Source organism: Cygnus olor, chromosome 17, assembly GCF_009769625.2.
Source record: "Cygnus olor isolate bCygOlo1 chromosome 17, bCygOlo1.pri.v2, whole genome shotgun sequence".
NCBI classification, from domain to species: domain Eukaryota; kingdom Metazoa; phylum Chordata; class Aves; order Anseriformes; family Anatidae; genus Cygnus; species Cygnus olor.
In genome coordinates, this window is record NC_049185.1 from 3,322,022 (window position 1) to 3,593,185 (window position 271,164).

The window sequence follows — 271,164 nt, forward strand, 5'->3', positions numbered from 1 at the left end:
AGGAGGCAGAGGGGCCGGGGGGGCCGGGGGGGTGGGGGCAGAGCTGTGCCCCCTGCGTGGGGTAATTGGCAACCCCTGCCCCGCTGCCCCTTCTGCCGCGCGGTGTTTAATTGCACCGGCTAACAGTTCAGGGGCAGAGCTGCTCGGGGGCCTTATCTCTGCTTTCACCATTTTTCTTTCTGGGAAATGAAGTTAAAAATCCCTTCACAGCAGCTCCAGTGGAAAAAAAAAAAAATTAGTCCCCTATCACTATTTAACATGCACTGCTAAAAACTAGATAAACACAGGCCGTCACTTGGAGATTAGCTCCTCACATGACTAAATGATTTATTTAGAAGATTCCTTCTTTTCTCTCTCTCTCCTTCTCCCTCTCTCTCTTTTCCTTGGCTAAGAACATATTAATCAGAAATTAGAGGCAGGCTGAGGGATGGAGAACAGCCTGACAAAGAGCAAATGGGGAGGGGAGAGGGGGAAGGCTGGGGGAGAGGAGAGGGAGGGGAGGTGGGAGCAGGGAGAAGTGGGCATGGGGGAAGGTGGGGGGGCAAAAAATATATATTTGCAGGGTGGAAAAATGAATAAAGAGGGAAATATGGGGTTAGAAAGAAATGGGAAAATGTGTGTGTGTGCATCAGGAGGGGACCCAAAGGTTGGGGGGGGCCAGGAGGGGAGGCGACACACCGGGAGCATTGCGTGCAGCAGCGATGTGCAGGGCTTATCCCGCTCCATGGGGGGGGGGGCTGGCAGCAGTGATTAAGGTATTTATTTGGCAGGCAGCCCAGAGGGGCACAGAGGAAGCCCCCCAGCCCCTCGGCACCCCCGTGTCCCCCTCCCCAGCCCCTTTTTCCCACCGCAGGTGCGGGCGATAAGAGGTCCCGGTGCTGCTCAGGCGTGGAGGGGGCGCGGGGGGCCGGGGATTTGCGGAGGGGGATAAAGGGAGAACGGCCCCGGCAGGATTAGCGGGGGGGCCCCGTGCCGGGCTAGGTGCTGTGCAGTGTCCCTCTCCCTTTATCCACGGAGATAACCAGCCCCGAGGCTGAGGCCGGCAGCGATAAGGAGATTAGGCGGCTCAGCTCTCCACGGGCCCACCAGGAGGTTATCGAGAGGGGCTGGGCCTGAACTCGCCCCCAGCCCTGCCCCATGGGACGCCCCTCATCCCAAAATGCGGAGGGTGCTCCCCGTCATACCAAGCAGGCGTTGGTATCCATCCCAAAATGCAGAGGTTGCTCCCCATCACACAATAAAGGGGATGTTACCCAGCCTAAAACGTAGAGGATGCTCCCCATCCCACAAAGCAGGAGATGTCATCCATCCCAAAGTGCAAGGCATGCTCCCCATCCCACAAAACAGGTGATGCTCCCAATCCCTCAAAACAGGGGATTCTCCCCAACCCAAAATGGAAAGGATGCTCCCCATCCCACAAAGCAGGGCATGCACCCCATTGTATCAAGCACAGGCAAGGTGGGAACCAGAATTCAATTAAATATGTACAAAAACAGGATTTTTTTTATTATTATTATTAATAATACACTAACAAGCCCTAACTAAGCAGAATCTACACAACAAAAGGTCTTGCGGTACCCAAACGTGAGTTTTCCCTTTTAAACCAACCCTGGTACAAGCTGGAGGTGCCTGCAGCGAGCCCATCACCTCCGGCACCGGTTCATGGCCAGGACGACAAAACCTCGTGTTTCTGCCTCAAAACGTGGGCCGGTCGGGTGCTGAGCACCGCCACGTGGGAAAACCAAGCAGAAGAGCGAACTCTTGGCACTCTGATAGCAAAAAAACATGGCAGCACTTCAAGGTTTAAGTTTTTAGCAGCAGACTTTCAGTCAAACTTTCCTTAAAACTTCAACAGCAAATATGTACAGCTATCTTCATATATACATACATATAAAATTGTACGTATGTATTTAATTTTAATATGAATAGATCTTGCTAAATGTAGGCTTTAACATAGGTTTGCCATAATTTAAGCTTTAAATTTTAATTCAATTAAATTTTTAAGGCAAAATGTAATTCATTCGAATTAAAACCTCCAGCTTCTGTCCAAAAAGAAAGTTTGGATTTTAATTATAAGGGGCACCTTTTCATTTATTTTTTGTAATTGATTCTGATCCGCCCTTTGCTCAGGATGACAAGCGAGCATCCCAAGCGCTGTGTGTGACCCCCTCGGTGGGTGCTTCCTGGGGCCACGTTTTAGGGGGGTCCCGAGGATCTGGGAGCTGCGGGGGGGGGGGGTGCTGCGAGGGGCTCACGTCCCTGCAACACTGGGCTGGTGGGTGCTTGTGTGCAGGGTCAGGCGTGGAAACTTGAGTGCACTGTGTGCGCAGACTCCTGCAGGCAGACCTCTGCATGCAAATTCGTGCGTGCAAATTTGTGTGTACAAATTCCTGCATGCAAATCCTTGTATGCCAAGCCAAGCATGTGAACCATTGCATGCAAATCTTTACATGCAACCCCTGCGTGCAAACTCCTGTGTGCAAATCCTTGCATGCAAATCATGGTGTGCAAACCTTTGCATGCAACCCATGCTTCTAAATCCCTGTGTGCAAGTGATTGCATGCAACCCATGGTGTGTAAACCTTTGCATGCAAATCCCTGTGTGCAAACCCCCAAGTGCAAACCCTGGGGCTCCAGGAAAGGAGGCAAGCCGGCTCCCTGCGCTCCCTGCCAACCCCATCTATACTTTCACAGCACTGGAGCCGCGTAACCCATCCCTGGAAGCCTCCACCTCCCCACCCCATGCACCCCTCTGCTCGCAGGGCATGTCAGCGGGGACAGTGGCCGCTGCGCTCCCTGGGCACGCTGCAGGAGGGATGCTCGGTGTGACCGTCACACCCCCCAGCTGGGATGAGCCCCCCTCTCTTGCCCCAAAAATCAAGGGAAAGAATCAGAGGGACCAAAAGAGGCCAGGTGCGTGGGCACAGGGAAGCGGAGGCACGGCAGGCGTGCTCCTGCACACACACACGCACCCCGCGATACAGGCGGCGACGCAGCCCCCGCCGTCCTTCCCCAGCCTGACAGCCTCGGTGGCTGCGCTTATCTGCACCCATGACACCAGGAGCCTGAAAATGATTTTTGCATTTGATTTTTGCCTTTGCGTTTCCTCTCGTGCTGCTTTTCCTTCCCCCCCCCAGCCCCGCAGAAGATCAGAGCGCCGCGATGCTCCCGCGGACTGACAGCTCGCACGCTGCTTCCTTCCTCCTCCCCCTCTCCCCTACTTTCCCCCGTTCCTCTGCACGTTTTTTTTTTTTTCCCATACACTCCTTTCTCCTTCCTCTTTATTTTATCTCGATTTGCCACAAATCTGTTCCCCTACAAAGCAGCTGCCATCTTTGTTCGTTGCCATTATCAGCTGCGGCACACGGGCCCGGCCAGGCTGCCTGGCAGACAATTGCTGACTAATAGACTGTCTGAGAGCTATTGTAGAGTGTGTCCGAGGCAGATCTATCACCGTGTCCTATCACCCGTGCCGTATTGACACCGGGGGAGAGCGGCACGGAAGGGGGAACGGGGAAAGGGATGGGAAAAAAAAAAATAGAAGGGAAAAAAAAAAAAAAAAAAGGCTCTCGCTCGGCACGGCGGCATCGCTGCTGCCTGGACCAGGCGGGAGCAGATGTGGGCAGCATCTCCAGTGGGCTCCATCCTGCCTCCATCTGCCGAGGGACGGCGGCAGGAGGCTTCCCCAAGGCTGCTTTGTGGCCGAGAGGTTGCTGCCACCGGCGGTGCCGGCGGCTGCGGTGGGCGAGCTGCGGTGCCGGGGGGGGCAAAAGGTGGGAAGGGGAAGGATGGGGGGGTGGGGGTTGGGGATTTTGGGGTGGGGGGTGCTGGTGATGGGGTGTGTGGATTTTCTGGGGGATGAGGGGTGCTGGTGCACCTTGTGGCTGTGCTCTGGGGTGTGCTGGGGCTGCAGGAGCTTTGGGGAGGCCATGGGGAATGGGGACCCACTCGGGAAATGAGGACCCCCCCTGGGAAATGGGGACCCCCCTGGGAAATGAGGACCCACTCTCAGAAATGGGGAACTCCCCCCGGGAAATGGGGACCCACCCTCCTCCCTCAACCAGGCTCAGAAATCAGCCCCGGGGACCCTTGGGTTCTGATTTACGGGGAGAAGCTTGGAGTATGGGCCTGCGGTGGTGGGGGTCCCCTGCCTGCCCCCCACAACACTCAAAGGTGATTATCCCGCTGCCTTAACGAGGCCTGAGCTCCTGGTATTAAAATTTTGTGGCAGGGAAATATCAAGGGGCTGGAACCTCAATAACCTCCCTGCGGCCCTGTGCTGGGCACTGGGAATGGGGACGGGGTCCCCAGGCAGGTGGGGACAGGGGGGCTGGGGGCATTGCCTACTGCAGAGCTGCTCCCATCCCATTTCCCATGCTCAGCTGGTCTCTTTCCCCAAAAAGGTCGAGAGAGAGAGGGAAGGGGACTTTTGGGTTGAGTTCCTTCAAGTTTGGCCCTTTGGGTTCTCCTCCAATTGCTGTGTCGGTCTCGCTCTGGGGAGGAGACCCCAAAAAAGCCAATGGTGCTGCCAGCAGGATGCACCCACGGGACTCCATCCCCCAAGGGATGGGGACAGAGGGGACACAGCACCGGGGAGGGGGCTGCTGGAGAGGGGTGATGGGGTGGGGGGCGGGGGGCTGGTGACCCCCCCAGCCCCAAAAATGGGACCCTGAGGCTGGGGCGAGCTGGAGATGTGAACGGCAGAAGCGGCTGCAGGTCAGCAGGACATCAGTGGGGACAATTTGGGGACATGCACGGAGAAGCCCCCAGGCCACCATGGCGGGGGCAAGGGGACACAGCCTGAGTCAGGATGTGGCCACGGGGTATGGAGATGCCCACCCCGCATCGCCCCTTGATGGGAACTGTCCCCGTCCCCACCGTGCCAACGTGTGTCCCCAAATCAGGACCCCAAAGGAGGCGTCCAACCCCCGGGGAAGGAAAATACAAAGAAACACCGGGCAGGAGGCATCGGGCTTTATTTTCCCCGGGCTGTAGAGCCTGATCTATGCGTGCGCACACAAGGTGAGATGAGCTGAATGGTTAATGTCCCCAGCGGGCTCCGCTCCCGCGCGCCACAAAGTTGGGAACAAAATGACCGGCCATGCATTGAGCTGGCTTACATCGCCCTCCATATGGAAATGAAGATAATCCAGGTCGCAGCTTTGTGTGTGCTGCAGGGGAGGCAGCGGGGGACGGGGGGGGGATGGGGATGGGGATGGATCCTGCCCCGGCACGGGGAGGGCGAGCGGATCCCAGCGCCGGGACGGCCTCGGTGAGCCTCGGCCCCGTCCTTCAACCCGAGCCTCGTGCCCCAGCGGGGGCCAGGCGCTCCCTCTCGCACAGCCCACCTCTGCCGCTTCCAAAGCCCGATGAGAAAGGATGATTTTCCCCCAAGTATTGCTAATTAGACAGACTTTTTCATTTGGCACCGGCAGGAAGACCCTTGAAGTGCCATCAGCAAAGTCTAATTTAAGGGGGAAACCCCCAAAAAAACAAGCAAATGATTGCATGATTTGAAATTATCCCCCAAATTAAATCCTTCCCCACTAGGCAGGTTTTAAGGCTTTGGCTTGCGTGCATGCCTCTGGTTTGGGGTTGGTTTGCTTTCTGGGGAGTGGGGTTCCGCAGCGCCCTGCAGTAATTGTGCTGCTTGTAAGGAACTAGTTGTTCGTGCAGTCCTTGTCTGTCCATTCCCCTCTTTTGTTTCTCTTTTTGCTGCACAAGAAACACGAGTTGCTCTGGTAGGTAGCAGGGAGAGGGGCTGGGTGGTGCCGGAGGTGGGAATTTGGTGGTGCTGAGCAGGGGACCCAGCAGCTCCGGATCCAACCCCAGCCCGGGCTGTGCTTCCTCTGGCCTCCTCCTCCACGCAGGTGGCTCGGGGACCCCAAACCTGTCGGCGGGTCCCCACGGCGGCCCCGTCACCATCTGCCTCGCCGCCCTTCGTGCAGGGCTTGACGTGCATCTTGCGTAGCTCGATGTCTTGGCTCCCCCTGTAGCCGGTGGGGAGAGAAACACGGGCAGCCTCCGGGAGCAGGGGGGAGCCCAGGCTGCGTGCAGCCAGGTGGGCAGGGGGCTCTGGGCTCCCCCCAGACCAGAATACGCCGGAGAGGTCCACACCCTCTGGGCCATTCCCCTGTCCTGCTTCGGAGGTGCTACGGGGTCAGATCATGCCCCAAAAGCCTCACTTTGGGGCATCCTCCACCTGCCCCGGCGCAGAGCATCCTCCCCGGGGTGTAAGGGATGCTGGCACCCCGCGGGGTTCCCCCCCCCAGACCTGTGCCCATCCAAGGGCAATAGTTTGGGGATAATTACGCTCCTCCGTTGGCCCAAACTGTCCAGATTTAACACCAAACTGCACTGGAGCTGCCCCACGGGGCGTGCCAAGGGCAATCCCACCGCCGGCAGTACCCGGGGAAGCGGCGCGGTGCCAGCACGATGCCTGGGGAGCCCTGCGTGGTGGGGCCACGCAGCCGGCAGAGAAACAGGGCCAGCCTCTTGATCACACCACCAAGAGCTGGCAAATTGCCGTGGCTTAACAAAGTCCCAGTGCCGAGCTGAGCTGTGGAAATCACTCCAGTGCGCGCCGCCAGCCCCTGCACATTTTTCTTCACCGCCAGGTAGGGCAGGAGCCAGGTCCTCATCTGACCCAGGCATTTGGGAGCTCTCCCTATGCCAGGAAGGCTCTGCTGATTTGGGGGCAGAACGCCCCCATCCTGTGCCAGCTGCCGTCCTCTAGGGGGGCAGCAAGCCCCGATGTCCCCCCGCTGTGACCACCGGGGACGAGCCCACGCGGCTCCATCCCCCGGGGCTGGGAGGGAAGCAGCGGGCGGCCCCGTGCAGGTGACAAATTGCCTCTGACGGGCGGCATCAGAGATACTCGCAGGAGCCATTTGTCCACGCTCCTGCCAGGGATGCTACGAGCACGGAGCGCTCGTGGACCAGCCAGGAACCGCTCCTGTGTAGGGCTCAAGGAGAGGGGCTCAGTCAGATGGTGCTAAAAGGATGAGTTTCTGCAAACTGAGTGAAACGACCTCGTTCTCCAAGGGATGAGCACAGCAGGGAGCAGGGCTCAGGCCCCGATGGTGCCCCTACACTGAGGACACCCGTGATGGGACCGGGCTGGTGCCCGCAGCTCAGGGCAGGCTTTGCAGGGGCTCGGGTTTTTAGACCATGCCGTCAGTGCGGCAGCGTGGCGGTGCATCCAGCCTGGCTGTGAAATCAAGCCCTGCTGGTTAATTAAAGACTTGGGCCCCGAGATCTGCTCTTTCAGCTCCGCAGCAGCAATGCCATCAGACTGTTACGCACTGTTTCGTCCGCAGCGGCTACGACCACGGCTAGAGAGTGGGTGGTTTGGGGCAAGAGCAGCTCTTCTTATTCTCTGGGTGCCATTTCCCACCAAAAAAAAAAACAAAAACCACGGACAAACACGTGCTGGATGAGCCCATCCCTGCAGCAGCACACCTCTGCCTACCTGTGCCCGTTGACCCGGAGCAGGGGGGTGTCTCTGCCATGTCCCCAGCCTAAATCACCCACACCCACCCCATTACCACCCCAGCTGGCTGCCCGCAGGCAGCCCGGCCCCGGGAGGGGCTTTGGGGTGGGGGCCGCGGGCGGGCACACGCTTTTTATTTCAGTAATTCTTTTATCTTGTTCTCGCACCCTGAACAGTATGAGCGTTCATCAAAGTAATTGACGCGGATGAAATTAGCGTTTCCTGCTATGTCGGACAGATAAACTTTGCTGAATATTGATTTTGCACAAAGAAAATGACATGTGCTTGGTCCTCACCCTTTATCTGGACGGAGCAGGGAGATGCTGGGGGAGGCGAGGGGGGAAGGAGGCAAGCCTCCGCTGGAGAAGCATCCATAAGAATTACTTTTATCTCCTCTCCCACAAGAAGACAACAGAAGATAAGGCTGGGCGACAGTGCTGGGGGAGGAGGTGGGGGACTAGGGAAGAGGAGCCCGGCGAAGACCTCCGCCGTGCGCTGGAGCGGCTGGGGGCTCTTTGTCAGCCGCAGGGTTTGGGCAGATAACCAGCTTTGCAGGGCCGTGCGTCACGGAGAGCCAGAGAAAGGCGGGCTCCCCTCGGTCCCACCTGCGAAACGCCCGTGGCAGGGGGCTGTGTCCCCCCCGGCGGCACCGCAGGGCATCCCCCAGCCTGGCCCCGCGTCCCACTGGGTCGGCTCCTTCCTCCTGCAGGGACTGTTCCCACCTCAGCGGTCGCACAGCGCTGGGGTTTTGTGTCAACGCCGCGCTCGGCAGAAAGGGGACGCGGGGAACAAAGCTGGTACATGTGCTGCTTTTCCCAGAGCAGGGGTCAGCGCTGTTCTGCCAGACACGGGGCAACCTGGGCTCTGCACACAGAGCATCTCATGGCGCCAGCAGCAAGGCAGCCACCGGCTTTTTGATGACTACAGGAGAATTAATTAGCATGCCCTGCTCTGCCTGGCACAGAATGGCTCAGTGGCGAACCCCGTTTGGACGAGCAAAGCAGAGGTAACCACTGAGCCCAGTTAGCTGCTCCCTAAATACAGGAAAACTGGGCGACACCTCCTAACAGGGACTCAGCGCTGGTTTTGCAAAGCCTGGCAACCTTCTAACATCGCCTTCCGCAGCAGGTGCCTGGGGAGCTGCTGGAAATTGCCCTGAGAGATGCCCTGAGAGCCACAAGGCAAGAGCTGGGGCTGGGTAAAGTGGGCAAGGAACAGCTCATCGTCACCAGCATCCCCATGTCGGGCCATCGGCAGGGCCATCAGCGGGGGACTTTTCTAGTTGGATCTTACTTAGAGAAGTAAGTGTAGACGTGAAGCTCGAGCGAGTGCCTCTCCGCAGGCTTGGCAGTGGACAAGTCCTCCTGAAAAATACCTTCTTGGCATTTTGGGATTTTCTATAGGCAAACCTCCAGCCTGACAAGAGGTGGGATGCTGCCCTCACCTTCCTCCCGGGACCTGTGTAGGGCACCCCATGGCACTGAGCACACCGTGTAATATGTGGAGCGAGCCAAATACCCCCCAAAAAACAGTAAAAATGACTCCTTCCGTTGCCACAGGGGTGAGCCAGCCCAGACTGGCACTTTTAGTCTCCCCAACACCCAACCAGCAGCCTAACAGCCACCAGCGTTCGGTCCTTCCCTTTTCCTTGGGAAGCACACCCCATCCGATATTACAAATACTCTTCCCATCTGCAAACTTCGGAGCTGTTTCTGTAAGTTTTCCTTGGCTAATGTTCACTTAGGAAGCTTCGTTTAAGCCATGGGGGTTTCTCCTTCACCTGCACGTTCAGGCGGCGAATTCGCACTCTCGGCTGCTGTGTTCCGCTCCCCTCCTGTGCTCCCTGGCTAAAGGGAAGCACAGCCTCATTCAGCGTTACAATTTCTGGCTTCTCTTTCTTGATTTCTGCCTCCCCCTCCCCAGATATACCAGGCCTTGGGGAAAGAAAAAAAAAAAAAGAAAAAAAAAAAAGAGAGAGAAAAAAAGAAAATCGCAGCCTTTAGTTTGCTGCTTGTATTTTCTAGACACAGTGCCCTGACATTGAGAGCAAACAGTTATTAAATAAATGCATTGTTAGGCATGCTTTTAGTCCTGACACCTCTGGTAAATCTGCATTTGTTATTTAGTGAATTAAGTGGTTTTAAATCAAGTTATAATCGGTGGGTGCCCTTGTACGTGGTATTTTATATCCTCCTGTGCATGCTTTGTTTGCAATTTCTGTACAATTTCTTTAGGTGCAATATATATTTTCCTTGAAACAGCGGCATGCTCTGCCCTGCTACCTGGCTCCGCAGAAAGCATCCTGCCGTGAGCAGCTTGCCTCGACAGCTCACCGTGGGGATGGGGGTCCCTGGCTGGGGGCATCGCCTTTGGGTGCCCACCCAGCTGGGTGCTGCAGCTGCCCTGGATTTATGGTCACTGTGCCCCTGGGGAGGGAGCTCGGGGAGAGCCCATCACCCAGCCTGCTGCCCCTGCCTGGGCTCTGCACACCCAGGACCTCTGCTGAAAGCTTCTTCCCAGCCATGGGCAGTGCCAGGTCACAGAGTGCCCATCTCACCATGATGTGGTCACCTGCATCCCTCCATGACATGGCCATTTCTACATCTTCATGATGTGGTCACCTCCCTCTCTCCATGATATTGTCATCTCCACTGCCAACCCTCCATGACATGGTCGTCTTCATTTCTCCATGGTGTGGTCACCTCCATCTCTCCATGACATGGCCATCTCCACCTCTTTGTGGTGTGGTTGCCTCCATCCCTCCATGACATGGCCATCTCCACCTCACCATGATGTTTTCAGAACCTGGGAGTCCTAGCCCAGCCAAAACACCCAGCATGGCACTGCCTTCTGTGTCAAGAACCACAGGTAAGAACCATCTCACCTAACTTTTTGGTGTCTCCAAGCCTGGCCTAACCTTATGAGCCTGAACATTTAAGGTCATAAATGTGCAGAAGCCTGACCAAACCTCAGATTTTCCAGGGGGACTTTCCACCAGCCTAGCAGCAATTCCTGCCCACCTTCCCATCGCCGGCACGCCAGCAGAGGCCGTGCCATCACCCACGAGCTGTTGTCCCATTGCTGCCCCTCCACGTCCTCCCCCGGGGGGCACATCCCTTGTTGCCCCCACTGCCCCCCCTCCACCTGTTTGCCCATTTATCTCCTCCGGCGGGTGATTATACATAAATATGAGCAACTGTGTCTGCGCCTGACCTTACCTGCCCTGACTAAATTCATGTAGTGTCTGTGAAGATAATTCTAAAGCCATAAGAAGATAATAAAAAAGGAAAGATAAAAAAAAAAAAAAAAAGAAAAAAAAAAAAAGAAAGAGGGCAAGCATTGTGGTTTGTATTCTCTTATCTAACCTCCTGCAGGCCCGGGTGGGAGAGCGGCCCCTCGCTATTTAAAGGGATGCTGCAGTCGGGAGCACCGCAGCAAGGGCGAGGAGCCCGGGTGCTGCTGGGGCAGGTCCCTGTCCTCCAGAGCCGCTGGGGTCAGGGGAGAGGAGCCCCAGGGGAACCCCACTGACAGCAACCCCCTGGCCTGATCCTGACCCCACATCCTACTCAAATGGTAGGCAAACGGAGTGAGAGTATGCTGGAGGTGGGGAAGCCCAAGGTGGCAGAAAATGGGCGCACGGCCCCCCCGTGAGCTGGTGGCCAGTTGGGGTGGCTGAGCTGGGAAAGGGGAAAATGCATCCCCGGGTGTGATTTTCCAGCTAAAAATCCTCCTGCTGCGGCACCCAGCCTTTGCTCGCGAGTGCATCGATTGCGGGGACGGAGGGAATTATCAAAGGGTTCATCACGGCGGTGTCGTCTGCAAACAGAGCAGGTTGTCAGATAAACGTGAGCGTGGAGCCAGCGCCACCGGGGGGGCAAAGTGCGGAGCCCCCTCCCAATGAGACCCTGAGGAAAAGGGTCGGTGCTGGGGCGAGACGTCCCCAGCTGTCCACCAGCTCTGGGAGGCAAGGTGTGAAATGTCAGAAATTCGGACATCCCTGCAGTCTCTTTCTCATGGGTTGAAGGCTCTGCAGCCCCGAGCTGGAGTGCAACCGGGACGCGGAGCCAGATCCTGGCTTCACCATCCGTGCCAGCCCCTGGCGTGCTCTGTGCTTGAAGGCACGAGGCTCGGCTGGAAATCACCCCAGGCAAACTCCGAATGCTCCAGAGCTTTGTCCAAAGGCACTTTGCTCTTTTTTCCCCTTAGCCTTGTTTATATTTATGTTTGCTTTTTTTTTTTTGCATGGCTGGGATTTAAGCACAATAAAGCCAAATGATGTCAGAGTCGGTAACAAGACTAAAAAGGCACCAAAGAACCCCAAAACCAAAGGAGGTGCCAAAGGAGGACATGGTTATGGGGATCACCACCCCTTAGGGTCCCCAGCCCCAGGAGAGCCAGGGCAGAGCGGTATTTAAGGGATGCTCCCTCCCTGCCCCTTGCAAGGGGGATGCACGGCGGTGGGACATCCCCACCTGAGAGGGTCCTGCTGGGAGAGCGGCCGATGGAAGAAGGGACACGGGGACAGCCACCGCCAGGAGCACGAGGAGGGGGACACCAGCCCGCCGCCCCCCACCCCCCCCCACCCCACCCCCAGTACATGGAGAGGGCTTTCTTCCGCGTTTGTTCGGCAGCTCCGAAGTGGTGTCGCCACAAAGGCCGAGGTGAAAGGGGTTAATTTGGGGGACAGAGGTAGGATGTGAAGATGCAGAGCGGGACAATGGGCCGCCTTCCTCTTTTGTCAGCGCGGCCATTGTGCCGCGTGTGAAAAATGAAATCTGTTTCATTTTGTTCCCAGATGCGATCGGGCGCCTCTATTTAGAAGCCATCAAAAAAAGCCAGCCAAGTGCTGGGGGGGGGGGGGACACAACAGGGGGGGAGCAGGCCTGCCAGACACGAACAGCCCCACCCCGGAGTGGCCTTTATTTATTTATTTGGGGGTTTAACATTTATTTAGATTTAACCCGCTCCCTGCCTCCGGCATTCAAGTGGCTGAAACAATCAGCAAAGTCAGAGGGGAGAGGTTTTGGGTGGTGGTGGAGCGTCCTCCCACCCGGAGCATCTCTGTTCCAGGGCATCTACAACCCAGAACATCTCCCATCCAGAGCATCCCCTATCCAGAGCATCTTCATCCCAAAATATCCCCTATCCAGAGCATCTCCATCCCAAAGCATCCCCATCCCAGAGCATCTCCATCCCAGAATATCCCCTATCCAGAGCATCTCCACCCTAGAGCATCCCCTATCCGAAATATCTCCCATCCCACAGCCAAGCACTGGGATAACCCCTCTGGCTGTCCCACCCTGTCCCCTTTCCCCCTCGAGTTTTGCAGGAAGGCTGGGCAGCTTCATCACTGCTATTTGTCAGCGTTTCCCCTTAATCCCTGCAGCAGTGGAAGGAAACCCGGTCCCGGCGCCTTCCCCCTCCCTCCCTCTCCCCAAAGCAATCTGTGGTTTTGCTACCAACGTGAGAAATTTTCACCTCCAGCGAAGGTGTGAAACTTGGCAGTTTTGTTCCCTCCGAGGGGAATCGCAGCCTTCGCAGAATGCAAACAAACAAACAAATGCAAATTAACCCCTAAAAAAGCATGTTTTTTCAATACGCATCTTAACCTTTGCCACAAATTAACAAATCCAGCTGGAAACCCTCAAGATTTATTTTTCCCATCCAAACACACAGCTGCTTTTCCCCCAGGATGCTGGTGGAGGTGAGAGGCACCAGGCGGCGGGTACGGGATTTGGGCAGGGGACAGAGCCAGGGCAGAGCAAGCCCCGAATGCAGCAGGGCAGGATTTGTGAGTCAGGGAAGGATTTGTGCGTCAGGACAGCCCAACTCCCTTCTGAGACCCAACAAACTCATTCCAGCCATGGATCTGGGTATCCTGGGCAGGGCTTTTCCCAAGGTGCCTGCAGGTGATGAGCCAAGTAGCAGTGGGGATGTGGCACCACAGGGCTGGGAGCCCATCCAGAGGAGATGGACAACCCGTCCTCCATCCAGCAGGATCCATCAGGCATCTCCACACCTTCACGTGCATCCAGGACCCATCTGATCCCAGCATCACCCGCCAGCTGCTCGCCCCCTGTTCCCACCACCGTCCCCCGTGGCCCCCCTGGTGGCCCCGAGCGGGACCTCCCGGCGCGGGGCTGGCAGGATGGCAACGTGGCGGCGAGGCCGTGGGTGTCACATCACATAAATCAAGCTCCGGAGCCTTCCTATTTAACACACTCTTCCCCTTCGAGTTGTCAGTGAAACCGTTAATTAATTAGCTAATCCCGCCATGAAGTGGATTCTAAATGGGTCTCCCCTCCCTTCCCCCCATTTAGGTAATTACTGCTGAGGGAGCTTTTGTGAGAGTAATTTTCCAGCAGGGACAGCCCCGGATGGCTGAGGGAGATGAATTTGAAGGGGGGGGGATAATAATGCAAACGGGTTGGGGGGGGGGATAAAGGGCTCTTCCTGCAGGGTGCTGCGCTCCGGAGACCCAGCTTGGGGCTGGCTTCTCCTCCCGGTGGTACAGGAGGACCACAGCCCTCAGCCTGAGGATGCTGCAGCAGGAAAGGCTCCCGGTGGCCTCAGCAGCCTGTCCTCACCCCCAGGCAGCGAGATCTGGGTGCTGTCATTGTGCCAAGGTGATTTGGGTGCTGCAGAGAGTCCCCACGCCCCACCACCTGTCCCATCTACAGCATCCTCACACCTGGTTTTAAAGCATTTTCTGTAACAAGGCTAAATCCCAAAGCCTTGAGGGTTTTTCCCAGCCAAACAAAGCAAAAGGTGATCGGGTTTCAAGGCTGAGCAGAGAAATACTCAGCGGTCCTCAGGGCAGCAGCTCTTGGGGCATTTATTTCAGTCAAGGCAGCACCAGGAGCAGCGTTTCTCCTTCCTGTCTTGCTCTTTCCATGCCCCTGAGCAGCTCCAAACCCTTTTTTGTTCTTCAGAACCTCAAACCCAGTCTCCAAGCGAAGATTTTCAAAGGCACGCAGAGTTTCAGATCCTCAGTTTCATGTCCACGAGTCGTGTCGTGTCCAACAGAGATACCGCGCGAGTGGCGCAAGCCCGCCCGCTGCAGCCGAGCGCCCTTTGAGCCGCCTCGCATCGCTCGCAGACGCGTTCAGAAATCAAAGGTTTCGTCTGAAAATCGTGCCTCGGCTGGCCTTTGGGTGCCAAAAAGTCAATACGCCCAGCGCAGCCACAAATATACCCGCCCTGCACCCATCCACAGCCTCCAAGGTGCCCCAAGGATTTGCTCACTGTCACAGGGCAGGAGGAGGTTGTGGGGAGGCTGCTCTGATTTGAGCAGGTGCCTGCAGTTTGTCTGTGGGGGAAATGTTTCCAACAGTTTGGGATAAGTGTCCCCATCCCCTGAGGAGGTTCCCTGAGCAGCCACCCAGCACCCAGTTCCCTCAGCTGACAGAAATTCATATTTTCTTCCCTCCTTTGCCACGTGCAGATGAAGTCGCCCTGTGACACCCAGCAGGGATGTCTCCTCCCTTCGGTCTCTTGCTGCACCCCACAATGGGCTCCCAGAAGCAGGGATGGTGGAGACGACTTCTCTCTGGAGATGTGATGAATGGGCTGCTACAGCCAGGAGAACTTTAATACCATTTTCCCCTAAGTCTTTCCCCAAATACAGCTTGGAGAAAAGAGGGGTAGACCTCTACGCCTCCCCTTGCCTTCTGCTGCTACAGCCGAAGCATCCTTTAGGACTTCCCACCCTCATCTTTTTGTATGGATCTTTCTCCTCCAGCTGCCCGCAAACAGCCTGCCAGGGACTGCCCTTGTCTGCTGTCTCCTCCCAAGGAACAGCCCAAACCTCACTGTTTTTGTGTTGCAAACTGGGGACAAAAAATGTCCCGGGGCAGCCCTGAGAAATGCCAGAGGTGGCTCCGAGCTGAGCTGGGGATGGGACCAGCTCTGGGGCTCCTGCAGGAGAGAGGCCCCCAGTAATGGGAAGGAAGAGGTCAGAGTCCATGAAGACCACAAAGGGTATTTCACAAGTTGTCAGGGAAAATCTGTAGCCTTTCTGCTTTGAGAGATAAGGCTAAGCTGTGAGGCTGAGCAGGATGCGGTGGGGCGATGGCTCAGAGTTGGGGTGTTGCGTTGGGAGCTAAAATGACACGGGGCTTACCGACATGTCCGAAGGATGCTGTCTTGGCTGGAATGAGATGGTGCCGTCCCCTCACCAGAAGTGCCCCCGTGGCAGGCTTGGTCCCATCAGGAAGGTACATGGAGAGGGGGAAAAGAGCACAGAGCAGTTGTTACCACGTCTGCATCCCTCCTCCAGCCACAATCCCGTTGCCAGAAGCTGCTCCCGCTGCAATCTGTGCCTCCCCTCTCCGCCTCGCTACGAGCGAGTGCGGTCAGCTGGAAAATTAAGACCTGGGGTTGAACCCGGAGGGGCAACGAGCGGGGCTGTGGGGACAGGGAGCAGCCCCCTGGCACCGCAGTGCCAGCCCCGCTGCCCACCCTGCGCCCAGGCGGTGCCGGAGCCGCGGTAAATCATCGGCGACAGCTCCGGCGGGCACGGCGCTCGCGTGCCTGCCCGCTCCCTCCCGCGTGCAGCTGGCGCGGGCGGAGGTCCAAGGTCAGCTAAGTGCTTAATGGGCCTCCCGCGAGGACCTGCGCTGAAAGGCGGGCGAGGAGGGAGCATATGTCACCGCCGGAGCTCCGGGGCTGCTTGGAAGTGACAGGAGGATGCTTCCCATGCGGATAGGCGAGCACAAGGGGTTGCTTTCCCAAGCCTTTTTCCCCGGGAGCGCAGCAGGGACCTGCAGGTCCGGAGGGTGGAGGGACACCCAGGTGCCCATGGCACGAGGCTGCCCAATCCAGGTTTTATTTGGCCAAGGAGGCTGAGCAGCAGAAGGACGAGGTGTGGGCATGATCTACAATACTGGCTCCAGGTGTGAGCAGGAGAAACACGGAGGAGACAGCACCCAGGGGTGAGCTGCCTGGCCAGACCTCCGTGGTTGTTCCCTTGAAGTCGCCAGCCCGGCATACCTGGGTCCAGGCAGCCCTGAGCATCTCCCAGTCTCAGCACCGCTGGTCAGCACGACTGCAAAGAGAGTTTCCATGCAACCAAACACAAACGCCTTCCCGAGCTCCTGGCCGAGCCACAAGCAGAAATTAACGACAATTTCAGCAGGATATCCTCACTTCTTTGCCAGAATTAAGGGGATGTTACGCTCTGGCTCAAACTTGACATTTTGGAGCTGTTGAAGCGTCGTGGCATCCAGGTGTTTCCTGTTAGAGGTATCAATCTCTCCACGACCACACTATTGCATCCTGCAGTAACTCCCTGGTAGCCGATGACTCCCCTGGGCAGGAACATTTCTGGATGAACACGGGGATTTTTCAAGCAAGAAAAGTGTTTCCCACAGCTGCAGCAAGAGGAAACACAGGGGCTGAGCCCTGTCCCTAGGAGAACAACCGGTTACAAGCAACCATCCCAAAGCAAACGAGGTGCTGCCCCCCTCCTGCAGCCAGGGCTGCAATTCCCAGAGCCTCTCCGCAAAACTTCTTGCCTTTCCCTACGGGGAAAAATATTTCTGCCTCTGTCCCACGCCACCTTTCCCCCTTACACCTCCACACTCATGACCATGAAGCTGCAAGCATTGTGCACGCACAGCATCATCCAACTCAAGCCCGTTATACAGGCACGGGTGGCATCGGGGTGAAGCTCTGCCCAGGTTTGCTTTTCCCCCACATTTGAGCACCAGGAGAGCTTTGCCACAAGGGATGCTGCTGCTGCCCCCCCTGCGCCCCTACAGCTCCCCAGTCTTGCAGCTGGTGGCCGGGCACCGAGGGCTGGTGCCCAGCAGCACGTCCCGGGGGGAAGAGGGGGGAGAGGAGGCCCCTGGGGACGTGGGGTACGAGGTTTGCTTTCACGGACTGAATCAAACGTTGGGAAGCCGGTGAATTAGCAGTGTTTGCTGAGCAAACGCTGCCGGGTGGGAACAGGCAGAGGAAGAGTGTTTAAGCACACAGTCCTTTATTTGCTAGCAAACATCTCCAGCTCCTCCTCTCCCTCCCCTGTGCCTCCCCGAGCTGCTGCTCCAACGAGGCTGGGTGATGTCTCCCAAGGCAAGGAGAGCTGAAATTCCCGGGGAAGGGAGACCATGTGGAAGAAGCTTTTGTTTGTTTGTTTGTTTTGCCAATCTACCTGCACCAGAGCACCCAACGGGGTGGTGGTGGTGGATTTGGGGTGCAAAATCCCACTTGGGGGTGGATTTTGTTCAAAAACTACAGTCACCTCCAGCACTACTTCCCTTCTATGTGCTCTGGAGGGGAGGACACTGAGGACATGGTAAAGCACAGGACACACAGCAGAGGTTTGGCATCACTACAGAAGTTAGTGAGTGCTCTTCAAGGCTTGGGGTGCAGTGGCAGCAGGGTAGGATTGTGTCTTAGAAGCCGAGGTAGTGAGCTTCTTGGCCCTGCTGGCTCATGGCGTTCTGGTGCTGATCTCAAACTCCTCTCCTGGCACAGCCCCAGGGGGAGCTGATCTGGGAGAAGTTACCAAGCTTGTTCAGGAGATGGTCCAGCAGGCAGGATTTCACGTGCTGGCCAGGGGTTCATTGGGATTCAGCATACAGGGAGCTGCTAAAACCTTTCTCTTGGCTCCGAGAAGTCCAACATTTAATCTAGCTTGCACACCATATGCAATCTTTGGTGATCACAATCTGCTTGACCAAATCTTGCTTATTCCTTGGACTCAGACCTAAACCAGACCCGGAGCACACCTCTACCAGCCACCTGACCTCCTGCTGTGACACTTGGCTCAATGGAGAGGGCAGAACTCGAGAGCCCATCCCTTTCTGACATCTAAACAGGTCCAGATACACCTCCTCTGGAAACCCCAGCTGACAAACAGGGCCAGCTTCCCACCCTGAAACTCCTCCCAGGTGCCGGGAGGAATTTCATGGACCTGTTGATGCTCCACGTTGCTCGACTCCAAATCTTCTCCGGTTGCTGGCCAACAACTGCAAAAATGCCACAGCCAGGTTGCCACCTCCATTCATAAAACATCCTCCCCTGCAACTGCTGGACCAGCTTTTATGGAGCTATCTTAATGCTCATTCACCCTTTGAAGGCCAGGTGCTTAGCCAGCAGCTGTGCTGCACACTGCTGCCTGAATTACTCATCACGGGCAGCGCATGCATCATTCATTATTAACTGCTCCGTGTTCGCCCTGCGGCTTCATCCAGTGCCACCGCCGTGGCTGCAGGAGGAATGCAACCGTCCGTGAAAGCAGCAGCACCCCCCATGTCTACCTCTGGGGGATGGCACTGCTTTTTGGGGTGGTTGGTGGCACTGAGGTGCCTCCAAGAAAGAGCCCAGCCCTGCCCTGGTATCCCCGCAGCACCCCAGGGTAGAAGGATTAGAGACAAAACGTGTGCAAAATTAGTCCCCAAGACATAAATTACAGGTGGCGAGAAGCCTTCAGCTGCTATAAATCAGCAAAACCTCGCCGAAGTAAGTGGAGCAGTGCTGATTTACGCTGCCTGGCAGCTCGGGCCGGCCTTTGGAGCTTTGTCTGGGATTAGTGGGAGGAATTGTTGGGGAGGGGAACACTCTCATTACCTTGTCCCACTCAGCGCTTTGCTTTTCTCCAGTGCGTGTTGTTGTGGGGAGCTGGATCTAATTAGCCATTGCAGGAAATGCCTCAGCTTCTCCTGTCCCCCACTGCTCAGCAGGGGAGGGGGGCCTAATCCTGGCCAACGTGGGAACGAGCCCTGATGCAGAAATCGGGGCCCGATCCCAACATTTACTCTGCAAAGCAGCACGGGCACACGGAGCCTGGCTACCTGGGGGGGCAGGAGAGGGGGCTGGAGACGTGCTACCTACAGCACAGCCTGGTAGGGGGAGGCCTGAGCCCCCAGGGTTGCCCTTAAGCAGAGCTGCAGGGCTGTGGGTGGGACCCCAGGTGAGGCTGGTGAGGGTAATTAGTGCCTTGGAGGATCTGATGAGGTTTAGCTCTGCAGCATGTGATTCCCTTCCCTTGAATTGAATTTAGTCCTTTACCATCAAGTGTCACCTGCGATGTGACCCCCAGCAGACATTCAAATGCTGGTACCCAGCCTCCCCCCACCCCTTAACACCACGTTAAGGTTTGGGGTCTCTGAACGCAGAGGGGTGTGCTTGCAGATGGGGTCAGTGAGCGCTGTACAAGCCCTGGAGAGAAGGACACATGGGTGCTATGCTCTGCAGGTGCTGCCAACACCTGGGGGGCTGAGAGCAGTGTTTGCAGGATCCTGGCACCCAGGCAGCACCAAGCTCCTCTGAGCCCATCCGTGCGAGCTCCAGGACCTCGCAGAAAGCCAGCTTTGCTAGTTTTGCCATCTCCCCAGTTTAAGGAGCCCTTGGGCTGAGCATTGGTAACCGGCACGCTCACACGCTGAAAATACCGTGGCAGTGGTAAATGCTAAAACAGCGCGGGGAGCTTCTCACCATGAGGATGGCTTTGATTCAGTGCGATGTATTTAGCGCTGCAGGGCTGATTTACACCGAAGTCAGAAGGTGGGCCAGCAGGAGAGGAAGGAATTACCACCTTCCGCAGCAGGACCAGCACAGGGAAATATCTCCCTGTGCTTCAGCAGCCGCAGGTCGCAGTCTGACGTACAGGCACATCTCCCCTCCTGCTCCTGGAGCAATAACCCTCAGGTTACCTCGGTCAGCTGTGAGTTCTTGCAGACCAAACCTAAAACTTCAGGTGGACAAAACACATTTCATGCCCATGGACCAACCCACGGAGCACCCCTGTTCACTGGTCTTGGTTCCCAGATGCTGAATCTTTGATAAAAGCAAGGGCAGCCCCTGAAATCCCCATTGCCTTTTGAAACTCTCAATTTTTGGTTATAAACTTTTCCTCCATGCTGATACAGGTTGAAATCAGAGGGCCTGTCCTCGTGATGCACCTGGTGCTGGCATTTTCGCTTGGAGCTGAGCTTCTCCCAGTTGGACACCTTGTGGTCCTGCATGATCCCATGGGGCCAAACATCTGCATGGGTTGCAGGGACAGAACCAGGTGCCCCGGGGCTGTTTCTTGCCCTGGCAGCTGGTGTCTGGGACTCGGGCAGGCAGTCCCACCACCATGCTGTCAGCACCCCCAGCAAGGTCTGCAGGGGGGGCTTCGCTGCCCACTGCTCTGAGATGTCCCACCTGCGGGCACATCTCTCCTTGCTGAGCAGCCAAGAAGCCTTGACCTCCTCGTGGTGGCTGGTGGGAATGGTGAGCTGCTGGCCGTTGGGCTGGCCCAGTTATGCCCACCCTGGGTGTCCAGTGGGGTCTCCAGCCCATGCACCTCCTGCTTTGTTCCTGGTGACACAAGAGGACCCATCCTAATGCTAGCTCCCAGCAGCTGGAGTGTTGGGTGTGAGGTCCTCTGGCATCCTCCAGTGCATCTCTCCTGAAGGGCTTTGCCCTATGTCTTACACCTGGAGCGGGACAGGCCATGAGCAAAGCTTCCTGGGATCAGAAAGTCAGGGGGAGCCACAAATCTCCAGCACGGGGCAGGTGACACACGTAACGGCGCACGTACGCACATGCTGCTCCCCATCTCCTCGGACTCCTCCTGCCTCTTCCATTTCTTTCATTCTTCTGAAAGAAAACTTCGCCATTCCTGGGCTTTGTTGGTGGCGAGGAGGATACTGGATAAAGAGTCTGAGAAAGTGAAAGAGGGTGCGCCGGGCTCCAGGAGGAGAAGGAGGGGAGAGCAGGAGAAGGAGGGATTCTCGGTATCTACAAGGGAATTAAAGCGCTTTTACTAGAGTGAAGAAATCATCTAAAGAATGGCAGGCGAACAAAAGCAGCAAGGCTATGGACAAGTCGTTCTGAATAGATCCAGATCCCCTTAAGTTTGTAACACCCCCTACACACTTCTTTTTTTTTCCCCTTCCCCCCCTTAAGCCTTTGCTCCTCACTCCCTCCAAGAACAAATGCAGAGAGGAAAAAAAATACTAAAAAAACCACGAGGGAGGGGAGGAGTGGAAGAAAGCTAAAAAAAAATCAAATAAAATAAAAGGTAATCCTCAGCCACTTTGCCCCTCTGGGGGCTGCTCTGGGCCAGATTAAAGGTCCGGTGTGAAACCATTCTGCTATTCAGATGCGATAAGCAGGATTTACAAGCAAAGAGAAAGAGAGAAAAGAATGGGCGAGAGGAGAAAAGGAGAATTATTTGTGTCTCTTAATACTTGTTAAGCACTTCTCTTTTGCTAGACCAGACAAGACACAGCTATGCTCAAAGTCCGTGCACAATCCTGCCCGCTTGTGTCCCCCCCCCCTCCCCGCTTCCCCCTGCCCCCTCTGAAGCAAGCAGGCAACACTTTGTTGCTACTGAGCTGAAATTGGTCTCCTCTCCGAGCGGCACACAAAGAGAATGGCAATTAACCTTCCTGTTCCCTGGTGACAGCGATCTAATCAGCACTGCGCCTAGGCCTGTGCCAGCCGCTCAAAGGCAAAGCCCCCGTGTTTGGGGGGGGGGGGGGACGGGGCGGTGAGGAGGGGGCTGCGGCTGTGCCCCGCACCAGGGCCAGGATGGGTGCTGGGGGGAGAAGGGGTTTGGGTTGCTTCCGTCGCTGAGGCTGGCTCGTACAGCCCTTGGAGGATGCAGGTGGAGATGTCGGTGGGAGCCACGGCCTCGAGGACGGAGGCCAAGGCAGCCTTGGGCTAGTGATGGCGCACCGGGACAACATAGAGCCCCGTTGGGGCTTGCAGTGGCAGCAGGGATCCCACCCCAGGTGATGCATGCCTTGATGCTCCCTCGTGTGCCTCAGGAGGACGATGCTCTGGGAAGAAGGAGGGGAGGCCAGCCTCCCATCGCCAGCACTCCTCTCTGGGAGAGGGAGGCACCTGGGGGGCTTCACAGCTGAGAACTACATGCTGAGACCTGCAAATACAGGCCTTGGTTTTGAGACTTCTCCATAAGCTCATAAGCTTTTTATTTTTTTAATGGAAAATAGGCTTGTTAGAAAAGCCTCAAACATCCTTCACAAAAGAACCACTACTCATCAGTGCCACTTTTCAGCAATCCTCCTCCACTCCATGTTTTTCCATTTTTGCAAGAGCTGAGGATGAGAAACAGCTAGCGTGTTGTTAAAAGACCAAGATATAAGTGTTGGGTTTGTGCTACTTTCAAGGGAGAAAAAGTGAACCTCCCAGAGGTCAGCTGAAAATTGAGAAGTGCTTTATTATTTTAAACCTCTGAAAAATCCAGCCAATGGCTGGTTCTCTAATTGTGGCCATGGATCCAAGTAACTGAAGCAGAGGTCTCAGAATCAGCCTTGTGCTTGCTGATGAGCCTAGTCTTAGATCCCAGCAACACAGGAAAACGACAGTGAGATGTCCTCTAGAAGAGAAAAAAAAAAATCCTTTTTCTTTTCTTGCTAGTTCTAAAGAAAAAAAAAAGTCATCTTCAAAACTGTCAATGGAATTTTCTCGAGCAGCGAAATTCACCTGTTCCTCAAGTGCTACAACAAACATTTCCTACCACAGCTGAGCAGGAGGCCTGGGCCTCCACCTCAGGGACATCCTGATGGGACAGGGGCATTATGGTGTGGCACTGACACCGCAGAAGCCCCTCCACTTTGGTTGTGCTTCCCGTCTCTTTGTTCCTAGCATAACAGTGCTCTTATTTAATATCTGGTGGCCTTTCTCCAAGACACAACATCATTTCAGGGATGACTGTGAACTTGTACAGGAAGCACTGCCCATAACCACTGCGTAAAACCCAATTCCCAACCATGTATGCATGGCGCAGAGCCCAAAGCTTCAACCCCGGTGGTGAGGGCCCTTCCCTTGGTCTTCTCCAGGGCCCAGCACATCTCAGGGCGCGCTAACACGACCGTATGGCAGCGCTTAGTGCTCAGAAAGGTGCCAACACCTGGAGCTGCCTAACCTCCCCGAAGGCCTCCCTGCTGAGGGACAGACCCCCCCACAACCCAGGGGGGAGAAGGAGCGATGGCGGGACCCCCCCGAGCTGGCCTGGGGCCTGCCATGAGGCCGGCCTTGATGGAGGCCCGGCCTTCAGCCTGCTGCAGGGCTTCGGCCAGACAGGCACAGGCGTCTCCATTACATCGAAAGGAGGAGCATAATTGAGCCTAAATTGATTCAAACAGAGGCAATTAAAGCAAAACTCAGCCCCCCGCTGGGAAAGCAAAGGCGCGGCTTATTTTTAACTCATAACCACCACAACAACCACGGAAACGTAATTAAGGGGCAGCGTTACACACACACCCTTCAGCCCCAATGGCAGGCTGAGTGAAAATGACCCCCCTGGTCACCCATCCCATTACCCCCCCGAGCGCCCAGCCCCATTGCAGCCAGCACCACGGACAGCCCAGCCCATACCACCCACCCCCCTATAGCGCCCCCCCCCCCCCCATAGGGCCACCTGCCCCCCTATAGTGCCCCCCCTGCTATAGCGCCCACTCCCCACTTATACCCCCCGCCCCCCCTACTTATAACGCCTGCCCCCCACAGTACCCACCTTGCTATAACGCCTGCCGCAGTATAACACTCAGCCCCCCCGCTATAACGCCACCCTCCCCGTTATAACTCCCTCCCGGCTATAATGCTCACAGCCCCAGTTGTAATGCTCACTGCCCCCCCCCCAGCTATAATGCCCACCTATTTATAATGCCCACCCCTGTTTATAATGCCCACCCCACTTAAATGCCTGCCCCTCTATAACACTCAACCCCCTGTTTATTACACCCACCCCACTGTAACACTTGCCCCTCTATAACACTCACCCCCTGCTATAACACCTACCCCACTATAATGCTCACACCCTACTTATAACACCCACCCCACTATAACGCCTACCCCACTATAATGCTCACACCCATCTTACAACACCCACCCCGCTCTAACACGCACCCCACTATAACACTCACCCCAAATCCTCTGGCTCTTCTGTTTTCCGGCCCCAGAGCTGCTGCCCTGGCCCTCCGCTTGCCCCGGCTCCTCTCCCAGCCCAGGAGCATCCCAAGCACGGCTCCGTGCCGCAGGGCAGGGCTGGCGAGGTGCGGGAGGTACGGTTACATCGCACAAATTCTTCTCCTTTCTTAGGTGGAGACCTGGAGCGGGGCTGGATCGGCGTTGCTCCGTCTGCAGAGCAAACAAGAACCATCAATTAGAAGTAATTACCACCCCCTCCCCATAACTTAAGAGGCTAATATTAGGCTTCATTTTTAAGAAAGGTAATTTGACGGCCATAAATTACAATTATAAAAACTTCATTAGAGTCGGTAGCAATCCATCCACCATTGTTCTAATTACACACTGTAGGAGTAATGAATGCTAATGGTTTAATGTACAATAATTACCACAATTGAAAAATAATAATAATACAGAACAACCTCAGTTATCCAAATGTCACGGGGGACGTGGAACGGGCTGGGGTAATCGTGGTTTCAGATAATTGAGGGGCTCTTCAGCATGATTAATAGGTGTCGCGACCCCTGCGTGGGGAATGAGGAGCTTTAAGCGATGGCAGCTTGGTAAAGTGAGGCAAGGCTCGGGGCAGAGGGGGAAAATCGGGTGTCTTCTGTCTTTGTTTTGGATTTTACGAGATATTTCAGATGTAAAGTAAATGTATTGTTTTGCAACCAAACTGTGCCACCTCCTGATGAGTTTCAGGTGTGGTCGGCAGGGTTTGAAGCAGAAATATGGGAACTGGACTCTGAAACTCACTCACACTCAGTCCAGTGTGAGAAGCACTGGGAGGATTTGCCGTGCCAGGCAGAGCACGAGAGGCAGTTTCGGCCCCCTGCAGCACAGCAGCAGCACAGAACTGCGGGAATTTCAGGTGGGAAGGGACTCCAGGAGGTCTTTAACCCAACCTTCTGCCCACGGTAAGCTTGGCCCAGGGCTCTGGCTGGGTTGCTCAGGGATTTCCCCGGTCAGTTCCCAAAAACCTCCAGGGACAGGGATCCCTCCAGCTCTCTTGGCCCCGGTGCACTGCTCATTCACCCCCACAGTGACTGTATTTCCTTACACCACACTGGATCCTGCCCTGTTCCAGCCTATTCCCCTCTCCTCTCCTCCTCTCAGCACAGCCCGACCAAGCCTCCAGCCTCTCTTCCCTCCAGCCCCACCAACACCCTGGCAGCCTCCTGCCAAACCCACCCCAACACTTATTTCTAAGCACCTTAGTCCATCCCAGGGACAGGGGCTTGCTTTTGTCCTTGTTAAAACCCCACATCTCCTGCTAGAAAATTTCCATTCCCCTAGCCTGGCCAGATCCCCCTGCAGGGCTGCTGTGCCCCACGGCAGGATGAATCCCACAGGTTGCCACGTCCTGACCCTGCTGAGGAGCATCCCAGTTCATCCCCCAGGTCACACATTGCACGCCTCAAACCGATTGAACAGAGGAGCTCTCAGGACAGATCTATCTAGAATTTCCCTGTAACATAAAACAAGCCTACAACAAAAGGCTTGACCCCACCAGCCCTTTGAATGAAGCACTCAGCTTGCTCCGACGTTTGATCCCAGTAGGAGGAGGTGGTTCTGGAAGTAGAGCCGTGGCATTTGCCTCATTATCCTCCACGCCACGTTGTCCTCCAGCAGTGGGTCAGCGCATGTTACCTGGAGGTTACCTTGTCCCTCTACCACCCTGTCTCTGCTTAGGTTGGGGCACAAAGTCAACCCAAAATAGTTCCAATGTTGGTCCGTCTGCAAGCAGCATAGGAACGGGTCTTCTCCTCTTCACAGCAGGAAGGGGTTTATGATAGGAAATCAATCTGCTGTCTCCCCTTCCTCTGACACAGGCTGCACAGGGAATATGAAAAGCATTACAGACTAGGGGAAGACACTGAAGAAGAAAGAAAAGAAATCAAGTCTCCAGAAGAGAGAACACAGCATGTCTGCTGCCTCGTGAAACGAAACAGTGACCAGTGGTACAGAACCACGGATCACCGCCAAACGCTCTCCCAGCTCCTCAGGTCTGCCCAGTTAGGGACCCCAGCAGACCACCGATGGGTGCTGAGGAGCTTTGGGTGCTGAGGAGCTTCTTGAGAGCTGCACTAACACCCTGCACGGACAGATGCTGGCAGGGCTCGCTCTGCTCCCCAGCCTCGGTGGCTGGTGGGAGGGCCAGAAGGTTTTGGTGACACTTTAAAACATCAGTTTTAGGCTTCTCCATTCTTGTCTCGATAAACAGCCCAGTAGGAAGGGAAACAATGAGAGAAATCAGGCTTTCCCATTTGTTTGTTCCAGGGATTGGAAATGCCACCTAACTGCTCCCTTCCCAGCCTTGACCCTGCAACTGAAGCAACTCGATTAAAGCTTGTTGCCAAGACATCCCTAAGAAACAACAAGCCGGGGTCAAACCCAGGATATTGGCCCCGGAATTCCCATTCCTACAGCCTTGACAAGGTTACAGAACACAGAAAAACTCACTGCCATTGCAGGGTGCACCAACACCCATGGGCACCCCCTTCCCACTGACCCACAGGCAGACCAGCCTCCGTAAGCCAGCCCTAAGAGCATATCCCATCCACAGTCTGACAGGGAACAATGTGCTCTTGGTGTGCTTCCTCTCTAATAGGATCCTAATTTATAAGAAAGCAGATAATATATCAATGGAAATTAACTTCACACTCTCCTTACACTGGCAGGTTGAGCTGCAGGTGAGTGCAATGTAATTAAGAAATTAAAAGGTAATTTCCACATATGCTTTCTGCTAATCTAGCTCGGCAATCATTTAATTTACAGCAGGGGACTGGCAAGGAGGCAAGCCAAAATAAATAAGATAATGCTACGTTTAATCGCTCGGCGCAATGGCAGCAGTACAGAGGGGTTTCAGAGCGGGGCCAGCAGGGTGAGGGGCGGTGGGCTGGGGAACCCCCTGGGGAAACTGAGGCACGGAGTGGCCCAAACCAGAGAGCACCTCCACGGCACCAGAGGGAGGGATGAGCAGTGCTACCAGCTGGAGGGGACACACGGCCACACGGAGCCCCCCGGTGCCGTGCTGGCCTTCAGGCACCGCGGGTGAAGGATGCCGGGCAGAGAATTTGGGCTGCAGGAGCACCTGGAGCCATGCATGCCACAGCCCCCTCAGTGGGGGCAGGCGCCAGCCCCGGGGCCTCAGCAGGGGATGCTCTCCATGCAACTCCGGCTTTTTGTTCCCAAGCCCCGCACCATGTGGGGCGGGAATGCCTCCTAGCCCCATCCCCTCCTCCAGCCCAGCTCCCCCCGACGCAGAGACCCAGATGCTTCCCCCCTGAGCGGGGAGAAGCATTCATATGGGAGCTTAATCCCCCAGAGACTGGGGACACGGGGATTACGGCCGACCTGGGGAGATGGGGCCATGATTTGGGCTGCTGAGGCAGGGAGGCGGCTGCCCAGCCCCATCCGTAGTCCACCAGTGACACACGGACCTGCGCCGTTGGCTTTGGTGACAGCGGTGACACCCCTCTGTCCCCCGTCATCAATAACTCATCTGGTGAATCTCCTCCTGCTTTTGCCGACCGAATTATTCCCAGCGCGTGGGGAGGTTATATTTGTCCTCTTCAAGCGGCTCTAGAAACGGTCAAATAATATTTGCCCAGCAAATTGTTAAACGGCAATTCTGCTGTCACTCACCAAGTCCATTATTCGCGGGGCACTTGTTTGCTCGCCCTGCCTCTCGCTGCCTGTCCCTGCCCTGAGGGGTGACCCACGCCCCCAGATCCGAGCCTGGCACCTGCTGAGCCCATTCTGGAGGGGGCACCGGGGTGTGCGTTCACCCCCCGTGCTGGGAGAACCCCCTGCCTGAATTGGGGCAGGGGCTCGGAGCTGCTGACCCCAGGAGGGACTCGAGCACTGGCCCCAAGCAAGCTGCTTCCCCTCCTGGGATGAGAACCACCTGCATGGAGAGAAGTCATGAGCAGAAAGTATGCGTCACCTTGAAATACTGCACAAAAAGTGGGGGAATCATCTACATTAATTGATTTTTTTAATGAACAATCATAAAACTATTTTTTTCGGGGGAGGGGGGGAAGTTTGTTTTCATTGCAACCATTTAAAAATGGGTTGGAGGATTTCTTGCTTGGTTGTGGTTTTTTTTTTTGCCAGTCTGTCTCTTCTTTATTCTTGGGCTTCTGGTATCACAGAAATATTGTTTTAAAACTGTGTCATTTCCTGCTACTCCAAATCAGAATTGTCCCTTTCAGATTACGTTTTGCCTTCTAGCTGAAACTGCCAGGGTATCCCTGCTTGGCCGAGGAAGCACCTTCCTCCCTGCTGCTCAAAGCTTACCTGGAGAGGAGGTCAACAAGCCCCAGCCCTGAAAACCTGCAGAAAAATAATACCTGTTCTGTGTCTTTTTTGTAACTGGGGCTATTCAGAGCCTGCCACTCCCCAAGCTACTGGGGAGGTAGCTCAAGAAAACCCACTACAGGTAAGACTGGAAATTTTGGTTAGAAACATAGGGAAAGGATTTCAGGAAAAAATAAGGTTTCTTCTTTCTTCTTCAAGTGCCAGGGAGTTTTACAGAGGGAATAAGGCAAACTTCTCCTTCCCCCCTCTACATCACCTCTCACCAAAGCATCCTCCCAGCTGAATAACAAGAAAAACCCTTTGGCTCTAAATATTTGCCTGCAGACCATACTCCTGAGAACAGTGCTCTGAGCTTTGTCTCGCAGCGTGTTTATGTCCCGAGGGGGCACTAACATAGAGCATGGGATGGCAAATCCTCCTGTCCCACCCAGGGCCATCCAATGCACTCGTTGACCCCGTACCCAGAGCCCGGGATCAGATTTTGTGCCACCAATCCTTGGATCTCCTTCCAGAGCCACCAGCCGTGTCCCCGTGCCCGAAGGAGCCTCCTCCTGCTGCCCAAAACTCTCCGTGCATCACCTGCTCTTCCACCAGCGTCCATCACCGAGCACCCAAATCCTCCAGAGCACCAAAATCCATCCTTCCCCTCCCCTCGCCTCCTCCACACGCATGTGCACACACATCCGTGTGCACACACACGTCTGCACACATCTTCCCTGCCTCCCCAGCCCAGCTGCGGCCACGTGAGGCCGTATTTCATATGCATGGCCTGGGAGGGCCTGGGCTCTCCAGCCAGTAATTTGCTGATTGGAAAATGTTCCAGGAAAAGGGACGGGGATGAGAGAGGGGAGGGGAGACCTGGGGCGGGGGGAGTAGGGAGGGATGAGATGGGAGTTCTCAAACTGCGAGCCCTAATACCAAGCATGTGGCCATATATTATTTTAATAAAGCCAGCACATCCTGCACTCACGACAGCTGCTGTTCCCTTTCTCTCATCCTGTGAATCTCATTTATTCCTCATTAGCAAAATCACCTGTTTGTCAAATAGGGACAGATCTGCGAGACATTAAATCGTGCCAAGGCTGGCGGGGGTCTGGAGAGTGGAGGTGGGATGGAGTGGGGCCGTGCGAACCCCAGTCTGAACCCAAACCTGGACATCTCCTGGAGGCTGAGGTGGAGACGAGGATTGGGCAGCAGGTGATGCAGCATTTTCAGCGCTTTTATCATCTTTTTTTTTTCCCCTGCATAGTGGAAGTTATGCCAGGAGCAGCACCTGGCCACAGCACTGCTGGGTGGGTTCACAGCATGCAGCACACCCAAAGTAGTGACAAACAGAGGTGTCTGCAGGAGAGGAACTCTGGGTGCCCTTCAGACCAACCTAAACCTCCTTGTGGGGTCATGAAAACAGCTTCTGACAGTTCTGCAAATTTGGAGCTGCCATCTCTTTTTACCATAGGCGGCCGTGCACTTCGCGTGTAAAAGGCATTTGGGATGAGCAGTGAACAATTTCTTCCCTTTCGGAAGAGATTGGGTACAAAATGTCATCTGATTCGGATTTATTGGTTTGGGTTTTCTTTAAATTGAGTGAAAACGTCGGTGGGACTGACCCCTTCTTTCAAAGAATTGTGGTTTTGATGAATCAGGGTTTTCCACTAACATTGAAGGAAAAAAAATAAAAAATCCCTGGACTGCACTAAATTAAGTGTCTGTCGCCCCACAAGCCTGGCAACGGAGTCTTTTTCTGCTGGTTTTGCAGCTTACGAGATGCTTTTCCTAATGCCAGCCCTGGCTTTTCCCTTTATCAGTTGAATGACACTGGGGGAAACAGCTGGCTGAAAATCAAGGCTTCTGGTGTGCTGAAAATTCTCCCTGGCTCTTTGCGATTTGGAGTTTGGGTTCAAACTGGCCCCGGACCAAGTGTGTGCGCGTGGGAGATACAGAGAGAAACCTGGGGAGGGCAGGGGGGCCTCGGCCCCCCGCGTGGCACCACCGGTCCTGCCTGCCTCCTTGCCAAAAAAAATCGGGGATGGAAGGGCTGGAGATGCCTTGCTGGGGGGCTTCCCACCTCTGCTGCTCCTTTGGGAGAGCCAGCAACTCGGCATTTCCAGAATTGGGTGCTGGAAAACCCCAGCTAAAGGGGGAATTTGGGGCTGCAGAGAGCTGAGCCTCTGGGATGACATTGTGCCAGGTCCTTTGTGCCAGCTTGGGTCTGGGGTGAGCAGGTCTGGGGTCTGCAGGGGGCTCACCAGCTCAGGGGGGAAAGCTGCTCTTAAATTTGGGGGAGACTGAGTCAGGAGGTGAAGGAGATGACTGTGCACGTTTTTCGTACTTACTTTTTCTTCATTCTTCATTTTTTGTCTAGTCCTGAGCATCCGTCCATCCCTTCCCCATCTTGTTCCCATATTTCCCCTCCCCAGCTGCTTTCCTCCATCACCTCCAGGTTCTCGAACCCATTTCCTCCTCCAGCTCCTCTCCCACCTCTCCATCCTCCCACTGCTCTTGCAGTTCTTCCTCCCCACCATCCTCACCTCTCTCCACCTCCAGCCTGCCTCTGCACCGCGGGATGCAGTGTGTTTTGGAGGCAGAAGGCAAGGATTTGGGTTCTGCAAGTCTTTGTGGTGGGGCAGAGGAGGTGGCTGCGGGGCTGTGCCCAAGCAGGAGCTGATGGGGACTGCAAATCCTAAGAGAAAAAGGAACCTGGATGGGATGGAGCTGGGCTCCGAAAATCAATCAACACCACCAAGCAGGGCTGTGATACCCCTGAGGGTGACTGACAATTTGGGGGGCCACCTCCAAACCAGAGGCCATCCCCAGAACCAAGGGGACACGTGGGGACATCCAGCCTGGTGGCCCACCAGCACCTCAGTACCTTTCAGGGGACCCAGCTCCAGGCTGGCTCTGGGGACAGCAGGCACCCCAGGCCGGGCTTGCAGCCACCCCCTGCTGCCACAATGCCCCTGGTGGTGCAGAGCAGCCCCCTGCCACCTCAGCGTGCCGATGCCACCGTGTCCCCCCCCGTCCCTGTCCCCCCCTTCCCTCCTCTCTCTGAAAGTCATCAGGCCTAGCGAGGTCTTCTCCCACTTATGCAGCTCATGAATATTTAACAGCATCTGCTCTGGAGGCGATAAAGCCTACCAATCCTTGACAAATATGGCCTAATCTTTTCAATTTCGGGGTGCAAATATTCCTTCAGAGTCCTGTTTGTCACCTAGATTAATGACTGTGGCTCCCATAATCCTTGGGTGCTAATTCAAGTGGTGGCTGCCGGGGCCGCGCATGGCGGAGGGATGCTGGGACACATCTGAAGGAGAGATTACTCGCTCGAGGGCCCTTTGCTGCAGGGTTTTGTTCCTCCCTTGGCACTGAGGATGGGGGGGGGGGCACTGCTCGCATGCTTGTTTTTAACCCATCCTAGCGGCTGAGTCCGTCCCAGTCCGGTGGGGACAGGGGGATGCCAGGGATGGGGTGGAATGGGGACGTGTGCTCACCTCCAGCCGTGGTTCATTTCTTGGGAAGAGATGCAGACAGCAGCCCCAGCACCACCAGACTGCCTTCCTGTGGCTCGCCAGGCTGGGATGTGCTTTAGGATCAGCCCCATATGGGCTGAGCATGGGATGAGTCCTGAGGAAGCCACTGCTGCCTGCTCCAACTCACAGCAGGCTTCGCAAACTGCTTAAAACTGCAACCCGAATCCCCACCTCAACCCAGGGCTTTGCAAACCACTTAAAACTGCGACCTAAATCCCCACCCCAGCATCGTTCAGCCCACGGCCGCGCAGCCACTCCATCCCCAGAGACACAGGGCGTGATGCTCAGCTCTCCACCACGGATGGAAGGATGAGGGGATGCTTTTGGTCAATGCGCTCCCCAGGGAAACCCCACAGTCCGACCACCTCCGGACACACAGTGCCGGCCACTTATATTTATTTATTCTCCAGCCAAGAGGAAAATACATCAGGGAGAAGAGAGGGAAATCAGTGCTGGAGCTGATCAATGGCATCAACACCTCTGCTGCGGGGCTGGTGGCTCCATCCATCGCCCGGAGCCTGGGAAGATGGATGGGAAGAGCTGGGAAGGGCTGCAGGGAGCAGGGCAGCCCCAAAAAAGCATCCCTGGGCAGCTCTGCACCTGGGCAGGGACCTACCTCAGGCACAGGGTTCCCCTTCGACCGAGCCAGCGATGGCAGTTCTGGGTGCGCCAGGGGGATCTGGTCCCGGGGGAAATTCCCTCACTGCTCACTGGACGGGAAAATTTCCACGTGGCACCAGGAACTGCAGAGCGCGGCCAAGAGTTGCATTATTTTTGTTTCACATTTCTGTGGCAGAAAATGCTTCCTCAGCTAGACAAAAATAACACTGTGAATAAAAGAAAGTAGGAAAACAACATTTTTTTGCGAGCAAAACCAGAAAAAACATGGGAAGAAGCATTTTCTGCCATCCAAAAAAAAAAAAAAAAAAAAAGAAAAAGGCATCATCAAAAGAAAACTTTTGCAGAATGAACATTTCTGGATGCTTTCCCTCCTAAAATACTTCGGGAGGAAAAACCTGTGAGCCTGTTCCCTGTCTAGGATCTTCTTCGGGGCTCTGCAGCCAGCATTTGCCGCTGTCCTTGTTTTCCCTTAGCTGGTTCCTACACCTGCCGCAGGCTTTTGGGGCCAGGAGGCTTCAGCTGGCTGATGCAGAAGGGGGATTACAGACGGTATTGACAGCCCCCAGCACACCGGGGCCGGTCCCACAAACCCCAATCTCCACGAGATGCTCGGGGGGGGGGGGGGCTTCGGGGTGCTCAGGTTGACTCAGGATGTGGGCCCCAGGGGAGGACACATGACAGGGGGCACCGAGGAAAAGAATCAGCCCCTCCTGTGCCGGCATCCCCGCTCCCTGCCCCCTCTTCTACCTCCTTTTTTTTTTTTTATTCCGCTGAGCAAGCTCAAAAAGCAAAGCTGGTGCCTTTGTCCTGCCGAGGCTTCGTTAGGGCCCTCGTCGCACCGGGGTGGGGAGCGGCTCATTAGGCGGCGGCTTTGAAGCGGGCTCTGTTTGGGGTTCATTTGTATGCTGGCAGAAGGGAAACCTCTGTGCTCCAAGGATGTTTTTTCTGGAGGGGCTTCCTGGAAACACAACAAACATGACCCCGCGCGGCGCTCCCCCGGCCCACGTAGGCCGGCGGGGGATGAAACGCGGGGCCGGGACAAAGGAGCAGCCCCACAACCCCCCCGTCCCCCTGTCCTAATCAGGACGGACGCACACTGATGGGGAACGCAAGTTTTCCTGCTCCGGTGACTCAAAGCTAAAGAAATCCCAAGTTTTATGGGGTTCGGAAGGACCTCGGGGCTCACTTTGTTAGCAGGATGAAAACCCATTCTTCCGGGTGTTGTGCCAGGGTGGAAGATCCAGTGGATTCCAGCCTGGAAGGTTATTATTTTTTAGGACAAATCCTCCATTATTCTTTAAAATGTTGTCTCAGGATGAATAGGGAATTCAAGTGAAAGGTACAAATTCTTGCCAAATCTGGCAAACCAGCTTACCTAAATGAAAGTTTCTAACAGGTAGCACGCTGGAGGAATTGGATCATTTCATCTCCGTGCTTTCAACTTTGAGGTGAAACAAGTTTGGAGGCTTCATCTGCATTGATGGGAAAGGAGTAAAAGAAAACCCTTGTTGGTGTGGGGAGAAAATTGTTTTAGTCACCTGAGTAAAATAATAAATGGAAATCATCTCCCTAGTTAGCAACCCCAAAGGGTCCAGAACCAGGGAGGAGGCACAGGATGAGAGCCCCGTCCATGCAGCCTGGGGCACTGCCAGCCATGAGCGAGTGGATGTGTCTAAAGGTGTCCAAAGAAGGGCAAAAAAGCTGGGGAATGGTCTAGAAAACAAGTCTTGTGAGGAGCAGCTGGGGTTGTTCAGCCTGCAGAAAAGGCTCAGACCTTGTTGTACTTTAAATTACCTTAAAGGAGGTTGTAGCAAGGTAGGGCTCAGGCTCTTCTCAAGCGATAAGATGAGGGGAAAGGGCCTCAGGTTGCACCAGAAGAGGTTTAGGTTGGATATCAGGAGAAATTTCTTTACTGAAGGGATTGTGCAGCCTAGGAACAGGCTGCCCAGGGATGTGGTTGTGCCAACAAACCCGGAAATCTTCAAGAAACGTGGAGATGCAGAGCTTAGTGACACGGGTTAGCAGTGGACTTGGCAGGGCAAGGTTAAAGGCTGGGTGCTGTGAGTCAAGGTACGAGGCCAGCAGGGAAGCTGGGGATGTGGTGGCCTCATGGATGTGCTGCCAGGGCTTGGGAGGGAAGGCAGGGAGAAGAGAAAGCTGCCGGAGCCTCAGCAGGCCCTGTCAGCCTCGTTCACACGTTATCAGATGGGGGAAGCCCACAGGGCCACGTGGGAGGTGATTAATCTCGGTCTCCAGCAGGAAGGCTCCCGGAGAGGAGCGGGGAGGTCAAGAGGAGACGCGGGTTGAGGAGAGGTGGGAGCCTGGCAGAGGCCTGAATGCTTTTGTACCCTTAACATGGAGCTTGCCCCAGATCTGAAGCCACCTTTGGAGACCTCCCCCTGCATTAATTTGGGCTTTTATTTGGGATCACTGCTTTCTCCTCACCATAAAGCGCATCACCACCACCGCAACATGCTTTTATGGCACCTTTGTCTGATTACCTGAAGGTGTTTAATCAGCACTGATTCATTAGGCTTCCCCACAGCCAGTGCTGGAGGAACCGGGGGGGGGCAGTGCCCACCTGCAGAGCAGCCCCACATGGGCAATGGGACCCCCGAGCCCACCCTCCTTGCTTCCCCACAGTTTCACAGCCACACCACGAGCTAAACCAGACCTCCAAGACCTGGAGACAAGCCAGCAGGGATGATGAGGAAGATGAGGACAGGAGAAGGCTGTGGGCACGGGGTGGTCCCGGCCCCCCCGGGGGTCTGGGGGCAGTGGGCAGGGCCGCCCATCTGCTCAGGTTTTGTCCCTCAATTAGGCTGCGCCGTGCCGCGCTCCCCACGCTTCATTGGCTTCCACTTCACGTTCCTCACAGTTCTCAGGCACCGGCACTGAGCAGCTCTGCGCCGTCTCCTGAGAGCCCTCGCCTTTGGATTTGGGCCATTTTATTCTTTTTATTTTTCTTTTCCCATTTTTCCAGAGCAGCGCCGTGCTCACCTCACCTGGGCCAGCTCAGAGGGGAGATGTGGCACCGGCTGTGCTCAGGCTCCTGCCAGTTGTCCCCTTTGCTCACAACCTCCCTGCAAACCTGTGTGTCCCCAACATTTCCTGCTGCTCTGGAGTCATCCAGCCCTTAGCCTGCTTTTCTCCACCTGCCCCAGCACCTGTGCACGGGGACAGGCACCACGTATCCCTCTGGAAAGCCCCTGCCTTTGCTCTGCACCACAGGTTTGGACGCTGCTGCCCATCACACAAGCCTCACACTTGGCCAACACATCACTTGTACCCCTGGATCAAACCACAGGCCATTCTGGCAAGGAGAAATTTAAAATAAGTGCACAAAGACATTGGCATGCATATGGGTTAAGCCTGCATTAGTGTTGGCAGGCTGCAGAAGCAAGCAGAGACTCCCTCCTTCCTCTTTTAGCTCCCATCCTGACCTTTACCTCGCTGCTGAGATGGTTGTGCTGCTGCATCCGACCCATCCATCTTTACATCCCAAAGATATTATTATTTAATTCCCTGCGCAGCCGCCTGCAGCTCCTGATGGCCAAGCAGTTCTTCAGCTGATAAAAAGTTGAGCATCACTCAGTAAATCAGCAGCAACAGAAACGCTGAATCATTAAATCTTAGGCTGTAATCTATTTCAGCTGGGTTCAGGAGATGCCAGGAGAGGAGAGCACACGCTGGAGCACCAATGCCCATGGGAGGAGGCAGCATCCCTGCTTGGAGGAGCATCACAAAATAGGGAAAACATCTCATCCGCTCGTGATCTCCTGCAGATGGAGGTCAGCACCTGGCCACCCCATTCTCTCCTCATCCTGCCCACGGACACGCTCCCACCTGCAGCGTGGGCTGCATTCGTGTCCCGAGGGAGCAGAACCCAGGGCTGGGCACCCCCAGGTCGAGGCAGAGAGCTGGGAACTGCATGTTGAGCCCTGGCCATACCTAAGGGTCCAGCAGAGCCCCTTTTGATCCATACTGGGCTGCTCCTTGCCCTTCCAGGTGCTTTTCTGCAGCAGGAGCTGGGCACAACCAGCGCACATCATCTCCTCTGCACAAAACCCCATGCCACCAGCCCCTCTGCCCAGCAATATTTCCCCTGCCACCACCTCCAGGAGCCACACCAAGCTCTCAGCAGCTACAGGAAGCTGTTGGTGGACGCAGGTCTCACTCCTGCCCTGGTCTCTCCCAGAGGAGCTCAGAGATGTTCAGCCTCTCCCAGTTTGGAGCCTTACAATATTTTGGAGAGGGAAAGGGCTGGGGGCTCCCCCCGCTCTGTGGGGGTCTTCCTTGTTGGATTAGTAGCACAGATCCTCAGAGGGGTCCTCGTGTTAAAGCCTAAAATCAGAGAGGAGCGGGTGAACGGGCAGACAAACAAGAGCTCGGTGATGGAGAGGAAGGATGACGAAGAGCTGGGCGGTTGGAGTCGTGGACAAAAAATACATGCTGGGATGGAGGGAGGGATGGCACCTTGGGGCAGATCTGCAGACAGACATTCAGCTGAGAGATTCACTGCACAAGAGACCCACAGGTACGTTTCTTCCTCATCATCATCATCCCTGGAGCAGAGGAAGGGATGGCCAACCCCAGGAACTGACAGGGTTTGGCACAGCTCCCCAGCAGCTATCCCAAAACCCACCCTGGCCCATTCTCCATTCCCTTTGACAAGGAAACACGGAGGACCACTGGCAGGAGACACTTCTGCCCACCACCATCCTCACCCCAGGAGGATCAGCCTCCCTTCCTCCCCTCCCCCGAACCACAGCCCAGCCGGGGGGGGACAGCCAGCCCTGGCAATCTCACAACCCCCCCAGCCCAGCCATATTGTCCCTCCGAGATGCCTCCTTCCCCCTCCCCAACACCCCCCGTCTCTCCTGGCAAATTCTCCCCCCCTCCCCTCCTCCTGGATCCAGCCGCTCTCATAATAGCATCCTTTTCATGGAGACAAATTGTCCAGCCGGGGGCTGCACCTGAGGGCTTTCACCCTTTAACAAATAGCCTTTTAATTTTCTGCCAGAAGGGCATGGAAAAGGGGGGGGACGAGGGGAAAAAAAAGGGGGGGCTGCAGAGGGGGGTTGCACAGAGGAGAGAGAATCAATCAGACATCCATCTTCATCATTGCTGCCAGGGGACCGCTTGCACTGGCTGGATGCCCCTGGGGGAAGGTGGGGTGAAAAAGAGAAGGGGTTGGGGCGAGGGGGAGACAGGAGGCAGTGAGTGGATTGGGGGGGGGGGGGGGGGGGCGGAGTGTCACAGGCTTCTGAAAGCCATGTGGAGCATTGCCCTCGAGCAAGATAAGCAGCAGCCCTTGGATCCCATGGAAAAGCATGGAGGGACGTGCTCCTGCCCTTGCCCTGCTCTACGAAGGGGCTGGGTCAGATCTGGAGGGGATGGCCCCATGGCACAGGGACACCACAGGACATCCTCACCTGCTGGGATCGGGGAGGTCCCCACGACAAAGAACAAAGAAATACAGGGGGGACAACACCAGCACCTTCTCCTTCCATAGCAAGGGCAGGGATCACACTCCGCTTCCACCCCAGGATGGGGAAGCCTGGAGGATTTTTGTCCCTGGGCAAGGAGCCTGTCAGCATCTCCCTCCCCTCTCCTCCAGCACAAGGGGAGACCACGCTGCGGTGCCAGCTTCGGCTGGGCTCCGTCACCTTTCCCAACAAAAAAAATAAGCAGAAAGGTTAATTAGATGTTTGCAATCCAATTTACGTTGTGTTTGTGAAACCAGCATTTCACAAACCAGCCTGGGAGCCCCCCCGTGCCCTCGCTCTTTTGCTAAATTTATTTCACAGCTTCACCGACCTGGCCTGGCCGGGTCAGAACTCGCCCATTATCATTTTATCACCGCCTCGTACCCTGTAATTACGAGATGCTTCCCTCCTTCCCCGGCCCCCTCCGTGCACAGGGTGGGGATGCTGCTCCTGCTTTAAGCTCCTTCCACGATGGGGCTCACCCAAAGCCTGGGACAGCTCGGCCCTGCTTTTGGCAGATAAGAGAGGGAAGGTTGTTTGGAAAGGGGGGAGCATGCTGCTCGCCCCCCAAGGATTAAAATATTCAGATGGATAACAGCAAGGCAGAGAGAGGGGAGGTAACAGGCACAGCCCTCGGGGGCTCTGCAGCATCTCAGCCACAGGACAAGTCATCACAGGGCTCAGAAATTGGGTTTGGGGCCCAGGTGGCCACCGGGAGGAAAGATGCTGCCCGGATGCAGGTGGGCACAGCCAGCACTGCTCTGCTTTGTTGCAGAAATTTGGCTTCGTTTCAGTCACCTGTGAGCATGAATCAGGCAAGGGCTTGCAGGCAGCGTGAACACACACACACAGCCAGCTCAATTGCCCATGAGAAGGCTCATGTAATTAACAGGCAGCCGGCTTCTTTTGCAAAGAAAGGACTTGGGGGGCATTTTTCTGGGGCAAACCCCTGCGAGCAGGTTTCTGCAGGAGTGCTCGCTGCAGCGGGGGCCCGCGAGGACCCTGGAGGTGAGGACAAAGCATTGGCCCCTCCGTGGGCCACCCTTGGAGAAGGCAAGGAAAGGCTTTTTGCAGCTAAATCCCCGCTGCAGGGATCCTCTGCTGCTGGAAACGGAGTAAGGGTGGGCACGGGGGCCTGGGGATGGTATCAAATGCTTGCATCCGTCATACACTGTGCTACGGTCACGGGTGGGTGTCTCCATCACGGCTCCCCAGCCCCAAGCACCTCTAGCTCTGCCCTTGGTGCCCAACACACACACACACCACGGCCATCTGCATGCACAGCACCAAGCACAAAACCACCTCGGATTCCCCTCAAAACAAGGACCAAGCCCCCAACCCTGCTGCCTCGGGGCTGAGCACGCCTCCCCCCTCCCTGCTGCTGGAGGACCATTAAAACCCCATTAACCCGGGGCTGTTATTAATCACACAACGTCACCCAGTGGGGACAGCCATGACATCCGAGCGCCCAGGCTTCCTCCAGCTCCAGGTGACATGGGCACCAAACAGGTAGGGCTCATTTCTAACCCTGCAAGCACGCCAGCTCCAGATAATGAATTTTTCCCACACCACGAAGGAGAGCTTCGCCGAGACTGGAAATAATCACCCCGAGGCAAGGCAAGGCAGGGACTGGACTCCGGATGCCTCTCAGCCCTGCAGACGATAATCCCCTTTGGGACTGGGCTAGGGGCAAGGTGAGGAAACCACAATTTATCACCTGCCCAAACTGTGTTCGCCCGCTGAAAGGAGATCTCCATCTGTGCCGCTAGGCGCACCCGAGGAGGGACAGGTCCCGGGTGGAAATCAACCCAGGAGCTCTGGAGATGTTCCCGTCAGACACCTGAGGACACGGAGGGGGCATCTATGGGCAGGCACGGAGCAGGTTAACACCACGGAGCCAAGCCTCCGCCTGCACGAACGTAGGCTTCAGCCCCATCAAGCCCTCGCAGTTCCGTGATATTAAAGCTTTCCCCTCATGCATAGAAGCAAGCAGGGGGGCTAATTGCTTCTTATGACACTATAATGGTAGGACTATTTACAGTAGATTAAAATCCAATCCATAATGAGGTATAATAACTTCGCAAATGCCAGGATTCGTCAAAGGGTGAGGAGCGCCACGGAGACTCAGAGCCGAGCAGCCTCGGACCTGGGGTCTGAGCCCTAGCGCAGGAGGAGCAGGGAGGGTTTTTTTGGTGGGGTCTCCCCCTCTGGTCGCTTTTCCCCCAGGTTAAGCACTGGGGATGGAGGAAGACCCCAAACACAGACCCTCAGAAACCACCCAGTCACACCAGGACCTGATGTGGAGTGGGGCATCCTCAGGACTGGGATCCAGCAGCACCTTACAGACAAACCTCACCTGGACAACACGCTGGGTGGCACACAGCACGCTGCAAAATCAGGTCCCCCAAAAGCCCATGGATATTCCCGCATGTCCCCATTCAGCCCCCCATCACCTGGGGAGGACACAAGCAGAGGCACACAGGCATCTCCAGTGACCCCCCAGACTGAGGGCCATGTGTGCCTGGTATTCCTGCAGATTATCCTGCGGTATCCTGCAGAAATCCTACAGATTTCTGTCCGGCAGGAGAGCAAGGGCTGGATCACAGATCCATCACCCTTGGGGTCTGCAGATCCAGCCCCCTTGGGGTCTGCTTCCTGCCTCCACTGCATATTTACGGGTGCGACCTTGAATGAGCCCAGCGACACATCACTCCTGACTTGCTCAGAGGAGGTATTTATTTATTCTCTGCCAATGACATGGGCTGACAGTGCCCTCTGAATTTCAAATAGGACTCCGCTCTGTTTTCACAGCCTGTGTGGCTCTGCTAAAAAAAATAATAGCCACAGAAGAAATAAGCCCAAAAAGCTGAGACTTAATTTCTTCCTCTGGGAAGGGAACATTGCTCCTCAGCTTCAAGGGCTCTCTCCTGGAGTCCTGTGAGCAGGCTCAGTGATGTGCTGGCACCATGCACAGGGACTTAAGGGATGGGTATAAGTGAGAACAGCCAGAAAGTGCCTGTGGTTGTCCCAGGGGATGGAGGCTGGGCTCAGGGAGATCCCACAAGGGAATTCACAGCCCACCCATTTGCCTACCTCAGGTCTCCAGTGATGCCAGGAGGTGAATCCTAGCTCCAAGGGACTTGGTGTCACCACAAGTGGAACTGTGGAAAGAAAAACCATCAGACTAGGAGACAGAGCAGCTGGGGTTAGCGTGAGCTCTGCTGCAATTCACCCTCCCAGCAATATATCAGGCAGGGTCATGCCCAGCAGCACAGCCCAGTGACCATCAGGTAGGTCCACAGCAACAAAATAGGTCCAAAACAGGTCGCCCCACAGGCTGAGGTCCTCAGCGAGAAGGTTCGTGGCCACATGCAGGCAAGGCTGAAGTAGATGCACCACCAGCAAAGCTTGAAAAGTGAATGAAGGCTCAGGTCTGGGCTTAAATAGACCCCAGCCGTGGGTGGAGGCCCCAGGTGAGGCTGCTCGGGGCCGTTAGTGCCTTGTTTCACCAAGGTGATGCCCTGGGCAGGGTGCTAGCTCAGCATCCACATGAAATTAAGAGGTGTCCTTTGGTGTGAATACAGATGCAGGCTGGAAAACTCATCCATGGCAGCTCCTCATCCCGGGAGGGGATGGGGCTTCTCGGCCAGCATCCGAACCCGTTGTCTTGTGGCACATGTGGTGCTCTTTGGCTCATCAGTACCGAGGAATAAAACACAATTTCAACCCTTTTTGGTTGTGTTTGAGGGAGCGGGAGGGTGCTGGAGCAGGCAACGGGGCCGAAGCGCACGGAGAGAGCTGCTTCACCTCTCAGTAGGAAAGAGCTGGTGGCCACAACCCGAATAAAATTCCCAGTTTATGACATTATGAGTTTTTTTAACCAGCCTGGCTATTAACTTCGGCACCGGCTTAAACCCCCTGGCCTCAGGCACAAGCAAAGCAGAGCTCATAGACTGTAAATGTTAATACTGCTTTAGCACCGTAATAAGCTAAAAGGTGGATGCAAGATCTGGTGCATTAATTCCCTTTTTTTTTCATCTTTTTAGCACATTTTGGGGTAATATGAATAATAAATATTTGAGTTGATGAAGGTTAATGGATGCCCCAGCGACTGGCGCTCCCAGGGGAAGGCAGCAGCTCCCTTCTTCCCGGGTGATCCAGGAGGCTCCAGCAGCCTCCTGGGGAGAGGTTGGGGGGCTCGTCATCAGGGAAATATCCAGGGCAAAAACTTCTGGGGGGGGTTGTCACTTGTTAACACTTCAAAGAAGAGCATTTGGGCTGGTGGATGAGTGGAGATGGACGTCCCTAAACTGCCCTGGGCAAAGCTTTGGGGGGAGGAGAGGCACCTCCAGCCAGGACATGAGCTTGCTGTTTCCATCCAAAAAAAGCCAGCTTTGTCAGGGCATCTAATTCCCGTGGAGGTGGTGGTGGCGGAGCAGGGGAGCTGAACTCTCGGGGTGTGTAATCCCCGGCTGACCCCCTCGTGCTGGGGGAACGACCCAGATCTCCCGGATCTCTGACCTGGATCTCCTGGATCACTGACCCAGAAATCCCAAATCTCCAACCCGGATCTCACAAATCTCCGACCCATATCTCCCAAATCTCCCTCCCAGATCTCCCACCCAGATCTCCCATACCTCTCACCCTACCTGGCTTTGCAGAGCCTGGGTCAGACCAGGAGGACTTTCGGTGGCCCACATCTGGTGGACATCAATGCAGTAGGACACGGGGACATCTGGGGCACGTCCCTCACCCTGGCAGCTGGTTATAGGGTGGGTGGTGGCGGCATGGCTAAAGGAGAGCCTTGCCCAGAGCCCTCCTGCCCCAGAACCAGCCCAGGACCTGCCACAACGCCCCGTGCCACCCCGCGTGGGGACAATCCGGTGACAGGCACCCAATGGCATGCAGGGACCATGACATGGAGGCAGGGGCAGGATGCAGGACCCACAGCTCTCCCCCTCATCCCCTCCCACCCCATACACACCCCACACAGCCTGATTTGGGGCCGGGGGCTGCGGCGGGTCTCCAAACCCCCCCCTCCTCGCGCCACGCTCGCTCGCGCGTGGCATCACCGGAGCCCCCCCCGTCCCTCTCCATCCTTGGGGGATATCAAGGGCAAGCAAGAGAAGGGTTACCTGGAGGGAAGGGTTGCTAAGCAACCCACCCCCCGACCCCCCCCCAAGCATCGCAAACCCAAAACTCGTTCCAGGCCTGCAACCAGATTAGCATATTAATGAGGCTGTAATTTCCCCGGAATTGTCTGCTCGGCTATGCCCGCTCACAGCGGCACTGGCCCAGGAGTTTGCTATGCAAATAAACTGGTTTTACAGGCTGTGGCTTAATTAACTCATCAAGTTCATCTTCCTAACAAAAAAGGCAGACTAACTGCGGATTAATGGACCTGTGTTTGCTCTTCTTTCTCTCGCCCCGGCTCCCCGAGGCACCCGCTCCCTCCAGGCCCTTCCCTTCCCGGCCCCGCGAGGAGATAAATCCTGGGAAAAGAGATGGGGGGATCGCAGCACAGCCTCCTGCGGAGTCTGGGAGGTTTCCTCATCGGCTTCAAGGGGAATAAGACGGCTCAGGCCTCGAGGATGGCAATTACGCCTCCGGCTGAAGCTGGCAGGTGACCACTTATGAGGAGGAGGTGGCAGCGTCGCGGCGCTGTCCCCGTAAGGCGGATCAGAGGCTGGGTGTTTTGGGGACGGGGATTAAGGCTCGGTGCCCAGGTGAGTGCTGGCAAGCCCGCTCCATCCCTGTCGGTACAGGGTCAGGGCAGGCAGGAGGGATGCTCTCCCTCCTGGGTTAATTAGAGAGGTCCTTCTGGGCCACATCCTGTGCTCGGCGGTTCTCTCTGCCTCTTGATAACGACCAGAAAAATAAATACAAAGATTTGCAGAGCCACTGGGAGAAAGTTCAGGTGGCCAAAAGTCTGTATTCAACCACAAGCCCCTGAACTGGAGGGTTCTTGGAAAATTAATGTAATTATGGGTTTATCTCCCCCTCGGCTCCCGGCTTTTTTGGTTCTCTCCCTCCCCATGGGAAGGAATTTCTACAGGAGCTGGGTAGCCTGTAGCTAGGATGGGAACAGTTGATTTGGCATCCATATCACAAAAAATCGATGCACAGGGACCCAGGAGCTGAGAGCCCGTGGCCATCCAGGGGTCCGGCTGCTCCATGCCCCACTCCGCAGCCTCTCCCCAGCAGATCCCAGGGCAAAAATCTGCACCTTGCTGAGGAGAAAGCTTTGGGGTCTTCGCACCACTTGGCCAAAACCCAGCCCTCTTCCAGCTGTAGCTGGCTTGGGATAGATTTAAGTTGCCGAAGTTGTTTTAAACTGGGCAAAGTCCTTGAAAACCTAGCTGCACCCCTGAGCCTTTCTGCATTGCCAGGGAAATGGACTGGCTGACCTAAAAGGTCCTTTCCATCTCTAATTTCTGTGGCTGTGTGATTCATCCCTCTTCTTTGAAAGTGTTTCCTACACGAAACGCCTGGTAGAAGGGAAAAATGATACCAAGTAATCTTTTTTCATTTCCCCTCGTCGTTGTCAGGGCTGATGAGAGGTGAGGGACAGCCGGCTGTGACACGAGCCGAGGAGCGGAACAGAAAAGGCAAAGGAGGATCCGGCTTGGCAGCCAGGAACGAGGCAATTCACGCAAGGCAGGGTAGGAGGAGATGTGCTGGAGACATCCTTTCCAGGAACACTGCCTTATTTCCCCGGACCCCGCCAAAATCCTGAGCTGGAGACACACACATACAGCAACACCATGCCAGAAACGGCAGTTCCCCAGGACCCTCTCCTGTCTACCAGCACAGGACCACCGGAGCCAGCTCTGGTTTCGATGGTTTCACCATCCTGCAAGGAATTTCCCCACTACAAGCTTGTCTGCTTTCCTATTAATCACTTAAGCTCCTGCAGCGAGGAGTCCCATGGGCAGCTCCGTGCCGGGAGGGACAACCCCTGTGGCTTGTCTTAAATTTTGCTTCCACCATCTCCAGCTCAGGATGGGAAAGGGTATTTAACCTTGTGCTTTCTCCTGCCAGCTGTAGCATGTAGGGAAAGCCTTCAAGGGCAGCACAAAAAGGAGAGCAGGAGCTCAGCAGGTCAGCCAAGCTGCCGCAAAGCACGTGGGTGAGCAGCATCTGGTCCTGAAGCAGCCCCATGTGGGGAGGGATGAGACGGGGCCCCAAACCTGGGCATGGGACGGGAGAGTCTCCTGGGCTCGCAGGCACCAGCACATCCCTCAGCCCCCCATATCTGCTTTGGCTGGGGCAGGACTGGGACCCCAGGAGCCCCCCCCAGCCCCTGTGGGCACCATGTCCCCCCACTTGCAGGGTCCCTAAAACCTCAGCGTCGAGGTTGTCTCACAAATACGGGGCAGGATGGCCTCACCTCCTCCATCGCACGGCTGCTGTCCCCAGAACCAAGTAGGAACATGGGGGAACCAAAGGGACAAACCCCTGTGCGAAGGCAAACCCTGGACTCGATCCCAGACCCTTTACCAGCCAGTTCCCAGCAGTGATTCGGGGATCAGAGGTGGCACGAATTATAGTCACCTGTCTTCAGCTGTCATACCAGAGGTGGTTATTTGATGAGTTTTTGTGACCATAACATAAGACTTTCAGCTCTTTTTATTTATTTTTATTCTCTTTTAATTGTTTTCCTTCATTTTCTGGGAGAAAGTAATATAAACTGGGAGAAGTAATATAAACCAAAGCCCTCCTAGAGCACCCTTCGCTGCTAAATGCATGCACACAGATATTTTGGAACAAAGCCTGAAGGTTTGGTGCATGGTCACAGCCAGGGAATAACCCCAAACCTGAACATCTCCCAGATACCACCCCCCCACCATGAGAATCCTTTTTAAGACGGGCATTCCAGGACAGATATTTTTATTTTCCTTCCTCCTGTGCAGTCACAACTTCAACAAAAGGGGAAAAGCATTTCCCTTGCCCACACCCGGTGGCATGGGAGAAGGGGGGACACCCAAGAAGACCAAGTGGTGGCAAGCCGGATCTCCGCAAGGCAAAATAACAAAAAAAAAAGCCCTTTTATGATTAACGAGGAGAGTGATAGGACCGAGGGCGATGGCAACTTCTCCAGCATGAGCTGCGGGAGGGGAGGTGCTGCCAAGCCCAGTGTCGCGGGGCAGGATGCCGAAACCACCAGCGCTCCGCAGGAGGTCGGGCTGCGTGGTCGCCGGGGTCCCTTCTGGCCCTAAAACCTCTGAATCTATTGACGCTCTGAGGCTTCAAAAGCAGCAGCTGCTCCTGCGCAGCACCTAGTTCTCAGAAGCGCCTGGAATAATGGATCCATATTGTGCCAATGCATACTAATGTTAATATACATTTGCGGCACACAATGTGGTGGCTTCGGAGACACCCGGGTGTCAGATCGAATCAGCGTCAGCGACACAGCGCGCCAGGACCTCGCGGCAGGTCCCTCCTGGCTTCTCCACTGGGAAGCCATCGCTCCTTTGAAATTATTGTGTTTACCCCTTGTGTGAAAAAATAAATAAATAAATTGTCCCAGGCTCACCACAGGACCGGCGTCGGCAGCTTGTCTGCTTTCCAAAGGGTTCGAGGTGCAGGTGTGGGGGAGAAACAAAGAGGGATGCTGTGCGAGGGGTGACCGGAGAGCTCCGAGGTGCAGCCTCCTGCACCCAGCTGATCTCCTCTCATGCACCAGTGCAAGGAAACTAAGATCCAGGGCCAGGGGCTGCTGCCAGCTCCGTCGCAGCCCCTGCTCAAGCCCCCAGAAGTTGCACAAAGTCTCCACGAGCCCAGGACCTGCGCCTGCCCCTGCTGGGTCTCATCCCCACCAGCGCTCAAGCGCAGGATCAGGTTGGGGTTCTGCGGAGAGAACACAGCCTCTGGGGCTGCCGCTGTGTATTCAGGATGCTGGGGCAAGGAGGAGCAAGCCCCCACCTCAGTCAAGCTCCCTCTGCACCCAGAGCAGCGTGAGCAGAGCCGGGGGGGTGCACCTGCGTGGTTTGGGGGATGGCACACGTGCGTCTGCATGCAACGCCTTCACGTTTGTATTTACCCGTACAGACACTTCGTCTTTCCGTAATAAGCATGCCTGCATCAGCCTGGCCTCCGTTCCCTACCCAAATCTGCACGAGCCCATACAGGAGGCTGCCCAAAACATCATTTGTTCGCGGGAAGGTAATAAAGCAGAGCGCCGCCCAGCAGCTCCCTTCTCTGAGGGCTCGTTGTTCCCCTCGCTGAGCCACCCAACCGCCCCAGTGCCGGCGACCAGGGGGCTTTGTCACCGCCCAGGCACTGCAAGGGTTAAATCCATCCGCACAGGAGCTTTGGGACTCACCTGAAGCAAGGCTGGGGGGCACCGGAGGCTCCTTTGGGGGCTCCTTGGGGGGTCTCTGCCCTGCAGAGCATCCCCGGGGCTCGACCCCGCCACCAGCTGGCCCAGGTGAGGAGCCCTCCCCGCCTCCAGCTGGAAGAGGGAGATGGGAAACCTGTCTGCCCCCGCGCTGCTTTTCGTCCTGCTCCAGAATTTAAAAAAAATAATAAAAAAAATAAAAAAGGATGAGAAGCATTTAAAGAAAAAACATGAAGAAGCCAACTCCAGCTGCCTCCCCAGCCCATGGGGACTCTGCTCTCCTTCCAAGCCTCCAGCTCGCCCCCCAGCCCCACGGGGACCCTGCCCCAGGTGACGGGGACCCACCTGGAGCAGAGCCCCTTTTGTGCCCCAGGCATGGTGAAGAAGGGAGTGGGGACAGCAGGAGGAGAGGGGAAGGGAGAAGAAAGCAAGGTCACCACGTGTCCAGGTGACGGTGACAGCCCAGGGGGGTACCGAGCCCTGAGCCCCTTTATTGAACCCATGGCAGAGGATGTGGGGGCACCAAGCTGGGTGTTGCAGGGGGGGGCATGTTATAGGGTGGTTGGGGTGTGTGTGACATGACGGAGGGCTGCGTTAAGAACCAGGTCGGTGTGGGGAAGGGGATCTGAGTGCACGTGTGCGTGCCCAGGAGCAGGAAGAAGGGGCAGGGGGCAGCTGGCGGTACCCCCCTCCAGCCAGGGGAGGCCGGGGGGGCAGCTGGCAGCCCGACTTCTCGCTGTCCTGGGGGGCTCCACAGGGGGATTGTGCCGGAGGAGAAGCAGGACGCATCCCAGCATCACCTTTCTGCAACACCCAGTGTTTGCGCTTCTTTTTGTTGGCTGCCTGGGTCCCCCCGCGGACCTGGGGCTGCCACATTTTCGGGGGGAGCAGGGGCTGCGCGTGCCCGCCCCGCCGCTGGCAGTGTGGTTTTCTGCTTCAGTCCCAGCAGAAGAAGAGCATCGTGCTGGGACCCCCCCGGGGCTGGGGCCGGCGGGGTGCTGGGGGCACAGCACGGCTCGCGGCGGAGCCGGGTGGTGGACGTGGGGGCTCCGAGGGTCTTCCCCTCAGATCGTCACGTCTGCAAAATTTCCGCTCGTTTGGCAAATGGACCTCTCTGTGGGAGGAGGGAGAAGGGGGAGAGGGGGGGAGAGATGGAGAGATCGGTGCTGGAGGTGTGTGTGTGAAATGGGAGAGAAAATGAGGGAAAGCGGGGGAAATAAAGGGGATGTGAGGGAGGAGGAAAGAAAGAAAAAGAAAGAAAGAAAGAAAGAAAGAAAGAAAGAAAGAAAGAAAGAAAGAAAGAAAGAAAGAAAGAAAGAAAGAAAGGAAAGAAAGAGAAAGAAAGAAAGAAAGAAAGAAAGAAAGAAAGAAAGAAAGAAAGAAAGGAAGGAAAGAAAGAGAAAGAAAAAGAAAGAAAGAAAAAGAGAAAGAAAGAAAGAAAGAAAGAAAGAAAGAAAGAAAGAAAGAAAGAAAGAAAGAAAGAGAAAGAAAAAGAAAGAAAGAAAGAAAGAAAGAAAGAAAGAAAGAAAGAGAAAGAAAAAGAAAGAAAGAAAAAGAGAAAGAAAGAAAGAAAGAAAGAAAGAAAGAAAGAAAGAAAGAAAGAAAGAAAGAAAGAAAAAGAGAGAGAAAGAGAGAGAAAGAGAGAAAGAGAGAAAGAGAGAAAGAGAGAAAGAGAGAAAGAGAGAAAGAGAGAAAGAGAGAAAGAGAGAAAGAGAGAGAGAACAGGAGTGGGAAAATAAAAATCAAAAGGAGGAAACAAAGAAAAATAGGAGGAAAAAAGAAAAAAGACAAAGAAAGAGGAAAGAAAAAGGAAAAAAATGAAAAGGAAAGAAAGAAATAAAAAGAGGGAAAGAAAGGAAGAGAAAAAGAGGAAAAGGGGAAAGAGGGAAAAGAGAAAAAGAGGAAAAAGAAAGGAAAAAGAGGCAAACGAAAGAAAGAGAAAAAGAGGTAAAGAAAGAAAGAGAAAAAGTGGAAAACAAAGATAGAAAAGAGGAAAAAGAAAAAGCAAAAAAGAGGTAAAGAAAGAAAGAGAAAAAGAGGAAAGAGAAAGAGAAAAAGAGGAACAAAAAGAATGAGAAAGTGGAAAAATAAAGAAAAAGAAAAAGGGAAAATAAAGAGAACTAGGAAAAGGGGAAAAAAGAGCAAGGAAAAGGAAAACGAGAAAAGAGGAAAAAAGAAAAAAAAGAAAAAAGAAAAGAGAGAAGAGAAAAACGAGGAAACAGAAAAAAGAAAAGAGGAAAAAGAGGAACGAAGAAAGAAAAGAGGGAAAAGAGAGAGACAAGGAAAGGAAAAGAGAGGGTGGAAAAAAAAAGAGAGAAAAAGAGAAATCGAGAGAGAAAAAAATAAAAGGAAGGAAACAAACGGGGGGGAGCGAAAGAGCGAGAGAGGGAACGGGGCCGGGGGGGCCGGGGGGGGGCCGGGGACGTTCAGGACCCTGGAGAGGGCCGGGGGCGGGGCGGGGGGGGCGGGTTGGGGACATGGGGGGGGCGGGTTGGGGACACGGGGGGGGGGCTGGGGGACACCGTGGGACCCCCCCGGGGGGTTCTGCAGCCGGTGCCGGACGCGCTTCGGAGGGGGCTTCGTGTGTGTCCCCCCCCCCCGCCACGGGACCCCTCGCTTCGGCCCCGTTATATACCGATGGGGGGGGGGTCGGGGTGCCCGCACCCCCCCGTGCCCCCCACCCCCGTGCCCCTCCCGGGAAGGCCCCGCAGCTCCCAGCGGCACCACCCGGCCCCAGCACCCTGCCCGCGGGTGCGGGCCGTGCGCCCCCCCCTTTTCCCTATTTCCCACGAAAAAATCAAGGCTGGGGAATGGAAACGTTGGGGGGGGGGGGGGTTGGGGGCACAGCCCGACGGGGACACCCCCATCTCCTCCAGCCCTTCCCCACCCCCTTTAGGCTCCCATTTAGGGTTCCCATTTGGGGTTCCCATTTAGCGTTCCCATTTACCCCAACCACCGCCCCCCGACGGCAGCAAGGGGCGGGGGGGGGGGCGATAACCCCCTAACCTCGGGCTTTTCCCTCCTCGGGCTGGCCACCACCAAACCCCCAAGTGTCCCTTGTCCCCCCCCCCCCTTATCCCCCAGCCCCCCCCTCCCCCAGTCTCTCCGGGGGGCTCCTGCCCCGACGGGCCCCCCCCCCCCCCAACGCACCGGCTCGCTCCGTCCCGCCGCAGCTCCGCGCTCGCCGCCGCCTTTTCTCATGCAGATCCCCCTCCTTTCACACCTCCCAAACAAAGGCAAAGCGGGGGCATCGCCTCGCCGTGTCAACACACACCCTCATTAGCGCCGCTGGGGCGGGGGGGGGACGGCCCCGAGCCGGGGGGGGCGGAGGTCGCACCGACGGGAGGGTGCGGCAAGCCGAGGAAATTTGGAGAGGGTTTTGCGCTCCCCCCCCCCCCCAAAAAAAAAAAAAACCACGCCACCCCAAATAAATTAAGTTGCCCAAGCTCAGGTTCGGTTTATTGCAAGGTGCAAGGGGGAGCGGCACAAGCGAGGATCCGGGGGGGGGGTTTGGGTTTTTTTTTTTTGGGGGGGTCCCAAATCGCGGGGATGGAGAGCCGGGGATGGGGACGGGGCCCCGGGATGGGGCTGGAGGTCGGGGAGGGTGGGTGTGGGGGCAATTAAAGCCTCTCCAATTACCGCCACCGGCGGAAATTAAAGAAATATATATGTAAAAGAATTAAAAATCAAGCGATTCAAGTAGATGTGGGAAGGGAGAGGGGAAAGCGGTCGGAGAAATCCCGACCGCCGGCCCCGCTGCCGCACCGGGAAAGGGCTGGGGGCTGGGGACGGGGGTGGGGGGACAGGGGGTGGGCGTCGGGCGGCCGGGGGGGTTGGGGCCGGCCGCCCCAAAAGCCGGAGAGCCCCGGGGCACCGGGGGCTGCGGTCTCCATCCCGCATCCTTCCCGCTTCTGGGTGTTTTGGTTTTTTTTTTTCCACTTCTCCTTTTTTTTTTTCCTTTCTCCTTTTTTTTAATTTTCCTTTTTTTTTTTAATTTTCCTTTTTTTATTTTTTCTTTTTTAATTTTCCTTTATTTTATTTTTCTTTTTTTATTATTTTCCTTTTTTTAATTTTCCCTTTTATTTTCCCTATAAACGGTCCCCAGGAGCCTGATCCTGGAGCCCCCCCTCCTCTCCTGCTGCCCCTTTTCGTTTGGTGCCGTTCCCCCCTCCGAAACCCGAGGATGGAGCTGGGAGGGAAGGCACCGATAAACCCGTTAAAAACACGAAAAAAAGGTGAAAAAAAAAAAAATCCCCTCGTTCTTCGTTTGGATTTCGTTTTTTTCTTGTTGGTTTTGGGTTGGTTTGATTGTTTATTTGTGTGTTCCCTCCCCCGCTGTGCACAAAAACACCCGTGGCGAACAAACCCCCCCGGGTCGGGCTCCCCGGCACAGAAAAGGGGAAGAGAGGAGGGGATTTGGGGGGGCACGGAGAAACCGAGGGGGCGCCGGAGCCCATCCTGGGGGCTTGGGGTTGGGGTTGGGGTCCCTCCCGTGTTGGGGTCCCTCCCCACCAGGGGGCTGGGGGGCTCCGGGGGGGCTGCGGCGGTTCTCGGGGCTCCGCGGCTCCGCACCCCCCCAGCACCCCGCACCTCTCGGAAATTTCCACGTCCCCTTTTAACCTTGGTATTAATTTAGGACGGATCTTTCTAAACGGCCCCGCAATGCATTCAGACGCTGCTGGAGGTTTATCTTTTTTTTCTTCATTCTTTTTTTTTTTTTTTTTTTGTACCGTGGGTTATATTTACACCCAAAACAAAATAATTACACTTTTGTTGGAGAGAGAAAGCTGGTGATTAGGCTGTGGCTCTTTGCAGCAAACCCTTTCTCAGTGGTACACCAGGACAATTTTTCACGGCTGGGTGAAATCAGACGCGGGAGGTAATGAATCCTGTGAGCTATTTAAATTTACAATTTGTAACGCAGTCACTCAGAAACGCCTATGGCCCGGCGACGAGATGCTTGCTGGGTTTGTTTAATGTTAAAACGGCCCCGGCCCCCTTTTACCGGGGAGAGGAGGGGGCGGCTGCGGCTTCCTCCGGCCCCGCTCCACGCTGCACCCGAAAATAGGGGAAATCGGGAAAAACCTCCACCAGGTCGGCGGCGGAGCATCCTAGCAGCTAGATAATTAATTACAAAACACCGGGGGAATATGCAAACCGCGTATTACAAATTCTACAGGGCTTAACTGATTGGAAACAGATTATTATCTTGTTTGTCTTTTGTCTGTTTCACTTATCCCTCTGCCGTCTGTTGTGTTGTAAGTTGATACACTTTATTCTTGGAAGGGGATTTTTTTTTATTATTATTTTTAGGGTGTAAATTCCATCGACGTCTTCTACAAGCGACGCCGCTTCTCCGTGCGTTCCCTGTTAAAACACAACGGGTTCATCAGGTGCATCAGTGTGCCGCTGCCTCAACCACCCCGGGGGAATGTGGCCAGCGGGGGTGGGCTGGGGGGCTCCTGGGGTGCGTTTTTCTTCTCCCCTCCCCGTTGCCTTTATTTGTTCCTTGACTTTCAAACGAAACGGGGAGCGGGAGGGGGGGAGAGGCAGCGCCCGGCAGCGCCTCGCCCCCCCTCCGACCCCCTCTCGCCCCGTTCTTGGGTCTGGAGAGGTCCCGGAGGGTCCCCGGGGGTCCCCGGGAGGTGCCCGGGAAGGTTCCGAGGGGACCCCCGGGGTACCCGGGGTGTCCTGGGGTGGTCCCGAGGAGGGTCCCGGGGGTGTCCGGGGGGGTTTCTCGGGAAGAATCCGCCAGCCCCAGGGAGGGGGGGGACACGGGAGCTCCGCCAAGCCGTGGGAACGGGGGTGCGCGGGGCGCACAAGCTCCGCACCCCCTATCCGGCACCCCCGCGCGTTCCCGTGGCAGCGTGTGCCCGGCGCCTCCCCACGCCCTCCCGGTGTGTCCCCCCACCCCAAAACCGTTCCCCACCCCCCACCCCCGTGGAACCGGGCCCGAGCCCACCGCGGGCCGCGGCCCCCGACGGGGCGCACCGGCAGCCCCCCGCGGCCGGGCTGTGCCCGTGGGAAGGGCGCGGGTGCGCGCAGCAGCGCGGGCACGCTGCCCCGGCCTGGCGGTGTGCACGCGTGGGGGTGCGTGTCCACGCGTGTGCGCGCACCTCCCCGCGGGCACACGCCTTTGGGCACCCGCACCTACCTCGGGAACAAGTCCGTGGGAACGCGGCTCTGCTGCGCGGCTTCGGGGCGCAGCGCGGGGGGGAATTGCCGGGCCCCCCCCGCCCGGGGCAGGTATTGGGGCCGGTACCGGAGCCGTGACCCCCGGCCCCGACCCTCCCCGAGGTCTCTCCCCGGCGTGGAAATTCAGCGGCGAAACCCCCCCGAGGGCCAACTTCGGGCGCAGCGCGCTGGGGAAGGGCGCAGCGGGCGCTCCCCTCGCCTCCTCCCGTCCTGCTCCTTCCCTCCTCAACCGGTCCCTTCTTCATTTATTTCCTTCTCTCTCCATCCTTCTCACCTCCTCTCTTTGTTTTCCTTCGTTTCCTTCCTTCCTCGCTCGCGCTTTCTCCAGCTTTCCTTTTCGTTCCCGTGATTTTCCATCCTTTCTTTCATTCCTTCCCGTTTATTTCTTCTTTCGTTCCCATCCTCCCGATGGTTTTCCTGCCTGTTTTCTTCCCTTATTTTATTTTATTTCTTCATTTTTTTTCGTTCATCTTTTCCTTCCTTCCTTTACCTTTTTTCTTTCTTATTTTCTTTTTTATTATTTTTCGTTTTTCCTTCATTCCTTCCTTCCGTTTTCGTTTATTTTTGTTCTTTATTTTTTCCTCACTCTCCCCGTTCCTCTCCCGTTTTTCTTTCTCTTCTCTCTTTTTTTCTTGTTCCTTTTTCTCTGTTTTCGCCTGCAGGTTTTTCTTTTTCCTTTTTTTTTTTTGTCTTTTTTCTTTTTTCGTTTCTTTCTCCGTTCTCTTTTTCTTTACCTTTTATTTTATTTCATTTTCTCGGTGGCCTCCTCTCTCCGTATTTTCTCTCCTCCATCCTCTTGCCCCGAACCACACAAATCCGCCTCCCTTTCCCTTTCCCGGCGATGCCCTTAACGCTGCGGATTTGTTTTTTTTTTTTTTTTTTTTTTGGCGTTCCGCCGCCGCTCTCCTCTGCCCGGCTGCGGGGTGGCTCGGGGGGCTCGGGGGGGTCCCCAGGGGCCGGATCCCCGGGGGCAGCCGGTTCGGCACAGCCCCGCCGCACCTGCAGTTGGGGAGGAAAAAAACAGCGGAGAAGTGCGGCGGCCCCGTCCCGGCCTCCTCCTCCTCTTCCTCCCCTTCCTCCCCTTCGTCCCCTTCCTCCTCTTCCTCTCTTTCCTCCCCTTCCTCCTCTTCCTCCTCTTCCTCGCCTTCCTCCCCGTTCATCCCCGCATCGCGGGGCCCCCACGGCATCTCCACAAAGCCCCGCGGGGGGCCCGCAGCTCAACTTTGCGCCCCCTCCCTTTTTCTTCCCCCCCCTCCCCAAAATCCTCCCCCCCAATTCTCCCCCCCCCTCCCTCGTTTCTTTTACCTCCCAGCCCGGCCAAAAAAAAATAAATTAAAAGAATAATAATAATAATAATAATAATAGCAACACTAAAAGCGATCCCATCCAGAAAACAGGTGCTGCCTTCCCCATCCCGAGCTGGGATGGGGAGCCCTCCCCGAGCATCCCTCTGGGATAAATTAAATTGTAGAAGGAGGGAAATTAAAAAACAAAAACAAAAAAAAAAAAAAAAAACAATTAAAAGCCTGAGCGGAGCCCCCCGGGCGGCCCCCCCAAGCCAGGTGCGTACTCACTTGGCGGCGCAGGTACAAGCCACCCTCAACAATAGAGGCGCGTTGTTTTTTTCCCTCTGTGCCAAGCGCAGGGCTGGAGCCAATTTAGATATGCTATAAATTAAGAGGTTGCCATGGCCACCGGGATGCCATTGGCCACCGGGCGGCCGACGCGGGCCACCACGTCACCAAATCTGAATAAGGATGCGCGAATTAACTAAGGCGGGGGACAAAGCTGGCCATGGGGACAGCATGAGAGTGGCGGCGCGGCGGCGGCGGAGCACAGCGAGGCACCGGGGCTGCCGGCTGCAGGGGGGGCGTTCATGCACCCCTCCTGCCCTGCCCGCTGCCGCACAGCCCCCCAGCACGACGGAGGGGCCGGGGGGGTCCCTTCGGGCTTTTTCGGGGTCCTTTTGGATTTTTTGGGGGGGTCTTTTTTTTTTTTTTTTTTTTTTTTTTTTTTTTTTGGCTTTTGGGTTTTGTGTTTTTTTTCCATCCCCGCCGGAGGGAAGAGGGGGAAGAACTTGACAGCTCCGCTCCTCTCCTTTAATTTTTGAGATTTTTTTTTTCCCTGGTGTGTTCTTTTTTTTTTTATTATTTTTTAATTTTTTTTCCCGACGGGTGAATTTTTGTGAGACCTCGCTCGGGGCTCTGACTTCTCGGTGGCGAGGCTCCTTTCCCCCGGCGGAGGTGATGATGGTGCATTGTGCGGGCTGCGAGAGGCCGATCCTGGACCGCTTTCTGCTCAACGTCTTGGACAGGGCATGGCACATCAAATGCGTCCAGTGCTGCGAGTGCAAGTGCAACCTGACCGAGAAATGCTTCTCCAGGGAAGGCAAACTCTACTGCAAAAATGACTTTTTCAGGTGAGTGGAACCCCCCCAAATAAAAAACAAAAAAAACAACATACCCCCACACTGAGGGGATGCGGTGCGGCCGCCGCTCCCAGCCCGCCGGGGAAGAGGAGAGGGGCTGAGGGGGCTCCCCAAGGGATGGGGAGGGCTCCCCGAGAGATGGGGGGGCTCCCCAAGGGATGGGGGACTCCCCAAGGGATGGGGGGGGGCTCCTCACGAGAGATGGGGGGCTCCCCCTGAGAGCTGGGGCTCCCCCCCCGGGATCTGGGGAGTCTCCCCTCGAGATCTGGGGGTCTCCCCCCATCCCCATCCGTCCCTCCCGGGAGCTGGGGGTCTCCCCTCGACAGCTGGGGGGCTCCTCCTGGGTTCTGGAGCTCCCCGCCCGGGATCTTGGGTGCTCCCCCCATCCCCGTCCGTCCCTCCCGGGGCTCCAGCCCGCGGTACCCGGGCAGGGCGCGGCGAAGGGGGGGCCGGGGGCTGCGCTGCAGCCCGAGGGGGGGCTGTGTTTTATCTCCCCCCCCCCCCCCGCCCCCCGCTCCTTGTGTGACCTTGCCTCCAAAAGCAGCCGGGCCCGCGGCCCTCTCCGCCGTGCCCCCCTCCCCGCCCCCCCCTCAAAAAAAAAAAAAAAAAAAAAAAAAAAAAAGCACAAAAAAACCCACCCCGGGGCCCCGCCGAAGCCGGTGCCAAAATCTCGCCTTTTGCCACCAAAACGCTGCGGGCGGCGCTTCCCCGCCGGGCCGCTCCTTGGCCCCCCCCAACCCCCCCTCCTCCCGACCCCGGCCCCCCCCACCCCCTCCCGCTCCGCCGCTCTTTAAATGCCCCTAATGACTCCGATAAGGTGCCGGGGAGGAAATTAGGGGCCGGGATGGGAAGGGGAGAATGACTTACGACCCCTAATGCTTTCACTACATCAACGTCACGGGCGGCAGCGCGGGCGGCAGAAGTTGTGCCGAGGCCAGGAGAAAAAAGGGGGGACCCCCAGAGACCCCCCAACCCCGGACCCCCCCGACCCCATTCCCCCCGGGCCTGGCAGCCGCAGCCACCCCGCGGGGTTTTTGGTTTTCTCCTTTTTTGTTTTTTATTTTTTATTTATTTTTTTTTTTCTCGAGGAAATCGTTTTCCGCATTTTTTCGTTTCCCCTAGGAAAAATAATAAAATAAATAAATAAATAAAAATTAGTAAAAAGAATAAAAAGGGAAAAATTAAAATAAAATAAAACATCGGCCGGGGAAAAGCGCTGCGCGAAGGGGAGGGAAGCCTGAGCTGCTCGAAGCGGCGGCTCCGAGCTGGAAAAATTAAAATAAAATACAACGGGGGGGTGGAAGGGGGGGTGCAGGATGGTCCCGAGCCCCCGGCCCCGGGGTGCTTTCGGGCCCCGCCGCCCCCCCCCGGTTTGCTCCCCTTGCTCCCCGCTACCCAGAGCGCCCGGCCCGGTGCCCTCCGGCCGCGATGTGTGGGGATGGGGGGGGGGGGGCACGAAATCTCCCCCGGCTGGGTATGGAGGGGAGAAGCCCCCCTTTCACCCCTCCGTCCTTTTGGAGAGGGTGCGACCCCCATGGCCCCTAGGAGAGGACCCCAAACCCGAGCTCCCCGGGGAAATGGGGTTGTGGGGTGCGCAGTTTTCCCGTGCGGGGTCCCAAAAATCGTGCCTCTCACCTCTCCCTTTTTTTTTTCCTCCCCCCCCCACCCCCACCCCCACCCCAGGAGGTTTGGTACCAAATGCGCCGGCTGCTCCCAAGGCATCTCCCCCAGTGACCTGGTCCGGAAAGCGCGGAACAAAGTGTTCCACCTGAACTGTTTCACCTGCATGGTTTGCAACAAGCAGCTCTCCACGGGCGAGGAACTCTATATCATAGACGAGAACAAATTTGTTTGCAAAGAGGATTATTTGAACTCCCCCACCCTGAAGGAAGGCAGCCTCAACTCAGGTACGCGCCGCGTGGCCTCGGGGACACCGAGGGGGACGCATCCTGCGCGGGTGCCCACCGGCGCCCACCCTGGTGCCGGGCTTTTTCTTTCTGGCCCCACGTTCCCCCCGTGGAGCAGGGTTGGGATCGGGGCCAGACGCCTTCTAAGCCCCCCCGTTGCTCCCCACGGATGCTCGTGGTGCCCCCCATGCACGCCCACCTCCCCCCTTACACCGAGCCCCCCCCCTCCCCCCTCGAGTGTGCCCGGTGCCCCCCGCGCCGCGGGCCTGATCCTTCGCCTCCTTTCACCCAGAGGCAAAGCTCCCATTTGACTTCCTTGGAAGCTGTCTCTGCGGCAGGACGGCAGGATCAGGCCCGCTCGTGCTGTCCCAGCAATGCCAGCCGCCCGTGCTCACCCCCTTCCGTGGGCTCTCTCTCCGTCCAGCACCCGGGGCCGGATCCTGCCACGCCAGTCAGTGGGGCCGCTGCTGCGAGCGAGGCGAGTAGAGCTTGGCCTGGGGAGGGTGCTGGCATCAGGGTCCCGGGGGGGCAGTGAGGGGGCGGCTGGGGGGGGGGAGAGCCAGGCTCAAGGCAGTGACTGGACCCCCCCCAAATCCCCCCTGACCCTCGCATTTCTCCCAGCGGCGCATCCCCGGTGCGAGAGGCACGGTGGGGGGGAGAGGGGCAGCGCCGGGGGCTGCGGTGTGCTGGGGGGAGGCTGCCCCCTCCCCAAAAAGCCCTCCCCGGTTTCCGAGCCCCCATGCAGCTTTCAGGGGGGGGCTTCATAGGGTTGCCAGCTCAGATGTCGGCGTGCGGGGCCGGACCGGGCGATGCTTGCCACGAGCTCCGTGCGCTGTTTAGGGTGGGAGGGCAAAGGCGATCCGCACCCAGCACCCCCAAAACCCCCCTCCCCATTTCCTGCAAGCATCCGGGCTCGGTGGGAAGGGGAGGGCAGAGGAGAGGGGGGTCGATCTCTCTCCTAAGCCATCCGCCCCCCCCCCCCCCTTTCCTCTCTGGGTCTCCTTTACAGTGTCCTCATGTACAGACAGGAGTTTGTCCCCGGATCTCCAGGACCCCATGCAGGACGACCCCAAGGAGACGGACAACTCCACCTCGTCGGACAAGGAGACCACCAACAACGAGAACGAGGAGCAGAACTCGGGCACCAAGCGCCGGGGGCCCCGCACCACCATTAAGGCCAAGCAGCTGGAGACCCTCAAAGCCGCCTTCGCCGCCACCCCCAAGCCCACCCGGCACATCCGCGAGCAGCTGGCGCAGGAGACCGGCCTCAACATGAGAGTCATCCAGGTGTGTGTGTCCCCCCCCCCCCCCCCCCCCCCGCCATGTGACATCACGGCTCCGACGGTGACGTCATTACCTTGACGGTGACGTCAGGGTTGGGGTGGTGACGTCCTCCCCCGGGGGTCGAGGCGGGGTGGGATGGGGAAGGAGGGCTGGCGGGACCCCCGGTGCCGAGCGTTGGCCACTGGTGAGGGCAGGAGGCGCTGCCCACAGTGGGGCAAGGAGAGGCCGATGGTTCCTGCCCGGCGCTGTCCTGCTGTTGTTCCCCACCCCAAAAAAAACAAACAAACAAAACAAAAAAAAAAACAACCATAAAAGTCCCAGTGGAAATAGAGGGATTAACAAGTTTAATAGGGCTAATAGGGGAGGGCGCTCCCGCCGCACTGGTGCCGTCCCCTCTCTGCTCAGAGGGCAGCAGGGGCAGCAGGGACGTGTGTGCCCCCCCGCGTGCCAGTCCCCGGGTGCATGAGGGGGGCAACAATTCAGCCCCCCCCCCCTCCTCCAGCCGGGAGTACCTTTGGTTCGGGTGAGGGAATGCCCCAAAAGAAGGCAGCCAGGTCGTCCCTTTTATCCCCATCCGTACCCGGGAAAGCCCTTCCCAGGCGGTTACAAGATTTTTACCCCTTTCCCCAAATCCCTGGCTGATTTATTCTGGGGGGGGGGGGGGGGTTGGCCCAGAGGATTTGGGGAGGTGTGCGGGGGGGTCCTTAGGGGCTGACGCCGGCCCCCCCCCCCCGCCGCAGGTCTGGTTCCAGAACCGCCGGTCCAAGGAGCGCCGGATGAAGCAGCTGAGCGCGCTGGGCGCCCGCCGGCACGCCTTCTTCCGCAGCCCCCGCAGGATGCGGCCCCTGGGCGGCCGCCTCGACGAGTCCGAGATGCTCGGCTCGACGCCCTACACGTACTACGGAGGTGAGGGACCGGCTGCGGGAGCCCCTTCCCCTTTCTCCATCCCCTTTCTCCATCCCCTTTCTCCATCCCCTTTCTCCATCCCCTTTCTCCATCCCCTTTCTCCATCCCCTTTCTCCATCCCCTTTCTCCATCCCCTTTTCCTTTCCCCTTTTCCTTTCCCCTTTTCCTTTCCCCTTTTCCTTTCCCCTTTTCCTTTCCCCTTTTCCTTTCCCCTTTTCCTTTCCCCTTTTCCTTTCCCCTTTTCCTTCCCCCTTTTCCTTCCCCCTTTTCCTTCCCCCTTTTCCTTCCCCCTTTTTCCTTCCCCCTTTTTCCTTCCCCCTTTTTCCTTCCCCCTTTTTCCTTCCCCCTTTTTCCTTCCCCCTTTTTCCTTCCCCCTTTTTCCTTCCCCCTTTTTCCTTCCCCCTTTTTCCTTCCCCTTTCCTTTCTCTTTTTCCTTTTCCCCTTTTTCCTTTTCCCCTTTTTCCTTCCACTTTTTTCCTTTTCCCCTTTTCCTTCCCCTTTTCCTTCCCCTTTTCCTTCTCCTTCTCCATCCCCTTTCCCCCTTTGTTCCTCCCCATCCCACTTCTCCCCTTCCCTCCCCTCCCCGATCCCCGTGCTGCTGCCAGGCTCGTGGTGACGGTGGCGGTGGCGGTGGCAGCGGTGGCAGCGGTGGCGGCGCAGCCCCTCTCCCGCGAACAAAGCCCCAGCTGCGGGCTTTTGTGCCCCTTTCAGGACGCATTTGTTCCCATTACCTCCCGGGCCCGCAGCATATGGAAGGTCACCGCCGCCCCCCGATGCCCCCCGACGCCCCGCCGGGACGGGACGGGCAGTGGGGAGCCCCCACGGCATTTGGGGCAACATCTCCTAGTTTTGGACAAAACGCCCTCACCACCTCCCCTACACCCCTACTGCTGCCCAAGGGCCCCGGTGCTGCGTCTCCAAAGCTCCCCTGAGACAAGGGGCTTTGGGGGCACCCCTTGAGGTTAGGGTCTTGATCCCTTCCAGGCTGATAAATATGAATATGCTCCTCAGTATGTATATATGAATAATATATTTATATGTATTTATATATACATATGTGTTATATATATATGTATTTTATATATACGTGTTAAATATATTTTATTTATATATATATTCCCCCATGTGTATTATATATTCCCCATTTATATATTTCCCCTATCTCCCCATTATATATACACACATTTCCCCCACTCCTTTTATTTGTATATATACATGTGTGTATATATTTAAATACACATAAAAATAGAAATATTTCTACATCTGTATATACTTTTCCCCATTAAATAACGGGATCACGCCCACCTCACCCCAGCTGCCCCAGCCCCTCGCCCTCCCCTTCCCCCATTTCCCACCCCACAAACGCCGCAGCATTAGGATGTTTTTTTTTTCGGGGGGGGGGGGGGGGGTGTCCGTTTGCCTCCCTGCTCAGCCCCAGTGATGCTGAGCACCCCAAAAGTGCTGTTTTGGGGTGGGGGTCGTGACGGGGTCATGCCCATCATGGTGCGGGGGGGTCGGGAGCCTTGCGTCCCGCGGGGGCTCGGTGTGAAGGCACCGGGGGCCGGCTCCAACCTTTCCCCCCCGCCCTTGCAGATTACCAAGGTGACTACTACGGGCCGGGAGGCAACTATGACTTTTTCCCCCACGGGCCCCCCTCCCAGGCCCAGTCCCCGGCCGACCCCAGCTACCTTCAGAACTCAGGACCCGGCTCCACGCCCCTGGGACCCTTGGAGCCCCCCCTAAGCGGACACCACTCCTCAGAAAACCAAAGGTACACGGATATGATCTCGCACCCCGACACCCCCAGCCCCGAGCCGGGGATGACGGGCTCGCTGCACCCCATCCCGGGGGAGGTCTTCAGCGGGGGGCCGAGCCCCCCCTTCTCCATGTCCAGCAATAGCGGCTACAGCGGGGCGCTCGCGCACCCCAACCCGGAGCTGAGCGAGGCGGCGGTGTGGTAGAGCCGGGGGGGGGACGCGCCCCCCCCCCTCCCCCCAAACCCCCACCTCACACCTCCCTCCAGCCCCCCGGGGCACACCGGATCACGGACACCCCTCCTCTCCCCCCCAGAAAAAGCCCAACCCGATGCCACGGCCGCCCTCCGATGCCAAAACGCATCCTCCCCGGCACCACAGCCCCCCCCCCCCCCCCCGGATGCTGGGGGCACCCCGCTACCTCCCCCTCCCCACACTGTGCCCCCCCTTTTATTAGGGGGGGGCAACACAACGTGCCCGGCCCCGAGACCCCCCCTCGTGCCCCCCGCCGGTGTCGGGACCACCACCTCTCGGACCAAAGCTGAACTCGCCTGGACACGGGTCCCACCGGTGCCGGGGGGCTGCTGCGGGGCTCCACCCCCCCCCCCCAGTGCTAATTAGCCTCTTTTGAATTATCCCCATCCTTCGTCCCAATATAACGGGGCCGGGGGGGGGACACGGGGAATAGCAGGACCCCCCCCAGCCCCTCGCTTTCGTTGTTCCCCGTTTTGTTCCCCAGGAGGAGGTGGGTTGGGACCCGCTGGGTGTTTTTTTTTTGGTGACAGAGAGGGGGAGGCCGCGGGGGGGGGAGGCCGGGCGGGGGGGCTCCCCGAGCAGCCCGCTGAGCTCGGCCTCCTAAATTTTAGGGGAAGAGGGGGTGGGGGGGGAGGTGAAGAAGCGCCTGGGACCAGAAAGAGGCAGAAAAATAAATAATAAAAAAATAAAAAAAGGAGACAAACAAAGAAACGCGGCACAAAACCGGCGCACGGCGCAAACGAAGGCCGAGCCTGAGGCTGAGGCCGAGCCCTGCGCGTCCCGGCGGCCCCGCGGGTCCGAGGATGTATTATAGTTTTTGCTTCTAGTTTCTTTATTTTGTATAAAGGAGAAACAAATAAAGTATGTTTTTGTGTTTACTGATTATTTATTGTACTCGCAGTCACCGGAGGCTCCGCGTTTTTTTCTGTTTTGGAGGCTGGGGAAGGGGTGGTGCTGGGCGGGGGGGGAGAAGAGAGGATGAAGGTGGGGGGAAAAAAAAAAAAAAGGAAAAAGAAACGAGAATGGGAAAGAAAGATGAAAAAAGTTGTTTTCTGAAAGCACCATGGGTTTCCTGTCCCTGCTGCCTCTCGCGGAGGCCGGTGGCGTGAGCGCCTCGCGTTGTTTGGTGCGGATAAAAAAACCCTGAGCTACCTGCTCCGGCCCCCGGCCCCTTTCATCGAGGAGCTTCGAGGAGAAGCGGGCACCCCCGTGCCCCCCAGTATATCCCCATGGGGACTGGGGGCATGAAGCGGCCCCGGACTAATATTTAAAATGCAAACTCGTGGCCGAGGTCCGGCCTCCCCCCCTCATCTTGCAGTAAAAAGATATAAACCGAATAAATTACCTTCCCGCGCCGGCTTCCCAGAGCCCCTCTCGCTGACCTGAATTTTAAGTCCCGCTGCTGATTTATGGCCAGCCAGCCGCTCCGCTGCCTGTTTTTTTTTATTTTTTTTTTTCCCCCCTGTTCAGCCAAGTGGAGGAATTTTTCCTTCCTGTGCCAGCACGGGAGGGCACGCCAAGGGGTCGCCGGAGAAAAGCGTGCGGCGCATGGGGAAACTGAGGCACGAGCGCAGCCGGGGGGACAGGAGAGGTGCTGCCCCTCCGGGTGCCACCACGTCCCGGTGACCTCTGCCCGGCCTCGTTATGGGGATTAAAGCACAAGGTCGCGTGCCGCCTGCTCGTTATTACTACCGTGCTGCTGTCATTAGCGTTACGCTAATTATCACGCCCCAGCCGCGTGGCCGAGGGCGGTTTGTGGGGTGCTGGGGCACCCCAGCAGCAATCCTGGGGTGCAGGGGGGATTTGGGATGCTGGCGGTGGGCACAGGGGCTCCGTGCGAGGAGGTCAAGGTGGGAAAGGTGGAAAGTAATCGGGGCCGGGACCTGGGATAAAAAATGGCAGGGGGAGGGCAGGCTGACTCCCGATAATTAATAGTGCGCCTCGTAATAGGATTCTCCAGCCTTCGGTGCTCCCTGGAAACACCTTTTTACATAAGCTACTGCCCACGACGGAGCAGCAGAGCTTTGATTTATGGGGTTCGGTCCTCCAGGAGGCATTGCGGGGGCTGGCCTGGCCGGGGGGATTTATTGGGGAAAAGGGAAAAAGGAAAGAAGGGAGGAGAGGGCTCAGGGCAGGCAGGCGGGCGAGGGGAAGGGGCTTGGGTGGCTGCTCCAGGGGGGGGCTGAGAAAGGTTTTGGGGCAGAAAGGGGCAAAACAGGCGCTGGGGCTAAATGGATCAACTGGTGTGAGCTGGGGCAAAGGTGGTAAGCTGGGGGGCAGTCGGGGTTGGGGGCCCTGGTGGGAGAGAGACCCCAAATCAGGGGATGGGGGGGGACGTGTGCTTGGGGACGGACAGACGGACACCCGGCTGGGGACCCCCCCCCCAGTAAATTCCCCTAAGAGGCAGGTCCGCGCACGCCGTTCTCTTCTGACCGCAGACAGCGCGGCAGGGACAGGCAAGAGTTGTAATAATTAATAATCATTAGAATAATAACGCATCAAGACAGTAGCAAAGTAATTAGAGCGGGAGTGCTCGCTAATTGAGGCAGGGGAGCCTCGGCCAGCTCCAGCCGCGGGGGCTCGGGGGACGCGGGTGTCCCTGGGGCCGTGCCTCAGTTTCCCCACCCCGCACAGCTCCTTTGGGGCGATGTGGGGAAGGCGGGGGACACCCGGGGGGGTCACTCCAGCCCCAGCTGACTCTTCAGGCCCCGCAGCTGCGCCGCCGTGATGCTGCTGCCGCCGCAGACCACCAGCACCACGTTGCCCAGGGGGGTCCCCAGGCGCCCCTCGCGCTGCAGCCGCTGCAGCCGCCCCGAGTAGAGCAGGGCCAGCGCCGCCCCGCACGCCGGCTGCACCAGCATCCTCTCGTCATCTGCGGGGGGACAGGGACGTCCTGAGAGCCTGTCCCCGTTGGTGGACACCCCCTTGGTGTCCCCGTCTCCCCCACTCACCCAGGAACTGCTCCACGGCACGCACGGCCTCGATGTCCTCCACCACCTGGGAGATGACCCGGCTCTCCTGCGCGCACTCCAGCGCCCGCGCCGACACCGTCTGCGCCCCCAGGCACTTGGCCACGCTGGGGGAACGGGGTCAGGGTGGCCCCAGGACACGCTGTCCCCTCGGGGATCCGCCGTGGGGCTGACAGAGCTGGCTGGGACCGGCCAGCTCGTGACACCCACGGCCCAGCACCATGTGCCGAGGACGCAGAGCCCCCGGCAAGATCCGAGGGGGGTCCCTGGTGACACTGGGGACATCCTGCTGATGGAGACGTGTCCCCACGCCACCCCCCAGCGCTCACCTGGTGATGTCGGGCAGGGTGACGAGGCGGCCGGCCTCCAGCGCCGCGTGGAAGCTGTGCGCCCCCCAGGTCTCGGCGGCGATGATGGGGACGTCGGGCCACCCCACCTGCTGCAGCCCGGCCACCACGCCGGCCAGCAGCCCCCCGCCACCCACCGCCAGCACGATGGCATTGGGCTTGGCTTCCAGCGAGTCCTTCAGCTCCCGGACCAGGCTGGCGTGGCCCTGCCTGTGGGATTTTGGTGGTAGTGGGCACCCCAAACCCGCCCGACCCTCGGGGATGGGGACGCGGGGCACGGAGCTGAGCCCCGGAGGCACTCACCACACCAAGGGGTGGTCGAAGGGGTGGACGCTGACCCAGCCGGGGGTATCGGCCAGCTCCAGGGCTCTGCGGCTGGCTTCATCCCACACCTGGGGGGCGCGAGGGGTGCTCAGCGGAGCCGCATCCAGCCCTGGGGCACCGGCCCCAGAGACGTGTCCCTTGTCACCGTGGGTATACCCAAAACCCGATGCAGGAGGGAACTTTTTTGGGGGGACGCTGGGTCCGTGTGCATTGAGGTTCCCTCCCCCCCCCAAGCCCCAATTTGGGGGGTGGGCGCCCTACCTTGCCGCAGACCTCCACCGTCGCCCCCAGCTCCTGCAGCCTGCGCACGGTGCCGGGGCCGGTGCTGCTGGGCACCACCACGGTGGCCGGCAGCCCCAGCTTCCTGGCCGCGTACGCCGCAGCCATGCCTGCATTCCCCCCTGCCAAAAAATGGGGGGGGTGGGGGGTGGGTTCACATGTGGGGTCTGACCCCCCCCCCCCGTGCGCCCCACTCCCCTCCTCCAGGGCCAGATCTCCCCCAGGGCAATCCATATAGTGGGGCGCACGGTTTCTCCCCCATGCAGCACCCCACTGGGAGCAACCCCAAAACTGTGGGGGGCACAAGGACGAGGGGCTGGGAAGCAGGGGGGTGTCCCCCATCCCACCCCCCCACCCCCAATTACCTGAGGAGCACACGAAGTGCCGGCAGCCCTTCCTGGCAGCCTGGAAAGCAGGAGGGAGAGGAAGGATGGGCACAGCCACGTGGCCCCACCGTGGCCCCAAAACCGAGGGCAGCATGGGGTGCCCCCATTGCACACCCGCCCGCCTGGCACACCCCCACGGACCCCCCTGCCATGCTCACCTCCTGGCAGAAGTGCCCGATGCCACGGATCTTGAAGGAGCCGGTGGGCTGCACGTTCTCCAGCTTCATGTAGACCTTGGTCCCCGCCGCGCGGGACAGGGGCAGGCTCTCCAGGAGGGGGGACACGAGGTGGAAGGGCCTCTCGGCCTCCATGGCCGTGCTCTGCCAGGCGTTGGGGTCACTGGCGGTGTCCCCAAACCCCCCCCAAAGCCCACGGAAAGCAGCCTGGGGACCAGGAGAGCCGCAGGTGGGCTCGGTCCCCAGGGGTACCTGGTGCCCGCGGGGCCTCGCCGCGCGTCCCCGCGCCTCCTGCCCCGCTCCCCGAGTGACGTCTGGGGACAGAAGGCGGTGAGGTGACGTCGGAGGGGCCGTGCCGGTGGCCGCGGGCCCCGTGCCAGCACGCCGAGCGCAAGCCTGGCCAGAAATGTGCTTCTCCAGCAGATTTCAGGACTCTGCTTCCTTCGGCTGACTGTGGCCAGCCCCCCCCCCCCCAAAAAAAAAACCCAAGTGGCTGCGCCAGGGTCTGTTGGCACCAGGGCCCCTCTCCCTTAGCAATTGGCACAAACACCCAAAATTTTGGCGAGAGCCCCAGGCACCCCCCCCATGCTGGGGGAGCACAGTGCTGCTGGTGCCCCCCCCCTCTCCTTGGGGGCAGCCCCCTCTTGGCACCCCGGCACCGGTGACACCCCCAGGAGAAGGGGTCCCCCCGCCGTGCACCTGAGCCGGCTCTGTCCTGGAGGAAGAGGAGGAGGAGGGTGAGGGTTGGAGGAAGGTCAGCGGGGCTCCCACCCCTCCGCTTCTCCACCCCACCAGCTGGAGGGCTTGGAGGTGCCGCTGGGGACACTGCGCAGGGACAGCCACGTCCCCGATGGCGCTGGCTGCTGGTGGCAGTGCAGGCTCACGCCTTCAGTAGGCTTCAGAGTTAACAGCCCACGGAGCGGGCACCTCAGCACTGAGCTGGGACACTGGGGACAGGAAAAGCGGTGGTGACAGTGACGTTTTGTGCTCAGCCCTGGCACCCCCAGCCCAATTGCACCCCAACCCTGTCCCGCCCACACCCTCCTGCCCGGGGACCCCATTGCCTTCACGCCCCTCAGTGAGGGTCCCCAGGGTGGCAGGGCCACAACGTCCCCACAGGGGACAAGGTGCTGAGCTCTCTGGGGGCAACGGGGGGAGCCCAGCCTGGTCCGGGGAGGCCTTGGGACAGGGTCCAGGGTGGCCTCTGTGGGAATCTCACTCCTTCAAAGCGCTACCGAACACCAGCTCATTAATCCCCCAGTAATGACCTCGTTATTCCTAACGAGCCGTGCTGCGGTAGAGAGGATCAAGGGAGCTGCAGTAAGAGGATTTCGCACCGTGGGTTTTGGAGCTGGGGGGCCAGACACAGGTGGCAGAGGAGGGGGAACAAAGGGGAAAAGGACGGTCACCCCGTCCTGGGGACGAGCGGTGCCCCCGGCTCCGTCGCTGCTCTCCCCTTTCAGCTGCTGAGAAATAACTTCAGACCCCCAAAATAACCCCAAGGGGTCAGCACCAGAGCAGAGTATGAAGCAGAGGCAAGGAAACCCAGCCAGCCAGCACCCCGGAGACAGGAACACCCCATTAACCACCCCCTTTTGCAGGAGAAGACCGCAGTGTGCACCCAACCCCGATATGAGGCACCAGAGTCTCGGCGCAGCACAAAGCACAGCCTCCACCCACGAAGAGCGCTTTATTTGTCAAACCCAAACCCGGTCACTCACCTCCTCTCTGCCATGGGGCTGTCCTGGTGCCTGCCCCAGCCTCCCAGCACCCCCTTTTTGGGAGCCGCCCCAGGGAAGCATCCCACGGGGCAAATTGCTCATTTTTGGGGTTGGGGACAGAGCCCCCCGATCCTGGGCACGGCGGCACAGCGGGGGCACAGCCCCTTACACAGCGTGGGGCACCCCACGGCGCAGCAATGAGCGGTGAGAGAAGCAGGGGGAGAAAAACATAGGGGACAGGGGACGGGGCAGAGCCGGTCCCCCCCCATGCTGCCCCCCAAAACCAGCCCTAGTGAGAAGGGAGAGCCAGCAGCTGATGCGCTGTGGAGTTCGCCCCCCAAAAAAAGGTTCTGGACAGACGGATGCGGATGGACGAGCGGCCACCGCGTGCCGGGGTCATCCCAGGCTCAGTCCCAGCGGACCTTGACGGGGGGGAACCTCCAGAGGTCGGGGTGCCCCATGTGCAGCAGGTGGCTGCAGGGGGACGTGCTCCAGCGGAAGGGGGGCACGTCGTCCCACGCCGGGCCACTGGCGGCCACCAGCCCGTAGGTGGAGGCCATACCGAAGGAGGTGACCTGGTGCCGGGAGGGAAAAGGGACAAATAAGAGGGTTGTATGGTGTCCCGGGGGGGTGCAGGGGGACAGGGTCGTCCCCACCTTCATGTCAGTGCCGCCGTGGCAGCGCTGGCGCAGGGCGGCGAAGGGGTAGGTGCCGTTGGAGGGGTTGAGGTCGGAGCGGGCGGAGATGGCGTTCTCGGCGTTCTGGGGGGGGTCACAGCCCCGGCACCGCGACAGCGGGTCCTGCAGGTAGTTGTTGGACCTGGGAAGGGGGAAAAATAATATAATTAGCTCGGTGAGACAATGACCGCAAAGGCTGGAGGTCTGCAGGGAGGTTGAGGCGACACCCAGGAGGGGTTTTTGGGGCGGGGGGCAGCACCCACCTCATCAGGCGGACCATGGAGTCCACGTCATGGACCAGCGAGTGGTTCCTCCGGAAGATCTGGGCGCGCGGGTTCTTGTCGTAGGTGAACCAGTCGCCGTACTTCTTCACCAGCTCCAGGTTCCCGCTGGCGTTGAAGATCTCCTCAAAGTACCTGGGGGTCAGAGAACCAGCGAGTGAGGGCGGCACCAACCGCCCCCCGTTGTTAAATGGCATCGGTGGGATGCCGCCTGCTGCCCCCCGTGCCAGGGAGGTCGGGGTGGAGACGAGCAGAGATGAGGCAGGAGGGAGCTTACGGCACGTTGTAGCTGGCCCAGTATCCCTGCTGGTACAGCACCTCTGTCTTATCAGCCACCATCACCAAGCCCCTGCGGCGGGAGGAAGGGCACCGGTCAGAGCAGAAAGCGAAATAAAGCAGGGACAGGAGGGACAGACCCACCTGGGGGATCCCACCCCATCTGGGGGGCATCACCTGCATGCAGAGAGCCATCAGCTGCAGCAGCGCTGTCACACCCGTGCCAGAAGGGCCACCACAGCAGGAGGCAGTGTGCCACCAAGCCCGTGTTTCACACTCAGGCCACCAAACAAATCCCACCTCGGCCACGCTGGGGCAGCCCACGGGCTGGGCAGGCGGGACTCTGGGGCTCCGAGGGTCGAGCTGGCTTTTGGGGAGGGCGAGGGGCACTCACGGGATCTGCTCCAGCACCGTCAGCACGCCTTGCTGGAGGCCAGCCTTCCCCGGCGAGAAGGCTTTGTAATCCACCACCATCCACTGGTTGTTGTACCTGCACGGGGAGGGGACGACGTCCCTTGGGGGCCACCCAGAGCGCGCCCCGGGGGTGTCCCCGTGGGGGTGTCCCCCCCCCAGCAGCCCTCTGTGCTCACGTGCCGCTGTTGAACTGGCTGAAGATGGTGGCCCACTCGGCGCCGCTGCGGGCCAGCCGGTTGGCCACGATGTTCCTCAGCCACTCCAGGACGCTGCCCTGCGGCTGCAGGTACTTCCAGAGCGCTGCGTTGCTGTTGCCGATGGTGGTCTCCAGAGCCACCTGCAGGGAGGGGAAGGGGGGCAGCGGTGAGCCGGGTTGGGGGGGTGCCACCTGGGGGTCCCGTGGGAGCCAGGTGCCACTCACCAAGCCGCTGCTCAGGATGTAGAAGTCATCTCCGGAGAAGATGGTGCCGGGGTAGGAGGAAAACACTTGGACACTCCCCGGGATCTGAGCAGAGCCTGGGGAGGGATGAAAGAATGGGGTGGGGGGAGTGTCAGTATGGGGGGGGGGGGGGGAGGAAGGTGAGACACCCCCATCCTGCCCACGCACCGCCAGGCGCCACACGGAAGGGCAGCGTGTACTTCTTGACGATGCGCAGCATGGTCTGGTAGGGGGCCCAGGTGTCATGGGCCACCAGCAGTTCCCGACGGCCCGGCAGCAGCTTGAGCAGGGCAGAGCAGGAGCCGGAGCCGAGCGGGCGCCGCGGGGACGATCTGTTCAGGGCCTGCTCCAGGTCCTCCAAGTCCCCCCCCAGCTGCAGGAGGCTGCGGGGAGACGAGGAGGTGGCGTGGGGCACCCCACGTGCAGAACCCCGACCCAAGATGGGTGGGGGGGGGCACCCAGGGGTCCACCCATCCCCCAGCAGCCCCCAGCCCCAACTTTTGGGGGACGCAGCTCACAGGAAGCCAAAAGGCGACAGGGAGAGGCTGCCGGTGGGGAAGGCCACGCGCCCGTTGTAGCTGTCCTCCAGGCCCTTCAGCTGCAGCAGCGCCAGGCGCACCTGCAGGGGCAAGGACAAATAAACCAAAAACCAACATTCTGGACCCAAACTGGCGTGGGGACGCCCCGAGTTGACAAGGGGCACGGCCTCACCTGGTGCCAGTACTCGGGGTGCTGGCCAGACGCCATCTGCTCCTCCATCCAGGCCAGGTTGGCCTGCAGGTAGGCGCGGAGCTTCTCGCAGTAGGGGGTCTGGTAGCCAAAGGGCCCGCAGTAGCCCACCACCGTGTTCATCCAGTGCATGTAGATGAGCTGCGGGGCACGGCGCTGGCAGCGGGACGGGGACAGGGGGGTCCTGCCCGCCGGCCCCCTGCCACCCCCGGTACCTGCTCGGTGACGGCGGCCTCGGCCAGCCCCGCGGCGTAGGCCTGCAGGCTGTCGTTGAACGAGGCGTTGGTGGCCACCTCCAAGAAGGCCCAGCTGTGGGCATGGCGGGGTGGTTACGGCCAGGACTGGTTCTCCCCAGGTCCCCCCAGTTCTCCCCGGGTCCCCCCCCTCAGTTCTTCTCTGTGTCCTCCCCAGTTCTCCCCCCTGTTCTGACCCACGTCCCCCTGGTTCTGCCCCTGGGTCTCCCTCTTGGTCCTCCCAGTTCTCTCCCTGGTTCTGCCCTGGGTCCCCCAGTTTCCCCCCCAGCTCTCCCCAAGGTCCCTCTGGTTCTTCCCCCAGTTCTCCCCCTGGTTCCCCCAGTTTCCCCCAATTCTCTCCAGGTCCCCCCCAGTTCTCCTCTGAGTCCTCCCCAATTCTCTCCCCATGTTCTGACCCAGGTACCCGCTGGCTCTCCCCCTGGGTCCCCCCATTCTCCCCCCTGTTCTGACCTGGGTCCCCCTCCAGTTCTGCCCCACGTTGCTCTGATTCTTCCCCTGGGTCCCCCCCAGGTCCACCCCCCGGTCCTAATGGGTCCCCCCGGTTCCCCCCGGTCCCCCCCAGTTCTACCCCTGGTTCTACCCTGGGTCTCCCTGGTTCTCCGCCTGATTCTCCCCCCAGTTCCCCCCAATCCTCCCCCAGGTCCCCCTGATTCTCCCCCCAGTTCCCCCACTGGTCCCCTTGGTTCTCCCCCTGGTTCCCCCTGGGTCTCCCCAGCTCTCCCCCAGGTCCCTCCCCGAGTCCTGCCGGGCCCCCCCGGCTCCCCCCCAGTCTCCCCCCCCCCCGCATCCCTCCGTTTCTCCCCGGTTTCCACCCCCGCTTCCTCCCCCCGTTCCCCCCAATTCTCCCCCCAATTCTCCCCCCGGTTCTCCCCCCGGCCCCCCCCGGTCCCCCCCCCCAGGTTCCCCACCCGACGGCCCGGCTGTGGTCGGTGAGGCCGGCCCAGGCGACGGCGGCGGGGTGGCGGCCGGGCAGGACCCGCAGCCGCCCGGAGCCGGGCTCCAGCAGCACGGAGGCGCCGCGGGCCGGGGCGGGGGGGGCGGCGGCGGCCCCGGGCCCCGGCACGGCCCCGGCCATGGCCAGGAGCAGCGCGGCCAGCACCGCCCGCGGGGCCGCCATGGCTGGGGGGTGGGGGGGGCGATTGGGGCGGGGGTAATGGGGGCGTGGTCGGGGTGGGCGGGGTTATTTTGGGAATGGGGCGCGGTTTGGAGAAGGACGCGCCCCCTCGGTGGGTGCCGGGGGGGGTGCTGCGCCCTATGGGAAACCCATGGGCACCCCTGTCCTATAGGCACCCCGTGGGTACCCTGCCCTATAGACGCGGCATGGGCACCCCAGCCCCGCAGGAACCCCACAGGCACCCCGCAGGCACCCTTACCCCTTAGGCACCCTGGCCCCATAGGCCCTCCATGGGCTCCTCTACCCCATGGTACCCCTATCCCATAGGCACCCCTACCCCATGAACACCCCTGCCCTATAGACACGCCATGGGCACCCCACAGGCACTCCTGCCCCATGGACACCCCACAGGCACCCCTACCTCATGGCATCCCTACCCCATAGGCACCCCATGGGCACTCTTACCCCATGGCACTCCTATCGCATAGGCACCCCTGCCCTATACGCACTCCATGGGCACCCCTACACTATAGGCATCCCTACCCCATGGACACCCCTACCCCACAGGCACCCCAGCCCCATAGGCACCCCATGGCACCCCTACCCCATAGGCATCCTTACCCCATGAACACCCCCTCCCCCACAGCACCCTCACCCCCATGGCACCCCTGCCCCATGGGCAGCCCTGCCCTCTGTGGCACCCTTACCCCATAGGCACCCCAGCCCCGTAGGCACCCCGTGGGCACCCCACAGACACCCCTACCCCATGGGCACCCCATGTGGCACCCCTGCCCTGTGGGAACCCCAGCCCCTTAGGCACCCCTACCCCATTGGCACCCCATGGGCACCCCATGGGCACCCCTAACCCCCATGGCCACCCCGGGTGATCGGGGCGCAGGACCCCGGCCTTGTGCAATCGCCGCCTGTTTACCGCTGCACCCAGCGGGCAAAGTCCCCGGGAGGCTCCTACCCGGGGTGGGGGTGGGGGGCTGAAACACAAACCTGGCCCCCCCCCATGTGGGGCACGGAGCCCCCAGCTCCTGCCCCCGCTCTGTCCCCCCTTCCCCCCCCCCGTGTCCCCCCGCGCACAAAGCGGCGCTGTCCCTTTAAGAGCGGACGGGGGCGGCCCCTTTAGGGCGGGGGGGGGGGCGGCAGCAGCCGCCCGCGCACAGCGGCGGGGCCGCGCCGGCACGGTGGGTTCGGGGGGGGGGGCGGGGGCGTCCCGGGGGGTCCCCGTGTCCCCAGCCCGTTCCCAGCCCCGACCCCATTGCGACCCCATTGGGACCCCCCCCCACACACCGGGGTTGGGGTCCCCGGGCGCGGTGCAGGGGGGGGGGAGGTGTGGGGGGGTCACCCCCGTGCCCCCCCCTTACCCCCGGCTCCCCCCGCAGGGCCCGGCGCGGTGCGGAGCGGAGCGGAGCGGTGCTGAGCCGGGCAGCGCCTCCAGCCCGGCCGCTGGCGGCCTCTCCTCGGTCCTAGCCCTGTTTTGGGTCCTGTGCCTGTTTTTATTCTGGTTTTACCACTATATCCCTATTTTTTACCCTTATATCCCTGTTTCTTATCCCAATTTCCCTGTTTTTACCCCTATACCCCTACTTCTATCCCTATCTTTTATCCCGGTACCCCTACTTTTATCCCTGTACCCCTATTCTTACCCCCATACCCTTACTTTTATCCCTATAGCCCTAATTTATCCCTATATTCCTATTTTTTATCCCTAGCTTTTATCCCTGTACCCCTACTTTTACCCCTGTACCCCTAGTCTTATCCCTATACCCCTACTTTTAAATCTATACCCCTATTTTTTATCCCAATCTCTTATCCCTGCACCCTTACTTTTATCCCTGCACCCCTGTTTTTATCCCTATATTCCTATTTTTTGTCCCTTTTATCCCTATAACCCTGCTTTTACCCCTATAACCCTACTTTTATCCCTGTATTCCTATTTTTTATCCTTTTTATCCCTATACCCCAATTCTTATCGCTATACCCCTACTTTTTTCCCTATATTCCGATTTTTTACCCCTACTTTTACCCGTATACCCCTATTCTAACCCCTATATCCACTTCTCCCATCCCCACCCCTCTCCCATCCCCACACCCCCATGGCCCCCCCCCACCCTGCTCAGCCCGTGCCCCCCAAGCCCTAGGCACCCCCACTCGCTCTCCCCCAGCCCCATAGGGCGCCATGGGGCCGGCGTGGGTGCTGAGCCTGGCCGGGGTGCTGAGCCTTGCTGGGGCGCTGGCGGGTGACAGTGGGGCGCCGCGAGCGGTGACACCGGCGGCGCTGGACATGGGGAGCACCGGCAGCAGCGGGGGGGACCCCTTGGGACACGGCCGGGGTCTGGATGTGAGTGGGGGCACAAGGGGGATTTGGGTGCTGGGGGGGGGGTCCTGTCCTTACACCCCTCATCCCCGTGCTGGCCGCCGTGTATATGGCACAGATGGGGAAACTGAGGCAGGGAGGGGATGTGGCAGAGCAGCGCAGTGTCACCCACAGGGTGGGTGCTGCCTCAGGGGGGGACACACACAGCTGGGGACCCCTGTGTGAGCCCCCCCGGCCGTGCCCTACAGTGCAGGGAGGTGAGGAAGCGCAACAGCTCCGAGTGGTGCCGCTTTGTGCGGAGCAACCCCGACTGCCAGCTGGACGGCGGCTTCCTCGACTACCTCGGCGGCGTCTTCTGCGTCTTCCCCGCGGGGCTGCTGCCGCTGGCCATCGCCCTCTACGTAAGGACGGGGACCGGGGGGGGGGGGCGTCAGGCCATGGGATGTGCCCCCCCGCCTTGAGGCTGAGCCCTGTCCTTGTCACAGGCCCTGTGGCTCCTCTACCTCTTCGTCATCCTCGGCGTGACGGCCGAGAAGTTGTGAGTACCCCGAGGGGACGAGGGGACGCCCCCCAAGGTGTGGTGGCCACGGGTGGCCCCGTCACACCGCCCCCGAGACCACCACCGCCGCTTCCTTTGTGCCCTCGCAGCTTCTGCCCCAACCTGTCGGCCATCTCCACCAACCTGAAGCTGTCTCACAACGTGGCAGTATCCTTGGGGCACGGGGACAGGGACCGGGGGGGACACACAGGCACTGGGGGGGGTCCAGGCCGTGAGCCGGGGTCTGCTCCTTGACGGCTCCCCTCCATGGTGTCACCTTTCTGGCCTTCGGCAACGGGGCGCCCGACGTCTTCAGCGCCGTGGTGGCCTTCTCTGACCCGCGGACGGCGGGGCTGGCCATCGGGGCCGTCTTTGGTAAGGATCCCCGTGACGGTGAGGGTTGTGGGGGGGCCCTGCGGAACTCCCCCCGCGCTCCCCTCACCCCGTTGCGTTGGCAGGTGCCGGCATCTTTGTGACCACGGTGGTGGCCGGTGGCATCGCCCTGGTCAAGCCCTTCACAGCCGCCTCCAGGCCCTTCCTCAGGGACGCCATTTTCTACATGGTGGCCGTCTTCCTCACCTTCCTCGTCCTCTACCTGGGCCGCATCACGCTGGGAGAGGCGCTGGGTGAGTGACGGCTGCCGGGGCGGCGTGAGCGTCCCCTGGGGGGGTCTGTAACCCCCTCCCCTTGCCCCCCACCAGGTTACCTGGGGCTCTACGTCTTCTATGTCTTCACTGTGGTGCTCTGCACCTGGATTCACCGCAGGCAGCGTGGGGACGGGCTGGCCCCCCCCGGACCATGGGAGCCAGGTAAGGGCCGCCTCACGGTGCCATTGGGACCCCCGTGTCCCCCTCTCACTGCCCCCCTGCTCTTCCTCCCCCCCCCCCCCCCCCCCCCCCCAGAGATGCCGACGGATGCTGAGGAGCGGGAGTCCTCGGGCACCAACAGCGGAGACTACGGTAGGTCAGGCTTTGGGGGGGTTTTGGAGCCATCTCTGCTAAGTCTTGGGGGGGTTCTGTGGTGTGGGGAGCCCCCCTGGCCCGCTCAGCCCCACGGCCCCCCTAGGCGAGGAGTACCGGCCCCTGCTCCCCTACCGCGAGACCTCCCTGCGCATCCTCGCCACCGCCCTCAGCCCCTTGGACCACCGCAAGTGGAGGAGGAAGCCCTGGTACTGGCGGCTCTTCAAGGTCTTCAAGGTGAGATGGGGGGGGGAACACGATGTGTGTCACCCCTGGGCCAGGCCAGGGGGGGACTGTGGGGTGAGGACAGTGTGTTTGGGGACGTATCACACCCATGGGATGCCCCCCAGGTCCCTGTGGAGCTGGTGCTGCTGCTCACCGTTCCCGTGGTGGACCCCGACAAGGACGACCTGAACTGGAAGAGACCCCTCAACTGCCTGCACGTTGTCACCAGCCCCCTGCTCTGCATCCTCACCCTCAAGTCGGGTGCCTGTAAGAGCCCGCGGCGGCCCTGGACTCCCCTCATGTCCCCTGAGGAGGGGACGTGACCGAGCTGGCCACAAAGCCCCAGGCCGGCGGCCTGGTTTGCAGCCGGGTAGCTCCATGCTCCCTGTCCCCCTTGGGGTCTCCCCCAGCAGGGTGGGGGCTCCTGTTGTGTTTCTTTTGTTGGGATCCAGCTCCAAGCCCCTCGGTGGGGTCCCCACCATCCGGGTCTCTAACGGGGCGGGGTAGAGGTGGCTTTAGGGACAAGGCTCAACCTCACACCACCAGCCTGGTGGGATCCTGCCCAGCCTGTGGGGCCGCACTGATGCACTCTCTCTCCCCGCTGCGTGCAGATGGGCTGTACCAGATCCAGGGCATCTTCCCAGTCTGGGGACTGGTCATGCTGGTTGGCTCCGTCCTGGCCATCATCATCTTCCTCACCACGACCAACGAGGAGCCGCCCAAGTACCACTGCGTAAGACACCCCCAGCCCTGAACGCACACCAGGGACCGGAGCAGCCCTGCTGGGGGCTGAGGGACCTGAGCACCTTCCCAGTCCCCGATGTCCCCAGGAGGGACACAGCTGGCTGGAGGGGACACATCCAGGAGCCAGCTTACCCTCCTCCTGCCAGGTATTTGCCTTCCTCGGCTTCTTGGCCAGCGCCATGTGGATCAACGCCGCGGCCACGGAGCTGGTGAACATCCTGCGGACCCTGGGCATCGTCTTCCAGCTGAGCAACACGGTGCTGGGCCTGACGCTGCTGGCCTGGGGCAACAGCATCGGGGGTAAGGGCTCCGCGGTGCCCCGGCTGCGTGGCTGGAGCTGCCGGCAGCGAGACATCGCCCGCTGAACCCCAGTGGGGTGCAGGTGTCCTCCAGTGTCTCCCCCTTCTCCCACCAGACACCTTCTCCGACCTCACCATGGCACGGCAGGGCTATCCCCGCATGGCTTTCTCCGCCTGCTTCGGGGGAATCATCTTCAGTATCCTTCGGGCACACGGTGCTGGGGGGACAGATTGGGGCCGTTCTGGGGTCTCGGTTTCCCTGCCCACAGCCTGGGGCCAGTCCCTGCTCCTGGGGGACCTGGAGCTGGGCAGGATCCATCCCGGGACGGGGGTCAGGTCTGGTCCCTTGGGGTCTGCCCAAGGGAAGGATGGGAAGAGGCTGTGCCTCCCTGGGGAAGCTCTGGGCAGCCTTGGACCATGCTGAAGCCTCTTGTGCTTGAGGCTTTGGTAGCCTCGGAGGGGCTGGGAGGAAGAGGGGCGGTGCTGTCCTCATCCCTGGGGCTGGAGGGGACATTGTGCTGCTTCTCCATCCTGAACTGGCCCCAGACATCCTGGTGGGCGTAGGACTGGGCTGCCTGCTGCAGATGACGAGCAGCCAGCTGGTGGTGAAGGTAAGGCTGACACAGCATGGGGAGGGGACTGGCCCCACCAGGACCCCACTGTCACCCGGCATCTCTCCGGCAGCTGGAGCCCGACAGCCTCCTGGTCTGGATCCTGGCCGGAGCCCTGGGGCTGAGCCTGGTCTTCTCCTTCGTGGCGGTGCCCGTGCAGTGCTTCCAGCTGGGCAAGGCGTACGGCATCTGCCTCATCCTCTACTACCTGGCCTTCCTCTGCGTGGCCCTGCTGACCGAGTTCAGGGTGATCCGCCTGGCCGCTGCCTGACCGGCCCCGCAGTGCCGCTGTCCCTGCCCTCGGCGTCACGCGCCCACTTCGGCCTCGGCTTACTTGTATGTTTTGAGAAGGGAAAAGGAGGCGTTAGGCAGTAGCCGTGTCCTCGCCCCGCTCTGGTTAACCTCGGTTAACTCTGAACAGGGACGAGGTGAAAGGCTCAGCCACCCCCGGGCGCAAGGGACCGGAGCAGCCGCAAGAGAGGTTGCTCCTGGGCACCCGCTTCCCGTCCCCGTCCCCCTCCCGGGGCTGGAGGACACGCTACGTGGGGAAACTGCAAAGTAAAGGCTTGAGTACAATTTTGGGACTGTCATTGCAGAGGGCAGCGAGTATTTGTAACATGGAGGGGGGGGAGAACAGAAGAGGGGTTGAGGTGAGGCGAGGCAGCAGGGCAGAGTGCAAGCAAAGCTGGAAAACAGCCCACAGGAGGCTGGTTTCTCCTCTTTTTTTTTTTTTTTAAGCAATGTTTTTCAACCTGCCTTTAGGAATACTTCTGCTCCTGAGAGCGCAGACAGAGCTGTAGCAAAGGACTTGGTGCAGAGGTTTCCACGCACACTGTTAGCCTCTGGCAAAGCTAGGTTTAGACACTGTAAGAGGAAAAAAAAAAAATTAATTGCAATTAAAAACCACACAACCTCAAATCGTGGTGCTTGCTGCAAGGGTGCTGGGTGCGCTTCGGGGCTGGGCTGCTCGGGGCAAGCAGGGGGCCCTGAGCACAGCTCGGGGTGCAGCTTCCTCCAGTGCACCCGCGGTGGATTTCCCAACGGCGGTCACATGCAGCTGCTTGTGCTGCGAGTGCCTGCTCGTGACAGAGCTGCAGGCACGGGGCAGCCGCCGCTGGCTCTTACGCAGCCCCGGGGAGGCAGCGAAAGGCAGCACGTGGGACAGCGGTTCCGTGTCCCCGGCCGTTAGGGATAACCCCACTTCTGCTCTGCGGGGAGGCAGGGGCTGTTGTGCAAGCAGCACGAGCAGCAGCCCGGGGTTCGGGCAGCTTTCAGGCTCCCCGAGCCCGCTGCTCTTCCCTTCCGGGCTGAGCTCGTTTCTCCTTTTTCTGGCTGGATAAGTGCTTTCACAAAAGTTACGGCTCCCTGTGCCTGCAGCTCTCGGCTCTGCCCTGAGTCTTGCAGCAGCCACCCCCGCTTTCCGGCCCAAACGACTGAGATGGGAGCCAGCAGACACGGAGGGAGAGGAGCGATGGTTTCAGGAGCCTGCAGCTCCTTCTGGCCTCAGCTTTTGCATTAAAAACAAAGCAAAACAAGAGCATGAAAGCATTATTGTAACAGAGAAGGGAAAAACTGGCAATGGGAGGGCAGAGAGCTGGGCTCTGAGAGCAGTGTCCAAGAACAAGAATTCATGGCAGACCTGCAGGGCACAGATATTAAATACGCTCATGCAAGCAGCTGCCAGTGGAGAGGGAGAGCAGGCACAGCTCCTCTTCGAATGATGTGGAAATTCATCAGCTGCAGCCAAGCCCCTCTCCTGAAACATGGGGAAGGAGGAAAGGAAGGTGCTGCCTTTACAAAGCTGAGGATGCTCTTTATTAGTGTGCTTGAAAAATCTAGAGAACATTTACAGACATTGTCCATAAAGTCATCTTTATAAACAAAACATCAGCGTACAAAAATCCTGCCGTGCTTCCTCCCTCGTTCCCTACCCAATGATTGTCTCCGTCGTTAGTCTGTGGGGAAGGGGGGAAGAGGAGGATAAATAGAAGGGGATGCCCCGTACTCAAACTTCTTTTCCTTCCAGACAAGGTCCTGCGGAAGAAGTAAACTTCTGTGGCCCTCCTTAGTTTAAGAAAAAATAATAATACAGTGTACATGGGGGCGGATCAACATCTCAGCACGAGACCAGGGAAGCAGCATCCGAGCCCCAAACCCCGGGACATGAGACCCATTACTGTAGGTCAGGCAGGTCGGTGCCCCTGCAGCAGAGCCTAAAGGTGCAGCTCCTTTCACACCCAGAAAGTGTCCTAAACCCAGAAAATGCCCCAAACCCGTCACTGACAGCACTGCAGGGGTAATGTGGAACTTACAAAACCAACTGGGGCTGTGTTTGACCTTCACACTGCTCATTCATCCTGCCCCACACCTAGAAACATCTCTTCCAGCCCCAGGACTAATCTGGATAAATCTCCCAGGCTGCGACTCCGTGCAGAGCAACCACAACGCTGTGCTGCTCGTTAACTCGTGGTCACATTTACGGTTTGGAAAACAGCCCTTTAAGGTCCTTCACGGTTCAGCTCAGAAGTGGTTTCATAGCAAAGCACCTGCAGTACCCAGAAAGGAAACTGAGCTGCCCCGAGGCACCCAGGGCATTTATCCAGGCAGAAGCGAGGAGCACACAGCGCTTTGCCTGCTATTCAGTCTCATCCTTCCCCAGGAAACGCTCCCTAGCTGCCCCGGCAGGATCAGTCCTCTCCCTCTGTCCTGCGCTACGTGGTGAGACTGCAAGGAAACACCAGGTACGTGGCACACAGGGACTGGGGACACATCCCACACCACCAGGTTCATCGAAGCCTTGAGAAAGCCTCCCCAGCTCCGTCTACTCATCACCCGAAGCTGAGAACAGATCAAAAAGCAAGGGTTAAGGGAACCTCCTAGCTTCTAACCCTCAGCACTTTCTGTGGTTAGGGGATTAAAAAATAAAAAAAGGGACTTAGAGACAGGTTCTCACCACTGTACAGGTAACGAAACGTGAGGGATGAAGCTACCTGCCACAATCCCAGCATAAATGTGGCAGAGCTGGGAAGCAAGCCCTTTTCTTCCCCCTCCCTCAGCTACCAGGTCTGGCAGCTCACACTGAAAAGCAGGCAGGTGAGAAGAAACATCTTTCACGTTTCTCCTGCATCCAGAATCCAAGGGAGCAGTAAAGCTCTTCACAGAGCTTCCTAAAAGCTGACGCTCCTCTCCTTAACCTGACCTGGCTCTCCTTAATCCAGACCCAAGCAGAAATAAGTCACGGACTGGGAGCTGCGAAACCCTCCCTTCCCTCCTAGTCATCTGTCTGAGCTAAGGAGCGCAGATTTTCCATCGACAAAGCAGGTGGCCAAGGGACAGGGGTCAACGGCCACCATCACCCTGCAGCATCACCCTTCCTGCCACAGAGGAGAGCTCTGGGCTCTACGGAGGTGATCCTGATCCTGGGCAGCACCACGGGCAGAACCAGCCAGGAGAGGTGCAGGTGTTGGAGAGCTACAGCAAAGTTTGTCCCCCCAAGTTCCCGTCCCACCTAGGGTCACGATGCAGCGAGCTACAGACCCTCGGTTCTGGCTCCAGCTGCCACGGGACTGCTCACGGACAGCTAAATTCGACGTGCAGAGCTGGATCTGCTACTGGGAGTGCATCTAGCGGTGCTAAAAGGTAGAGGAGAGGCAGCCTGATCTCCAAAAGTGCTGAAATTTCATACCACCCTCCCTTGTTTTGCGTAACACATGGGGGAGAAGAAAAAATCCACTCCCCTTCTTTTATTCCTAGGTTAACGGTACCCTTTAAGCGAAGCAGACCTTCAAAAAGGGCAATTTGTTTTTCCCTCTTTTAAATAGTAAGCAGGTGGCTTAAGCGCATTTCCTCCTGTTAATGGATTACACGGACCTTTCCCTCAGGTCTGTTAGTGGCAAGACAAACAGCAGGCTCGAGCCTGGGAAGCAGCTCGGAGGGAGAAGTCTCTGTTCTGTCTGGGATGCTCTGTGCCAAGTGTGGGCATCACGCTCTGGTTGCAGCAGTCTTACACAGAGTCCCCCTGTTTTTTCAGGGATTCACTGCTTAGGGGAAGAGCTTTTAACCCTAAAGCCAACCAGCATGTGGAACAGGTCTATGTACACCATCCCGATATATACGCTGTGAATACTCTAGGTTATTGCATAGAAGGCAGCTCGCGGTAGCTAGGCCTAAATGACAGTCTGGGAGCGTTGTCGGAGGCTCAGGGGCTTCAGAGAGCTGTTGGAAGCAGACGCAGACTCCTGCAACGGTGCCTGAGATTCCTCTTTCCTGGAGTGCTCCTCATACCACTCCTGCAAGACAAGATCAAGACGCAGAGATCAGTCTCTGCCCCACAGCACCCCCGATCTGCAGGGACACAGCGTTTGCTCAGGCAGAGGGGCTCCTCCCAGCTTTTTTTTCCCCAGCATTTTCTCCAGCAGAGGGGCCCAGCTGTGACAGATACACCAATGGTCCAAGCAAGACGCACCAGCCAAGGCTCAGCAGCAGCCAAGCTGAGCTGCCAGGCCTGACAAAGCCAAGCAAGGAAGCATCGTGCTCAGGACGACCCTCCTTAATATCCAGGACTCCTGTGTTGACACCACAGGGATGTCTGGGGCTTGGAGTTGTGCCCAGAGCACTACAGGACGTTACATCCCCGTACTAGAGGCCAAGCAGGACAGGCAGGGAGCTTCAATGTAGATTTCCACCCAGCTCCATGGCAAGTAACTTGTTTATTTTTGTTAGTGGGACTGAAGACTCACCCACAACCTAGCTGCCCAAGGGATAAAAGGGCAGATTCGAGTGGTTACGAGATTAATTCTTTCAGTACTAATCACTGTGTTAGTCCATGACCCCAAACCACAAGGCCTTGCACGCACTGCAGCGGCCAAATTCAAGGCACAAAGCTCCCAACCTCAAAGAACACCGGCAGGAACGCCTCAAACAATGCAGAGAATCAGTTGATCTAAGCGTTTCCCATCTTTGTTTGCCTGCTATTGAAAAACAGGCACTTGCAGAGCACTCGGCCTGACAGACACACCCAAGCTCAAACACAATCACATTCCAGGGGCTTAACAACTGAGTGTAACGCGGCCAAGTCCCAGGAACACCACGCACGTGCTCCTGGCCCAGCAGTCACGCCTGCCTTAGTGACTGTGGGTTATCCTGGCCAAGCTGGAGCACCTGCACACACACACACTCGCTCAGTTGCTGCCACTCTGCTGATGCACACCAGCAAGGCCGGGCTCCTGAACCAGCCAGGGAGGCTCTGACACACTCCCTGGTTTTAAGAAAGCCTCCAAACACCAGATCTGATGAATCTAAAGCAAAATTCGTCTGCTGCTACCACTCTTTTCACAGAGGTGCCTGGGTCTCGGAGGGAGAAGGCCTCCTGCGTTTCAAAGGAGGATTTGTCCTTCTAGGCAGTGTGAAGTGTTCTGCTAACCACGAGCCTTGCTGCTGTGTCCGAGTCAGACCCACATACCTGTATCTCCTCCTCATACATCTTCATACTCAAATCACTCTTGGTCCTTGATCTGCGTCCCAGAAACGTGGTTGACATTTGCTGAGGAAGAGGTGAAAACAAAAACAACATTCAGTCACCGGACAGCTCACGGGAGCAGCCCCGGAGCTTCAGGCACCCCTCGTGCAGACACCTATCATCTACTGGTGAGCCTGGGCTATTCGGAGCTCTTCCCACTGTCAGCAGAGGAAAAGAGCTGCAGACGACCAGAGAGCTGAATTCTGACTTACTCTCTGCCCACAGGAGTCACCTGAACAGCCGTGAGAAACAAAATAACCCCAGGTCTGACATTATGCTGTACTCTATTGCAAGGCTGAGGGCAACATCCCCCTGCGGTTGATTGTCTTGAAAACTGTTTCTGATCAGTATTGTCATCACCATCACCACAACTACTATTCTGAACTTCATCCGTGTAAACAAGAGCTCAGCTTTTAACCACCAAGCCAACCAAAGCAAATCAAGGTCCGCTAAGGGACTGGAGCGCTTGCACTTGGCAGTGCAGATGCAGGAACACAATGGCTATTATTAAAACAATCATTTAAGCTCCTCCCAGATGCACAAGCTAACAGATCTCCGAGACAAGAGCAAAAAGCCAGGTCAGCTCATTTTTCCTGTTCTGGGATGAAAACGTAAGCAGTGCTGCAGAGAAAAGGACAGCTGCTCTCTGGAATCAATACGAACGTATTGCTGCATCATGCTTCAGGACTGCCTGTGCCTAAGTGTGTGATGGCACAGAGAGAAGGGCAGGAGAATTACAAGGCACTGGCTTCCCTGGAGAAAAGTAGATGTGCTTTTTCCAGTCAGTTTCCCTCTAGAAGATAGCAACAACGTATTTGTGGCCCTGGTGCACCTCCCTCCCCTGAAGCAGAGAACCTGCAGTGAGTTTCCTCTTACCCCATACTTGTCCATCTGCAAAACGATTTTCTGCAGCTGAGCAGTTTCAGGGGCGGCTGAACTCCGCTTGTACAGCTCAATTATCCCGACCACTTCCTCCTTGGAGATCTCCTTCTCCAGCACAATGCCGTTGTCTTCTGCACAGGCAAGAAAAAGAAACAGGAAGAAAAGTTATCTTCACTGGAATACGTATGTCCTTGTCCCCCAACAGGGCAGGGAAGAAAAAAAACTGGCGTGTAGGGCCAGCAGGCATCTCTCAGCTTTTAAAACATCAAGTTCCTCAGTACCTTAAAGTCTTGTCACTCTTTGCTCACCTGCAAGTTAACTAGCAGAACAAATAATCACACACTAATTGCTGCCTTTTGGCCTTCAGCTGCCCAACGCAGCTCGAGATAAGTGCTAACAAACACCTTTCACTGCACCATGCAGAATGGGAGCAGGAGGGATCGCAGTGAAAAGTGTTCTGCAGCTAACAATGCCTGGCTCACACCGGCCTGTGCCACACATTTGGATCTTCTGGCACCTAAGGAAGATGAGGGGCGAATCAAAGCCCCTCCTGTGGCTGGGGCCACCACCACGTCTTTCTACAGGGAAGATTCCCTGGCATTAAACGTATGAGAGTGCAGTAGCTGTAGCTTCTCCCTGCAGAAAACTGTAAAGAATTATTAAGACTAGTCTGCATAAAGACTGAATAGAAAAGTCTGGGTGTAGATCACCTAAAGGAACAGCAGGAGAAGGACTGTAAGAGATTAATGTGTTTATGGCACCTAGATTACCAGGTCACAAAGTTACATGCAGCTTCAGCCGCCCAGCTCAGGAGACAAAGGACAGTGAGGAAACACGGTGACTCAGAGAGGTATGATGGGATGGAGAGCCCAGTCACAGTCAGCTCTTAAAGGGCACAAAAATGCACGTCCCAAACCAGCACATGGTCACCACTGGGAGATGTGGAAAGGACTTGATAGGCAGCATCTTTTTTCTCCGTGTCATGGCAAGGAATGCTGTTAAATCACCTTTTTGTTGGTGCCCAAAAGCTGCATGAACCACTTGGAGAGACACATCCTGGTGCGGGTGTGTATGAGCGCAAGGGAGAGAAATTGATTTTAAAAGGAGGAAGAAAAAAAAAATCACCTTTTGTTCCGTAAGGTCTGAAGATTGAGCTTTGCTACATTATTGCTGTAAGGTTTCCTACATTTCTTCCACAAAATGTGCATAGACTTACTGTTTGAAACAGCTCAAGTAGCTGAAGTTCACACAAACACACACACACACTATCTATCTATCTATCTATATATATATATATATGTAAGTATGTATAAGTACATGCTAGGGCAGGGTGGGGGAAATGAGGGCAGAACTGGAAGGCCAGACAGATATCACACAAAAGCATAAGAATGATTTTAGGAAGTCAGGCTAAAAAAAGAAAAAAAAATGCAATCCTATCCCATTCTCTCCTAAGAAGTCAGAGAGAGGAAACACGATGTTGTGGGTCGGCCAGCCCTTGGTTCTGACCTTCTGAGTCTTGGTTCTTCCGTGTGTAGTTCATGCGGAAGACGAAAGCCTCCAGAATAAATGCCACGATGATGGTCATCACCACCTGGGAGAGGACACAACAGAAGAAAAAGATCAGGAGGCTGCTGCTGTGGCGTTCTGCCCCCCCAGTTCAACAGGAAGCTGAGCATTTGGGCCGTGCTTCAGCTCCTGGTGCTCCAAGCTCCTCTGTCCCAGTTCGCACATCTACCTGCATGTCAGCTGGTGGCAGTGAACCACAAAGGGGACAGAAAAAGACTCTGTTGCCCTAGTCCTTACCCCGAGGCCCAGACTTGTGTAGCGCCAGCTGTGTCAATGCCCACAAATTCAACTTTCTGCAAGTGACGTAGACTCAAATGTTTTCGGAAGACGTTACGTAGAGGAGCAAAGCTGTCCTCATTTAGGGAAAGAAGTTCCCTCTGGAACACAGTAAAAGCTGTCTCCCGTCCTCATCCCCCCAATTTCACATACGAAGCATCTCCAGACACCTACCATGGTCACAATATAGAAGATCATGAAGTACAGGCGGCTCCAGTGAGTGGTTTGAGATGTCACCCCTTCCTAGAGGAGACGGGAAAAAGTCACTAGTGCACGCAACAAGAACGCTTGCCAACAGACACAAAGCAGCATCAGAACTATCCATCTCAAATTCATGGCTCCACAGCTAGCCCCAGGGACTGCCTGCACAACACTCAGTGCTCCAGCTGGTTCTTGCAGCTAACCTGCCTCTGAAGGTAAAAAGCTATGTTCCTACGTGCAAGCACACGGAGCATTTAAGGCCTCTGGCTGTATGAACCACTGCTGCTAAGAGAACACAGCCTGGACAGCAGGGTGATAAGCTGGAATACAGCGTGACTTCATTTGTCCGGATTGTGAAACCCAGCCTGAAGGCTGGTCAAGTTCGACAAGAAAACATGCCTGGTAGCATGTCACAGAGGTCAAATATCACCCCGTGATCAAGAGCAACAAACACCTAACAACAGCAGGTGACTAATCCTGCCCTCTCCAAACGCCAGGAGAAGAGAGCAGTGATAATATGAAAAGATCTAGCTCATCTGGCAAGAGCCTGTGCTGCTTTGGCAGGCGAGGTAGCTGAGGTTTACTTACCATGATGATGTACCAGTCATTGACAACCGTCAACTCAAACAGGGTGACTGCAGACAATGGAGAAAAAATAAAGACAATTGCTTTATCCAACCTCGCTTGTTTTAGAATGAATCTTGGACAAGGTATTTGACAGACAAAACAGAGGCAAGACGGCAAGTTCCAATACAGGCAGCAAATCCAGATGCAGAACGCAGGCCCTCATCACTGCAAGCACTTTGGCATCTTCCCACTTACGACAAAGGGGATTAGACCCACAGAACCAGGAGCATGGCTTAATCTTTATTTCTTAAGAATCAGAAACAGACCTAACCCTTTCCACAACAGAGCACGGAGACCTCTGAAATCCCCAGGAGATAAGCACCTCTGCTCACGCGTTAAGAAAAGTCATGAAGAGTAACCATATTCAAATCAATCTCCACCAGTGGACTTAAAGAAATGTATTAGCATTACTGCTGGCTCTTTGGATGAGTAGTAACCTAAAGACCTCCTTAAACAACTCTGGAAGCCTGGTCTGATTACCAGTCAAAACAGATTTGCTTGCTTCACACTGTCTTTTAAGAGACGACTTTATTGCAAAGCAAGCAGACAAGACACAATGACTCAGCTGACATTGTCCAAAAAAGGAAGAGAAGAATATTGAGTGCCCAAAATGCACTAGGACATCTCTCCGTAAGAGTCCCAGGCACTGCAGTCCTGCCACCCAGCTCTGCAGGGACACAGATGCACTAAGGAAGAGTCTTTGCTATGGACAAAGCTGCCCTTACCAAAGCTGTTCAGAATGTTGTCGAAGTTGTTGAGATAGTAATAGCCTTCTTCCACAACCGTCTTGTTGCCAACCGTGTGGTTCACCCAGCGGTAGGAATCTGCAACAGTGCTTGTGCTGGTTGGAGAAAGCAGGACAAAGAATGAGAAGAGAAGATGGAAAACAAATCTCAGGATAATAAATACCAAAACACTTAGAAGGTGTTGAATTGGGTGGTAGTTTCCACCTCTTGGCCAACACTTGCCTCTTTCTTTGAGAAAGAGCCTCTCTCCTTCACAGCTCAGCACAAGCCCAGGGTGTCTTGGTAATCATTCAGGAAACATTAGACCAGAGAAACTGAATGTTTTAGTCAGACTCCTTGGCTCACAGCCTTAAAGCCTGGTATTTCCAAGTGGTCTGCCATCATTTAAGACGCAAAGGGCACAGAACAGCTCAGCTTCCAAGACCAGGTGAATTTATCTTGTAGAAAGTGAGGTCTAAATATGTAACACATCTGGCACAGCAACTCTGGTGTCACGTAGATGAAAATCTCAATTTTACTCTAGAGCAGATGTTTACAAGAGTTCCCAGCTACAATACCTGGAAAAAATTCTACCAGTGCAACCGCCTGAGGTGAACTACAGATCTCACAGAAAGCAGCCAAATCTTCCACAGAAATCTCTCCCTTTCCAAGTGCAGCGTGAAAGTAATTTCATCCAGTCTTACCTAGAGAAGCGAAGCATCTCCCCTAAATTTTCCCAGTGTGTTGCTTTGGCTTCAGAGCTCCGTTCAGACCCATTCTCTAGCCCCTTCTTCAGCTGGGGATGTAACTGCACTACTACTGGCTTTGCACCAAACCCACTGCAGGGGGGACGGATTTGCAGTACTCACTTGCAGCAGTTCGGGTAGACCACACCAGCAAAGAATTCCATGCCGACGATGGCAAAGCAGTAGTAGAAGATCAGCAGGGTTAAACCTAGGCTGGAGGCAAAAACCACAAAGAGCAACTCTTCAGTAACACAGTAGTAAGGGAGGGAAAACACAGTCACAGGCTAGTTACTCTGGAGGGAATTTCTAAGAGATGGGAAGCAGCACTGAAACCCCCAGACCACCCTCTGCCAGCACTGCCCGGCAGTTCTTTGTGCTTTCATTCATGAAGTCCTTGGACAAGGAGCTTGCCACTCACTGAAGAGAGAGAGATGTTCTAAGAAACTAGAGAACAGCCCGAATTTCCTCCCAGTTTGTATTCAGCTACGCAAACTTCTCTCCACAGTTTTTCTAACAAAAAACAAACCACAACACACTGGTTCTGCCCTCTCCACATCCTTGGATGCAGGGACAGCACCAAGAATAAGGCTCTCTAGCTAACACTCGACCACCAAGCTCCTTCCAATGCCCTACCATTTAACAATAATGCTCTAGAGTGGCTGTACCAAAGACAGTGAGACAGCCGGGGCTGAGCATATTTGTGCCAATGTTCCTCCCACACAGGTCTCCCCTCTCACTAAAAGCTGGGGGAGAAAAACTAGACGACAACAACTCTTAGTCATCCTCCTAACATTAAAAAAAAAAAGAGGTATCCCAGGAGGGTTTCTTGATGCTCCAAAAAATGGGAAGGTTACCAGCACACTGCGGCCTCAGCAGCACATCAAGCAACAATCAATCGACAGGTCTGAGCACAAACACCCTTAGAAGGTTTGGCAGGTCCTCGTCCTGATTCCAGCCCTAGACACTAATCTTTGGACAGCAGCAGGCAGAGAGGGGGCAAAGAGAGTAAGTCAGTACCTGGCCATCCTGGGGAACAACTCAAACATGGTGTCCAGGACATTCCTGTAGCGTTTCTTCAATTTAAAGAGCCTGAAAGGAGAAGCCAGAAAAGTTAACCTATGCACTGAAAGCTGTTGGGAATAGTTAAGAGTATCACAGTTCTCTGTATCTCCCAGGTTAATGATCAGGTAAGGTTTCCTGACAGTAAATCCACACAATCTACACTAGTTCAAGTGGTCTCTGTTCATCTGACAATGTCCTGTTGCTTCATCTGGATGTTTATGGCACATCCAAGTAAGGGTTTACAGGATTAAGAAATCTTAAGGAAAGGCCCACATCTTATTACGCAGCGTGAAGCATAAATAGCTTTTTTTTTTTATATATAAAAAAGTTGTAAGAGCCCAAACTAGTCCTATGCACAGGGTTAGGATTCATCACTCTTTTCCCTAGACACAAGCTTTTCTGTGTTTACCCCACGACCCAGTAAAAATTGATGAAAGAAAAAACACATTGTGCCTGCTAATTTCAGATTTGGCAAATCCCTCGGCCTTCACAGAGCAGCACAGTTGCCAAACGTAGGTTTTCTGTTGCTCCCCTGCCAAAGCATTTCCACCCTCCCACCCCCCCACCTTCGAGTGTCGTGAAGTGTTGTTTAAATCCTCACTGAAGAGCTAAACTACATTAGCTTGCCTTTAATAAAACAATATTTCGCTTCTCAAATGCTTTACGTTCTCCTTGACGGATGCATCTGAGAGCCACGGATCTCCGTAACAGCTCAAAAAGAGCGGGTTAATCAGACCCATCTCACTGAGCTGCAGAGAGGTTACAGGCCCCAGCCTTGCTTAAAGGGTGAGATACAGCTGAGCAAGGTTGTACTTCACCCCAGAAAACAGTATCCTTTGAAAACTGTAATTTCTGGTAATTCAGTAGAAATTATTAAAGTGGCTGGGACCGCCTCACCTCACAGAAGAGCTTTTCTCTGAACAGCATCAGACAATTTAGAGGAGGTGTAAGAACCCCACGAAGGCAGACACAGGATAATCTGTCCCTAGTAAATCCCTTGATCTCTATTAGAGATCAGCTTAAGCTCCAAAGCACGGGGTTTCATATCCCATCCCAAGATTTTATCTTGGGTTTTGATAGTGCTGGCTAATCTCATTACCCTACAATTCCTGGTCGTGCCATGGTCACGTACCCACAGAGCAATCCTTGCCCCCTCCTGGTAAGGAGCTCAGTGCCCAGCTGGACCGATGGCAAACAAACCTGGTTGTTTTCTTCCCCACCTGCTCTCCGCGCTCCCCGCACAGCCTCCCCGTCTCACCTCAGCAGCTGGAGAGGTCGCAGGACCACGATGAAGTAGAACGGCTCCATGTTAAACGCCAGCGCCATCAGCCCCAGGAATGCAAACAGGGTGACTGAGAAGTCAAAGCTGGAAATAAAAAGAGGGAAAAAAAGGAATCAGTGATATATCACTAATATTTCAGCAGAGAAGAGGTACTCGGTGCCACTCCAGCCTGACAGGACGCACAAGGCCAAGCCCAGAAGCCTCACCCACAGGCCTAAGAACTCATCTCAGCAGCCAGCCTTTCTAACATTTCAGTTTTCATCACCTCTCGGAGTGTCAGCGCACACTTACAGATTCCAGCCTGAAGACAGGTACTCAACAGGCCCCAGCCCAGTGGTTTTCAGGAGCAGCTCCACGCCATAGACTGTAAAACGAGATGAGAGCCATGAACAGAAATAAGCAGCATCACAAGGAGGGCTTGTGCAAAGGCTCGCCCTCTGCATAAGATGCATGGTCCTTTGAGTACAGGACCTTAATCTTGGTGAGATGCCAAAGGCAACATTTTCCCTCGAAACCAACACATTTTCCTGTATTCAAGGTGATTTCTCTTCAGGGCACTCTACAAAGCAGTTACTTGGCTAACAAGCTGTAAATGTTCAGGCACAAGCTCCCACACAAAAGGCCAGAGAGCTGTGCAGTAAATTCAGGCCTGCCTGGGTATTTCCTTTATCTCAGGGGAACAAATCCAGCATCCATCCCACAGCCTAGGCCTGACCTGCAGGGACAGATCCTTTCAAAGAGGAGCCATCTACTGCCCTCTCTGTCCTGGCAGTGCTCTGTAAGCGTGCATGTTAAAAACCTGAACAAAATAAACAATACCACAAAGGCACCCCTGGCTGCAGCAGCTCAGGGAGCTGTAGAGCAGTGCAGCAGCGCTCACGTGGGTCTGTGTGTATGCTGACAATCCCTGCCAGGCACAGGACCGTTCTAGATGGAGTCCGTACACCTGTTTTTACTTCAAACTGAACAATCTTCTGGGAACAGAGCTGCCTATTCCCTTCCCAACTCATTACGAAATGAGACTGCTCTGTTGGGTGGCACCTGCTTACTTGTGAGGAAGACTATGTAGCTCCACGGGACGTTTCTGGAGAAGAAATTCCCTCCTGGAAGACACAAGAAGAACTTCTTCTAGCCTCCCCTTCATTCAGTCACCCAGCATCATAGTCAAGACAGCAAGCTGCAATGTTTCCTACCTTGCAGCATGAAGGTTTCAACAAGAATCCAAATTCCATTCACAGCCACCACAGTATCTGGAAAACAAAGTAAAAATCCACTGCAAAACCACTCCTGGATCAGAGGACTACTACTTCCTAGGCTAACAAAAAAAGTACAATGTAGGACGAGCAGCAGTGTTTCCAATTCAGCTACCAAATTGAACCTATAACTTGGAAGAGTCACAACTTTCTACTCAGGCTTTTCCCAGGCTGTTAAACGGATGCACTACTGCTGTCTTCTAAAGCAAACAGAACTAAAACAATGACCAGAATCATGCTCAATCATCTGTTCACCAAGAATTATTTTATACACAAGTAATAACATGGCAAAATATTTCAGCTTCATCCTAGTTCTGGAACAAGATCTTGAGAACCAGTAGGCCCTCAACAATGCAAAGCCCCCATCAGCTTGGATCTATTGCTGCTCCCCAGTGTTCAAACCTCAAGAGCTGAAGGTGCAGGATTTACCCTTTTCATTCAGATGTCCTCGTCTCCTCTCTTCTCTCTAGCTTAGCACCCTAATTTATAGAAATCTGTCTCCTCCGATGTTCAAAAAGCTCCAAATTACTGAGTAGGAAGAGACCATGTAGAACATAACGAGGAGCACCACGAGTAAGCACCCCTCTTCCTCAAGAGAAGCAGGGCACAGCATCGTTCTCCCAGGCAGAGCAGTTGCCAAGCAATCCCTCCAGCAGCAACAATGCTCACACCTTCTCAAGTGCACACAGAACAAGAAGGCTGCCTGGCAAGGCAGTTCCTTATCCAGCATCCTTCGGCTGCAAGATAAAAACCTCAAGGCTTGTGAAAGCTAACCGCCAACGTATCCCAACGCAGTGAGTCGATCCCTACACAGTCAGCCCACAAGTACGTTATGAAGAAGCGAACCAACGAGCCTCTGCAGGAGACTCAACACGGCAAGAGCTGCAGCAGCTGTCAGTGTGAGCACGCTTTCCCTCCCTCTCCACCCAAATTCCAAATTTTGTAGAGGAACCATAGCTCAGACCAAAGACCAGACCCCACCGTGCTATATCCTTGGAGGGCTGAGCACAGACAGTGCCCCTGACCCATGAGGTCGAGGGAGCGTGGCAGAGAGAGAGTTTGTTGCTGCTACTTACACATGGTGTACTGGAACACGCGGGAATTCACGAGGATGTTGATGCCTGCATGGAGGAAAGTACAACAAAACGAATGTTAAAGCGGTCCTCCGTACCTCACACACAGCTTCCTCTATCCTCCCCTTGGAGATGTTTTTCACATCAGTCCTCAGCACAGAAGCGAAGCAGATCAGTAGATCGGAAACTTTTACTTCTTGGGACCAAGGTGAAATTTGGTTTAGAATTTTAGTGGCAATGACCTCGCTATCCTTAACCATCTAGATGTCTCCCCCTGCCTCTATGCACTAGTTTTGTGACGTGGACAGAGGTAAAAACAGCTGACGAAGCACTGCCCATGTTTGAAACGACACACACTGTCAGGGAGGGCTGAGTGCGTTAGAAGAGATCCACAGGGCTCCTACAGCAGCTGTGTGTTTGGATCAGGATGCTGCTAACTGCTTCCCACCAGCATACCTGTGACTTTGGTTTTGGTGTTCTTATTTCTGAGTGGCTACATTCAATCAGGAAACCTGGGACATGGGAGATGTCACATTTGCAAGGCAGACTGCACCGATGGCTATTTCACATCTCCTTCCCCCTCCTTAGCAGCTGCACTTGATCTGTACGAGCGCTACAATTTCATACCGGGACCCAGTGGCTTCTTTGCAAACAAATCCCGCTCCACAGTCACTGCCCGGAACATGGAGAAACAAACCCATACAAACCCTGCTGGATTCAGCACGCATACATCAGAGCTAGCCTCGGGGCTGAAAAAGGAATACAGCCCTCCCTGACCTCAGGGTCTGGTTCACCACAGAGCTTCTGCTAAGAGGTGTCTTACTCTGAGGAAGCTGGGGTTTGGCTCAGAGCACAGGGAGCGTGTACAGAAATCTCCCTTGGAGGCTCTGAATACAGAGTTGGTTAGTAGGCCTCCACTCAAGCTGTTTGCCTTGGACATTTCAGCACAGGTACATCAAAAGTCCCTTCAGACAGCCTTGTCTTTATAGAGAAAAGCTTTTCTTTAGTTGAATACATGCTGTCATTAAGCCCCAACCTGTACCTTTAAAAATAAGGAAAGCTGTCCGGGGAAGGTCATCAAACCAGTGCTCGCGATTTCGTTTTGCCTGGAAGCAGAACAGCCACAATCAAAAGAAGTCAAAGCTATATTCATCCAAAAAATACAGCGATCGAGACCCACCTTATTCCCATCACCTGCTTTTAGACTGCCTTTGTTTCTCACCCACCTTCCCTTTGATCAGTGCCCTCCTTTGCTCTCCCTCCCCGACACACTTCCCCCGTTCTCCACCCAATTAATACTCACCTTCCATTTTAAGCCAACAACTTCATAGAAATTGTAAAAATCCTTTAGACTGCAAAACAGAAAGAAGCATCTGATCAGAGCCTTGGAGCTGATTACATCCTTAAGCATCCTTGCCAGGCACCATCAACAGAAAGTCCCTGGAAGTTATTAACTCCTTATTAGAGCTGCAGCCACTGCTAGTAAGTCAACACTGACCTCTTCTTGGTGTGGCCAGAGGTTGCTGACTGGCAGTAACCAGAACTGCATGCTTTTAGGTGTCTGAAAGCACGGATGCTGGAATTCTCAGACTCTTACCAGTGTCGTTAGGTGCCTAAATTTAAGAATTCAGTCCTTCTCCTCGTGCCATTTTCAATGTCTCCATGGCACTTGGCTTGAAGGAGAAGCATCAGCACCAGTTCCATGGGAAACGTTCGCTCTGAGCCTGTCTGTGGCCAGAACAAATTAAAAGAGAGAGCAGGTCTCCTGCTCTAATTCCCTCTACTTCCATGCTGGCTCGAGTTAGCTGCACCCACCCACCAGAATGGTAATTCTCTGCCTCATAACGCAGAGGATGACAGTCCTGAAAGCACCAGCAGAACCAGATTTTAATTAACAAAACCCTAGGGGACACAGCCAGCTGCTGGAATAACAAAAACTTGTTAAGCTGCGAGGCTGCACTGTGTGAAGAAATGCTCCTTGCAGGCTCTAATGCTGCTCCTCAATTTCCCACTCCTCAGTTCTGGCAGGGAAAGTGGGAAACAGAGGATGCCTGGCGACTGCCAGCAGAGCGCTGTATCCACAAGAGGGCATGCAGGAACTCCATCACCCCTGCAGAAAAACCCTCATTTCTCAGGGCACCCACCCCTCCAAGCTTCCTAATTCCCCAACAGAAATCTTTTCAGGCACATAACTCTATTCCCACACTCCAGACCAGTTTCCTTCCATAAACTCAGCCATCCTCTCTGAGGGATAGCTTCAGAGTGTGAAGCAACATCCCTGCTCAGGGCGCAGCAGTGAGACCATCCTACCTGAGTAATGGAGTATTACTTTGATTCAGTGCTTTGAACGTGAGATACCGCTCTCGGGTGCACATCCGAGGCTTGTAAAACCGCAACAGCCCTTCAAAATGCTTGAAGGAAATTCCAGACGGCCTCTAGAAAAAAAGGAAATGTCATGAGCAGGGACATCAGACAGAAACATGTACACACTCAAACATTTAACTCTCACTCTGAATTTGTTTTAAGCAGGATTTTCACATTACCATAAGATGCCATTATAACTATGCCTGAAAAGTACCCTAAACCATTACTTTAAAATACTGCCTTTATCCCAGAACACAGAGATCAGAAAGCTCTCCTGGCAAATCAGACCCTCAAACAAATGCAGAGCTGTTCTGTGCTGCCCCACCCTGTGAAAACTGTCCAGCCAGACATCCCAAGCAGAGTTCAGCTACTGTCTTTGAGAGGACAGTAGATATTCTAACTGGCTCTATCACCGGCATAATTTTCAGACTATAAGCTCTTCCTCAGAAAGTGCTAATATAACAAATGTGCCCTAACCATGAACCAATTTACTAGAGGAAAGTTAGTTATTTTTGGGGCCTTATTTCTCTTCTTGCTCCGTAAGTTAACCAAGAAACCAACGCTGTCCCCCAATGCTTTGTTCCTTAAAGCATTGTTTGTAGATGAATTAATTCTGTCTCCACCATTTATTCCTGCAGTATCAAGCAACTCAACCGTCCCTTCACATGCATAACCCACCCCTCCTCTAAGTACTGGTGCTCAAGAAGCAAGTACTCAAGTGACCCACGCTTGAGGGGGGAAATTAAGGAGAAATCAATGACCACGTGCACTCCAGGACAAGCTTCCCTCATTTATCAAGGCACTTCCATGGTCTCACATTGGGGCTGAAATTCAGGCTACTTTTTCCTCCAGAAAGAGATTAAAAACTAGTTGGACAAATGAAAAAACGGTAGCCCTCGGTGATTATGATCTGAGCTCCCGTCCCAGCACACCCCAGGCTGTTCTGAGAGTCCCCGCAGGGCGCGGTACCTGTTTGGTGATGAGCAAGCGGTAGGCGTGCTGTATGGCCGTGCGCTTGTGCAGCAGCAAAGACTTAAACTTCCTCTTCTCAATGTCATTGAACGTGTCGAACACCACAGCAAGAAGCTGCGGAAAGAAGAGATGAGAGAAAATCAAGTTTTGATCCATATTCTGTGCAGCTACCTGAGCAAAAGCTTCTCAAAGAGGCAGGAACATCCAGTCCAGAGAGGCAAGGAGAGGCGTTGCTGCAAGAGGAATCTTCCTGCTGAAGCAGAACAGAGGTAGTGAGGGCTCACCGACCATAAGGATGAAAAAAAAGATCAGGAAGCACACTGCACACACACTGATCCACTCCTTTGTTTGGAAGAGGCCCAGATATTTCTGGTCTCCTAACACTCACTAGTGGTTTTCAGAGTAAGGATAAATCCCACATATGCTAACAGAAAATAGTATCAAAAGATTTGCTAAAAATGCCCCAGTCTCTTTGGGAGGCAGGTTTTGAAGGCTGCTGTTTGGACTCATCCTTCCACGAGAGCTTTGGCAAACATATCAAAACTAACCCTCCATCTAGCACAGCAGCAGCGAAATCCCAGCCCATTACAAATCACTTGCCTTGGGATGCAGAATCCCTCAACAACCCATTTTTCACAGCCCACATCCTCACCTGAGCTGGTCTCAGCCCTGCTCTGGATGCTGAATGAAGCAGAGCAAGCACAGCAGCCACGCTCACACTGCAGGTATCAGCACTCTTCAAGTCCTGCCATCCTTAGCAATTCCATTCCCTTTCAAACTGATTTAAAGCATTTCAGGCAAGCCCAGATAATAAAATGCCATTTTATGATAAATAATTAAGACAGGAAAGGACAGTAAATTTTGTGCAACCAAGTATGTCACTCCAAGCATGATATTAATGTGACAAAGGCTGAAGGATAATAATATCATTCTGTTTTCTGTGATTTAGTTCACTTCCTTGTGGTCAAACATTAGAAGACTCCTATCTGCAGCAAAGCTGGCATTTCTACAATTATTCTGCCAAAGGGTCTCAGGTTATTATAGAGCACCCTTGGGAACGAGGGAGACTTGAGCAATGAACTCCAAATTCAGGCAGAGGGAAGTCAAGTGCTTCAGCAGGGCACTCACCAAGTTCATGATGAAGTACAGCTCAATGGAGAGGTACACTATGAAGAAGACACAGGACCAAGGGTTCCGGGCATAAGATGGCATCATCACGTCAGGGAAACTGCATCCAAAAGACACAAGTTTAAGTGCCCCAATAGGTCATGCTACGCTTCCCCACCATGTAGGCAAAAGCACAAGACACGGATGTGTGCACCCAGATCCATGGACCTACACATTTCTGCAAGACCCGTGGCTTCTCATGACACTAGCAACGAGCAGCAAGAACACTGAGGCATGATAAAAGGAAAAGAAAGAACATTTCCTGCACATCCCGAAAATCAAATGGGCCAAGGGGATTTGTAACATGGCTACGGGTTGTGCTTGTAACAATGACAGCAGTATAGCCCCGGTGTAGAAGTACTACAGCATGACACCCTAAGATTTATTCCATCCTTTGCTAATTTCCTAATCCCCAGAGCTCTCCCAGACAGCAGATCAATATTTACCCACTGTCCTTATCCCCCCTCTCCTAGATAGTGGAAGTGAAGCAGAGGAATAGGAAGTTACTTCACGACAGCAAACTGTCGGCTGACAAAGAAGCACAAACAGAAACTTTCCCTTCTTGGACCCAGGCCTAATAAAGCTGTCTCCCCCTTACTGCCCTCGCAGTGATGAAGCGTTCGAGTGGCTTAGAGATAACTCTGCATCTGAGGTCACAGCGTCCTAAAACAAAACGAAGTACCAGCTGTTCCCAGGCAGGCGAACCCAGGAAATCTCTCTCATGCAGGGGAAAGGAGTCACGTTTGGAGACGGACCATTTCTGCAGAAAAAGTCTGGACTCTGCTAGATTTCTTCTGGGACAGAGGGAGAGACATCCTTTTCTACCTCAGAACTTACTTTGAAGTGGTCAGAAGTACAAAGAGATTCACGAGGCTGTTCTCTAAAGTACTGAAGTACTGAAAGAAAAAAAACACGCATGATAAAAATGCGAGCAGAATTTCACAGTTACATTTTGTTAAAAAAAATGAACATTATTTTTGATAAAACAACACTTGAATACAGGCACTTCCACAGTTCCCTGACGCCTCCTAGGAAAAGGGTACTTCAGCACTGGTCCTTTTTAAAGGTCTGAGATGGCATGTGAAGGGTTAAAACAACTGAAAGCTAACCTAAGCATTTTTGCAGTAACATTCCCAGGAAGTTATAGATTCATCACAAAAGGAACTACTGGCTGCTGGACTTCGACAGCCACTGTGTGAAACAGCCAAGCTTCCACCCAAGTAACTCCCTCCTCTGGGGACAGCAGCAGGTGGCCCGTCCGCCTGAATTAAGGCACCAAGAACACGGAACAACTACCTGAAAGTTCCCTGTGGGACTTCCTCTCTTTGAAGAAGTCCCATGCGCTGCCTTCCCTGCCAGCAGGTGTTGACCCAGAGTAACACTGCCAACAGCCTCGTCAGCCACGGCCCCCGCGCTTTTTCCATTGCCAGCACCAGCTAACGAGCATGTAGAAATAAGCCACGTCTGCACAGCAATACTTGGTTCTTAACTGGTCAAACTGGGACTCAAGCTTCTGTTCAAGGTGAAGCGATACTTACCGGATCTGAGTGGTTAGGAGAAAACAAGTAAAAACCTAGAAGAAAACGGAGAGGAGAGGTGAGAAGACACGTGGAAAAGAACAACGAGTCTGTTTCAATTTCAAGCAGTGGTGACTAGCGTCTGTTCTCAAAGAGCAAAGTCACACAGCAACCAGAAAGCACCATGAAGAGAGGATCTGTAAGGCCTTCTCCATACGTGATTGCTAATATGTCTCATCAAACTATCAAACTGGAAGAGGTCAAAAGGATCTTTGCTACAAAATCAAATACCCATCTCCTAGATGTTTTATCTCTATTTCATTCTGCCTTCCTGGTGACTGCGGGTGAAGTGGGATAGGTGGAAGATCCTGGCAGGACCCCGAATCTGATCAGATTTATATTCATTGTTCATGTCTGTGCTGCTTTTGGACAACTGGTTGAGAGCATCATAAATCCATATTTCCGTAGACACAACTCACCCAGGATGGCAAAGATCACCATGAAGAAAAGCAGGAGGAGAAGAATGTCAATAAACGGTGGGAGGGACTGGAAGATCTGTCGCAGGTTTCTGAAAAAGGAGAAAATATGGATAAAGCACAACTTGCGTATTTTCTCCTCCAGGTGGGAAGGGGAAAAAAACCAAAAGCGTGCTTTTCCTCCACCTATTCCTAGGTGTGACAGCAGAAGACCCAGCCAGCTGACCGCTCACCTCCTGACGGCGCCGCAGTAGCGGCAGTCCACCAGGAAGATGCAGCGCAGAGCTCTCGTTATGCGGACATGCGAGGTTTGGCGCACCAGCACCACGATGGCCTCGATGAACTGCACAAACAGCACGCAAGTCTGAAAAAAAAAAAAAAGGGGGGGGTTAATGAGAGGCACAGCTGCGGTCTCCTTCGGGAAAGGCAAAGCTCTCACCGACCACCCATTTATTTGCATCTCCCAGAGCTTAGAAACCTCACACAAACCATTTGGCTTTGGGACATGTGGCTAAGTGATGCTGCTACAGAAAGGCCAGCAGTTACTGCGGTTCTTTGGTTCTCAGAGGTGCTGAGGGAGAGAACAAAGACGACCAGAGGGACAGCTTACCTTCACCATCGTCCTCTTGTGCCTAATGAAGGTGTGGAAGCCCAGCCACCTCATCTTCATGGAGAGCTCAAAGACCACCACCATTAACGCAAACAGCTCCAGGGTTGCGTGGACCTGTTAGGGCACAGAGCTTAAACCTGGGCTTCTGGCTACAAACACATCCCAGGCCACGCTTCCACCCCTCCTTTTTCTAGCACCGGACTTGTCAAACTCAGAGCACAGCTCTGTGGTACATGGGGAAACCCAAGGCCCCTCTTAAAGCTAGCATGGTGCTCTGCTTTCAAAGTCTGTATATTTATTTATTTATTGCTTTGTACTTGTTAAAGTCTGTAGAATGTTCCTCTAGTCAGCATCAGCCCAGCATTTCCTAGAAAGCCACACAGCTTTTGGACTTAAAGACATAAAAAATGTATTCGTACATTTGAAACAAAAGGACAAGACACCAGCAACTCAAGGAGAAATGCTTTTTAAAAGTTTGGAACTGCAATTTTTTATTTTTTTATTTTTAAGTGAAATGCAGGAAGGAGAGCTGCTGGGCAGACTGAATTTACACGGAGAAGAGTTTTCTCTTGAAACAGGAGTTCTGGAGAACCACAGAGAGTGTCCTGATCAAGCTCAGGAACAGAACAGCAACTTCTGGCAGTGCTGATGGACCTCTTCTCTGTTGAAAGATGCAAAACTGGACTACGAAGATGCTATTTTTTTTTTATTTTTTATTTTTTTTTACGACCTCAGCATTAGTCATAGCTCAAAATCCAAATGCGTTTAAGGAGCCCTGACTCATTTTGAGGAACGCTTTAACCCAAAGGCTGTCACAAACTCTTCCGCACCCTGGCACGCTCTCAGGGTGCCACCCCCAGCTCCAAAAGCTGGTGGAGGTTCTCTCACCAGCAGCAACAGCTCCTAGCGCTGTGCCTGACAGTGGCACCTGCTGGCTGGGGACCAACAACAGGACACGCGACTGTTTGTGCATCCCTTATCTAAACCCACATTTTGTGAGGGTTAGACAAAACTTCACCTCACTCAAACACGTTAAAAGAAAAGTCCTCAAGACAGCAAGAGGACGGGATACAAGGTTTAGCAAACTGGTTCTCAGCTTGGGCCAGGTGTGTTCTAGGAAGCAGTGGCACCACTGGGATAACAAACAGCACAAGGACTGTAAAACCACCCTGTGAAAGCACACAGATTTCGGAGCTATCTCAAGAAAATGCAAAAGCCACATTTTTCTCCACAGTTACAAAATTTAAGATCTGCACAGACTAGATAATGTAACTGTGTCACTTTCACAGTTGGTCTATGCACATCAGGTTAAAAAAAACAACAAAAAGGATGTTTTGCTGGCTGGCATATCTGCTGTCAACCCATTTAGAGAACAAGCCAGATGGGTTTTTTCCTGCTACTGCTACCTCCTTCCTTTATGTCTAACCTTTTTCCTCTTACCCACCCCTGCAAAACAAGCAAACTTCTTCATTATGCCCCAAAGTACTTACGAAGATGCCAAGGCGGAGCATAGGAACAGCTGGCGCCTCGCACAGAGACAGCAACAGGAGCAGCAGTGCCGTGCTCAGCTCCATCAGGTAGAAAAGGTGATTGTGTGCAAAGAGGTAGGCAGCAAGTGCTTTGGCATTTTTGGGGTGAGTGAAGAACTTGTCGTTGTTTTCTCCTTCCTAGAGCAGGAGGAATAATAAAGAGAAGAGCATTAGTGACTGTCAGTTCTGTACTTGAGTTTTCCACCCAACGAACAGACTTTTATAAGGACTGGATACAATTCCCAACGGGCTGTTCCCACCTCACAGCCTGACATTCATCTGGTTATTGAGGAATGAACTCCACATGCGTGGGGCATCCCCTTCTGTTCATCAGCACATTTCAGTAATGAACTCGTTAATATCCACCAGCCCCTGCTTCAGAAACCCTTGAGGTTTTCCAGAACGAGGAAGAGCCTTGAAGGAGTTTACAAAGGCAGGAGGAATCTTCAGTAGACATCCCAGCACAAACACTTCACCTCATCTATTTGCAACCACTTCCATACGTTTGCAGCTCTCTTTGATTAAACTTCTCCAGGACAGAGCAGAAAAACACACAGATAAGCTCTGGGGCACCTGGCCGACAGTCTCTCCTCCTTATCTTGGTCTCGAAGAATGCCTGTGAGAAAACATGCTTGGGAGCCCTGGCAGCGAAGGCATGGAGCAGAGAGACAGACTCCATGAAAAATTAACAAGTCTCTATGCTGATTTATCATTTCCTCTTAGAGAGAGAGCTTAATTAATGTTAAAAGGTCAGATACTCCATCTTAACAGTTTGCCTTCAACTGATTTTAAACAGCTGCACCATTGCTATTTTTAATTCTAGGACAAAGCTTAGCTCGAGGAGAATTCGGAAAAGGTTTTTCGTGAAGAACCATCCAGCAGCTTCTTCTGTCTTGAGCCGATGGTTTAAGCAAGGGAAGCCACTCACAGGAAACTTGTTGGCTCTTGGAAAACGTCAGATGAGAACATTTTTCCCCAGCTGGGACACTCAGGCGCACACACACACACACACACACACTTTTCTTTTTGAATGAGTATCTTTCCATCAAAGAAGAATCGCTGTAATTGCAAAATGGATAACAAGATCCACAAACAGGACCTCCTTTAAGAGGTGAAGCGTTCTCAAGACTAATTCAAAAGAGGGTTTCAAACGTGTCTCATTTAGGCGCCTCACAGGCAAGCTCACACTCTGAGTAAGAACAAACAAACACTGCCAGGTCAGGGAGCCAGATTGCAGGCAGGACAAAACCCAGCAGCAAGCTCCATAAAACGCAAGCCCCCCCTCTCAAAGGGAGAGTTAGCTTAGATCAGCAGGGCATTCTTATTCACGCCTGACAAAACACATTTGCAGAATGAAAAATAGTCTCAATTCTGCCTCTTGGTAGCCAAGCAATTCGAAACGTGGCTGGACAGCAAAGTCCTCGCATTCAGATAAGACACTCTTGCCTCCAGCTACTGCTTCACATAAACAATCTGCACGCTCTTTAAGTTATGTCTACTTCGTTTCAAGGACATTGTCATTATGGCCATTGGTCAAGGCAGCAGCAAGACTAATCTGCATGTGAAGGGCCAAGCCTGCTGTGTGCATTACCATCAGACACTGCAGCAGCTCAATGAACCTTTGCAGAACATCTCCCATAATCGTGAGTTTAAACAAAAGCCCAGGAGGGGCTGGGGTTACCATTATCTTGTCCATGCTGCTCTAGCATAAGCTGAAGTATCAGCAAGGTCCAAGCCTCCCAGGTTTTAAAATGGCAGAGGAGCCACGACTGGCAGTCCCGTGGGGCAGGAGCAGGGTAGCTCTGGTAGCTAATGCATTACACCAGGCACCAAAATTATAAATATTATCATTTTCTTGTTCTAATAGGGGTGTTCCTATAACTCAAAGATGCACTGAACCTCTCCACTACAAAGTCCTCAGCATGGGGAGAAGATGGGTAGCCCCAGCTTGCTCAGCGCTTCCCAAACTACTTACCAGAGCCCATCTGAAGGCACTTGCACCTTCCTATTCTTTGAGTAGATCCCTATGCAAAGGGCTGATTTTTTATTTTCATTTTTTAACTCCAGGACTGAAGCTCTTTGCTTCCCATAACCAAAAGCTATCATAGCTTCATATGTCCCCATTTTTCACACAATGGACTTTAGACCAGGGCTCACCTGGAGGTAGATTGCTGCCTCTTGGTAGTTCATTTCCCAGTTGTGGCGGGCAGAGCTTTGCTGTGCACAGCAGTCCCCGGCAGCAGGGCTGGAGGCATCGTGGATAACGTCATAGCTACCTCCATCTGCACCGGGACAACAGGAGAGAAAATGATTTACAACCAAGCGAGCTGAGATGGGTCAGGGAGCAGGCAAACACGCCAGGCAGCGGGAGCAGGAACAGGCATCAAGAGGCAACGGAGTGCCCAAGGAACTGGCAGTGTGCACGCAGTGGTTGACCCTTCCCACATAGGGGCTTTTAAGAGGCACACTCAGACTCAACACCTCAACATGGGAATGCTCCCAGAAGGCCATCAAAGAGACAGGATCCCATTTAATGCAACAAGCAGGTCTCTTGCCTTGGGAGAGCCGTGCTGTCACGTCCCTAAAACACCATCACCAGTCAAACTGCAAAGAGGCAGTAAGCACTGAGGCTGCAGGGCGTACTAGCAGCAGTAGTACGGTATTTCCAGGAGAAAAACCTCATTTTTCAGAGCTCTTCAGTCATTAAACAACGCACCTTTGCGACACTTTTTGGTGCAAATAAGCACCAATCTCCTTCTGATGAGAAGGAACAGCAAAATTAACTTTCAGTCCGTATCCCACAGATCTACTTTGAGATGTCTCCGCCATCAGTAAAGCATTACAAAGCAATGCTTTACTGAACATTTGTACGAGGTTTCATAACTAAAAATTCCATTTAGAAATACAATTCAGCTGCAAAAAGCAGCTCCCAAGCATAGCTGCACGCACACAGCACCCTTCTCACGGGAAAGCTGAGCAGGACACGTAAATAAGCTCCAGCACTCGCTCGTGTGCACGTTCTACAGCCTCGGTGCTATTAAGACACATGAAACACACATGAAGACCATCGCTGTTCACAAAGAGATGCCATTTCTTCTTCTGGGATGGGAATTTGTATTTTGCAGCTTCGATGACGAGCACTACACAGACCCCGCAGAGGTGAGGCCGGTGCTGGAGCTCCCCAGAGCTCCCCTCGGTACCCAAACCACGCCGGGGTTCTCGCTCTCAGCAGGACTTCCCTCCTCCACGGCCCCGTTTTCCCCAGGAGGGTACCTCTCAGATTGACCTTGCCAGCGCAAAAGTGCTGAATTCCCCCTTTCGACGAGCACAGACGCTGTGATGGAGCAGTTGGCTCTCTCCGTGCTACGAGGTGGGGAAAAACGACAGCGAGCTTCTTTTCCTCTCCCACGACAGGATGCTGAGGATTTGCTGCACCTCTTCTCTATAAGAAAGCGGCCCTCATTAAACAAGTGGTCATGTTTTTCTGGAAAACCTCAGAGTGAAGAGGCCACGCCAGACCTCTGCACCCCTCGTAGCGGCTCCTGCAAGCTCAGCAGCCCCAGCACCGAGGCAGAGCCCCCGCTGCCTTTCCCACCCCCTAATCAAACTCAGACAGCACTTATCAGAGGTTTGTGAAAGCCTTCCAGACTGCAGGCAGATTGCTGGAACCCTGCAGCATTCAGCCTGCTTCTCTTCGCTTCCCCCATACCTTTAAAACACCTCTCCACGTTCGGCTGAATGTTTCGGCGGGGCCGATTGCTCCCCCAGACCCTATTTTGAAACCCTAAATGAGCACAGCTCTGGCGGGGGGGTGGAATAAACACAGATGATGGAGCTTTTTCTTTATCCACAGAACTGGAACGCCAGTCTTCGTCGTGGATTTGGTTTTTAACTAAAAGATACCAGCAAAGAAGGCAGAAGCTTTACACTGGGAGCTCTACGAAGTTCTTCAAAAGCGATTCTTTGCAAAGCTTTTACTGCGTGCACGTTCCAAAGAGAGACACCCTTGGACTGCAGCCTGACTGCAAACCCCTTTGTGGGAGGGATGCTTAACAGGGCGCTGGGAGGACCACGTACGGGCTCCACGAGGCTCCAGGCACCCCTCCAGCTGCTCCTTCAGCATTCGGTGGCTGGGGCACGGCCGCAGGGTTCCTCGCTCCGAACTGCACCGGCTGCTGCAGGTCCCTGCGGGACTCAGCTCAACTCGAAGCACAGAGAGAGTGGAGAGAAAATCCCAGAGTCCCTCGCAATTCAGGAGATGGTGAAAAAGCGGAGAGCCAACACCTTGGCTACCCCAGCTCTTCTGGGGAAAGGGGACACGTTCAGGAGGTTGCTACCCTGGTTATTGGAGCACACTGAAATGTTTCAGGATGTCGAAACACGCCGGGCACAAACCAGCAAAGTTTTGCAGGGCTAAACAAGACACCAGAACGCTGCTCCTACCCAAAGACACCGAACTACCTTTAAACTTGACTTCTTTCCCACAGACAAACCTCTCTCTGTAAAGGACCAACTCAGGGAAAAGCTACGCCGCAGTAAAAAAGAGAGAACATCTCCCTGCCTTTCACAGCCAGCTCACAGCTGAAGCAGAAAGGATGTCCCAGGGAGACCAAGCCTGTGAACAGCTCTCAGAGACAAGAAGTAACTCCAGACACGCCGCTATTTGCCTCCTGCCTGCCCCAGGCATCATCTTTCTAGGCACAGACAACAGAAACGTTGCAGTGCAGAGCTGCGTTTCGTGGCTGGGCTCCTTCCCCACCAGGTACCAGAAGGCTGATCTAGCATCCCCGAGGCAACGGCATCATCTGGGTAATAAATAATAATAATAATAATAAAAAAAAAAACAACAACAACCGACTTGAGCAGCGTCTCTCTGCCTGCTCGCTTGGCAGCCCTCCAGCCGGCTAATTTCCTCAGCTGCTCCCACGCTAACAATGACACAGAGTAATGCCAGCCCCGCTCCGCTTCGGCTCGTGCCGCAGCGCGTCCCCGGCGGCGGTTACCGTCGGTGGGGAGCTCGATGAGGTAGGAGGATCTCTCCACGGGACTCCCACAGTCCTCCAAGTAGATGGCAGGAGGCTCTCTCCACCGCATGGCAGCCGGCGCTGCCTCCCCGAGTCGCTCCCCAATTACTCAGGGCAGAGCCACGAGCAGGAGGGTTTCCCCCGAGCTCCGCGGAGCCGCACGCATCTTCCCCTTCCCGCTGAGGAAGGTGGCTCGGAGCTCGGCTGAATCGCTTCCCTCTCGCCGTCCTGCAGGCAGGATGTTGGAAGGTTTTGCCGGCGGGCAAAATTGCTTTTAAGGATGAGTGTGGTTGGAGAGCAAGGCTCGGTGCGCCGCGCTCTCCTGTCCTGGCGTGGAGCAGGGTTTGCTCCCCAGGGAACGCGAGGAACTGAAGGGAGAGGAGTCAGAGTCCCGCTGTGACTAGTCAGCACATCTCCCCCCACCTCCCTCAGCAAAAAAAAAAAAAAAAAAAAATGAAAAGAAGAAAATAAAACATTTGCCAAGTTCACGGTACAAAGGGCGTGACGGAGCAAGCGGATGGGGCTGCTCACAGATGGCAGAGCTTCCTTCCACACTTGTGTAACTTATCCCAGACGTTCCCGGAGAAGGGAAAGAGGGAGGGGAAAAAAAAAAAGGAGGAAAAAAAAAGGAAAAAGCAAAACCAGCTGGCTGCTTACACAAGGCATCCGGAACGATACTGCTGGGACTGCAACGTTTCCATTCAGTGCAGCAGAGCATGCTCCTGTGTAAATAGTTTCCATATGTCATCATTACAATAAAAAACAAAAAGGAAGAAAGAGAAGGAGCATAAACTCTCCAGAGCCCAAACCTCTCCCTTTGCAAAACAAATTCCCTGCTTCAGGGAAGGAAAAACTCCGAGGGCTGAGAGGGAGGGAAGCAAGGAACCAGGGAGAAACTCAAGTCTATTTGGATATTCACTGATCTTTGTTACCTGTATTTAATAATTTTAAAATCCACCTGGAAGCCTGCTAGGAGTTCAGGGAGTTACAAACCAACTCCACAGGACAGCCCCACGCATGCCTCGGAGCTCCCCCAGGCTGGCTCTCATCACCCTGTGCCGCAGCTGTTCTGCTTTCTAGCAAGCACAGACTTTTTATGGCGTTACCCTGAAACAGGCTTAGATGTTGCTAATTAGACTCCAAAGCCACGTGTCTGTACCAGATTAAGGGGGGGGTTCTCCTAGAAGGCTACGGAAGCCTACCTGTGATGGCAGGACACCACAGGCTGCAGGGAAGGCAGCCCAAGGGACAGAATTGAACAGAAACGTTCTCATAGCTCAATACGCCGCTCGTACAGCTCACGCATCACGTGCATGCTCCACGTAAGCCAGCAAAACGAACGGTGCTGGCGTTAGGGGTTGCAGACACGAGTAATATCTCCCTTAGAGGCAAATAAAGGCAGGCAGAGGACACAGGACTTAGGTGCGAGGACACAACTTCGCTCACGCCGCCTTACGAGGTCATTCCTTCTTCGTTACGTATAACCTGGCACCAGCTTGGCCTTTTGCTTCCTTCTTGCAACCATGTTTGTGAGAAGCGCTGTCCTGCATTTACCCCTCTCCAGGAAGAAACAAGCCTTGGGGTTATTATTCCTTCCTTGGAAAGAGGCACGACCTCTGTCGAGAAGCACTTGCCAGCCACCTTGTCCCAGGGGAGCAGCGTCTCCCCGTCAGGGCTGGGTGCAGTTCCAGCAGCGCCTGCTGCTCGAGGCAAGTCAGACTTCCCCGAGCTGAGCAAATATTTCACACCTCCAGATGTGCAACCTGGCCTTAATGGCACGAGCATCTTGGGTCTAACCCCAGCAGGGAGAGCACGAAGCAGTCTACGTCGCATTTTCTCACTGCGGCGCTCGGCCATTTGACCGGTGCCCTTTCTTTCCAGGCTCTGCCACACCACCTCTGTTTCTTACGCCACCCACCTCAACTGCATTCATGTCCGGGTACCCAAACTCAGCTGGTCGCAGGCTTTCAGCTGCAGAGGAGTGTAAGCAGGCACCCGGCAGCATGGGGCACGTGCCCGGGGAGGATGGAGGACGGCATTTGGTGCCTCCAAAGGCTCCCAGAAGTGCTCCTCTCCTGGGAACCCCCCAGCAGCTGAGCCGTGCAGTGGGTGCCACTGCAGAAGATGCAGCTGTGAAAAACCATGGAAAGAAGGGAGAGGGCTGCCCTTCCCTGCACAAGCTCCTTCAGCCCCAAAGTCAAGATTTTGACAGCACACAGGCCAGACAAATCCCCACAGCAGCTGTGGCCTGGAAGCAGCCAGACCCTGAAGAGACACCGAGCACGTTGGCATCGCATCGGCACCGACGACGGCGTTTCCCTCTCCACGCGTTGACGTGCCACGGAGCTTCACCTTCGGCGGATTTATCACTCCGCTTCCCTCCGGTGCCATGGATAAGAAACTGCTCCTTTTATTCTCAAGTGCCGAGGCGTGAGCACGCACGCATTTGTCTCGTCAAGGCCAGGCTCACCTACCCAGGAGGGGAAAAAAAAAAAAAGCTGGAAGCCGCCTGGAAAGCACAGCTGGTTTGACACCGAGCCACGCAGCTCGGAGGTGAGAGACAGGCAGCAAGCTCAGCGCCCTCCATGTGCCACTGCCAAGGGAAGTGATGCAGGACCTAGCCTTTAGGTCTGAAATATCCCAGCACCCATCCAGGGGATGGGATGGGGACGATGCCAAGGGACAGGGACGATGCCACGGGATAGGGACGACACTTGCAGAGGCAACGGCATCGGGGCTCTTTGTCTTGCTGCACTCTTGCAGCCTTCACCAGCTGCGAACCTCAACGAACAAAGCCACGTCGGCTTCCCATTTAGCACAGGAAAGTTTTTCCAAAATATGGATGTTGCCACTTCCTCTTAGCGGTACGAGACGATTCGAGCCTCCCGTCTTCACTTTTATTTGAGACTCCCGTTAGTTCCTGCAGCACGCACACGAGCTCGCATCCCGCTGTCATCCAGCGCGCTACAGGGAGCTGGATCCGCAGGAAGGATGAGCAGATGTCCCCCAGCATGGTAAGCCACTTTTTATACATTATTGCCTCTTATCAATTGTGCTGCCTACCTCCTTATACTGAATACAACTTAAACCCTGCATTGTTTAGGGGACTGCTGCATCCTTGCTAACGTCTGCACCGCGCACACTTAAAAGCACCGAGGCACCAGCTACGCACAATGACTGAAGAGCTAAAGCATTGTCGGAAACTGTTTTGTCTCAGCAGAAGCAGTGCCTCCAGTCAGCTCTTGCTCCGAGCGGGTCAGAGCCCGAATTTAGCTAGCTGCTTGTTCTGCCGCTCGCTACGCGACGCGATGATTCACACCGGCATTCGCTTCCTGCACCACCCTGCTGGGGACAGAGAGACAGTCGTAAGGAAGAGCAAAAAATAAAATAAAATAGCGGGAGGCTTCAGAGAAAACAGGGATGAGAATAATTCATGGGCTTCATGAGAAAGTCCATGGGCTATAAGGAGAGAGCAGAACCAGGCACCTGCACGACCTGAGAACGTAAAACAAAGGAGCTTCTGCTTCTTTTAACGCAGGTCCAAAGCATTTTTAATCAGCAAAACTCACGTAAAAGGAAAGGTTGCATTAGGAAGACATAGTTAAGAATTAAGAACCTCGCTTTTGTGCTCAGCCCAGTTGCTGCTGGTTTCATATCCTCTATTTATGAACTTAACAACTGAACCTCTCTACCACAAAAAAAGAGAAGTCAGAGCCACAACAGAAGGATCACCTACAGCCTCGTAGTATCCATCCTTTTAGCAGCTAACACGCTCTGTAATCCTGTCGGTCCCATCGTATCACTGCGACAAGGGCTCTACAGATACAGAGAGACTGTTCTGTAACTGGAGTTAAACATCTGAGCATTGAAACAACTCGCTTCGAATGGAAAAACAACTGGGAACACTCCGCTTTTTGTTGACCCCAGCAAAAAAAGAGGCAAGCTCTGCCTGTGACTCATGAGAAAGGCCAGACATGAGATGTACGCACCTGGTTATGATCCATAGCTTTTAGGGAAGTAACCGAAAGGGAAAGAGACAACATCGGAATCCCTCGGATAGGGCATTTCTTTAACACATCCTGTTACACGAAGGAATTTCCTCTTTTTGTTCCAGAAAGGGAAACGCATGCCTCATGGCTTTAACATGCCAGAGATCAGCTCCAGCACCAGCACCACGTCAGCATTTCCAGGGCGCGTTCCTCGTTCCAATTCTCCAAAGCGGAGCTTTTGCGTTCTCCCGATGCAGTTTGCAAAGACGTTTGATGAAGCTGCAACCTGGCCTTTTTAAGGGAAGCAGCACTCCGCCAGGTCCAGCTTCCAGTTTTTTCCACCAGCGGCTCTCTGAGGCAGCCACGATATCAGCAGTGAGAAGCAGAGAAGCTCCTTGCTTACATGAGACCGGCACTACTCCGAGCAACCAACCTGCACGGCCACGGTTCGCTCCCGTAGCAGCAGCTCCCATATTTCCTCCAAAATCAGCCAGCCTCTGCACGACTCACCAACAAACACATCCACCTACAGTACCATGATGTAGAGCAAAGCCTTGTTAAACTCTGGCCAGCTCCTTTACAGAGGAGGATGAGACCCTGGGTGAAACAGGTACTGAAACCACAGTATTTACCTAGGTAAAGACCCACCTGCTGCTGATCCACCACCTCCGCCGCTCCTCGCAGCCCTGCCACACGTTGCCTCCCGCAGCCAGCGCTGGAGCGGAGCTAGGATGGAGTCAGCCAAAACTGTTAATGAGGCACCTAATTACCTGACCTTTCCACCCCGAGGAGAGAGGGGTAGCAAGAAAACGAGTGAAAAATAAGGTTTCATGGCAAAACTCTGACGCCTTACCGCTGCGGGCTGAGATCAGAGGGAGCTATTTGTACGGTGCAGCAGGGAGAGGTATGTAGTTATGTAGTTATGTTTCGTGGTGTTAGCGTAAGGCTCCACAGCACTTCTGAAATACAACACTGCCACATCTCTGCTGTCTGTCAGGGTGTCTCAGCCAGGGAACGGCAGCTGCCGGCAGCAGAGGAAGATGCTGTAAAGGAATGGGGGAAACCCCAACCCTAGTGCTGTCTTAAAAGGAAAGATTAAGAAAGAGAAGATTCCAGCACATTTTATGGAAAGCGCTGCTGGCAGGAACTGGATAGGGCACGTGTAATAGCTGGGGAGGAAGGGAAGAGCACTGGAAGCCCACCACACGTGGATGTGTCGGTTATTCTAGCCAGCACGGACACAAACATCACCTCCCTACCCCGATCTTACTCTTGTTTGAAGGACGAAGGAATATACACGAGGGCTGCCCGTCAGGCGGCTCACAGAGCAGTTAGCTGCACAGCCTCGATTCGTATTGCTCACATCCTCCATCTAAACACATCTGGCACATCACTGCCAGGACACGTCTTTTCAGAACACTATCAGCCCACCTTGTAACCTCACAAGATAAATAAATGCATGACTCTGGGTTCGTATGATGCTCTTGCCCATAAGCCTGACATTAAAAAACCCGCCCTTAAATTACAGATTTCAGGAGAGCTGCTGCTGGTCTCCCATTATTTTGCCTGGAAACCTGTGGCTGACTGACCTGCCATCGCCATCCTGCTGGTCACCTTTTGGGGCTGCAACAAAGTCCCTGTCCCGGCAACATGCAGACTGCTACACCTGTAGCCTTAAGGGGAAAAGACATCTGCTGACTTTTAAATGCCCCACTTAGGAATCAGCTCAGTGCTCTGAAGCCTCCCCCTTCGCAACCAGCAGAGATGAGGCCCTTCCACCAGCCTTGGTCACTTCTTTCCCCCACCCCTCACCCCGCTGTCTCTGCGGTAAGATGCCTGTGTGCATTTACTTCGCCCAGCAGGACCCACGGGGTCACTTGCTTGCACCTCCAGCAGCTCAGGAAAAGCAGAGCACTTCATACTACCTGAGGGCAGCAAGGCAGAGAGAGGAGTTCCAGCAAGCATCACGCTGTTCGATCACATTCCCAGTACCCCAGTCTGCCCAGCAGCCTGGCTAAACAGCGATCCCCCTTGCACGGGGAAAATCAAGCAGCTGTGCAAGGAAGAGCAGCGTCTTCCCATTTCCGCAGGGACTCACAGCTAGCGAGCTAGCTACATAACCAGCTGGGCATAGCCGGGTTGTGTTGTAGGACCACCACGTTGAAGAGAGGTTATCCACAGCCCTCGTGCCTCCGAGCAGGTGCCGATCCCTCCGTGCAGGGTGGCCATGCCGCAGGAAAAGGGGACAGGCTGCAGAAGGGCTGCACTACGGCCGAGACTTCTGCCCTACACACCTCCTTCAGAGCCCCATCGCTGCAGCGAGTGGCCTGAAAGCACCAGCTGTAGAGGATGGCATCCCCTTCCTCTTCTACCTGTATCTGATCCCACTGCTAATGACACAGGACTGTTAATGACACAAACAACTCACCGGTAAGGTTTGACCCAGGGATTTCAGTGCAGGATTGCTCACTTAGCCCTACATCTCTCCACTTAGTTAACTAAGAGCAGGAACGTGTCTGTGTATGCTAGCGAAATCCTTCAGCGGGCTACGTTGCTTCTGTATGACAAACTTCCAAACCTGCTGAGGATGGCGGAAGCGTTCCAAAAAATATGGCTACAGCTGGAATAAAAGACAGATGAGACGTGCCCAGATGACAATATCTGCTACACGACTGCCTGCCACACACGTATGTAAGCAGCTCGTGTGTCCAGCCCCATAATATCAGGTTTAACATGGCAGCGCATGGGGGATGCATCCTAAATTTTCATCCCCTATGTAAGCACGGAAAGAAAAGCTTTTTGTCCCAAGCGGAAAGCCAGATCACGATGAAAAGAAAACCAGCGCTGGGTAGGAGCTCCAAACCCCTACACTACGATTCAAAGCACAGCAGTCTCTCCTCGTCGTCCTCCGGATCCTCCATCGTTGCTGACACGCACACACACGCACACACACACCTTTTCTGCCTCCCTCTCTCCCAGCTGAGGCCAGCAGCAGCAGCACAGGTGCACGAGCTTCCTGCTGAACGGCTCGCGAGAAGCAGATGGCTGCAAGCCTAAAGCTGCTCCGGCAGCTCCCTGTAAAGAAAGCAGCCACGTAGAAGTCAGGCAGCGCCTCGACATGCAAAAAGCAATTATGCTAAAGACACGGGGAGAGCCCTGCAAGGTCCAGATCAAAAGCCAGGGACGTTGGAGACGAGAAAGGCCCATCAAATTCAGCGCACTTTTCCCAGCTTCAGGATCAGAAATGGAGCGTTCTGCCTCATAAATTCTACTTCCAGCAAATTCGAGCTTAAATCCCCTGAAGGCAATAAGGAAGAGGCAATCAACAACAACTCTAACCACTTCACAGATGCTCCTGTTTAGTTTATACAGCACTTCTTACAGCATTCAAATGGGTAAAATGGGATTTCAACGCAGGGGGGCTGACGGCAGCAGGCAGGATTCCTCGGTGCAGATACCAAGGGCAAAGGAAGTTCTGAGCAGCATCACATCGGTTATGATGAGTGAACTCAGCGTGCTCAGCCTCTGCTCATTTCAATCTGCCAGTAAGCGAGCTTGGCTGAACCGAACATCCTGCATCTACAGTGCCTTAAAAATCCACAGGAATCGTAAAAATGAGGGGGGGGGGGGGGAACAAAAAAACACAAAAACACGAACAAACTGATGCGTTCCCTGGGAAGCCATGAAAAAACTAATCGCCGTTTGCTTCCAACTGTTGTTCCGCTTCCTGAGCCAAATGTTCCCAAGTCAGCTGAGGAGTGACCGGCTAGAGCTGGAAAGTGGCCGATTTCAAACCGCAGCCTGAACACTCCCGGGCTCCTTAACAGCTTTTATAGCTCCGGGACCACCTGCTCGAGAAGCGGAGCCCTGCGAGGCCGCGGCACGCGTCTCCCACCTAAAGGGATTAGCCTGGGGGGACAACACGCAGCCTGGCCTGCTCTTCTGCTCTCCCACCCGAAAGAGGAGAGCTGCACGTAGGGAAGATACGCACGAAGGGCTGCCTCCCTCTAAGCCTCAAGGTCGTTAGCTCGGTCTTCACAAAAGGAGCGCGAAGAAGCTTCCAGGCGCCTCGCCCCGCTCTGCGGCATCCTCCCTAACTTACACCAAACCTGCACGAAAGATGGGATCCGTCGCTCGTGCTCCGGGAGATGACAAAGGAGAGGGAACCGTTTGACTCTGGGATAATGGAACGCTAACCCAAGTCTCCTTTACCTTGTAGACGCTTTTGCTTGCTCAGATTTGAACAGCGTGGGGCATTCAGGACGAAATCATTAATTTTTTTTTTTTTTTTTTTTTTTAACTGCGCGAAAGAGTCAACAGTGCAGGGATTCTGTTTGACAAAGCATCCTACTGTGAAGCACACAATGTGTGCATTGTGCAAACTGATCTCCTGCAGGGCTAAGAAAACAAGGCAGGCTCAAAAAAAAAAAAATAAATTACACGCGCTAACTGCGGCTCACAATACCTCCTGATACTCTCCTCCGCTGGTGGCTTCTCTTCTGGAGGTACCACATTTCCAGAGTCACGCTGAGAATCTCTTGACAAAAACTCCTTTGTGAGGCCTGGACAACGCCGAGCGCTGTTTCTCTTCAATCAGAGATATCAGCTCTGCCCTCTCGTTACAGTATTTTAAGCAGAGCCAAGGCATCCTGCCTTAAATCCTAAATTCTCGGTGTAAATGAGATTCCAGGGGATGTGTATTTGGAACTTCCCAGCATATACACATTTTTCCACTGTTTCCAGCATGATATCGCAAGATACTCAGCATCTCTCGAAAACTTGCCTCCTTCCTCTGAGTTCACAGAGCTCATCACCCAGGGAAATGGATTGTACCGAAGGAGAAAACAATAATCTCCTTATGTTTTGGGTGTTCATTTCTCTTTCCAATATTTTCACCCCTCACTCATCTCGGAGGCAGTTTTGCTTCGCTTTGCTTGCTTAAAACATTCATTACAAGTCATCTAGGCCAGGAAAGGATTAGAGGAGCACTGGCAGAAGTTGCAAAAACGCAAGGTTGTTAGGTTGGAGCAGAGACTTTCAGGGGCATAACAACAGCTCAGCACCAAACTTGTGCTTCAGAAGAAAATAATTCCCCTGTACGTAAATTTTAAAGCAGGCACACGCTATGAAAAACAAAGCACGCGCAGAAATGTAAACCAGGAGCTCCTACCACGTAGCTTACCTGTAGATTTCCACAAAAGGCATAACCTACACTTTCCAGACGAGACGCATTGACCACGGCGACGTTAACTGACTTACCCTAGGAGCAGATTCAGCAGCAGAACCAGGTCGCTTCCAAACATGAGTTCCCAGTCCCGTGCCCTGGCCACGCTTCACCTCTAACGCAGCAGCTGAAGTGCTGCTGCTGGAACTAATTAAAGGCCAATCAGTAGAACCAGGAGCCACAATGAGAGGAAGATATCCTGCGTAGCATCCAAGAAGGCGACCAGATAACCCAAAGGCTGTCTGAGAGCCTGGCTGTCAAAGATCTCAGGATTTGCCAGGTCCACCGCAGGCACTCGTTTGTTTTGTCGTCCCCTATCTCTTCGCACCAATTAGCTACAGCGCTTCCCCAGCGTTATTAGCGCTCAGCCCACACAACCAGCTTCTGGGTACTCACTTTCATACACAGAGATTACAGATCCCGGAGGATTTATTAAATCCACTAGATATCTGACATGTAAAACACTTCAAAAGGCGGCAAAGTCAGAAGGCTTTCACGATTACAGTGGCTCCTCGAGAAGCAGAGCTGCTGAGGGTCTGTGCGGTCACCGCATTGCCCCCATAGCCAAGGATTTACTCCCTGCCCGTTCCCTCAGCCCACCAGACAACGTGCAGTTGGTTTACACCTGAAATCTCTCCCCTCCTCTCGCTGCACCTGAGGCAACAGGAGGAGGAAGGCAGCGGGCGTGTTTGAGGAGGGACTCACTGAGCAGAAGAGCTGAAGCTGTGGGCTACGGGGACAGACTTGGTTTCCTTTCGCTGCTGCTACAGACACGTTCTGGAACCAGATCCAGCACAGAAGAGAACTGCGTCACTTCAGGTTGCATCGATTACTGGAGAAATCAAAATCCAGGCTGCTCACGGGTCTCAAAAGAAGGCTAGCTGTCCCCGATCCTGCGCCACTCCTGCAGGCCTGTGCCTACCTGTGGATCAGTAAGCGGTATACTGAAAAGAAAGAGACACCCAACTAACGCCATGGTCAGACTCCGTGTTCCAGAACACCCCAAGGGCTCCCATCGGCCGATTACGAGAAGAAGAGCGTTGCCAAAAGCCTCCTCCCTCACTCCATCTAGGAGCAGGGCCAAGGTGCAGAACCAAGACCGTCCTTCACAGTGCCCCGAAGGCACCACGCTCCGCTGCGGAGCGGTGCTCACCGGCCAGCAGCACGCTGGCCTTGGCCACATTCAGGTCCTCCAGCCTCACCTGCAGCGAAGTGCCAGTTCCTTTACGTGCTCTGGGCCACCTTCTCCTCCGCAGCAGCTTACGGGCACAGAGGCACGTTCATCGACAGCTCCCTGCTTGCCACCCAAGAGGGCAGGCTGGCTCTAGTCCTCCTGAAAATTGGCTCTTCGGGCAGCAGGCACCGAGGTGGCAGAGGCTCACCTCACCGCTCAGAGTTACACCTTCCTGTTTTCCAACAACCCTTCCAGAAAACATCGCCCCTGGCTGTCGCAGCCGCCCCCCCCACACCTCCCCAGGCACACACAGTAATTCTTTTTTTTACCTCAATAGCAGATGCGGTTGCTTTCCTGTAAGAACCCAGAGTTTAAAGATGACTTCTTCCACTTGCCATAATCCATTGTGTGGGAGAAACAGACAGACAATATCACATTGTTCCCCGCACAACGCCTGGAGCTGTACTTTCTGCTCTGAGCACACTGAAACTCCACTTGAGGCTACAGCAATTTCCACGCAGGGGGCAGAGGGGGATCTTCTACCTGATCTAATACAGGGTAAATCAATGTGCTCTCATTTATTGCTTATAATTCCCATCAGCTCGAGGAGAGGCACTGTCCTACAGCTTCAAGGCTATCCCCGCTGTCATTGTGCAGGAAAACACGCCTCGCTCGTGGAGGTATTTTGAGATCCCCGTTTGAATACACCCTAGGAGCTCAGCGAGGTCAGGGATCGCTCAGCCCGGGCTGCCTCTCACCCATTTCAGTACACGACTTTGGGCAAGGTCACGCAACGACTGCAGCCCTGGTTTTGCCTCCTATAAAATCCGGAGTTAGCCACTCGCCTCGGATAAGTGTTGGGAAGCTTAACGAGAGCGCGTCCAGATTCCCTGATAAGACGTAGCAGGGAAGGGCAGCGTCGTGTTAATTAGCGTGAGCCACGGATTCGAGTGATGAAAGCGCTCCTCTCCGTCTCCTCCAGCTGCTGGAGCTTGTGGAAGAATGACCCAGCACCGCAATCCTTCACGCTGCATTCAGAGAACCGCCTGCACCACAGGGACCACGTTTTTCTGGGCGTGAGCTGAATTCCAGCCAACTTTGCAGGATTCTGACCTTTCGGGGCGGCTGAAGAGACGTGCACCCCAGCACAGGACAAGGAAGGCAGAGCTTTAATATTCCTCCCCATGCAAGTATTTGCTTCCATTAAGGGCTTAAGAGGTGCACGATTAGGAAGATTAATTTTTGCAACTGGACATTTTCTTTAAGAACGTAATTTTCCACACGGTTTTCTCATTTAGCTCCCTTTTACTCTAATCCCAAAGCGATCACTTACCCAAAAGAGAACTTTTCGGCGAGATTCTAAAAGGAACACCCTCTTGCAATTTAATCTGTTCTTTTTACATCAGCAACAGGCTTGTTTTCAGAAACCCGGGCACTGCCTACTCCAACCTGCCTGCATTTCCAGACAACCAACACCAAGAGTCCCCAACTACAAATTCATTCGTCCAAGGACCGGTTGCAAAACCTGCGTCACGGATCAAGTTAAAAAAAGGAAAAAGAAGAAAGAAAAGGTACAAGAAGTTCCTTTAAAAAAAAAAAAACAAAAAAACAACACGGGGTGACAGCCAATATACTGGAACTACACACAGAGCTTACTAAGAGATGGCTGGGACAGCCTGGAACATGGATTAAAATTCGGAGAGGTAAATGACACAGCAGCACAGAACAGGACTGCGACTTGATTAGCAACCTCTGACACGTCATTTAGCCCAAGGGTGGCTACACCCACTTCGTCTTACCTATCATCTGCTTCCCAGGTGGCACTAAGGGTATTTCGACAGCCGGTATCTGGGGGCAAACCTGAATAAACGCATGGTGTTCAACCTGCCACCGAGTCCCCAGGAGCCTACGGCCAGGCACACGCACGCCATTCCTCCAAATTCTGCTTGAATAATCTGTTATTAGAGCTCAGGAATAAGGAAAACAAAACAAGAAGCACACAGCCCCCTGACCTTCCCTGTCGCCATGCCCTCATCACCCTACCAGGCTCTCCCTCTCCTGAAAATAAGGCTTCTCGCACACTTCTCCCTGGCAAAGACAGGCCTTTGAATAAGAATGCGAAATTGTACGCTTTTTTAATGTCATTTCTCTGCATTTCACAGTAGATTATCTTTGCAGGCAAGGAATAAAGCTAGAGCACACGTCCTGTTTTTTTAAACAAGCTTAATTTTGCCAGTGATGGCCTAAGTCTGCTCACTGCCTAATTTAAGCTTCCCGGCGATAAACGTGCCTTTCAAGTTGCTCATGCTACCCTTCCTCTTTTAATCTCTCATCCCCTCTTGCAGTACCACCGGCTTCAGAAGGCTCCCCACGATTCAGTGTCGCTTGCACAGAATAGGCTTTATATTTTTCCCAGCAAATTCAACTTTAACAGGGATTAAAACATAGCAAAAGAACAGCTCTGCAACACAGAGACACTCTCTTCAAAGAACATCAGCAAATGGATTCTCAAAAACTACACACCCATCTTCTAAAAAGCACAAAATCAGTCCCTCCACAATCTCCCTGTATTTCAAGGGAAGCAAATTTTGGAATATTTTTAATACGTTCATTCTCAAACTCATGCTTGAACACCATCACGTTGGCTTTAACCAGATGATAAACCCATATATTTCTTCTTTACAGGCACACGAGGTGGGTGGACCAAAAGGCAACAGAGGAAAGATTAAAATTAGTCACAAAAAAGCCTATAACAGGACGAAGGAAGCAGTCTCTCTTCTATTTAAGTTACAAACCGCGAGCTAAACTTTAAGAAAAACAGACGCAATAGAGCAGCAATGCAGCAGAGCTTAGGGAAAGTCATCTGGGCAATTTAGCCAGGGATTTGTGTGGCAGGGGCAGGAGAGGAGAAGTTGTGACTGCCAGAAACGAGCCACTAGCTCAGGAAGTCAGAGGAGGAGAAAATTAAGGGAACCTGTATGATTGCAAGAGAGATACCAAGCGACAGAATCGCAGAGGAGGTATGGATCGGAGGTATAACGCAGCAAAGAGGGGCCAGGAACGTAGTAATATGTTGGAAATTTTAGGCTTGAACAGAGCTTGAACAGGACGACCAGACAGGTGCAGGTACGCACACCTGCAATGTCAGGTGGAAGTCAGAGAGGTGCATCAAACAAAATTGCTAAAATACATTTGGTGAGGTGTAACAACAACAAAACCTCACTGCATGCTTAAGCACAGGTGAAGCTGCGCTGCTGAGAAGTTCACCCCCTCCCAGGGCTCGCTCTGTCTCACCGAGTGCCTGGGGTTAACAGGAGCATGGATACATTGCCTGAAGTACTCCTGATTCTTTGGTAAGGTTACAGTGAGGATTTTAAAGGGATTTATCAGCACATATACCTTTTGTTAAGGCAAAAATATCAGATTGCGGGCTACAAATAGGCAAAGCAACAGTTGTGAAAGCCAGCACAGTGGGGCCAAGGAAAGGAGAAGCCCTGGGGCAATGCACAGGAAGGGAGAGCTGGGTGTAAGGACAGCGATGCCACAGGTCATTATGCAGAAATCAGAGAGAAGAGCTAAAAAAGGCACGGAGCAGTGCCTCTGGTGTGCTCCACCCCACCTGGGGGCTACCAGCAAGCAACACAACCACCACCCTGGTCTGGCTTCCTCGGGCAGCCGCCGGGACGTCGAGGGACAGCTCCAGGAATTCCAGGTTCTGGCAGGCACAGGGAAGAGCAGCGCTGCAAAGGAAAGCGAGCAAGGCCATTTTTCGGCAGGCAGAAAGAACTACAGGGTTCTTACTTTCATTGGGCAGCTCCTCCCGATCCAGGTCGTCGAGCGGGGCCGAGGCGTTGCTCCCGCTGTCGTCCAGGGTGAGGATGAGGGGCACGTCATCGTCCATGCTCACGGCCATGCTGGCCCTCGCGAGGCTCCTGCTGCAAGAAGTCCACCCCCGACGAGTCCCGATAACGCCTGCTGCGGTTCTACGCGTGAAAGGGCTCCGTCAGAAGCTCTCCCCGCAAAGCCTTCCATCGGGAGCGTCCTGTGGGTGTGTGGACACGGAGAGAGGCTCGCCCATCCCTACGCACTGCTCGCCTCCAAATATCGGCGCGGGGCACTCGGCTCGGGGGCGTTATCGGTCCCAAATCTCGCCCAGGGGGAGGCAGCGGGTGCCCACCTACCCCGCGGGGCCTGCGGCTCGCGGGACGGCCCCGGGCGGCAGGGGGAGGCTGCGGGAGGCAGAGCGGAGGCGGGAGGCCAGCATGGCGCTAGGAGCCCCCAAGGCGCATGGCTCGGCCTCGACGCCTCCACTGGAGGGGCTGCGCTCACGGGGCTGGTGCTGGGGCAAAAATCCCCCTGGAGGAGGCAAAAATACCTCTGGAGGGGGAAAAAATCCCCCTGGAAGGCGCAAAAATCCTCCTGAACAGTGAAAAATTCCTTTCAGAGGGGGTAAAATTCGTCCTAGAGGAGGCAAAATCCCTCCTGAATGGTGAAAAATTTCCCTTAGAGGGGACAAAATTCCTCCTGAATGATGCAAAATCAGTTCTCAAGGGGGCAAAAGTCCTGGAGGGTGAAAAATCCCTTCTGGAGGGTGCAAAATTCCTCCTGGAGGAGGCAATGTTCCCCCTAGAAGGGGCAAAATTCTTCCTGGAGGGGGCAAAATCGCTTCTGAAAGGTGAAAATTTCCTTCCGGAGGGTGCAAAATTCCTCCTGGGGGAGGCAAAATTCTTCCTAGAGGGGTGAAAATTCCCCCTGGAAGAGGCAAAATCCCTCCTGGAAGGTGCAAAATTCCCCCTGCAGAGGGCAAAAATCCTCTTAAATGAGGCAAAATCCCTCCTGGAGGGGGCAGAACTTCCCCTAGAGGGGGCAAAATCCCTCCTGCAGGGGCAGGCAGAGGCGCCCCACGGCCGAGCCCCTCACAGCGAGCTCCCCCCCTCCCAGCCTCCACCGCCCCCCCTCCCGCCCAGCCGCCCCGGGGCCGGACGGAGCCGAACCGACCCGAGCGGAGCCGAACGCAGCCGAACCGAGCCGAACCCGCCGCACCTCAGCGCCCTCGCACCGCTGCGCCCCGCCCCTCCCGCTCCTCATTGGTCCAGCCGCGGTGCGCCTCCCCGCAGCCCGCCAATCAGCGCTCGGAGGTCGCTTCGCCCCGCCCACCTCCTGCTCACCGCTCCGCCGCTACGGATTGTTCCCGCCTCCCTCCGCCGCTTCGCTTTCTCATTGGGTAGCGGCGCTGCCCATCCGGAGAGGAGAGGGCGTTGATTGGCTCGTGGGGGCGTGGAGGGGGGAACGGCATCACGAGGCAAGCCGCACGCCTACGGAGGGGAAGGAAAGGGCGGGCTTTGGGGGGCGGGAGGGAGGAGCAGCGCGGGCTGCTATTGGCTGCGTGAGGAGGCTGCGCGGGGTCAGGGGTGCGCGCGGCGGTTGCCTAGCAACGGGGCGCCGGGCCTAGGCCTAGGGCCAGGGCCAGGCCTAGCACCAGGCCCAGGCCCGGGCCCCATTCGGTGCCGCGGCTCGCAGCAGCGCTGTGGTGCCTCAGAGAAGCCCCCCTTAAGGCATCGCCATCCCGCACAGACGCAGCGTGATGTCTTCACGTCAACCATGAAAGCACACGGGGCACTAATAAACAAATGGACGTGCCTCGGGTCTTACTGGTGCCTGGGGAGAGTCGAAGCCCTGACTCCCCGCCATCAGTCCCACCTTTTACATGTGTCATTTCCCTTCCTCCTGCACTAATCCCTCACCCTCCTTCCCCGCTAATCCCGCGAGGCAGGGGGTGCTGGCAGGGAGCAGGGCCAGCTTCCCCCACCCCCAGCACTGCTCATAGGTCTGCGGATCGAAGCACTACAAACGTTTATGTGCAACGTGGCAGCACGCTCAGTGTGTAATGAACAAATAAATCCGTTCCACCTGTGCCAAGTCATTCTCCCGTCCCCGAGCCCCATAAAGCTGCTGAGCTCTGCCCTGTGCCTGGGATCCCCTTTGGCTCCCGCTCGGGAGGTGTGCGGTCCAGCTCTCTGATTTTGGGGCAGTTCCCCCAGCTGCTGATGGGGCCTGACCCATCCACCTGCTGCAGGGAACAGGGCTCTCTCTCAATCCTTAACCCTGCTGTCTCCATCTAGCGTCCGAATTGTATTTCTGTTTCTCTCTCGCCTTTCTGTTTGTATTGTATTGTATTGTATTTCTGTTTCTCTCCCCTTGAAAGACCTGCAGACATAGCAGCCTGTGTGTCACAGTCCTGATGTCCAGACAAAACTCAACAGGCTTAGATTCATGTCAGCACCCGTACTGCCTCCCCTGAGAAGGGAGCGGGGGGTTTCAAAGGAGCACGAAGGTATTTGGCCCTCGAGCCTGCAGTACCTGCTGGGCTGAGCGAGAGGCACGCCATGCCGGCTGCACCAAGAAGGCAGTGGGGTGCGAGGGGATGGCCGCGATCAGCCACACTGCCACCTGCGCCCAGAGAAGCTGCTTGCTCCAGACACTCCTCAAATCAAAAAGAAGAAGGTAGACAGCAAGAAGGCCAAGAAATGAGCACAAAATCCATCCTGTGTCCTCCACTCATTCCTCCTAGCAAAGCTGCTGGCTTCCCAGGGGCTCAGCTCCCACATATTACAAGCAGTGGCTGAGGCAGCACGTGCTGAGGCAGAGGACATGGCCACTTCGGTCTGAGCTCCGCTGCCTTTCCAAAGCTTGTCTCTTGCCAACGGGACAGGACCAGGAGCGCAGATCCCTGGCTGGCCTTTCTAGCTTCAGTGCCTTCTGTGTACTTGTGTGAGTCAGGGCCCAGTTCTGCTGCTCTAGAAGCAGAATAAATATAAAAGAATATTTCAATAAAACCATTTCTGAGGGCAGAACAATGCCCTTAACCTGGCTCAGTTTGTCCTCGGGTGGGTTTGAGAGAAGGTTTCTGTCACATGGAAGGGAGCTACCAGATTCCCCACATTCCCTGACCTCGGCAGCTCCTTGCTGCAGCCACCCTATATAGGGGTAATATAGGGGAGAGGGGGTAACAAAGGGGGAGAAGGGGCGACAAGAGGGGAAAAGAAAGGGGGAGAGGGGGTAATATGGGGGAGAAGAGGTAACAAGAAGGGGTAACAAAGGGGGAGAGGAGGTAATATAGGAGGAGAGAAAGGGGAAGAGAGGGTAATATGGGTGAGACGGGGTAACAAGAGGGGGTAACAAAGGGGGAGAGGGGGTAATATAGGGGAAGAAGGGGTAATATAGGGAGAAAAGGGGTAACAAGAGGGAGTAACAAAAAGGGGTAACAAGCGGGGAGAGGGGGTAACAAAAGGAGGAAAGAAAGGTGAAGAGGGGGTGATATGGGGGAGAGGAGATAACAAGAAGGGGAAAGAAAGGGGGAAAGGGAGTAATATGGGGGAGAGGGGGTAACGAGAGGGGGTAATATAGGGGGAGAGTGGATAATAGAGAGGGAGAGGAGGTAATATAGGGGGAGGGGGGTAATATAGGGGGGGAAATACAGGGGGAAAGGGGGGTAACAAGGGGGGAGATGGGATAATATAGGGGGAGGGGGGATAACAAGGGGGGAAAAGGGGAAACGAGGGGGGAGCGGGGGAGAGAAAGGGGGAAGGGGGCTACAGAGGGGGAGAGGGGGAAGCAAAGGAGGAAAGAAAAGGGGGAGAGGGGGTTCCAAAGAGGTTAAGGGGGCGTTCAGGCGGGGAGCCGGGGGGGCACCACCTCCCGCGGGGGCCGTCGGCTGCGAGGAGCCCGCACCTCCGGGGCTCTCCGGGGGTCTCCGGGGGTCCCCAGCCGCCCTCGCCCCGGTGCCACCGGTGCCGGGCCGGTCCCGGCTCCCCGCGGCGGGCCCGGTGCCGGGCAGCGCCCGCCCTTTCCGCCCCGTCCCTCCCGGAGCCGCCGCCCGCTTCCGTCCGACACGGCCGGGATGGCGCCGCCGCCTCGCAGCCGCCGCCAGCGGGGCCCCGGCGGGGCCGGGGAGCGGCGGCGGGGGCCGCAGGTACCGGGGGGTACCGGGGCTACGGGGGGGGTATGGAGGTACCGGGGGTACCGGGGGGTGGCGGCGTGCCCCGGCCCCGTGCCGGCGTGTGGCCGCCGCAGCGGGACACGCGGTGCTGGTCTGCCGGTGTCACCGGTGTCGCCTGTCCCCGTGTCCTGCCGGCACCGGTGGCCGCAGAGCCCGTAGTGATGATCCCTGTCCACCCGTACCAGTGTTCCCAGTTTCCCTCGTCCCCACGTGGCACCGGTATCCCTGGTGTCCCCTGTCCCCATGTCCCGGTGTCCCCATGTGCTGGTGACCCCATGTCCCAGTGTCCCCCTGTCCCAGTATCCCCAGTCCCCATATCCTGGTGTCCCCACGTCCTGGTGGCCCCATGTCCCACTGTTCCCATGTCCTGCTGTCCCCCATGTCCCACTATCCCCAGTTCCCATGTCCCGCTGTCCCCAGTGCCACCGTCCCTGCCCCGTGCCACCCGGATGCCCATCCCCTCTCACCGCCTGTCCCCAGGTCCCCGAGACCCCGTTGCCCGCCTTCCCCACCGCCAAGGACGAGGACGATGCCACCGCCGACGACACGCAGGCCATGGTGCGGGCGCAGAACAAGAAGAAGAAATCCGGAGGCTTCCAGTCCATGGGTGCGTGCGTGGGGCTGGGGGGTCCCCGACAGTGTCTCCCCCCAACCCCGTGGCCGTGTCCCTCCTGCTTGCGTCCCCTCACCTGTCCCCATGTCCCCGCAGGCCTCAGCTACCCCGTCTTCAAGGGCATCATGAAGAAGGGCTACAAGGTCCCCACGCCCATCCAGAGGAAGGTGAGACCCAGGGATGCGGGGGCGTCTTCGGGACCCCTCCCCCTCCACGGGGTGCTGACGGCAGGGCCGTGTCCCGCAGACCATCCCGGTGATCCTGCGCGGCCGCGATGTGGTGGCGATGGCGCGGACGGGCAGCGGGAAGACGGCCTGCTTCCTCATCCCCATGTTCGAGCGGCTGAAGGCGCCCAGCCCGGCTGGGGCGCGTGCTCTCATCCTCTCCCCCACGCGCGAGCTGGCCCTACAGACCCTGAAATTCACCAAGGAGGTACGGGGATGAGCGGGGACTGCGGTGGGCTTGGGGTTTGGTTGGGTGCTGAACCCGCTATTCACCCCCTTCATGTTTCTTTCTCACCCTGCAGCTGGGCAAGTTCACAGGCTTGAGGACAGCTCTCATCCTGGGAGGAGACAAGTAAGCCGTGTCCCCGCTCTCCTTGTCACCCCAGCTTCCCTAAAACACCCCCAAATGTGCCAGACCTCGGGGCGGTGAGCTGAGCTGCCCTGTGCCCTCTCCCTTCTCCCAGGATGGAGGACCAGTTCGCTGCATTGCACGAGAACCCCGACATGTGAGTGTGGGCACAGGGAGGGGACCTGGTGGGGAAATTGCCACCGAGAGCCACCAGGGATGGATTTGGGGTGGTGCAGTGAGCCCCTGTTGTCCCTCGCGTGGCCCCATCACCAGAACCAGCTCGGCGTAACCATCTCTGTCCCACCCAGCATCATTGCCACCCCCGGGCGCCTGGTGCATGTGGCGGTGGAGATGAACCTGAAGCTGCAGAGCGTGGAGTACGTGGTGTTTGACGAGGCTGACAGGTCAGTGCACTCGGAGCGGGCAAGGGCGGCAACAAGGTGCCCTTGGCTGGCCACAAAGAGGTGCAGCAGGCTCTGCGACGTCCCGCATCCCTTCCCCGCAGGCTCTTTGAGATGGGCTTTGCGGAGCAGCTCCAGGAGATCCTCGCACGCCTCCCAGGCAGCCACCAGACCGTCCTCTTCTCTGCCACGCTGCCCAAGCTGCTCGTCGAGTTCGCCCGGGCTGGTGAGAAGCGTGGGGCAGGTGGCGGCCGGAGGGCTGGGGGTCGGAGCCGCCTCTAAGGCCCTATGAGCTATCAGAGCCCCTTTGGATGGGGACGTGACCCAGTCCTTCAGCTGTGCTGGCCACAAGCCCGGGACTGGAAAAACCAAGCTGGGCTGAGGCTGGGCCAAGCGGGTGCCCCAGGCTGGGTGCTAGGGGCTGTCCTAGCAGCGTGTCCCACACGCCACCCACGTCCCCTGCGTGACCGTGTGCCGCAGGTCTCACCGAGCCGACGCTGATCCGTCTGGATGTGGAGTCCAAGCTCAGCGAGCAGCTCAAGGTGAGCTTGAGCCGGGCTTTGTGCTCGAGGGGAGCTGGCTAGGGTTAGGAGCCAGCCAGGGCGGCGGCAGCGGGTATTGCGGGGTGTCCCCAAGAGCGTGGGGACCCAGAAGGGCTGAGCTCTGCCCTTCCCCTGCAGCTGGCTTTCTTCCACGTCCGCGGGGACGACAAACCAGCCGTGCTGCTCCACCTGCTGCGCAGTGTGGTGAAGCCCCAGGACCAGACGGTCGTCTTCGTGGCCACCAAGCACCACACGGAGTATCTCAAGGAGGCAAGTGGCATCCGGGGCACACGACGGGTGTGGGCAGGCTGCAGGGGGGGGCCCCTTCACAGACCCACGTGGGGTCTGTGTCCATGGGCGGGTTCCTGCTGGAGTCCAGCCCATTTCTCCTGGTCGAGGGAGAAATCCCCAGCACATGTGATTGTGGAGATGCTGCATTCACCAACTCCTTAAAAAAAAAAGGCAGATTGCAGTGGGTTTGGGGTCTGTGTGGGCACCCTGGGGTCTCGGGACCCTGGGGGACCCCATCCCTCAGCTGAGGGTGCATTTCTAAGCGGAATCTGATCGCTCTTCCCGTGTCTCCAGCTGCTGACAGCCCAGGGCATCTGCTGCACCCACATCTACAGCTCGCTGGACCAGACCGCCCGCAAGATCAACATCGCCAAGTTCGCCCAGGGCAAGTGCCCGGTGCTGCTGGTCACGGACGTGGCCGCCCGTGGGCTTGACATCCCCATGCTGGACAACGTCATCAACTACAGCTTCCCCGCCAAGTCCAAGCTGTTCCTGCACCGTGTCGGTGGGTGCCCGTGCCCTGTGCGACCCGGGGTCCCTCAGGGTGGGCTGTCCCTCGTCCCCTGTTCTTAAGGGTCTGATCCCTGCACCTCACCAGGCTGGGAAACCTGCAGAGAAGGTGCTGCTCCCCTTGACTTGTTAGCGATATGTTTGGGGCAGGAGGTAGCTGTGGCGTGACAGTGTGGACAGTGATGTCTCTGTTTTCCTAGCTGGACTGTGGGCCCTCTTGGGGGCAGGGCTGGTGCCTTCCTTCTGGTGACACGTGCACCACAGGGTCCCCTGCCCCTAGAGAAAGGCTTGGGGCAGTGGCCGGGTCCCTTTTGCTCCCTTCCCCAGTGACCCACAGCCCCTTGCCAGCCTGGGCATGGCATGTGCCTGGGGTCCTGGGCCACCAGTGGGTCCCTGTCATGAGTCAGGGACATGCTGGGCTGGTTCTGGCTCTGGTTTCCCACTTTTCTCCTCCTTGCCCTGCCAGGTCGCGTGGCCCGAGCTGGCCGGAGCGGCACTGCCTACTCGCTGGTGGCTCCCGACGAGATGCCCTACGTCTTCGACCTCCACCTCTTCCTGGGGCGTCCGCTCGTCCTCGCCGGTACCCAGGAGCTGCCTGCAGGTAAGGCGGACCCGTCACAGGCACTGGGGTGACTGCACGTCCCTCCAGGCTTGTGTCCTGGCCACACGTGGGGTTTATTTTTGGAGTCTGTGGTCTTGTGGCAGCCTTTTGGGCAGAGGGGTGATATGTTGCTGTTACAGGGGTGCAGCTGGGGAAGGGAGGGTGGGCAAGAAACGACACTGTGTCCACCCCGTGCTCCAGATGCCGACGGGGTCCTGGGCCGTGTCCCCCAGAGCCTGGTGGACGACGAGGAGTGCCTGCTGCTCACGGACCACGAGGGCTCGCTGGAGCTGAGGAGCCTGCGCCGGGTGGCCGACAACGCGCACAAGCAGTACCTGCGCTCCCGGCCCGGCCCCTCGCCCGAGTCCATCAAGAGGGTCAAGGACCTGGACACGTCCCAGCTGGGCATCCACCCGCTCTTCAGTGAGTGCCGCGGGGATGCCGAGAGAGGGGACCTGTCCCCTCACTGCTGGGCTGATCGGTGTCCCCTCCACACCTGTAATCCCCAGGTTCTTGCTTCGAAGACACGGAACTGGAGAGGCTGAAGTTCGTGGACAGCATTAAAAGCTACAAGTCCAAGGCGGTGAGTTGAGGCCCGACGGGACGGGAGGGAAGGTCCCTGTGCCTGCAGCCTGCAGGACTTGCTCTCTCCCCCCGGGTGCAGACCATCTTCGAGATCAACGCCACAGCCCGCACCCTGGCCAGCACCATCATGCGGTCGAAGCGGCGCCACGACCATGCCCTCATCGAGAAGTACCAGCGTGGGCAGCAGGAGAAGCGGGCCGCGGCTCTCCAAGGGCAGGGGCTGCACCAGGCCCCCCCCGAGCCTGAGGAGAAGGAAGGAGAGGAGGAAGACCTCCAGGTAGCGGGGCAGGGACAGGGGTGGGCTATGGTTTTGGGGCCAGCACGATGTCCTGCAGGAGCCTGGGCCCCTGGGTTGGGCTGGCAGGGGGACACGGCTCCCCCAGCCCCCCCATCCCCTTCCCAGGATGTGTTCTCCACCGTGGTGGGACGGAAACGGAAACGGGGCCAGGGTGGAGAAGACGGTGCCAGGAAGAAGCCGCAGCAGCCGGTGCAGCGGGATGAGGAGTTCTACGTCCCCTACCGACCCAAGGACTTTGAGAGCGAGAGGGGGTGAGTCGGGGAGCAATCCCGCTGCCCTCCTGTGTCATCCTGCAGCGGGGGGCTGCTCTCATCGCTTCTTTTGTCCTTCCCACAGGCTGAGCGTGGGCGGCGAGGGCAGCCCCTTTGAGCAGCAGGCGGCTGGAGCCGTCCTGGATCTCATGGGCGATGAGAATCACAACCTCAACAGGAGCAAGCAGCTGCTGAAGTGGTGAGCGGGGGTTCTGCACGGCCTGGGGAGAGAGGGGTGTACCCCCAGCAGGTATTTCCCCCTGAAGACAGTTTTTCTTGCTGTCTGGGCCATGCAGGGTCAGTTAGGGATGGGATGCCCAGCAAAGAGGAGGGTGAGGGCTGGCAGCCTCTGATTCAGGAGGTTCCCCCACTTCCTCCCCGTCTGTCCTTCCCAGGGACCGTAAGAAGAAGCGGTTTGTGGGGCAAACGGGCCAGGAGGACAAGAAGAAGGTGCGAACAGAGAGCGGGCGCTACATCAGCGGCTCCTACAAGAACAACCTGTATCCTGCCCGCGGGCACTGCCACCTGCCTGTGCCACGGCAAGGGGAAGGGGGAGGCTGAGCGTGCCCGCTGCCACTCAGCACCGCGTCCTGCAGCGAGGGAGCTGCCAGGCGCTGGGGCCGGGGAGGGAGGCTGGTCAGGTGCTGGGGAGTCGCTGCGTGTTCCCTTAACCTACCCCAGCTATGAGAAGTGGAAGCAGAAACACAAAGTCGATGACCGGGATGACGACGAGGAATACGAACGAGGCAGGGAGCAGTTCAAAGGGAAGCACAAGCGTGGGCACGGTGAGTACCCAAGCAAGCACCAGACCCCACATAGCCCCCCGCTCTCTCTCTGGCCTCCAAGCATGGGTTTACCTCCGCCCATGTCCCGCAGGACCCCGGCAGCCTGCCGCCCAGCGCAAGGTGCGCTCGGAGCTGAAGAACAAGCAGCAGATCCTGAAGCAGCGCAAGGCGGCAGCCAAGCAGCGCTTCCTGCAGCGCGGGGGCCTCAAGCGCCTCAAGGCCAGGAACCGGCAGCGGGTGCAGGAGCTGCGGCAGATGGCCTTCGGGCGCCGCGTGGGTGCCACCAAGAAGGGCAAGCTCCGAAAGAGGATGTAGGAGAGGGGAGCGGGGCAGGTGCTGAAACACTGGGTGGCCAAGGGGCTTCCCCCCGCCTGGATTTGCTGCCCGGGAGAGAGACATTAAATAGCCGGCTGGTTTTGTATCCTGCCTCCTCTTGGTGCTTGCTGCGGGCAGCTTGTGACTGGGGTAATTCCTCCCCAAGCTGCAGCCCTAAAAGAAGGGGGTGCTGCAGCTCCACAGCTGGGTTGTATTTTGATGGCAAACAGCTTTATCAGTACCAACAGCCTGAACACGAGCAGCTGCTCCCCATTCCTCCCAGGCAGCTGGTCCCACTGCCTGCATGCCCCTGCAAGAGGGCACTAGGGGGGCAGGCTCTGTCCCAAGGCACTTGGTGCTCTGCTGCGCTGGAGCTGCATTGCCTCTCGGGGTTCCTGGGCTTGTTGGGGCGCCACCTCCATCCCCAAGTAGGTGCTGGTATCCTACAGCTCCATGCTGGCCTTGGTAGCCTTACCCCAGGGGGATTTGTCCCCAGGCTGGGACTACTGGTGGCTCGGAGGCACCGTGACACCCCTGTGGTGCCGTGGGCGAGTGGTGATGGTGGCAGGCACGCGTGGGGGGCCCAGCCCTGGCTCCTTGGGGCACAGCTCAGCACAGATGGCAGCCAGGTCCTGCATGCAGAGCAGCACCTGGGGAGATGGGGACCTTGATGCCACAGCTGCCAAGGGAGAGGGATGTCCCCGTGTCCCTCCCAGCCCCGCTGCACAGGGGAGGGGGGGCTGCACTCACCACATCCAGCTGGGTCTCTGTGTCCTCCAGGGCCACATCCCTGGGGACTTTCAGGTGCTTGGTGGCGAGCTGGAAGAGGCTCAGCACTGCCATCCTGATTTGCGCCAGCAGCAGGGTCTTGTGGGTGGCCGTGCTCTGGATCTGGGTCCAGCAGGACTCCTGGGGGGCAGACAGACAGACAGCCCCGGGCCCCATGTCCCCTGCACCTCCCAGCACTCCTGGCCTTGTGCTCCCTCCCCATCACCACCCCATGGGGCATCTGCCCTCCATAGGAGTGGGCTCATGGTATCAGGGGCCTGTACTCCAGCCCCTCGCCCCCAGGAGGGAGTCCCAGGGGTCCCACAGCCGCCCTTACCCCCCGGAGCACGTCATGGCGGGCAGCCTCCAGGCGTGCGCGGAGCTGGAGCACCTCGTCCCTCCCGCGCAGGAGCTCGCTGCCGGCCTCCTCGTGGTACCGCTGGAGCCGAGCCCGGCCCTGGGCCAGCCTCTGCTTCCCGGCCTCCAGCTGGTGCAGCAGGGCTGCCCGCACCCCCGCCAGCGCCCCGAAATGTGCCAGCATGGACGGGACGTCCTGGAACTGGGTGGTGGGAAGGGGCTGAGCGGTTGCCAGGGCACCTACCCCACCAGGGTGCTGCTCACCCTCATCCCTGAGGTGATTTCGTGTTCCAACCCCTCCAGATCCCCCCACAGATGCTCCAACGTGGAGCTTGGGGTGCAAGGGGCGCTGGTGGCCCTGGAGGAACACAACCTCCTGGGGACATGGGACAGGGACCCTCACCTGCCCCGTGGTGGCCACCACGCCCTGCAGGTAGTCCCCAAAGACGCGGAGGCCCCGCAGACGCCGTCGCAGCCGCTCCCTGCGCCGCAGCAGCCCCGCCAGCTCCTGCTGCAGGCCGTCGGCCTCGGCTCCCCGCCATGCTGCCTGTGCCCGCTCCTCGCCTGCCCGGCCCAGCGCCCGCTCCCGCCTCGCTGCGGAAACCTGCGGTCGGCGGGGACGCAGTCAGCGGGGACGTGGCCGCGTAGGGGCAGGGCGCTGAGCCCGGCGGCGCCCGCACCTTGAGGAAGGCGTCGAATCTGAGGGCGACGTCACGGAGCTGCTCTTCCCGCTGGCCCAGCTGCTGCCGGCGTTGATCCAAGCCCTCCATCCTCTGCCAAAATTCCTGAGGGACCCAGTGGTGCTGAGGGCATCGCCCCGTGCCGGGGCACCCACGGGTGGCAGGGACCACGGTGAGGGGGGCACCCACCGCGGTCCCGAAGGAAACCGTGGTTTTGGTGCCGGTTTGGAGGGGTTGCTGGTGGACCCCGACCCATCTGCACCCACCGGCCACCCCTCTCCCTGGGCAGGGGGCGCGTGGAGGGGCTGGGGGCCACCTGTACCTCCCGCTGGGCCTGCAGAGCCCGCTCCACCTCCGCCACCTCCCTCCTCTTCAGCAGCAGGCGCGTGGAGGAGGGCAGCAGCGACGCCGAGTCCCACGCCGGCACCGTCCTGCCCAGAGCCGCACGGAGCCCATCACGGCCAGCTCGGGACCCCCCTGGCCCTGAGGGACCCACCCCCCAGCCCCGCCGGAGCTCAGAGGGGGGGGTCCCAGTGACCACCCAGGGCCACCCTGACCCCACCTCCCCTCCTGCTTCAGCCTCCCCCTGCTCGCAGCCCCCAGCCCCGACACTGTGGGGTGCACGCGGAGACGGGGTCCTGCTGCTCCCCAGGGCAGGGTCTCCTCCCTCAGTGCCCCAGCTGGGGACACGCCACAGCCCCCTGGGCCCTGGCACCCCCCCGGTGCTACCCAGCTGCTGGGAGACACCCCCAAACCTCTCTCCTGCCCCCCTGCACGCCCCTAAATCAGGCCCCCAACCCCCCCCCCCGGCTAATCCCAGGTGACGGGGAGACACGGGACGGCCGGGGGGGGCACATCACCTACCGGAGCTGCAGCTTCTCTTGGAAAACCCTACGCAAGCTCTCCTCCAGACCTGGGGACATTTTTGGGGCGGGGGTGCGGAGGAGCGGGACGCCGGGCAGCCGAGATGGCGGCAGCAGGCAGCACAGCGCAGTTGCCAGGGGCAGCCGGAGGCGCCCGCTGCCTCCTGCGGGGGTTTCCCTGCTGCAGCCCTGAGCGTGGCCTCAAAGGGCAGGGGCACAGCCTGGGGACACCCCCCCGTGTCCCTGGGACGCGTCCCTGGGACGTGTCCCCCTCCGTCCTCCTGCCACGGGGGCCCTGCTCAACCTCAGCCCCATTGGGAGGGCGATTTGGGGTGCTCTGCCCCCCTCCTCCTCCCTGTGCACCATCCCAGACTTTCTTTTTGGCCCCAAAGCCCCAGGTGTGCTCCCGGGGCCCCCAGCCCCACGCTCTGCTCCCCAGAGCCATTTTGGGGGCTCCGTGGGGGTACGTTTGGAGGTGGGTCCCACTCACAGCCCTCTGACCATGCTCCCCTTCTCGCCCCCTCCATGCTCCCCAGAGCCTCCCCCCGCACCCCAGTCCCCCCCAGCCCTCCCCACAAACCTCAGCCCCCCTCTGGAGATCACTGTGCACAAGCAGACCCCAACCGCTGCCCCCCCAAGTCCTCTGGTCCCTCCTTACCTCTTCAGCTCTCCTCCATCTCATGCCATTCTTCATGTCCCTGCGGGGGCTCAGCCCCTGCTGCCTTGCCCACGGTGTGCACAGCCCCTCCCCATGTGCCCAGGGGTCCTCTCCCCCCCATCCCACCTCCTTCAGGTCCCCTTGTTCCCCTCCGCGCACACTCTGATCCCCTCCATGCCCCACGTGTGTGCTCACATCCCCCCATTCAGCCCCTCTGCTTACCCACAGAGGGATCAGGTTTGATCTGTGCCTTGATCCCCTCCCACACGCCCTGGCCCCCTCAGTGACCCACCCTACAGACCCCTCCAGGTCTGCCCTGATCCCCATTACCCCGGCCTGTCCCCTCTGTGCTTTCCCTTGTGGCCACACCACAAGGTCCAGCTCAACTCTTCCACCTTAGATACACAGTAACATTTCAGAAGAAATTGGGGAAAAATTATTTATAACAAAAACAGTCAAGCCCCCCCAAAAGTCAGCATCACCCACGCCCTGCCCCTGCACCACTTATTTCTTCTGTTATCCCAGGGCCCTGCCCCTTGGCTGCAGCCCCACTGTGTCCCCTGCAGCCCTGACACCGCTCACGGGGACCGAGCCAGAGCCCCGTGCAGGTACTCGAGTCTGTGGCAGGCACCGAGGTGAATGTGGGCTGCTGGACCCAGTGCCTGAGCTCTGCGCCTGCGCCACCTTGTTAAAAGGTTACCTGAGACAGAGAGGAACACGAGAAGAGAGGAGAAGTGGAGGAACAAGGCTGGGGGAGGACAGAGAGCTGGGCAAGGGGAGCGCAGAGGGGAGCAGGGCGCTGAGAAGCAGCTGCAGGGCGCTGACAGCCCGCGCACAGCCACACAGCGGTGGGGATGTCTGAGGCAGGGCTTCGAGCTGGAGCTGCGTGCTTCCGCGAGAAGGAACGGAGATTATGTGCCTCGTGTCTCTTCTCTCGTTTTCTGCAGAGGGACCTCGCCGTGCTGCTCGCCGTCGTCACCTACAGAGCAGCAGCACCTCAGCAAGCGCCAAGGAGGCGGACAACGGGGGTTCCTCCCTCCCAGCAGCTGCTTCCAGAAGACCCACAGCTTCGCAGCTCCGGCCCCAAAGCCCGGCCACGGGGCGGGCAGCAGGGCTCACCTCCTGCAAGGCAGCTCAAGTAGGCAGCCGGGGCGCTGCTCCCGTTGACCAGCTCGTACTTGGTGGAGCCGCTCACCGTGTCCTCTTCCCCCTTCCCCTCATCGTCATCTTCCGAGTCCACCAGCACTAAGATGTCGCCCGAGTCCTGGCTCCTGCGGACAGCAGAGCAAGCAGAGGTGGGCTGAGAGGCTGAGGACAGCTTGTCCTGACCCTGTCCCTCCAGGCTGCCTCTCCCCTGGCTCAGACAACTCTGTAATGCACCAAAACGACCGATTTTTGAAGGACTCTCCCAAGCCTGCACTAACCGTGTTCGAAGAACAGCTGGTTTCACACCCTGTTGGCAGCAACACCACCAACAGCATTCTGCACTGCTTCCCATTCGTCTTCCAAAGTCCTCCAACCATCTCATGACCATTCATGTACTACACTGCCAGAGCCCCTCCCGAGCGGGGTTATCCTCCCCTCCTGCACAGAGGGGGAACTGGAGGCACTCAGACCAGAGTCTTCCCATGCCGCAGCACCACAGCTGTGGGAACACAACCAACAATGGCAAGGAGAGGGAGCAGGGCCAGGAGCAGCGGGAGCGGGAAGCAGAGGAGAAACCCAGCACACCAGAACCCCGCAGAGGTACGTGCAGCTCTCAGAGATCCCGAGGGAGCGAAGGACACAGTGCAAACATCAGTGCAGAGAAGCAGGAGGTTGCCGTTTCTATTTACTCACCACGTTTTAGGGCTCACCAGCACCAAGGAGAAGCTCTCCTGCACAGCCTTCCCCCACGCTACCAGCTGCCTCTGCGTGTCCAGAGGCAAGGCCAAGTGCTCTCCTCGTCCTCCCGCTCCCCGAGCCACGCCGAGCCTCACCCCTGGGCTGAGCCCTCCCGCTCCCACCCAAGCCCAACTTGGCTCTGGTCAGCCCGCCTGTCCCCTGCCCTACGGGAGACCATGGATGTCAGGAGGCAAACTAGCGAGTCTGTGCAGGACGGGACGAGGAAAATCAACTCACCTGAACGCAGCACCTAAACAGGAGAGAAGGGAAGGGAAAAGCACGTTAGAAGCAGCCCGCTGCTGGTTTTGCTGTGCAGCCCCCGCCTGCAGGATGCTCTCTGGCAGTCAGAGGAGGTGCAGATGTGAAGGTTTTCTGCCAGAGGGGAAAAGCAGTCAGCTTGCCCACGTACAGTGAGAGAGCTTGGAAGGAAAAGGGAGAGCAGGGATGGCTCTGCACAGCTCAGCTCCCTGCGTTTCCAACCCAGCTCCTCCAGGGCTGACGGGGATTTTGATCGGGAGCAGGATGAGGCCGAAGGGCTGGGGTAAATCAGCAGCCAGCTCCAGCACTCCAGGAAGGACGTGCAGGTCAGGGACAGAACCCCTTCCCTGGCTGGCGTGGAGGAGAGCTCCTACCTCTGAGGCACAGGAGGGGGTTGTAGTACAAGATGAGACCAGAGATGGTGAGAACACCTATCAGGGACAGGATCGCCACTGCGCCCACGACTCCAACGATGTTTGTTGGCTCTGCAGAGAGAGGAGACACGGGCGGCCACCTCATCAGTGGGACACGGATGGATGCTCTCGCTGCAAGTGACAGAGGTCTCAGCGCTGCCTCAGCTCTGATTTCCCATCACTTCAGTCCCAACACCATGTAGGGTGCGAGTCTCAGGCCCGTGTGCTTCATTGAATGGAAAACACCACCGCAAGGCCCCTATTTTTGTGTCCCTGTGCATTTAGTGGATGCAAATCAATCCCTGTTGCAGCTCGAGCAGCATCCTGAGTGCTCCTCTAACCCCAAAACTGACACGGAGGGATCAGGGAGGCAGCTGCGCTCCTCTCTGAGGCCCTTTAACATTGAGGTGAGGGGAATCGGGCCTTTATTAACACTGAGGTGAGGGGAATCGGGCCTTTTCACCCCAGCATGAAGGAACCCAGTCCTGCACCTCACTTGCTGTGAGAGTATCGACAGTCACCGGGCTGTCAGGGGCAAACGAAGCCCCCAGGGGCTCTCCTACAGCTGCAGCAAGCTGCGTCCCTGCCTCCCACAGCGACCCCAGGCAGCCCCACTCACGCTTCACCGTCAGGCAGACGAACATCTCCCGCAGCCCCACGGGATTCTGCGCCTTGCAGACGTAGCAGCCCCCGTCGGTGCCCTGGGAGCAGTTCCGGATGGTGAGCCGGGACACGTTGCCCTCCTGGGCGATGAGGTACCTCCCGCCGGGCTGGATCTCCGGCTGTGTGATGCCCCGCAGCCAGCTCAGCCTCGCCGCCGGCACGCCCTCGGTCACCCGGCACGTCAGGGTCACGTTGTCACCCACAAAGCAGGTCTGCGGGGGGTCCGATTCCAGGGAGGGGAGTTCTGAATGGGGAAAAAGAAGAAGTCAAGGAGGGGAAGGAGGAGTTTAATACAGCAAGCAATCAGCTATCTGACAAATTAATAAGCATTAAGAGAAGCATTTAGGTTGTTCATGGGACTTGAGCAGCCTTTCAAGGACTTTCTATGAGCAACTTTTATATTGTTCAATCCTATTTTTGACACCTGCCTTTACATCCACAGAGGGGAATGCTCAGGGGGCAGCCCGTGGGAAGATGGCAGAGAGGAGAAAGGCAGCCCAGGCATTTCCCTTGGGAGGCGCAGAATTCTCCTGCAGCCCCAACAACCCTTAGAGGACAAACACAGCTCAGGTTTTCCAAAGCCACTTTCATTAGCCCTTGTTAGAGGCTCATGGGGGACTGGGGCATGCACAACCATTTTGCCATAAACCAGCCCCAACAAACTTAATCTCAAGCCGAGCAAGGCACTAAAACCTCCGGTCACCTTCTGTGTTGCGGCCACAAGTACAAGTGTTTGCAGAGGTGAAAAGCGTGGTGCTCAGAGACTTGCCAGCCCTGAAGTTGTACCTAAAACACAAATCAACAACTCTCCCATGTTGGATCTCACCTGCAGGACTTCTGTGCCTTGTGCGGTCACCTCTGCACACATCAGACCCTGCCAGGCTGCCTCATTATCATCCCTCAGCAAGCCTGCCTTGCCTGACCACTGCCTTTGTGTTCTGGAGGGCAAAGAACGACCGGGGTAACTGTCTGCCCCACCGTTAGCAGGCTCATTAATAATTACTGCGCTGAGCCAGTCAACTCACTTATCTCCACAGAGCAGGCAGGCTCCTCCTGCTCGACTACGTGGCTCCCAACACACTTGAAGACTTTGCGGTGGGCGAGGTGGGAGCTGTTCAGGGTTTCCACGTGGGTGTCCGAGGATCTTGTGGAGCTGATGACCCAGCTGGAGTTCTCCAGATCGTGCCCCTCTTCTCTCCAGTGCAGCGTGGGGTAGGGGTACCCCCCGGGCCAGCTGCAGAACAGCTGCAGCATCAGCCCCGAGGACGAGGTCTCAGCCCAGCACTTCAGGGTGGAATGCGGTGGATCTGTCATGAGAACAGCAGGCAGTTGCAGTTAGAAACACATCCAAGTCACGGCTCTTAGCACCCCGGGGCTGGAAGCCCAGCAAGAGCTTGGTTTTCCAGTCATTCTCCTTCAAAGTTTTCACGGTTTCCCTGCCAGTCTGACTCCCCGACCCTGTCCCTGAGCCCCAGGGGACCACAGCTCTGAACGAGAGCCACCAGGGACCAGGCTGTTCTGCAAAAGATAGCCCAGCAACCACTAACACACAGGGGAGGGACAAATTATTGTCACAGCTTTGTCTAATGGAGACTGCTGTCACTGCCAAGAGGGCCCAGACTGGCTCTCGCACCCTGCGCCGCGCTTTGCATCACCCACGTCCCGCTTGCAGCGGTGGGGACAAACTCCAGCAAAGAAGGGAGGCAAGGTAAGTCACCGTGGCCTCGTGCCAGCACCACTCGCTGGGTAACAGCCAGGAGCACGTTCGGTATCTAGATGCAGACACAGCTAATGATGGCGGGATGGGGCAGGAACCAACAGAACCCCCAGGGCAGTCCCTTCGAGCAGCCCGAGTTCCTGCCGCTCTCCCGTCAGCTGGCTTCTTTACACTCCTGATGCTGGCCAAGAGCATGATTTTAGTGCAGAAACTGGAACGTACACACGCCCATATATACGCACGTGCCTGTTCAACAGCCATAGGGAGGGATTCTGGACTCTGATCCTGGCAGAATTGCCCCTGTGGCTGGCTTGCCTACTCCCAGAGCTGAACAGGACCCCACTGAGAGACCAGACGCTGCCAAGCAAAGCCCCAAACAAGAGATGTCAGAGGGATGTCTGACATGTATTTTGCAGAGCATTTATTCAAGTAACCAGAGAGATGACATAATTTAGAGTAAGGGGAAAAAAATCATAGCACAAAACCCACGTGAGCTCCAACAACATACCTTCTTGGGGCTCGGCTTTCCTGGAACTATATACATGCATTTTTTTATGATCTTTGAAACCACCCAGCTGTGGCAAGAAATTTCTCTGTCACTTCCTCTGTTCCAGCCCTGGGGTGGTCTCAACTGCTCCTGAACCCTGGCTGTGGCTGACAAGAGCAACCTGTTAGCCTGAGTCATGGGGAACTGCCCCACATCGAGGGGCAGACCCAGGCAGGGCACTGCACTTCTTGTGCCAGCTCCTGGCACCTGCCTCCTAATGCTGTCGGCTTTGTATCCTAACTCCCAGGCTCTCCCAGCACAACCCTACTCTTCTGCCTAAATGCTAACAGCAGATCTGTTCCTCAAAACGTAAAACAAACAATTTACCCCAAAACTAACAACCTCCCACTCCCCCAGACTACTAAAACATCATAAAACACCAGCAAAAACGGGCTCCACGCTCACAGAAGAGCCAAGAGAGACCTATATCAAATTGCACACAAACAGACCAGGAAATCCCTTGGAGGTGTGCAATTACATGTTTCCTTCACACCATGTGCTTCCTATACCAACACAAACACAGAACAGCAGCCCAAGGCCATGGCTGCACCTCTGTCACATTGCTTCCTCTACTCGTTGCGTATTTTATTTTAAATACGGTTTCAAACACAAAGAAAACTTTTTGGTACATCCAGCATGGGATGAGTTGAAGACTATCAACTGGGAACTTCCACACAAAGCCCACAGATCCTGGGTGGTGCTGCCTGGGATGGGGAGGTTCACTCCAGCCCAGGCCAAGTTGCTTCAAGGGCCAACAACACCAAGTGCGAAAAATAAAAGGCACGTGCTTCTAATGTTAAGTTGATAAACTTCAACTTCTGGCCTTTGCTGATGCTGCTTCTGCTGACCTAAAGCATCACCAGAAGTCTCTCTGCCACCTATTTAAGGACACCCCAGTGGCACATACCCCCTGTGTAACCTTTGGAAGTTAACTGACAAGTTCTGCATTAACAAGAGAATTTCAGAGAGTGGTATTGACACTTGGCATGCCCACAGAGGTTCAGAAAAAAAAAGTAGTATCATAAGGAAGCCACCTTAAGATTTAGGGCTCCCCCTTCCTGAGCCCCATGCCTACACATTCTCTGTAGCAGCCTGGGGTTTCTGGATTCCTTTGCTCCAGTCCTCTGTGACCCTCCAACCCCATCCGCAGGTTCCTTGCCCCAGGAAGGGAATTTTTACCTGTGCTAACATTCAGAGATTTAATCTGTACAAAACAGGGACAACTTTTACAACACACACCCTTCACCAAAGGCTGGCAAAGGAGAAACACCCTGAATGCAAACAGAAAACAAGCACCACACTGTAAATGTTGACAAAAAGACAAGCAAGGAAAGGGCCAGTAAAGCACAGAGTGTCACCGCAACAGGAAAAGTGGCAGCAGCCTTTCCCTCCTCTAAACCCTGGAATATGGGCTAGGGTGGCATAAAGGACAGCAGGTCACTGAGGGGCCTACGAAGATTTCTAAGGGAATGAATACGAATGGAAAATGGGAGAAAGCACCAAAAGACATGACAGGGAAAAAAAGCTGAAAGAACAGCCCGTGCTCATAACAACAGGCACATCCCTTCACACTTGGCCACACATTTGAAGAATGCGATATTTCTGTCAAAGTCAGAAGAATGCACTAAATGATCTAAAACAGGAAACTTCAGCTGAAGGCCCCTCCATCCTCACATCAAAAGGATGGCAGCAAGGTTGGCACTGTGCATCTATTTCAAACGCGTATTTCAAAAAAGCAACATGTTTATTGGGCAGAAGTCACCCCGATTCTGAGGCAAAGGGCCACAGCTATAGGACGTGAAAGATCTGTCCAAAAACTACCAAGGAAGAAGAAACTGAAGAGGCATAACGAGGACTTCACAGCTGGCATGTTAACGTTCGCTGCTTGTGAGTAAATGTTTAACTGAGTAATATCAGCCCGCTCACAGATTTTATATGATAAAGCCACCTTCCCCCTTTCCACATTAGTTTTCCACCGGTGCCAGGTTTGCTACGAATCTGGGAACCTGAGCCCCAGGCTGGGGGAAATCCACAGGCACAGGACAGACTTACCGGCTACCAGGAGCTGGACTCTGTGCTCATGGTCTGTCTTGTTTAGCACTTCCTTGCAGGTGTAGTTGCCTTCGTCCTGCAGACGCAGCTCTGTGATGCGCAGCGAGCTGTTGTCAACCAGGGAGAAACGGACATCTGGGGGGAAGGCGACCCGCGAGGAGAAGAGTGGGGGGAAAGAGTGCGGATCCCCTTGGAACCAGACCACCTCTGTTGCTTCTCTGGACACATTTCGGCATAAAAGGAGGATGCTTCCTCCAACCTTCCCAAAGACCACTTCTTCTGTTCCTAGAAAACAGAAGGGATGGTGTTAGGGATCTAGGGAACCTGCAAAATCCCCTTCCATAGCAAGCTTTACAACAAAGACCTGGACAAATGAATATATGGTTTTCAGCAACACCAGGCCAAAGGTCTTCGTCAACAGAGCTCTTCTATGCTGTTATGAATAAAAAAGCCATTTGGGGAACCTGCTGAGGTGCTTCATTACCACACCAAAGCCACTCCTCCCTGCCTGCCATCCTTCTGTTTACCCATCTCCCTTCCCTTGATTTGCCTGCCCAATTTTTGTTCTGGCAGCCCTGAGGTTGGCAGCCTGCCCTTGGCTCCAGAAACCTACGAAGCACACGTTACGGGGCCTCTCGTCACCTCTGCAAAGGATCTCCAAGATGCATTTGGCAACTAGAAACGTTCAGTGCAGACATGATCACGAAGAGAAACACAGCTTAGAAGTTTCAATGGGAAAGCAATGCCAGCTTACATTTGCCTGGGGAACGGGGCAACCAACAAAGTGACCTGAAGGAACCGGACAGGAGCTGCGTCAGAGCATCGGTGACACCGAATCGGTAGCAATGAGAGCCCAGATTCATGGTCGTGGCAATGCTGGTGCTCACCCAGGATTTTCCTGAACCTCTGGCTCTTACTGCCCAAGCAACCTCGTCCCTACACTGCCCAGGGAAAGGAACAGTAACAGAAGAAGAGCCAAAGAATGCACCGATGGGACTCTAACATCGGTAGCCACAGAGATAACTGAACTCTTGGTGGCCTCCTTTTACCTCTCCCAGGCTTCAAGCCCTACCAGCCACATCCCCTGCCACAGGGGACCTGAACCCTACAGCAGACACAGCCTTTTCCAAGGCAAAGGGCAGCGATCAGGCACACAGCCTACACCCAGAGAGCTGGCAGCGCGGTGATCCCTGCTCAGGCATCTGAAGGTGGGTGGGAATTTGAAAGCGAAGGGGCTAACAGGTGATTTGGCAAAAACTAATAAAGATAAATCGTATTTCTGCTGCACCAGAAGCCTCGACCACACATTCTGCCGGGGCCAAGGCGAGCTGAGCCCTGGCCCCGTTGTCACTGCTCTCCATACAAGGCTGGCTCTAAAATGGGCTAAAAACCCCTAAATCCCCCAGCTCCACAGCCCCACCACGACTGGGGCGCTCCTTACTTTTACCAAAAAGTGACTTTTTAATAAATAAATAAATAAATAAATCAACCCATAGGACCCTCTGGAGCCCTCCCCACGACTCCGACGGAGGGAACGGCGAGCCGCCCCAGCGCTCGCCCACCCGCCCGCCCCCGGTACCTCCGGCGCCCCGGCGCAGCGCCAGCCTCCAGACGCAGAGGGCGAGGAAGAGCCGGGCCGGCGGCGTCCCGCCGGGGAGCCCCATCGCCCTCAGCCGCCGCCACCGCCTCCCGCTGCCTCTCGGCCCGCCCGGGAGGCGGCGCCACCCGGCCTCCGCCCCAAGGCTCCGCTCAGGGGCCTGCCCGGTCGCCCCGATCCCACTGATGGGAGCCGGCCGGGGGGGCCGGCCGCCATCTTGGCCGGCCGTCTGGCCCCTCCCACCATTTTGAGCCCCCCCTCCCCGACTTCTACTGCCATCTTGGGCGCCCCCCGGCCCCCTTTAGCCCGTTTCCCCATCCCACAGTGAAAGGAGCTGCTGGGCTTTTTTCTCATAGAATCACAGAATCATAAATGTTGTAAAAGACCTCTAAGATCATCTGGTCCAACCATTGCCCTATCACCAGTATCACCCAGTAAACTGTGTCCCTAAGCGCCACGTCCAACCTCTCCTTAAAAACCCCAAGGGATGGTGACACCACCACCTCCTTGGGCAACCTGTTCCAATGCGTGACCGCTCTTTCTGAGAATAAGTGTCTAGATTATTTCTCTTAATTATTTATCCGCTTTTTTTGTAAGAGCGCTTTGCAGCAACAGGTGGCTTCCCCAGCAGAAAAAAGGGGCTAGGTGCCACCAGGGGTCTGAGCAGGAGCAGCGGTGAGCATCTGCTGTGAGAAGACATCAGCTTGGGCACGGGCTGTGCGGTGCTTTGGTGGCAGCAGGCAATGCCCCAAATTCATATGTGGTAAAGGAAGAAATGTGAGGATTGTATGAGTAAATCAAGACCTCTTGTCAAGGTATCCTTGGAAGAAAGGGAACAGAGGCAGTAGAAATTAAACCAATGCCTAGCGCAGCAAAACACTGGCAAATTCAGATGTGGTGAAGGCACGTGCAGCTGTGGAGCACTCCACTGGACTTGCACCAATGTATTCCAAGGCTGACTGTTGTCTTGTATTTGCTGTGGTTCCTGTACAGGCAGGACTTCATCTGAAATTGAAAGCCTTCGTCATGATCAGCAGGTGAAACAGCCTGTGTGAAGTCAAAGTGAGGTACTGAAGGAGCCAGTATTTCACCAGTGTTTTTTGGGGGGTGTCACATAATGAGCTCAGGTGCAGTCCTGGGATCAACACCAAGAGCATTCAGTGCTATGAGAACAGTGTTTCCAGAAGGCAAAACAGGGCACCTGTTTTGAAAGTGAGAACCCCCACCTAGAGTGTGCTCTAGCACCTTCTGTAATGCAACCACTTAAGAAACATCCCAAAAGAAGTGAGGCTGGGAAAACCAGTGATAAATGACTATGAAGTATACCAAAAATTAAATGATTTTAGGGTAAAAAAATATGATTTGGGGAAAAAAAAAAAAAGGTCAAACGAGAGTTGTGCAGGAAAGAAGTATAGCAGACAGCAGTACAGACTGGATGGAGGCAGCGGATGGAACAGGTAAAAGATGAAGTTCACAGCTGGAGAGATCCAGTGGAAACAGAAGCCGCAGGGAACAAGGAAAGAGAAAGGTATGAATGTTTTCTTTTTTTTTTTTAAGTTGACCCTTGGATTCCTATAGTTGAGTGCAACAATGCACAGCGAACATGCTGCTAAATTCCAGCAGCAGATGTGTTAGAAGAAATAGTCCCTAGGAACAGGAGGAAGCACCTGCCTGTTTCTTCACCCTGTGGCTGCAGATTTTGAAGGTTTAAATAATAAAATAAAAGCTAAAATGCCACCGCAGGATCTGAGAGCTGCCTGGGAGAATCTGTCAGCACCACCTTTGTCCTTCTTGCAGCATGGATGTTTTGGGCGGGCCCTGGAGGCTCTGCTCAGCTGCCTCCCCTGTCAGGGCAGGAGTGGGAATAGCTCCTTGCCCACCGCCCTTCAGAACAGGGCACCTGCTGACCCAAAAGAGCGAGTATCTGGGGCACACCAAGAATGATCCTAGCAACCACCTTCTCTTTCTCATCTCATCCTGACAGGCAGGAAAAGATATGGGGATTCTTAGTAGGTCACTTAATTAACAAAGCAAATGAGGGGAGAGGAATGAGGCTCAGATAGCTCTATTGTGCTCAGCAGACCAAGGCAGGTGGTGTACATCCTCACACAGGAGACTGATCCCGTGAGTGTGTACATGGATTAGACTGACCCTGCTGCTCTGTGCCTGCAGAGGAGCTGGGAGCGGGTGTCATTGAAAAAGACTCCTTCTTGTTGGGCCAGGGAGGATTTCCAGCACGTATGGCAATTGAAAACCTACACCTTGAACACAGGGGCTGACACCAAAGAAGAGGATGGCCAGAGGCACGCGTGTTTCTATAGGGAAGCATGCAGTCAGTGCCCACATGCAAAGAAGGAGCCTCCTGCTGCCAGTCGGGGACGAACCTTCCTGTGCCAGGACAGAGACCTCAGCAGGCAGCAGCATGCAAAGATTGAGCCCTGAAGTGCTCCAGGGCAGGCCAGGGCCACAGTGGGCTGGGAACAGTGATGCTTTGGGGTTTGATGTGTCTGATGCTCCTGTCCCAACTCAACCCGTGTTGTCTCCAGCTGAAACCAGTCTGCTCCATGCAGTCCTGTGGTGTGCTCTGGTCTCCTTTGGCAACTGATGTGAGCCAGGCTGAGAGGACATGCCCTGCAGCTCAGCCCCAGCTGCTGCTTTATACCCAAAGCCTCCTCCTCTGACCCTGTTGCCCACTCCAAAATGTGAAATACAACAGCAGAAACAGTGAAGCCATCCCTCCTGGGAGGGAGTGGAGGAAGAGGTGCCTCTGAGGTGTGTTCAGCCTGGTGGATGCTCACCAGTCCCAAAAACACACTAACGCATTGCAGGGCAGATGCCATAAAGCACTCTGCCAAACGCTCAGCTGCGCTGCCAGGTCTCAGCCCCAGCTCACGCTCACAGCCCAGCCTGGGGCACCTTGTGCATGCAGGGACCGTGTCCCTGGTTCGTGGTTTATAAAGGGAACAGGGCAGGGGACGAGCCCCGAGCCCTGCCCCACAGGGACAGCCCCCGCCGAGCGCTGCGGCTGCCGCCGGCCTCGAACCCGCGGCCCACGGTCCTCGGAGGGGAGGGGAGGGCCCAGCCAGAGGGGGGCGGGACCACGACGCAAGCCTCCGCCAATGGGAGCGGGGGGCGGGCCGAGGGGCGGTGCTGATTGCGCGGAGCGGCTGTCAGTCAGTCAGGAACGCAGCGCAGCGCCGAGGAGGGGGAGGCCATGGCGGTGGACCTGGGGCTGTGGAGCGGGCCGCTGAGCCTCACCGAGGTGGAGCAGAGACCCGCGCAGCCCCTGAGGGTCAAGTACGGCTCGGTGGAGATCGACGAGCTGGGCAAGGTGCTGACGCCCACCCAGGTGAGCGGGGGCGGCCCCCAGGGGGTGTGTGTGTGTGTGGGGGGGTGTGCGCCTGCCCCCCTGAGGGAGCCACAAAATGGCGGCGCGGCCACTCCGGGGGGAGCTGCGGCCGCGGCCCGCCCTGGCTGGCGGTGCGGGACGTCTGGCTTTGAAGCCTTGGCCATAGGTGCCGAGCGGCCTTGAACGTTCAATATCGAGCGTGGCTGGTCACGCCTGGCCTCCGTGCGCGGCGCTGCCGGCGGCTCCTGCTGACGCTGTCATCGCTCCAGGTGCAGCACCGCCCCACCAGCATCGAGTGGGATGGCTGCGACCCCCAGAAGCTGTACACGCTGGTTCTCACGGACCCTGATGCTCCCAGTAGGAAGGACCCGAAGTTCAGGTAATGGGGGTGGCCCGCTTGGACTGAGCTGAGGCTCAGAAGGAGGTGGGAAGCGTGATCTAGGTTGCGGCAGTGGGGCTGTGGCTGGGGATAGGAACAGAGCCCTAGATAGGATCAGAGCCCTTGTATCTGTCCTTGAGACAAGGACAGCGTGGGGAAGAGGAGCTGCTTTTGCCAGGGTTATTTGGAGGTCTCCTGCGCCTTGGAGAAGCATAGCATTTGCAGCTCACTAATATGAGCCGTGCATGAGTTGGAACTAGGTCTCTTCGTGCTAGCAGTAAAATATTAAACCAGGGACCAGCTCACTTTTGCTACATCAGGCCACTTGGAATCACTTGTAATGCTCGCTCTTAGAGGGTCAGACTGTGGGTGTGGTGGAGCCGCAGGGCAGGATGACAGCTGACTGATGGGCTCTGCATCCTGAAGGAGGCAGTACATGCTGTGGGCCTGACACCTTTGGGTCTGACCAACCAGGAATGACAGTGGTTACCTTCAGTCACCCTACTCTGACAACTTTGGGGGAAAACAGCTGCTCAGAGTAAGGAAGGGTCTTACCCGAGGACTGTGACGCAGCCTGACTGGTTCTTGCCGTCTCCTTTCAGGGAATGGCATCACTTCCTGGTGACCAACATGAAAGGCAACGACGTGGGGAGTGGGACCGTGCTGTCAGATTACGTCGGGTCGGGACCCCCCAAAGGAACAGGTCAGTACCCGGCTGCAGTTAGGAGGAGCTGAGCCTGGCTGTGCTGCGAGAGAGCAGACACAGCACTCAGCGGCACGGCGTGCGTCTGTGCAAACCGCATGCTGTGCCACAGGAGCGACCCTGGGGGGCCTGCCTGTAGCCAGCCCTGGTCACTGATCACGGTGCCCCTTGGACATCGGATGACGAATCCGTGCCCTTCTGCCTGAATTCAGTAGCTGGGGCAGGGGGAGCGCAGTTTAGGGACGTGAGTCATTCATGCACCTCTTGTACATCTCCTTTAAGCTCCTTTAGCTCATACTTATCCTGAGAACGATAGCAGCAGCTGCCAGTGTGCCCCAGGTGGACACAGGCTTGTTCCCTGAGCAGCTGGGGTTGCTTCAAAGCCACCCTTAAACCCCAGAACTGCAAGTAAGGTGCACTTGTTGTGCTGTCTCCTCCTCACAGGACTGCACCGGTATGTGTGGCTGGTGTATGAGCAGCCGAAGCAGCTGAAGTGCAACGAGCCCATCCTGTCTAATCGCTCTGGCGACAAGCGAGGGAAGTTCAAGGTGGCAGCCTTCCGCAGCAAGTACGACCTGGGGGTGCCGGTGGCTGGCACCTGCTACCAGGCGGAGTGGGATGACTACGTGCCGAAACTCTACGAGCAGCTGTCTGGGAAGTAGGGAGGAGGCACCTGCACGAGCACTGTGTGGCACCCCCCGATCCCCCAGAGACCAGCCTGCTCGAAGCACCTTTCTGTAGTTCTGTTTGCCTGTGAGTTGAACCCGGCTGCTCCCGCACTGACCTCTTGAGCTGAACCATAACCTTGTTGCCGTCCACACGCTGAATCTGCCTTGGTGTTGGTGCAGTCTGGACTTGTGCTGTGCTTCTGTTCCTGTAGGTACAGCCTGTAGCTAGCTCAAAAAGCTTCTGAAAAGGCGTCGCTGCGAGGGGCAGCCCCTCCGGGCCGACCTGCTCAGGGGAAGTCAGACCCTCTGTGAATCGCTGCCACCTCGGGAGTGTCCCTGCTGTACTGAAGCAGTGTTACGCGGCACTGGTGCGGGTACAGAACCACTTCTGGTTGGTGCTGGCTGCGGAGCCTTCTCTTTCCAGGAGGGGAGAAGGCAGCAGTCAGAGGGAAGCTGCTTTTTGTTTTCTCCCTCAAGCATTGGGCCAATGAGGTGAACCACTAAAGTCATTACGTTAAAGAAAAGAAAAGAAGGAGGCAGGGAAGCTGGTTATCTTCTGATTCTCTATTCTCTTCTGATCTCTGCCACTCGAAGCAGAGCGGCTTTGTTTTGTTCATGTTCTGTTGTGACCCGATGCGTGCTCGCAGTGCAATTAAAAACTTACCAAGGCGGGCGGTGTGGTTGTGTCCTTGGGGAGGAGGGGAGTGCTGGCAGCTCGGCGCGGCGCCGTTCCTTCCCCTCCCAGCGTGGAGGAGACGAGGCTGGAGCCCTGCGAGGGGAGCTCCACACGGGCAGTGCCGCCCGAAACACGCATTGAGCCAAGAAGATAAGTGCTGATGCTTTAGGAATGGAGCTCAAGGCAGGCACATCCTTATAGCCAGGACAGCGTCGCTTACCCCCCAAAAACCTCCACCACTACGAACATTTGCATTGCTTGCTGCTCGTGGGGCAGCATTTGCTCACAGGTTCCACTCTTAATTGCAGATGTCGCCTCCTGTGCTAAGGACCACCAGTTACTCACCTGAAGGTGCTTCCCAGCCGGGCTGCAGTTGTGCTTTGCTCCTCCACCAGCCTGCAGGTGGCGAGGCCTGGTGGTGGTTCCTCAGCACTCGACGGAAAATGAACCACAACTCATGGCTGTCTTAATTAAAAAAATATGAAGCTAATGTGATTCTGCTTCACAGAAACAGAAGCCTTTCCCCCTTTTTTTAACTTCTTTTCTCAAAGGTACTGTTTATTGAGGAGTGTGTAAAACACACGTTCTAAGCCTCAAAATGCTGCAGCAATGCCCCGTAAAAACCGGTTACCTCGTACTTGCAATTAAGACCTGAGCACACCCTGTGAGTGGAGGCTGCAGGTAAGCACGCAGCTGTGCTATGCCACCACCACAACCACTGGAATAGCTCCTATACACAGGACCAGCAAAGAAAAAAAGTCAGGACTGACAGTTTTTCAAGGAAACGCCCCAAATAAAGACTAAGATCCATAAGACAAAACACACAGGTGGAGAGGAGGTGCTGGAACACCTGCGTTACACGGTGCTTCGCAAGGGCTGGTTCATAGCCTGGGACTTCTCAGGCTGGAAGAAAGGCAAAAAAGCTGAGAGCAACAAGCCGTTAGTTAGCGTGAAAACCTCCCGTGCCCAGAAAAAGGGCTTTGGAGCAGCCCAGGAGCTCCTCCACCAGCAGGCTGAAGGACGGGGCCGGAGGGACGTCACCGCCCTCCGTGCACCACCGAGAGCCGCGCTGCGGTGGGACACCCGCTCCCCCCCCAAGGGCCCACGGCGAGCCCGGCTCCCACCTGCGGGGAACGGGCAGGGGCAGCCCCGGAGCCCTTCCCACAATGAGACAGCGAGGCGTTGTGATGAACACTTTTATTTACAAATATAATTAAAAGCTCTGACAGTTATTCATGCTCTTCCTTTGAACCTGAAAAATGTTTTTTTGTTCTTTTGTTGTTTTTTTTTCTTTTTTTTTTAAAGTGCATGCAAAAGAAGTAAAGCATTTTTTTTTTAATCTTTTTATTGTAAGAAAATACACAGTTTGAAAGTGTGAATAATGCAATATTTATGACCGAGATCATGGGTTTGGGGGTGGACTCGGGGGAGGAACAAAAAAAAAAAACAAAAAAAAGAAAAGAAAGGGCTCAGGATGATCTGACAGACAGTGTTGAACTCCAAGTACTGAACCGGAAAGTGGGCGGGGTGGCAGGGAGCAGGAGGGAAGGGGGGAAAGAAGTAAAAAAATTTTTGATCAGAGAAACAGTTAAAATACAATATGAAAATAAGTAAAAGCTCTCCTTAAATTCCTTCTATACACAAAATACACGATTTGACAAAGCCCAATTTGTGCTACTGGGATCCTGTGGGCTCATTTAAGTGTATTCACATTCTCTGCGACAGCAGAAAATGATTATGATACAATCAAGAATATGCCGAGGACCGAGGTCTAATCCCCGCCTCGCCTGGCATGGTTCTTCTAAAAATCACCAGATCTTTGCCCCGCCCCTCCCCACCCCCAAAAAAGTAATAATATGTCACCACTGATATGTACATCACGATTAAGTTTTTTTCTGTAAAATGTATCAAATTTCTCAATCTTTAATAAAATTTTTTATTATTTAATTATTCCTGATGAATAAATACCAAAAAAATAAAAATAAAATAAAATAATGCAGCAGCTAGTTAAGGTAAGGCTGCGGATTTAGTCTCTCTCCCCCTGGGTTTGTATATATCATTTGAGTATTTTTTTTTGCTTTGTACTTTCGTAGATTGGTGGTAAAAATGAGTGATTGCTCAAAAGCAACATACATCCACTTTTTTTTTTTTTCCATTAAAATTGTCTCCAAAGTTTTCACTGAAACATTTTTAATCATTGCACAGAGACATCAATACTGTGACATACTATGGAAAAGACCGCCAGGAGCTGTCCTGCACCGGGACTTGACACAGGGGGAAAGGGGGCCCCTGATGGAGTAAGAATATACAGGCACTAGTCCGACACGATGTCAGTAAGAGAGACAGAAAGAGAGAGAGCACGCCCGTTAACATGGGGAATGTTGGTTTTGCAAGTTTCATAATTATTTTGTTTGCTTTTTATCCTTTTTTTTTGTTAAATGGCAAAGAAATTTAATCTCATCTATAGTCCTCCTTGGGATATTCTAATGTGACCAAATTCCCAAAGCCCATCCGCAAGCTCTCCATGTCAAACGTTTCAATCTCTCGCTCCTGCCTTTCCAACAGAAACTTTATCCTCTCGCTGCGTTCCTTCTGGAGGGCGGCTAGCTCCTCTTCGATCTGAAAGAAGCACAGTCAGCAGCCCCTCAGGGCACGGTGCGGCAGCTCCCAGCCGGGTGCCGACCCCACCGAGCCCAGCCCTGGCCGTGCGCGAGGCGAGATGGGTGCGTGCCAACGGGTACCTCCTAGCAGCCCACCCAACGCCTACCTTTTGTTCCAGATGTGCTCTGCGCAGCGACACCCGTTGCTCCAGCTTCTGGAGTTCTCTTTCATGCTGTGCTTCTGTCTGCATCTTAATTTTGCTCTGGTACGCGTTGAGGAGCTCCATCTCCTGCTGGAGTTGCAGTCTCAGGGCTTGGCATTCCGCTTCTTGAGCCTCGTCCAGCCGGAGCTGTAAGGGGGAAGAACACCGCGTGCTGCACGGACTGACGGCCCGACTGTCCCCACGCCGCAGGCCCAGGGGCAGGAGGAGCCTCACGCTGCACCTACCGCCTGCGAGGCCATCATCTCGTTGATGCTCTGCTCGTACTGCTCTGCCAGGATGGCGAGCTTCCTCGTCTGCTCGTCCTTCAGGCTCTTCAAAATTGTCTTGTGCTCACTCTTTGGAGTTACTTCCAGCTGGTGATTCTTCAGTGCTTTGTACTGCTTAGTTTGCACTTTGCACGTGTCCTGGAACTGCTTTTTGATCTGCATTTCCATAGCCTGCCAAGGAAGGAACCACGTGAAGAGCACGAAGAGCTTTGGGAATGGAGAGGTTATAGCGCACCCAAAAGGAGAGCCACAGGTGCCCCGTGCTCTGTGCCCCCTCCTGCCCCTGTACCTGGGCGAGGAGCTGCTCCATGCCTGCAGTGCCAGCTCCAGCCCAGCTTCAGCCCCTGCTGGGGTGCTGCTGACCGCGGGCCTGGGCCAGCATCAGGACCAACGAAACCCTCTTTAGCTATTTCCAGCTTCTGCCACTGCTTCCTGCGGCTCGCCCGGCCCATCGCCTTGCCACCTGCCTCCCAAAACGCAGGGCGGCCTGGCTCTTAAAGGCCTCCCGTTCTGACACCCACAAACGCCTCCACCAGCTGCCTCCCTCACCACAACCACACTACGTGGAGACAGCAGATCTGACAGCTAGTGAGAGTGGGACAGGATGAATAAAAGCACTCTGCTGCTTTTTTTTTTTTTTTTAAGGCATTCTGAGGAGGAGCAGTAATCTCCCAGGGCAGCTCAGAGGTTTCTAACCAACCCGCAGCTGGTCTAGGGCAGAGCACTGCTCAGCACACCCAGGTTCTCTCCCTTTGTTGCTTTTGAAAGCAAGGAGGCATCAGCCAGCCCCTTCCCACATCGAGGTCTGTAGGCTGACACGAGCAAGGGCATGCAGACAGCACAGGTCATCATCCATCAGAAGCAAGTTCTGTCACACTTGGTTAAGGACCAGCCTAGTTTTACCCAGCAGCCTCAATTAGCACAGCACTTAAAAATAATCCTTGTTGAGCTCCTTGCTATGGTAACTTGCAACTTCCTTACACCAAACAGCTCTGAGCAAAGGCAAGGGACGCAGAGGAGAGCACAGAGTGCTGGTGGAGAACGCTGGCTCTGCGGTGTGGGTGCTGTGCGAGGAGCGGCAGGCGCACAGCCTGCCTGCCCAGCAAGCACGGCGGGACAGAGGGTGGAAGAGGAGGAAGGAAAGCTTCCAGCACCTTCAGGTTCTTTGGTTGCTGCCGGAGCTCCATGAAATGCTTCCTGTGCAGCTCCCGCTCTCGCCGCTTGTTGTATTCCAGCTGGTTCTCGAGCTCAGTCTGGTGCTGCAGCCGGATCAGGTCCATTCGCAGCTTCTGCAGCGTGTGTAGCTGCCTGTACTCCAGCTCGCGCGTCGACTCGTCGTGCCGGATCAGCATGGCGTGCTCCATTTCTTTCTGGGTCCGCTTCTTGTTTAACTCCTGCACAAGAGCACAGCAGAGCACAAGACAAAAGTTGAATTTACAAGGCTGGGTGCCCTAGTCACTCCTTTAGACAGCTTCTATGACTTTCACATGCCACAGAAAAACCCGAAACCAGCAGCACGATGGGAATGGTAATAAAGCAGCCACCTAGCATCCCTGTTACCGCTCCTCTGCCAGCTCCCAGGTCCCCTGGTGAGTCTCCAGCAGGTGGCACTGGGGCCACACGAGAGCGGTCTGCAGCTGCTGAGAGCCCTGAGGTATTTAATACATCCTCGGGTGCTCCAAGCTGGGGTGACTGACAGCACTGTGCAGAATTGGGTATTTTCTGTTTTAAATTGCCTTAGCCCCTGCTAGACGCACCACGATAGGAGGCTTCTTATTCATCACTAATACTAGAATGGCCAAAGCGGGGGAGATCAGATCCAACATGGATTAGGTTTTTCTTACCTAGTCCACCACCACACACAGGTGATTTCTGGCCTCAGGTGCAGTATCTTTTTGTAAAATGAAAATATATTCCAAGTTTCACGCTACTTCGCAACGTGTACATAATTGTTCCTCCACACAGAGCCCTGCAGTCTAGGAAAACCTTCACCACGTTGCAGACCAAGGAAGAGGATGATAACTGACTCTCTCTCTGATAGCTGCTTTTATTTCTGTCTCTGGGTATTGCCAACAACCTGTAGAGCCTGGAGCTGAATCCAGCTCAGCTGAGCAGTGATTACAGCTGTACCTCTCCCTGGTGATTTGGTGACCTTCACAGATGGTCTGCTGGTATGCCTCTGCTTCAGCTCTCAGCTTACAAACCCATCGCTACGCTTCATGCTAGGCTCCGGCACAGCAGGGGCTGCTTCGCACTACGTACACATCCAGTGCCCAGCACGGGGAGTGCCCCATGTTGGCTCAGTCTAACAAATTTTTGCAGTCAAAGCAAGAAATCTAATTAGAAATTCTGACTTGTTGCTTCATGCTGTAATCCTGTTGTAGTTCTCAACGTCAGCACCTGCAAGCAGGTCCTCCAAATCTGCTGTAACCACTGTGAAGGCATTGCACGTGTTCATGTTTGAGCCAAAGTTGCACCCTTGACAGCCAAAATAAAAAACGAGATCTACTGATACGCTGAAATCTTTTCCTGTCTGTGCAAAGGCAGCTAGCACACTGAGGAGGCAGTCTGGGCGTTTAGCTGTGACACTTGTGCCTTACACTTCGGACAGGCCAACCAGCTGCTCTGGGGCCCATTCCACGCCTGATTTCAGTTCAGGTAGAACAAACAGAGGCACTCCACTTCTCACAAACACTTTCCCATTTGCACAAGAAAACCTCTTGGATACTTGAAACATCAAGAAAGAACGTTTTAAAAGTGTTATTTACTTCAGGTGCCTGATCCAGTGAATATGAACTAATTAGTAGGGGCATGATTTTCAGGAAATAAACAACACATCATTCAGAGAAATAGGTCTTTTTAGAGCTTAAATGCAAGAACTCAGAGGAGTGTTTCCTGGTTAAAATACACTCAAATAGCATACTAGGTAACTGAATTCTGTTCTCACCCTTGCCACAGAGCTTACACGCAGTGTTAAGTGTGCCCAAATCTGATTTTTCACACAGTCATTCATTTCTGGGGTGTCTCAACTCTTCAGTTGAGACTTCCGGATTGAGTTGCAAAGCAGCTGAGCAGCCCCAGGCACATCCAAAGTCAAGGGCAGCAAAGCTCTGACTAAGTAAAATACTGGGCACCATTAAGTATCATGAAAAATTTGATGGTAGCAGACTAAATAAATGATTATTAGAATTTTCTGACCACTCTTTCACTCTCAGCCTTTACTAAAATACCTTCCCCTTCTCATAGTCCTTGTCCAAAATAAACATTCCATAAAGAATTCAGATCCTATAGCGATGACCACAGAAAAATACCTAGAAGTAATAATTCTTTTTCCAAAGTGGTATTTGACTATATGCAGCCCATAAAGCGAGGGTTAATAAGAAATGAGGAAAAGCAAGATGTTGAACAGCTTCTCCTTAAACTACCACCCATTCTGGGTGTGCTGAGCGCTGGTTTGAGCGGAGCCCAATAGCAAAAGCAACTTCTGATTATTTGCAGATGCTCAGAACACAGACACAACAGGACTGAATTTTGGTATTTCTTACATTTGTAGCATTTTGGTCTGCAACTTAGTATTGATCTTTTAAGGTTATTAACTGTTTCACTACACAAATTTTAACTGCCTGAGCTTCCTTCAGCCAACAAGCAGAACTCCTCACAAGATGTTCTTTCAGCCATCCCATCCTACAGGCAGCCCTGACACTCAACACGGCATAAACTGCCCCGTGATGTGAAAGCAGCCCAGTAGGCTCCCGCCAAAAAAACTAAAGGCCCATGTAATGTTTCTTTCTGCAAGCCTGTTATGCCACCCTCTTCCTTCAATAAATAAAAGCAGCCATGTGCCAACTACATTTCTGTACAGAAAACGGGTTCCCAAAACACTTTTCCTTCATTTTTCTCAGTTCTGTTTGACAACTTAAAATATGAAGATCTAGCATCATGCAGCTAGCAAACTTTTACAGACATGAAGCTAGAACAATTAAAAAAATGTCTGGAAAAAGAACTGAAGAGTGCCATACTTCCCGAATGTTCTGCTGTTCCATCTCGTGCCTCTTAATCATCGTTTTTCTCTTGAAGAAACGGCAGTTTTTGTCGTAGTAGAGTCTCTGCTGGCTGAGAAGATGGGCCTCCTCTTCAGCCTGTGTGTGCTGCAGGTTCTCTTTGTGTTTGGATATTCTTTCCTGCTTCTCTTTCTTCGGTGTGCTGTGGTCCTCATTCATTTCCTGCATGCATACAGAGTCAAAAACCAAGACTCTCCTTAGGATCACTGCGACACACGACTTGGAAGACCTTCTGTTGCTGGCTACTCCTCTGCCATTCAGTTCACAGAAGGACACCAAAATCAGCAGGTACCAGGGGAACCAGACTTGTTCCCCTGCCATGCCCAGCCCTACTGCTTTCAGGGCTGCATTAACACACCAAGAGGAGCAGGAAGAAATGGCGGTTAAGCACAAATGCCTCAAGGCTGAACACTGCAGCAAGGAAGAGACAGAAAACACTGCTGCAGGGGAAGCTCTGGCCATCCAGAAAAGAGAACGGGTCAAAATCCTTGGCTCCCTTCCTAGCTCTGCACCTGTTTTACAAAGGAGTCCAGCTTGGGCTTAAGTTTCCTTTATTTCAACAGGACTCATGCTCAAGTCTGTTGAATCAGGTACCCAGTGGGGCTCTTTACATACTATCCATTCTGTCCTCTCTACATTTATAACAGCAAAGGATTTTGCTACCTGGCGGGGATGATGTACTTAAGTAACACAGTTTGGGCTAGATATAGGCTATATACCGAAGTTACTTATTTCACAGAATGGTTTGGGTTGGAAGGGACCTTAGAGCTCACCTAGTTTCACGCCCCTGCCATAGGCAAGGACACCTCCCACCACACCAGGCTGTCCCCAGCCCCATCCAGCCTGGCCTTGAGCATTTCCAGGGGTGGGGCATCCACAGCTTCTCTGGGCAGCCTGTGCCAGGGCCTTACCTCCCTCATACGAAAGATTTTTTTCCTTATAACTCATCTAAATCTACCCTCTTTAAGTTTAAAACCATCACCCCTTGTCCTATCACTGCACTCCCTGACAAAGAGTCTCTCCCCAGCTTTCCTGTAGCCCCCCTTAGGTACAGGCACATCACTGTAAGGTCTCTCCCCGGAGCCTTCTCTTCTCCAGGCTGAACAACCCCAAATCCCTCAGCCTGCCTTTTTTCTAATTCATATAAGTGATCCCAGGGTTTTTATTCAAGTGACGTGTACCACTGCTCTGATTGCTTATGGCTTGAGGGGAAAAACAAATGAGGGAAAGGGGGAAGAAGAGTTCTCTATGAACTCCCATTCCCCCTCATCACCCTTGCTTTCAAGGATTCTGCTCTACAGCAAACCACAAAGGCTCCTCTAGCACCCCTAATTCTAGAAATGTTGCCAGATGATCCCAGTTCTTGAAACTTTACTAGCTGGTAATCTAAATTTGCTTCCAAGTATGACAGCATCCCTTAAACCCCTGGGCTGGCTCAGGTTAATCAAAAAGAAAGTCTAGTTCATGTTCATGTCACACCCCTTCAGCCCCGAAAACGATGGCTTCTTGCCTCTTTAATCTTTTCCTTGCAAAGCTTGTATTGTTTCTTCTGACTTTCTAAAAAGGTCGCCAGGTCTTTCTTCTGCTGAGCCAAAATCTGTTGCTGGAATTTCTTTTCATCTGCTGCAGCTGTCTTTGCCTGCAAGTCACAGAGAAAGGAAAAAAAAAGAACAGGGGTGAAGGAGCAGGTACTGAATCCAGCATAAATTGGTCTTCTTTTGGGTATTTTTTTGTCTGTCATTCTCCCATCCTATGCTAGACACAGTCATGAGCATTTGGCCAAATGAAAGCTGCTTGCACAAGAAGAAACCATAATGCCCACATACATTTAAGAGCTTCCTCTTCCTGTCTCTTCACCGAAACCACCCCAGAGGGCAGAAGCCCACTAATTACCATATAATTAATGTACCAATTTCTAAACAGGCTGAGTGACAGCAGAAGGACAGGTTACAGCACCCCAAGCTTTGTCACAGCCTCATTAACACGCCTCAGCCATGAGGCAGAAGCCCCCCCAGGTGCCCCCAAAGTTTGTCGGTCTCTTTCAGGTGGCTGTCGCTACCTACAGCATTGGTGGGTGCCACTGGAGCGCCCGTCACCCAGAGGGTCAGCTTGTAGCTGTGAAATTATTTCACAAAACTGCAGCTCCACGCAGTGACCACTCCGTGTGCTCAAGAACATGGGTTTTAAGCAGTACTTCCTCTGCCCTTTCCCTGAGACCTGGTACACACCTCTCCCTCTCAATCTTCTCGTACATTTAGGGAGCCTACATCCGTACTCACCTCTTTCTCCATCACAGCCACTTGCTTCTTGGCCAGCTTCTCCAGCTCAATGGACGAGTTGTTGGCATGCGTCTCCACCTCCTTCTGCAGCTTGAGGCGGTGCTCATCCATCTCGGCCTTCAACTTGTTTTCCAGGGCGATCAGCTGCTTCTGGTGCTGGCGCCGCATCCGCTTATATCCTGACATCTGTTCCCGCAACTCGTTCTCCTGCTCATGCTCATGGATCTGCCTTGTAACCTGATGGCAGGGAAAGGGAAAGAACTGCTATGTGGCCGCCTTCGCTGCCCCGTTAACTGCTTACCTGTAAAGCAGGCCATGATCTGCTGTGCTCGTAGAAGTCAACTTTCAGGGAATGCTGTTTGAGGTTTCACAGGGTGCTACTGTTTAATATCACAAACCAGGCCAAAAGGTTTCTCCCTCCTCATTCTCCCCCCGGTATTTTCCTGACAACTCCACATGCATTTTCAGTAACACAGCAGAAATGTCACGTTATGAACAGAGGAACCAGCGGGTTACCACTCATCAATACAGGAAACACTGGAGATCTGGAAACACAGGTGGCTGCTGTACAACCTTCTTCAGACACAGGGCTCAAATCCTGAAGGTTACATAGGTTTACAAGGTAGTACCCACTTTGAGAAACTCGCCGTTCCTGGAAGCCCCAAGTTACCACCGTTCCAGTTCAGTCCCTCAATACCTATTTCCTGAACCTCCTTCAAAATTTCTTCTTGAAATGCAGGAAGATAGCAGACTGAGCTCATTCCCTACCAGAACTGAAAGTTTTCTAACAAGGGAACACTGTTCTGGAACTGTGTGCTCTTAACGAGACTGATCAGATGGTCTAAGCAGATTTTAAACCCTGCTCAGCTGAAACAAACTCACAGGTTCCACATAATTTCCATGCCTAAGTACAGCCATGTGAAAGCAGGAAAAAAACACCCAGTAAGTTGTGCCAAAATTGTTCAGAAGAAAACTTGAACGGTAATGCTTCCATTTCAAAAGATGAAAAGTGTCCAAGACTGATTTGTTTTTTTTATTTTTTATTTTTAATTAAGAATACAGCCCCAGGAACGTCACATATAGAAGATCGGCAGATCTTTATATGATAGCCCTGGGAGCCAAAAGCCTTTTGCATACACATAGAGCTGCAGTCTGATTCCAGAAGAGGGGACATCTTCCTTCACACTAAAAATGAGCAGCAGAGCTGAGCCCTTTGCAGGGGATTACGGAAGCTTTATGAACCAACAGCCCTTCCCTTCCTGCAGCCTGCAAGAGCCCAGCCTCGCTGATGAATTTCTCCAGAGGCAGCCAGGAGAAAGAACTGGCACCTGCTCCAGCACTGCTGCCACTCGGAGGTCACGTTTTGGAGATCTTTAAGGAAAGTTCAGGCTTAGGATGGGATGCACCTGAAGACATTCATTGTGATGATGCACAAATCATGTCCTCCTTGCACAAGGAATTTTGGGATGTTATTTTGAAATCGTCTGGATTGAATACATGCTTACACCTCAGCCACCGGTGTAACGTGGAAGCCTTCCTTCATATGCTTGAGGCTGGGTACTGAAACCCACCTCAGCCAGGCATCAGAACACGTGGGAGTGTAGGAATGACTGCTGAAACACAAAGCCATGTACTAGCGGGGTGTTTTGCTATAGCTTAGGAAAAGTTTGGGGAGATCTGGTAACACCAGGAAGCAGCACGGGATCTGACTGAATGCGCCGTGTTTCAGGCCCTGCCTGGTTGCAAAGAGCAGAGCACTCTACAGGGCACGCTCAGCACCAAGAAGTTGGCAGAACAAGGCAAACAGCAAGAACATAAGAAACACAGATCTAGAAATCCACTACCAACCTTGCCAGTTTTCCCTTTGCCCTAATCTCTAAAAAACAGAAGCAGCATTTCATTCCTGAAGACCAGGGAGAAGAAGAGCAGTAGGGAGAAGAAGAGCAGTAGACTTTGGACATTTTATGAATCTGATGTCTGCATTCAGCATGCTCATGCTGAAGAGTTAATTTATCACCATAATCTCGAATTAAGACCAACACTCTTCAGAACTCTGGCCTCGAAGATGAGGTCCACAAATGGTGATCTCAGAGACAGCATGGATGAAGTTGGAAGAAATTGGAATTAGCTGCTGGATGTGACCAGCTCGGTACCAGAGAAGCACTTCAGACTAAATACGTCAATACCTGGATGATTATGGTTTTAAAGATGAAGCCTGTAATGGGTGCACGGCCTCAGTGACCATCTGAAAAACAATATCTGGGCAAGTTTCAGTAATCACCTATCTAGCGTTCTTAGACAAAGGCACTTTGAACTTTAAAAAGCATTTTGCAAATCTAATCCCACAGATTACGATGGGAAAAGATGAAAACTGAACTGCTCACTGCAAAATTTCTCCTCCACGTAACCAGAAAATGTCAGGATCCTTTTAAGCAGAAAACTGTGGTTTCCTGAGGCTCTACTTGAAGCATGTTGAATCAGTCATAAGCAGAACCAAAACTCGGTATAAAACAGAGCAGCTTTTATTAAGGCATGACATTTTCTCAGTTTCTTATCCCTCTGCATCTTTGGCATACACAGCGTTGAGACAGGCAGCTGCCTTTCCCAACCTACTCTCACAGGCAGTTCACTTGTCACAAAATCCAAACTTCCTCTTTTTCACTCTCCAAGATTTTGGCTTGACGTAAGGAAGCTGGGCTCACAACTTCTCTAAACTGGCAGTTCTTAGAGTTCCTTTTTTTAAAAAAAAAAATTTTTAAATATATATGTTGCTCTACCAAGACACTGAATGTTCTCCTAAGCGAGGGTTATTCTCACCTCTTGATAACTAACCAAAATACCAAGTCCTCTTTGCTGGGTGGTGGCAGAGAACTGAGCAAGACACCAGCAGCCTCTCACAATGAGAGAACCTCCTTGAGATAAGAAAGAACAAGTCAGTATTTTAGGGCAAAGATCTGTTTGGCAGCAGCCAGATGAGTTGCTGAAGAGCACAAGCATCTGGAAAAAAATGTCATTGCTTCAGCAGAAGAGGGTGCAGGGGAACAGCCACCATGTAAACGTACCAGGTTTTGGTGTCACACTGTCCCGATGCCATTTTAATGGCCACAGCCAGAGAAGAGTGCGCGCATGTACCCAGACATTTGGCTTTGCACACCCAGGATGAGATCATGTAATATTTTTGCTAGTATTTGGATTTCAAAGAGAATGCCAAGACCTTCAGTAGGGTCCCTACTGCCTGATCTTGCTATGAAGTTTTACCCCTTAGATCATTTCATTTGAAAACTGCAAAAGTAGGTATCAAGGAAACGCATGAGGTGGTGGAGAGTTAAGGGGTCAAGCATGAAAGACACCCAGAAATGCAAACCAGTGCCTCTCTGCACATATTTAAAAGAACACCTTCCACTGGAAAATGTTGATAGGTGCAGTCTTACCAACACGCAGAACCTCCAGCCTTCCTTTTCACAGCAGCTTTCTCAGCTTCAAGGCTTAGGTTCCTAGTTGTAACTTTTAATTTATGGATCACTGATAATCCGCGAAGTAAGATGGAGATGTGGCTGGCACCTGATCTCCTTTTCAGATACTGATTTTGAATACAACAGTAGAAATACGCAGAGTATTTTCCCTGTAGCACTGTTCCATGCTGCCACAAGAGTGCCATAAGGAAAAAAAGAGGGGGAGAAGGTGGTACACACAATGGCCAAAGAAGGTGGTGTTCCAGGAATGAGTGACTATGAAAATTTTTGCTTAAAATAAGACCAAAGGTAAGCACTTGTTTCAAAAAGCAAGATCACTCCTTCAGTTTTCTTAACCCCATTTGCCCTTTTTTTTTTTTTTTTAAGCCTGTTATAAATAATATCAAAGCATCACTGAAAGACTGGAGAGAGATGTTCACAGCCCGTTCCTTTGTGGATAGCCCATTTCACTATGTTATCTGAAAGCCTGCCTGGTTTCCTTAGTATTCACGTGATGCTTTTGCAGAAAAACAGGGCAGGGGAACTGCACTTAAAATCTCTGGGACATTGGGAGCATAGAGCTGTCTAGTGCAGCCCTCCAGTTTGTGGTCCCCTTCACTCGCTAAAGCTATTTGAGCTTGTTTTTGGAAGGAGATGAGACTTCCAAGTTGACAGAGCCCTTCGGAAAGCCTTTCCTCATCCTGCAGTATCCTGATGTAGGGGTGAACAACAGGGATGTGAGCGCCCAAGACTCTGGATCTGGCCTGGGGGAAGCAACGTGCGCAGCCCACTGGCCCTGCACTCGGTGCCTTTCCTCTAGTGCTGCCCTCTTCTCTTGTCAAGGGTGGTGTTCAGCGTGTCCCACAGCAGATGTTTTGACACCCAAATATCACCCATATCGTTAAATTTGGTGTCAAAACTCCCATTTTCTGATAATTCAGGATGCTCTGCAATGCAGGCTACATGGCTCTCGGCTGTGTAACCTTTCTGTGCCCAAAAGCAGTGCCCAGGTGCTGAGAAGTCGACTGACGGTCAGCAGCAGTGATGTAGGAGCTATCACACAGGATTTTTATTTATTTATTTTTTAAGATAACATTTAAAAGAGTAAATTAACACAGATGAATAGTCTGAATTTCTGGTTTCACACTAACTTTCGGACGTGTTTAGGTCATTCTTCCCGTATCAGCTACACACCAGACCTTGTCTTCCCCCAAGATACTGGAACAGGAGACAAGGAGGCAGGTGTGACAGTTTTCCCTTGGCCATACCAGTACCAGCACCGTGCCACCAACACCCTCCAGTCACCCAGAATGGGTGCACTGAATGAACAGGGATTAAAAAAAGAAGTGTGTGACAGCCACGGCAGCACTTCAAACCCAAGAAAATATAGTGGCATTCTTTGTGTTCTGGGGAAATGGTTGAAATTTAGACTATTTTCTAGATTTCCATTTTGGAAAATTCAGAGGTGAAAGATTATTAAAGGGAAAGCCCATCACAAAATTAACTGAAATTATTTTTGTTGTAAACATAATGAAATTACTTCCTTACCATGCAATCTCAGAACCTAAGGACACAGCAACGCCTCCTGTAACACCCAGGGGGTGTTTTGGGGAACTTCTCTCTCGTTGGGGAAGGGGATACGTATGCATGTGATGGGAAACAACGACGTTTGTACATGACATGTTGTGTGCTTTTCCACAGGCCCAGTGGCTAACACAGTGAGACAAGGGTTGGGACTTCCCCCTGTCCCAGAAGATGCTGTGCATGTACTGCTGTGCTGGTGTGAACTCTAAGCCTTATCAGAGCATGTTCCACAGAAAATCAGAGACAGAAAAGTTCTCCAAAAAGCCCAGCATCTTCCTGGCCCAGTATCTTTTTAATCACTTGGTGACTGAAGCGGAGCAATTCAGGAAATCCAAGTGACTATGTAAGGCAGACACAGTCCCAGCCCCACAGGGGACTGCCATGGGACTGAAGAGTGACCTTGGGACATCCGCTGCCTTCCCCAGAGCTCAGAGGACTGGGAAGACCTCACTGTCCTTATCCTCGTGCCACCCTCTTTCACCAGCTCCCAAGGGGGCCTCACCACGCAATAACTTCACCCACCAAAGAAGCTCAGGGATGACACGTCCGAGGAAGAGAAGAGCGATGGACTCTGCTGCTGAGGGAAGGACAGGAGGTGCAGTTTTCCAGGGGGAGTAAGAGATCATGAGTACATTTCACACACCCATCAATCTAGGACTCAATTTCCATACATGCTTGGATGATGGTACTTGAGCCATTTATCATTTCTTCCTTCCAGCCAACTTAACCGGATCCTACTTTTATTTGTTGAGTGCAGGTAACAGAGCTGGTGCTGTGCTGTATGCACACACACAAAAGAGAAAAAATGTGCAAGGCAGAGGGTCTCCAGGAGACCAGAAGACCTCTAACGTGCCCATTTCTAGGTCAATCCTGAAATCAGGGAATGGAGGATCCTGAAACCGGGGAGAGGAGGATGGGGAGCAGGGGACTCGGCCCCAGGGAGCAGTCAGGCAGTGTTACACAGAAACACCCCTGCAGAAGGTGGAACTCGGATGCCCTGCCCCAAATCTCAGCCTGCAAAGTGTCTGGTGGCAGGTCTGAACGCCTCAGCGTCATTTTAGGATTTAACAGCAGCAGCAACCACCATACGGGAAGATATTTGGCTGCTGGCACTGCTGCTGCTTTTCTGCTCGGCTGGCAACCTTTAGCTGTGGTCACACGCTGCTGCCTCTTACACGCATAGAGATCAGGAGGATCTGTGCAGGGGGATCAAGAAATGGTGGTGGTGAAGGCAAAAAATAATAAAAAAAAAAAATCACTCAGCCAGGGCAGAGCAAGAAGGGGAGGGCTGCTGTTGTAATTTCGGGGCTGGTCCAGGATGATGTCATGGCAGCGGGCAAGCGGCACGGTGCTTCCTAATGCTCCCGTCCATGTGACCTCCAACGCCGGGGGGCCCGAATCTTTCGGTGACATGTCTGTCCATCCATCCATCCATCCGTCCATCCATCCACCCCATAGCCCGCTTCTCGCCCTGCTCCCAAGAGCGGGCCCCTCTGAAGGCTGCCGCCGGCCGCAGCCGCGCGGGTGCCGGGGAGGCGGCGCGGCCGCCAACTCTGGCAGCACACACCCCTCTCGCTACTACAAAGGCATCTTACAGCAATCACATTTGCAATAGTACAAATCTGGATGGATTCAGCCCATCCCCCTCCTCTTTGTAAGCCCACAGCCCCGCCGTGAGCCCTCGGCTCTTGCAACCCCACGATCCCACCCGGGGATCAGCCTGCAAAGCGCAGTCACAGCACAGTTGCTTGAAATAAATGAATGAATGAATGGGGAAAAAAAAAATAAAAAAAAATCGGCAGCAGCTCATCCTGGAAACAGCAATCTTATTGTTTCAAAACCCATATGCATCTGCATTTCCATAGCATTTAACCGTATTTCACACAAGCACATAGACACTCTTTATGCACATGCAAATAAGCACATTTGTTAATATTAGCAGCCCTAACAAAGGAGATAAGTGGAAGAGGAAAAAAAAAATCTAAAACGATATTAGCTTCACTCACAAATGTGGCTTATTCCACATAGACTGGAAAGATATGCAGTGTGAAAGCCCAGATATTACAGATATCCTACACCTTACATTTCACACACACAGCTAAAACATCATTCGGTGCAATATCTAGTTGCTATGCCAACAGATTAAAAAAATTAAGAGAGAAAAAAAAAAATTCTTGACCCCTTCCCAGAGAGAGAGAGAGAGACAGAGAGAGAGCAGGGGTGGGGGCTGCTTACCAAAGATGCTGATTTGATTGTGGCAAAGCGCTCTCGGTTCCGGTAGTGGAGGGCCTGATTCTGCACTGACTGGGTAGGCCGCACCTCAGGCCTGCGATCCCTGTGGCCCACCTCATCCCTTATAAATACATGATCCTGCAGAAATGGATAAAAACAAGGAGAAAGTCCAGCTGTGCTCTTTCCTCGGCGGCTGCCTGTCTCTCAGCCCTCTTTCTGCACAAGCACGGCTGTTTGAAATGCATAGTTTAGCTCTCTGCTAGCCCCTGCAGCTCCCACGGTACAAAATGAATAAGCAACACATTGCAGCTTCGGTTCGGCGTGTCAGCTGATCGCTAGCGGGATGCCTTCTGAATCCCTGGCAGATTTTTTTTTTTTTTTAAACCTCCAGTATTACATACGTGCGGAAAAAAAAAAGACTCAGAAGCACAAAGCAATGCAGAGCGACCGGGCTCCTCAGAAAGGTTGGCTTAAAGCACTGCAACCGAGTAATCCCTTGAAAAACGTGACTTCCATGTCTAGCAAAGCCGCCGCCGCTGCCTTTTAACACCAGAGCAACATTTTGCCTCATTCCCTTGGCAGCTCAGCTCCTCTGTCCCGGCGGCGGGACCGGCGTCCCGGCTCGCTCCCTGCCGCCGCGCAGGATCGCCTCCGCCGCCACTCAGGGATCCTGCTTTCCAGTCATGATCCTGCACGCTTCTAGCACTTTCTCTCCACAGCCCACAAAGGATTTTTTTTTTCCCTTTAAAGCAACAGCTCACGGGTTTTAGCACAAATGTTTTCTCGTGCAGCCTTCCCCTTCTCGCTTGCTGGCAAAGGCGCCGCGAGCAGCGGCCATGCTTCTGCCGAAGCGCCGCAGGCTGGGTGTGAGGACAGCAGAGCTCCTGGCGAGCCCACGGAGACCCCAACCAGCCACGCTCATCAGAAGCAACATTGTGAATCTGCTAATTGAAGAGGTGGCCTCCAGAAGTCAGCACACCTGCAGACAGCTCCTACCACTGCTGGAATCCTGTCATGTCCCGTGACAGGAGCTGATGGCCACGCACCCACCGCATGGCTCCCGGCACAGCTTCGTGGCTGCCCTCCTCGAGCTCCTTCTGCTAAACACCACCAATTCTTCCTGAGTTTCATCAGGTCTGTGGCCGTCATGGACACAAACCAAAGGCTGTGGAAGTGAGGAATGAGTACACTGAAGGTGAGCAGGAGACACCAACCTTTACACCAAGGACTGGCTATGGCAGTAGCGACTTTTGGGCTTATGCAGTGGGTGTCTGTGGGTGAGCACGAGCACCTTCGCCACCCTGTCACCATTCCAGACATCAGCCAGGTCAGAAAGACCCAGGACAAGAAACCAGCCAACGCGCACCAACGCTTCCACCACCACACCACTGTCGCACCAATGCTCCTCTCCCACTCCAGCTGCTCATTTCCCCCTCTGCTGTCCTCAGCGTTTAGCTTTTCCTGGTTTGGACCCGTGCAAATTCAACCACTTGCAGTATGATTTTCTCTTCTCCCACCCTTTGTTTCGAGCCCCTGTGCCCCAGGCTCCCCCTTGCCTTTGCAGGGCGAGCGCGATGGCTGAGACTGTCCTGGCACCCCCGCAGCTACCAAAGCCCCAGTGTGCCCAAACGATTAAAAAGGACAGTCTGCCAGACAAGTAGTGGGCCTACACAAAGTGCAATAACAAGTTGACGTTTCTTTTTACTTCTGTCATCCCCATGGTGGGCTTTTTGTTGCCCTAGCAGGGGGAGGCAGTGTTACAGAAGGGCAATTACCGGCAACAGGGCCGATCTTCCATTTTCCATCTGTGCACATTCACATGGCAGAAAGGGTGCTCCCAGACTTGCACGCTTTCCTGAAAAAAGGCTTAGACTCTAATAGTCGCACCAAAAATCCTGATTAAACAGGTAAATTTCAGCAGCATAACTCAGATGACACACATGGGTCCATGGGAGGAGCACCGCTCCCATGCCTTCTGTAGCTCTGCAGCACCCTCACGTATCAGGCCAAATATACACGGTCTGCTGCAGCACACGTGAACAAACAAGGTTCCTAAGGTCTTCTAGAAACACCCCTGTCCTTCAGTCACCTTCCTTCTCCCCATTACCATGCTAGGATGAATGTAAAATATTAAAAGCAGGCAAGAAGCAAACCACTGCTCAAAATGGCACGGCTTGCCCAAGGTCAGCCCATGGATGACAACCCAAATTTTGCTCTCCAGAGCCTCACCTCGGTTCCACCACACACCATCTTTTCATCCTCCTCACCGAACAGCAGGTTTTACAGTCCCTAGCGCCAGGCCAACTATCTCAGGAACATCGACCTAATGCAGCAGCCATGCATTTTTAAGAGCAACACTCACCGCCTGTTGTTAATGGTGATTTCGTGTTATGCTACGGACATTCTGAGCTGACTCCTTCCAGATAGCAGTAATCGTACTGGTAATTTTTTGTTTGTTTGTTTATAAAGAAAGATGTAGCTTGTTCCATGAAATGCTAGGGGGAAAAAAGACATTTCTGCAACAAAACTTCCTATGTGAATAAAATACCTGCTCAGAAGGCAACTGAATGAGCAAGCCACAGAAGCAAACAAAAAACAGCTCAGTAGGTGGATGGGAGTTGATTTTTTTCCTAATGATAAATCGATGAGAATTTTGCCTCAAATTTTAATCACAGCAAAACCGGGCAGACGGATCTATAAATTGTATTTCATAGTTCAGCACTGAACATTTGTTCAGCACATAGCAGCGTTGAACCTCTCACACTGGCAAAGTATCCCACATTAAGTGGAAAGATCTAACAAAACACAGAGGAAGGAGTCCCATCGTCTTCTGCAACCGATTCACAAACAACCTCCCCAACAGCAAACCGACCAACTGGATCAGCCTGAGGCAGAAACATCCAGTTTCACTTGACAGGAATATTCACCCGCGTGCTGCACCTCTGATGGCACACACCAAATACCTTCATGAAGAGCAGAGCAGTGCACAGAACTGCAGCAAATCCCCAGCTTCTAAGAATTTAAAGGAAGCAGGGTGCCATCGTTCATGTTAAAACACCGGACTAAAACTCAATAATCCACAGAGAGGTTGATGTATCAGGAGTCTTTCTAGAAAAGGCTTCAAGCACTGACCTCCTTGACAGCTCCAGATAGCACACAGGTTTCATCGCTGCCTTCGCATGCAAGCCAAAACTCAAGCCTGCAAGTCATTACACCCAAATATCCTTTACATCTCATACAACCACCACCTTTTCCAAGTATGAATCACAACTCCTGTCATGCAGGAGAGCTCCCACAGAAGAGCAGGGCAGAGGCAGCAGGAAGGCTGTGTGCCGACTGCGGCAGCGGTAGGCATCGGCATGCACAGGGTAGTTCAGTGGACTTGTGAAGTTGCTCAAGTTCCAACAGTTCTTAGAGAAGTCCATGTTTATTACGGGCATTGGGCAGTTTGTGAGCATCCTCTTTTCATGCCTTTTGTTACAAACTAGATTTTAATTCTATTTCAACAAAATTCTATTTTGTTGGTTTTCGGAAACGGGGCCATGATTAAGAGGGACGGCCGGGGGCATTCGTATTGTGCCGCTAGAGGTGAAATTCTTGGACCGGCGCAAGACGAACTAAAGCGAAAGCATTTGCCAAGAATGTTTTCATTAATCAAGAACTTTCAGAGGTTGGACTAGATGATCTTGGAGGTCTCTTCCAACCTAGACGATTCTGTGATTAATCAGAGGATTCCCCTGGCAACGTTTTTATTGTCAAAGTTTCATCTTTAAGAGGTAAGGACCAGCAACAACTCTGTACAGCAGAGCTGAACAAAACAATACCGTACTGGCTTGTTGCTTAGATTAAATGAGACTTATTTTTTTCCCCTTACTACTATAAAGTCTTATGGAAATAAAGTAATACCACACAGGAGCATTCCGAGTCCTACCGCTTGCCATACTTGTTTCGGACAGCAGAACAGCGTTCCTGGAAGCCACTTGGGTTGGCTCGGTCTGAAGCACTGGAGGTGGGGAATTGTGTTTTGCACATCCCCACAGACTAGTTCATCCTAAATTTTAAAATTGCACACAACACTCTGGGGTCGTGGTGCAAAGAAATCGAAAGGTCTCTGACACTTGGAGCTCTGAGTCTTAAAAAATGTGAAGGGTTCAGGCAATTTAGCCATCCTGGTCATTTGCAGAGTCTGGTACATCTGGAGGTTGTTAATTAACACATTTGTGGAATACCATAATTTTACACAACACTCTGATTTGACCTGTGTCAAAACAATCTAGTAGACGACCCTGTGTCCACATAATGCAGACAGCTGGCTAATTATGTTCATCTGTATTTTCTTTTTAGCCTTTAAAGGCTGATGAAATGCAAAACAACAGCTAACTTTAAACATGCACCCCCAGGTTCTTTTAATTTTGTTTGTGATTAGGCTCCGGAGCATTACAGAGCTCCCTACTTCTCACCTGGTAGTACAAAAACAGGTTGTGTGGATTAACTTAATCAGTTTATAGAAACAGTTAAAGCAAGCACAATTTGAACTTTTTTCTTTTTTTTTTCAGAATAAAGAACTTTAACTTGAAAATAGAATGAATGTATGCGTACATAAACCCCCTGAAATGTCCTGTTCCAGTTTTATTTTTTTCATGTATATATTAATATATATTTTTTATATTTTTTGTTTAAAATTGCATTGCCCCAAGTAACAGACAATCTAAAAAAGACATATATTAAATTAAAACTATATTTTCAGGGTAGTATATATCCTGCTATGCATACTCTAAATGCATACATACAGCAGAAGGTAACATTTGCCAATTGCAATGACACCTACTCCAGTCCAAGGAGCAGTAATCACGGCCCATTGTTAACTACTTCATAAAGACCATCAGTGCAAATCTGGCTCGTGTACTTCCAAAATTACTTTAAAACATCTGCTTTAAGTGACCTCTATGTGAGTTCTTTTACACCACTTCCGTTAAAAGTGTGTAAGATCTGTTCTTCCAAACAAGTAATAACATTCATGTGGTGTCATAATTATGCTTTTTCACAGTACAAGTGTTGTCTCATATATAGTGTGCAACCACAGGACTATGAGAGTGTATGCTCCCTGCCCACAGGTACCTGTAAACAGAGGCAGCTAACACTTCCTTCTGTCCATAACTTAAATATGACACCATACATAAACCGTGAGTTAGGAAGTTTTTAAAAGGAGCCTAACTGAATTGAGCATTGTTCTCAGCTGAATGTCTTCATCTTACAGAACACAGCAGTTATTACCATTCTAAGAGGATTGAATTCATAACCTCAGAAGTCTTCCTGTATTTGTACTTTGCAAGTGCCATACAATCAGTACAAAGTGAAACAGTATTCTTAATGCAAGCAGGAACTCTACTTCTTTCACAAATGCAATTTAGGTCTGGCAGGATTGGCTCACATTTTGTCTTCATCAACTGTAATGACACCGATCCATCAGTAATATTATAATGTACTATTGCGTAAATCAATCTCTCCAACTTCTATTTTAATGCATACATAAATATAACTACCTGGCAATGTGAAATCAAAATACACATTCTTGAAACCTACACAACATGAGAAACAAGCTCCAACTATAATCACCCAGAATGTAAGATCAGTCACGCTGCTCTTCATTCCGATGGTTCCTTGGACTGGCCTTTTGTACTTATTTTTTTCCAAAAAGGTCTCTCTCTAAAGGTGTTATTGAAAACATATTTGACAAAAACGTAACCCACTGAAATATATGCATCTTATCTTCCCATATCTTTAAATATGTAAGACAATCTTTTGTTGGAGACGAAATTACTTGAGAGGTCCCTTTTATAAACGCTTCAATATTCAGTTGCATAAATAGTGTATTTCAGGAGAAAAAAAATGCTTACAAATGTTTAGTTAGTTAAAAACAGGATTTGTTGCAACCCACAAATGTGAAACTCATACTTTTATTGCTGCTGTAACGTTTTAGCTCTTCTGGCAAAAAGCACATGTACACATTGAAGCTCTTTGCAAATGCAATCACACAAAGCCTACGCTTTACTGCCCACTAGCAAATGACACTGCTAAGGCCAAGCCAAAACTATTTCACTCAAACAATCCTACAGATTAGATGCTGACTTAGAGGTAAGCAACTTCAGTTTGCTATCTAACACCAAGAAAACAAAAAGGCAACAGATCACAGCATGCAGCAAAAGAGCAGAGCAGCAGTGAGTAGTATTTAACTGGAAACGTACCTCGTGGGAAGGGTCCAAAGTTCTGCACACTTCCACTTCTCATGAGGGAAATCCAAGTGCAAGCAGATTTTAATCATACACTGTGACTGGTAAACAGTTAGCTTTGCTGTGACCACTTGTCACCGTGCTACGCAGTACAGCACACTCATTCACAAGGAAACAAAGACTGAAGATACGAGCATAGGTGAAGGAGTGCACATGCGGGGCAGGTAAGGAGGCATGCAGTAAGTCTGTGTGGGCCCTGCCTACACACGGACAGTGCTACCCTTCCTTAGCCATCTCTTTGTATTTTCAGAGATTATCTGAACGCAGCTCAGCTGTTAAAATTAAAAAAACACAGAACTTGACTCTGGCAAGCCCATCACCAGCTCCTGCTCTCAGCAAATGGCTCAGCACAAGACCACAGCACACTGTTCGCTGGGCCCTACACAGCACGAGCGACAGCAGGGAGGGCAGGAAGCTTTGGAGAGCACCAGAGGACATACCTTCTTATGAACAACGGAGGAAGTGGAATTAATTGTGCTCTCGTCACTATGCATCATGACCAGTTCAGGGCTGCTCTCATCCAGGACCTCCTGCATGCTGCTCACACTGCTGCTCTGACTGCCTGTGCTCACGGACATGCTCGGGATGGAGTGGTTGCTGCCCAGACTGTCCATCTTCCTACTCAGGTTTGATCCATGCTCACTGTCCTATAAAACAAGGGGCATGGGTTACAGGTACCGCAGGAGGTCACCTACCCAACGGGTGACTGCGGTGCCCGAGGTTTGCTTTAAAGGCAACTTTGCAGAGTTAAAGGGGTTTTGCTCAGTATTTCGGCAACTACGTTTCTCAAGGCTGCCTAGATTATGCAGCACTCTATAGGGGGCAGTGAGCTTTTGCCTCCTCCCCTGCAATCCTCATAAATCAGACGTCAGGACAGTTTTTTGCACATAGCAGTAAGTCTGGGCACGACTCTGGATTGAATAGGAGGCATCCAGGAATACTGGATTGGTGGTGAAAGGAGTCTCATAAATAAGATAGGAACAATCTCTGAAGTTTGTATTAAAGTGATGTTCCAAGTTTGTATATGCTGCAACACATTTTGTGGGTCAGAAGAAATGCAAAATGATGAAGCCGTTCGTTCATGATTCTGTTATCTCAGGTACATCATGGGTGCAGAGGTTTTAACCTCCATGTCCCAAGCAGTCAGCAGTGACATTCTTTCAAGCTAAAAACAACATACTATCTTTGTGTTTTCAGCCAAGCTAAATTCTTATGTAATCTTCATTCACCTTTAAACAGCTGACTCAGAAGAGCCTGCATTATTACAGCGATTAAAGTTATTGTAATCTGCTTAGACATACCTAAATAATTGTTCCTCGCAAAGGACATGTTTTTCTTCTACAGACAAATACCAGAAGTTAGCATCTTTTTTTTCTTTTGCTCGTATACTCATATCAGCTCAGTAATCCCTGAGTATGAGCTTAATCTGGACTGACTTGAGAACGTACGGAGTCCCCAGTAATAAACTAATGGGACTGAAGATGCTTGCAGTGAGTTCAGTGAGGACTGAGAGCTCTGAACAGCCTTCAGCTCCTGCTCCGAAATAGCCTTGGTTCACCAAAATGAATGGTTGCTACTGCACCCAGTTCCTCCTGGCCTCCGAAGTGAGCTTGGGGAGAATTACATTTCAAATCAATTAACAGGATACTCATTTGGTTGGAAACTGAAAGAAAGATAAACTTGACAGACTTGACAGATACGTATTTGATTGTCTGATTATTTTTAAGCAATTAGCAGATCATTCAGAGCCTGTGTAAAAGCACTTAAATTCCAAAATACAAAAGAATACTATTTTACAGAGAACGTATACACAGGAGAACGAAAACATTTCCAGGATGCTTATATAAAGTTGCAGAAGAAATAACGTAATCAGGCATCTGAGATGAGAATGTGACTATGTAACTAATAAATACATATGCACAAAAGGGCAGAGAAGAGATTGCATATGCAACCTCAATGTTGACTTCCTGGCTTAAATACTTTCCAAATGACCTTTAGTTCCTTTCAAGAGCTCTGAGGAAAGCATTAGTGTTATTTTTAGTGTTAAAAATAAGGATTTGTAACGTCCCTTACACTAAGGTAGAAAGAGAAACTGGCTTGTGGCATTTACAGCTTCTGTTAACCATTAGTGACTGAAGCGAGTGCTGTGTTTAACTTTCACCATCAAGTAAGCAATGTACACACGAGCAATACAACCTCTTTTTGTAGTACGCAAGCTCAGGGGTAAATCCCAGTGCAGGGCATGCTGTGCACGTGCAGAGTGTGAGCTTCATTAGTGTTAATTCCTGGAGACACACTTTTTCCCCCTTTTTAGGGGTGGGGACAGGAAGAACAGAGGAAGATGCATCTCAGAGTCAACTGCTACCACACCTTGGCTGTTGAGCTTGGATCTGCTGAATCGTCAAGTGGGAAGCTCACTTCCTTGTGCTTCCGGTTCTGTCACTCTCCCGGCAGTTTGTCATACATAGGTGGACATAGCTTGAAGTTTTCAGTGCAAAAATCTGACGCCCCCGCTCTCCCTCCCCCAGATAAATAACCTAAAGATTTAAAGTTGCCTAGCTGGAGGGTCAGAACAGCAGCGCTTCGTAGCTTAAACCACAGTGGTTGCTGTTCTTGCTGCTTTCGTGCATCTTCCCCACAGTGAAGGGCAGTATTAAGCACCAGTCTGTTCTTGCTGTGTGCTCTCCTGACATCCAAACTTGCCCATCTCTTAAACCAATGCTCTAGCCTAGACTTAAAAGAGTATCTGACATACACAAGCCTCAAAGCCAAGTCCCCAAACATAGACTAAACTTGGGCATCTCACTGCATGTGATCTTGCTGTAGTGCAGCAAAAAGGAATAAAAACATCAACTTGTCTGTGATTTTTTGTGGTTGAGAACCAGGCATCGATTTATTTATCTAATGTGCCCGCACCAAACGACATAAATTTCCATCTAATCTCATCAATTGAAAAATGACTGTTTTTCTTCTCTGAACCACAGTTAGCGTCAATTATCATACCCTGATTAAGTGGGTTGTTTATTACAAGATTTAAATTGCAGCTGAGTTTTATATCTTTAATACAAAAGCAAAAAAGATTAAAAATTAAAAAAACAAGTCTTACTAATTTGGTGATTTGCTTTTCAGCTCACGGTAACTATACTATAAAGTAATGGGCCTATGTTAATTTCAAAAAAATATTAGCATTAATCAACTGGTCTTGGTTGTGCTTGTAGGACTGGAAACCTTGGACCATCAATAGGCCCTCCTTTATACAGGATCCGAGTTATTTTTCGTCATAGAGAATCTCCCTTCAAATGAGTTTCTTCCCTAAAGCTTTCAGAAGAAAGGCAACCATTTGAAAAAACAAAGTTTTAAAGTTGCCAATAAATGCACATCTAACACTGAGTAATGGCTGCTAATGCTCATTATCCCACCTGTCTCTGCTGGTTCAGATGATATTCCAACAACATGGACTGCATCCATATCTGGCTGTGCTTGTTCTGCCCCTTAAGGACAGGAACATCTCACTTGGCCTAAGATGATTTAGAACAGTGCAAATGGGGTAACAAAATAGAAGTACCTCCTCCTCCTCTTGAGACTCGGTTAGCGGGCCATTCCGTGTCTCTTGGAAAAGGATTTTCTTCATTTTCCGGTACTGAAGGTTATCCAGTTCACGTACTGCATCTTTTGTCCTTTGTATGAGGTCTATTAGTACCCTTGGTGGTCGGTCTCGGCGAACAAAATCATGCTATAATCAGGGAAATAAAACACACCGTCTCAGACATGACACTAGTATGTTTGATGTGAAAACAGGGGCACAGGGACTTCTCCCTCCCAAGAGGGGCATGAGACACCAGTTCACATTCAGCAGTTAGTAATACCTGTTATGAAAGACTCCAGCACGCTCAGCACTGATTACCCGTACCGTACTCATCACCGTATCAAACAACCAAACGGATCATGCTATGCCCTTTGAGTTTTGAAGCGTAGGCTGCAAAGCACTTTGTTGGGAAGTCAGAGGAACTGCTTCAGCACAGAACACAATCAAACGCAGAGTACAGAGAAAGGAGCAAAAATCACTCTGCAACTTGAAACTCATGTGCACGTACACAGCAGTGGCAGGGGAAGCAGGGTGGTGGGCAGAGAGGTCCTTTGAAAGCTCTCTACCCCGTCTCCCTGATCCACTTTTTGGACCGAGGTCAGGTTTTCTGGGCTCTCCGAGCATCAAAGCTGATTTGTTCCTTCCCAAGCCCCTTCACTTTAAGTGTACAAGGAACAAGACACTGCCACTTTAAACCCTGCAAATGCACAGGACTTAAAAATGAACAAAATGCATAAAGGATGAAGATTAATCAATCCTGATTATGGAAGATTACCTGCCTAAGCTTCATGCAAAGATTTACCCTGCATCTGACCTATTCCAACTGCAAACCAGTAAGAAGACTGAAGGCTTGTTTATTATCAAAGAGTTTAAGAAAAGAGTTTAAGAAAAAAAAAAACACAGTTCTTACCAACCCCTAAGGATGTACAAGAAGCACAGGTTTTAAGTACAGACTTAACAGTAAGTTGTTCAGGGGAAATTAAGTACGTGATGAAATGCTCTGCTCTGACTTATCAGCCACGTCCTCCTGTGCTGTACAACTGGTGATGGAGTCTGAAAACCCTGCAGCTTTCTGATTCAACCTCTGAGTACGTAAACAGTCTGAGCATACACTTGCCAATATTCTGTATGGGATCACTGCGTTCGGGTACGCTGCTTAATATACACCATAGGAGATAGCTTTAAAGCACAAACATCATCCGTGTGTTTCTAGAAATGTGAACAATGAAAGACAGGAATAGGAAATAAAGTTTTCTACCCTGCACTGCAAATGCCAGGATGGCCTTTTGTTAGGGAGCTCAACGGTTGGACCCCAGCTGCAAAGGTCTCAGGAGGATCACATCTGCCTGCCTGGTCTTTCTGGCCACAGCTGGTGAACTCGGGGAAACGCATCTCTCCCCTGGATCTGGTGGCACCCCTCAAACTCAAGCACTAATACAGCCACCTGTAGCTGTAGTAACAGACACAACAGACCCAGCCTTTCTTAAAACACAAGTCTTGTGCGCAAGAAAGTTGACAAGATCATCTTTTAATGATTTCTAAATAAGCACAGGAAGAATCATGCCGCAGGCTTATTTCTTGTTTTTAATTGAATTCAAACTATTGTGCATTTCAGTTTTGTTAAGGGAGAAAGCTAGTCACTTCGGTATCCATTTCTTTGCTAGCAGCGATGGTGTTTACTTTTGAATTATAACTAAAAATACTACATGTTATTTCCCGCAGAAGCAAAATGATTCATTTCTGCTCCTTTCAGATCTCCACCATTTATTTCTCTGTAAACAGTGGCAAACAACCTGCAGCTTATTTATGATTAGAAAAAAGGTAACAATTTTTATCTCATTGTAGATAATAGGTAATTTTTAGAAAGCAGTAACGCACTTGGAACAATGATCCTGAACTTAACTCCATCCTACCTATCCAGTGTATACTTGTTTATGCATATTCTTTAACACTGCAAATACTCCTTTCATTAAGTGACAAGCTATGTGCTTCATATTTAAGCTCCTCAAATATTAGAATGGGACCACATGGAAACTATAAGGCAGATGCATAAGAACATAAACGAAAGTCTTGTATAACAAGAACACGATTCTAAATGCTTATCTGCATGAAATAACTGAACTACATTTATAAGATGTAGTCACTGCTCTGCTAGGTACTGCAAAAACTGGTAAGAAATGATAGCTGATAGGACTTAATTTGTATACTTTCTTCAAATTGTAAGAAAAAAACAGACTCAAAAAGAAGTGGTTAACCTAAAGGCAAACAGTAAGTTGGCTGGAAGAGTAACCAACAGAACCAAGTCTCCTGGGAATATCATACAAGCTGAGAAAAATAAGAAAAAAGTCTTTAAAGAGAATTTTGTAATTTAATTTTGAAAGTGAAAATATTATTGAGATAGGTTTGGTATGTTTTCATCCAAGACAGTAAACTGAAATTGAATACATTCTAAAACACCTCCTAAAATTCAGTTCCCTTTAAGAAAATGTGGCCACAAAAATTTCTCTCTATTCCTGTTTACTATACGCAAGTATAAAAAAACCCTAAAAGAAAAAAGATCTTGAATCTTATAATCTGACAAGCTTTAGGGAGGAGATGTTTCCTGCAGGAGGGAACATCTGGGGTACTGCTCTGAAAGTCTAAAACCAAACAAAAAGACTGAATATACATAATTTAAGAATGACATCTCAGCTCCAATTGTTTGTGCAGACTCCAACCTAAGGTACTCCTGAAATCATATCCTTCAATGAACTTACACTATTCCTAGAGAGCAGAAAGACTGCCAATCCACATGAATGAATCATTCTGAAACCCACAACATAAACCTATTAGCTGGTCAAAGGATTGTCGGGGTGCTGCAAGCAGAACTGGAGAACAAAACGCTGGTTATGTGCCACAGCACAAATGGATCACAGGAAAAATATACCGGGCGCTGAAGAGAAAGTAAAAACAAGCTCGTTTGTCAGCCTTTACCTGGAAAGTGAAGGCATGAGGGTTAAATATTCTATATGGTCCAGGCTTAAAGCAAAGACAGAAGCAAGTGCAAAGCCAGCTATTCAGTAAAGAGTGCATGATTTCGATTTCTCACTTCAAGAACCAAGAGATTCAGAAACATCCATGAGAACGCATTTTACGGAGCTGAAAAAGCAACAAGAGAAGCCATAAAACAAAGGCTGAATGGTAGCCTTAGAACAGAAATCAGCATGAAAAGGCTGGCAGGTAGACACAGAGCAGCAATCTAACCTACTGTGGAAATTAAGCAAAACACCCTACGGAGCTAACAATTCCTCTGCTCAAATATTTAAGGAAAAACCGAGTCCTGTTTACCTGGTGTGAAACAGCAGCATGCCATGCAATTCTCACCAGCAGCTATGTACGGCAACCAGAGGAATAGCAGGGCCACTAATCAATTTTATAGAAAGGAGATACTTAAAAATGAAAAATAAAATAAAAAAAAGCCTGATGGAGAAGGGGCTGGACAGGATTTCACACATCCCTACTTTCTAAAGAAAAGCTGCTCTTGAATTTTCCAAAGACAAAGCCCTGGGAATTATAAACAGTTCCTGTACTTCTCAGGTAAACTGAACGCTGATGACTTGAAAATGGAACTGATTTAGGGTTCGCTGACAAGGCTCTGTCAAACTCAGGACACATCAGCCCCAGCACGGGTCCCCCTCCTACATGCTCATGCCTATTATGAAGCTACACGAGGCACTTTCCAAAATGATAGTTATTTCCAAACCTAGCTCTAATTAATTGGGTTCAGTATGGAAACTACTGAAGGGATATAAACAACTTTCTGGTAGTTGATAAGTTAACCCAGGCCTATTCTGTTAGTGCTACTTTTAACTTCTAAGCATGATGCACGAATATAGAAAAGGAGTAAACATTAGAAGGCGTTAATTAATCGAGAGCAATTCCTCAAAGCCCATGTAGGACAAAAAAATGATTGGAAAATGGGATCAGAAACAGATAGAAATACAACATTGCATGACTAGAGAAGCTGAAAAATGTAATGGCTGAAAATACACAATGAAAATAGATGCAGAGTTCGCTCACTAAGTAATAATCTACAGGCGGCACTAACCAGTAAATTTCTCAAGACCTCTGAACAAGACAGCAGCCAGAAGAATGAAGCAGCCCAAACCCCACTGCCGTAGCAGTGCCAGGCACAGCCTATGTAACCACTCCTGGCGTAACACACTGAGATAGCACATTAGCCAAAAACGCCTGTCCAGCCAGCAGAACTTTGGACAGAAATTAACCCCAAACCAGGATCAGACAGGCACAAAGGAATGACTTACAAGACTAGAGCAAAAAGGAAAGAGCTGAACTGAGAGCAGGCAGAAAGATCCCCATCCCTGGAGGTGCTCAAGGCCAGGCTGGATGGGGCTTGGGGCATCCTGGTCTGGTGGGAGGTATCCCTGACATGGCAGGGGGGTGGATTTAATGGTCTTTCAGGTTCCTTCCAACTCAAACCGTTCTATGATTGTGAACAGATTTGAAAGGTATGAACAGATTGGAATTAATCACGCTGACATTACCAGGAAAAAAAAAGTTTGTGATAACCTTCCTGAACTCCATCTGCATCACGCTGAAAAAAAACGAGACAGGACAGCTCAGAGCAACCCACAGCAATGCCAGCCTGGCCAGGGCATAACCTAGGTCACTCAGGCTCTTTCCATCCCTAATACCCGTTTCTTTAACTAATCGGTGACTATCTGTAAAACTTCATTAAGAGCCTAATCCTCTCATCACGTGGAGTATAATTCTCAAAGTACTTCCAGCTCTGCAACAGATTTGTTATTGCCTGTGCATCTTATGAAGACTGGTTAAGTCTTGAGTTTGAGTAGCAATTAAAATGGCTTTTCAGATTTTCTATTGCTTCCACAGAGAAGATCTGTAGCTAAATACAAGCCTTAAATCTTCACCGAAATTGTATATAAGCTTGGTAGCAAATATTGCCTGTTGCACAACAGAAAAATAACATTTTTCTCTACTCGAGAAGATAAACAGAAAAATTAAGGCACAATTGGGAAGTTAGCAGTTACAGTACTTTACACAAAATCATGCAAATGCCCCAAAGAGGTCATTTTTAGGGTAGCCTCCGGTTTCTTCCCTCATCTCTTCTCTGCTCTTTCAGAGGCCACATAGTGCAGTGTGGTCACAACTCAGGGCATCCTACTGACACTGCAGCGTAGCAGAGAGGCTGGTCAAAGTTCCTTCTTCTGCAAAGTGCTCAGAAGCATGCTCCTAAGGCCTCCCTACACAGAAAATTACTGCTTGGTATTCACATCTGCAGCACAGATTTAACTGATCCAGCTTTGGACCTGTCTGTCTTTGACAATACTTTCAGTTAAGGGATGTGCAGCTTTGTCTTGAAGGAAGAAAAATAAAAATAATTAAATATATCAATATGACACCTTTCTACCCCTCTGCTGGCAGCCCCCTCCTTCAGCTGAAGGACCTGTCACTCTCTCTGCTGGCTCACGGGGCATGCAAGTTCTCTAGCACAAAAGTAACCTCTGCCAAGCTCTGGGGTGTACGAGGAGCAGGGTGCCGGGCTGCTCCCTTAAATAACTCCTCACTCAGCAGTATAAGCATTTTACTACACAGCCTGCCTCTACTTTTCTCCAGCAGTTTGACTCTTGAGCATCATGTTATAAAGGGAATTGTAACCATTTCCTGATTTTACCTGTAACCTTAAATAGCCTAAAATACTCCAGCACTTCTAGCAAGGCCACCACGCTTTCAACCTTGAGCCTAAAGGCCACAAAGTTCTTCAGGAAACAAAGAGTGTGACTCTTCTGCCTTAGCAGCCTTAGAAGATGTTTGATGGGACATCTTAGAAAGGTGCATGCAGAGAAAAGGCAACCAATTCCCAACCTTAGAGACATACAGGAATCCCGCCTTGCACTACCAAAAAGCATAAGGCTTCTGCAAATTTTTCAGCTCGCAAGCAAGAGAAGAAACTTGTCCAATAAACTGTGTAGAATGCAGTCCTATTCCAGCAGGTATAAAGAGAATTCCAAATTCAGATCATGGGAAGCAGTACTGTGGTGGCCAGAAACAACATGCATCTGAACACATGCAGTTATTAGTTCCTTCAAAATTTCAAAGGTACTTTAAAAAAGACCCCCAAAACTACTGATACAGACAAGAGAAAAAGCAACAGTGTTTTGAAAAAGGGAAAATATTCATTCACCACCACTAGAATTACTTTGGGGTAGGCAAACACATTTTTCCCAAATTTCTGAAAGAGATTTGAAAATTTACCCGTAATAGATCTGTTGATGATGGCCTTTCCTGAGGTATTTTCTGTAAGCAGTAATCAACAAATCCCCTAAAGGAGTCTGACCTGTAGATTAAAAAAAAAAAAGAGGTTTAAATTAAAAATAAGCTTAGTATCTGAAATATACACAAACGTACTAGCAAAGAGCAAAAGAAAAACCCTGACTAATTTGTTCTCAAGTACTAGGGCACAACAGTTAACTGACTTTTCTAAATTCTGAGTAAGCTGATCCCACCAGTTCCTTCAGCAGTTAAAGGCTGTGGATAAAGACACGGCAGTTATCCCCAGCCACAAAATGAAAGCCGAACAAGAACTCTGTGTACCAGCCAGTGTTTTCAATTTTACTTCAGCTACTTAAAATTAGATGACAATGAAATTCACAGCAACTCTAGAAATGTGCTTGCTAAGTTAGCTGATGAAATGACTCCCTGCTCTCTAGATGCTTCCCACCATTTGCAACGCTGACTCAGGAACACATCTTGGTACATGGTTAGGTTCAAAGAAACTTTAGGCTTCATGTGAGCTTGCATCACAACCTGAAAGAAAACTAATCTTCCAGATGCTCATCATCTCAAAAGCAGCATAAAAGGCACCTTGCTTGCTCCTTGTGCTCTCAAAGTCACAGACAGCAAACAGGTGACTATAAACAAACTGCCTGCAATCAACAATACTGATTCTTGTACTGTATTCCCAAGCTGCTTCTACTCTGCATTGCAAATTCTGCACAAAATGATCTGAGTATAGGCGTGGAGATACGAAAGCAATTTCTTTGAATCTTGAAAAATGGACAAAAGAAAGATGATGAAATAAGGAAATTGATGTGGAGTGGTTTTGATAAAATGATTAGCAATGAAATAATTATGCTACTTAAATGCCTAATGGGGGAATTTCCCACCTCTCCAGGAGCTATTGTTTCAAGCCATCTGCAGACTCTACTAAGCAACACTCGATGGCTATGCTCCACTCTTGAGTAAAAAGAGCAGGACATGGAGTAATGCCTTTGCTCCCAGAGAATAACAAAACATTCTTGTATCAAAGCTTAGATTCTGGAACAAGAGCTCGTAGCATGGGGAGTATTTACTGGCCACAGAGCTCTGATGACTTTTGAAGTCCCTCACTGAAAAAAAAATAATCTAATTACCTCTGTAGCCTCTCTCCCTTTCCTTCACATTTCAGCTGTAGCATAACGCTAACAATTCTGTCAGAGATCTTTTGCAGCTGGAAACCTCACTGATGCCGAGCTAAGGCTGGCTTAATGTATCCAAGAATATTTTAATTCCTGCGGCATCTACAGCCCCATAATTATCACCTCCACACATTTAGATTGTAGCACAGCCAAAGTGACAGAAGGTCAAAACGGAGCCTGCCTACACAGGAGCATTATTCAAGAATGCAGTCAAATCACTCCACTGCAACAAACACTTTTCTTGTCAGATTTTAGCCATGCAGAGAGCATTGTGGAGCGTTTTTGGGGAAACAAAGCACAAAACCTGGTAATAAGCTCTCTTACCATTCATTTGACTGTAACGTAGGGGAATCATTCTGGGCTATGTGATATAAGGCACTCATTGCATTCATGTTGAAAAGTGGAGGCTTCCTTTCAGCTAGAAAGAAAAGAGAAAGGTGTGATAAGGCAGTCTGGAAAGAAAAGGCGAAAGATATGGAAGCATGAGCAAGGTATCGCTGCTAAATCAATAGCTCGTTACTGCTGTCATCACATTTAAGCCAATTATTGTAATCTTCTAGGTTATTCCAGGACAACCACTCAAGGAAAGCTGTTATTCACTCAAAGAGTGGATGAAGAAATCCAAAGAACTGGATGCAAATTATAAGGAAAAGCTTCCAGTACATTTTACCTCAACTGCAACTTTACACAGCTAATCCTCCATGGTAAAAATCATCAGCAGCCGACTAAAACAGAGCTCAGACATACAGCATGGCATCCATACCTAGGGAAGAGCTGCTGCCCATTTCATTTATCATTGGCAGTCACCTGTGGAAGTCGGACAGGTTGCCAAATTCACTTGCCAGGTGTCCGTTTAACTCCTCTTTATCAAAGCTCTTCCTCGTCCTTGCACTTCTGAGAGGACACCTGCCTGACAGCCCCCAAACAGATTTTACACAGAAATTGAGCAATGATAGCTTTCACTGCCATGTGAGTTGTGCCAAGCAGACAGCGATGCCAGGATTTTTATTTTTTTATTTTTAATCTTTATTTATTTATTTTAAGTTCATGTCAGGTCAGATCAGAGCAATCACTTGTCCTAGACATGCAGCACACATGCACAAACCACTGCGTTTTCTTCTCTTTAAACACTGCTTACTTTTGGCTGGACAAGAAATTAAGACACCAGCATTCACCGAAAGCCAAGTGGTGCTCATCAAGAGATCTGCCCCTTCACTCCTGACCCCATGCTCAGATATAGAATCACGCAAAGGCAAAGCTTTAAGTTTAATACTGCTCAAATTGAAAAGAAGAATTGAAAATTAAAGGCAGGTCCTTTCTAACACAACTTCTTAGGACATCTTGGCATAACAGTTGCTCTAACCTTCTCAAAACCCAGCTTGTAAAAACACAGACTGCAAACCATACTTTCCTCTTCTCTGGGAGCAAACAAAAATAGCAGCACTTTCTATAGCAGAACAGCAGGGGACAAGTCATATAAAGTATGAAGAGGTAAGATGTTTCTTAGACCCCAGCGGAAATACTGGAGACTTGCTTATGTCTCACTCCACTTCATGAAGCATTTCTGCAGTTTTATGCACGCTTGGCCATGCATTCAGGTGAGGTGCACTACACCTCCTCATATGAAAGACCTCATTGTGGCCATTACACATCTTCCAAAATCAGCATTTAATCAGTCTGTAAATTTAAGTATTTAGAATTCTTTTATATACACTATCTTTTGATTAAGATGCAGCAACTTGAACATAGAACATTACTTACACAATTCTGACACTGTTTTGAGTTCACAAGTTGGGTATTACCTGTGAAAACAGCTGGCATTTTCAACTTGAAGCTTTTCCTAACACACTGAATGAGCACGGGGAAATGGAGTAGGTGTTTGCCAAGCACAGATCACAACAGTCCTTAAGACTGGCCATGTCTTTGAGGATATGTTCAGAACATGGCACAGATATCCATAACAGATTAAAGCATCACATTTGAACAGTTACATAGACACAGAAAGTGTTTAGTTCTACACAGTCCCCAAGGAATAAAAGTACTTGTCATATAGGGAGCCCAGTCTCCATAGGCACCAAAATCCTACTTCTCAGTGAATAAAGCCTGGCAACCTCTAGGATAAGCATTGGTTTGGAAACTAAAAGACAGTTCAGAAGAGCCAATAAAGGGGGCTCAGTATTTGCAAAACAGGCCTGCAAAATGTGGTCTCTCTTGAACTTGCACACCAGATGAACATAGAAGTGCAGCAGCATTATTAGTGCTTTGCCCTTGATTTGCCACTTAAAGGTTTAACTCAACTGTCACTGCTTTCCAAGTCAGGCTTTTTAAAGAATAAACTTTAAGGAATAAGAATCTTCCATTTTTTTTCTAGAACCTCCCAGCAATTATTGGGGAGGGTTCATTATTCACATCAGCTGCAAAGTATTTACTCACCTAACTCAATACACGTGATCCCAAGGGACCAGACGTCCACCTTTCCATCATACTGCCCTTCGTCCATAGCAAGGATCACCTCTGGTGCCATCCTACCAACCACAGGACAAAACACGCAGGTCAGAGGACACAAACGGTGACTCCCAGCACATAGCTTACAATGAGATGGCTTCATCATCCTCAGCAGCACAGCGGGCCACAACTTCAAGGGCCAGCATGGAGCCGAGTAAAGCCATGCTGAAACAAAACAGAGCTTGCCTGCACTAGAAACTTATACAAGAGGTAGATTAAGAAAGGGAAGTAAATAAGAGGCCAACTTTGCTGTTAGCAAAACTTGCTGGCACGTGGGAGACCCACACTAATCTCAAAGGCATTGTCCCTGCAGGCAGACAGCAGGGACTGGGAGAGTCCTAAAGACGCCATCTCTCACCAGAGATGGTGGTTTTTCCATGGGCACACCAGGGGAATTTTCCAGTAGATACATGCAGCCCGTGAGCGTAGCTATGAAAGGAACAGAGAAATCTGGAAGAACAGGGAAATATGATGGTCCAGGATAAAGGGATGAATGCAGGGGGGAAAGAGCAGCAGGGCCAGCCTGGAAAAATGCAGCCTATTTGGTTTTGTTCTTCAAAGATGAAGCAGGCTTCCTGCCAAATGGGCTTGTTCAGAGGTTGGGCGATAGGTGACCTCCCATAAATGCCTGGGAGGTGTGCCACAAACTAAGTGGAGTGTAAAGCTATGCTGGCCCACTACATTAGGAATGCTAAGCAACTCAAGTGACCCCTAAAGCAAGCCTCTTCAAAACAGAATCTAAGTAGCTGTGTGGCTTCCAGTCTGTGGATCCGGATTAAGAAACTTCCCTTTCTCCATGCGTTTGCCTGAGTTCCACTACGTATAGCAAATGTCAATAATTTTTAAGCCAATGGTATTATAGCAGTCAAAACATTAACTTTCAAAGTGCTGCACAATCTACCTCTACTCATGGGCACTGAGAAAGAACCTGTCTCCTGAAGAGCTGGACAGGGGAATTGTAAAAACGCTGCTTTGTTAATATAGTTGGTTAATGTAGTTTTTATGCCAGATACTGTTTTTAGATTGTGGAATGCTGGAAACGTAAGACAGCAGTCTTAAAAAGACTGAAGTACTCCATGAAGTACTCCATGCTTTACTCACCAGTAAGGCGTTCCCACAAAAGAATTGGCAGGGGAGACTATAGATGCAGACCCAAAATCAGCTAGTTTCACTTGACCTGGTTCTGTTAGAAGAATATTTCCAGCTTTAATATCCCTTTAAAAGAAAAAAAAAAAAAGCACACTTCTGGTTACAGTAGAACAGCTTTGAAAAAATTACACATACACAGAACTCTGCTAACCTGTTCTCAAATTAAATATTCATTAAAAAAATGAGAGTTGTTTAGAAGCCTGGTATTATAGAAAACTAGAGAGATCAAATACCTGACCTTATTTGGAACAGAAATCTGACTGCACCCAAAAAGCGTGCTGGGGAATGAAGGACAAGGAGATGGGCCACGGTTGCAAGGCTGAGGTCCCAAACTGAGATCAAGGAGAGATTCCCCCTAATACCCAAGATGCGACAGATACCAAAAATGTTATTTTAATCTTTCAAGTGACCTAGGGTCCCTTAACTTCCTGCAAGTCTCAGATAATTCATACCTTTCAGAAATTAACAATAATGAAGCTACTGCAATACATATGGCACAAGACACTTTCAACACCTTTGGCACCATACATTTCCCAATTCCAGCAGTAGGTGGGTTAATTACAAATTAATTGCCCATAAAATGCTGAGAAAGGTTAACTCCATTTGCATGCCTTCTAAGAAACCTGGCAATGGGCCTATTCAAAGTTAGAGAAGAATTTGTCTGAGTACCATTTACTTCTAATCCCTAGGATTTCTGGCCTGTTATACCTGAAATATTTTTTTCTTGCACACATCAGATTAAAAAAGGAGAATTGCTTTTAGAAATTCAGGTCTCCTTATACATTGCAGCTGAAAAATCACAACATAATGAAGTTCCTCGAAACCCTAAGACAGCACCTCAATAACAAAGGGAAAGCTGTACACTAGGCGTGCCAGGTTTGCCTTTACACAGCAGCAGCTTAGCTATTTAATTTCACAAAAGCAGACCCTCAATATATATTGAATACACATAAGTGATCCATCAGCCAGGCTGGGTATACCATACAGTCTGGAATATCTCTTTGCTGCCTTCTCAAATAAAAAAAAAAATCTATAAATAAAAAACACATCAAGAAAAAAAGCTTTTCGTAACTGGTGTTCAGCTGTAGGTCCTTAAACATCAAAACCACTTATCAGTAGTAGCAGACGTCCAACACAGACAAGCTGGACTTGATGATCATCGAGGTCTTTTCTAACCTAAATGATTCTGTGATTCCAAGTTACTGGGTATTGCCAAACACGCACATACTGTGACCTTGTGAAAAAGCAAGCTAATTAGATAAACGGGAGGGGCAACAAAGCCACCTTGTATTTGCTGCATACGCTGAATTATCATACAACAGCTGAAGCATAACAACTTGTGCACCAAGCACAAAGTGAGTATCACTGCAGGCCCAGAGGAACAGGCCAGCTGAAAGACCGCTGAAGCTCAGCATGATGCTTTTATCTCCAAAGGGCAGCACACAGGACAGGCAATGCTGGGATAACAAGAGCTGCAGCAACGGGCACAGACCTACAATGCTTCAGTAGCAGAGCTGGACTCTCAGAACCTCTGCTTCCCCACTCCTGGGACAACACTGCTTCAAACCCAACATTACAGCATTTTTGGTGCACACGTGCTACTCAGATAAGCCTTCATGTTTTGGGTCTATGCATCTGTCACTTCTGCATGAGGACAAGTACCAAACGATGCCTTGTGTGCACAAGAACAAACCCTCAGAAGTACTTCACAGACAGCAAAAGTCCTGTCCTCTCTGCTTTGTCTCCACTGCTACCCTCACGGCCAGCAGGCACATCAGGCATCAGCATAGGTATCTGCGCTAACTTCAGTTCACCTCGTGTCTGCAGTCTAATGGGATAATCTCACCCTTTGCCATCCCACACAGTGCCACTGGGACTAAGTGGTAAGGGGGAGGCCCAGGGAGCTCAGGATGAGACCAGGGCCTTGCTTTTTCCCGCATCTCCACAAGGTGTCCCCCCATTCCAGGTCACACTCGTTTTGCCTTCCTGGCTTTTGGGCAGGGAAACCAAAGTTGTCCCAGCTGCCAGCTTTGGTCCCTCCTCACCGTCATTGCTCCACCTGCCCCAGTGCTCCTGTCACTTGCCACAGCAGGGGATTTTACTCCAGGGATTTTACACACAGCTCCCCTGCGGCCGGGCGCATCGGCTCTCCTCCCTGCTAGACAACGTAGCTAGCAAAAGGCAATCTTTCAGCTCTCCTGTATAAGAAACAGCATCTATCAGAAAAGTCGAATTCTCCTGATGGTTCCGAGAGAGGCCTTGCCTTCTGCTCTCAGGAATTAAAAGGCAAAATATTCCTTGGTAGAAAACCAGTCAGATAGGAAAGACCTGCATGGTATTTATCTTAACATTCCTCGTGGTTGCCCAGCACACTGCAAGAGTGAAACTTTTCCCAGTTTCAAAGAGAAATAGCCAGCTCTGTTCGTGATATGCAGTAAGCACATTAATGGGCAGTTCACACGGAGTAGCTGGGATTCAGCACGTGAAATTGCTGACTGTACAGCACACTAGTTGTGTCGTGTTAAGGAGTCCTTGTGACTACCAAGAAGAAACTAATTCTCAGTAGAGCCCACAGAGGCAGTCATTTACTATAAACAAAAATTTAATGCACTCTGAACATGTGTAAAGTTAGTTCAGAATAGGTATTGTTATGCACAAATAAGTGCATATATGTAAAGGGTTGACCAGAAATCATTTTAATTTCATAAGTTGACATTCTAACTTAATATTTTCCTTAAGCCTAATAAAATAACCTTGCGCAGATACACCCCAAATAGTTATTCTATTCTAACAAATGACAAATAATTAAATTCCTTATTGTCTGAGCCTCAAGTATACAATTTTTCTGCCCATAGCTTGCCAGTTGACTATAGAAAGGCTTTAAACCCCATGAATTAATCCCAAGCTGCTTCATCCTGATGACTGTTCGCTCACATTATCCGAATCTATTTCTCACCCTTTTCACAGCAACTCCCTGACATAGAGTACCAGCAGTTCCCAAAATATGACAATAACACAAAATGAGAACATGCAACATTGTTGACAAATAAGTGAAAAAAAAATCAGAACTCCTAGAAAGGAATACATTACAAAAGATAGATCCAGGAGCTGGCGCCCATGAGCAGCCTGTTATAACATCCTCCTCTGTGTGCTCTTATTTCTCTTAAGGTAGTTTTAGCCTTGAGTCGTGCTTTCACCAGCTGATTTCTGGATGCATAAATTTGATCTGATTTTACTTACTCACATGTGAAAAAAATAAAATGTCTTAAAAATAGTCTATGTCTATCACGCTGCTTTACTAGACAAATTTAGGGTGTGTATTTTCCTGTCCATGCTTTCTGCCAACGTTCAGGTGTACTCTGTTACCAGGGTCTGCAGAGAACAGTTGCTAACATAGAAGAGAATTCGGCTCTGGAATATAGCTGCATTGAAGTATTTCAGCAGGAACGTGTTTCTTAACAGCCAATGGCTTTTATTTATAAATCTACTCTGGCATGGGTGTACTGACAAGTCCATTAGAGGGAACTTTGGCAGGAGAACCTTTACCAAAGTTGCTTAACACAGTGAAGTGATTTTCAGACTCCAGCCAGGGGAAGATGGAAGGACATACAGCCGCCTGGAGCTCTGCCTTACCTATGAATCTTACAGTGAGAGTGCAGGTAGGCCAGCCCCTGCAAGGCACCATGGGTGATGGCAGCAATCTCCACTTCCTGAAGTGGTTTCTTGTGAACTAAGGGAAAAAAATCAAGAAAAAACGTCAGAAAAGTGCAATCTTTTCCTGAGAATGTTTCTAAACAGGAGGAACCTCTCCAGTTTTGCAAGCCATGAGGTGAGCACCATCTTCATCATACTGATTTTCTGTAGCAGCTTTGAGTCTGCACACAGCCTTTGTGTATATTTCACACGTTAAGCATGTTTTTTTGCTGTTCTGCTAGGGCCAACAGTACAGCTTGCCAAATGTATGTGAAATACAACTTCAGTCCTTAACAAGGAAAACTTCCCACTTTTTTCCCCATAGCAAAACCACAGGAAAATGGGGAATACTAAGTACAAAGTGATGCCCCAAAGCACCTTCCCTAGATCCCTGGATCTGACCAGCATGCACCTGTCTGAGTTTCTTAGATCAAAAATATACAGCCCGCAAGGAGTAATAGTTTTTGCAAATTATAGCTTAGATTCCCCATTCCTCTGTAGGTGCTGCAGCTTTAGTTTTCAGGTGATATTAGACTCTTGTTTTATAAAGCTATCTGTGACTATTCCTATGAACTGCAAGGCAGGGACAAAGGTGATCTCTACAGGTTTTTATTATGGATACTCAGATAACAGGCAGCCTGCTTCTATCAAAGCAGAAACCACAGGAATGTGTTGTAAAAGGTACCCTCCTTTTACAACAGACATGCCAACTGTATGTAGCACTGGCTTTCTGGGAAAATCTCAGCTTACCCTTAGCATCACGAACACTGGGATTCTAGCTACAGAATGAAGTAGTGTAGACAGACTGCCTCTACCATCTGTAAAATACCAGTTTGTGAGAAAACAGCCTCCCACTGTACTCAGAAGGGACACTAGAAGAGAAGAAAATCAAAGACTATATAGAACTCACCTTCTAGCAAATCAGAAGCTGATCCTAAACAGTACTCCATAACCAACTGCAAGAAAAAAGCATGCTTTTAAATAATGTGATACATGCTCCTCCATAAACAGTTACTACTTGGATGGCTGAGAAACAGCAGAAGTAAAACCTGAAGTTTTAAGAAATGCAATCAGCAATCAACAAAATAAAATGCTCCAAGAAAATTCCAGCAATGACATCCTAATTTGTTGCAAAGAATGTTCAGGCACTGGAAAGCTGTGAGGAGATTCTCTAGAGGATGTTCCATAATTATTGTTTAACTTGCTTGAATACAGAGGCCTGCCACAGAGAGGTGGGGATCTGTTCCAGTATCTTAAATATCCATTTCTTTTAAATTACCTGGAATTTTTTTTTTTTTAAGAAGAAAGGGACTACAGGAAGCATGGGATGAATACTGCTGCATGTACTGGATGCCTGGTTGCCATACCACAAGTTTTCTGCACACAAAGACCCCCAATACCATGCCACTCACCCATGCAGTATGCTCTTTCAGGTAACAGCCCTTATACTCTATGGTGTTGGGGTGCTTCAGCTGTTGTAGAAACTTGACTTCTTTAATGATATCCTGCCATTTCTAATAAAAACAAAGCAAAAAGACATGAGTACATTTCCCCGCTTCACCCCCTACACACACTCATACACCACACACTGTAGTGCAGTCTGAAAAGCAGCCATAATGCAATTTTACTACGTGAAGATGACAAGAGCTGTAGTTGCAAAAGCACAGCTGTACTGAAGTTGTGGGGGTCCCTGTTGCAGTAAGATCACTCTAAGACACATTTAGCTTGAGGACAGCAAAAAATGTATTTTCTCGTTTTATCTGCAATACATTTTACTTAGAGCATTGCTACTGCTAAGCACAACGAATTGGCCTGTGGTCTGAAACTCAGTAACAAACCCACCTGCCCCCAAACAGACAACAGCTACAGCACGTGGTACAGAGAGAGGAGCTGTTTGCTTCCTTCTTTAAGGCAGCACAAGGCCACTGACGTTTGCAAGACCTCCGGAACATTTATAGACAGCACATGCAGGAGACCAACAGGTAAGTAAGGAAAAATGAATTACGAACATCCCCTTTGGCCTGAAAAACCACGTTCTCTACTGCATGTCAACCTGATATGCTTGGGTTGTCTGTTTGGATCAAGACACCACAACAGGAACAAATAAGAGCAATTAACAAGCAACCATTGAAGTGAGACTGATACTCTGAATGTGATGTCTATGCCATTCTATTCTGTAGATCCTGAGAAGTGTTTCAGGTCAGCTATACATTTCACTTGACACCTCAAAGAGTTGCGGTTTATGGTTTCAGTAGCCCAGGTGCTCTTAATGCCCTTATTACAGAATGCTTGTAGGTTGGTTATTTCTGAATTCCCATTCACTTCCTTAAACTGAACTATTTGTCAAAATTTGCATAAACACATTTTTCCTCTATAAATCTCCATACTTCCTATGGAACTGAGCAACAGCTACAGCATTAGAAAGCTGCTCTGCTGGCGTCAAATGAAATACTCAGCTAATTCCCCTGACCAGATTTACATTATAGTTGTACCAGCTTTTGCATCAGAATTGGCTTCACCACCTTACCTCGTTCGTTTGCTTCCCACTGTAGGACATTTTCTTGACTGCCACCACCTCATTAGTGTGGGAATTTGTAGCCTGGAGGAGGAAAAAAATAAATTAGAAAAAAAAATCATTTTTAAATCCTCCCCGTGGAGTGAGCCATGCCTTTAGCAAACACAGACTTTCTTCTCCTATATCACATCCTGGAAAGCTCCTACACTTCAGAGACACCTGCCTTGTGATAAAATTTATGAGACAGCTATTTTAGCACTCTTTTCTGGCATTATTTATCTATCCACAATCACTGTCCCTGCCTCAGCCCTTACTACACTTGCTACCTCTCTACTAATACACAGAACAAGGTTCAGCATCTCACACACTGAGAATGTGCAAAATAGTTTCACGGGAATTGCTGTTAAAGCAGCATTCGATTAGTTTGCTCCTCTAATCAGCACTTTCTCTGATTCACTGTTTTTGGTCCAGTTATTTCCAATATTAAGGCAAACGCTGTATTGTGATTTTAATCACATCATTTTAGGACTATGTCTGTGTGCTTTACATGCATTGCTCTAGGGAAAAAAAAAACACACCTACTTTTGGTTCTGAAAATCAGTCAAAAAAGATAATGGGTCCAGGCTGCTTTTGTCCAGTTTCATTCAATACTGGGCTTTTTTTCAAACCTTTGTTCTTCAAAAGACTGATTTATCTAGTTTTACACCATTAAAGCAGAGAGGGTGTGACTTTCCTACAGTTCAAAACACGTTGATGAGGCACAGACCTCCTCCCAGATATTACCATTAGAGTTGTTAGAAAGCAAGTTATTTTGGTTTTCTTGTGCTATTACAAAAAGATCAAGTTTTCAGGAATGAATTTGTAGTAACAAAGGGAATGTCATTCACTTCACTTATGAAACTGGGTCACCTAATGTAGGCGATCTGCACACAGTTGTTCTCTTTGCTGCTGGTGGTTGAGCAGATGTCAAATCATGGAGCCATGCTATTCATAGAAATGCAAACCACCTTATCTGAAAAACCACCGTGGAATCAAGCTTAAAAGCAGACCAGAAAAAAAAAACCAGGACATTTACATTTTCAACAAAATTTGCCAGGCCCCAGACTTCACCTATTTTAATGCAAAAAATGCAGTTCTTCAAACAGATCTTCAAAAGCAGATCTTCAGAGAGCTGACATCTAACTCATGCTTCTCAAACAGACTGACGGACTTGCTTTCTGCCCAGAGTATAAGCAGGAAAAAATACAAAGCCGCTGTATTTGCTTGCAATCTGCTCATTTGATTCCTGCATGGAAAGCGTTGTTATCCCAAGAAGCTTTCTCCTCGGGCAAGTGGTCACGGTAGTAACATCGCATACAAGTTTTCCAGTTCTGTCCACACCAAGTCTTCTTTTCTATCTTTAAAATGGAAGCCCCCATTCTTTATTTTTGCTTTCTTCATTAAATAGCTTAGCTTCGAGTTGAAAGCCAATCCTTGCAAACAGTAAGTCAGGCTAGTAGACGATGCTCGGTATTTGGGGGGAACAGAACATAAATAACAAGTGTCCTTGAACTGCAGGTAATCGTTATTGTCGCAACCTCATATCAACGCAGTACTAGGGAGGCTCAGGAAAACACTCAACAGAATTGGATGTGTGGCATCTGATTGTAAATTTAAAATGTCTTGTCAAAGGAAGAAATGAGACATTGGAAGATTCTGTCTTACAGATTAGCTACTCGTTTAAGATGTTATTATCAGAGCCATCAGATCCCAGTTGTACAATGAGCATTATTCAGTCAGCAAAATCTTGATTTTTTGGAACCCATATGACACAGGGATGATGATCAGAGGCCATGAGCTCAGTTTTAGAAAGAGCTCTGCTTGCCTGGAGTGGCACTGCCCTCATTTCTGCATGTTAAGGATGGAACATCTTAAGGTTTTAATCCTAAGAGTTGTTGAAATCCCAGCACCTCTAACCACTTACAATTTTGAGGACAAAAACCTAGTGTCAGTTAAAAGCTTAGAATACAATCAAAGCTAAGTGTGGTAAATCCTCATTTCCACTGCTCACAAGGATGAGTACTATACTCCCAAGTAATGCATTAATCAAAGACGTTTCACGATGCTCACAGTGACTTCAAAGAGAAATGATGTTGGGTGAACCACGAGAGCACAGGAATTACTAAAGGGAGCTGACACACTTAGACTCTACTCTTCCCAGCACACACGCTTCATCAAATGAGTTAGAGAAAACATAAAACAAGTAACTTCTGGCAAAGGCAAAACCCTTCCTAAGCACTCATTGTCCTGCTTCAGCACATAAAAGATCTCAAGAGTATTTTACTCAAATAGATGAGTTCATGCTGGTGTTCTAAACAAATTTCCAAATACTTGTGTCTGCCACTAACTCCAAATATCTTCACATAGCATACACTCTCTTGTGTCAGCCACAACTTTGTGCTGCAGGGTACAACTGCCCCATTAAGCTGTCGCCATGTTCTCTCCGTTGTGGACCAAGTTGCTGCTGTAAGCAGCATTTCTTTCTAGCAAGAAAAGAAGTTTTAAGTTAACTTGCCAAGCACTGGTAATAATATATTGGGCAATCAAAATCACCAGCTCTGAAAGTTACAACTCCAAATCCTTTATTAAGTTTCTTCAATTGCCATTTTCTGAATGGCAAAACACATGAGCCTGAGACTACAAATACATTCGAGCATCACTCCCTTCTTTTTTTGATTAGGCCTGACATGAATATTCCTCTTCTCCTTTTTTTTTTAATAGGAAAAAGGTTTCTTGCCACCTTTTTAAAATACACACCCACAGAACTTCAGTAGGCTTGAGGATGCCAAATACCCCAACAAGTCCATGCTATTAAGTATGTAGTTCTGTTAGGGAAGCAGCACTGAACTGCATAAAAACCAAACGCAATCTTTAGAAATATTATGACCAGTCAGGGAGGAACCTGACCCTTGGAGTATTTTAGGACTTTTCCCCCTTCTTTAGATGATTTAGGAAGCCCTGTTCCTTCACAAGGTGTTTGACCTATTCTCCCCTTCTGATACCAAGGACATCAGGACCCCTGGAAACATCGCCATGATGATGTGAGATCTTATTTGATGTGAGATGTTATTCCCAGCCCTTCATTCCAAGGTGAAGCAAGATGTTAGACAGGCTGCAAGGAGCTTTTAAAAAGGAGAAGAACAAAAAGATGCACAGCACCCCTGCATGGTAGGGAAAATCTCCAGGATGAGCCACGCAAAGCAGGGTACAAGCAGAGGCCTTCCTCAGGCGAACGGACAGACATCTATCTGCCTGAAACTGCACACAGGTGAGTTCCTGCTCGTGACTTATGTACACAGCAGGACAGCGCACAGACCCCAAGGAATGATTTTCTGTATGCTCAATGCTTCGTGCAACAGGGAAGAAAGCCTAAGTCTCAAAGAGCGGCCAAGAAGAGCAGATATATCATGGAAAAGAGGTGATGCATCTGCCTACGTTCACCATGTTACTATAGTACGTCTACTACATGTGTGCCTTCCATTGCTGTCAAGCTTGGAGGATGGAGCTGCTGCTAGGTCACTGTAAGAAGCTGCAGGCTGGCTATGCTCTCCAAAGCACAGACCAGGCAAAGCATACAGGGAAAAGGAGGAAGAAAAGCTCTGGGGAATCACAAAAATCTTCCGCCTAACCATAGTGACATCTCTGGTGTAAGCCTGCTTAGTAGCTCTCTAACACTCCTCATCCTCTTTCCCTGGAAGCACGAGGGCTTTCTGACCACCAGAGCTGAATGATGAAGGCAGCACCTTTACCACTTCATCTCTGCCCTAAAGCATGTCACGTATCCTTGTCCTCGTCTGTGAGATACACTGAGCAGGACCTCCCTACTCCCATCTAAAAAATTCTTGCTCTTCTTATGGAGAGGATCAACATGTATTGTAAGTTTTACAAACTCATCGTCTTACACATTTACTATTATACTTCCACCTACCTGTCACTTAACCCAACATCTAAAAGTGTCTGTCCCACTGCTGATGATCCCCATGGCAGAAAACCTCTTCGGTTCCACCAACAGCTCCACTGCTGCACAGAACTACGAACAGCGGATTGGAGTGCTTGCAGATCACTCATGCTAGCTACTGTCAGCATTGCAGGTGTAAGAGAGCTTATCTAAATACTTTAATGTCTGATATTCAAAAATCTCAGTTACTGTGTGCTTGATCTTCTGGAGTGGCAAGACATACTACCACATAACGTAAATTTATCTTGGAATGATTTTTTGATACTGAATACTATTTTAGCTTCACTGATAGTGACTACATTATAATTATTTCCAAATCCAGTATTTTCAGTTTGGCTTTGTTTGATCCTAACTGTATTCTTCTCATTTTCCAGATTAAATTCTCTTGACTATCAGTTAACGCTACCTCCCTTCCCTCTTGAATTCCCATCCCCCCTAAGACTTTCCCTTTGCTTTTGCCATGAAAGCATTTGCTATTGGAGATAGTATGTTATGTGATAAATGAGAGTAAAATGAAGATGACAAAGCAAAATGATATTTCAAAGGTATCTCTAACTCCTAAATTATCAGAACAGTATAGAAATCATTCAAAAGCCTGAAAGCAATTTGATGCGACTTCCACAGTATCTTTATTCAAACCGCCACAAAGCCAATTCATTAACAAAAATAGCTTTTAACTCCAAAAGCATGTTGAATCATTAATTCACTAGATCTATTAATTTGCAATAATTTACAAGCTTATGAGCACCAAGTAGATTATCTTGAAATTCCAGTTTGGCAAATTAATTTCCAACTGCTTCAATTCAACTTTCAGCATCTAACAGCACCAGATACCATATACTTAACCTGTGTGATTGGGTATGTTATTAAGCCTATAATCGACTGCTTTTCTAAATACAGCTGGAACAGCAAAGAGCTCAGGAGTGCTCTGGAGACACTTATTTCCAAGATGTGCTATGCTAAAGCTAACAAACACAAAACACTACGAGCTGAAAGGATGCCCTCTTTTACAAATGCCGAGAATCTACAAAATACCAGACAAATAGGTTTCATTTCCCAAAAAGAAGGTAAAGAACTGTACTTACAAAGTAAACTGCTCCGAAACTTCCATGTCCGATTTCATGTAAACCCACAAATATTTCTTCAGGATCATCTTTGTAGAACAGGTCAGCTATTTCTGGGTCCTTTGGCACCCCTTTGCGCATGTTGACCAGTATTATGAACTAGCTCGCGCTTTCAATTCCCAATCAATTTCTTCCTTCATCGACAAAGTAGTTTGTAGACAGCATTCAGCACCTGGTGAGAAAGTTCATCTTTTATCTGCTTCCCTTACACGTTTCTGTCCTCACTTCTCTGACAGCAAAATAAGAGGAAACACTTTCAGGAGCAATAGACTTCACTATTATTTCCTTCAGCAAATTCTTTTTAATTATTAGTCCAATTTAGATATAGAGATTAAAATGCATTCAGAGTACAAGAGCCCTCTATCTCACACAGGAAGCAAGTGCTGCAGCTACGCTAAGGTCCACTTGAAGACAAAAGTCCTGTTGCTACGCAAAACATCCTGTGATACGAGTTTGTTATTCTCCATGCTGGTCTCCGAATGTGTCACTTTTTAGTCTATTACCATTGTTCCTCCTACTTTTCCCTGCTGTTTGTTTGCTTTGTTTCTCTACTCCCACTTGCCAGCTGGTGCTAATAGAAAAGTTCTCTTCCATGCCACAGAAACACTTCACAATCATATGAGTGCAGGGTTTGTTGTTTTTATTTTATTTTCTAGTGCTCTAGGAAAGCTAGGGCTATTGGGTTTTGATAACTCCCATCACAAAACTGCTTTTGAAAAAACCTAGAGTCCATCAGGTAAGGCAGGTATTTGCTTTCTTACCATCTTTCTGTAGAACAAGCAGATAGCATGGAACGGAGGTGCACTTCAATGAAGATTTTAAATATCCATCCCAAACCTTTTATTTAAACAAAACACTACAAAGTTTTGCGTTTCTCATCTAAACATCCTGAAAAGTTTGCATTGGTTCACAGACGCTGGCGTACAAAGGAATGACGGATGTCTCTACCCACATGCTTTTAAATTCTGAAGCCCAGCAGATTATCTGCAGATGAGTCAACTGGAGCAGCTTCTGACAAGTCTGGAGCAAGCCTCAAAACTCTAATTCCACATATGTAGCTCAGCACCTAGTTTATTGATACCACATCTCTAAGCCTAAAACAAAAAGGCTTCTGAAAATAAACACCAAAACGTTCAGCCTACCTTATGTTATAAATCAGTGCAGCATTTGAAGAGAGACTGGCTGAAATATAGCAACCAGATAAAATTAAAACGCACATTAAAGGCTTCAGAAGATTTCAGACTGCAAGCAGCATCCAGATAGAACAATGATGAAAGCAGAGCATAATTTTGGTCTGAGGCTGAGACAGTCTCCTTGGCTTGGGATGACAAGTAATGGAGCAACAAGCACAATAAATTGTGGCTCATTAGGGGAGCGCTGAGGTGAAGCATACCTGGGTAACTGTGGCACAAAGCATGCTCTGTGGCTCAGATTCCTTTCAGCAGCATCGTTGTGTGCTCTTGTCTCCCCAAATTCTACGCGCTCTGATACCCTACAAAGGAAAACAAGTTTTATTATTTAGAAAAAATATTCTGATATCTTCTAGTACATGAAAATATTACACCTCAAGAAATCCACCACCTGTCAAAGGATCACTTGAAAGTGCAGTTAAAGAGGGTACTGGCTATAAATGTTAGTGATCTCTCTTTGGGTGAAGATGCTCCCTTTCTGTGTTCTATAACCATTGGGCTTGTTCCACACCATAGAACAGGACACCGGGAAAAGATGTTAACACCAAATTCTTTGACTTTTATAAAGGCTCTTAAGCTTGTTCAGAACCTTGCTCTCACACCACGCTTTTTAGATCACCTACAAAAAGGACACAGCTCACAAAGCTAAGGCTAGTATTTAGCTCAGCTCATTGCACCTGACTTACAAAACCTCAAAAGAAGGTCCTCAACATTAATAAGTCAAACATTGTCACATTCTGCTGAGAAGAAAACGAGCAATTAAAAGACAAAAAAAGGAGGGCAAGCAGTTAGAACCATCAGTGCAAATCAGGTCACCGACCACGCACTGAGTGCAGCCACCCCTTCCTACCGGTGCCACAACACCCGTCCTCTTGGGGTGTCAAACACACCGAGGGCTTGAAATCTACCTGCCCTCATATACGTACAGCTGTATTGCCAAAATCCGAATTAACGTACATCTGAATTAATGCTAAAGAAGCTAACTCATCTTCTCATTTATTAGGGAAAAGCCATCTGCACAGAAGTCTTCCTGCTGAGGAGCTTCAGAAAGAGGATCGCCAATGTCTTAGCCAGTCTGTGATATTTTAGTTAAAACACGTATCTGAGGAACAAGCTGATGACAGAAGCCAGATGAATGAAATGAGTATTCATTCCCAGCTGACTGGCCTCACCCAAAGGTCCTGTATTTACTACATGCCTGCAGACACGGGCAAAGAATGCAGCATTTCAGGTCGGGCATTCTTCAGGCAAGTGAAAAACCCATTTGGCTTTAGAACAATAAGAACAAACGGAGGAAGAAGACATTTATCCATCTCTAGTCAAATGAACTATGCAAAACACAAAATCAGTGCAGCTCTAATATTCAAGGATAAATTGGTATTTAAAATGGGAAATTAAATGTCAATATTTAAAGTTAAGCTCTAAGTAACAATGTCATTCTCTATTCAGGACTGACATACGTATCGATGCTGTACGATACGCAAGCGTTCTCAGCAGGACTATTGTTTTCCAGTAATGATATCAGAAAAGCCTGGGATGGGAAGCATATCGAGAGCAACCCAAGCTCTGTTGACGTGCATGGATCATCGGCGCTCCATGCTGTCCTACAGCCCCTGCAGTGCCTCTTGGAGCAGGAGCTTGGAGCCCTTTGCACGGCTGCTTGGCGGCGCTGGATGTGCTGTCTCATGCCCCAATTGCCTACGTCAGGAAAGATACAAACCACATGGCTTCATGGTAAGCTAGCAAAGTCAAATTTTTAATATTAAAACTCCCTTCTAGAAACAGAAAGATTAAAATAAAGATAGTTTGAACTGGCTGGCTCAATTCTTCAGAGCGCTATGGCAGTTGAATGCCATCAGCAGAAATTACTCAAGTTCAAGGTATCATCAACTGAAGCAGGCCGTTTCAGTTACTGATGTACTTAATTAATCAAGAAACAACTTCTAGCGTAAGCCTGGTATCTGCTCTTCATCCTTCAAAAAGTGCACCAGAATCTGCATTTGAGACTGCATGTTCCAAAGCCCTCAACTGAAAATAGCATTAATCATATGGGCAATGACTTATGGATGTGACAAGTGACTCAAGATTTTCAGAGTGTGTGAGAACAGCATTTGGTTCAGATAAGGCCATTTGGAGATGCCTCGAACTGCCTACCTAGAAATTAAAGCTCTCAATCAACAGTTACGGGTGAGAATCTCAGCCTTGGAGGACAAACTGCTCACGCTCCATTTCTGAAATACTCTAAGCAGCTAGAAAGAGATGAATTCTTTAGAGTAAATTTAGCATAAGGAATCATACTAAGAAAAATAAGTGAAAGATCCTCTATGAAAAAACTCTGTAAAGAAAGTTATTGAACACATTACAATTGCTCTGCTGATGGCACCCGGGTTAAATTTTTCATTGAGGATCAGAAGAAAAAAATCAGGAAACATCCTACAGCAGCATAATTTGTCATTGTGCAATGCTTCTGCGACATCGAGGCATTCAGCTTTAGAATACCAGTTTAATTAAATCTAGACAAAGTCAATCATAGAAATAATCACACCATTCAGTTGGTGTGGACGTTTTACAGAGTACCACAGAGGCCCCAAACCTGAGCAACTTGCAGTGCCCAGTTAAATCAGAAGAGAAGAAAGGGAAATATTATCAAGATGCGGGAGTTTAAGAATTTAAATAGTCTCCAAGAAGAATATTTTTTAATTATCTAGCAATACAGGCTAACTTACAATGGTTTTTCAGCACCCTTTTATACACACCAATGATGTGATTGCTCAAGATTGCCTGTAAATAGCTGGTGTGCTTACAGGAAAGCTCTGCTCGAGTAAAGCAAAGCTTCCAGATGCACGTGCTGTGAGCATCTTCAGGAGCTAGGCATCTGCTTTGCGATGGCTCCCAGGGAGAAAACTAGTCTTTGTGTTCATTAAAGTAGCCAATGTAATACCTAAGGTAAAGTATTTGATACCAAGTGTGTCTCCTTCAGAATTTCCTGGTGGGGTAACAGGGAGATGACACGCAGGCAGGGTAACAGAGGGAAGATTAGCTGTAGCAACAGGAAATTTACAAATTAGGTTTTATTGTAGTTGTTTCGTATCTGAAAGCTGTTCTAAAAGGCAAACTGATTTTTAAAGGTCTATAACCTAGGGCAAGGTGCCACGAAGCAGCAGCAGCTCATCCCACAGACATCTCTGCCCAGACCCTGCATGTACTGTGCTGCTACAACGCTTTTTTTTTTCTCCAATGGTTTAAAAAAGCAAGGTGTCCCCAAGCACAAGCCACCCTCCCACTTAACCAGCAGGCAGCACCGCTTCTGATTTTCACGTACATTTGCACCGAGATTCTCCTGCTACCAGTTATGACCTCCAAGGGCTCCATTAGTAACAGAACAGTTCTTGACCTGAAGATAAGTAGAGCAACAAAATACAAACAGAAGTGTTTTTAAGAAGACCTAAACTGCCCTTATTTCCAGCTGTGCTGTATGTAAAGCTACAGCCACGTACAAGATCTCACCTTACCTGCATGCCAGAGTCTGTAACTGCTGCCACGCTCTTGAAGACATTTCTTTATGAAATTATTCATTTACTAAGCAACTTGTAACACGCCCAGCATCCTTAGCTCCCCAGTACATTTAATATTTGCAGCATGGCTTCCAGGCCCCCCAAGAATCTCAATTTCAATACTTCAAAAACTCCAGTCTGTATTCAGGCGCAAGCGTACGGCTCATAAAGCACAGCCTGAATCGTGAAAGCGACTCATGCTGTGTGACACGTGTGTACAGAAACACATAAAATTAGGTTTAGTTCCCAACGCCACCAAGGTACTTCCCAAAACAAGGATGAAGTTTTCCACTGCAGGCAGAAAAACAACCTGCAGGAAGCAGGCTGGAGCGGCAGCAGGAAAAGCAGTGCGACACGGCTCGCCCATCCATTTTTAGGTGAGTATTTTGGGGGGATAATTTTACACTACAATACTTGTTCCAAGAACGATAAACACACACAGCCCCCTTCCTTCAGTTCAGTCTCTCCCAAAATCTGGAAGACCGCATTAAAGAAATTCTCAAGTGCAAGGACAGCTGGTAAAACCTGTCCTAAATCAGAAATCTGGCCCAAAGCAGGCACACGCTCCAGTTCCACTGCAGTGCTCGCACACACGCACAAGAACACAAACAGAAAAACTTTTTTTCTGTTTGTGTTTAAAGCGTGAGCCATTTTTTCCTTTATTTTCTACTTAAGCCTTATGCCTAAATGCCTCATTTGGTGCTTTAGCAACGAGTTACGCCGACTTTCCCTCACCAATTCCCTGCCCATGGGGATGAGGAGCCTTCACTTTGCAGCAGCAGGTACTCCAACTCCTAACATATCCAGGTCCTGAGGCTTTAATTACGCTAAGAGTCCCAGCTGTCATAATAGCTGTACAAGGAGGAAAAAAAAAGGTTTTCTGATTCAGCTTAGAGAAAGTGAGTCAATCACATTGCATGTGCTGGCCTAGCCGTGTTACTTTTTTTTACTCTAGCAAAGAATTAAGTTATTTCAAGTCCAGCCTGATCATTTTGAGAAGAAAAGAAACCTCTTGAAGCCCTATTTTAAGCTTTTCAATGTCATTTCTTTGATAGCTAAGAATACTTCACTTGTACAACTAATACTACGCAACTGAAAGCAACACGTGTTCGTCTTAGCATATTAGCGCTTATTTTAATGCGTAAAACACTACGACACATATCTGGTATGCAAGCTGGTTATTTAAAGTTTTCTGACAGTGTACACAACAAGCAGCTGTACTACAGCCTTTGTTTGCTGAAATTCATCACTGATTCCAAGCTATGTGGAGAAGATTTTACTGTGGTGAGGAGCAGCCAACCCTCTCGTGCGTCCAGTCGCAAAATTTCTAAGGAGCAAAGTGATCAAATTTGTATGTAATGAAGATGGAAAACACGCAGGGACCTTGAGCAACCAGAATGGAAGGTTGTGAGCATTTGGAAGTGTCCTGCAGCTCCCCAGGGGTACGAGGACAGCACTAGGCCACGGCCTGCTGGGAGGAGCCTGCCCCTCGAACTGCTCAGCCTTTGCAGGAAGCAACTGCCCAAAATGTTCGAGTCTGTTACACATCCCATTTCTATCCACGTTTACATGGTGTTTGGAAGAAACCCCAGCTCTCCTAGAAAGAAATCGAAGGGTTTTTCTGTGCCAAGCCTTCAGCTCGGCCATCCACCTCCAGCACCAGCCTGGCAAGCACAGACGTGGGTTCAGGGCTCCCCGCTGCTTACGTGTGCGTTGGATCACTCCGAGTCAGCTTGTGCTAGTAAAGATTACTCATGCTAATAAAACAAATGAATCAGTACTTTACTGACAAAGGTGAGCACTGTGCACAGTAGCCCTGGGATATGAAATTAAACTAATAACTTTCTTGTTGTAGATATGTACCTTTAGTGAAGTTTTATTTTCCCCCGGTTAAGGGCAGCATTTTTAAAGGACACCTTGTTCCATTTGTAGTATCTTTATTAGTAGTATTTACATACTAAGAACAAGACAACTGTCCCTGTTATTTAAAGTAAATCAATAAAAAGAGAAAAGCAGTGGGTTTACAGTCAAGGAACAATTAGCTTTCGCAGCAGGGAAAGCTCCGACAAGTCCGCCGTCGAGCAGCCACCAGCTTTTACGAGGAAGCTGCACCAATTGTGGTCACTATCCTCAAAAGAAAAGTAATTTCCTTTTTATGAATACCCTATGGAAAAGCACAATATACATGCTAAAAGTTACATCGATCTTCTAATTTTCCTCAGAGTAACAACATTGCTCTGAACAGGGTGGCGGAGGTAAAGGCAACACCTTCTGCCTTTGAACGGCGTGTTTGGAAAAGTGTCACCTTTTTTCTCTGCACCTGGTCCAAAGCTCACAACTCGATGAACATTTCCATAAAGACCAGCACTATTAAGTCCTCCTGCAATTTGCTTCATGAAACCCTATCAAATTTTAAGTCCCGTGGAATAACATGCTCAGTTTTAGTTTTGCTTTTTGCATGTTCATCCAATGGTTGCATCAAAAAGCAGGAACAGGAGGCGGCAGCACGTATCTCATGCTTCTGATGCTCTCCTTTAGGTCACACCAAACCAGGCCTTAACCTCACACCTAGCTGTGAGCACTGCACGGCCCTTCCGAACCCAGTTCAGGAAGGGGTAGGTAATCTTTCTCTATAATAACCCCTTTGTAGTACCCATGTATTCTACAAAAGTAGGTAAAGAAATCTAACCACCAAGATGGTCTTTCCCATAAAACGTCCCTAGATACCATTTTGTGCCGATGGAGCCTTCTCCCCTCTATTAGACACATAATAGAGAACACTTTAAGGACTTGATACAGCCATATTGCTCTGATCACACATGAAGCAGAAACATTTACAACGCGACCTGCCACATGCACGGTACGGGAACAGCACAAGCAGAAGGAAACGTGGCATCAGGTAGGGCTCAAGCTCAACACTGAGGTGCTTCTTTTTAAACAGGTTTTCCAACGCAGCCTGGAAGCAGCACTGTTTTGTGGGTGTGCATAGCAAACCGATTTTTGGAGGGGTTGGGGGGTTGTTTTTTTTTGCTTTTCCTCTTTGTTTTCCTCCTCAAAGCAAATCTGCACCAATAGAAGTTAATTCCAGGCAGCCCTTCCCCAATACCTGCACGGCTCAAAATCCAGCAATGACTTTATAAGACATCTGCTTCTGACTATCCTACTGCAGACTAGAAAAAGGCTTCGTGCTCTGAGCAAGAAAATTTCATCAGTATTTAATCACGGCACCCTTGAAATAAGGGTACATCTGAAAGGGAGGAAGGATACAGGAATGTTTTAAATCTTAGCATATGTAGGCATCATACAAATATAAATTTCATCAGGTCTTCTCATGAAAGCACCTCTAAAACTTCAGATATGGATCATGAAATTGTGGAAACTGCCTGCCTTCCCATTTTCAACAGGCTTTCTGTAGTGTTTTTATCAAGCCCTTCATCACGTTGCTTACAAGCCAGCGAACTCCAGACAATTATAAATTCATGACTATTATGCTGTGTGTTACTCAGAGGCAAAAATAAGTCATCAAATTTGTTTACCCAGGTTGGAGGAGACACCAGCACACTCAGAGTTTCCTACACCTATTAATGGAATGGCTTCCAAAGCTCTACCCATTTTGTGGTTTTGAGCTCCTTTTAGGTATTTTCAAGGAGTTGATGAGCTGACCATCACATAACCAACCCAAACAAGCCCAGAAGGTGGATAAAACCACAGCCGCAACCCCTCTCAAGCTGTGACCGCAGTGCTGTGTCCCCAAGCAGCTCGCCATCCGCACTCCCAAGTGGCTGTTAAGAGTTTGGATCACCAAAAAAACACCTTTATTTCAAAATTAGTTGTCGTGGTGTTGGCCTAGGAGGCGTGGCTCTGAGCCGTCCCTCGGAGGCCAGCCAGAAACGGGAAAGCAGCGAGGTTTACTAATTGAGGTCAACATATAATTATGCTCTACCCAAGGAGAGGCAGCGTTGTAGCAGCGGGACGTGTGTACATTTCAATAACTCAGATACTGATTTTTCTGGAAGCAAAAGGAGTCAGGCAGTAGGGTCCTTGCCACAGTAAAACCAGCCGCAGCACACGCTCACCAGGAGGCGAGCAGCCACTCCAAGGGTCGCGGTACCTCTCAGAGCGTGCAGGAACCCACCACAAACCCAGCAATGATTTTTTTCTTGTTTGATGGTGCAGAGGAAGGTAACCGTGAAGCGCTGCATTTAGAACTGTGAATCGCCCATAATCCTAAAGCTCTGTGAGTTTTTATTACGAGCTTACTATTAAAACACCAAACCTCTCCACTCCGGACCACGGGAGAGCGCTGCGTGGCACGGTGTGTGCTGTTCATCCTCCCCAGCGAGGAGGCTTGGCGAGGGAGGCTGCGGGACCCCAGCCCTGCTCTGCTGCCACCCCACCCCATCCCACCCGCAGCCCCCAGCCCATTTCCCCAGGGCTCCCAGTCCCGCTGCCCGGCACACACCAGCCCTGCAAATCCCTCCCTGCGTGCACTTCTCCTTTAACAGCTCTCCTTCCTTCCTGCCTCCCTCCCCTCCGTGCCAGCCAGAGATAACGCTTTAGGAAACAGCCTTTTTGGCTACTTCAGTTTTATCATTTTAGCTCGGTCTGCCCTCAGCGACTCCGTTCTACTCGAGCACATCCCGCTCCCTTCCTGACCTATTTACAGGCACGGCTGCAACCATTAACATATATAAGAGGCAATTTTTCCACACTTGCATCATTAAAAAAATGCCTACATCTGTTTCATCCAGGTGCTCCACATCTGCTTCACAAGTGGAATTGAACATGAAAAAGCTTATTTAGAAAAAGTCCACAAAAATTCAATTACACGTGAGAAAGCTATTATTAAAGGAAGACAAATTTAATCTAGCATCTATCAGCCAAGACAGAATCAGTCATTAATATTACATGACTTACCCACTGGCTTTCCAAGTTTATTCTTTTCTAGCACATACATTTTTTATGGCTAGTAATAAAAAGACACACACAGAAGGAAAAATATGGATGTCTAACGGCCAAAATGTCATCATTACCTAATAATTGTATAGCGGGAGGGAGCAGTTAACCTCTGAAAAAAGCGCTGGCTGGAAATCTGGAAAGAAACATATGATATTGTGCTGCCTTTGTCCAGCAGAAAGAAGCGATGCTTTGCCACAGCGGACATTGTGTGTGCTTATAAAACAAACGTTTTGGGGATACTGCATCATACCAGTGGCTATGTGGCCACAGGAGGCAGGTGAGGTTCTTCAGGAGGCATCGCCCACCTGGCTGGAGGGGGCTGCAAACCCCAAATCTCAGCAGAAAGCAGCATACCCAAGGCAGTACCCGCACCACACTGCAGAGCCAGGTCGCACAGTTGTGGACTGAGATGTGACACGTCCAGCACCAGCACCACTGCGTGGTTTTGCTGTCACCTGGAACCTGCCAGAGTGTCCACGTACTTTGCCCCTCGGAGCTTTTGAGGGCAATGCCATCCAGGCTTTACAAAACACAGAAGCTGGCTGATAAAGTGAGAAACAAAATAACCCATTCAAGGTCACCCAGAGAACAGTGACCCAGAATAAAATCTAGGTTTCCGGATCAGGAAGCAAATGGGGGGGGGGGAACTCTCTGCATAGAAATAAGAAAATGCAGCAGGTGATCTGTTCCTTTCTGCTGCTCCATCCAGCGCACAGCACCGATCACAGAAACACAGAACCACTCGGGTTGGAAAAGACCTCTAAGATCAGAGTCCAACCATTAACCTAGCGCTGCCGAATGTACCACCAAACCACGTCCCCAAGCGCCACAGCTACACGGCTTCTGAATACCTACAGGGATACCATCCAAAAAATAAGTCACTTGAGACCCCTAAGATCTGAATAAAAGCAAATAGGTATCAAATTTACAAATGTAGGTGTTCCAAGGTATTCCTTTCTGCAGTACCTCACCACTACGAGCAGGAGGGGATTTAGCCATCGCTGAGTGCCCTCAGAGCCAGACGAATGCTGCTGCACTGCCTCCTTCATCCCAACATCATCCTAAACATGAATTGGGTTCACTAAGCCCTTGGGATGGGATGACACGTGAAAGAAAAAGCCTCGTCGCTTGCCAAAGCCCTCTCCTATCTCACAGGGTTAGGAACTAATCACTAAGCAATGCGAGTGACAACGCTTGGCCATACCAACAAAAAACAAATGATTTTAACAGGCATGTTTCTCTGCTTCCTGTCCCAAGGCTGCGTTCTCCGTCTGTGCCCGAGGGCGTGGTGCCTGAACCACAGCACTATCAGCAAAAACGCCGGGCGTTTCTCTTCAGCACTGCTGCTCCACTTCTTACTTGGCGAGTTTGTGCCATGGCTGCTCCGGAGTCTCCAGGGATTCTTCATGGCTTTGTCTATTTCTGGAACAAATATACAGACAAGTTTCCTCCGTCTTCTCAGAAGTTCACGTAAGGAAAAGCACAAACACAAACACAGCTCGGTTGTGGCAATAACTTTTGAGGGAAAGCTGTGCCACAGAACTAGCACCCCAGGAGGAACTTTTATATTGCTGGGGTCACCAATCCAAATTCACATCTCTCCTGGTACTTCCATCAGCTCTTTCCTGAAGGTAATTCAACACGAAAAATACCTTTCACTAACACATGCACAAATGTACTTGTCGAAAAAAGCATTTGAGGAAAGGTTGAAAAGGGCTTGCTTTGATCCAGCCCCTCCCTCAATAACTCCACTAAAATACCAAGGCATACAGGTGCTTTCACATCGGGATATACAGAAGGCAGGGAATGTTGCTCCACTTCAGGTGCAGGATAAAATTCATGCTTTTCTCTGAATAAACAGCACTAGAAGAGGCTCCAGGAAGGCTCTGCATTTGTTTTATATTCTTCAGAAAGCAATCATCTGGAGATCAGCTCGGAGAAGAAACTGAGGACATGTCCGACGGTCTGAGACTTACAAGTTAAGAGAAACACACACACAGCACGGTTCACCTCTCTTGCTACACAAACTCATGCATCATACGCAGACTATTTCCAGAAGGGGCAGGACAAAAATGCCACACTGCCTGGGTGAATGGAGGACGAGCACAGGCATTGGAATAGGTGCAGGAGGCTTCTTCCATCAACTTGTTTCTTCTTTGGGACTTCAAGACACTACAGTAGCGGTTTCCACTGCGACTTCATTATGCAACGGGCATGCTAATGTGCACATTCATCCAGATCGGAGGCATCTTGCATCACTAATGCAAGTTTCTGACACCCCCACCCTTCCTGAAACTGCTCCAGACCTCCTGCCAAGCCCTGCATCCGATCACAACCCAGCGCTTTACAGAAACACTGTGGTACGGCCCCGGGAGTTCACACTCCCCAGGCTGAAGTTTAGGCTTCTGGAGCACAGCTTTGCAGCAAGTTAAGCAGTTTTGACTAATTCAGATAAAAACTTACCTTGTAACCTAACTGAATTATATGTCCATCCCTGCCTAATGTTGCTTTGGATACCTCCAGCTTAATTCAGCAAGGCATGAGAAGCACCTAGGACTTTCGGACAGAAATTTATCTGCGTTTTGTGAATCGCTCCGAGCAGCCTCCCTCCCTCCCTCCCCAATATGCCAGCACAGCCGCTCATACTACTCCATACCACTGCATCCATCGAGAAGTGTCAAATTTAGGCAACCTGTTTATCCAAATACAGTGAGTTGTGTACCTCATCCTGAAGCCTATGCACAGTTTTCTCTCCATGAGCAGGTTCCAGCCTGGTTATTGAATGCTCTGGCAGCTCCCCAGTAGTGTTACAGCTGCACCTTGTTTTCCTATAATTAGTATGCAGTTACCACCTTTTTGTTAATTCAATGTACTTAACTAGTAAGCTAAGAAAATAACTGTGTTAATATGTTAGAATATAAGGCTTAAGGATATATTAATTCTTTCAAAGCCACGGAAGACAGAAATCCTGCGTTCTCACACTCAGACTTGAGAAAGAAAGTGAGCAAAGCCCACAGTGAATGGCATCGGCTTTCAGCCTGTGGTACAACCAGGAACGATGAATGGCTCCTAACCAGGCAGGAGAGCACGGTGCAGATTACACGTGCCACCAAAAAAAACAAGAAAAAAACTCAATATATTGTCAACCATATCAATTACGAGTTCCAGAATAAAACTGAAAAAGGCTCAACATCTAGAAGACTGCTGCACTGAAACAAGTGTTTTGCTTTAGCAAACAAAAATTCTGAGTTAACGCTGAAATTACGTCTTACCACATCATGCCGTCATGCCTATTATATAAGAACATACAGCACCTTAAGTCTTAAATTTCGATACCTAGATAACGGGTAGAGCCAGGTCTGTGATTTTAGCCTTAACTCCTATTTTCTTGGGATTAATCAGGTCAAAGCTGGCCCTTAGTGCTGGTTTAATGCAGATTTTTGACCTTTAGCAGCTTTAACTGAAACAAAAAAAAAACTAAATGAGAACTGGAGGGGAAAACCATCTGCATCAGCAGGCACTGGAGTCTGATGTTGAAGCTGAATGTGCCGCAGGTCAGCTCACAACCTTCCCCAGGCCAGCGCGGGCTTGGCTCCAGCCAAAGGAGCCCAGCAGCAGCAGGCAGAGAAGAGGAGCTGTCACCCAGACCGGTGCACGCAGGGAGCCAAGCACCTTGCCTCAACATACCCTCCTTTTGTTTTTATTTTAAGCATTGCAGCCACGAAGTCAAGTTCAACTGACATTACTTCTCATTTTAAATAACCTATGCTTACATTTTTTCTTCCCTTGAAATTCAAAATGCAAGTTTCCGTAGCGCATCCTTACGGGCACACATCTCCCCAGCTGGGTTTCAAACCACCAAGCCTTAATGTTTCAGAACATTAAGCTGCCCTGCTGATCACGTCGGTAGGCTTTTAGCAAGAACAAGGAGTGCATTTGCGCGCTGCCATTCCCAGTAACAGCAAACCCACGTCCCAGAGACACTGAGGATACCGATAAATTATCAGCAAATCTTCAGCTGAATTCTCTGGTCGCTGGGTGACCTGGCAGAAACATCTGAAAACCTCCACAACCTACAGCAGAAAGGCGTTGTGAGGGGAGAGTCGAAAGTTATTAAGTGCCGGCGCAACTTGTACAGGAAGTGCCTAAATCTCAGATTATTTCCTGCCTGCACAGAAGCGAAAGGTGTCAGGATTTGGGAAGGCATCCACAGGGACAAAGGCACGCTGGTAACAGCGTGGCAGCAATGGGACGTCCTGCTGCAGGAGGGAACAGACGAGTTCAGGTCAGAGACATGAATAAATGAGAAAATATTACACAAAGGATATCAAAGAAAATGAATTTGGAAATCTCTGTGTTTCAGCGTAAGCAGTAAGCAAGGAACTGCAGCCCATGCTGGCAGGCACGCGTCCCAGTGCCTGAGCAGCCACAAAATCCAGGCTTCATGGTGAGCACTGCGCAGGGACCATTTAGAGACTGTTGTAAAATATAGTTATTTTTGCTCTAATGATAATTTACCACTGTGAATTGTCACCAAAATAGCCATTTAGTTGGTTGGTATTTTTCAGAAGGCATCTACAGCAACGACAGACGTGGGATTATTAAATTTAACAACAATGCATAGGTTTCGGTCACTTACAGATAACGCTCCCTCATGGCAGAGGTGATGAAATTACGTCAAAACCACAGCCAGGACCATCTCGACTGGCTCAGACTTGAGAAGTCTGAGCAGAACAGAAGCAGAACAGCGACTGATGAAATGCACGTTCTAAAAGCAGGGTCGTTACAGTAGTAGTAATATTTTCAGCTCCTCGCACACACTGCTGAATTTTAAATTACGTGTAACCACAGAGGAAAAAGACCTGGGGGTTGGCGCAGAGCGCTCTACGAAAACATCTGCTCAGTGCACAGAGGCAGTCGAAAAGGCAAATGGAGCATCAGGACGCATGAATACAACGACAGAGCCATGCCAGAAGGACTAATGTCACAGCAGAAAATAAGGAACAAAGATATGGCATCACCCAAATACAGTACCCACATCAGCTACAGGAAGAAAGCAGCAGAAATAAAGCAGGAAAAGACAGTATCAGACGTAGAGGAAGGCATCGACATGAAGGTATGCTGAAAATAAAGCCAGCTTACACAGGAGATAAATATGGGATAATGATGCATTAAACAAAATAGGAAAACAGGAGAGCTGTTCTTCCTTCCGCCCTCTGAGAAGAGCTGGAGCAGTGGAACATAACCAAAAGGTAACAAGCTTCAGCTCAAAACTGCAGCTGCAAAACTAGATAGATGGACATAAAAATGTGGTGTTTTTTTTTAAATACTGAATACAGGAACAAAACCTTCTCAATTAACAAACTCGGTAATTTGTTAATATCGAATGCAAGGCTGACCCGAATTAAAAGCTCAGACAATTACAGTGGAAGACAGAGAACACTTCCACCTCAGTCCTCAAGCAACCTGGGACTGCCCGAGGTATTTATTGCTCCTGATAAGAAGCGATCCTTGCCACATACTGCAGCTCTGTTTCACCTTACTTCAGTGCACTCCAACAACACCCACAGTGACCAATAGATGAAGACAGGAAATAGGTCCAGAGTCTTTTTCCTCATTTCTGTGATAAATTCCTGGGGTGACATCTTTTACTAACTCAAGAAAAGGAAAAACTACTTTTTCCTTCCACAGTTTTATTTTCATCTAGCACACAAGTTCCTTCTGAAGCTCCTTGGAATTGTCCAGCTTATTGCCAGGATACTCTGGGAGTAACAGTTATTCCCTGAAGTTTGGTCACTGTGGATAATACACCAAAATACCTCAAAATATGGAACAAGGGCATGGCGTGTGACCCAGCAACCCTGGGATGCTGCAGCTCAGTACTGGTCCTTACCGGTCCCCCCCCAGCAAACAGCTGCCTGTGACCATCGTCAATGCTAAAACCTCGAAATCGAAACCTTGAATGCTTGAAATCTTACCACTTGCATCCCAGAGCCTCGCTGCAGCGTGCCAGGTTCCTCCTCTCTCGATAAGGGCACACAGCAAGGTCCCCAAGCCCACAGACCACATCGTGCCCTGCCGTCCTCGTGTGTTAAAGGGCAGCAGGGGGAGTAGCTGCAGCTTGGGGATTTCAAGAGGCACGTCCAGGCATTGCTTGACCACTTAAAGCTTTGTTTATTTGGATGATTTGGATATTTAGAAGGACTTGCTGCAAGTTAGCATTACTGTGTGCGCAGGGCCTCAGTTACACACTTGTTCATATCCTCTGCTGTAACAAGGCTTTCTCTGTGAGGGGAACTAAAAGAGACCAAGAGCACCAGATACGGCTGGGCATTGTTACATATCTCTACACTAAAGAGCTTGATTTCGACAGAACCCCCCCCATTTTCTACTCAGAAATCCTCCACTACGCTTTTCTGCAAACCCTGGCTTGGCAGCAGCAGCACACAAAGCGATTTGTGAAGGCTGCAGTGTATCTACAGTATCGGAGCAATCTTAAATCTCCTGCCATTAAGGCATTAAACTTTTCTAGGAAACCAAGATGGTCTTTTCCGCTGAATAAAGCATCTAAAGCTCATTCATTGATACGATCTTGATACCCTACTTGTTACCTTTTTAACCAGGCAAAAAAAAGCCTAAATGGAGATTAAATAATACATGAGGTTTTTATCTAAAGCTTAACTGCTCCAAGTAAAGCTTTCATCACTAGCATCTCCTCTGCCAGAAGTATTTTCCCCTGCAGGCAACGTTGTTGGACTTAAATCAGGAAAAGTCATTCACTTCTGTCAGTCTGTTCCAGTTCTGCTTTCTACGAAGACAGAACAAAGTCATTTTCCTATCATGAGCGCTGATTAAAAGCTTTTATTTTACCACTTTTCATTTGGCTCTCTGTTCACATAACCTAATAATGACCCACAAAGCCAGACCTTAACCTAAGTTATCGATAACTTAGTCTGATTTCAGCTATTTGAGATGCAGGGATCTTCTAAGACATCCACCAAAGCACATCCTTCACAAGATTAAGATAAATCTTCAGAAACAATCCAATCTTTTCCACCCTGGGAGATTTTTGCAATCACTTAGGCAACCTTTCCTACCTTGCTATTACAGGGTCCCTTCCGCTTAACATTTTACCATTAATAATTCAGACTTTGGGGAAGAAAGTCCATGCTGGGGAGGATCAACAGGGACAGGAGGGGTTTATGGCTTTTTTGGTTTTAACATACATCTGTTAAGCATGTTTTCAATACATGAAAGCCATCTACTGATGAAGAATATCACACAACCTTACCACAGCAGCAGAAGCACTGAATGTGCCCACCAGGCACAGGTTTGTGCTGCCTGACGGTGGTCTGAGTTGCGCTGAAGGCACTAATTTGTGCAGGCAGAGGTCAGTGTTGATGAGAAAACACTCATTTTAGGCTGCATAACAGGCTTATGCACAAGAAAGATTCTTGTTTTCCCAGAGAAAGGTTCTCTGCACTTCACCTTTGAGAGAATAAAAATCCTATTTGGTTTTGCAGGTGAGAAATGGAACTGTTATGCCTGATGGGGAACATTTTCACGATGACTTTACCAAGCTTACCCAGACTCACGCCACAGAAATGCACTTTTTTTGGAGGGGTTTACACTTAACAATGCCGTTCCTTTCTTTTTTGTACTGGAACTGTTTTTAAGCATTGACAAGGAAGTTCACGTGAAGGGCTCTACACACACGCCTGCCAATTCAGCGTGCTGAGCACAGTCCATCTCTAAAAAGCCCAATCAACGGGATATTTTTAAAGAGAGAGAACAGACACAAAGTTACCCAACTCAACCACTTGTGTGCCTTTTTCCTCCCTACTCCCTGAAGCAAAACTCCTGCCTGCCTCCCTCTGCCAACTTCAGAAAGCTTCCCTCTTTACGACATGTTCTGTTTGAGAGCCTTAAACATTAATTAAGCCCAACAGTCTTCAGAGATGTTAGCACAGCTATAAAAAGGTTCCTGAATGGAGTGGCTACGGAAGGAACTGGCATCTGATCAAATTTTTAAGAGTTACGCTGCCTGCTTTATGAATAAATGAAGGAATTATCGATTTCTGAAAGTCTCCAGCACTGTTTTAGCTCTTGGTGCCTCATCTACATATTAATAGCCCTATTTTGTGGATTCAGTATCCAAGGCATTGTGAACCTACGGGGATACCAGCAGCAAAAGTACGAAAGAATCCAATTCCATACCTTAGCCAAGAGATTATACTTCTTCGGGCAAGTTTTTCTATGTATTTGGGAAAAAACCAAAAGCTGAATACAGTTTCAAAGTTGAAAATTAGGAAAAAAAGATGGGGAAGGTTTCTCAGACCTAGTGAGGACTAAAACTGGAGCCACTCCGTGCTGACAGCAGGGTGAAAATGAAACCTCAGAGCAGAAACACACTTCCAGGGTAGTGCTACTGATCAGAAACGGGACAAAGCAACTTTCACAGAGGTTTCACGTAAGGATCCTCATTTAAAAGAGACAAACAGTAACGGTGTGTAATCATTAACATCACCCCCAAGATACCTTTGAGTCCCCACCACTCAATTTACGGAGGCTCCGGGAACTGCCAGAATGAGTCCGAGAGCAGGTAGCATCTGCTGCTTCCACGATGAGTCACGGTCAGAAATTCCCCCCTATTTTCTAGGAACCAGTTAGGCAGCCAAGGACCGGAGCAGCGATCCCAGCGCGCACACACCCACGCCAATCACCAGAAGTATCTTCTATCAATAAATGCACGTTATATTTGACATGCTGCAGGTTTAATAGGAGATTACAATTAGAAAAATTCCTTTGGGAAAATATTTGTCGAGTTTAGTTTGCGTGCAGCATAAATTTTGGCACAATACATTAAGGACAGAAGAGACTGCAAGAAAGAAACTCATTTAAATAAATTAATTTGTGGACATTCTGAGGGAGGAAAGTAAATGTCCAGGAGAACTTCAATGCCCCACAGCACTTGCTTGTGTCAAGTGTTGCATTATTGATTATATAATCTCCTGCCAAGCCTGTCCCTCCCCAAACTTCGAATAATCTCAGCTCACCGCCCCCAGCTCCACGCTTACATGAAGCTAGGACAGTCCAAACACCCTTTCACCTTCCGATTTCTCCCAAGTACTACACTGGAAACGCCTCATTTTCCATACGCCCTCCTTGCCCTCCCCAGCCTGCAGAGCATCCTGGTGGCACTTCACATCTGACAGCGAGATCCCACACCGCAGGCACCATCCTTTTCCTCCCCTCCGATGCCCAACAGGACCCCAAAAACCTCTCCAAGGACAAATTTAGAGCAGCAGCCGCCTCCAGGCTGGCCTCGGGAACAAGCCCCCATCTGCTCTCAGCTTAAAAGCGCCCCAGGTACGCTCACCTCCCTTACTTCCCTAACAGACTGTCACCACCTCACACGTTTCTACGGAACGAGGGTTGCGATGCACAAAACCTAAGTTCACCTGGGTTCCAGGTCTGAGACCGGTCAGTCAGAACCATGCAGGTTTTAGAAGCTCAAATTACTGGATGACCTTCTAATGAAGGAATGCAACTTCACCATCAATGGAGAATTAATTTCGACTCACAGATACTAAGCAGCCAAGTCCTTTGCTAGCCATGAATTCAAGACCAAGTCAAACTTTTGTGAAGTTATTTTGTATGGTTGTGACCATTACAACATTTTCGCTCTGTGGTCAATTCCACAGCTGCAAGGAACAAAGCAGTTGTACAGCTGCGAGGAAGCAGGGAGGCCATCAGACTTCCACGAGGATTCATGCACTCTCGGAGCACTGGTTGTGTTCGTCAAGCTAAGATACATTTTTGGTTGTCTTCTAATCTGATAATGAGAACTCAAACATTTGTGTGCAAGGAGCAAACTAATAACGCTTCCAGGTAAGCCCTTGGGCTGCTCTAATTACCGAGCTGTAGTAGTCTCACCTTCAGAGAGTACAAGATAGCCTTCTTGAGTTACCAGGACTCCGATAAAAATCCATCAGGACAAAGGAGAAATTCCACCTCACTTTTGAGCACCTCAAAGTTACATCCTCACCTGTCAATGGAGGGAACTTGTGTTTATTTACATCCACCACCACCAAGGAAATCCAGCAACGCCCCAACCCATCCAGCTGAACTACACGGAAGGACGGCTGCTTACAGAAGACAAGATGGGTTCACCCAGAATTAATTTCTGGGCTCACACGTGCACCCTGTACGACCGCGGCACAGCAGTTAGCTCTCCCAAGCCAGGATGCTCCCTGTAAGATGGGAACATATTTCCCCTCCCTCATTACCTGCAGTACTTGTATATCTATGAACCTTTCTGAGCAGGAGCTAAAAATGCACATTTCTAAATAGCTTAGCTAAATGCAGCCCTACAGCTGGATAGTTTTTAATGCTGATGTCATAAATTAGCAGTAGCACATCAACAAGGACAAAGATAAGTACTAACAGTGTTTGGCTGTTGACGAGTGCTTAATTAGGCCAGCAGCAGCACAGCAATGCTAAGTATAAGAGCAAGTTCAAAAAAGTAACTAGAAACTTGCACTCCATTATAAAAGCTGCTTATTCTGAAATCAACACAACAAGTAAACGTTATCTATGGTGACAGAGCTGCCTGCAACACACGTGCCTTCCCTCCGTACCCACAGAACCCCCTTGCCAGCATCAGATGCAGCCTAACAGGACTTTCTTTAGCTGTTGCATTTTCCTTAAAAGATCTCTGATCAGGGGATTTTCAGAAATCACTTGATTTAAAGCAGCTGCAGTCCTGTCCAAACCTTTTCAGTAAATGAGGGGTTTGTGCCAGACCACTACAACTGCTAGCAGCAAAGGCACAGACCTGCGCCGCCGCGACCCACGGCTGGTTTCAGTTCTGACAGAGACATCAATTACGGCAGCGCTTCTTCCAGGTGTCGCATGCAGAGCAGCATTCATTCAATCCCGAAGCAGATCAAAGAAGTGTCAACACAGGACATCAATATACCCAATGTCTTCTTTCTGGCTGCAGTCAGTATTACCATAGGTGAGATGAAGATACAAAATCTGAATATTATAACACTGCTACCTCTGTAAATCCACTCAAATCCCAGGTCCCTCCTGCTTTCCAAAAACCCAAATCCAAATTCTCTGAAGCAACAGGATAGTGCATTGGATGGGGAAGGGGGTAGCAGCCTGGGCATGCAAAGGCAAAAGCCCACCCCAGCATATTTTAAGTTACACTAAAGGAGAAAAAAAAAAAAAAGAACAAACACGGACTTGTTAAACAGATTTCTGGGAGCCTGAAGAAAAGCTAGCAGGTAGCTGTTACAGGAAGCACACTCAGCAAGAAGGCCATCACGTGTCTGTGTTTCACCTTTCTAGTGAAGTGACAACTGTGCATAAAAACTGTGCTAACACAAGAAGTGTGCATCATGGAAACGCAATTATATATATGTATTATGTGAAGTCTGCCTGCAACAATACCTTAGTTTCCTCTTTAGAAAGAATAAAGCTGGTCTTGTAAGTAGCTTAGCTCCTTTTACAGAGAGGAGTACACCACCCGTGTTCCCCTCACTTAGGAGAAGAGAACTGATTTTCCACAACTGACAAGGTTTAGGACTCAGAAGCATCTCCAAGCGTCAAGGACTGCTGGGCACGTGATGCCAGGCACCACCACGAGTTCCACCTGGAGAACATCTGCGGGATACGTGCAATGCCCTGGTAGCCTCAATTTTCAGTCGGCAGTGTTCTCAAGGCACAGCATCCCTGAGGTGCCCTTACAGGATGCAGTAAGAGCTCAGCTGTTTTCCATTCGGCACAGAGCACCCGTAAGTCCAGGCTAAATTGCTGAATTTCTAACGGGCATTAATAATCTCATATTGCAGCTCTACATTTACCTACTGTGGATGAAAGGAGGATCCAAAGGTACCTGTGCTGGTGTTAGATCAATACGCAGATTTACACTGGTCTTTTGCACAGAGTGTGATTTAACAATGCTGCTATACACATGCAGAACACAAACAAAGTGATTCTTAAAAAAGCAACTTGCATAAATCTTTGGCTTTAAATCCCACCAGCTCTCAGCACTGTGCATCATTCACTCCTCTGCTCAACAGCTGAGAACAAGCGCTGACTTTTTAAACCATTGTTTCAAAACCATCCCACGTGCATTTCTGGTATCTCAGTGCCACTCAGGGAGACCAGACCACTTCCACGGCACGTAAAGAACAGCCCTGCAGGCAATTATCCCACAGCCTGCCACGTGCACACCTGCTAACCAGCTACTACACTGTAAATACAACCAGTGAAGTTTTTATGCCAGCAGAGCGTGAAATAGGCAGGATCAAGCTTAAAGTTAATGCACGAGCCGAGCAGAGGAAGCCCCACCTCTACACGAGAGCAGAACCCCTGGAGCATTTTGTCATCAGCGATGGGCCAATACCCTCAAAGCACTAAGGGAAGTACAAGCAGTAAGCCTGTTCCATGTCCGAGCCATTCAGATATTTAACTATTTATTTCATTTCTATCATTGCAGCAAGTCTGCAGCCCTTTCAGTCACGAGTTCGACCCAAAGGCAAAAGGACCCAAGTGCAGCCCTCCGAGCACCCGCGCTGAGAGCATCCCAACGCCTCTATCAGCCACCGCCAGAAGAGGCCGGCCTCACTGAGAGCACGCGATAAGCCAACAGCCAAAACAAACACAAAATGCCCTGTGGATCTCAAAGAGCAACAGGTCCGCTGCTAAACAAACCTGACGGATGTTACAGGCTACGCAGAAACCAGCGTCCTTCACAGGGCTGTCCTACCTTCCCCAACGGGGACAGGGAGCACACGCACTGTAAGGGCAAGGAACAGGACAACCAGCACAGAGCGCTGCACCAAATTCAATCCAAGCACATTTTTGACAGCCAATCAAAACACAACGACTAAAATTAATTGCAAGCCAGCAGCGTTCTGATGCTCAGAAACCATTAAAATATAATCCACAGCAAAATCCTATCTGTTTTCTTGCATGCAGTTGTCCTTGGAAGTTTTGGGGGTTTGGGATGCGTGCTTAAGTCAGTCCCAACAAAAACAGCAGAGCTTCTGATTACCTGCTATAGCTACACACCCCAGCAAACATGGATTCAAGATTTCCATTTGAATCACCAGTTTCTTGATTCAATTCCGTAAATGCATTATTTGGCACGTAATTTAGGAGGGAGGATAAAACATTAAAGCTGAAAACGGTGCCCTGATTACTATACAAAGGTTCCAGAAAAGCTACAAGGAGTTTAGCCACCATTATACATACACCTCTGCCTTTACTTCCCAGAAATGTCATTTACCTCCTGTACTTCCATTCAGAGTTGACTTATGCAACCAAAAACTAAAAGCATTTACCATTTGCCTTTCTTACTCAGACACCAGAGATCTCAACGCTGCTTCTTAAGCAAAAAAGAAGTGAAAGAACCATCACAAACAGGTAGCCAGGGCACTACCATGAGCTCAGTGAATGAGCTGGTCTTGACGGAAAAGAAAAAGATAGCAAGAGCAGCAGATCCTTCAAGATCAACATGAAAGGAGATGTTGTTGTAACAGAGGGCAAAACTCATACCCAGGATACACCCATTCTGTTGACAGAGGAAACCATGCTCTGATTAGAAGCCTTCAGACATTCCCAGCCAATCTGAGTCAGCATGAGACAGTTTAAAGCTGTATAAAAATCATTTCAGAACACTTGGTTTGAAAGTAAATGGCAACAGAAACTACTTGGTGCCCCAATAGGGATGCGTTCTCCCGTCATGTCAGCACCACGCTGCGTACCAAAGGTTACCGGGAGCCATCACTACCTCTGCTCCTCGGCTTCCAAAATTATTGCAGGATACCCTCCCTGCATGCAGAAAGCTTCTCATCTATTCTGACTATGGCTGTTTTGTAGCTGTTGTGACAGGGCAGCAGACAGAGGCAGTGTAAATGATGCTTATTAGCCTTTGTGATGAGAGCTGATGGTCTCACAGCTATTCCTCACGGAGGGCAGCAGCACGATCCCCGCCGGTAGCAGCCTAGCTGCAGACCAAGGGCCAGCCAGGATCCTAGCATCCCCCTTGTTCAGAGAACTTGGTGTTATTACCAAGGCATTTTAAGACCAGCAACCCTGAAACAAAGTGGTTAGAACATCATCTTCCACCTGTGTTCTGACAGCACACAGAGTTTTCAGAGGGCGGATATTTTAGGCCAGTACAGTCAAACAGACTGATCCCGGGCAGGAAAGCTCACCCACTGTGGCAAAAGCAACATAGGAAGGGTGAATTTATTCATACAGTATGCTGAACAGCCTAAAATGGAAACATCCCATGTGTCTTTTTTCAGGCCAGGATGAGCAACCAAAAAGAATCACTACCACAGCGAGTGACTGGAAAATACACTGATGGAAACTGATGGTATCTTCTGCTTTCCTTCCTCCCCATGAAAAAGTCCTTGCAACCACACTGTTGCATGTTTTTGCAAGAAGGAAGCAAAATCAGATCCACTATTTTTACTTTTTTCCTTCAATGAAGCTTCTGTGTTTTTCCAACTACAGAGGCTGACCTGTAAGGTCTCATCTTTCCTCGCAGCCCCTACTGTGCTCGTGTCCTTTAGCTACAGATGTACAACTGCAAAAAATCACCAACCGATAGAAATATTTGCAAAATGCATCGCACCCAGTCCTGCAGCACTGGAGGTTTATAAAGACTTAAAGGTCTAATGAATAAAACTGGGGTGAAGAAGTCATTGGCTTAGTGCATTTTGCTATAAAAAAAAAAATCTCCAAAACAACAAACTGAGAGCTTCATTTACCAAACAGTCTGATAAAGAGATTCACGTTCACAATGAGATAGCCAGCAGCTAAAAATAACCAGCCAGCTGCAATTCCCACCTTATGTGGCTAGGCAGAAGTGCTTCGTTCTCCCCCTCCCCTGGCACACACACGCTCACTTCCTTCTTCATTGCAACACCAGAAGCTGAACTGGATGCTACCAAGCCACAAAGGCCTGCCCAGAATTTAAAGTTACGCCCCAGTAATTACATAAAATAAGCTCTTCGTACAAATGGTTCGAAAATCAATTTACTCCAGTATTGCTTTTAATTCCAGAATATTTTGACTGGTCACAGAACAGAAAAGCAGTTTTAATTTCTGAGGCTTGCTCCCTCCCCTTGGATGTCTCATTAAGAAAACAACAAAACAGAAAATAACCAAAGCACATTCATTTAGCTTGCTGCTCTGCCAATACAGGGATCAAACTCTCCTGAACGTGCAACCTTTTCAAGAGCACATAATGTTTTACATGTATTTGGTCTTCGCATTTTGTTCATGAAACATGAAGAGGGAGGATAGCAAGTGAGGGAGTGAAAAACCAGAATAAACCTAGGATAATGCAAAAGTAAAATTCAGTTGTGCAGGAGACATGCCACTCTCAAAAGGAGGTCTTAGATAGCACAGTAGAAGTATAAAACAAGTAAAAGCTCTCCAAAATCTTTGCCGACTTCTGGCAAAAAGGCAACACGCTCCTCTGCCCTCTCAACAAAGATGCAGCGCATTTACCTTTATGAACAGAAAAATCCCTCCACGTTGTGCAGCTTACCCCGAGAAGAGGAGACAGAAGAACTCACCTGTAACAGCTACTGACCCGGTACCCTGACACCGACAAGCAGACCCTACAGCCCACCTCGGTCCAGGGGTGGCTCTGTGTGACAGAGCTCAGCACCCACACGTGGCTGAACGCCATTCATCAGCCTCGAAATAACCACCCAAGGGCAAAGCCTGGGTTTAAATACCTATTTTGTTTTATTTTAAACCAACTCGGTGTGAGCTTTGCAACAGTTTTCTTAAATTATCCTGGGCGGGGGGTAGATTCAGCCCCGCATCCCCCCTGTGGACTAACAGCACCAGCGAACACTTGCGGCTGGGTGACGTTAGCAGTCAGCACTAGGAAGTTCCTTCTGCCAGGCAGACAAGTCGAGAACAATAACTACATGCTTACCATCCCACCAGCTCCTACATGGCTTTTCAGGTGCAGGAACACAAAAATCTCAAGGGAGATCATCCAGATGCTTGGCCTTCAACCCAATTTTGCAGGAGTCCTTAATTTACAAACGGCGACATGAATTAAGCCGTCCTTTTTGTTTAAGGCAACTGGGAAGACAGAGATCATAAATACGAAAGTTCTTCCACTTCCTCTCTATGCACCCTCGAGACTCACCCACAGCTTCACTGACAACAGCTGCAAACGCCCTGTGGAAGGGGAGGCCCTGCCTCCAGGAGCCCAGCAGCCTTCAGAGGAGAGGTTTCACGCTGCACGCAGCCGCCGCAAGTTCCCTGGAAGGCTCCGAGAGCCAGGTGGGCTGAGCAGTGCTCAGAAAGGTTTCTGTTGTGCTGTACTGCTTACTAAGCATCTACCTAAAATAAAGGAAAAACAGCAAGGAAACTGTCCTCATTTGTATAAATAAAACAAACAGTCTATTTGAAGAAGATTAATATGTATTGGTGCTTCCTTTCCTAATTTTAGGCTGTTGGTTGTGCACTCCAAGTAATTCTCACCCTTCAAGAACATGTAGGGCTGAATATTTAGAAATAACTTCACCTGTCACACAATTTCCATCACATCGTGTCAGGCCCCAACATTTTAGAAAGCCATCGTATACCTGAAGCATGAAATAAAACTGTGTTTGGCAACACCCATTTGCTTTCTTGTCATCACCTTCCAGTCAGCATTGCCAGTGCTCACAAGACAAGCATTCTGCTGTGGTCTTTCCCTACTTTTTACAGCAGGGATATTTTTCTATGTAGGCTATAAAGCAATAAACAACTAACACACAACATAACACATCAGACTCTCAAGAGAGCCTTTCCTTGTTTATATTCCAAATCCGAGCATAAAATCCTTTCTAAAAATGCAGATTCAAGTAATATGTAAACCTCCAAACTTGGTCTTCCGTAGAAAAAGCTCCAGAAAACGAGGTAAAGCACGAGCAAAAGGAAGGCGAGCGATTTCTGACTCAAGTCTTCCAGTGCAGTTTGCAGCACAACAAACGGAAAGCGAAACTGCCCAATTTACTCAGCAAGTCAAACTGAACAGTGGCATGGGGCTTTTTCTGTTTGTTTGCTTTTCAAGAGATCACTGCCAGCCTAATTCTGCAGCACTGCCCCTGCAGCAGGGCAAGTTTCAGCCTTCCAGCCCTGTCCTCTCTCCATGCCCAGACAAGGACCTGCTGCACAGCACGGTCATCCCACGGTGGCAGCAGCTTCTTGATCCACATCAAGCTCCTAACACCACGTTTGTGCCAACATGACTCAGTGGGAGAAAGGAGAGGCTGCAGCAACAGCTGGTTTTTCATCAGCACCGAGAGTGGCTTGAAATTCATATTAACTTGTAGTCCTACTGTTTAAAATTCACAGTTTGATGCTCCCCAAATCTGGATCCTTAGCTCCTGGAGCCTTGTGTTTCAGTAGGAACCTGACTTCATATTTTAATCAATACATTTCAAGTCTGTCAAGTCACAGAAAACAGTTTACACACATAATCGTGAAGAGATGAAGCCCCGAAGACAAACACAAATAAGGTTGGATTTAGGCCTCAACTTTCTTGCCTTCAAGACTATGGCACTATTGAATTTTTAGAAAGTTATTAAATTTTAATAAGATACAATTGTTAATAGCTGACACGATGATTTCATTTTGGAGAAAAAAAAAAAGGGTATCTGGTCTTTCCTAAAATAGGTTTTCTCCTTCTCCTGCATAGTTGCTTATTACAATGCTTGCCAGAAGGGGTAAGATCCTGGCAGATATTTTATAAACAGTCTATCAAATAAATTAAAAACTACAACTGGATCATCCATACAAAAGTGTCACAGGTTGTCAGAATACAACCTCAGCCTGAAGGTTGCCAAATCTTAAGAGGTTTTTATATTTGCTTTACAACTTTTAATATTGATTACTAAGAGTTCTGTTGCCTGACATTTCTATGTTTTGTTCAATTTACAAAGTGAAAATGCTGCAAATTAAGAGTTAGGCAGATACTAAGCTAAGTTTCAGCTGAATATATAGGACTTCTTTTGGCAAGAAGGCACTAAGGGCTCACTAGTGGCAGAATAAGCAATCATTGCTATGTCAGGCTGCCAAAATTCACTTAGGCTACGGCCTGACCTGCATGCAAATCCAGCCGTGAAACAGAAATGAAGAGCTCAGGGCGGACTCGAACATAAACGCGTGTGCTTCGGTCCTGCTCCAAACCACCGCAGCACTCTGGTGTTGCAGCAGCCTGCACCTACCCAGGGTAATTGAGGGTGAAGCCAGGAGCAGCTACTATCATCACTTCGGCTATTAAGACTCCTTAATGAATGGTCTGACAATAACCCAGGTGGAACCAGTTCTCTCCTTGCGAGGGCTTTAGCCATAATAAGCCCCTTGCACATTCCTGCAGCATTTTCCAGAGATCTCACAGTATGAGGCTACTGACTGCGCTCTCACAGCCTTGTGAGGCAAGTATTAGTCAATCTTTTTTTTTTTCCCCCTCCATTTAAATACAGATAAAAAAAAACAGAGGCAGAAATCTAGCAAATGACTTCCCTGTGGATACGCAGCTGACGAGTGGCATTCAGAATCCAGACCTTCCGGATTCCAGCCCTGTCATCAGCGAAAAGGCCATCATTAAGAAGAAAGAAATTAGTCTGGTCTTATAAATAGCATTTGAATACAAGCCTTCCTAAAAGATTTGCAGGCAGTTGACCTTAAACACCAGCAGAGCTGCACAGGCACGGACCGGCTGGCGCAGACCTGGGCCCGGTCCCTCCAACTCCCGGCATGTTGGACATCGCTCTCATACGGCCACCTCCACCTGGCTTGGGCTCAGCACATCAACAAGCAATAAAACTGCTGAAAAATATAATGTGTTCTTCCAAAATCACCCTGTGGACAGGAAAAAGGGACAACAAACAAGCTTTAGCCAGCGACTTTCTTCCTGCTGTGCTCTGAGGTGCCAAGGAATCGATGCCTGACAGAAACCTCACCTCAGCGCACACCTGCGAACCCTGAACGGGAAATGGATGACAACACCTGAAATTTGGAGCACCCATCTGAGGTAATATTTGGTCATCCTTTAGGATTTGAACTGCTCCTACTGTATATCACACATTCACTTCTTGTATTAATACAACACTACAAAGAATAAGGGCCTTTTCTGGACTACAACTTCTATCACCCGCAGCAGGTCTGATTCCTCGACTGTATTTCTCACGCACGATACTAAGCCCAATGATGATTCTGCAACTAAAAAAGCCTCTAAACACTGCTTCCATACAAGTCTAACCTGATTTGGAATCCTGATTTGGAATTTGGAATTACTTTTGGGGAAAACAACCCTGAAATACCAAGTTGAAAATTGCAAAAGCAGAGTTAAATTAAAGTAAAAATAAGACATTGTGTTGTAAAACAAACAAAATCATTCCAGTAGTTACTCATTTTTCCTAAATTTAGGTAACTACCACCTCCTACCCACCTGGGCCACCATCAAGCCCTGAACACACGAGAACAGGAGCTCTTGCTCTATGGGAAAAAAACAAAAATAAAAAGCTTGGCATCTCCTGTGGGGATCCTGTCACCGAGAAAGCCACACACAAATTCACACAAGCAATTATGAGAAAAAACTGCCCAAGCAGAACAACAAGCTGGAACGTTTTTTGTTTCTATTCCTCACTTTAGGAGGAAAATGTGGTTACAAGCAGGAGAAACATAAAACCCTCCTATTTGGCTGTCTGCAACGCAGGTGAACACAAAATTTCTGAGAAAATGAAAACACACGCCTCTAACACTTCAGCTACAGGCTCAACTCTCTTAATGCAAAAGCAGAAGAGTCCAAACTCACTGAGTTCTCCACAGGATGACAAAACTCATTGCATTAGTATGCATTAAAGCATCGCCTGAGTGTGGCAAAGTGGATGAGACCTGACTCTTAACAGAGACTGTTTCCATCCCAGCTCACATTTAGGTCTCAATTATCTTATCTGCTCTGCCACTCGCATACTTTCCAGATAAGAAATGTTTCCCCCCCCTCTTTTGAAAGAAGCTTAGAGTTCAAATTGAAACCCCAACTAACATTAAGATCAAAAATGTTACAAATTAAAATTTGAGGCAATACTTTTTAAAAATACTCTACGTACAGGTTAAAACTGGGAACCAGAGTTAGTCGACGTGCTATGCAAGTTTTAATAAAAGCAGTATGTTCTGCAAGCGAAGAGGGAATATTTTCTTGATTTGAGTTTATGCACATGGTTTAGGTCACCGATCAGTTCATCTGAAGTTGAGAAACTACTTAAGCGTTGGGAGGGGAAAAAAGCCTGTTTTCCTTTTCCAATCTATGACTAAGAATGAGGCAAGCAAAGGGAGGATCTAAGATCCTGAAGGCGATGGTAACAAGAGGTCATTAGTTAATTCCCTCAACTATAGATAATACTTCCTTTTACTAAATAAGATCAGTTTTTAAATGATGTCAAACCTTCCCCCCCTCATGGTTACAACATACTGAAACTTCTTCTGAACGAGTCAAAATAAGTAAATGCACAAGAAATAAAAGCAGTACAAATTTGCCATAATGTCTGTTTTAACCAGTACTTCAATGTTTACGAGTTAGAGTTAAGTTTTTCTTTTGGGAAAAAAAAATAAACACAAACAACATTCTAAAGTTCCTGTTTATTGCTCAAATCATTTTTGAAAAAGCTTAATGTACTCTTAGGACCGACTATTTATTATCATCTATATTACTACAGCACCTGTGAGCTCCAGTAACACTGTAGTAAGAGCTACAAAGCCACAGCAGAAGTTCTGCCTGCTTTGAAGAGATTATAATCACCTGAAAGATGAATAGTTAAGAAATGCAGGAGAGCACCAGGAAACACACGACTGGAATTTACGATCTCTCCATCTGCACTTTCGTTCACTTTCCCTTGTGCACTGGAAGAATCAAGGTGTGCATTTACTCCCACCACCCACCGTGCTGAAAAAAAACAAACCTCCCTAAGTCATGAGAAGACCAAACAAAAACCAAGAACACCAGAAGGAAGATGCTTTGGCTACTGCGACAGGAAGAAAACCATATCTTTACACGTTCTTAACACCTCTACTCCCCACATAAGACACACCAGATTTCAGTTTTTAAGGTGCAAAAGAACAAGACTGAACTGTAAGAAGATAAACACCCCCTGGACAGCTAGAAGGCTGGGTGAACTGTCAGGGCAATACAATTCAAGGCTGGTTTAGTCTCAAAAAAACAATTGCTTCTCTTAATGAGACACCCATTGAATTCATACATTTGCTGCAGTGCAACAGCAACAAACCCAAGTTTTGTAAGAACGCTGTTTTCATTTAAAGGAATTATTTGAAAATTTACCACTACAACACAGTGCATCCAATACAAACCGGCAGCCTGACTTGTTTACAAAGCATTCTGCCCAGCGTTAGACTAAAAATCCAAACTTTTTGCTGTGTAATAAATCAAATCAGTGCTCTGCGTCTAACATTTTTCAGCAGTACCATATGCTACGTACTCCCATATGTTCCATTACAAGGAAGAAAAACATCATCTCAACATGAATCATCAGTGACTATATTCTTGTAAATCTGGCTTAAACACTTAAAATGTGCAAGGGCCACCCTAAATAAATCTGCTCAGTTTTATGCCAGCATCTCTGCAACAAAATCTCAGATCACTAACTTGAAATGAAGGGGAAAAGAGGTTTAACGTGGAAACTGAGCACAATATTTGCATCTCTACAGAGGCAGACTCACCATGCACAAAATTTGGCAAGCGTTCATCAATTCCAATCTAATAAGGACATCCTGCTCATAAAATGGTGATAGTATCTGGTAGTCATAACACCTTTCATCCCAAACTGTTTAACATACACGAAAACACGCACACTACACATGAGATTCATTCCCCCCAGCGCTAAAAAACAGTTACTCTGGGCCATAGCATCTGCCACACACAGTAATGCTGGAGAGCAGTTTGCAAGAAAAGTAAAAACCAAACCAATGTAGGTAGGCAGCACAGAGTTTCCTAGACTGGAATTTATCCAGGATCATGGGGTTAACGTCTCCACTCTTACAGGGACAATTTCTTAGACTAAATACAAACAGCTTGCTCTCCCTTCCCAAAGACAGTACAACCAGCAGCACAAAAGCTGCTTGTACTGAAGCAGAGCCACGAAGGTCTGAAACTATAGCACATCAAGGTCACCCTTTGCCCTTCTTTGAGGAATTACTCTGTCTCCCCTCAGTATCACAATTAACAAGTAACAGCAGTAGGGGGTGCAACTCCAGGCGAGTTCACTACTCATGAGGAAGTGCTGCTGCTGGAGATTAGTTCGTCTGATTCAGATGGGCTCTCTAACTTTGCCCAATTAACCCCATGATCCAGCTGTGCCTAATTATATGACCGTTCAGAAAGACTGATTGAAATTAATACACCAGACAAACTGTGAGAATGTCCTTATTTGAAAGCCTCCTGTAGCTAAGTAGTGAGGCATGCAACTGCGCGTTCCCACATAACTATTGGTTTCATTAAATTTGAAATAAACCAGAGTCCATTTTGACCTAATATTCAGGGTGGGGAAAAAAAAATAGTAATTACATCAACATCAAGCTATTACCTGTTCAAGGGAATAAGTGCTTACTTCATTAACAACTCCGACAAACTTGTTTTGTAAGCTCCCTATATTAAATTTGAAATTTCCCCGTCTCTACAAATCAAACTAACAATTTCTTACACAAGGGGAAAGTCTAGTAAGGCAACACAAACACCAGGATAACTGTATACAAACTTGAAAACTTCCAAACTGCTCAAATCAAACGCATTCTTTTGCCATCCTCAGCATGAACAGGCTTAGCCAAGACAAAATAATTCAAAAATCTCTTTGAATTCAATCAATTTCTTTTAAATACTAGCAGTAATCTTTTTTTAAATCTGAGAGCAAAAGCTACTGATCTTTACAAACATGTAGTAAAAAATAAAGATCCTCGTATAGTTTGACACTATAAGTACACACCATGTCAGAAGCATTATTCCTTAATGCTGGGAATTGGGGCTTCACAAAAATTCAACAGAAGCTGCCATGGTATTGCAAATAACAAGGAGAGCGCTCGGATTTCCAACATCCTTCAGTAACCCAGGAGATGGACGACCACACCCAATTAATTTACTTTAATTTCTATTTCAACTTTCCTCCTCATTAATTAGGAGCTGAGGTTCACGGAGATTACAGCTCCTGCCACGCAATACCGATGATGATTTTAAGCAGCGCACACCATACAGTCGAGTTTCATGTGCTGTAACGCAGCCACAGCAGATCAAAATGAGCAAGTCCGAGTGCCTGCTACCTGTGAACTAGGTAAAGAGGTTACACAGTGCAACAGATTTCCCTTTTATTCACTCAAAATACCTACGGAGCTGTAGATTAATCAGATCAGTACTTTCTAAAGAAAGCTTCACCCGATAAATTAAAACAAACCTACCACAGTGATTCCAGAGAACGATAACGAGACAGCGTCAGGAAAACTCACTGAGCTACCCTTGGAAGAGCTAACGAACAAGCAGGCACAACGCAATTGCATAATGTTTATTACACAGCACCAAGCCAAAGGCAATCAAATCATTCTGGTTGAATCAATGGTCTTCAAATAAGGAAGTAGTTTGAAAATAATAAGCATAAAATAAAACACTCTTTTTTGGCTTACTACTTTTTTCTTCCTGTTGTGTAAAAGCACAGCTATTAAAAAAGCTGAGCAAGTGCCGGATTCTGTTTCTGCTCCAAGCCCCCCCCCCCCAATCCCCCTGCTTTGTGCAGGGAACTTCCCAGGCATCGCTACCCTTCCCCTCCCCTGCCACAGGGGGTTCCTGAAGAGCCCGTGTTAGCCCAGCAAGCTCCAAACTAGCTGCAAATTGACAGGGTTTGCTCTCCCAGGGACGGCAGCTGATTAATCAGAAGAGACAGAGCCCAGTTCTGTTGAGAGACCACTTCACCATGCAACACACTATGAAAAATAAATTTAGCAACAAAAGCCTGCTGAGAAAAGGTCGATATTTAGAACACACATAAGCAGAAATATCTCATCATAAAAAGTTTTGACTAGCAAGGTTTCTTTCAAAAACTTAATTAACAAAGGTAACAAATTGAGAGGGAAGTACCTACAGGGAATCACTCTAACACACACACAAAAGAATGAGTTTACCATCTGCAAACCCTCATATTGGGTAGGAAAGATGGAAACGGCCTAGCTGAAGTTCTCCCTCAAATCAGATGCTAGAGGAAGTTATCTGATGAGCTCTATGATAAGATGTACGATTCGTTATTGGGTAAATAAGAAATGTTGATTTGACAAAACCTGAGAAAACATACATTAATAGTTATGAACAGGTTGCAGCCTCATTGAAGGTCCAGAAAGCATTAAGTTGTCAGGTACGCGTTAACGTTAAAGTTTGTGAAGAGGTATTTACATTTAAAACACTCCCTGTACTGTTTCAATACTCCTTGAGAACTTTGAATTAGGCAGCTACCAGAAATTATACAGTTTTGAAGACAAAAAAAAAGAGAAGAGCGAGCACGGTATTATTTCTCTATATCGACAATCTCTTACACGACAGAAAAGCAACCCACGTACTCTAGTGTATCTTCTACCTGATTCATTAAACTAACAACCAGTAGTGAAATAAACTATGTGATTGTAAGCACTGTAGAATTCACAGACATCAACACTTTGCTTAAAATAAGTAAGCAGACCTTGGGGAACAGATTGGAGCCCCCATATATGAGTACTGTAAATGACAGTGGGGTGTCATACCCCTGCTGAGCTCTCACCCAGTTAACTCCTAATCACCCCGTGCTACCTAACAGCTCCTGAGGACGAGATAAGGAGCGTGTGCCCCACCATGGGCCCCCAACCCTGCGCCCTGACGTCTTGCTGCCCAGCTCGCTACCCCGCAAGGTGGGCAACGCGACCTGAAACCCTCTTGGGTTTGGACGTGGGTCCGTGGCACCGCTGGGGTAAGTCCTGCTGCCCGTGCACAGCAGGAAGCCCGACCAGCACCACCTGTCTGGCTGTTTCCAAACAAACATGGCAGCTGCCCCGGCGCTCGGCGCACCCACAGCACCACGCTCGCCCGCGGAGCCCAACGGCGTGGCTGCGGGGAGCGCGGCCAGCGCTGGGCCGGGCGCACCTGCACGCTGCCGGGCGGCACGGGACGGGAACGAGCTCTGGGTCTGCGGAGAAAAAGAAGTAGTGGAGGAAATGGGGATGCAAAAAAGTGACAAGGAGAGGGGGAAATGAAGTGGTGGAGGAGATGGGGACATGGAAAAGTGACAGGAGAGGGGGGCGGGGGAGGCGGGGACAGGGGAGAGGGGGAAAAAGTGGTACAGGAGATGGGGACGGGGGAGATGCGGACACGCACGGGACGTGGGGACAGGGGACACAGGGACAGGGGGACACGGAATGAAATTGGGGGGCTCACCACTTGCCCGCCGGCCTCCTCCTTCCTCCTTCCCAGGCGGGCCCACGGGCTGCTCGAGGACATCCGGCACCTACAAGACACCCCTGTCACGACCATGTCGCGACCACGACAACACCCCCCGCCCCCAAAAAAACTCCCCGGGACCACCCTCACGGGGAGAGGGGAGGAGGGAACCGGCGCCCCCCTCTCCCTCCCGGGGGACCCGGGGCGCCCCGAACCCCCCTCCCCGGGTCCCTGCGGCTCCCGGCGGCCGGGCCCCGCCGCCGCTCACCCGGTGCCGGCCTGCGGGGGGGGGGGCGGCCCGGCCCCGCCGCTTCCTGCCACGGCCCCGCCGCCGCCCGGGGCGCGGCTGCCTCCGCTCGCTCGGCGCTCGGCTGCGCGGCCTGGCGGCTCGGGGTGGGGGGGTACGGGGAGGAGGTGGAGCCGGGGCAGCGATGAGGAGGGGTCGGGGCTCGATTGGGGCGGGCTGCGATGGGCTGGGGGCGATCGGTGAGCGACTGGGCGGGCTGAGAGGGCCGGGGTCTGTCCTCGCGCTACGAAAGCCCGACCCCCGGTGAGAGAGTCAGAGAGTTACTAAAGTTGGAAAACACTTTTGGGTTCATCTGGTCCAACCATCCCTCTACCACCAATGTCACCTGCTAAACCGTGTCCCCAAGCACCACGTCCCACCTTTCCCTGAACACCCCCAGGGACGGTGACGCCACCACCTCCCTGGGCATCCCGTCCCAACGCCTGACTGCTCTTTCTGAGAAGAAATGTCTCCTCATTTCCAGCCTGAACCTCCCCTGGCACAACTTGAGGCCACTCCCTCCAGTCCTATCACCGGTTACCTGCGAGAAGAGGCCGACCCCCAGCTCCCCACACCTTCCTCTCAGGCAGTTGCAGAGAGCAGTGAGGTCTCTCCTGAGCCTCCTCTTCTCCAGACCAAACACCCCCAGTTCCCTCAGCCGCTCCTCACAGGACTTGTGTTCCAGGCCCTTCACCAGCTTTGTACCAACAACCTTGGCTGGAAACACCCGGCTTTCAAGTTTCTGCACCTTTAGTTTCATGACCTCTCACGGCCCTATAAGGCCCCAACCCCCCATAATGGAGCACAAGTCCTATGAGGAGCAGCTGAGGGAAAAGGAATTGTTTAGACCGGAGAAGAGGAGGCTCGGGAGCCTTCATTGCTCTCTATAACTACCTGAAAGGAAGCTGTGGGGAACTGGGGGTCGGCCTCCTCTCACAGGTAACTAGTGGCCTCAAGAATGGCCTCAAGTTGCACCAGGGGAGGTTCAGGTTGGAAATGAGGAGACATTTCTTCTCAGAAAGAGCAGTCAGGCATTGGGATGGGTTGCCCGGGGAGGTGGTGGAGTCACCATCCCAGGGGGCATTCAAGGAAAGGTTGGACGTGGTGCTTAGGGACATGGTTCGGTGGGTGACATTTGTAGTAGGCAGATGGTTGGACCAGATGGTCTTGGAGGTCTTTTCCAACCTTAATGATTCTATGCCCTGTTCCTCACAGACCAGGGCACTACATTACAGGTTTTGTAGCTGCATTCCTCTAACTCACCCAAGAAATTGGTTGTCATGCCCTCTGTTTACAGCTTTGTGACTTTTTTCTCCATTTCTTACAAACGGAAAGAAAAACACACTGAGCGTGACTTCTGCGTCAGCTCCTCTATGAATAGCTGATGCTGACAAAGCAGGATGCAGAAATCTGCCTTCAAACTGAGTGAATGTATGTGAAACAATAAGTGAGTTGTGATGAGGAAAACAGCTTTGATGGAAACATGAGCCAAGAACAACAGCTTGACAAAGAAGTTTAAACTTTCCCTGATAGCTCTTTGGGGCGTAGACAGTTAAGTTTCTGTGTTTGTAAGGGAAACAGGGCATTCCTTAAAGCTGAACCTCCTCCCTTGGGTTCCCACTAAATGCCTGAGAGATGACAGTATAGGGTGTCTCCAGAAGGCTAATATTAAACATGAGGAATTGGTACGGAGGGAGCAAGCAGCGAGATTCCAGTTTTGACCACAGAATAAGCTAAAAAAATTTTGCATCAGCAACTCTGTCCAGTTTCTTACTCATTCACTGTACACAGCTCCTTCTGTTCAAAGGATTCTTGTGTGTCCTAGCATTAGTAAATGCACCTGCCCTTTGTGTGGTGTGTGAAAGGCAGGCTTCTCTTAAAGGGTAGATCCGCTTCAGACAAACAGAAAGTGCTGAGGCAGTGTAACGCGGGATGAATTAACCTTGGAAGGGCGGCCTTGGCTCAGCCACACTTGCAACGTATTTACTCATCCGCTGTCCGCAGCAGCGTGAGCCAAGCTTGCTGGGGAGCTGATGGGTGAACTGTGTGGACATGTGGAAGAGAGAAAGGAAATTGGGGAAGTGTTGGTTAGTCCTAAGAAAGGTTTTTAGCCGGTCTGATCTATCTGCAACTGTGTGATGTTGGGAAAGCGATTTGAGCAGCCCAAGCACAGAACCAGCCATGCAGCCCCTAGGATGTGGCAGCAGCTGCCGCACCCGTTCCTGTTCGCCCTGTGGCCATACACAGCCCTGTTCCTGTTTGCCCTGTGGCCACTCACAGTCCCAGCTACTGCTACGTCCATCAAGGAGACTGTGGGAGCTTTGCTCTTGCTCTTGACACTGCTGGTAGCCCCTGGCAGCAGGGGGATGGAGAGCGGCTTGATGTTCTGCATCAGGTGCCCTCAAATGGGACACAGATCTGGGAGCTGCTTTCACTGGCATTGACTTTTAGCCAGGTCTCAGCCTCATCTCTTGTAAAAGGCAATATTTACTTATGTAAAAAGGTATAACGCATGCTTTGCATGGGTGTTCCAAGTTAAAAATTGTCAGTCAGTGCAAACAGCTCTTCGGGATGAGCTACAGAAAAGCAAAGTGCACGTGCTGCGTTCCTGCCGTTCGTCTCAGAACAAAGAGTATGACCTGGTGCCCCTCTTGGCAGCCGGTGGCCTGGTTTAGCTGGTTCTAAAAAGCACCGCAGTGTTTGGGAGTGCAGGCCTTTAAATAAAACCTATTCTGTTGTATTTCCTTTTCCCTTGTTAGATGTTTGTAGTGTCTCAGTGAGCCAACACGCTGTGCGTTTGAGGAACAACTGTTCCTCAAAACGTTCCTCACAACTGTTCAGGTAAGTTTTTAGTACAGATCTGCTAGAGGCAATGAGAGTAACCGGTCCGTGCTTCCCAGGTGGCATGCAGTTTCAGGAAGGAGCCAAATGGCACATTTTCCCTGAAACACCAACGCCAGGCTTTTTCCAACTGGCCATGTATTTGATGCGGTTCCTGCATATGAGTCTCGCTTCTCGGTCCTTAATTTCATAGCAATGTCCAGTCAGGAGAATAACATCTCTGACCAACGCAAGATATTAATGGTGGGTTTGGATGTTAGTTTTATGAAAGCTGGCGTGGAGGAGCTGCTTCACGTGGGTGCGTGTGTGTGCTTGCAGTGCCGTGCTGGCCTTTGGACTAGAGCATGGAGAACAAGGAAACTGTTTGTCCATGGAAAAAACAGAGTGGGAAAGCCGTGCAGGTCCTTGGGCAGGCCCTCTCCGGCAGGACAGGGGATCTCTGTGGCAAAACCCAACCACACGGCTCCGGCGAGGCCAAACCCCCGCGGCGGGCGGCTGCCGCCGTGCCGGGGATTCGAACCCGCGACCTTGGCCACCGAGCCCCCTCCCTTAGGTGCCCTCCGCATTCGCCTGCACCGCCGCGCTGGGCGCTCAGGCAGCGGCGAGGGCAGGCCGGGAGGAAGCGGAAGTGGCGGCGGGGTCCTGGCGCGGTTGCCGAGCAGCCCGGCAGAGGCGGCAGGGCGGGCGGAGGTGCGGGCACGGTTCCCGCTGCGTCCCGGCGCCATGAGCGCGGCCGGGCTGGTGTCCGCCACGCCGCCGGTGTCCGCCACCCCGCCCGGGGCTCCGGCCCCCGCCATGCCCCCCGGGCCTGAGTACTACGAGGAGGAGGAGCTGGAGAGCGCCGAGGAGGAGGACGGCGAGCGGAGCGCTCGGGCCCGCGACTCGGACGAAGGTTGGGGGCGGCCCGGCCGGGCCGGGGCTGTGGTGGGCAGTGGGGGGCCAGGGGGAGGGGGAAGGGGCGAGTGGGCTGGGGGGAGAAGGGCTCTGAAACTGCAGGAAAACGCTGTGGAAATGAGGGGTCGGTGAGTCCGTGAAGTTTCCCGTGGGAGGATGGAAACGTGAGGAGAACTGGGGCTGCTGTGCGGGTGTGAGGAGGCAGAGAAGGGGAGCGCCGGGAGGGGGATTGGGGGGTTTGGGGTCACGGCTGGGGCAGGGGGAATGTGCTGGAGCCTGGTGGGGGGATTGCTGAGAGCTTGTGGGGTGCGGGGGCTCGGGGGAGGGTGGAGGTGAGGGAGGAGAATGTGGGGAATGAAGGCAGGGGGTGCAAGGAGGGGTTAGAGGGTTTGTGGGGGGATTGGGAAAGCAACGCAGAAGGGAAGCCAAAGTGAAACCCAGAGTGTCCTGGGGTCCAGGGTGCATAAAGTAATAAGTAGGGGGGGTGAAGAACAGCCCTGTGACAGTCCCAGGTGCTCTGTCAGCAAAACTCCTCCATCAGGTCTGTGTCTTTGTGAATGAGGAGCTGGAGCCAAGCCTGGAGAGCCTCAAAAAGAAAAAAAAAGCTGAAGGTGTTTCTCTGTAGCTTAAATCAAATCTTTCTTGTTTCCTTTTTTTTTTTTTTTTTTTTTTCCTTTTAGAGACTGACAGCCCTGCCCATACCTAGGGAATATCACTGCAGTTTAGGCTATGCAGCTGTACCCTTTCTATCACAACCCCAGCCCAGAGAAACTGACTTCTCCTTAGAGAGGAAAGGGTATTTATTCATTCTTGGCTACCCGAGTCTTACGGCTAATAAATGTGTAAAGAAGTAGCCAACAACTAGCAGCTCTGCACCGGTTTATTTTGTAGTTTATATTATCTCTCTATAAGGTCAGGGCTGTCTTTAGTAGTGCTGGTGTTTGCTGTGCATGAATGTCAGAATACTTCTGTGCAATGTGTAGCTGAGAAGTCGACTTCAGATCGTAGCAAGTAACTTATCTTTAGTGAGGCCTTTGTAGTAAACCATAACAGCATCTAGTCATAGTATCTTCTGCTTGGAGTGTTTCAGGTTGAGGTGCAGGGGCATTGTGAATCAGTTAGAGCTGTTTCAGTCATAGCCTTCCACAGAGGAGATTATTTCCTGGGTGAAACAATAGGAAGGACGCTGGGAAACGTTCTTTGGGGTCCTAGGGTTGTGTTACCGTCTCACTTTAGTATTTGTAAACACTAATGTTGAATCTTAAGTTAGGAAGAAATTACTAGAGTATCTTAAGTCGATGCCGCTTGAATGTGATGTAAGCTTTGTTGCAAATCTGCTGGAGGATTTATCTGGGATAACTTGCGGTTGCATAAAAGATGATTCAATTCTGAACTTATCTCTGCAGTTGCTTACTTGGTTATGTATTTGAGGTTAAATTGCCCGAGTGTGGGTTTTTTTAGTTGTTTACTATGTTTTTTTTAATGCTGCTTTAGTTTTAACATATTGTTCTTTACATCACTTAGATACTGAGGATGCCAGCGAGACTGACCTGGCAAAACATGAGGAAGAGGACTATGTAGAAATGAAAGAACAGTAAGTAACCTAATAAAAAGTAGTTCTGTTGTTGGGGAGCGGGGCAGGTGCGTGTCTTTTGCATAAGCTATGCAATGTTTTGGGCTAAGATTTGTGTTTTTAAGTTTCTACACCAACGTAATAGCTAATGGGTACATATTTCTTCTCAATTACTTTCTCAGTTCAAGGAACAAAGTGCTGTTTCGAACAAAGGTGCAGGTTCCTGGGAGCAGCTCAGTTTTCCTGCAATTGAATCCCTCTGCAGGCAGACCCTTTAAAGAAAACAAAGCATCTACTTGATACAAGCCATGCAAAAAGCAAGGTGTCTGTTCACATCCCTTAAGCAACAGAATGCCGGTCTTGTCCAGGAAGAGTGGCTTTTTGGAGACTTGAAATAGTTTCTCTTAATGTTTTGGAGCATTTAGTGTTCTTCCTTACTGGTGGAGATGGTTTTTTTTTTTATACAGTTGAGGAAGACTTGGCCTGTGTTAAACCACAGGTACGCGAGAAAGGAAATGAGAGTCTGCAACAGAACCAGGAATAGACTTTGCTTTTAGTTTTGTTCTTGTTTTTTTTCTTTTGGTGTGTGTGGTGGAGAATTTTTTTTTTTTTTAAATAGATGACGTCAAGGTCTGGAAATGCCTTCTCTTTTATATGTAGGAAACTTACACACCTCAAGATATGACAAAGGAGCAGAATGATTCTGTTGTAAAGTTTCTGGTGTCTGTAGATCTAAATGTCAAGACAGGTTTTCACTTAAAAAATAAGTCCTATTTTTGCTGAACTGTTACGGAAACAATTGTTTGCTTTGTAAAACTGATGGGGTTGCAGACTTTTTAGGCGGAATGAATGAATGATGATCTTTCATTCGAATGACAAATACTCTTCTACTTTCTTGTTTCCTGAAGTTCTTCTGAAAAGGTTTTAGTTCAGCGTAAACACGTTGTAACCAAAGGAGAGGGTGAAGTAAACCATGCCTGTTTGCTTTGTGACATAAAGTTGTGTGTGCTCGAACTTTGCAGGATGTATCAGGACAAACTGGCATCTCTTAAGAGGCAATTGCAACAATTGCAGGAAGGTAAGCTTCACAGTGGGTAGCTTTTTTTCTAAACAATTTTCAGCACTGTTTAAAACTACTGTTTGGTTGGAGAACAATTGCAGAGGTCATAGAAGGATGGGGATTTTTAGATTCTTCACTGGTGGAATATTGGCTCCCTGTTTTGCTGCTTATGGAGAAATATCAGCTACTTTCCATCCTTCTTCCCTCCACGTGCTTATAGTTGAGCCTCTGTGCAGTACGGAGAGCATTTCTTAAAAGCAGTCTTTTTGCTTTCTGAGAAAACAGGGAAAATGGTTATCAAAATAAGCCAGAACTGTAGTTTCCTGATTTCAGATGTTACTACTTGTACGTCAGGTAGCGTATTGCCCTTTGAGGAGCACTGAATACAAGGAATAATTAAAATTGCAGTTGAAATCCCCAATTTATTTCAACTAGGTACTCTTCAGGAATATCAGAAAAGAATGAAAAAGTTGGACCAGCAGTATAAAGAAAGGATACGAAATGCAGGTAAGCTGGATTTCTTTCAAAGATGATGCATGCACCATAAATGCACAATTTTTGTAACACCTGAAGCAAAATAATGGTAATTCTGCCCTTTAAAGAATGGGAACTTGCTGCAATGAAGGGTTGTTCCCTCTCTAAGGGTAGTGTGTAGGTTTTTCTGGGTACGTGAAGTGTGATGGATTTTTTCTTGATTTTTTTTTCCTTGATCAACGTTGTTTACTAAATGCCAATGAACAGTTCTAGTCTTCATTTCTTCGTTTGTGTGAAATAGAGCAAGTAAAAATGTTTCATATATCTGGCATCATGACTAACCCACAGTCTTCCACTTTGGTTTGTTCTTTCATGTAGCTTGCGTGAAACCTCCAGGTGTACCTCTTTGTACTTGCAGGAATAGAAAGTTAGGACTGCCTGTTTTCTCAAAGATCTTGTTGTGCCCTAGAACAGCGAATGCAGAGGGGTTGCTGCTGAAGGTGTTACTCAGTGCAGCCATGACACTGAGCGGGCTGCCTGTACTTGCTCTTCTGTGTCTCTGTTTCAGGAGCGCAGGCCCAAGTTAATTTTTAAAGAGCTTAGCTCTCAGCCCTTCTGGGTAGCCTTTATTGTGTTACTGCAGAGAAATGGCTTGGGAACCAGATTGATTTGCTTGCCTTCCTTCTTGTTCTCTTTCCAGTAGTTTGTAATCTTGGATACTGAAGCAGGGCCTCTTACAGAATCTGTTATATGGAAATAGGAAATGTAATTTTCTTTTAGAAAAGTTGGGTGAATTCTGTAACGCCTGGGCCATTATACTGGGAAATAAGACAGGCAGTGGCAGTTGTATGATGCCTAATATATTCCAACTCTTCAATAGGGCAAGCTATCTCCTTCTAAAAGTGCTTGGGATGGTAAAGGATTTGCTTGAAGAATTTAAGCTAGTTGAACTACTACTTGCTGACGGGAATCTGTCTTCTGAGATGAATTTCATGTTTGTTACAGTGGCATTCCAATAATATTGGGATGTTTTGATAAAATTAAGACTAAATGCAAACTTGCCAGCCAGAAATGCAAGGAGCGGTGCTGCAGCATCATATTTCTTCCACAGGAGGGCAGATTGTGATAACTTTGAACTTTATGATAAAAATCCGACTGCCTAGTATGACAGGATGGTCTTGTGTTTATCCTTCCCATGCTGAGGGTTGTTTTTTGTTCTTTTTTTTTTGAGAATGCAGATAACAAAGTAATGGTTACGATTTACCCACTGACCCATTTACTAATTTACTGATGGAATTAGTAGCTGATCTGAAAAGAATGGCTTACTGCTGTGTAAGCTTTGCAAATCTGCTTGACTATCTGTAGAAAACTTCAACTAACAATATATTTTTGTCGCTTTTCCATGGCTACATTATTTTCAGCATATAACTGCAAAGTGAGGGTAGAGGTGGGATGAGCACGTAAGCTTTTGTTGCAGTATCAAATGACTTAAAACGTTAAATAATTTTGTGCATCTTTCAAGATAATAAATTGAGTCTGTCTTGTCTTTCAGAATTGTTTCTCCAGCTGGAAGTAAGTACTCTTAATTTGTCAAAATACATGCTAACTGTATACAAGGACTTAAACCTGCAGTTTCATCAACTAGTACTTGTTTTCGCAGTTTTTTTCCTGTAGTGTTGTTACAGTTGAATATAGAATGCTGATGGTATTACCTCAAGTAATTTCCAGATTGCCATTAAAATAGAATTAAAAAAAAATAATCTTTTCTTGTACTGCTATACGGTGGTTTTGTATTTGATGGTTTAAAATGGTTGTTTAAGCTTGCTTGAGGTGATAAATGATAGTGATTCTTTAAAATCTGAAGAGCTTTCTGCTAGAGACTTGATAGGTATGCACCAGTAAAATTGGTTTAAAAAAATTAATTCTTTTGCTGATAATAGCTCTGCTTGCTTAGTCATATTTAGATGGTTTTCTGTTTGTTTTATTTAAATATTGATAAGCTGTAGAACTAGCTATAGCTTTGAACCGGAAAGCTAATCAAAGCACAGCAGTTGAAAGAAGGTGTTTCTAAATCATTGGTTTGGGACATTGGCTCCTCAGCTAACTGTTTTATCTTTTGGTTTGCATTAGACAGATCAGGTGGAAAAAAATTATGTCAAGGAAAAGAAGGCAGCAGCAAAGGAATTTGAAGATAAGAAAATTGAGCTTAAAGAAAACTTGATTGCGGAGTTGGAAGAGAAGAAGAAGATGATTGAGAATGAGAAGCTAACCATGGAATTAACAGGAGGTAAGAAACAAGATAGGCATTTGTCGCTTGTCTTCCCTGCTTCAGTACTGCTTAGAAAAAAAAAGATTTAAAAAAATAGCAGCGCTGATTTATACAGACAGCTAGTCTGGCTTTAAAACTTTCCAAATGTCAACAGATGTAGAACACGAATTGGTAGTCTTTTAGTGGGGAGTGCAGTTCATGATAAAATTCAGTGACCTGAATTACTAACAGATAAATCAACATAGTGTCAGCGAAGGAACAGAGTGGACAAGCTTTCTTATTTACTTTTTCTCCTTTCAAAATTGAAGAAACTGTTGAGAAACTTTGGACTTTGTTGCACAGCTGCAGTCAGTCACTTGGGTCTGGAACATTATGCTAGGCTAGCAGCATGGTGCGTCTGTATCTGAGTGGTTCTCTCTCTTCTGTAGGTTTCTTTTTGGAATATTTGGGAATTCCTCTGGTGGTACCTGGTCATGGGGTTTTCCCTTCATGGTGCGTGTTGTAAAGCCTGTGATGTCTTTTTTACTACTGTCAGTTTAATACACTTTCATTGCTTAATTATGTGCCTTTACCAGAAGGGAGCTGTAAATCTTCCAAAATAGAAGGGTATGTAACTGTAAGTTAGCTCAAAACATTGTATACAAATTGATTTCCTATAATTAATGACCTTTACTGTTTGAATGAGTGGATTTTGCGTGTGTGTGGCCCAAATCCTTAAGGGTCCTTATCACTTCAGTAACGAGTAGCTTAGAGGTCTTTACTGATTCTGGAAAGCCGCAGGTAGTTGGCTTTGAAAGGACTGTGTCAGTCCTTCAGTTGTGTAGCAGAACCATAGCCAGGCTGGGGTTGGTATCCTCCCTACAGCTGGTTCAAGGCAGGAATTTACTTTGCCCAGCTAGTGTCCTGTATTTCAGACTATAGGAAGAATGCAGTGTTAATGTTAGCAGTAACATCATTTCCCTAAATTGTGATGGCAGTTGGAGTCAATGTAATTTAACTACTTTTGTAACTGAATTCTTCCGGTGAACACCTACCAGATGTTCATGTTTTTTCATTAGGCTGGTGTGAAATGTATTTTCGTGATACCTTACTCCATATGCAGGGAGAAGGGATTCTTTAGTCCCTGTGATCTGGCAATAAAACTACTGAGAAATAACGCAGTAATGACCTAATCAGTGGTACCAGGTTTTAAACTGTCCTTTTTCCTCCAGTAACAGATCTTTAAGAAGCTAAAGGCAGGCAAACAATAAGGGTTGAAGTGTGCTACTTAAAGCTGGTAAAATAGATGTCCGTTAGCTGCATTTCTGCCCAGACTCTGGAAAATGGACACTAAATGGACACATTTCTTTTACAAAGCCACTTGATGCCTCGGCCATGCTCTTGTCAATAATGGTCGTGGTGGAGTTATAGTGGTAATTAGCCTCTTTCACAGGTTGTGCTGCTGTGGTGCTGAACCCAAGGTCTGATTTGATTTCCTTACAAAAAACAACTCCTTCACTTTATGGACCAATAACGTTGGTTGTGTTGCTGAGGCCTGTCCATGAATTAGACCTTTTTTTGTCTTTTCCTAGTAGCTACACAAGTTATGTAAGCTGATAATTTAATTAGTGTTCAGAAGGGAGAAATAAAACCTGTTTGGACGTACTGGAGTGCTTTTGGCTTTGTACAAACTGTTAGTGCTAATCTGGTCTGGAAAACACCTTGTGCTGTGCTGCTTCCCCGATAGTGGTGTTTTGGTTTGTTAGTTTGTTCAGTAATGAAGTCTAGTCTGATCTTACAAGCTGTCTGTGTCTTAGTCTTATCTTACTGTTATCCCTTGCCTATGTTCGCCAACTACTAAGTTGGCATACAATGCTAATCTTGCAAGCAGATTTTCCTTAGGGAATCAGGATCTGACTAGATCTTAGCTCTGGAAAATCTGGGTACCAATGTCCTAAGAATCCGAAGGAATCCAATTTCTCTGTCGGTGGGACTGCTGTTAACATCAAGAAGGAGATTTGCAGAGTTGAAGGGAGACTGAGCAGGAGTAAAAAGTGGTATTCAGAAGTAATGTGTCCAGTTTGGGGACCGGATTAATTATCCTCAGGAAAGCCCCACCATTGTATGTCCCAAAGAGGTGAGATATTTCATCAGATACAACTCTGGGAGAAGGCACATAAATAACTGTGGAGAATCAATCCCTTCTGCGGTGCATGTGCTAGACCTCCCTCACCTCCTTCCGCCCAGACTAGCAGGAATGCAATCTGATTCCTTTAGAACTAGCAGATTTTGTTCTGAATGCATGCAGGAGGCCAAGAAATGAGATCCCTAGAGCCTGTGTGGACTTGGTGAATTTTAAAACCTATAGAAGCTCAGTGCATGCAAGAATGCAAGTTGGCAACCTGATGATGGTCTGGTTTGAGTGCTAGGACTCACCTGCAGTTTCTTTAGGTTCCAGCTGTTGTCTCCTGGAGCGTTGCATGGTGTGGGGCTCAGCTGTTCAGCCTCACGCAAGCCTGTATTTCAGGTTAAATCTGCTGGTACTTTAGCAGCTTTCTTTATAAAGTTTTCATGAATCTCTCAAGAATGTAGAAGCTCTTCATGTGTTTCGTGGTAAATGGAATACTTTCAAACTATTTTTTCCTGAAAACTTTCTTTGGTGCTAACTTGCAGCTGACTTATCACAATTTAATATACAGGATGCTAAGATAAAGAGAGAACAAAAATGATGTTTCTGCCTTATTCACATTTTAAGCAATACAAATCCCAACGCTGTGATGACTCATTTCAAATTTTTCTTTAAAAAAGGTGAAAAAGCCTTCTCGGCTTGGCTGCATATCACCTTGAGCAAGTGCTTCAAACTCCTCTTTTGAGGCTCTTGTAAATCAATCATAACAAATGTGAAGGATGGCTTCCATTCAGCACGGTAACTTATGTTTTTAGTGTCTGCAGAGCTATTAGTGTTCAGTGTTTTTCAGTCGGCTTTGAGTTGCAGAGAGGTTTCCTTTGGCATGCTCTTGGTGGGTGGCACTTCATTTTTTTATTTTTTTAATCTTTTATCATAATATCTTTTCCTTTGATGTGCGGAATGGCCATCCTTGTTCACCCTTGAGATAAGGAGAAAAGTAATTTGATGTGTTTTGAACACATCAGAACGTTGATGTATTGTTGCTCAAGGATGTAGCACCTAGAGGGAGCCACAGAAGCTTCATATACGTAAGTGCTATCTGGGATGTGATTCATGTGTACTTAAAGATAAGCAAATAATTCATAGCACATAGGAGAGGTGAAATGATGGTTTAGCATTTAAGATGTGGTCTCTTCCTTGCCAGTTCAAGGTATCCTCATAAATTAAGGAATATTTTGTGTGAGTTTCAGAGTAAAGCAGGGCAGTTAAGATGACCTGTAGATATTTGGACAAACTGCAATGCAGATAATGATGAGATGTTTCAATTTTAGACAGATTCTGGCTTTTTCCCCGGTGCAGCAGCTACAACTTATTTCCTAACAACTGTTGCTTTGGGAGTTATTAATTAAGTTCATTTTATAAAACATAATTTGAAACTTTTTTCGATCATCTGGATTTAAATCCTATTTGTGTTCAAAATTGTTCCACCAGACTTGTATCAGTCTCAGTCTTGAATGCATTTACTATCTGTATTGCTTGGACAAACCTATTTTTCCAGCTTGAAGGCACAAAAAAGAACAGTTGATATGTAGGTGATGTTTTGTGTGCTATTACCTATTCAAGTTCTGCTAGCAAAGACCTCTGTGAACCCTGCCTTTTAAGTGGTCTATTTACAAGCATATATTTGGCATTAGCATGAAAAAATATCCCTGAACCCTTGTGCTTCGTCATTGTACTTCAGTTACCTGCACCTGAAGGAGCTATTGAATGCCCCTGAAATAACTGTGCAACTTCCAGACAGCGAAAGCTGTAACCATGGCATCACAGCACTGATATTGAACAGTGACCTCGTATAAAAGAGACTTTGTATTCACTGTCAGCACTTCCAGCTTGAATGCTGGAAGCTATCATGAAAAAAATCCAATTCTCTGTGCAGGAGAGGAGACGTTTTCTGTGTGCTCTGTGTAGAAAGTTTCTGATTCTTATGTCTCTCCCTGTGGTCTTATCTGCTCTCCAACTTCATTACCCTACAGATTCTATGGAAGTGAAGCCTATCATGACGAGGAAACTGAGGCGACGACCAAATGATCCAGTTCCCATCCCAGACAAGAGGAGGAAACCTGCCCCTGATATCCTTTTACACAGTCGTTGGATGGCTTTTCTATTTGAAGCCAGAATTCTGCCTGCGAGGCAAAATGCATCAGTGTTGTTATGTATAGGAAAGAAAATGAGGTGAGGTGCTAGAATCTGATTTTCATCTAGGAAATACTGAAACACAACTTCTCCTGTATATTGTGTGATAAACTAATATAGTACAGCTAGTCCCTGGATATCCCTTACTAAGACAATATAATCACTTAAACTTCACAGTGCCATGAGATGACATAGGTGATTTTTTTTGTCAGCAAGATCAGTTTGAATTCCTCTGGTAATTTTTTCAGCTTGAAAAAGCTTGAACATTTTACCTAAATGTTGAAGCAATTGATTCCATAGATAGGAAATGGCTTTTTCCATGAGCCAAAGCTTTTCTCATTTCAAGATGTGACAAGACATTTGCCAGAAAGATCATATTTGTCATATCAAACTAGTTTTTCCATTTCTGATAAAGGCTTCAGATATCTGATACAGAAAGATGCATAGCAAAAGCAAGGAGTGCTAGATTTGTTCTTTGAATAATAAAAAGATGAAAATCCATCTTGTCTTCATATATCACAAGAAACAGTAAAACATGTATATGTAATCCTTCTCTCCTGCCTAGTTGCATGTTTTTTATAATTAAAATGTTCTTTGGCTTTTGGAAATATATGACAGCGGGCGCTTTCTCTGTTTGTATATTAAATTCACCTGGAAAGGGAGGCAATGATATTTGCTTTGCAGAGGTTTATTATTAGATTCCAGACTTGTTTGGCTTAGATTAAAGAAACTTATCTTGTGACTCCTGAGTGACTCACATTTTCTGAAGGCAATATCAAAACTTAAAATTCTAGGGTTCATGAAGGATAGTCGTGAGCATCTCCACTTTTAATTAACCTCTTTTTAGTTGGAGATTCTGTTCACTTTTTCTAAAAAAAAAAAAAAAAAATCTATTAGCACTCATATCTCACCTGAAATAAATGAGTTTCATAGCAAACGTGACCTATTAATTGAGCATGATAGAGCAGCCACAGTATGAAACTCTCTGCCTTTTGGCACTGGAGTAAAGATCCATCCCTCTCTCTCTCTGTTCCTCCTACAGAGTTGCAAACTGCTGACTTTCTTTTCCTAGATTTAGGTGAGATTCAGCTTAATTTTACAAAGCTTGGAGCGAGTCTGTTGTGTTTCAGCTTCCAGATTTTTCCTCTTGCATTGCTGTAGAGAACAACATTGAAAATGCTACTGATTGCCTATATGAAGTAAATGTCAGTGCACTAAAGGTTTTTCATTGATGGTTATATGTGAATAAATTAAAATGATTTGGCACTGTTTGTTGCTAACGATGAGACTGTGGAGATTGACTTGTTTTAATTCATATGACAAAGGAAAGCTTAGTGTAACACCCGTATTAAAATCTGATGAAGTTTTACAGAAACCTTCTGGCTTGTGTTCAGTGAAGTGAAATGTCATTGACTTGTAGTTTGTAGCTTTGCTTGTCAAGAGCTTATGGGAACCTTAATTCTGGATACCTCAGCTAAATTACCTGTTGACTGATGAGCAAATAATGGAGGACCTGAGAACCCTGAATAAGGTAGGGATTATGGCTTGATTTGTATTTATTTTGTAAAGAAAGCTAACGTTCTTCCCTGAAGAGCACAGAGCTGTCTGTCTGATGTTACTGTCTGACTCGTGGGACTGTTTCTCCCCAACAGACTTTCTAAAATAACACAATAAAAGATTCAGCAAGATGGTATCTCTTCCCTTCTATTGTAATAAGCTTAATTAACCTAATTAAAATGACTGTCATGTAAAAATGTTACCTTTTGTCAGAACCAAATGATAAGCTATGTTAAGGAGTGTTTCTCTTTTCTTCCTCATGACTGAACAGATGTTAACGCTGTTTTCTGTGGGATCACAGGCTGCCTCTGTTTCAGGCCTTTGTGGGCTTTCCTTTTTTTTTTTTCCCCCTCCCCAGTCTCGCAATACTTCCCCAGACTGGTTGGGGTGCAGTGTGTATGTTTATACTTGAATTTTTTCTAGATTTAATTTTCCTACTGCTTTCCTGCTAAATGGTTGGAGGCTTTTATGGTTTCTCATACTAGATGGCTATTCATTGAGGTTTTTGAAGATGGTAATGGAGCATGCCTATTGTGGCAGCTGTAGAGGTCTCTCTAATAATTTACATACTGTATTTGGTGTGCCCGAAAAAAAGTTGGATCATGTTCAAAGAATGAAGTGTGTGAGATGGATTTGGTTTTGGCTGGTTTTGGTGGACTATCTGAATGCTCTGAGAAAGCTCCATTTCTACACCTTTAGTATCATGAAACTCTTTATCTACACCTTTAAGTGTCTAGGGCATACTATTCTGGTTTTGTTATGCCACTTAACTGTACATTTAAAAATAAGAACCATATGGAAAGGAAGACCATCTTAAGTTATTACTATAGCCGTTCTTGGCTCGTGTCAGATCTGTAACACTTCTTTATTCTCTTTCCATGTAGCTTAAATCACCCAAGAGACCAGGTGAGTTAACGGTTGCATTGGAACTTGTTCACAACCATGTTGTTTTGAACAGAGATTTATATTGTAGACTTCTTCATTGTGTAATTCCTGACTCCACAATTTGACTGTATAAATGTTTTGACTGTAATTGCTGTTCTTTGGGTAGTTACTGTGGCAAACTGGGGTGCTGTGCGGAGTCCCTTCATCTCTTGTTGGGGATGGGAAAGCAGCAATATGCAGCTTTAGGTGCCTGAAACATTTGGGTGACGTGGGACAATTTGAATTGTCAGACAATTTAGCTGTGTTAAAAGATCTTTTCATAATATTCAGATGCACCTGGGCAGCTTAGCTGTTTGTATGGTAAATAAAGGTTTGAAAACTTAGGGTTTCAGCCTTTCTAGATGGGTCTGTACACATTATTTCAAGAAAGAGCAGTACTAACTTGCGTAAGTAATCCTGACCCTATTTTACTACTTTATTATAAATTAGAATTTAAAACAAATTGAGGACATATTGCCTTTCCCCTACCTATCAAAACTTCTTCAGATGTTTGATCTATTTCAGTAAATGTTATGATTTATATAAACAAGGTAGAGGTTGAATTATTCATCCCCATAGAGTGTATTTTCTGTTTTTCTTTTTTTCTGCTTAACATGACCTTATTAATTGCTATATTGAGTCAGAAGTGCTGCTGCATGGTGGACACAAGCTACTCTTTAACTGGTCTCTTTTCTGTTCTCAGCCTCTCCCTCCTCCCCTGAACACCTCCCAGCGACACCAGCAGAGTCTCCAGCACAGCGGTTTGAAGCCCGGATAGAAGATGGAAAACTCTACTATGATAAAAGATGGTGAGTCACAGTAAATTTCTGTTTTTAAGCAGTCTTAGCCTTGTTTTCTGTAGACACAGAGACTTCAAAGAGGAATTGCTTCTTTGAAAGAATTCGGGGACAAAACACCTTTGGGCAGGTATTAGCCATCTTCCTCCAAGGGTTAAGCACCATGACTTTGGTAAATGGTAAGTGATAACGGAGTGTTCAGGCCACACAGAGTTTCTGGAGTAACTACTGGCTTGACTCCATGATTTAGCTGTCCTTCTGTTCAATTTTGTGCACTGTGACACTTGGGAAACATTTTGTCAAACCTAATCTTATGTAAGAGAGCCACCAATGGATGCAGTTTGATGTAGCGGTGCAGCTTGTCAGCTAGGATACAGAAGCGCTGGGATCTCAGGTACAGCTGCTGCCCGCTGTGTTCACCGTCCTTGTGCTCTGGTTTGTAGCACACTAGCCCATCATTCCACAAGGTGGCAGAAGAAATGTTGTTTCACAATGAAAAATGTTTCTAAAACCAAATCCAAATAACCTTTAAAGATCAAATCCACACAAGAGAGGCAGCTTCGGAATTGCTGATTGGATTTATCACTGTAAGTTTTATGGTCATTTAGCTGCAGAAGCCTTAGAAAATGTGAAGAAAATATTAAAATTTTCACAGGAATCTTAGTAGCTCTTAATCGGAGACATGCAAAACTAGATAATCAAGGGAACAGCCTGGTATTCCTTAACCAGAAAGCAATTTCCAAGTAGTGTGCCTACTTTGGTGTTCTGGTGGCTCAAAATAACTAGTGTTGGGGTTGTAATCTTCTCACTGTCAATAATAAGTATGGAATTTGTTGTCTACACGGCAGTTCTCTTCTACAGCTTTTCCTTTTGGTAGTCTTAGGGTAGTGAAGTTTCATCAAGGGTTCAATGTATACAGCTCTGATAAAAACAGCTGCCTGCAGCTTAAACTTCCTTGAAGCATAAACCAGACATGAACGGGCTACTTGTTCCTTCACGAATGTATTAAGTTCCTTTTTTTTCTTGTGTAAAGCTACTGTCCTCCAGGATATATTTGGAAGAATAAACTGTTCCTTAGGATTTTCAACCATGCAGATGACTGTAGTGTTGTATAACAAGAAAAATAAGATGGAGTTTGGTATAATCAGTCAGTAAAACTCTTACCAAGTTTAAACTTGGGAGCCCAGATGAATCTCAAAGGCACAGTCTCTCTGAAAGGTGTCCAGTTGGGATGAAAAACGTTAACAGATACAATTGGATTCAGCAAGATGAAAGTCACAGGGGCCTCACCGTCAGGAATCTTAGTTGTTGCTGTCCCCTCTTCTTTATTCTTATATGCAGGTTTAAGATAAGTGTTTTATGGTTTCTGACTGTAATGATCCTGCTTTTAGATTTTGATTGATAGTAATAGTACTTCTGCAAAGCAGCTGGTATTTTAAAGTAATGAAGAAACTTTTGATAAGTGGGAGGGTAATTGTTTCTAAGGTGTATTAAGGCTGTAGCTGCTGGCATGTGCAGAAATAATAAATCTGACAGCTTGGGAGTGACTTTCTCTGTTTCCTGACAGTAGCTATGAAGGACCATTACCTAAAGTAGTGGCCTCCTTAAGGTCTTGTAGAGGTATTTCAAAAACATATCTCCAAAGCGGAGGCTTAGTGTAGGGAATTTCGGAATGTGAAATTAGACTTCAGGATTTTTTTTATTCTCAGTCTTTGTTCCGCACCGCCACCAGACCCTAAAATGCAGTTCTCTATAAAACAGCCATCTTCTTTTTGCTTTTAGCTTTGCCTGCATACAATAGTACAGTGATTTTTTTTTTCAATCTTCTAATGGACATGCAGCTGAAAATCTCAGCCTTTCAGCAAAATATTTTGTAGCAGAAAGTGGAATTATTTCTGCTTGCCTTGCTTGTCATAGTGGTGTGGTTTACTTACTGCAAAAGTAAGGGGTGTCTGGCAGTCCTCATTCTCTCTTGAAAGACAACTTAAATTCCACTGTATTTTTAGTCTCATCTATTTTCCTGTTAAGTTCTACCCCTCTGTTCCCCTGTGGGTGCATAAACGCTGCAAAAGGCTGAGATGTGAATGTGTTGCTGAGGTACACAAGGTTACTTTGGTTGACCTGCCTCTCTGTATGTGTGGGGCTTGAGGCTGTTTGAGACCTACTCAATGAAAAAGTGTTGGATTTACCTTATCTTACCTTTTCTGTGCATAATTAACATAAATTTCCTGATGGATGGCAACTTGTGAAGTAAAATCCAGAGCCTGGAGCCAATTGCATGTGTGTCATTAGCTTTGCAATTCATTGATAATTAAAAATTTGAAACAGCTTTGAGTGAAACCGATTTCATCATCTGTGCCTGCGCTGATCTCACTCAAGAGTTCTCTTTGGTGGTGGTGTCTTCTGCACTCTGAAGCTCGTGCACTGGTAGTATCAAGATGATCAGTTCTCCTTGCTTAAGCACTCACAACATGTCATAGTAGAAATACCAGTCCATCAGTGTCCTATACATTATCAGAGCAAGGTCTAGTTTGTAGTAGCTTATATGGTTTCCCTTACATCGATTAATGATAATCAATAAATAGATTAACTGGGATTTTTGGCTTGTATCATTGCTGCTATTGCATTGCCTTGGAACCTGCTGATACCCTTTCTGTTAAAATGAGGGAAAAAGAAGAATGGTTGGGCGCAAGTGTCTAAACGTTGGAGAAATGTTTTTCTTATGTTTTTTTGGTTGTTTTTTTTTTTTTTTTTTTTTAATTCTCTCACCCAGCCCTTTGATAGTTAGTACTTTTGGGATGCCGAAAGCCACCGCTATCATTTTGTTCCTGGCAAGCAGTTTGAAAATTCTGAGTACATGAGCCAGTAGGAAGAGATTATGGAATAGACTATTGGAAGACTTCCATATTTACAGTATGGTTATTGTAGAAATAACTGCGAAGATTATGCAAATGCATGTATTTTGACAAGTGGCTGTCAGCCCATCAGGCTGTGGGGAGTTGCATGCTGGTGAGTCTGCAGCTTGGATTTCCCTGATAAATATGAAGCACATCATGATTAGGTTGAAGGCTGAAATACAGATATGCTTTCATAACTAAAGCATTTTGGTGCTCTCTTGACTAAGATAATTTACTTGCAAATAATGTTTCAGTGTAACTGGTTTTACCTACAGAACTCTTGTAAGCAAAATAAACAGAAGCAGAATTTTGTCTAGCATACTTTGCAGCCCTTACCAGAAACGTGGTGTGGGTGAAGAAGGCAAGACCATGAAACCAAGTAATTTGGCTATGAATTTTGAAGGCTTTTTACTTTTTCTTAGGGCATTTTGTATAAAACACATACAGTACGATTAAAATGTGATGTAAAAGTTAAAAATATGCTTAGATACTTTGTGCTTATTGTGGGCAAATATAGCTTCTTACAGAGTCACACCTATCACTTTGATATAATCTTCAATGTGTTCACAAAATAAGACTATTAGAAATTTGAGGTCTCTGTTTAAACAATAGACTGCACAGTTGGATTGAATACACTTCAAATTTGTTGTTGCGCTAGTGTTCTAGTAATTTTTTATTGGGGCATGTAAATAAACCTTTAGCAGCTGATTTGGTTTGTCAGATTTTATCAGGCATAATATGGAGTTGCTGTCTAAAATCCATCCTGTGTCTGAAGTGTGAAAAGCTAGTTTGATTAACTCTAAGCATGGGCTTATTGTGAATCAGTGTCCCATCTCGTGTCTTGGTGCTCTGCCTCTTTCAGATATTAAATCTGTTTTTAGTAATCTGCTTTGAGAATTGAATTCAAATGGAGAGTGCTTCGTGCATTCTGAAGCTGCATTTAAATGCAAGTGCGTGTGGAGGATCAGATCACAGCTATGCCCCAAAGATAGGGAAAGTGGTGTGGAAAGAAAAAAAAACTTTGTATTTATTATCTTCAAATACTTTTAGAATCCTGTCTTTATCCATCTTACTGTTGTTTACCTTCTCAGTCTCCGGACAGTTAAGGGTTCAATGTATTGTCTGTTGTTTTATTTTTGCAGGTATCACAAGAGCCAGGCCATTTACCTGGAGTCTAAAGAGAACACTAAGATCAGCTGTGTCATCAGTTCTGTGGGCGCCAACGAGGTAGGTGGCTGCTCCGGGATTCATGGGTCGGTTCAGGCAGGTAGACAGCAGTTTACTAGGGCCTAAGAGCAAGTACTACTTTCAGAGAAGATGTAGTCGTTTGGTGTCTAAAGAAGCTGAATATAAGATGAAACTGAATTAAGATCTCATCCTGGGGTAGAACTGAGATGGGAAGAGCCTTGCTGTTGCTCTCTGAAAGGTGATCCTACATTTTGCAAATAGTAGTTTGGCAGGCAGGAAAACGGGCAGAACTGAGATGTTGCATCTCCTTGGTGCTGCACTGACAAATTCCATTTCTGTTACTTAAAGCACATATTTACAGCTCCTATTAATGCAAAATAAAAATAAACCCCATTTGGAAACCAGGAGAGGATAAGGAAAAACTTTGTCACCAAATTGACTTCCTATAAGGGGAGAAAATTCTTCCTGCTAACATGAGTATTTATGCTGTGAAGTAAGCTGGCATCGTTCATCACCTACACGGGAGATGGAGGGGGTGAATCATTTGTCAGAGACAATTTCCTGTTGGCTAATGATTAAGACTTAGAGAAGCAGGTCAAGAGAGAGTTGTGTGCTGAAGATTGATGTGAATCTCATTGCAATATAATCTTACTGTTTGAGCAGTCCATTAGTTGGGCATCGGGAGCACTTTATTCTTTGCAGATTCCAAACACTTCAAGGAAAGAAATAGTAGACTTGAATGCACTTCTCTTCAATCAGACAATAAAGTAGCTTTAATTTGCTTTGGCAGTTAAGGGAAAACACTTTGGTCTCAACAAAATGAGTTGCATATGGGATATGCTTTGTATCACAACTGTTTTCCTTGCTCTGTTATGCTCAATGGTTGTTTATTTAGATGTAGTAGTGTGCTAACAGATGTGGTACGAAGATAGTGCTGCTAATTTGATTGGAGTTATTGCTATTAACTTATAAAAATAAAACTCGTAATCTTTTGGAAACAGCTTACCTGAAACCTGAGGAAAATGCAATTTCTTAGTTAGTCACTTAAAAAGTGAAATTTCTTTTGTTTCCTTTTTCTGAGGAAGGTTTGGGAGAAGGCATGGCAGTTAATTTCCCTGTGATGGGTCTCTGCAACAATGTAAAGGCAGGGGAGATGAGAAAAAAATACTGAAATGAGGGAGTGTTCTTAAGAGTGCACTATGCAGCTCTGATTACATCACTCATTTTCGTTTTGCAATTGTTTTTTGAATCTTTCTGGGCTCTGTATAAATTTAGAAGCTAGAAGGCAAATCTGGATTTGAGATCTCCAGTTGTAGACCAGAGTTATAACTTGAGAGCATTTCTAAAGGAAGTCAAGTCAATTCAAAGGAACTTTACTGAAGGTAAAGGCACGGAGTGTCTCCCCAACAGCACTTCCATTAAAGTTCAAAGTGGAAAAAAAAAGTCTTAACTAAGGAACGTAATATTATGACATAAAATTGTGGCTGAAAAAAAAGAAGGAAGTAGTTAACAGCGTATCAGGCATCTTTATTCATACGAAGGTCTAAATTACTTTTCTTAAACTGGGTTTGAATTTTGGAATTGGCTGTGGGCCTCTCCAACAGTCTGAGCTATGACAATCCAACTTTAAAAAAATAAAAAAAATAAAAATAATCCCATGTGGTTTCTTTGGAAACTGAGTCAAATTACTGCATTGGTGGAAATCATTGGCCGAGCACATGGAACCGATTCAACGTTTGAATTTTTACAATGACCTCTTCAGTAGGTACAGAAAAGAGGTTTCTTCCCATGAGTATATTCAGCAATATCAGTTTATTGGAAGTTGGAAAAAGGAGTAAACTTGTTTTTCTTTACAGTTTAGGAATAAAAGAAATTATGGGATGGGTTTGGTTGTTTCTGTTTGCTATGTCCTTTCAGTTCTTTAAATTAATAGATGTTATCTTTTGATGGCAGAATACGTTGTATGTCTAAAACACTGGTTTTAAGTTCAGAATATGTCTTGATTCTTTTAGTTTTCTTAACTGTGTGGCACGTTTTAGGGTTAATAGTAATTTCAGTGTGTTCACTGAAAATGGAATTTTCATTTTCCTCCAAATGAAGCTTAACAAAAACTGATAACTTTAGCAAAAGTAGCGTGCCATTCCATCATGCTGTGATAGAATGCAAACTGTCCGTGTTTACTGTTCTATGCAGGCACTCAGCTTCTAGATGTACGAATCCTCTTGGTTAGCAAATCTTACCAAACACTTGAAAATGTTGCAATAGAGATGATTATCAGTAAAGGTAGATTCTAATTTCTCTGGGGAAATAACTGAAGTACAAATGCAGGCAAATATTAAATTTATATTCAGGGCTTCTCCTAGTAAGGTCAAATTGTAATTAAAATAACAACTGTATAAATCTACTATGCCAGGCTTGTAGCTAATACGATATCTAAAAAAACCAGTTTGGGATAAATAGCATTCGGGCACTGACTTTATAAGCCTTTTCAGTGGGAAATACTGGGCTTTTGTCCTAAAATATTCTAGTATTAAGAGCTGGAAAACTCGTATTTTCCATGCCTTTATTTAAACGTGTAAATGCATTAGAATAATAAAATGCAGAGGAGTCTTGTTCAGATTTGATTTTTTTAAAGTACAAGTATTTGGGTCTAAACTTCTTGAAAGTTACTTTATTTTTTTAAATTCTCTGAATGTCTGCTTCCATGGAAGCAATTTGTCCTTTGAAACATACTATATATCTGTAAGTTCTATGAATTCTTCCAGGCAGGTAGTTAAAAAAGAGGCCCTTTTATCTTCAGATACAGATTATTTAATACATTGTGAGAAATGCTTCACTGAACAAAATTAAGAGTAAGCTTTTCATTTGACTAATAGTTACTTGTGTCTGAACAAATCCCAGGATAGGTCATTTTTATGATCTGTGGATCTAGAGAGACTTATTCTTGATTAGGTAAAGCTTAATGCTGGAGTTCTGGTAAGAGCTGTAGCAGAAGCAAACTTTGCTTTCATGGTGATGCTTGGGGAAAGTAATTACTCTTGATGACTGTTTTGAGTGGAAAGTTAAATTGGTAAAGTGTTACTTGGTTTTCTACTGAGGTTGCAGATGCCTGATGTGGGGAGGGAAAATGAATTAAGTTGAATCATCTGTGCACTCTGAGTAACAGAGATCCTTATTGTTAGATCTGAACACCTGGAGTTATTTGGCTGCATATTACTTACTGTGGGATTTTTTCCCTTTTTCTCCCCAATGTTTTCCCCCTTGCCCCTCTCTCTCTCCTTTATGCAGATCTGGGTGAGGAAAACCAGTGACAGCACAAAGATGCGAATCTATTTGGGACAGCTGCAGCGAGGTGTTTTTGTGATTCGTCGACGATCAGCTGCATGACTGTATGCTCTTCCTTGCTCTTTTTTTTTTTTAATTAAAACCAATAGACAAACATCTAATGGGGAATGGCGGTCTGTTCACTCTCATCTTAGCAACAGAGAACACTGTCATGACCTCTTATGAGACACTTTGTGGCTGGCCACGTTATCCACAGTAGTCCTAAAATCTTGAGTGATACCCAAGCACTGCCCTGGACTATTTCTGGACTTTGCATCAGGCTTCTGTATGTTTTCTTTATATTCTGGGTGACTATTTAAGAAGACTTTGCATCATACTTTTTTTCACCATTGTTTTATGGTGCATAGATTGGACTTGTATGTTGAAGACAGTGTAACATTTCTGTTTTGAATCAGACCAATGGAAGAAACTTTGCTTGTCAAGACCTGAGGTGGCTTGTTTTTTTTTTATTGTTTTCCTGCAAGGCTCAGGATGTTGAGCAAAAGGAGACTAATCCTGTCAGGTTCGGTTGCAGCTGAGATGCATCTGTAGTATCTGGTAAATAACATCAGCTTTATGGGATGAACTGGTTAAAGACTCGAGTGCTGAGGCTTTTTTGGGAAAGTCTGATCAGTTTAGAAACTGCTGAAAATCCAGTTGGTTTTAATGTAGTTAAGCAGTCACATGTGGCTAATCTGAAGCTTCCGTTTCTCTTCACATTAAAACACCCTTCAATGAACCTGCAGAGAGTATGTCTATACTGCTATAGTAGATTTCCTGAAATAGTCAGATGAGCATAAAACAAAGGATTGATTAACTGGGCTTTGCACGTAGCAAGACTATAGAAACAATATGTGAGTATAGCCATTTGTACATGTAGAGAAATGAAGGATAAATACCAGTTTCTTCACTGATGCCTTGAGAGTAGTGGGTTGTGCTGAAATGATGCTGACAGAAGATACTGGATCTGTGGTGTCCTCCAAAGAAGTCTGGTACGGAGTGGATAGCTGTATTGACATGCTCTTAGTGTATACCTGAAACCTTCATTCCCTAAAACATCTTACAAAGGTTTCCCTTTGAAGGGTGTTTTAATTACTGGAGATAACACTGGATTTCTACACTTACCCTCCAAAAACACAAGAGTTAAAATGTTCAAGTGTTTATATGATGAATGTACTCCCTTCCAAGGTGTTTAAAGATCTGCCTCTGATGGCTGAAACCACCAGTACCGTGTGTGACCGTATTGGCATGAACTCTACAGCACCCTGGCAGCACTGTCAGATCTCTCCCTTCTGTGCAAATCAATTTTGTGTTCCTTCTTTCGATTACTGGACAAAAAGTTGTAATTTCTGCCTTTCTCTATCTGTTACTTTGTGAGGCATCTTTTTGGTTTTGTTTTTCAACTGCATTCTCGTTCAGCATCAGTCTAGCCTTTTTCGTATCTGGATAAATGACTGTTTTAAACGTCTGTTTCCATTTCTTTTACTTGCTGCAGTTGGGTGGCAGTCACATCCCAGTAACTAATGCACATACGTGGATCTGGAGCCGAGTGTTACGGCTGAGCTTCTGATGCGTTGCCTGTTTGGCTGAAACACCTTATGTACTCTTACTGTGTTTAGAGTTTGAACTAGATGTGGAGCTGCGGTGGGGAAAGGAGGTGATGGTTGCCTCCCACCCCTGGAAAACGTGCCATCTTTGCTGCAGTTAGCCAGGTGGAAAGCAGCAGGCTGTATTGTGTCAGGTTAAAAGCATACTTAAGATAACTTAACATTCTCTGTGTGTGGCAGGTTTTTATAAGATGATGATGTACCAAACAGGATTTGTCACTGAGCCTTGAGATGATCATTGTAGTTCTTATAATAAAAAGCGTCAGGTAAATAGCAGGATTAATTTCCTGCTTATATCATTTTATTAATTCATATGTTTTGGGAAATAGCTGGAAACTTTGGAGCAGTTTTGGGAAGATGTCTCGCCAACCTGCTAACAGCAGGCAATCTCTCTACTGCTGTAATTTGTTACCTGTTTTAGGGTAACTTTAAAGGTATTGGTAGAGGCATAGACATGTAGCAGTTCCTCTTGGAGCCAGGTGTGATATAGGTGCACATCATATAAGCTTAATTACACAGCTTCGACACCGCAGCTCAATCTGAATCACCATCAGCTCACCATTTCTATCCCTAAGCAGGGGAGGGGGAAACAACAGCTGCTCTCACAGCCCAAAACTCGTCTTTCCAATAGCTGTGGCCTTAAATTGCAGGACTTGGGGTGGAGGGAGGACTTCTTGAGATTGCACCCTACCAAACCTCTTACTCTGTTCTGGCACTGATCTTGGATGTTCAGAAAGGAGGTATGATGTTCTTGGTAACTCCCTTCTGTTCCCTGTCCATTGTCAATTTCCCCACTGCCCCTGAATCAGCCTTTGAAAGGCTTATATCTGCTTTTGACAGCCCAGAGTGTGGTCTTATAGCCCTCTTTTTGCTAATGTTTAACTACTACATTGAAGGTATTTTGTTTTAAGGCTGCTTAATGCTTAGTTTCTAATTTTAATGAAATGAAAGTCTTTCTTACCATAGCTGATCATTGTAAAAAGTAAATTCTTCTCCTTTAAAAAAAAGTAAATTCTTCTCCTTTAACAAAGCAAATGAATATTGTATCATTTCTTTTTTTCAAGCAGGCTGTTCTGTAATGGCCTGTGCCATTTACAAAGCTGGAGATGATAAAAATGCGGTGTCTGATTGTGAACGCAGGGAAGCAGTACACTTTTTAATCCTAGAAGGGTGCTCAAAGTGTGTTGTGAGGATGAGCCATTTGGTCATCAAGTGTATAGACAGCTGTAGAAATGAGGATTTCCTGCCACTGGTTGGGAAAAAAAAAGACCAGTTACTCGAGGAGATGGACAAGGTCTTGCTAAACTTCTAGGAGAAAATTGTCTTTTCTGTCTGCTGTTTGCATAACATCAGTCTTGTGAAGAACTCAAACCCTCGGCGAACAGAAATGGCTTTGCTACAGGTATGAAAATATTTAATTTTCATTATGAACAGCGTTTAAAGTAAATTTAACATGTTTTAACTGCTGGTTATAGTATATTTTTAAAGAAAGGTGAACCTTCTGCCAAAACCAGACTTATTGAGGGTTAAATTGTAATTGGCTGTTAGCTCATGTTAGGTACTTTTTTCATTACCCTGGGAAATGGACTGTGTATCTGCTGGGGAAAAAAAAATACTATTTTGCACTCGATCAGCCATTAGATATTCAAATGTACAGAAAGCCTGATCAGTGAACTAACTTCCAGTGGCTTTTTGACATCATGCTCACTGAAACGTTTCAGAAGAGTCTTTTTACTAGGAAGAATGCTAATAAAATTCTTTTTCAGCTCGTGTGCTTTGTCTGGAAGTCTGTAAAGAGACAAAGTGATTTAGCAACAAAAGCCCTGTTTGTTTGCAATTTTTCTTATGCTACTGGGGTACTTAGAAAAATGAAACCCAAAAGAGCAAGAAATTGTTGTGATCTTTGAATAACTGGTTCTTCTTCTTTCAGAAGAAGAAAGATTAAAACATGTTTTGGGTTCTTGTTCCACAGAAGCAAATAGCAAACATGAAATGATTAAGAAAATCTGAAGCAGTGTTTAAGGTTTGCTGTTCCTAGTTTTAGTTTGTCCACTTCTAAGACTCAAAATTTAGTGTACTTGTAAGTATTTAGAAAGCAAAAGCAGGTGTCATGTATGAATTTAATGAAATTTAACGTCACCGAAACATTGCATTTCATGCAGTCAAATAATTCCACTCTTTCAGTGTTCTACTGAGTTTGAGAACCCTTAATGTTTAACATCAGTTTAAACTTTTGAAATGTTGAAATATTGTGTTATACATGACCTATTTCTTTGCAGTGGAGTCAAGGCTGGTATTTTGATTCTTCCTCTCTATTCAGGAGTACTTTTAAATATTCTTGATTTCAGTTTAGTTAATAAATGTGCGTAAAGAACACTTTAGAATCATATAATCATAGAATCATTAACGTTGGAAGAGACCTTCAGGATCATCTGGTCCAACCACCCCCTACCACCAATGTCACCCACTAAGCCATGTCCCTGAGCACCACGTCCAACCTTGCCTTGAACACCCTCAGGGACGGTGACTCCACCACCTCCCTGGGCAACCCGTCCCAACGCCTGACTGCTCTTTCTGAGAAGAAATGTCTCCTCATTTCCAGCCTGAACCTCCCCTGGCACAACTTGAGGCCACTCCCTCCAGTCCTATCACCGGTTACCTGCGAGAAGAGGCCGACCCCCAGTTCCCCACACCTTCCTCTCAGGCAGTTGCAGAGAGCAGTGAGGTCTCTCCTGAGCCTCCTCTTCTCCAGACCAAACACCCCCAGTTCCCTCAGCCGCTCCTCACAGGACTTGTGCTCCAGGCCCTTCACCAGCTTCATACCCTTCTCTGGACACGCTGCAGGGCTTTGATGTCCTTGTAGTGAGGGGCCCAAAGTTGAACCCAGCACTCGAGGTGTGGCCTCACCAGAGCTGAATACAGGGGGACGATCACCTCCCTGGTCCTGTTGGCTACGCTACTCCTGACGCAAGCCAGGATGCCGTTGGCCGCCTTGGCCCCCTGGGCACGCTGCTGGCTCATGTTCAGGCGAGCATCGACCAACACCCCCAGATCCTTTTCCTCTGCACAGCTTTCCAGCCACTCTGCCCCAAGCCTGTAGCGCTGCATGGGGTTGTTGTGACCAAAGTGCAGGACCCGGCACTTGGCCATGTTGAACCTCATCCCAGTGGCCTCTGCCCGTCGATCCAACCTGTCCAGGTCCTTCTGCAGGGCCTTCCTACCCTCCAGCAGATCGACACTTCCCCCAGCTTGGTGTCATCTGCAAATTTGCTGAGGTTGCACTCAATTCCCTCATCCAAGTCATCAATACAGATATTAAAGAGGATGGGCCCCAACACCGACCCCTGGGGAACACCACTGGTGACCGGTCACCAGCTGGATTTTACTCCGTTCACCACCACAAAGCAGGATAGGTGTCTGAACTCCGATCGTGTAAACAAGACTGAACAGTAAATAGCAAGGCTTTAAGCAAAGCCAGTCATTTTTAGGGCTTGAGAACCGATGGACTTAATCCCCCTAGAAACAGCTACTGATTTATTTAATCTTGAATTTGCCCCCTGTGCCTGAGGTAGCTTCATCATTTTTCCCTTAATTCTAATTTTCATCCACATATCTGTCCCAAATCCTGAGAGGAAAAAATATCTGAACAGTAAGTGATGAGGCATGCGTTTTTCCTTTCACTTGATTGATGTTCCTTATTTTTATCAAGTTAGAATTCTTTTGACAGTGATTGCCTTTGGGTCTTTCCTATTTATTTAATGGCTATACCAGTTAATGAAAGCTAGTGATCTTTAATTAAAATGGCTACAAATGCAAATCAAGGTTAAAAATGATGTCTTAAGGTTTTTACTTGCTGATTTAAGTCCTGTTTGGAATTGGTGACTGGAGTGTGTCCAAGCGAACAGATTTATTGCACTGACTCACCACGGGTTTGGAGAGTAATTGGATCAGGACACATGGATGCAGCTCCATTTCTGCTTGCACCATAAAATGAAAAGGTAGGTGGAGTTTCTAGTTTGTATATTTTTTTTTCAGGAAAGTAGATGTATAATGATTGATTTCTGCTGAAACAAATAGTTGAACGTACCCTTTGAGCTACTGCATACCTCTTGAGCTAAATGCTGAAGCCTTTTGGGAAGCCGTTGCAAAGGAAACTGGAAATGCCATGGCTTGCTTTTCATGTCAGAGCTGCTCTTGTGCTGTTAACTGGTTTAATGAGCCCCCTAAATTATTTTGGGGAAGACCTCAGCCTCTAGCACAACCTCCCTGGCCCTCTTTGTTTCCTGTTTTGTTACGTGGCTTGGCTGACAGCAGCGGTGATGCTGGCAGCGGAGCAGCCTGCTGCAAGCGCCAGCACTGTGGGCTCTCCCTTCCCAAGGGGTAAAGCAGACGTTTGCAGCCCAGCCGTGCAGTGCCCCTGCTCGCTGACGGCGGGCCTTCTGGAGGCAGAAGCTCGTCAGGGCTGTGACAGCACGGAGGCAAGCAATCACGAAGCAGTTTGCATTAGTGAGAGGGGTTTCTGTTGCTTAATCAGTGGAGTTGATAAGAGCTGAGCTTCTGCATTCTCCCACAGGTCTCTCGGTCTGTAACTCGTTCGGGTTAACCTGCGTGTTTAATCTTCTCACCCCGTGTACTTTGCTCACAGTGCTGCCATCCACTCTCATTTCCAATTTCACACTGACATGCTCTTGATGTATTTATAAACGAACTCTTATGTCAATCCGCTAAAAAGCAACCAAATACATTCCAGTGAAATAGTTTTCTACTCTGTCTCCTGTTGCTGTGGCAATCTTGACTGCTACTGAGCAAAACAGGTGGGAGAAGCTAGCATCAGTGCCAGAGCATCCTGCTTTCCTGCATGGTCAGTGCTGTGAAGAGTATCCAGCGCATGCTGCTATCTGTCCTGGCAGTGATTTTCCCCATATAGTATTTTTGATACACAAATCTCAAAGATTTCTACAGAAAGCAGTAGAAGAGGATGTGTGATTACTCGGGTGGCGAAGCAGAGGTGCAGGAGCACAGCGATCTGCTGCAGACTGAGCTGTGTCCGGGACCCAGCTAGGGGTCACCTTCTCCTTCCTTAGCTTAGCTTCTGCTCCGGGTCTTAGGGCAACTTAATCTTCCGTAGGGTTTTGTTGTAGGGTTTCAGATATGTCAGAACTTCATCTGCACCTCTTGGCATGTAATCTCCAGTATTACCCTCTTGTCTCTGTCCAGCTGGATGGGCTAAGGCTCAGTCCGGAGCAGGGGACCAGATTTCTGTGTAGTTACTTACCATTAATCAGCTGCCCTTTGGCGGTTGACTATAAGAAGCTGGTTGTGATTCCTAAGTAAAAAAGCATGAACTGTGAGCGTTGTTTTTTCCTTTGCAGTAGGTGGAAAACATGGGAATGGTTTGTTAATGGGATCAGCTGACAGATGGTAACTCACAGAGGCTAATTAATCTCTCGCTAGTGCAGGATGTTGAGTATGTAACAACAGGATCTGCAAAGATGCTAGCAGAAGAGGAGGATTTCGTGTGACGCAGAAAGGACCTGAGCGTGAGCCCCACGTAATGTGATGCTAAAAGGAGGATCTCTCCCTCCAAGCTGGAACTAACTGGTTAGAGACAAGGAAATCCATCTTGCTGAGGACCAGCAGCTTTCTGCCTCTGGCTTTCCGTGGCATTACGTAGGTAAAGGAGAAGAAAAGCAGCCTGACATTTGTGGGCTTTGATTTGCTGTGAAGGTTTTCTGCCTCCAGCTTGGGGAGAGGAGGAATATATTAAAAAAAATAATAACCAGACACTTGGAAGTCTGCTCTGTCAGGAGGGTTGAAGTAAGGAGTAAGTCCCTCAGCTGACTTTTCTCCTTAGGAGAGAATGAGCGGCTGCGAGTGAGCAGTAGCAGAATGACAGGGCTCTGGTGGCCTCTGTCACCAAGGTGGCAAACGTCCTCCCTGGGTCTGTCGTACCTGCAGGGCTGCCTGCTGTTTTAAGAGGTGAAGACGTGAAAATGGTAGTGCTTGCAGACAGCGTTCGCTCTCTCTACCATGACATACTTCAAGCTCTGGTAGTGAGGGTAGAGGGAAAGCAAAGCTTTTCTCTCTGTATGTTCTCCAGATCCTTGTTTCCAAAGACAGCTGTCTCAGCCATGAGGGTGAAGCACAAGTGGACGTGGTGCTGGCAGGATGATCAGTGACTTTGGAAACCTTCCTCTAGATTTTGAGGACTCTGTATACAATTTAAAGGAGGGAGGGAGAAGGCATCTGTACCAAAGATTTATCAAGCTTCTTCCTGGTAGACCAGGTGGTTTTATTGAGTGGCTTGACATGCAGTTCCGTGCCGTGTGTAGATGTTTGTCTGATGTTTACTCAGAGGAAGAGACTTTCTCCCCACTCCAAAAATTCAACTTTGTGTAGCGTGCATTTGCTCAGGGAAAGTGAATGTAAAGATGCTGTCAAAATGTCAAGTTTGGAACAAGGGTCCTGCCAAAGACAAGTGGCATTAGAGTTTGAAGGCGTTTCATTTAGAAGTGATGAAGTCCTCAGCCTTTTGGGGGCCACGTTAATTGAACTAAAAGCGATGCAAAGCCCAGAAGGGAAACGCTGTTCACACCAGGAAGGCAGAGACACTTGCAAAGAGAGAGAGAGAGGGCCAGAATAGGTTATTTCTGCTGTAAAAAGACATCAGAAGGGTGTGAAGAATTGTTCTGAGTTGACATCTTTCCACTTGAATCGTTTGGGGGAAGTCCAGGTTTATATGGTAAGACTAGATGACTTGCTTCTAGGTGAGAAAGGACCTGTGTCCGAGTTGTGATTTGAAAGGTATTCAGGGAAGGAAACGCATCCATCCTCTGCTTTGTGAATCGTCATGCAGGCTCACAGGACCATGGGAATGAATAATAATAATTTTTAAAAAGGGGGAATTCTTACAGCTTGCAGATCTGTGGAGTTGCAAGTCAGAGCATTCCTTCTCTTGTCTGTCAGAAGAGCTCTTGCTGAGAAAATGCCTCCTTACAGAGCCTGTAAGTGTGGATCCTTTGCACCAGACCAGTTTTTTCCTTGTCTGGACAGGGCATTTGAATGGAGCTGTGTTTTCTGCACAAGCCACTGGGCCACTGTTAGTGGGATGGAGTTCCTCTTGAAAACTTCATTTTGGTATCAAACTTCCAGATAATGCTTCTCTGTTCTGAAGGCTTCAAAGCTTTTACAGTAGTGGAATAATTATTACATTTACGAGGAAAGTGAGACAGGGTATGTGGTTGCCGCAGCCCACGTTCAGAACTGCTGGCAAAAGCTTGCTATTTGACCCAACTTCCAAATAAGCAAATCTAACGACGTCTGCTAAGCACCCTTCTTTCACAAAATCCACTCACTTCATAAACACTAACGCTGACTTGCGTAACGACTGGCAGGAAGGGTGAGTCAATACTGATCAAATTGAGGTTTGGCCTTGTAGATACAGATCGCCTACTCGAGACCTGTTGTTTGTGCCAGAGGTCGGTATAAACAACGCTGGGATTTTGCTTTTGCAGAGGGAGCTTTCTGTTGTAGGGTCTTGTTTTGGCCTTGGACCCCTCCTCTTCTGCTATAAACTTAACAAGATCCTTTGTCATTCTCCAGGGAAGCTTTCAAACTCACCACTGCGGTTTTAAATTGGCTTTAAATAAAAGGTGTTCTGTTTCTGAAGTGCCCTGCCCAAGGGCTCTGGAGCACTCTGTGCAATCCAAACAGGCAGCAGACAAAGCCGTTAGACTTGAAGAACCCAAGCATGATTACATGGCAGAAAGCTGCCGGAAAGTGTTTGCAGTCAAGTCCCAAAGGAATAGGCTGGGTCTGTAAAACCACCGTCAGCAGGCGATAACTGAAGAAGTCAAGGTAGGTCTCGTTGACTCGTCAGGGTAGGTGGTTTGTTCCTTCACTTCGGTGTAGAGCAAGAGGTGGGTGCAGGCCGAAATGGGAAGATGAGAGAGGTGGAATGGAGACGTTTTCAGCAGGCTTCTCTTTTTTTCCCACTCTGCTAAGGCGTTGTCTCCCTGCACGAGGGATCTAAGCCACTTGACTTTGCAGCTTGCATGACCAGCGGCCGCGGTGTCTGGTATCCTGCAAACAGATCTGTAGCCTCAGGAGCTCCCATCGCATTTCCCCAGTGATGCTTGCAGGGCGAAACCTCGGTAAAAAGGCAGGTTTTTGGGGCAGGTGGAGGGAGGCGTCTGCTCTGTGGACGGTGCGCACCAGTCTTGCATTCGGAGCAGTGCAGCCCTGCATGGAAGGATGAGGTGCACTGTGCAGTGTTTTACGGAGCTCGGGCCCAGCGTGCTGGTGGGCTGTGGCAGGGGAGGCTGGCGTTTGGATGTGAGATGGGTCCTGGGATTCCACCTGGAGAACAGGAGTTAGGGAGGGAGAACGCTTCCCTGAGAAGGGAAGGGATGAAGGAGAGAGTGCTCGAGGAGTGGGGCAAGGAGGGCTGAGGGATGCAGAGATCTGAAGGAGCTCTGGGAAGCTTGGCTACCTTGTGCAGCCAACCAAAGGAACCTTGAGCTGTGACCTGAAAGGCCACCCTCATCTCCTGTCCCGTCAGCAAGTGACCCGGTGGCTTCAAGCAGCAGCTGTGCATCCAGTGTAACACCTGTACTACCTCGAAGCTCCTCCTGTGTCTCCTGGCATCTCCTCCGTTCTGAACAAGTGACTTCGTTTTCCCTCCGAGTGCCGTACCAGCTAGAACAGCTTCTTCCAGGGTGGGGAGCCTCACGGGCACGCTCTGCTGAGCGAGGAGAGCGCTCGAATGTGCAGTTTCCTGCTGTGGCTTAGAGGGCTATGTCTATATTTTTAGGGGTTTTTTACTCCTGTTATTGAGATGGGAAGGGAAGATTAAGGCACTTGATGATTTAATCAGCATAATCTCCAGATAAAACATTCATATGTTATACTACTGGGAGATGCTCATTAATGCTGGCTTGGTACACATAAGGTAAATTAAATCATTAGTTTTAAGACTGGATTAAGTACACGTATCTCCTGCCTCCTCAAAAGGCAGTTCAGTAGTTCTTAAAAGCTTCTTGGCTTGGCATTTCTTGGGAGTCATCAAACCCTTTCAACACAAGTGTCACGAGATGGAGCAGGTACAGTACTTTAATGTGCAACCACTAGCTCCTGTTGGTGAGGTGCGCTCTGCTGACCCAGGACCTGCTAAATGCCTCGCGTCTCCTGAGGCATTTGCTTGGTTGTTGTTTTTGGGGCTCTCGCTGCTCTGTTCAGCAGTGGAAGGGTCAGTCCAAGTGTCCCGGAGCTCGCAGTGGCTATGTCTGAGTTCCTCAAGTTGCGCAGAGCAGGCAATTACAGAACAGTTACCTCTCACGTGCTGATGGCTTCTGCAGCGATCGGATCAGTTGAAGGCCAAGAGCAGAAGGACTGTTTAATGTAGCATCAGGTTTGAAGGTGGACCTTGTTGCTTTGGGATGCTCTCAAGCCAGCTGAAGACATCAGTATTGGTGCTTGCAGTGAATCTGATACTGTGTAATATCTCAATATCACCACTGTGCCAGGTTGGGCAGGTAGCTGTATTACTGCAGGAGAAGATGAAAAGATCCCCAGCTGGAATACGTTACTTCTCACTGCAGACATCAAGGATTTGTCACTGACAGAGCAAAAGGGGAAAATATTATTTTTGGTTTGATCAGGCTGTTTTCGCTCTCACAGCTCCTCAGGCTACAGCAGAGCTGACTAGACGTGAAGTGCTGTCAAACGCTCTGCCTGCTTTACCTTTTCCTTTGTGCAGATTTTTCATGAGGGGGAGAAGTGCTTTTTTAATTATAACGTAAAGGAACTGTTTGTCGTCTCTCATGCACTGACAAGAGGCATGGGGGCAAAGCTGATATGCAGGATGTATTTTGACTTGGTTTAATGTCTCTTTCAGGCTGCTGATGCCTCGGTTGCATCTTCATGCCGATCACCTGCGGCTCACCCCATGGCCATGGAGAATCAGGCAAGTCCCTGCTTGGGAGCAGAGTCCTCGGTATCACACTGGGGGGACCTGAGATCTCCAAACTGCAGTCCTTGGCCCGCAATCTGGAGACAAGAGCCAAAGCAGCCAGTTTTGAAAGCCAGAGCAGGAGAGGGAATCCCTTCCTTTCAGGAGGGCAGGCATCTTGCAGGAAGCAATTAGATGTCGGATCACAGAGATGCCAAACCGTTTCCCCTTTCTCCATCCATGTGGCTTCCTAACAGAGATCAAACACGGCTGGATCATTTATTGAGGTGTTTGTTTGAAGTTGAGTGGACAGGAATCATTTCAAAACCGTAAGAGAAAAAGCTTTTAGCCCTCTCTGTTTTTCCAAAATAGCAACCGCATCACCACGCACCGTGGGGATGTCAGGGTGAATCTGTTTCACTGACAACAAGATTGTTCTGTCTAGACTGGGAAATGCTTTTTAACTGAGTGAGTCTGCAGAATAATTTAAAGGCAAAACACTTTACAGACGTTAAGTTTAAAATAAAAACTAGCTTGACACAGACGATGCTTGATGGATGGTTTGGGTGGGAGTGGGATGGCAGCTGGCTTTGAGACACAGCTTGAGGGCGGCGACTGACAGATGTCATTCAGCTGCCTGTGTGCAACAGCCAGAGACAGGCACTGTGACCTGGTGGCTGCTGAACTGTCACCTTCCCTGCCATACCATGGCAGCGTCTGACACTCTCCACTCCAGCTCAGTTTGGTAAGGCCAAGCAAGGGTGTTTTGGCCAGGGCTGGTTGCTCTGTGCCTCTGAATCGGGCAGCGTGGGCGCGTGCGCTGCCTTCTGAGCTGTGCTAGGTCTGCGCTGGGGTCTTGGTTGTGGCCCTTACTTGTCCCAGGCCCTTCTTCTGCCAGGCAGATAAAAGGTGTTCTCCGTTTCTGGAGCAAAACTGCTTGGAAATCCGCAGAGGCAAGGAGAAGTGTAGGAGTATGACCTGCCTCGTACCAAAACACAAGAACGGAGGCAGTCCTGGGCTTCCAGGTCCCTTTCCCCTGGTTCTCACCACGAGCAGAGATGCTCAGGGCCTTGCCACGTTGAACCTGCAATTCCTCCTTGTGGTGCCAGCCACCAGAGCAGCTCTACCAAGGCATCCAGGTGGACCTGTGAAGTGCTCGTGCACAACACTTGGATCTGTTTTGAATTTTGCTCTTTC

The 271,164-nt window shown here is 50.6% G+C and overlaps 11 protein-coding genes and 3 long non-coding RNA genes across 35 annotated transcripts; 6 read left to right on the forward strand and 8 right to left on the reverse strand.

Moving 5' to 3' along the window:
- Positions 1 to 24,581: 24,581 nt before the first annotated feature.
- On the reverse strand, positions 24,582 to 31,413 carry LOC121079468. Its single transcript, XR_005825038.1, has 3 exons — positions 31,273 to 31,413; positions 28,724 to 28,759; positions 24,582 to 26,254 (listed from the first exon to the last, which is right to left on the reverse strand). It is a non-coding gene; the product is annotated as an uncharacterized LOC121079468 (long non-coding RNA).
- Positions 31,414 to 34,109: 2,696 nt separating this feature from the next.
- On the reverse strand, positions 34,110 to 43,391 carry LOC121079467. Its single transcript, XR_005825037.1, has 4 exons — positions 43,031 to 43,391; positions 41,475 to 41,542; positions 34,268 to 34,364; positions 34,110 to 34,147 (listed from the first exon to the last, which is right to left on the reverse strand). It is a non-coding gene; the product is annotated as an uncharacterized LOC121079467 (long non-coding RNA).
- Positions 43,392 to 55,749: 12,358 nt separating this feature from the next.
- Positions 55,750 to 62,403, forward strand: LHX5 (LIM homeobox 5). The gene is made up of 5 exons (XM_040577060.1): positions 55,750 to 56,335; positions 58,028 to 58,251; positions 59,261 to 59,538; positions 60,276 to 60,441; positions 62,035 to 62,403. Exons 1-5 carry the CDS (start codon positions 56,163 to 56,165, stop codon positions 62,400 to 62,402), a joined length of 1,209 nt encoding a protein of 402 aa, XP_040432994.1. The 5' UTR covers positions 55,750 to 56,162; the 3' UTR covers position 62,403.
- Positions 62,404 to 64,874: 2,471 nt separating this feature from the next.
- On the reverse strand, positions 64,875 to 67,313 carry SDSL (serine dehydratase like). Of its 2 annotated transcripts, XM_040577363.1 has the most exons (8): positions 67,184 to 67,313; positions 66,914 to 67,075; positions 66,735 to 66,774; positions 66,352 to 66,491; positions 66,070 to 66,158; positions 65,749 to 65,976; positions 65,402 to 65,526; positions 64,875 to 65,322 (listed from the first exon to the last, which is right to left on the reverse strand). In XM_040577363.1, exons 2-8 carry the CDS (start codon positions 67,064 to 67,066, stop codon positions 65,129 to 65,131), a joined length of 969 nt encoding a protein of 322 aa, XP_040433297.1. In that variant the 5' UTR covers positions 67,067 to 67,075; positions 67,184 to 67,313; the 3' UTR covers positions 64,875 to 65,128. The 2 variants fall into 2 exon arrangements, with proteins under 2 accessions (XP_040433297.1, XP_040433295.1); XM_040577361.1 differs by having other exon boundaries at positions 66,914 to 67,262.
- A 1,291-nt stretch (positions 67,314 to 68,604) lies between these two features.
- Positions 68,605 to 72,825, reverse strand: PLBD2 (phospholipase B domain containing 2). The gene is made up of 12 exons (XM_040577267.1): positions 72,631 to 72,825; positions 71,684 to 71,777; positions 71,451 to 71,609; positions 71,258 to 71,358; positions 70,908 to 71,122; positions 70,722 to 70,816; positions 70,477 to 70,637; positions 70,281 to 70,376; positions 69,888 to 69,959; positions 69,593 to 69,745; positions 69,309 to 69,471; positions 68,605 to 69,227 (listed from the first exon to the last, which is right to left on the reverse strand). Exons 1-12 carry the CDS (start codon positions 72,795 to 72,797, stop codon positions 69,060 to 69,062), a joined length of 1,644 nt encoding a protein of 547 aa, XP_040433201.1. The 5' UTR covers positions 72,798 to 72,825; the 3' UTR covers positions 68,605 to 69,059.
- Positions 72,826 to 74,899: 2,074 nt separating this feature from the next.
- SLC8B1 (solute carrier family 8 member B1) lies at positions 74,900 to 80,229 on the forward strand. Its single transcript, XM_040577224.1, has 15 exons — positions 74,900 to 75,186; positions 75,411 to 75,563; positions 75,648 to 75,700; positions 75,811 to 75,868; positions 75,970 to 76,075; positions 76,159 to 76,326; positions 76,402 to 76,509; positions 76,603 to 76,659; positions 76,766 to 76,896; positions 77,010 to 77,151; positions 77,496 to 77,617; positions 77,775 to 77,928; positions 78,044 to 78,124; positions 78,474 to 78,538; positions 78,612 to 80,229. The coding sequence occupies exons 1-15, from the start codon at positions 75,025 to 75,027 to the stop codon at positions 78,807 to 78,809; spliced, it is 1,758 nt and encodes a 585-aa protein (XP_040433158.1). The 5' UTR covers positions 74,900 to 75,024; the 3' UTR covers positions 78,810 to 80,229.
- A 103-nt stretch (positions 80,230 to 80,332) lies between these two features.
- Positions 80,333 to 122,916, reverse strand: TPCN1 (two pore segment channel 1). Of its 5 annotated transcripts, none has more exons than XM_040577218.1 (28): positions 122,839 to 122,916; positions 121,597 to 121,837; positions 104,542 to 104,666; positions 102,346 to 102,522; positions 100,856 to 100,969; positions 100,479 to 100,609; positions 100,249 to 100,337; positions 99,791 to 99,825; positions 99,090 to 99,148; positions 98,214 to 98,313; positions 97,083 to 97,199; positions 96,060 to 96,184; positions 95,053 to 95,101; positions 94,792 to 94,855; positions 93,753 to 93,797; positions 92,617 to 92,673; positions 92,473 to 92,526; positions 91,715 to 91,787; positions 91,400 to 91,507; positions 90,097 to 90,168; positions 89,203 to 89,292; positions 88,334 to 88,449; positions 87,570 to 87,616; positions 86,955 to 87,023; positions 86,445 to 86,529; positions 84,933 to 85,069; positions 84,000 to 84,080; positions 80,333 to 82,827 (listed from the first exon to the last, which is right to left on the reverse strand). In XM_040577218.1, the coding sequence occupies exons 2-28, from the start codon at positions 121,706 to 121,708 to the stop codon at positions 82,705 to 82,707; spliced, it is 2,454 nt and encodes an 817-aa protein (XP_040433152.1). In that variant the 5' UTR covers positions 121,709 to 121,837; positions 122,839 to 122,916; the 3' UTR covers positions 80,333 to 82,704. The 5 variants fall into 5 exon arrangements, with proteins under 5 accessions (XP_040433152.1, XP_040433153.1, XP_040433155.1 ...); XM_040577219.1 differs by having other exon boundaries at positions 122,790 to 122,846; XM_040577221.1 differs by lacking the exon at positions 122,839 to 122,916 and adding an exon at positions 121,973 to 122,277.
- On the forward strand, positions 107,883 to 110,784 carry LOC121079665. Its single transcript, XR_005825130.1, has 2 exons — positions 107,883 to 110,422; positions 110,512 to 110,784. It is a non-coding gene; the product is annotated as an uncharacterized LOC121079665 (long non-coding RNA).
- A 2,734-nt stretch (positions 122,917 to 125,650) lies between the features above and the next one.
- On the forward strand, positions 125,651 to 131,665 carry DDX54 (DEAD-box helicase 54). Its single transcript, XM_040577217.1, has 20 exons — positions 125,651 to 125,767; positions 126,275 to 126,401; positions 126,504 to 126,574; positions 126,654 to 126,839; positions 126,934 to 126,983; positions 127,096 to 127,137; positions 127,289 to 127,384; positions 127,486 to 127,607; positions 127,862 to 127,923; positions 128,062 to 128,193; positions 128,509 to 128,719; positions 129,191 to 129,325; positions 129,527 to 129,748; positions 129,835 to 129,908; positions 129,990 to 130,187; positions 130,314 to 130,459; positions 130,545 to 130,658; positions 130,855 to 130,959; positions 131,141 to 131,244; positions 131,336 to 131,665. The coding sequence occupies exons 1-20, from the start codon at positions 125,696 to 125,698 to the stop codon at positions 131,557 to 131,559; spliced, it is 2,493 nt and encodes an 830-aa protein (XP_040433151.1). The 5' UTR covers positions 125,651 to 125,695; the 3' UTR covers positions 131,560 to 131,665.
- Positions 131,666 to 131,685: 20 nt separating this feature from the next.
- Positions 131,686 to 134,788, reverse strand: CFAP73 (cilia and flagella associated protein 73). 3 transcript variants are annotated; one of them, XM_040577228.1, is made up of 7 exons: positions 134,229 to 134,788; positions 133,687 to 133,795; positions 133,365 to 133,469; positions 133,088 to 133,288; positions 132,665 to 132,886; positions 132,310 to 132,468; positions 131,686 to 132,209 (listed from the first exon to the last, which is right to left on the reverse strand). In XM_040577228.1, exons 1-7 carry the CDS (start codon positions 134,285 to 134,287, stop codon positions 132,063 to 132,065), a joined length of 1,002 nt encoding a protein of 333 aa, XP_040433162.1. In that variant the 5' UTR covers positions 134,288 to 134,788; the 3' UTR covers positions 131,686 to 132,062. The 3 variants fall into 3 exon arrangements, with proteins under 3 accessions (XP_040433162.1, XP_040433160.1, XP_040433161.1); XM_040577226.1 differs by having other exon boundaries at positions 132,665 to 133,288; XM_040577227.1 differs by having other exon boundaries at positions 132,116 to 132,225; positions 132,665 to 133,288.
- Positions 134,789 to 135,310: 522 nt separating this feature from the next.
- Positions 135,311 to 144,229, reverse strand: VSIG10 (V-set and immunoglobulin domain containing 10). The gene is made up of 8 exons (XM_040577225.1): positions 143,999 to 144,229; positions 142,420 to 142,704; positions 139,129 to 139,410; positions 138,060 to 138,347; positions 137,402 to 137,512; positions 137,007 to 137,019; positions 136,005 to 136,156; positions 135,311 to 135,864 (listed from the first exon to the last, which is right to left on the reverse strand). Exons 1-8 carry the CDS (start codon positions 144,081 to 144,083, stop codon positions 135,797 to 135,799), a joined length of 1,284 nt encoding a protein of 427 aa, XP_040433159.1. The 5' UTR covers positions 144,084 to 144,229; the 3' UTR covers positions 135,311 to 135,796.
- A 2,907-nt stretch (positions 144,230 to 147,136) lies between these two features.
- PEBP1 (phosphatidylethanolamine binding protein 1) lies at positions 147,137 to 149,784 on the forward strand. The gene is made up of 4 exons (XM_040577229.1): positions 147,137 to 147,365; positions 147,635 to 147,744; positions 148,347 to 148,447; positions 148,892 to 149,784. Exons 1-4 carry the CDS (start codon positions 147,231 to 147,233, stop codon positions 149,107 to 149,109), a joined length of 564 nt encoding a protein of 187 aa, XP_040433163.1. The 5' UTR covers positions 147,137 to 147,230; the 3' UTR covers positions 149,110 to 149,784.
- Positions 149,785 to 151,869: 2,085 nt separating this feature from the next.
- TAOK3 (TAO kinase 3) lies at positions 151,870 to 234,384 on the reverse strand. Of its 15 annotated transcripts, XM_040577205.1 has the most exons (23): positions 234,296 to 234,364; positions 234,025 to 234,094; positions 224,728 to 224,924; positions 200,220 to 200,318; positions 198,788 to 198,998; positions 193,718 to 193,789; positions 192,603 to 192,704; positions 192,101 to 192,146; positions 191,131 to 191,227; positions 187,450 to 187,563; positions 186,277 to 186,368; positions 184,168 to 184,261; positions 182,642 to 182,723; positions 176,345 to 176,512; positions 173,220 to 173,426; positions 166,493 to 166,627; positions 159,222 to 159,458; positions 158,453 to 158,581; positions 156,901 to 157,104; positions 154,036 to 154,275; positions 152,840 to 153,052; positions 152,559 to 152,741; positions 151,870 to 152,410 (listed from the first exon to the last, which is right to left on the reverse strand). In XM_040577205.1, exons 5-23 carry the CDS (start codon positions 198,905 to 198,907, stop codon positions 152,249 to 152,251), a joined length of 2,697 nt encoding a protein of 898 aa, XP_040433139.1. In that variant the 5' UTR covers positions 198,908 to 198,998; positions 200,220 to 200,318; positions 224,728 to 224,924; positions 234,025 to 234,094; positions 234,296 to 234,364; the 3' UTR covers positions 151,870 to 152,248. The 15 variants fall into 15 exon arrangements, with proteins under 15 accessions (XP_040433139.1, XP_040433136.1, XP_040433135.1 ...); XM_040577202.1 differs by lacking the exon at positions 224,728 to 224,924 and having other exon boundaries at positions 234,032 to 234,094; XM_040577201.1 differs by lacking the exon at positions 224,728 to 224,924 and having other exon boundaries at positions 234,296 to 234,352.
- A 3,390-nt stretch (positions 234,385 to 237,774) lies between these two features.
- Positions 237,775 to 259,875, forward strand: SUDS3 (SDS3 homolog, SIN3A corepressor complex component). The gene is made up of 12 exons (XM_040576813.1): positions 237,775 to 238,046; positions 239,573 to 239,642; positions 240,644 to 240,699; positions 241,117 to 241,188; positions 242,708 to 242,727; positions 243,286 to 243,442; positions 247,565 to 247,660; positions 249,194 to 249,255; positions 250,166 to 250,187; positions 250,909 to 251,014; positions 255,042 to 255,126; positions 258,376 to 259,875. The coding sequence occupies exons 1-12, from the start codon at positions 237,878 to 237,880 to the stop codon at positions 258,472 to 258,474; spliced, it is 1,014 nt and encodes a 337-aa protein (XP_040432747.1). The 5' UTR covers positions 237,775 to 237,877; the 3' UTR covers positions 258,475 to 259,875.
- Positions 259,876 to 271,164: the final 11,289 nt, after the last annotated feature.

Excerpts from the sequence above, each read along its gene's own strand:
- LHX5 (XM_040577060.1), top strand. The coding sequence starts at position 56,163 with ATGATGGTGCATTGTGCGGGCTGCGAGAGGCCGATCCTGGACCGCTTT. Across the intron at positions 59,539-60,275 it reads TCAACATGAGAGTCATCCAG|GTCTGGTTCCAGAACCGCCG; the intron begins GTGTGTGTGTCC and ends CCCCCGCCGCAG. Across the intron at positions 60,442-62,034 it reads GCCCTACACGTACTACGGAG|ATTACCAAGGTGACTACTAC; the intron begins GTGAGGGACCGG and ends CCGCCCTTGCAG.
- SDSL (XM_040577363.1), bottom strand. The coding sequence starts at position 67,066 with ATGGAGGCCGAGAGGCCCTTCCACCTCGTGTCCCCCCTCCTGGAGAGC. Across the intron at positions 66,492-66,734 it reads GCACTTCGTGTGCTCCTCAG|GGGGGAATGCAGGCATGGCT; the intron begins GTAATTGGGGGT and ends ATTTTTTGGCAG. Across the intron at positions 66,159-66,351 it reads CGGTGGAGGTCTGCGGCAAG|GTGTGGGATGAAGCCAGCCG; the intron begins GTAGGGCGCCCA and ends CGCGCCCCCCAG.
- PLBD2 (XM_040577267.1), bottom strand. The coding sequence starts at position 72,797 with ATGGCCGGGGCCGTGCCGGGGCCCGGGGCCGCCGCCGCCCCCCCCGCC. Across the intron at positions 70,638-70,721 it reads ACATCCTGAGCAGCGGCTTG|GTGGCTCTGGAGACCACCAT; the intron begins GTGAGTGGCACC and ends CCCTCCCTGCAG. Across the intron at positions 69,746-69,887 it reads TGGGCCAGCTACAACGTGCC|GTACTTTGAGGAGATCTTCA; the intron begins GTAAGCTCCCTC and ends TCTGACCCCCAG.
- SLC8B1 (XM_040577224.1), top strand. The coding sequence starts at position 75,025 with ATGGGGCCGGCGTGGGTGCTGAGCCTGGCCGGGGTGCTGAGCCTTGCT. Across the intron at positions 76,660-76,765 it reads CACCAACAGCGGAGACTACG|GCGAGGAGTACCGGCCCCTG; the intron begins GTAGGTCAGGCT and ends CGGCCCCCCTAG. Across the intron at positions 77,618-77,774 it reads AGCCGCCCAAGTACCACTGC|GTATTTGCCTTCCTCGGCTT; the intron begins GTAAGACACCCC and ends TCCTCCTGCCAG.
- TPCN1 (XM_040577218.1), bottom strand. The coding sequence starts at position 121,708 with ATGGCCGTGAGCATGGACGATGACGTGCCCCTCATCCTCACCCTGGAC. Across the intron at positions 99,149-99,790 it reads CTCCTAACCACTCAGATCCG|TACTTCAGTACTTTAGAGAA; the intron begins GTAAGTATCGCT and ends TTTTTCTTTCAG. Across the intron at positions 90,169-91,399 it reads CGACCTCTCCAGCTGCTGAG|GCTCTTTAAATTGAAGAAAC; the intron begins GTGAGACGGGGA and ends TTCTCCTTTCAG.
- DDX54 (XM_040577217.1), top strand. The coding sequence starts at position 125,696 with ATGGCGCCGCCGCCTCGCAGCCGCCGCCAGCGGGGCCCCGGCGGGGCC. Across the intron at positions 127,138-127,288 it reads TTGCACGAGAACCCCGACAT|CATCATTGCCACCCCCGGGC; the intron begins GTGAGTGTGGGC and ends TGTCCCACCCAG. Across the intron at positions 130,460-130,544 it reads GACTTTGAGAGCGAGAGGGG|GCTGAGCGTGGGCGGCGAGG; the intron begins GTGAGTCGGGGA and ends TCCTTCCCACAG.
- CFAP73 (XM_040577226.1), bottom strand. The coding sequence starts at position 134,287 with ATGTCCCCAGGTCTGGAGGAGAGCTTGCGTAGGGTTTTCCAAGAGAAG. Across the intron at positions 133,470-133,686 it reads CTCTGCAGGCCCAGCGGGAG|GAATTTTGGCAGAGGATGGA; the intron begins GTACAGGTGGCC and ends TGGGTCCCTCAG. Across the intron at positions 132,210-132,309 it reads CAGAGACCCAGCTGGATGTG|GTGCTGCTCTGCATGCAGGA; the intron begins GTGAGTGCAGCC and ends CCATCTCCCCAG.
- VSIG10 (XM_040577225.1), bottom strand. The coding sequence starts at position 144,083 with ATGGGGCTCCCCGGCGGGACGCCGCCGGCCCGGCTCTTCCTCGCCCTC. Across the intron at positions 142,705-143,998 it reads GCTGCGCCGGGGCGCCGGAG|GAACAGAAGAAGTGGTCTTT; the intron begins GTACCGGGGGCG and ends TCTGTTTTCTAG. Across the intron at positions 135,865-136,004 it reads CTTGAGCTGCCTTGCAGGAG|GTGACGACGGCGAGCAGCAC; the intron begins GTGAGCCCTGCT and ends GCTGCTCTGTAG.
- PEBP1 (XM_040577229.1), top strand. The coding sequence starts at position 147,231 with ATGGCGGTGGACCTGGGGCTGTGGAGCGGGCCGCTGAGCCTCACCGAG. Across the intron at positions 147,366-147,634 it reads AGGTGCTGACGCCCACCCAG|GTGCAGCACCGCCCCACCAG; the intron begins GTGAGCGGGGGC and ends TCATCGCTCCAG. Across the intron at positions 148,448-148,891 it reads GGGACCCCCCAAAGGAACAG|GACTGCACCGGTATGTGTGG; the intron begins GTCAGTACCCGG and ends TCCTCCTCACAG.
- TAOK3 (XM_040577202.1), bottom strand. The coding sequence starts at position 198,907 with ATGCGCAAAGGGGTGCCAAAGGACCCAGAAATAGCTGACCTGTTCTAC. Across the intron at positions 192,705-193,717 it reads GTGGGAAGCAAACGAACGAG|AAATGGCAGGATATCATTAA; the intron begins GTAAGGTGGTGA and ends TGTTTTTATTAG. Across the intron at positions 191,228-192,100 it reads AGCTTCTGATTTGCTAGAAG|TTCACAAGAAACCACTTCAG; the intron begins GTGAGTTCTATA and ends TTTTTCCCTTAG.
- SUDS3 (XM_040576813.1), top strand. The coding sequence starts at position 237,878 with ATGAGCGCGGCCGGGCTGGTGTCCGCCACGCCGCCGGTGTCCGCCACC. Across the intron at positions 239,643-240,643 it reads TATGTAGAAATGAAAGAACA|GATGTATCAGGACAAACTGG; the intron begins GTAAGTAACCTA and ends CGAACTTTGCAG. Across the intron at positions 250,188-250,908 it reads TAAATCACCCAAGAGACCAG|CCTCTCCCTCCTCCCCTGAA; the intron begins GTGAGTTAACGG and ends TTCTGTTCTCAG.